Consider the following 288,358-nt stretch of genomic DNA (forward strand, 5'->3'; position numbering starts at 1 on the left):
GCCCCAGTGAATAATTCTTTAACAGTGTGGGTTATTATTGGTGAACTGGCTACATCATGAGATCCATTCTCTCCTGAAATCTCACGCAATCTTCCAAGGCAAGCAACATTGTCTCCATTTTATAGTTGTGAGAATGAGGGTCTTAGAAGATGATTGCTTTGCTCAAAACTCCAAGCTCCAAAGAGACAGATGCAGTGCATGGCCCCTGTGCTGCCTGGCACCAAGGCTGATGCAGTTTCCCCCTGCACTGCCATGCAGCAGGTGGTGGGCCCAAGACTGCGCTCTAGGCTTGGGACTCACAGCTGAAGGAACAGCCGGCCACCTCCCTGGGTCATCCCTGCCTGGAAAGAAAATCCTGTGACTAGCTGTCTGCCTCATGTTGCCAAATCTTCCCTGATGACTTTTTTTTTCTTTAAACCTTGGCATTTCATTGATTGTAGCTAAAAAAAATAAAAGTTCTCGCACATTGTCAAAGAATTCAGACAACACTGGAGCTACAAAAGGAAGAGAAAAATCTCTTTTACTACCTAACCCAGTTCCATTCTGAGTGCAACCACTATTAACTCAGAAACCTTTTTCAGGCGTTTCAACACTGTGTGTGCACACTCGTGGTGGGAGTGTGCCTGTGTGCAGGTTGGATGTTTTACTGACAGTTCAGTAATCTTGATATGCTGTTGTTTTCCTAAATCCTTGTCCCTTCCAGAATGCCATTTGGAACCCGATAAGGTTGATAAACTTTTAAATTAATCCGAATAGCACCTCATCAAACAAGGACCTACTACCAGACTGATTCTCAGGAGCCCCTGAGTTATGGGAGGGAAGGGTAACTGGATGATCCCTTTACAGAGATCTCAGAGTGTCAGGGGGAAGGGCAGACAAGCTACAGCGAGACAGCAAAATCACGAGCAACTGGCTGAACTGCCAGGGTGTACACAGTCCCCAGTCCCCAGGCCAGGGAATCACTCATGTGCAGATTGTCTGGTGGCCGAGGGGAGGGGAGAACGTGGGAGGGGGAAGGCAGGAGGCGGAATGTGGGCCGGGTCAAGTTTAGGATTACAAGCACCACAGGGCGGTCTCCAGCCACGCTTTAAATAGCCAGCCCCTTCCCTGGCCCCCTGGAGAATTCTCCGACAGGACCTCAGGCAGAAACTTCACCAAGGTTCGGAATATTCTCTACTCTTTCTCTCTTTTTTCTCTTTCTGGGCTTCAGAACGTAGGCTGGTGGGATCCATGGATTTACAATCATAGGGGTTTTGATGTCCCCTGGACAGTGCTCTTGGTTGGCTCCTGGGTGTGCAGGTGCAAGCATTTTCTGCTATTCTCTTGACATTCTGACAGGGGGTGGCGACAGGGGGAGGGGAAGAGAATCCTAATTGGAGAGGAGAATTGTTGAGTTTAAGTGTGAATATAGAGCTCATCTCTCCACTCAAGCCTCACAGCTGAGTCTATGCCAATGTTCCCACTGTCACAGACCAGCAAACTAAGGCTGTGTTACTCATTAACTTCAGGGGTCAGGCAGGGCTTCTAGGACTGGCTGCAGTCTGACCCCGGCTTGCCTGAACCCATGCTCTTCCCACTGCTCTCGAGAAGCATGGGGCTGAGAGGTAGAGGGCTACTGCTATGTTGCTGGGAAGGGGATGGGGCTGAGGGATGGCTTTGCCTCACAGGAAGACATCCCTGTGATGGTTAGTTAGTAAGGGAGGCCAGGATCAGCATGAGGCTGGGAAGCCCAGTTCAGTCAGGTGAGAAACAATGCTGCCCCCCACCGTTGGCCTTTCACCTCCTTGTCCTCAGCTAATTTGGATCCCAGTCCCCAGCTTGTCAAATAATCAGAGGTGTCTTCCACTCCATGTCTTTTTGGCTCACTTTTCCAGTCCCTAAGGTTGCAGGCAGACACTAAGGGACACCTGTGGCTTGGAGGGGTTTCTGATGAGAAGGTTCCATAATCTGAACTGTTTTGGGGTTTGGAGAAAGCCCACCCGGTTAGCTCTCTACAAAGAGGCCTCTCTAAATCAACCACAGTGCCTCAGGTCCACAGTCTAAGCACACAGGGAGCTGAGGCAGGGAATCACCTTGAGTTCCTGTTCTATATCAAGTTCTTGGACAAGCTGGGCCACAGACCTTGTCTCAAAACAAAAACAAACAAACAAACAAACAACAACAAAAGCTAAAATGAAGACCAAAACAAATGGGGCCGCTTCGTAAAATGAGGAGGGAGTCACTAGAAGCACTAACATTAAATGTGTTGGTAAACCAAGGCAGCGAACACAAGCGCATCCGGTAGAACGGAAAGAACAGGAATTGCAGAGTGACTTCAAGTCTCCATACGATTTACTACCCGGGTGACGGCAGTGACTCGACAGAGTAGCGGCTGCAGGTATATTGTATACAGTCATTTTCTCAACAGTGACAGGGCTGGCGTAGGAATTAAACAAACATGTGTACAGTGCTTAGTCCAGAGTAGCTGCTTATTAAATTTGAATCACATCTGAATTTATCCCCAGTCTCAATATCAGTCTAGGAGAGGGCATTTCTGAGGTAGGACTTCCTTTTCTGTCATTGTCATGGTTGTACAGATTTCGATCCCGTTAGTGACAAAGAGAGGAAGGGAACAAGGAAGGGAGGGAAGAAGGGAGGAGGTAGGAGAGAGGGGGGAAGGGAGAGAGGGAAGGTTAGGGAGGGAAGGAGGGAGAGAAAGAGGGAGGGAAAGAAGGAGGGAGGGAGACTTTTTTCCATGTATGTAAGGAATGGTGGAGAGAGGAGTGAGTTCCTAGACAGCTCAGTTCTCCTGGTCCAGTTCTGGGTTCCATCCAACCTCCCTCAGCAGACACTTCTTTGAATAAAAACAGCGAAGACGTAGATAAGGAAGACATCCCTATGGCGCAGTCACTAAGAAAGTAACATCTTGGTGTATGCCCCAGTCTTCCAATGGATGTGACTCTTTTGTAAAGTACCTGTCAAGCCTGATCATTCCGTCCACATTAATCTCACCTCCTATGGCACGAACACCCTTTTGTTTCAATATACATCTTCTTGGAACAGTTGTTAACGGTTGAATAGAAGCTCATAATTTATCTACCACAGCTTATTACCTCACCTTTCATTATTAGCACATATGTTCTTTTCTTTTTTTTGTTGCTGTTATAAACAACCATTATCTTTACTATCAGATCTTTCCCCACGACCACAGTTACTTCTTTAGGGGAATTCCGGCAAGGGACATCAGTGGTCTTGAGAGTATGTCAACTGTCATCCTCTGGGTAGTCCCAGACTATCACGGCATTGAGTTGCGTTTTAATGTGTCACAGTTGGTTGTGAGAAGCAAGGGGGAAGTGCAGACCACTACATAGTACGTGAGTTCAGAGACCATGCACCAGGGAAGCAAAGTCTACCCTCCTGTGTTAATGCTTTCTCCTAAGTGTGAAGGGAACAGGCAGCCCTGGGAGCACCTCTCTAGCTCTGCCAGTGAGGGGCGCTAAGGAGAAACGGGCCAGAGGATAGGGAAGGAAGTCACCCCTCTCCAGGGAATTTATTCTCTCAGGGAATTTTCTGAAGGGTGGAGGTGTCCCTGTGGGCTTCCCACCAGTGACAGAGCACTGCACTTGCTTTCCAGGTGGGATGGATAACAGGGTCTCGGGAACGACCAGTAATGGAGAGACAAAGCCAGTGTGTCCAGTCATGGAGAAGGTGGAGGAAGACGGTACCTTGGAACGGGAGCAATGGACCAACAAGATGGAGTTCGTACTGTCAGTGGCGGGAGAGATCATTGGCTTAGGCAACGTCTGGAGGTTTCCCTATCTCTGCTACAAGAACGGGGGAGGTGAGAGCCACTGTGCCACCCCAGTCTCCCCAAGAAGGAGAATTCTTCTGTCTGCTACACTTACTGTCCCTCTGGGAAGTCCTATACATAGAAGGCTGGAGTTGAAGGACCCTGACAGGTCATTGAGGCCACTCTGCAGGAGATTGAGACTTAGACAACCCGTGTGGGTGCCCTAGGGCTTTCTCCCTTAGAAGCATGAGTACAGGCTCAGATCCAGCTGGATCAGGCCGTGGATTCTGCCTCCGCTCTTAACTCTGTGATCTTGGTCAAGTTCCAGAAGCCCCCAGAGTCTCAATGGTTGCTCCTGTAAATCAAGATAGCAATACCTGTTTTTCAAGGTTCTAGTAAGGATCGGCAACACTACTGATAAAGTGCTTAATGAATGGGAGCTGCAGTGACGCGGCTGCTGACACGGAACTCTCTTGGGATCTTGGGATTCTTCAGCTTTGGCCTTGTGTCACCCCCCCACGCCCCCACAAGCGGGTACCATGACATTCCCAATGCCCTCTGTTTCCCAACTCTCACTAGTATCATAATCTTCAACCTTCATGGCCTTCCTTTAAAAGTTTCCCTCTCTGTCTGTCTTTCTTTGTCTCTGTCTGTCTGTCTGTCTGTCTGTCTGTCTGTCTGTCTTTGTTCTCTCTGTGCGTGTTCATAGGCACACACAAATGCTAGCTTCTTATTTTCCTTCCCAGTCTTCTGGGGTAATTGCACTAATCCACATTTAGGGAATTTCCACGCCCCTGTGGTGAGCCTTGGACAGAGTCCCCAGATACTAAAGGGCTTAGAGTTGACCTGTGGGTTAGGAAACCATTCTGTTCTGTTGATGGATAAAGCTTCCAAGGATTGGAGGTCATGGGTCTGTTTTTGTAACGAGGCTATATCCTGAGCTAGAGGAATGCAGAGCCTGGAGGTAGGTCACCAGTGGCGATTCTGAGAGGAAGAAATATGGGCACACCTACCCACTTGCCGGGGAGCAGATATCCTCTGGATCCATCAAGCTCTCAAAATGGTTTGGAAGGGATGAGGCACAAAGTCCAAGTGGTTTGGGAAAGAGGACATACTCAGCCCGGAGTGGAGGTTGGGGGGATTATGAGAGACCAAGAGAGAGGTGCCCTGTACCCATGGTGTCTTCTTGTTGGGTTTGTGGATGTTGGAGACCGGGGTTGGAAGTTAACTTGTATTTTTCCCCAGAGGAACGGGAATGAGGTAATATGTCCTTTCTCCCTAGGAATTCTGGCTAGTGGCCTGAAATCATAGGACTTTGCTCAGTCTGTACTGTGAGAGGAGGGAGGTCTTCTTGTTTCTTCTCTAGCCCTAGATACTTCTATGCTTGTCGAGGAGTGCTTTTAGAGCACAAGGTGGAGAGAGGTGGATGGCCCAGGGGCACAGACAGAAGTAACAGACTAAGCCCCACAGGGCAGCGGACTCGGAACCTAGTAACCAGCTTACCTTCTCACGCGGCAGAAAGATTAGGGAGCGAGAAGATTTCCCCAAGCCTCTCTGGAATTGGGTAAAGGTTGAGGCAGTGATTTCCAAGCTTAGCTCAGAGCCACTGAGGGTGAAAAGGCGTCAGTAAAGGGGAGTGGCGGCAGCCCAGCTGGCGATGTTGGACTCACGCAGCTTCCGGTGCCCGGCGACTCTGGGGTCTGAGCTTTGCCCCAGGACCTTGAGGCAATTTATCGAGTCTTCACCTTAGAAACGCACACAGGAAAGCCCTAAGCCTTTGGTTTCCCCTGTGGGTCCTGGGTACGGCTGCCGAGACTTCTTTCCCTTGGACAGAGCCTCTGACTTCATGTGGCGGTTGAAATATTTTTAGGGGTCCTGAGATTGAATCTGGTGTTGCCACCCACAGTTTTGGCCCTTGCTGTAGCCGAGGACTTCGCGTGCTACCTCCCTATTTGCTGAGTAACAGCAGCCCGGGGTTGGGGTGGGGGCAGAGGGGCGTTCTGATGGACTTTGGAGTTAGAGGCTAATGCTCAAGTTTGCTACTGGGTGAATTAGTGAAAAGCTCCTTTGCCAAAGACAGATGAGGAACCCAGAGCCTTCGCTTTTCTTTTTCTTGCTGTGCTGGGAAGGATGCCCGGGTGCTCCAGGGAAGCATCATGCTTAGTAATGTGCTCTATCAACCTGCTTCTGGACTCTTTCTGTAAGTCCATAGCTTCACACACTCACGCCTGTGTTTGGGGTCGGGAAGGGCAGGGGCGAAGGTAGGGCGAGAGATGTTGGATCACTAATGCACTAGTGCGGTGACAGTGCCAAGCGTGAGGCATCTCCTCGAAGCTCAGTGATGTCTTCTTTGGTTTCAGCTTTCACACTTGGCAGACCTCACTCAAAGCAAGTTCCACAGCAGGGAGGAGCTGAGATAGATCAAGGAAGAACTGGCAAAACAGTTGAAGACTCAAGCTAAAAGTCAGGGGAGCTGGGGTTGGGTATTTAGCTCAGTGGTAGAGTGCTTGCCTAGCAAGCGCAAGGCCTTGGGTTCGGTCCCCAGCTCCGAAAAAAAGAAAAAAGAAAAAAAAAAAGTCAGGGGAGCTAAGAGAGCGCCAAAGTCCTCGGGACTCGGAAGCTGTGAATGGCATTCCCAGAGAGATGGTTAGGAGGGGCGCCCACCTCAGTCACCTAGACAAAACCCTTCCTGTTATCATCTAAGACCTGTGGCCCAGTGACAGTGTCACCACCCAGGCTCTCTAGGGTTGCCAGGCTGTCACTTGTGTTGGCACACAGACAAGGGAGCTTTGACTCTATGCCATTCAGCAACAAACACTGGGCGCCCTGCACGTTGTTCTAAGTGCCTGGAATACATTTGTAAATACACCCAACCCCATGCCCTGTCCTCACGGGTCTTGAACTCCGGAGGAAGGGAACAGATAACGAAATGTACCAAAATTATCAGAAGTTACCAAGTACTATGGGAAAGAACAAGAAACCCCCAGTAAAGGGAATTAGGAGAGTGGGTGTCAGCTTGTGGCTGTTTTAGGGGAGGAGAATCAAGGTGGGCTTCATTGAGAATATTGGAGTAAAGGCTGACCGGAAGTGATGGGGTGGTCATGTGGTCACTGAGGTAAAAATGCTACAGGGAGAGGAAACAAAGGTGAAATAGTCCTGAGCAAGAGCCCACCTGGCTGTTTGGGAAGAGTGGGAATGTGGTCTACAAGCTCAGTGCAGGCTGCATAGCTAGAAGATGCAGTAATCAGAGAAGACCAAAGGGAAGCCATTGTCTATGCCTTTTGCTGATGAGACAAAACCCAACATCTGTTCACCATAGACAGGGCACCAACAGCGTCCCAAGAAAAGACTCCACCCGAGCCCAGCTTGCTTGCTTACAGGGGCAGAGGTGACTCAGGCAGCTGCATCACTAAAGCGCCCTCCCCAGCACGGGCAAAGCTCCCTGTACACCTCAAAGACAGCCCCGCCAGAGACTTTCTTTTCTCAGTATTCGCCTGCTGTTTTACTGGCTCGGAGAGGAGCCTCCTGATTCCATAAGTGTCTTAAACTTCCCAAGTCTTGTGATCGTCTCTTCTCCCCGAAGGAGGGCATGTAGAGATTTGGAGCTACACAGTACAGGTGCAAACCCGATGTGGCCTTGCTGGCTACTGTACAATGCTAGTAGCTTTACCCTTTAGTCACAAAGAAGGCAGGCAGGGTTTGGAGCAGAAATGGCGAATCTTAAACTGAGGATACTCTCACTGGCTGTTGTGTTCAGAGCTGCCTACTAGGGACAGACCAGCTCTAGAGCTAAGAACTCTGGATCCACCTCTGAGTTTTAAGATGGTTAGGGTTGATTGTTGATTTTACAGGTTCTGGAATCATTTAGGAAGCAGACCTCCCGGACACCCATTTGAGATTACTTAGATCAGGTCTGGGACTGTTGAGATGGCTCAGCATTGGGGAAAGGCACCAGGTGCCAAGCCTGATGACTTGAGTTCAATCCCTCTGACCTCTACAAAGCTGTCCTTTTACCTCCACGTGTGCACCGTGGGGCCAACACACCCACGCATAGAGACATACACACAAAATAAATGTAATACGAACTTTAGATAAGATAGGCTTCCGAGCATGACTGTGGGGACTATCTTGGCTAGTTTGGTTTAATTGAGGTGGGACAATCCATCCTAATGTGTATGTGGGGGGGTCCCACTCTTTGGGGTAGGGTCCTAGGCAGTATAAAAAGGAGAAAATGTGTAATGTGGGCAGCCATCCCTTTCTTCTCCCTGACTGTGGATGCAAGGTGACCAGCTGCCTTAGGTCCTGCTGGCTTGGCTTCCCCACCAGGATGGACTGCATTGAAGCGTATGCCAGAATAAACCCTTCCTTACTTGTTACTTCTGTCAGGGAATTTGATCACAACAGCAGAAAAGTATCCAAGACTAGTCCCTCCTCCCCAAACTACTGACTCTCCCCAGATGTGTGATCCAAAGTGTTTCGGGACACAGGCCTTCAGATGAGGCCTCGCCAACCCTCTGGACCCTGGTGCCAGCAGAATGGATTTCTCAACCCCCAGCACACCTGTCTGGAGTCTCTGTGTAAGATCATTGGAATCTGAGTCCTTGACATAGTTCTTGTTGCCAACTCCCTGCCTAAGCAGCCTGAGACTTTTAACCTGAAAAGAGTTGCTTTTCCTGAGACATGAAAGGCTGAGAGTTTTAAGACAGAAAGGAGTGATTGAATTTGGGGAATGCTGACCTGGACAGTGCAATATGTGAGTTTGGAGTCTGTGAAAGATCTGGTTGGAAATACATACTTAGCTGTTACTAACATTTTGAAGAGAGAGAGAGAGAGAGAGAGAGAGAGAGAGAGAGAGAGAGAGAGAGAGAGAATGCCTAGGATGACGTTTGTGTCTATCATCTCTGGAGGCTGAGGCAGGAGGATTGTGGGCTCAAGACTGGTCTGGGCCACATAGCTTTCTGTTTCAGAAGAGAAAGAGAAAGACAGACAGACAGACAGACAGACAGACAGACAGAGAGAGGAATGGAGAGGGGGAGGGAGGGAGGGAAGGAAGGAAGGAGGGAGGGAGGGAGAGGGAGAGGGGGAGAGAGAAAGACAGAGAGAGAGAGAGAGAGAGAGAGAGAGAGAGAGAGAGAGAGAGAGAGAGAGAGAACCTGCACATGGGACAAGGAGCAGCAGAGACACAGGTCAAAAACCAGGGCATTTGGAAGGCAGCTGAGGATGCATGAGAGCAAACCGAGCAGAGGCTTTGACAGGGCTGAGAGGGTGATGGGTGAGCAATCACTGGCCCACAACAGGGAGTCATGGTGATTGCAGCGGAGTACTAGACCAAACCCTGATGGGAGTGGATTAAAGCAAACCAGGGAGACAGGCAAAGCATTGGAAACCACACAGACAGATGTTGCTGAAGACCAGCAAGGACAGCACACCTCTGCTCTCAGCATCCTCCTCCCTGGGCGGAAGTAAGCCAGCCCAGCACCCGGAGAAGGACCATGCCCACATGTCCGGCAACTGTGGCACTGGTCCCTGAGCTGGAGAACTTGCTGAGGTTCTAAGATTAAACTATTTTTCCAACCCTTCATCCTCAGCTCCCTGGAGAGAAAATAAAGAAAGCTTTCTCCTGAGGCCGGTCCAGCACGGGCCTCAGGCAAGGGCATAAAGGGTCTCAGGTCATTTCAAGAGGTATGGTGGGACAGGTGGAAAGGGTAGAAGATCTCGGTAATGCCATTTCATTTGGCTAGGAGAATTTTAGTAACTTGCCCCTTGATTTCAACTCTGTCAATCTCTTTCATTTAAGTCTTAAGTCTGAGTTGCTGTCAGCTGGAGTCTTGCATCCACACAGCTGAAGACCATCAAATACAGGACAGGTGCTCCCCTTCTCCTTCCCCTTCTCCAAGTTTGCTCTAACCCTCAGCCTTCACACACCCACGTCCTGGGCGCCTCTGACCTGAGCTCTCAGCTGGGATCTCTCTGGTGCCAAGGCTGGCGTCTTCAGGTGAGGCTGCAGTATGGCACACCAAAGGTGGACCCCTTGGGAGTGGCATGCTGGAGGGAAGGCAGAAGCAAACAGTGCCAGCTGTAGGCATAAGAAGAGAGCAGCCCCGGGAGACCAGTGTGAACTGGGCCAGAGGAAACCGCTAGCCAGTGTGCCATTTGTAGCTACAAAGGAAGAAAGCAACTGAGAAGCCACTTCTCCTCACTCCCTAAGTTTTATGTTTTTAACAGTGCCACTGTGTGCGTTCAATGCACATGGTACATGCTCCACCCACTGCACATGATACATGCTCCATCCACTGCACATGGTACATGCTCCATCCACTGCACATGGTACATGCTCCATCCACTGTACATGATACATGCTCCATCCACTGTACATGATACATGCTCCACCCACTGCACATGGTACATTCTCCATCCACTGCACATGATACATGCTCCATCCACTGCACATGGTACATGCTCCATCCACTGTACATGATACATGCTCCACCCACTGCACATGGTACATGCTCCATCCACTGCACATGATACATGCTCCATCCATTTCACATGATACATGCTCCATCCACTGCACATGACACGTTTCATCCCCTGCACATGACACACGTTCCACTAAGACATGTTCTATAACCCCTTAGCTCTCATTAGACTCTTTCATTCCCCTGCTTTCATATCACACGCATGCAGGTGTATATAAATACATATACACACATGATGTTATGTGTCTGTGTTTAAAATGTAATATGAATGAGAGAAAAACAACACATATTCTTCCAAACCTAGCTTAGTTCACTTAACATGATCATCTCCAATTGCATTGCTTCCCTGCAAACCACAGAATTATGTTCTTGCTTACAGCTGAAAAAATTTCCATCACACACGCGCGCGCACACACACACACACATATATACATGTATATGCTTCTTCTGTAATTTAGCTCTGAGCAGAGTTGCAGTAAGGCCGATGTGTAAGTGCCTCTGTGATGAGCTCCCTTGGTGTCTTTTGGTTGATACTTAGGAGAAGCAGAGCTGAGACAGAGCTATTATGATAGACAGCGTTTGGGAGGCGTCTCCACACTGATTTCCACCGTGACTGAACTAGCAGCGTGTAAGGTTCCGTTTGTCCTCATCCTCACCAGCATTTGTTGTTATTTATGTCCTCAATGACTGTGGGGTGACGTGGGGTCCCAATGTGCTTTTGACTTGCATCTCCTTGACGGCTAGTGAAGTTGAACATTCTCTTGCATGTTTATTGTTTATTGTGTTTCCTACCTGGAGAACTGTCTGCTCGCTTCATTGTAACTTATTGACCACGTTGTTTGATTTCTTGTTCTTTAGTTCTTTGCATTTTCTAATGTTAATCCTCAGTCAGATATATTGTTAGCAAATACCTTTCTCTCGCTTCTTCACCCAGGTAACAGTTTCCCGGGCTGTGCAGTCAGTCACTATTTAGTTTTGTGAGGGGCCATTGTCAATTGTTGGCTTCCTTTACTGGGTTCTTGCCTGTCCCTACACCTTTCGTTGTGCCCCCTACTTTTTTCTCCAACAGCTCCCCAGTTTTAGGTCTTATATTAAGGCCTTTGATCCATTGGGGTTGATGTTTGAGCAGGGAGAGACAGAGGTCTAGCTTCATTCTTCTGCATGTGTCTATCCAGCTCCAGTTGTTGAAGAAAGCTGTCGTTTCTACAATGTGTACTTTTGGCTTGTCAAAAACCCAGGTGGTTGTAGCTACCTGGGTTTATAACCAGTTCTGTTTTCTCTTTCACTTCGTACCAGGGCCATACTGTTCTTCTTATAACCGAGGCTCTGTACTACAGCTTGAAATCAGGCATGGCGATACAGCTAGCGTTATTTCTTTGCTCAGGATTGCTGGGTCTATCTCGGGTCTTTTGTCAGAAGCAGTTTACTTAGAGACATAGTTATTTTGGGAAGCACGCGGCAATCTTGTTAGTGAGTTACTCCCTGCCCACTTTGGTCTGGCTAGCATTCATTACAGTGTAAACCTTTTTTATGTGCACGCTGACTTCTGTTGCTAAGGTAGAATATAGTTCTTTGTGTCTTCCAAAAGTAGCTGGATCATCACGGGTGACACCATAGAGCACGGTCCTTTTGAGAGGGTGGCTAGCTGCAAGACTCTTTTTGCTGTCCCTCCTACCTCATGGGAAGTGGGCAGCACAGTTTGGAATTTTGAGGGACATTCACGTGGATGAGTGAAGGTGTGGGTAACTTTCTCCCCCCATGTCTCTTCTTGTTTCTATAGGGTCTCACTTTGTAGCCCAGGTTAGCTTTATGCTTATAATCTGCCTTCCTCAGCCTCCCAGGTGCTGATATTAAAAGCATGTCTCTCTGCTAGGCCCTGACTCCTTCTTTTATTCATGGAAGGGGCAATGGCCCTCAGGACTCCCTCGGCTGTGCTCAGGTCTCTCTCGATCAGCCTCCGATCACCGGCACCTTCTAAACTTCTCCTGGCGAGTGTGGACTTTGCTCATGTGCTGAGGGGCAAAACTGACCATGGGCCTGTGGTTAAACATTGGCTCGGTCTGTTGGGAAAGAGCAGGCAGCATAGATATGGAAGCTTGAACCGGACTGTCAACGTTCTCAAATAACTGGGGCTTTCCCTATAACTCTTCACATCGGCTACTGGGTTCTCTCTCCTCTGGAGTTTCCCATCAGGCCCTGGATCTTTTATGCTGAACTCTTCAGTCTTTATTCCTTGGCCTTCAGGGCAATTGAGTATTCCTTCAGTTTAGTGCCTCAATTGTGTTAAATTGTTAAATTGGGTTAAATTGCTAAATTGTGTAAAAATGCTACAAACTAAAGATCCATTCCCATGAACTTTCAGTTGATGGTCATATTTAAGATGTATAAATTACAGCTTTTGACACAGCCACAAAAGTAACTCCAGTGTCCAGCTAATGAACATACATTCACCCTCAGAAACTTTCTCCGGGCTCCTGGTAACCCCTTCTCTCGCTGTGTCCCTGTATAGTCACATGGCCCTGCCTTGCCACTGTGAATTCTTCTGCTTTTAAGAAATTTTCTATGTAAGGGGAATCAAGAGCTATGCACCTTTTTTTCCACACAGAATAATTGTTTTGAGGTTCAGCTGTAGTTTTCTTTTCAGTACTTCATTCCTGGCTCTTAAATCCCCTTTAGGGAGCCCAGGGACAGCCCAGGTGGTAGAGAGCTTGCTTTGCAGGTATGAGGACTTAGGTTGAGCCCACAAAGAAATATGACCACGATGATGGGTGCTTGTGATTTCAGTGCCAGCCAGGTGGATGCCTCCCTGGGGCCAGCCTAGCGTACTTGGTGAGTTCCAGGCCAGTGAGGGACTCGTGTCAAAGGAAAAAAAGTGTATGTGTGAGGAATAACAGTTGAGGCTGTTCTCTGGTTTACACACACACGTGCACACATATACATGTGTACACACACTCATGCACATACAATGTACATGCCCCCCCCAAAATTAAAATAACTTTAGAAAGCCTCAACATTTGTTTTTTCTTTGGTGTTTTGGTTCTGATTTTGTTGTCACAAAGTGCAGGCTTCATATAGCAAGTTTGGCAGCTTCCTTCTTTGTCAATGTTGTGTCAGAAGTTTCAGCTGGGTGGTGGTGCACACCTTTAATCCCAGCTCTTGGGAGGCAGAGGCACGCGTTCAAGACCAGCCTGGTCAACAGAGCAAGTTCTAGGACAGCCAGGGCTACACAGAGAAACCTTATCTTAAATAAACTCCCCATCCCCCCTCCACACAATAGAAGTTTATGTAGAACTGGTATGATTTTTTTCTTAGGCACTCAGAGAATTTACCAATGTAGCCATTAGACCTAGAGGTTGCCTTATGGAGAAGATTTTTAATAAAAAATAGTTCAATCTTTTTTTAGTAGTTAAAGGCCGCTTACACTGTCCTTCTTGAGTCAGCTGCAAGAGCCTGTGCTTTTTGAGGAATTTGCCCATTTTCTCTGTGTTTCTGTAGTTCTCAGCATACGGTTCATGTATTTTTGTTACCGCTTTTTTCATATTTGTAGAACTTGTGCTGACATACCCACTTGTCATATTGGTAACTTTCAAAAACCTGACTCATTTAATTTTGTATTCCGTGTGTGTGTGCACATGTGCATGTGTGTCACATATGTGTTACATGTGCAATGTGTGTGCATCCATGCATGTGTATGCCTGCTGTGATGAGCATGCACATGTCAGAGGACAACCTTTGGGAATAGGCGCTTGCTGTCCACATGGTTGAGGCAGGGTCTTGTGTTTCTGCTGCTGCCCTGCTTACTTGGACTGGTTGCCCTGAGAGCTGTCCTCCTGTTCCCGACTCCAAGCTCACTGCAGAAGTGCTCGGGTTACACAAGTGCCCTGCTGGACCTAGCAGTTTGAATGTGGGCTCCGGGTACTGAACTCGGGCTCCTTGGCTTGTGCAATTAGTACTTTAACCCACTGAGCCAGTGCTCCAGTCCCCGTGTTGGTAATTCACGTCTCTGGAAGTCTATTGATTTCATTGCCTCAAGAAGGCAGCTTCTGGTTTGGTTGACTTTCTCCCACGCTTTCTGGTTTTCCACTTTGATTTAGTTTGGGCTCCGTCGACTCTTATTTCTCATTTATTAAGGAGGAAGCTGAAGTTATTGATTTGTGTTCTGTTTTCTTGTTATGATAATAGACATTTAGTGCCCTTGGAGTAGAAACTCCAATGATTGCTTTAACAGAATACAGATTTGAGTCTATTGTATCTTATTTCATTCTACTTGTGAAACTTTCTAATTTTTCTTTTGGTTTCCTACAGATAATTTAGAAGAATTAAAAAAAAAACAAATATAGGGGTTTTCTAATGTTTTCCTTTTATTGGTTTTTAATCTAGTCAGGAATACATCTGCCTAGATGAGCTTTTTTCTTATTAAGATTTCTCTGTGGGCTAGTGCATGACTCATCTTGGTAAACATTCTATATATGTCAGAAAATAATGCATACTCTTCTGTTGTTGCTAGGATGTCCTATAAGTGTTATAAATGGAGCTGGCTTATGGTTTTCAAATATTTTATGTCCTTATTCCTTTTCAGTTTGCTCTTTAAATGACTGAGAGAATAGTAAGCATTTTAACTTTAACTAGAAATCTATGTACTTTTCTTTATGGGATTATTAGTTTTGCTTCATGGATTTTAAAAGCTCTATTTTATAGTGAATATGAAGTTAATTCTTGATGAATTGACCTTGAAATTATCTTTACCCTTGAAAATATTCTTTGCTCTAAGGTCTAATTTGTGTGATGTTACAATAGGTATTCTTTTGTAAGGTTTTCTCTGATACTTTTTAGACATTGATAGCCATTAAAATTAACTAGCATAAATGGATAAACATTCCTTAGGTGCGGTGATGCGTGCCTATAATCACAACATTGTACTTCACACATTCTGAGGTAGGAAGACTGTGAGTTTTGGGACAGCCTGGTCTACATGCTTAGACCCTGTCTCAAACCAAACCAAACCAAACCAAACCAAACCAAACCAAACCAAACCAAACCAAACCAAACCAAACAAGATTCCTACTTTCTTTCAGGAAATACTAAGGTGACATATATTTTTCTATGCTTTAACTTATAATATCCTCATTTTTTTCTAAAACCTCAAGTGCACTTCCTTTAAGCAGCATATATATGAATTTTACTAGTTTCTTTTAAAGCCAACTTAAAAGTCTGAGTCTTTTAATCATTATTTAGAGCATTTACATTTAATACAACTAATCATAAGGTAGGTTAAAAATATAACTTATTGACACTTTATAACTGTCCTATTAGGTCCTTGTTTCTCCTTTCTTCATCTGCCTTGTGTTATAGTAATTGGATATTTTAAGTATTACTCCACCATTTGCATTGTTCCTTTGATGGCTTACTAATCGTAGCTTTCTATTGTGTTAGTTTAGACATTGTAGTCTGTCTCTTTAATTCATCAAAGCTTATTTTCAAAGGATATTGCACTACTTTCTATGTAACAGTCTTATAATCCCCTATTTTTCTTGATGAATATTATACTTTTGCTATACATTTTATTTTTCCATTTATTATACATACTTTTAACATTCTTTTAAAATTTTTTTTGTGTGTTTTTGAGGCAGGGTTTCTCTGTGTAGCCTTGGTTGTCCTAGGACTCACTCTGTAGATCAGGTGGGTCTCCAACTCACCTAGTTTGACTTAGTTTAGCGGTGATCATCCTTGTGAACACGGACACGGGGTTAGCTATTGGAACATGAGTAACGTGTCAGTGCCACAGCATTGAAGAAAGTAACGCTCACTCCCCATAACCAAAAACTGTCCATAGACCTTCAGGGAGGGGGTGGGGCCTCAGGAAGGTCTTTCCTATGCATGATGGGATATCGACAGCCTCAGTCCTGTACGGGTCATGTGGAGCTGATCACAGCTGCAGTGAGTTCATGAATTCCATGATGGCATCATGTCCAGAAGACACTGATCTTCAGTACCTTGCCCCATCCCTAGGCTCTTACAGACTTTCCGCCCCTCTTCCATGATGTTTCCTGAACCTTTGGTGGTGTAGGGCTTGTTAGATATGTCACATTCAGGGATGAGGACTCAACACTCCCTTAGCCTCACCAATCTGACCAGTTTTGAGTCTCTGTCCACTGCAAAGAGACACTTCTCTGATGAAGAATGAGAGGCATACTTATTAATCCATGTTAATAGACACATAAATATTTGGGAGGCAATTAAGTCAATTGTATCTTTTCGGTTTTTTTGAATCAGGATGAGGAGATAGGGTTTTAATAGGTAGCCGTTGTTGGCCTGGAACTCACTAGGTAGAACAGGCTGACCTTGAACTCAAACATCCGCCCGACTCTGCTTCTCGAGTGTTGGGACTAAAAGGTGCACCATATTGCCCAGCCTAGTTGTATTTTTAAGAGTTTAGTAAGGAATAATGTGAATTAAAAATTATGAAAAAGGGGTTTAATAAGGAGGAGGCAATTCTTTGTTTTGTTTTGAAGACAGGATTTCCTCTGTGTATCTCTGGCTTCCTGGAACTCACAGTGTAGAAGAGGCTGGCCTCAAACTCACAGATCCACCTGCCTCTGCCTCCCGAGTGCTAGGACCGAAGGCATGTGCCACCACTGCCTGGCTTGAGAAAGCGATGCCTACGTTTGCCAATGGAGCCCCTCTCTCTGGAGTTCTAACTCCTTTGTGGATATATATTGCTTTATATATATTTATATTGTGGATATGTGTGGCTTTCTCATTCCCTCTGCAGGAAGAGTCCTTTTAACTTTTCTTGTAGTGTATGTCTTTAAGTCATGAAATTTTATTCTCAAAGGATATCATACTACTTTATGTACGAGTCTTAAAATCCTATATTTTCCCTCTGATATTGTGTCCTCTTGATGAACTGACCTCTTTGTTACGATGTTATCTTTACTCTTGAAAATATTCTTTGCACTGAAATCTAATTTGTGGAATGTTAAGGTAGACATTGTTTGGAAAGTTTTCCTCTGGATTGTTAAGAGGTTGATAGTCATTTGAATTAATTAGTATAATCTAATAAACTCCACAGGCATGGTGATGCCTGCGTTCACAGCTGCGGGATCTTGCTGCTGACAGATTCGTTCTTTTCACGACTCACGAGGCTTTCACTTCATTTTCATTCCTGAGCAATCTTTTTCTGGGCATAGAAGTCCAGGTTGACAGCTTGTTCTCCTCATTACCATAGCACATTTGCTGCCCTCTGGCTTGCTTGCCTTGTTTCCAAGGATTAACTTGATGTTAGCCTTATCTTCACTCTTCTGTATGTATGTGTCATGTCCTCCTCTGGTTACTTTTAAGGTCCCCAGAGTCCTCCATCCCCCAAAGTTTAAGTAACACGACTGTGATGTGCCTTGGGTTGGGTTTCTTCCCCTTTCTTTTGTTAGGTGCCTCTGGAGCTGTCTCTGGTGCAGGGCTGACTATTCCCCAGGGACGAGGAATACATACACTATCATCAGGAGAGTGTCCACAGCTCTGGTATGGCGAGTGGGGTCAGGCACTGTATGAGCATCATTATTTTTAATCTTTTGAAATGGTTCTTTCCAGTGGAGGGCCAAACCGCCCTGCGTATGCTCAATCTCGTTTGAATGGGTCTTTCTCTCACCTTAGGTCATTCCTCTGTCCTGTTTCTCAGATAGAAAGTTCTAGGTCTCTGTCTTTGTGACCTTCCCTTTCTGGTTACTGTTTACTGTGAATTTTCCTGTCAACTTTGGCAGTAGCTGGAGGGCCATGCACAGGAAATACCAGCTTGTCTGACACCCATAGTCTTTCCTTAGCCAAGGATTAGGGAGGAAAGAGTCAGAATGATTACCAAAGCAATTGATTTTAGCTTGATAAAGGGCCTTGTTTATAACCCCAGCACTTGGAAAGCTGTAGGAGGGGCATTATGACCTTGGAATAGCCTGAGCTACATGGCAAGACCTTATCTCAAAACTTGCCTTTAATAAAAAGTCTGAAATTAGTATAATGATTTCTTTGAAGAGAATAAGGAATTCTGGTCTGTGTTGAGAAGTCCTGGTATTTATCATTCAATGGTCTCCCTACTCTTTCCACAAGTGACATGTCACTTAGGTAGTAATCGATGCTCAGTGGGGAGTAGACCTGGCAGGCAGTGATCAAACTGCACAGCGGAGGCAAAGCGTGGACCCGCACAGCTCCCACATAATTTGTCACCTCTTGATCCCCGCTGTGGTAACAGATAACTACACAGTGTCACCTGCCACTTGCATGGCTCCTGCCTCTAAGATTCTGACCCGCAGAGTGGGACGGTACGGAAAAGGAGGTGGGTCACGAAGAGAAGATTGCCAGGTAATGGGCATCCAATTTTCTACCCACAGGTGCCTTCTTTATTCCCTACCTCATCTTCCTATTTACCTGTGGCATTCCTGTCTTCTTCCTGGAGACAGCGCTTGGCCAGTACACCAACCAGGGAGGCATCACAGCCTGGAGGAAAATCTGTCCCATCTTCGAGGGTGAGTAACCAACTCCGTGTCCAATTCCAGGGTCATGAGCTAGAGCTTGGAACCAACCTTATTTAGGGCAAGCAAGGAGCGAGCAAAAGTTCAGAGATTAAAACAGGGCTGGGAGTCTCCATTTTTATCTCCATTTCTTCTGTGAGCTGCAGACTAGGGTGGTTTCTCCGTCCAACAAGTGGAATGAAGAAAAAGGATCGAGCAAGGCAAAGGCTTTGGATTAAATGGGCAGAGTGCAGTGCTCTCTGACTGTCTGTGCTTTAAATATATAACTGCGATGTTGTTTGAACAAAACATATTTAATCAACTCGAAAACATTTTAAATGTGAATTTCATTTTATTTAAAAAAATTTTTTTAAAAAGGGTTTTATGTGCACTGGTGTTTCACCTGCATGTATGTTTAGCTGAGGGGTTGGATTTTCCCCTAGAACTGGAGCTGCAGGCAGTTGTGAGCTGCCATGTGGGTCCCTGAGGGAAAGGAACCCAGAAGAGCAGGGCGGAGCCACCTCTCCGGCCCCTTCAAAGAGAATTTTAAATGAGAAGGACATTCCATCAGTTATTCTATTGCCTTGACATAACTTTAAAATTTAGACTGCTTCACTTCATACCTTATCTCTTTATAGATAAGATTTTAATTTATGCTTTTGTTTTGAGATAAGTGTAGGTTCACAGGGAGTTATAAGATAGTACAGGGAAGTCCCGTGGGCCTCCATCCAGTTCCCCCAGTAGTGGCTTTGCTTAAGAACTACAAGACACAGTAGCAAAACCCAGAAATTGACACTGGGGTCATCCATGGAACTTACTCGAGTTTCTGTGACTTCTAACCACCTCCTGTTCAGGGTGTGTGGTTCTAACCTTACCACAGGTGGATTTCTTTGGCCACCACCACCATTACCACCACCAAGAGCCCCATGGTGGCCGATCCCCATCCTATGGCCACACTCACCTTTCCCGCCTCCGTTCTGGCAAACCCTATTCTCTTTTCTATTTCTGTCATTCTGAGAACACCATTTAATGACTGTCTGAAGCATTTCTGTGAGTGGGTTTCTCACTCGGTGTGAGCTCCTTTGCATCCATTCATCTGTCCGTCTGTCTGTCCACCAGTCCGTCCGTCCATCCATCCAGGCCATCTTGTGTGTTAGTCTTCTCCTCGGTGGGTGGGTAGTGGTCCACAGCACTGATGTACATCTGTTCAGACTTATTCATTAAGCGATATTTGGGTTGCCTCTAGTTTGCGGAGGGCTTCATTTCTCTATTTATCCTTTCTGTGGTGCTTGTAGCACAGTGTTAAGCAATATCCATGATTTAGGGTCTGCTTTTCGGTTTGTCTTGTTTTCCATTTTCTGCACGGTGATCACTTGATGGTTTGTAAACTTCCATTGAGTGAATACATCATAATTTAGAAGCTCTCTGCATGAGGCACTGTGCTCATTTTCAATCACTCATAAAACTTTCATGTTCTGCGAGCACCTCTGTCTATTTAGATAACTCCCTCCTGCTTTGAAGTTATTTGTTTAGGGACAAATTCCTGGAGTAGGATCATTAGATCAAATAAATACCATGTTGGTGAATCCCCCCCCACCTTATTCCTCTCTCTCTCTCTCTCTTTCTCTCTCTCTCTCTCTCTTTCTCTCCCTCTCTCTCTCTCTCCATTGAGGGTTTCTCTGTGTAGCTCTGGCCATCCTAGAACTTACTTTGGACAGGCTGGCTTCGAACTCACAAGATCCGCCCATCTCTGTCACCCAAGTGCTGGGATTAAAGGCATGAGCTATCATGCCAGGCAAGTTGGAAATTCTTGAGTTGGTTCATTAGATTGTCCTGTGGAAGTGTTAACTCACTGACACAAGACATTAATAGCCTCTTTCTCTTTTAAAGTTTTTGAAAATTCTCTTCCTTTTTTAAACAAACCATCCCCTCCCCCGCCCAATTCCTGTGGTGCTCAGAACTGAACCCAGAGCCTTCTACATGTCTTACCACTGAACTATATCCCTAGCCCTGTAGAACATCCTAATCTCTAAACAAGTGTAGAGACCACTGAGTTACAACACTTGCGAAAATCAATCATCAATCAATCAACCAATTCAATCGATCAAACAAACAAACAAACAAACAAACAAACAAACTTCACCCGTGTGGGGCAAACTTCTGCAATGCCAGCACTGAGAATGCTGAAGCAGGAGACTGGGAGTGAAAGACCAACCTGGACTATCTAGCAAGTCTGAGACCCCCTTGACTATCTGAGACCCTATCTTAAAAAAATCACCAAAGTCGTAGTTACAAAATGGTACTTTACTGGGTTGTCTCACACCTCACACTCTGGTAGCTGTTAGAGGTTATTTTAAGAGATTATGTTAGAGACTATTTTAAAGATGTTTATTCAGTATTTGTACTTGTTCTGTGTGCATCGCCGGTCTTTGCTTTTGTGGTTTTGTGTTTGTGTGCCTGCGTGTGTGTGTCTGTGTGTGTGTGTGTGTGTGTGTGTGTGTGTGTGTGTGGTGTGTGTGTGTGTGTGGTGTGTGTGTGTGTGTGTGGTGTGTGTGTGTGTGGTGTGTGTGTGTGTGTGGTGTGTGTGTGTGGTGTGTGTTTGTGTGCCTGCATGTGTGTGTGTGTGGTGTGTGTGTGTGTGTGTGTGTGTGTGTGTGGTGTGTGTGTGTGTGTGTGGTGTGTGTGTGGTGTGTGTTTGTGTGCCTGCATGTGTGTGTGTGTGGTGTGTGTGTGTGTGTGTGTGGTGTGTGTGTGTGTGTGTGTGTGTGTTTTGTGTGTGTATAGGCCAGAGGTCAACGTTAGGTGTTTTTCTTTAGGCATTGTCCACTCCTTTTTTGAGACAGAGTATCTCCCTAGCCTAGGACTTTTCAAATAGGCCAGTCTGGTTGTCCAGAGAGTCCTAAACATCTGCCAGTCTGCGCCTCCCCAGATGTGGGATCAGAAGCACATGCCACCACATCTGGCCTTTTTTTTTTTTTTTTTTTAAAGAACCATGGCTTCTGGAGGTTCTCATGCTGCAAGGCCCGACCTTCATCTCTCCTCTTGTCTTTGCATTTCAGAGAATGTCAGTTTAGCTCTGGAGACATGAACTATTGCCGTGGTAGAGTTAGTCTCACCTCTTTTTGAGACAGGGCCTTACTGTGTAGTACTGTGTAGACCAGGCTGAGTTTGAACTTGTGGCAATCCAACTACCTCTGTGTCCTGAGGGCTGAGATTACAGCTATGTCTACGACACCTAGCTCTGATCTTAGGTATTTGAAAGATAACTCAGAACCTCATAAATATCAAAGTTTAGCAGCAGAAGACAAGAAAAAAGTGCTGGGTCAACCTAGGAGACCTCAGAACTTAGAAACTCTACTCCTTTGGCCGGGAGGCTAGGCCTAACGCTTCTTGCTATGGGCCCTGAAAGTGTCAAGCAAGTCCCTTCCTGCATAGGCATGGGTGGTGTGTGAGAATTTTTGCACTGTCCTGGCCCAAAGCTTCAGTCCCCTCTCCAGGCATCGGCTATGCCTCACAGATGATCGTCAGCCTTCTCAATGTCTACTACATCGTTGTCCTGGCCTGGGCCCTCTTCTACCTCTTCAGCAGCTTCACCACTGACCTCCCCTGGGGTAGCTGCAGCCACGAGTGGAATACAGGTAAGCTCGTTGCTGAAGAGCCCACTTCCTTCTCCCACCTTGATCTGCTAACCAGGAGGGAGAGTGCACTGTATCCCGGGCATCTAATCTCTAGCTCACATTTTAAACCAGGAATCAGCCAAACAGATCATGAAGAAGGATAAGGGGCTGAGATGGAGTTCTGTGATATGACACGTGTTTGGTGTGAAGGCAAGGCCCTGGCTTCCTCATCCAATACTCCCTCAAAATGTGAGATGTCGCCAGCCTCTCAAGCGAAATGTCATGGCCTTAAACAAAAGCCCAGTACACTCTATCTGTGTGCTTTGCACAGAGAACTGCCTTCCTCTGTGCTCCGTCACTTGTTTATTTCCCTCTGAAACACGCCTGTTTGATATGTCAGCTTATTTATTCGTTTTTCATATCTGATATGGTTTTAAGTTTTTTCAAACTTGTAAACTATCTGGGCTCAACTTGGCCATGAGCTGTTTTGCCCATTATCAGGGAAATTTATGATAGCCATTAACTTCTGTCTTTGCAAAGCCACTCGAGCAGCCTACTATCAAATCTGGCGTACTGAGAACTGTTATAGTAGCAAAGCTGTTCGGGTCGGGACTTCTCAGTAGCCCAACCTATGAGGACAGGCGTGTTCTCTGTGCAGCCTGTGGCCATTGAGCACCTGACACATGGCCAGGGTCTGCGGTGTCTGAGGAGCAGAACTGTGGAATTTTACCTTTAAGCACCAAATGGGCTTGTGGCTCCCCTGCTGGGTATCACAGATGAAGAGCATGCTGGCTACTCTTCTGCTTTGCTTCTCATTGCTACGCGCCCCGGTCACTGTCCAAGTATCGTGTAGTGCTTGTCCATCTTGGGCAGAGGAGTCACTTGGCTCTGAACTGGAGTTAGAATCCGTGACTTGCCAGCTTCAGCAGGCTTTGGCGATGCCTTCTGGGCCTGGTGTCTGCCTGTTCTTCCTAGCTCACCATGACGATCAGTGAGTGTCCTCTTGCTTCACACTTCCTAGGTTACCACCTGCATTCCACCATTTTTTTTGTCAAACGAGAAGCCAATTCTTGGAGGCATGCTTCCCAACTCCAGAAGACTGCAATGCGCTCTTCTCAAATGTCCTGGTGGCCTCGCACTGACCCTTGGCCCTCATGGGCACTTTCCTTCTTGGTGCTTACTGATATGGTTGTTCTAGTTAGCTGGAAAGGCAGTGAGGCAGAAAAGGTGCTTTCTCCTAGCACAAGCTGACTGCTCACCTTATAAGATTTCAAGGAAATGTCCAGGGCTTGGGAATATAGCTCTAAACCTAAAGTCCGTGTCTCCTAGAAAGCAAAGAGCCCTACCGTCCTGGAGCTGTCTTACAGCAAGAGACACACTGTCTTAGGTTTACTATGGCCGTGATGAAACACCACAATTAAAAGCAACCTGGGGAGGGAAGGGTTTGTGCTTCCACACAGCTATTCATCACTGAAGGACGTCGGGACAGGAACTCAAACAGGGGAGAAAGCTAGAGGTAGGAGCTGATGCAGAAGCCATGGAGGGGTGCTGCCTACTGGCTTGCCCCTCATGACTTTCTGTCTGCCTTCTTATAGACCTCAGAATCAGGGTTATAGCCCAGGATGGTACCACCCACAACGGGCTGGGGTCTCTTCTGTCAATCACTAGTTAAGAGAATGCTCTGTAGGGTAACCTACAAACCTGATCTTTGGAGGCATATTCTCAATTCCAGTTCCTTCCTCCCTCTCTAATGACTCTAGCTTGTGTCAAGTTGACGCAAAACCAGGCAGCACACATACTGTGGACAATGTAGCCAGGAATACAGAAAGAGGTAATATACCTCGTCAAGCTTGGTGGTGAGCACCTTTGCTCACTGAGCGGTCTTGCTGGTCCCCAAAGTGTCTTCATAGTCACCAAGATTACCTTGTTGACAAAACATTAACAAGAGTGCCAACATTCTGTAACATTCCAAAGTGGCGCGCAGGTGACAGAGAGCCTTACTTACTATTCCATTATTCCCTCATACTAATATCTATTTTCTAGTGATCAGGGAAGGGATGGTTAGGTGTCAAATTGTCCCACACCCAAGGCCACATAGCCAATACCTGGCACCCCCCCTGCCCCCCGACACCCGGCACACAGAGCTTCTTCTTGAGCGCTGTTGGACCACACTTTAATGATGCTCTGCAGACAAAGGGTGGGAAATCCACAGAGGGAGTGTGTGAGAGGTGAGGTGGGTGGGGGAGGGCTGCTGCTCGAGAGATGTGTGGTTCACAGGATTCTAGCCCAGGGCCTTCCAGACACCTTGTTTTGCTTCTGTTCTCTTTGGCCATGCCCAGTGTTGACTGATGAACCTTTTCTTTCTTCCTTCCCTGGGGCTCATGGGTAGAAAACTGTGTGGAGTTCCAGAAAACCAACAATTCCCTGAATGTGACTTCTGAGAATGCCACATCCCCTGTCATCGAGTTCTGGGAGTAAGTGAGGCCCTTCTCCTTTTGGATGTGGCTGTGTATTCTAAAGAAGGGCCTGGGAAGAGGATTTCCCTGGGCAGCCCCTGTGTGATTTAGTTCTGTGGTACCTTTACTATGGTTAATGCAGGACTGTTCTCAGATGAGCTTTGTAACTCTTATATTAGAGAGCGTCTGTATACGTAGTGAGTACCTGAGCACCCTCCCCTGTGGCTGAAAGTGTTACATCTCATCTAGACCTGATCCCCAAATGTCATTCACCCAAGGCATCTTGGTCCCTGACATCTCAGATGGATGAGAAAGTTTATGTCTGCATCCCTCCCCCATGCTCGGTGAACACTCCAAGCAAACGGAACTAGGCACAGTGAATGGAAGCCACACTTTAGGTCCACCTCCATATCTGTGCAAAGGAAAGCATCACAGGTCTCAAGGAAGTGACAAGCCTTAGACAAGAGCCTGGAGGTGCCGCTCAGCTACTCAAACATCTGCCCTCAGAGTTGGGGCAGTTGCCTAGCATGTTCATAGCCCTGGGTTCTAACCCTTACACAGGAAAAAAACAAAAAATATGAAAACAAAAAGCAAAATTGCAAGATAAATAAAAACCAACAACACAGAAAAGAGGGAGAGGAAGGAAGGGAAGAAACCCAAGAGAGAGGTCAGGGTCTGTCTGCTTTCTTAGGAGGCGAGTCCTGAAGATCTCAGATGGCATCCAGCACCTGGGGTCCCTGCGCTGGGAGCTGGTCCTGTGCCTCCTGCTTGCCTGGATCATCTGCTATTTCTGCATCTGGAAAGGGGTCAAGTCCACAGGCAAGGTCTGTGCTGGAAAGCTCCTGTTCTCTCCCATCCCAGGACGACATGCCTGTCTTGGGGGCTGCCACCCTTCATTTAGCCTACTTGTGACAGGAGGGAATGACATGGCAGTTCATGTGGCTTCCTTCCCCGATTCTGCACCCCCCATTTACCCCCCCATTCGTGCACTCCTGGGGGGGGTAAATGGAAGGAGAGAGGGAGGAGAGGTAGCACCAGAGGAACTCCAGTTTGCAGTCTACAGTGTGCGTGAGCATCTTGCAGATTCAACAGAGCCATGGCTCCCCATTTTATAAAACAGTTCAGTGGATAGAGAATGCTGTTAGACCACACTCCTCACAGTGATTCTCAGCCAATTTAGGAGTTTTGGCCTCTCTATACCCAAGAGAATCTAAAGTGGAGTATGCACACGAATGTGTATGTGTGTGCATTCGTGCATGTATATATGTGTGCATGCGTGTGTGTTTGTGTATTTGCACACATACATATTTGCGCGCGTGCACGCGCACACACACACACACACACACACACACACACACATCTTGAGCTCTTCTGGACTCCTGCCTTGGAGGCCTCTCATAAATCTTCTTTACTAATCTGTCTGCCCACAGAGGGAAGAGCACATGGCTCAGCCGTTTGCATACCAGACACCGTTGTTTGTAGCTCTAAGCACTTGTGTGGGCAAAATGCTTGTGTTCCTCCGGCCACTGCCCAAATATTGAATAGAGTGGAGGGTGGGGCTGGAGGGAAGGAGAGGTGAGTTGTGGCCAGAGGCTTGGAGAAATGAGCTGAACAGCTGCTAGGCTGATGGAGGAGCAGGCAGGGAGCTCCCTTGGCCTCTTCTGTGGGGGGAGAGCTCTTGGGGAATTACAGTGTGAGCCTTACTTCCTCACTCTCTCCTTGTTTCTCCTGGGCCTTGGGCAGGTGGTGTACTTCACAGCTACTTTCCCTTACCTCATGCTGGTGGTCCTGTTGATCCGAGGAGTAACACTGCCTGGAGCAGCCCAGGGAATTCAGTTTTACCTGTACCCCAACATCACACGTCTGTGGGATCCCCAGGTGAGCAGCTACTACAGGACCACCATAGGGCTCTTGGGGGTGCTTGAGCTATATGGAGTAGATGGATGGTCCCCCAATGCATCTGTGGTGGTGGTGGACAGTGTGGTGGGGGCGGGAGTGTTCCCTTCTGCAGATACGGGCCAGCAACTGTCTATGGTCGTAACAAGTCTACCATTGTTCTTTCTTGGTCTACAACTGCCCCAGGGAACTCAGAAGACTTGGGTCCCTGGCAATAACCCACTTGGACTAGGCATCTTGACTGGCAGGCTGACCCCTTTCCTCTCCTCATTCTCAAGCCCCATGCTTCCTTCTGAGCCTCCTCCCTTGTTTCTCCCCTCTTAGCCTGACACCCTGTTTGCCCTGTGGTGCCCTCTCTCTGGCCCAGTGACCCCACCTTCCAGTCTCTGCTTCCTGCTCCTCCCATAACAGTTGGGCTGGTGTCAAATTTCCTGTCAGTTGTCTCTTTTCCTTCAGGCCCCCCTCTGCTGTCTACACTGCCTACAGCTTCTCTGTGTCCAGGGAGGAGTGCTGGAGGGTTGTGCTACTTTACAGTGAGGGAGCACAAAGCAACCTGGTCGTGAAGCCCCGGTTTCTGGCAAGTGTTTGCTTGGCAGCCATCTTGAAGGGAGGGCAAGTGGCCTGGGCACAGAGGAGACTGCTGCCTAGTGTCACCTGCTGCCCATGCTTTCTTGGCTCAGAAGGGAGACTGGGTAATAGTTGGTGATATTTTCCTTGGTTCTGGGGAGACTCTCTGTATTAGTACAAGGGACCCCCAGGGAATTGAGGGCAAGTGGCTCCCAATACCTAGAAGATTGTTGGATGGCCTTCCAAGTGGTTAAAAATAACAAGGGACAATCCCTGTCTGCGAAGCTGCTGGAAGACAGAAAGGCAAGGGATGGACCCAGGGCTCCTGAGTTCCCCTGTTTGAGGCAAGAGTTCCCCTTTGGGTGGAATTTGGGTTGACCAGAGATCCCAAGTCTTTGGCTTCACATGAAGGAATTACAAGTCTTCTCATGCCAACCAGGACAGCCCTGGTTAGACTCTTCTCACAAACTCCAGCAGCCTCCAATCTTCCTGAGGGATATAAACCTTTCCTCCTCCTGTCTGGGTCCTCAGAAGCCACAGAGATGCAGGCTGCTATCAAACTGCCACACACGGCATTTGGACTTGGTTTGAGCCAACCTATAGGAGCAGAGCTGTTGACGTTTCCAGAACTCTCGAGCTCAGACTGCTCTACTGTGCAGATGGGCAGACTGCAGCCCCAGGCTGTACAGAGGATTTAAGTGATGTTTCTGTCCCATGGTTCAGAAGCCCCTCATCTTTACCTGGAACCAAATGGTTGTGATGGATCGTGGACAGTAAACAGGCTCCTCTGGGGCAGCAGTGTAGGCAGGCTAGTTAGAGTCAGGCTAGAATCCACCTTGTTAAAGGGACCCCCTTGTGGTTCTAGAAGAACAGGGTCATAAACCTGTGGGGAAATCTCACTTTTATTTGTAGGTAGGTCTGAGAGCAGGAAGGCAAGGTAAATTGAAAGCCCGAAGGAGCCCAATATTGGTAGCTTTGTCCTAATCAGCTATTTATAGCGAATGACCCGTGTATCCCTGGCACCATTAAGAGGTTTCCATGTCTTATTTTAGCTAATCCCCACAGCATATTAACCAGCTACTTCTATTTTATAGATAGAGAAACTGAGGCCTAGAGATCCTTAAGATTTTGTGGTTTTGGAGATGTCGACGGCAGGGCACCAGGCAAGTTCTCTTACCCCTGGGCTTTAAGGCGGTTTAAAATCACATCTGCAACTGGAAGGCAGGTCTGGATGCCAACAAACTCCCGAACTTTCTGACCTCTTCTGGAAGGCAAGGTCCCTGTCTGTTCACCTTGGCTTCTTGTGTAAGTCTTTCGCTGTGTGGAGCCAGGCCCCTTCTAGGTGCAGCGTTTGCTATAGAAGTTTCCAGAAGATCTGAGTGTGGGCCAGGCAACCTTCAACTCCAGGGGTTCTCAAAGCCGTGTGTCTTGAGAGGAAGGCTTACTGAACCCGGAGCTCCTGTTGCCATGGTCCATCTGCAGGCTGCTGTAGGCTGCACAGGGAACTTGCCTGTTCCATTGGCTCTGTGGCTGTAGGCAGGGAGCAGTTTCAAGGGTAGCTCAGTTGAAGGTAGGTCTTGTCATCAGTGAGCTGAGTATTGCCTGCAGGGTGGGACATCCTGCTAGGCCCTAATTGAATGTAGTTGGCACTCCTCAGGGAGTGTGATAATTCCAACTGGTGTTCACCTGGCACTTGAGCAAGGTACAGAATCCCCACTAGGTGACACAAAGACTAAAGGCATCCCTCCCGCCAAGAGCAGAGGCAGAGAGCCAGGGGAGACTGCTGGGTTCCTCTCTCATTTCCGTTTCTCTGCCAGGCTTGCTGTGTGCTGGCTGGGTTCCTTCCTTTCCCAGGCTCCGGGACTCTTGCTGAGAATTGGCTCCTAGGAACACGGCACCTGCTTTGCTCACGACATGCGTCTCTCCCTCACCCCAACCGCTTGCTCTACTGAACTCTGGCTGATGAATAAGGGCAGGGAGCAGGAGGGGGGTAGAGCATCTGAAGAGCCCCGTGGAAACTTTTAGCCCCTATGTTGCAATTCTTATGGAGTGTTGTGACCATAGATCAGAACTCGTTTTTTTATTTTGGTGTTATCTCTTGTGGGCTTAAGCAAAAGCTGCTCATATATGCGATGCTCTTATATCTCGTTAGGCCTGACGTGGTTGAATTGTTTGAGTCATCAAATCCTTCCTGAGTCAGATATTGGCCTCGTTTTATAGATAGAAAATCCAAGAGGCTTGTCAAGAAGTAGAAGCTAGTATGTGAGAGGGGTAGGTTTGGTCTTGAACACTCATTTGGAGTCTGCTGCCTTACCCTTCATCTTTAATATTTCCAGAAAAAAATTTAATGACAAGGACTCATGTAGCCCACTATATATCCAATATATATATTCTATCTATCTATCTATCTATCTATCTATCTATCTATCTATCTATCTATCTATAGACCACTACACACACACACACGCACACACGCGCGCACACACACACACACACACACACACACACACACACACACACACACAACTTAAAAACAGGAACTCATGTAGTCCAGGTTGGCCTGGAACTTGCTTTGTAGTTAAGAATGACCTTGACTTCTTGTTCCTTCTGTCTCTGCCTCCCAAGTGCTGGGATTACAAGGCATCAGGGCCATCTGAGAGCTTATGAATTATTTGAACCCTAAGGGCTCCTTTTGTATTACTCTAGGGTAGGGACTTAACATTTATTTATACATTAGGCATTTCGCCTATATTATTTTAGCTGTTATTGTATGGATTTTTCTTGTGAGAATGAGATGGTTTGGAGAGGTTAAATCAAGCAGCCAGAAATGACTAGAGATGGGGCCGGAGCCCTGATTTGTTTGATTACGGTTGTTCTGTAGTAAGCCACTGCCCTTCTCAGAATAGCAGGCATTTATCCACAAATATGGAGGCTAAAGACATCAGTCTTAGATCTACTGAGGTCCCTCAGTTCCTGTCTCCCTCAAAGGCCTCTTTTTACCCACACCCCACCAAGTGTTGTTCATACTCCTTTTTTTCTGGGTCAATCTTCTGGCCCAGTGGGAGACACATCAGAGTTTTGTTCCGAAACCCAGGGTGCCTGGAATGATCAGGGAATGGGTCGCCTGTGGTGGGGAACAGAACAGCTTGCTCTGTGTGTTCCTGACGCCCCCCTCACCCCCCAACTCCAGCAGGCTTGACTGGGCTGCAGCTGCACAAAGCCAGGCCTGCCAAACTCACAGCCAGAGGGCTCCGTCAAAGGCCACATCTGACCCTTGAGCTAGGACCGCTGGCCCCTGTCCCCAACCCCTGCTAGGTAAGGCAAACAGCCAAGTCATGGTTTCTCTGAAGATTTCATCCCAAATCCAAGATCACAAATATGCATGGTCAAAGGATGGAGCCACTGCTTGCCTAAGGGCCATCCCAGTGTCTCTGTGGGCACATAGGGCTGCCCTTGTAACACAGGGTCAATGTGCTGTGAGGCATGGGGAAATGTTCAAGGCTAGTGAGGCTTGCAGGCTTGAATGGCCTATTTGGGAGAGAACAGCTGGCATCATGATAGCTGTCCCATTAACTCAGGCCTCTTACCTCCAGTACAGGGATACTCTTTCTGTCCAGGCTCAAGATCTCTTGATTCAATGTCCTACTCTTTAAGTGGCCTGCACCCTATGGGGAATGTGGCTAGAGCAATATGAGTGTAAAGAGAATATCTCGTGTATTGTATGGGTGCATTGCCCGTCAATTAAAAAAAACCAAACCCATGGCCTATAGGAAAGGGTAGAATAGAAGGTGGGGCATTTGGGAGGCAGAAAGAATTCTGGGAGAGAGCCAGGCACTGGAGATTTACCCAGGAAGATGTGAAGAGATGGACATGTAATACCTAAGCACGGGTAGCCAGCCATGTGGCAGAATGTAGGTTAAAATAAATGGGTTATAGTAAGTCATGATCTAGTCAGAGAAGATCCTAGCTGTATGGCCAAGTATTTTAGATATGTTTTGAGTCTAAGTCTTATTCCTGGGAGCATGGGGCTGGAGGGAAGAACAACTTCTATATATGACAGGCCACTGTGCTCCTCTAAGATAACTGGGGCAGCTTTTAGAGAGCAGAGGATCTGGGACATCTTAAGGGAATAGCCACACACAGGTGACATCGCTCTGGATTCCAAAAGTTCCCTCACCTCTCCGTGTGGTCTCCTCCTCATCGGTGCCTCTACTTGTCCAGCTGTTCATAAAGGTTCGATTCCCTACTTTGCCCCATTGCAACAGTCATCTGGTGTCTTCTACCTCCTATGCTGCTGTCTGGTGAGCTCTGGCTCGTCCCCATCCTCTGCTGTCTCGTTCTGCTGCTGGCTTTTTCCTGGAAGGGAAGGGGTTCTCAGTGAACAGAAGACAGAAGGCTTCAGATTCTCCCCCAATCTCTGCCATCTTTCTGTTTGGTCCCCGTGCCCGTGGAGACAGAGCTATGATAAGAGGAGGGGTGACTGGTCTGCTTCTGCTGTCTTCTCTCAAGGACTATGTGAGAGTTATCCTAGAGTTGACTCTTAGAGTCACGAGGGGGCTTTGCAAAAGGCGCACGTTCTCTAGCCTTTGAGATTCAGAGTCTCAGCTGTGGATGTTGCCTGAGGACCTGGTGTGATTCTGATGTGTCAGCTGCCTTGGGTCCCCGAGACCCCCAGGATGTAGAGGAAGATGGGTACTTGACTAGGACTGAGAGTGATCAGGGAGAGTAGAGCATGGGGGTTGAGGGTGTGCTTATGCTCAAGGAATTAGGGATGGGCAGGAAGGGGCTGGAGAGCCTTGTGTGGGGCCAGAGGGGGCACTGGAGGTTGTTATCTGTGGAAGGAAAAGATGGGAGGTAAGAGTGTTGTGGCCTCTGGAGCCCATCTCCCATAACCCTGCAAACCCTGAGCCTTGATGTTTTTCTCTCATTGGGATATTATTCTAGCTGTTAGATCTAAACCACAACATGCAAGGCCGGGTCAGCCAGCTGAGATAACAGTGACTGCCACACTGAGGTTAGGATGGGGGAATTTTTCTTTCCACTTCATCCTCTGAACCCCCGTGAGAGGAGGACTCCTCTCCCTGCCTTTAAGACACAGAGTACTGTGGAACAAAGCTCCATGCCTGAAATGGCTTTGATGGTATGGACCACATTCCTTGAAATGCCTTCACCGTGGGCTACACTGCCACGAGACTAGTAGGAGGACATGAGGCAAAAACTGATACCCAGTTCTATGTTCAGAGCATCCTCTCCTCCTCTCCTCTAAGCCTCTGTTAGTTTTCTTTGAATACCCAGCATCATCTTGGGGCATCTCTAAAACAAAACAAAACAACAACAACAAAACCATTCAGGGAACTGAGGTGGAGAGCCTAGGTGAGCAGTGGGAACAGGTCTGCCACTACCATTAGCCAGGGTTTGCCTGTGTTCTCCCGTGGAGACTCACATGGCCTTTTGTATGGATCAGCTTCCTCCTTTCTCTCATGTAGGTGTGGATGGATGCGGGCACCCAGATCTTCTTCTCCTTTGCCATCTGCCTGGGGTGCCTCACGGCCCTGGGCAGCTACAACAAGTACCACAACAACTGCTACAGGTGACTCTCCTGCCTCTTGCCAAGCCAAGCTAGACCAGGGTGGACCGTACTAGCTCATGCATCTGATCCATCTGCATCCAACCTTAGTGCCCCAGGGAAAGCTCATATAGGGTGGGCAGAGGATTGCTTTTCAAATGGTAGGAGGGCTGTGATTGGCTAGAAGGCCACATGGGCTTCCCAACCTTCCCTGGCTTATTAAGAGGTTCCTAGGTTCAAGAGAGCTATTCCAACAAGACTGGGAAGCAATTACGAATGTCACGCAATGATGACTCTGCCTCGGTGACTCTCTCTAGCAAATGATGTGCCCTTACGCGTTCTCACCTCACTGTCCCAACCTGCCTCCCAGACACCCCCTTTTCATTTTGTGATCCCCTTCTCTTGCTTGCCTGGCCCATACTCGAGAGTTTAAGCCAGCTTTAATGTTATCTGAACTACAGCCCAAGGTTCTACTGTGCATCTCAATGTCAAATTGAGATGTCTAAGAGTCACTTGTCATCTGTGATCATCTCTGTCCAAACCACATGGGCTTATGTCCGAGTGACTGTGTCCCCAGAAGCATGGTAGCCATGTGTCAGGTTGGAGGTGACAGAGTGCCTGGAATGTTTACTGTTTCCCTTCTACACAGCATCCTTCCTTCAGGACCACCATGGTTACTCCATATAGGAACCAGTCAGGGGTTAAATGGGCCAAGAGAGGGGTGCACTTCGAACAGTCTAAATTCTGTCCAGGAACCTCACCCTGGACCTCTGCATCTGTGCGAGAGGCTGTGCTCCTCGGGGCTCCTGGACAGGAAGCCCAGACTCTTGGCAGTTCTTTTCTGACCTGCTGGGTGCCTCCTTCTCTCCCCTGCCCCCACAGGGACTGCGTCGCCCTTTGCATTCTCAACAGCAGCACCAGCTTCGTGGCCGGGTTTGCCATCTTCTCCATCCTGGGCTTCATGTCTCAGGAGCAGGGCGTACCCATATCTGAGGTTGCTGAATCAGGTGAGTGATCTGGGGAGGTTGAGGGCAGGTGGCCCTTTAGCAACCAGGGCCCAGAGGTAACGCCGAAAAAGCTTCCAATTTTGGAGTATTTCAGATTTTCAGACTAGGGGAACCTAACCGTATGGGTCTGTACAAACATTCCTAAATAATAATAATAATAATAATAATAATAATAATAATAATAATAAAAATCTCCTAAGCGTTTTCAATAAAGAGCATTGAAGCAGTGTCTGGCACATGCTCTGTGGAGACTGAGGAGAGTGCCTGGCCTATACCACGTCGGGTAAATCATGTGAAACTGATACTAACACTCTCCCAGCTGTTCTAGTGTGGGAACTGGATCCAAGGTCACGGGGTACCCTGGGCTTTCAGAGGAAGCTTCCTATGGCTCAACCAAGGCGTTGGCAGGAGAGTTTGCTCTTCACCAAGAGCACTTATTTAATAGCATATGTGTCAATGGATGCTAAAAGTAATTCTAGTTCACTCGTGGTGGGTGGGGACAGAAAGGGCTTCAGGGTAGTCAGAGTGAACTGCAGGCCCAGACCAAATGCAGCCCCGGACTAGGCTCCCCGAGGAACATCCTTTACCATAATTGTTAGCCCAGTAAAACAGCAGCCCTTCCTGCTGTGGTTTTCAGCAGCCCCTCTCCCCCACCTACTATTACTTTCCTTCAGGTCAGCTTCTTGGATTTGTTTGGCCCGGTACTCCTGGACCTCATTCTTAGCTTGAGACCCATGGTTTGAGGCAGTAGACTTGGGTGTCCAGAGCCCCTGTTAGACCCCAATTTTTTCATTGTTGGGTTCTCTAGGTTCTCTTCTTGCCAGTGGTACAATGGGTGGTGTCTTGGAAACTAGAAACCAAGTAGAAGTTTGGGTGGTTTGTGTCAGGATGCACCGGTGATGATAACTTTGGGGGCAGTTTCTTGCAGCTCTGTTATTCCATGGCCCCATCCTGGGAGGCCCTGGGGTTGCAGAGGCCTGGAGCTGGCTCAGGCTCGGGGCTGTGTTCCTCTGCTCCCACTGTAGGCCCTGGCCTGGCATTCATCGCCTACCCTCGAGCTGTGGTGATGTTACCTTTCTCGCCTTTGTGGGCCTGCTGTTTCTTCTTCATGGTGGTTCTCCTGGGACTAGACAGCCAGGTATCAGAGGTGGTTACTCCGAGTCTGAGGGGTGGGTGGCTATAGAGGGTGATGGTTGAGTTTCTACCCCATGAGACCTTGAATCATTGGGGACTGGGTGAATGTCAGAGGTGGATGCCTTTCTGGGGATCCAGGGGAGCTTTCAGAGTGGGTCAGCTCATTCCCACATACAAGGATAACTGCTCTTGGGGGCTGGAGAGGGAGGCTGCTGGCTGGAAGGAAGCTGGAGCTGGCTGCCATGGGAGCTCTCTTTCCCCCACGTTCTCTTATCCTCTCATTCCAGTTTGTGTGTGTAGAAAGCCTCGTGACAGCGCTGGTGGACATGTATCCCCGGGTGTTCCGTAAGAAGAACCGGAGGGAGATTCTCATCCTCATCGTGTCTGTCGTCTCTTTCTTCATCGGGCTCATTATGCTCACAGAGGTGAGAGTCTGACGCCTGCTGGGAAGGGCCACAGGACAGGCCTAAGGGACTGGGGGCACTAGGACTCCGGGGAGATTCCCTGCTTTCCCAGGGATGGCCTCAAAGGGAAAATGGCACCTCGGGGGGACAGGTGGTCTTCTGTCATCAGTGTCACTCTGGAGAAGACAGGAGACAGGACCCGGCACCTCGAGACACCTAGTGGTGACTGTCCAGATCCCTCTTTAAAACACTGCATACACTGTCTGGAGCTTTTGAAGCTAACCTTAAATAGCCTCGGGGACAGCAATAACAATACCAGCTCTCGGATGTTCTCCTTCTTCTGTTTAAAAACAATGATTAAAAGCAAACAAACAAACAAACAAACAAATCAACACCCCCCCCCTAAAAACCCTGCCTAAGGTTTTCTGCCTTTGTCTACTCAGGGCGTCAGGGCTTAAAGCTCTCTTGTCTTACATTACTGTCTGTGAGCCTCACCACCTCTGCCCTGCTGTGAGGCTGAAGGGTCATAGGGGTCATATGGATGATAGGGGTCATAGGGGTCATAGGGTCATCCGGGTCAGAGGGGCTGGCCCTTCTGCGCCCTCCCGATAGATAATCATCTCCCACGCAGGGCGGCATGTACGTGTTCCAGCTCTTCGACTACTATGCGGCCAGTGGCATGTGTCTTCTCTTTGTGGCCATCTTTGAGTCCCTCTGTGTGGCTTGGGTTTACGGTGAGTGGCTTCTGCCCTGGGCCCAGAGCCTAGCATAGTCTTCCATGCCAAAGTGAGACGTTTGCTGCTCGCACGTGCCTTTCTTGTCACAGCTATACCTGGTGCACCTTAAGAGTCGGCCTCATGTTCTGTCCGAATGCTTTTAACAGCCCTGGCGTTGCCCTACCTTGCTGTCGTGTGTGCCAGGGAATCCTAGCCCACTGCTTTCTCCCAGCCATGGTTTCAAAAGGCAGATATGTCTCTTGTCTGTCTGTCCGGGCCCACCCTAGTCTGTTTGGCCCCACCCCGATCTCTCACAGCCTGAAGCGTGTCTTCGGTCCTTTCTCCTTCTCCCCGACAGGAGCCAGCCGCTTCTATGACAACATTGAAGATATGATTGGGTACAAGCCGTGGCCTCTTATCAAATACTGTTGGCTCTTTTTCACGCCAGCTGTGTGCCTGGTAACGGAACTCTCAAGGGGTAAAAGCAGGTTGCTGGGTGGAGGAGGATTGCGCTTGCAGTGGAATGGAGGCCCATAGCTCTTTAGGCCTCGGGCCTCACCTTAGATTTTCCTTCATCCTCTCAGTAGATAAGAAAGGAAGATAAATTCCCCCTTTCCCTTTCCCAGAGGGATTAGCCCAGGCTCAGGTCTCTGCCAGAGGAGTTGACTAGTGGTACAGTGTGAGGCTGATAGCCTAGAAAGGACTGACACACAATGCTAGGCTGCTCGGAATCATACCTGTGAGCTCCGCAGACAGTCCACGGAGAGCTTGACACACATAACTCCTTAACATCTCACCCACTTTACAGACAGACAGACAGGCTCAAGAGGCGAAACATTCACAGCGGCTAGGGTGTTTCAGAGAGCTGGGACTCTTGGGGTGGGAGATGGCACAACTAAGTCCCAACTAGAGAAACTGTGGAGAGGAACCCAAGAGCCCTGCAGGGACAGAGGGTGTACACTGGATTGTGAGCAGAGTGTGGGCGGAGCTTAGAGACTGACTGACCTAGATAAGCACCAGGGCCCGCTGGGAGAATAAACCCTACCAGGCAGCTGTGGGGGTGGGATGGCCAGTGGCACAGGGCTCCAACACCAACCTCTTCCTACTCTGTTTTACTGCAGGCAACCTTCCTGTTCTCCCTGATCAAATACACGCCACTGACCTACAACAAGAAGTACACATATCCATGGTGGGGGGATGCCCTGGGGTGGCTCCTAGCTCTGTCCTCCATGGTCTGCATTCCTGCCTGGAGCATCTACAAGCTCAGGACTCTCAAGGGCCCACTCAGAGAGGTAGGAGGAAAGCACTGGGGGATAGGAACCTCACTGATGACAGGCGGGTTGCTTTCGAAGGGAGCTGGAGTACAAAGGGAGATTACCCAGCCTGGTGTGGGTACCAAGGTTCCAGAGGAAGAGCCCTTGGGAGTCCTAAAAAGGGACACAGGATAACCACAAGACCCAAGCTGCAATGGCGGGGTTGGCAGCCGGAAGCGGGTTACGGCAGAGAAGGCAGACAGACATCTGTAACGAGGAACACTGGCAGGCACCCGTCCCCTACAATGACAACTGTCCTTTCAGAGACTTCGCCAGCTCGTGTGCCCGGCTGAAGACCTTCCCCAGAAGAGCCAACCAGAGCTGACTTCTCCAGCGACACCGATGACGTCCCTCCTCAGGCTCACAGAACTGGAGTCTAACTGCTAGGGACGAGGCCTTTGACACACCTGCGAGTCTGTCTGTGGGGACAGCTACAGACACAGAGGGCAGAACCACCCCTCCGTGCTGGGGCAGAGAGACAAAAGGGGGTATTTGGAAGCTGCCTTCTGAACTGGGAACCTCCTATCTTGATACCCCTATTCCAGGGTGGTACGCACATTGTGACATGCCCAAATCAACAACACCCCTTTGAGGCAGCTTAGGAAAGCCCAGGGAGGACTGGGGAGGTGAAAGCCTGGCTTGTCACTGGGTTCGCTTCCTTCCATTAAATCCAACTTCCTCCCACAACTGCTTGTCGACATGCCTGGTGTCTGTCCTCTGTTTGTACCTTGCCCCTTCTTCGTTGTGAAATTGTGGCTCTAGGGTCCTGCCTACCCCAGCTCCTTTCTTACGAATCACATAGCAGGTATGGCTGCCGTGGTGGAGGTGGGCAAGCAGATGATGGGCCAGGCCATTGTCCTCCATCACACATTCCGATTGAAGGGAGCTGGCCCTCTCCATGCTTCCCTAGAGTGTCACGTGTGGTCCTGTATGGTTCCCACTCCGACTTCCCACCGCTGTTCCATGCCCCTCCCACCCCCATCCTCCTCGTGGGATTAAAAAAAGGGAAGGACAAAGGGACCAGGCCCTGGGTACAAGAAGGAAGAAGACAGACTGGCTGCAGTTTCTTTCTGTTCACATGGCCCTTGCTGTGTCCCTGCTTGTCAACACTGTCCGGTGTGCATCCATGGGCTGATGCAGGTGGAGGAACTGATGCAGGGTGAGAGAGGGTTGTCAGACAGACCAGAGGGCGCCTTACAGAAGAGGTCCTGCCCAGACTCTGCCAGCAGAAGTACTCCTCAGACAGTCTCATTCTCAGCTCTAGCAAGAGGTTCAGACACCGGGTGCTGTCACTTCCAGATGTGACCACAAGGGGGTGGCACCGTCATGTCCTCAGTCTTAAGTGTCAGGTCTGAGCTTCAGGAATGAACCAACCGGTAAGGGCTAGCTTTCAGGAGACTCAGGCAGGAGGCAGGCAAAGCTCTGAGATGTTGCCTGGAGGTCAAAGCAAGGCCCCAGGCGTGCCTTAGCAATAAGCCTCTAAGGGGATGGGGAGAAACTCCAGTTGCTGTTGAATGCTGTAGGACATGCCTGAAATTGTCTCTCTCCCCATCTAGGGTAAGGTTTACCTGAATCCCTGCAGGTTCACCTGTGTCCTCTGCTACTGCCTGTCTTGACTAAGTGTCCTATGACTCTCTGAGCTGTTCCGGCTCTGCCCCCCACCCCCGGGTGTTTTTTCAGCTTGTGATATGTCAGTTTCAAGTGAAATGTTTTGAAATCGTTGCCAGTTTTCCAGTTTCTGTCTTGTGTTGGAAGAGTCTGTAGAAATCAGGGACAGTGACCCTCCCGACTCTGTGGGGGCCTTGACTCTTTCTCCTAGGTGACTGACACCATGGGTATAGTCTTGGTCATAGTCCTGCTGGTTTAATGTGCCCAAACCTAGGATTCTACTCACCTCACACCCTCATCCACCTGACCACGTTTCTACAACACTTATGGCTACAGGGTTATGCTGTCCTACGATCATGGGCAGAAGCAGAACTCAACCCATTCCTTTTATTTCTTAATACAGGGTCTCACTATTAGCCTTGGCTGGCCTGGAGCTTGCCTCATAGAGCAAGAGAGTCACTTGCTTTTGCCTTCCTAGTGCTTGGATTAAAGGCGTGCACCACGGTGTCTGTGTCCATTGTCTTGACGAATGAACAAGGGGCTTTGAGAGGGAGTCAGGGAGGGTGGAGGGAACCTGGGCAGGCAATTCTGAGCGTATGCTATCTGCCTTTCTGTCCACTCGTTTGGTCTGAGTTTTATAAATATGCTGAGGAAATGAGGTGACTCAGTGACAGTCATGTGAGAGCCACTTAAAAGAGTCACAAACGGTGGCATCCGCAGTGTGACAACCATGTGTTCGTGCTTCTCTGACTCGTGTCTACTTCATGGTCTGTCCTGGTAGAAACTCCTTGGAATTCACAGTCACTTTTCAGATGTGGATAACATCATGTACCCCACCTACACAGGCCTATTGCAGAGATCAAATGAAGTCAGGGGCAAAGTGTCCTTTTAGTCTGGTTTTGGGGACAAGCGTGGGAGATAAATGCTGGCTGACAGGTGGAGAAGATAAGGATTTGAGAAACGTGGCTGGTGTGGTCAGAGTCAGCCAACACTGTTTCATTTTTGCTTTGTTTTGTTTTGAGGCAGGATTTCAATCTTAGCTTAGGTTGCCCTTGAACTCACCGTATAGTTCAGGGTGGCCTTGGACTCACAGAGATTCCCTTGCCCCAACTTCCCAAGTGCTGAGATTATAAACATGAGTGGCCAAGCCCAGCTATAGTCAGAGTTGGGAGCTACGGTACTCGAGTTTGGCTATGGCTGAGGTAGAGGCAGAGGTGGGATGAAGGGTTGAGGAGAACTGTGTCCCTATCTGGAGGGGCAGAGACTGGATCCTGCAGTTCCCCAAAGAAGAAAGCAAGACAGGAAAGGGGAAGCCACGCAGAGAGGTCAGGTCAACAGGCAAGCACTAGGGGAGACAATCTCAAGTGCAGAAGGCAGCATAGGGTCAACTGGTATCCCAGAAGATGCCCATGGCATTAGGGAGGCACCTACTAAGCCCTGAGCCCACAAGACTGCTTGGAGATCTCAATGTCTCAAGGCTCAGACTCAGGCATGTCTAACAGCCCCGGCCATCCTTAGACTGTGTACACCTATGCACAGGTCACCTGGGCAACCTTCTCAAAGAGGCTTACAGTCTTCTTTGGATCTCAACTCTTACATTCAGTAACAGGTAAAAGAAACCTCTGGTCCCCAGTTTTCTCCTCTAAACTATGCTAAAACTGCTACTTACCCCACAGCATCACCAGACTCCAGCAGAAACAGGCACCCAGGAAGCATTCTGGGTAATTGCTTCCATTCAGTGTGGCTGCATCCCAACCATGGCTCTTCTCATAGCAGAAAAGCCCAGGAGGTGTCTAGGACACCATACTACCCCTTAGCCTCAGGAAGAAGGAGGTATATTTACTGAGTTAAATGAATTTGCTAGGGAGTGAGGAAGAAGTAGCTACAAATAGCCTGTGGCCCAATGGCCTCGAGGCTGGGGCCCTTCAGTCCCTGGTTCTGAGAGATCAGCCGATGCTGTCCTAGCAAAGGAATGAATACGATTTTATCTCCTCCTGCAGTTGTAGTCATCTCCCTCTCTCTCCCTCTCTCTTTCCTTCTCTCTCTCTCTCTCTCTCTCTCTCTCTCTCTCCCTCCCTCCCTCCCATCCATCCATCCATCCGATACAGGCCATTGGTCTGCTCTAAGACAACACTGCTTTAGGTGCTAAAACAGCAGCAGAGAATCATGAGATGGGACTCCTGCCTGTTAACCGCTCACGATCTGAGAAAGGAGCTCTCGGAACCAAGAGGCACAGGTTCCAATCCCAGCTTCTTTGTTGACTGCGTGTGGTCACAAGGTGAACTGTTTCACTTCTATTCACCCCAACATTCTCCTCAGGAAGAGTCTTCCCTCAAGGCTTCCCACCGAGGCAACATACTCAGCCTGAGGTAAGAGCTCAGAAAATAGCTCCCTACCAGGTATCTGTGAGTATGCGGGCGGTCAGAAAATGATGGTGGCCTATGGCTCTTTCTCCACAGAGGGTGTGTATTCATTTCCTCTCTTTGCTGTACTTTGCAGATGCTCACAAAGACATAATCTCTGGCTTCTTAAGGTTCCAGTGGTCTGTCTGAATAACAGGAGGGTGCTGGGAAATGGGGAAGTTGGGATGAGCTTGATTGAGGGGGGGACAGTAACATTAACAGAAGGAGACAAAGGTCTGAGATAGCCTGCTAAAGAGAGGGAAGGATTAGGTCAAGTCAGACTTTACTCACTGGGCAGAATGGCTGCCAAAGCTGGCTACTTAGTTTTTCATAGACTCTGGTGTCTCCTGTGCAAGAAGCACGAGAGCCAGTGGGTCTCAACCTTCCTAATGCTGGGACCCTTTAAAGCAGTTCCTCATGTTGTGGTGACCTCCCCCACCATAAAATTATTTTGTCGTTGCTTCCTAACTGTAAGTTTGCTACTGTTATGAATCATAATGTAAGTATCTGATATGCAGGATATCTGATATGCAACCTACAAAGAGGTCAGAACCCACAGGATGTGAACGGCTGTATTGGGGGTCATGGTGGTGGGCCCAACGTGCGAGCACAGAGCAGACCCAGCAGGCAGGGCAGGTTGTACCATGTGGGCTGAGCATAGGAATGAAAAGTGTGTGGCTTCTGGCAGGCCATGACTTTTTTTTCTCCAGAGTTGGTCCCCAGCTCCACTTCTGGTTTCACTGAGGTAAAGAGGTTGAGAGCCAGACTCTTCTGGTTTTCCTTGAGGGGCAACAGAGGCCGAGGGGTGGGGAGCCTGAGTGATGGTGATTGGGGTGCCAATGGAAAATTACAGACTACCAATTTCACTTCACACCCTCCACTGCTAAGACTCTTTTTTTTTTTTTAGCAGACAAAGGGGAAGTCCACGCAAAGGGAAATTTCCCTTTCTCCCCACAACTTCCCCCCCATCCCCGTTTCCATTCCACCCAGCACTGAAGAAACATCTTGATGTTTCCAGAGGCCACAGGCTTTTTCGTATCCGTGCTGTGAAGACTTGCCCAGGGAACCCTGTTTTGGAAAATTCTCCCATCACTGCCGAGGGCACACACATTCCCCACGGATATGCACATTTGACAGCTGGTATGCTGTTCCGGATGAGTCTTGGGTGTGTGGCTCCATGCTGGGCAGAATCAGAGTGTCTAGATCCCAGAAACCCCCACCAGAGCTACAACAAATACTGACGACTGTCCTTAGGTACCTGCAACTTCCCAGCACAGCCATGTTGAACCCCCACAGCAACCCTGAAAAGCACCCATTATCCACCTTTCCAAAGTGGGAAACTGAGGCTCAGACTCTTCCTTGGCTGTGAGGCCATGAGAAGGGAGGAGAGGAGGGTTGGGGTGGGTGGGTTGAACCTTGTTTGCATCTCCCTTCCTGGGCTTCACAGGCTCTGGAGCTTTCTCTAGGAAAATCCCAAGGAGAAGTCAGTGGCCGCGAAGGTCTAGGGCTTTGCTGGGGAGCCACAGAGGGCAGGTACTTGGTGGAAAACTCCAGTTGTGATTCACCCTCCTCCCATGCCCTCGTCACTGAGGCCAGCTCCCCTCCCAAGGTCCTCAGTGTCCAGCCTGAAAGTTGGTGGCTTCCATCCCACTGCTCTGGTAAGAGGGGTGTGTGTGCCTTGTCTAAGAAGGAGACAGTATTTAGGATGGAGGTGAGGATACAGGCGAGGGGCCAGGAGCAGGAAGAGAGAGGCTGGGGAGGTAGGGATGCCTGAGGCAGTTGTTCAGAAAGGCTCTGGGGGCTTGTCCTGGACAGTGCCCACTGGGAAGACCCTAGTCAGGAGTGAGGGAGCCTGAGGGGACAGAGGACAGGATCACAAGGCTCAGTGCCTGAGGGTGGATGTTGTAATTTAGGCTTACAGACTTCTCAATCTCTCTCGTTGCTTGTGGTATTTTTTTCTTTACTTTCTACAGCCCCGGTTCCCTGGTCTGGCCATCTGTCTCAGGACCACTGGGTGGGGCTGTGGTAGGGAGCAGGAGCACTGAAGGTGAGAATTCCTCTTCCAGGTCTGGAGACACTCATTTGGCAACAGGAGCTCTTGCTGGGCTGAGAGACCAGGTGAGTGGGAAGCATGCACAGGAGCGCTCTCTGGTTATCCTACTGTCAGTGCTCCTGAGTCTGGAGAGCTGAGGGCTCAGAGCAGAACTGTGTGTCTGGGCAGGAAGCAGGGAACTGCGGTCCCCTGAGGCCACAGGGAGTGTTATGCCACCCTCACTAGCCACACAATGAAATTGCTTAGGGACAAGCCCGAGTAGACTCCACAGATGGGGAACTGGCCCCGGGAGGCGGGCCATCTGCCTGCCAGGGGAGGGCTGTCAGTTTTTAGAGGTAGGAAGTGTGAGTGGATGGATCCGGGACTAACGGTCACAGGTTGGGGCCGCCTGCCTCCTAATCAGCCAGGGCCAGAGCAGAAAGTCTGGGCTGGGACTGGGTCTGAGGAGCGGGACTGGAGAAGATGTGGGCCACCACAGTGGATCGCAGCTGCCTAGCAGGTGTGAAGGGCTTTGAGGAGCCAGGCTTTGGGGCCGTGCACACAGGTATGTGTGTGCAAGGGGACGTGACGGAATGGCACCGGCGTGCTCAGGGGTGGGTGCTGGTATGTGGGTATGGGCTGAAGTGGCGCTGGATGTGTTGGGAGAAGGAAGTGATGGTGTCTGGGTTGAACCCTAGCAGTATGTGGGGTGGGGAGGATTTCTGGAGGGGCCTCCTAGGACCAGGGTAGGCTTCCATCTAATCTGCCCAGCTCCTGAGAAGAGAGTTAATACTGTACTTTCTGGTCCTTTGAAGACAGAACCCAGGATTGGCTCAAGGGCACCCAAGTATGGTGAAGTCCCTCCCCTTCCCCTAGACTGACCCAACCTGGCAAAGCAGGTGGACAACCTGTAGGAGAGATCTGTGGCTGCAGAGGTAACAGAGCTTAGGAAGGGGAACAAGTTGTCCTTGCTGCCACAGAACCATTCTTAGCAAACAGACTAGAGGCGGAGGGGCACCCTGGGGGCAGAGGCTGTCTTTTTGAACTTTCTGTGGTTGTCGTTTGCTGTTTGTGGCTTTTTGTGAGACCGTCTCTGACTGTGGAGCTGGACCATCCTGCCTCGCTCCTGAGATCTGGAGTTCTCAGACATACGCTACTCACTCTACCGACACCTGTGCTTTTAACAAGCAGTAAAAAGAAAATAGAAAAGAGGAGCCCGGTGCAGCTTGTTTATACGGCTAACGTCCTCCTGGACAGTTCTTCCCTGAGACTCACTTTGCTGTCCAGTGCTGTGGTTTTAGCCTCCCTCCCCTGCCAGCTCACCGTGTCTCTGAGCCACCTCTCCCTCTGCCTGCCTTTGTTTTCATTCTGCGGTTCCAGTTTTCCTCTCAGACATGTTTTAAAGAATTTCTATCTGTTTATTTATGTATGTGGATGTTTTGCCTGCGTGCGTGTCTGTGCACCCCATGTCTGGAGACTGAGGGGACCAGAAGAGGAGTCCCCCTGGGAGTGAAGTTACAGGCGGCTATGAATCACCATGTGGGTGCTGGGAGTGGAATCTGGGTCCTCTGCAAGAGCAGGCAGTGCTCTCGAGGGCCGATCCATCTCCCCAGGCTCAATCTTTTATTTATAGAAAAATCATAGAAAATTATATTTATTTTTATTCTTATTTTCATCTTATATTTGTTTATATGTTTATATATTTTATACATTATTAATATATTTATGCAAATATAAATTGTATAAATATATTTTTTATATTTATTTATAGAAAATTATAGAATGGCCTATGGCCATTCAATATCTCAGGTCCTGTTCTTCCTTCTCTTCTTTGATAGACCTCAATCTTAGGCCTGGACTGGGATCTGGGTTTACTCCCCTGGACACCCCCACCTCGTCTTTCCCATCATGCATCTCTCTTCTACTGCTTTCTCCACAGGGTCTTCCCTTCTCTGTTCACCTTGCAAAAGCTGCCAGTGGTGGGGAGAGTGGAAGGTTTGTCTTCTACCGCTCCCTCCTCCTCTGGCTTCCTGGTGTGAGGGCTTGCTGAGGTCAGCTGTCCCATGGTTTAGGCAGCCTGTATGGTCTTTCTCACATCTCTTTACCTTTACCCTCCCCTTCTGCCAGTACCCCAATCAAGAAGGGGTCATTCTCTCTAGGAGACTCAAAGCTCAGGGAAGGGGTGTCATTTGCCTAAGTCACAAAGCAAGAGTTCTCCCTACTAGCTCTTTTCTTGGTGAATTGGTCCAGCATTTCAAGATCCACTGAACCGAGCATGTGCTGTGTGTCACGTGTTGCGCCCATCCCTGAGCCTCTCTTTCTCATCTATAATGCAGGACTTCAGAGGCCGTTAGGATGGGATTTGATAGCGGATATTAAGAGCTTGGTGTCTTTAGTCCCACACGAACTCTAAAGTTGACCTTTCATGGTTGTAACTAGCAAGTCTGTGTGAACTTGACTTCCTGTTTTCAGCTCATTCATTATGTTTTTTTTTTTTTTTTTTTTTGCTTGTCATTTATTGTTTGGAGGTGATTAAGGGGCCACTCTGCAAGGTGCCAACAGTTTCAGTCTGGGTTCAGGCTTCACTGACTGCTCCCCTGGCCCTGAGCATCTGTGGGCTATGGTGGTTCTGCAGTTTGGAGCCCCTGTCTCTCTGCCTCTCTTTCTCCCTCGTGTCTGAGAGGCTGGAGCCTGGAGTTTGCACCAGCCAGCTTCCTTATGCTTTTCCTGCACAGAGCTGGCAGTAAGAAACTGAAAAAAAATCCCAATACCAGGACCTCACCCTGCTGTGCCTTTTCATTCCTGGGATGGCCTGCACCTTCCAAATCACCTTCAAAATTTTCCACAACCGTAGCTGGTTCCTGCCCACGCCTTTCTAACGGACTTGGGCTTGGGCTGTTGCCTGGGTTAAAAGGACCAACAAATAAACATAGAGTCTTCCTTCATTAAAAGACTCCCTTGTGTCCTGGAGGAGTGTGGAGTACACGGTAGGCCCTGAGTGTCCCTGGAGCAAGGGCCAATGGACAGAGCTTTCCTGGCAGTCTAGGCACCTCCTTCTTGGCACTTCTCCGGGAGTAAGGTCCTTAGTGCCATCAAGATGATCAGCTGTATAGAGGCAGGGAGGGGAAGGCAACCGTGGTGGCTTCCAGATGCAACTGACCTCCTGGTGATTGACAGGCAATAGGGACAGATCACAGAATGGACAGTGGCCCATGGAAGCTTGGGGAGTGCTGAACATTTTAAAGGGCGGGGGGAAGGGAATGGCAACAGCCACAGTGGGTGGCTCCTGACAGGCTGTTCTTGTAAGAGAAGGGCACTCGGCATCTTGAGGTCATCTTGAAATGATCACCACCCATGTGACCTCTCCTGGCCCTAGGATCTCCTACGTTTCTCGGGACAGACGGACATAGAAACAGCCTCCCTTGAAGGTCTACAGCTGGACCTGATATCAATCCTGTCCTTGGCTGGCCTTACTTAGAGGCCCCACCTTCTCCCTCCCTCCCAATCAGAGCCCACACTGAGCCAGCTCCCATGTTTACCAGGCCTCCATCGATCACAATTGCTCAGGAAAGATCCGTGAGCCACCTCGGCCACACCTGCCCTTTAACCCAGCTGCTCTGGCAGCCTATGAGCACTTCTGGTCTGGAGGCCAGAGGCCAGGTTTCTGTTATTCACAGTGTACTGGAGATCTGGACAGAAGGGCCAGCTGGAGTGGTGGCCGGCTGTAGAGATCAAAAGGGATCTGAGCTATAATGGGGTTCTAATCACAGCTCTACCCCTGGGTGGTGTTGTGCAAGTCTCTGACCCCTGAAAGCCTGCTCTGTCTGTTGCTTTGTCTGCCGAAGACTTGGCAAGCTAGGATCTGCTCCCTGTTGGCTCAGCCCATAACTCTGAGAGCAGACTGTCACTTTAGATAGAAATGTCATCGGGAGCTTGGGAAGAAAGGTAATATGCCAACAGAAAGGACTGGGCGGGAAAAAAATCAGGGTGAAGGGAGTTGGGTGTGCAGGGTGTGTTAGTATGTGTGCATGTCTGAGTATGTGCGTGTGAACGAGTGTGTGTGTGAATGAGTATGAGTGTGTGTGTGTGTGTGTGTCTGTGTGTGAATGAGTATGAGTGTGTATGTGTAAGTATTGTGTGTGTCTGTGTGTGAATGAGTATGAGTGTGTGTGTGTGAGTATTGTGTGTGTCTGTGTGTGAATGAGTATGTGTGTGTGTGAGTATTGTGTGTGTCTGTGTGTGAATGAGTACGAGTGTGTGTGTGTGTGTGTGTGTGTGTGTGTATGTGTGTATGTGTGTTAACAGTCCTCTTCTTCTCTCACCAGGTTTTTACCTCTCACTGTCCTGCCTTACCTTACAGGGTCTCCCTCTCCAGTATGGACAGAAAGGTTACAGTCCATGAAGATGGGTGTCCTGTGGTCTCTTGGGTCCCTGAGGAGGGAGAGATGATGGACCAGAAAGACAAGGACCAGGTGAAGGATCGAGGCCAATGGACCAACAAGATGGAGTTCGTACTGTCAGTGGCGGGAGAGATCATTGGCTTAGGCAACGTCTGGAGGTTTCCCTATCTCTGCTACAAGAACGGGGGAGGTGAGTTCATGCTCAGGCAGTGTGGTGGGAAGTACGGTGCCAGCTGGGCTACTCCTTCCTTGGAAGTGTGGTCAAATGGAAGGGGGCGCAGCCATAAATCTGGAAGACTCCTGTTGGGTCCCACCTCCTTCTGTCCTCTCCAGTTTCCTTCCTTCTGGACTGGGGTGATATAATATCCAGGACTAGGTGAGATTTAAGTGAGGCAGTGAGCAGAAGCACGAGGCCTGGCTGTTTCAGCTTCTGCATCAGTCCCTGTGGATGATAACGGCTAGTGGGGTTCATTCATTGGTCCATCCACTCAGTTCTCGTGACCGCAGGCCTCTTGTGAGCCACGGCTCGGTTCTACACGCAAGAACATGTTCTACATGCACAGAACTCGGTCTGTGCTGCATCCTGATGAAGGCTGCAGATCACAGGCTAGAAACACACGTGGCGTGGTGTAGCGATGAGTGGAGTGACAGAGAGGAAAGGGAATGGGTCTCCTGGGCAGAATCTAAGCAGACATGAGACTGTGGAAGTGTCACTGGTGGGATTCATTCTTGGGTCTGGAAGCTGGTTCTTCCTGCACAAGTGACTTATTGTTATCATAAATGTCAGCACCTGCTCCAGGAAGAGAAAACACTCTTAGAGACAACCAGTGTTTAGAAAAGCCTTCTAAACCCCTTTTTAAAAAATGTATCCTGGTAAATATCCAGTAGGTATGTCCAACCTTTGGGCATGGGTTTGGCATTGGTGGAGGCGACCTCTTGTGAGTCAAAAATATTTTTTAAAAGAAGTTGCATCTGCATTAAGAGTTACATGGCCTTTTCAGACCACTCCCTTAACAGGACGGTCTAACGTGTTAACGTGAGCTGAAAGTTGGGGCTGGATCCTGTAACTAGAACTGTCCTTTTTTATGCGAGAAGATTGAACGCTGTGGGTTTTGACATCAAAATGGTTCTGGAAGTGTTCTCCCAAGGCTACCAGGGGCTGACTCTGACTAGGAAGGTGGGCTCTCGCCTCAACCCTTTCCTCTCCTCTTTAACCCTTTCCTCTCCTCTTTAACAAGAGAGGCTACTCAAGGCCTGGGCTCCCACCTTGGAGTCACTGGTTTTAGGGATTCTAGAAAAAATAACAAGAAGGACCAGGGTTTAGTTCTTTACTTATTCCAGACAAGCTGGGAATAGATTTATATGAGAATGTGACGTCATAGGTGAACCCAAATGTCATTGTTTTGCTTTAGGCTAGAAGAGTTCTAACTCCTTGTGGTAATAAGATTCACCTCCCTCTGACTGCTGGCCTTACTTGATAGGAGTTCATCCTTTATTAAAATACATAGACAGATTCATTGATTATTCGTTAATGAACACAGCCCTACAGAAAGAATAGCCTTTCAAAAGAGTAGAGAAATAAGAGGGAGTTAGTACGAGGTCATCTCTGGATGTGAGAGAGTGGAGTCCCTTAACTGAAGCATCCTTAAGAAATGCTTCATCCCAGACAGAGCCTTCTGTACATCTTATTGCTGACTCTGAGGTCCAGGGAAGAGCCAGCAGCCAGGCTAAAGCAGGCCGGAGCAGAGGAAGGGAGAGTCTGAAATAACCTCATGCTGAGTCCCCAGTGGCTAAGGTCCCCGCGGACAGTGTCAGGCTGCCTCTGCACACGGCTGGATACACAGCATTAGGCTGTGGCCAGGCACTGTTCCCAGGCTAGTGTTAGATCGGCCCGAGTGAAGCAGGACATTTGTAGCGTTGATGTGTTGGAAGCTCAGTAGAAAGCCATGTGCCAGGGATTCCCTGTCCCATACTCAGAACCAGCCTCCGTCCAGCCCCAGAGGGAAGGGCCTGTGAGCCCTGTGCCCCCATGGACTTCCTGTGATGGCTCCTCCTTCAAAGTGTGGAGTCTGTACACAAGGGGGGGCATTAGTTAGTCTTCATTTATTTAAACATTTTCTTTCAACTTTATTTTATTTTACACGAGTGACTATTTTGCCTGCATGTGTGTATATGCACTTCCTATGTGCCTGGTACACATGGAGGTCAGAAGAGGGTGTCCCTGGAAATGAACTCATGGATAGTCGTGATCTGCCGTGTGGGTGCTGAGAACTGAACCCAGGTCCTCTGCGAGAGCGGCGTATCTTTTAACAGCCGAGCCACCTCTCTCCAGCCCCGTTAGTTAGCCTTGAAAAGGGAATCATGACGCTGGCTATGGCACGAGTGAATTTGAAGGTACATCCAATGAAGCAAGTGTAACAGGATAAATGTTACGGTTCCGTTCACGTATTACATGTGAGATGCCCAGAGTAGGCGATTCAGAGAGACAGGAAGTAGGATGTCATCCACGAGGGCAGAAGAGGCAGAGCTCATCTTTAATGCATACGGAGTTTCAGCTTAGGATGGTGATAAAACTCTGGAAGCAGATGCACAGCACCGGAAACACTTTAGTGCTATGGGGGCGTCCACTTATGAAAAATGTATAGACTTACACTGTGTAGACTTTAACATGTACATATACACCAGGAAACGAGGAATTCCTCAGCAATTACGCCTAACAAAATCTGTACGGAGGAGCGAAATTGGAAAAGTGTGTTAGGAAGAGGGCGTTTATCACTGTAACGAACAAAACTAAGCACAAATCTGAAAGTCCAGTGTTAAAATATCAACAAAATTCCGTCCCCCGCACTAGAACATTCTACGGGTGCTGAAATGGTGTCATGTATTTGTCGACACGAAGAGGCTTGTGATATGAATTTTAAAGCGGTGGTTGAATAACATATTGTAATTTTTGTGAAGAAGAAATGTGTGTGCTCACAAGGAATCTAGAGAGAGGGGGCCAGCCTGTAATCCCAGTACTTGGGTCGCTGAGGCAGGAACACCCCAGGATCAGGGCCAGATGGATGACATAGTGAGATCTTAGCTAAGGATAGAACCAAGCAGATTCTGAAGGAGGTGCTGGGGTACAGTTCCATGGCTAAGCACTTGCCCGCTGTGCACTGGAGACCCTGGGTTGTCATCCTACTGTCAACCTGCAAAAGATGGGGAGGGTGTGAGGAGGAAGGGAGGGAGGGAGGGTGGGAGGGAGGGAGGGAGGAATGGAAGGAGGGGAGCAGGCAGGCCAGCAGGCAGGGAAGCTTCTGGAAGGATATACCTACTCTGTGCTTTCTTCCCCTTTGGGCTCCCTGGTTTTCCTCCTCAGTGTGAGCGATGACATCAGAGTCACTATGGTGTAGCCATACGTAATAGTCAGGAGTGAGTGAAGCCTCAGGGTCAGGATACCTGGTATGGTGTGTTTGTTTCCACATCTATACCTTCGTTCTTGTGTTTTCAACCTGGCCTCAGTTTCTTTATCTGTAAAGGAGGATGAGAACAGTATCTCCTCTGTGGGAGGTTGACCTGTGAGGTGAAGCTCAGAAGAGGGTCCCACACAGAAAGCACCAACAAAGTGCCAAGCTGCAAAAGAAACAAGAATCCTCTCCCCAGGAGGGACCTTGGCAGCTTGGCAGGGTCTTGTAGGATTTGCTGCAGGGCGGGCAGACCAGACAGCCCCAGGGATTGGGAAAGTAACAATTGGTGAGAAAAGAATGCTCTTAAGCTGGCTTTGTCTGTTTGCTTCTAAAATGTAGCCATCTCCATAGTTTAATAAGCATATAGAATTATGCAGAGCACAATGCTTCCCTTTAAGACTAATACATGATTTGATTTGTAAAGCACAGTAAATAGTTCATTTATTTGAGCTTCCGTTTCAAGTGTCATTTCTTGTCCTCCAATGACTTTGTCTGACTTTTTGGGGGCCCATGTCAGGATCTTCTGCTGGGCACCCCTGCTAGCATAGGCGGGGCAGAGGGAGACCCTGTAGGTCTTGGGTGAGGTAAGAAATGAGGGCTGAGGGTAGAGATGCTGGAGGGGGGGGTTCACAGTCTGGGAGCAGCTGTGGCTCAGACTGTGCCTTTCTTTCCCTCTCAGGAGCCTTCTTCATCCCCTACTTCATCTTCTTCTTCAGCTGTGGTATCCCAGTGTTCTTCCTGGAGGTGGCACTGGGTCAGTATAGCAGCCAGGGGAGTGTTACTGCTTGGAGGAAGATCTGTCCCCTTCTCCAAGGTGAGTGTCACCCTCCCCCTTTCTGCCCTTGGACCTACTGTCCTGCCCACCTCTACTCATCGTCAATGTTCTTGCTTCCCTGTTCCTAGGCTCACTGTCCATGCAGACTCACTCGCCAGACTCTCCTGCCCTGTGCTATGTGAAATCAGCCTCTTGAGGCTAAAATTTAGATGCCCAGGGAGAAGGGCGTGTCAAGAGAAACAGTATAGAATTCTAGGTACCAAACTAGACGTGGCTGTTGGAAGATGCAGCCAGGAATCTGAACCTTAACCTTCATCTGGTCCAAGGAAAGTAATGTCTCTCGTCTGACTTTATATCGTGACCCAAACAGGCTTCCAAAGACTTCACGGGCACAAGAATGCTGTTGCCGATGAGAGCCAGCATCTGTGGAACCCGGCTGTGTCAGTGTTCATGTGTGCACTTTGTGTGCATGCCATGACCCAGGCCTCCATGCCTCCCATGACCTCATTCCACAGATAAAGAAGGCTATTCACAGACAGTTTAAACCAGGGCTCCCTGAGCTCCTTTCCTCTTGCCTCTATTAGGGACAGCTTACTCTTCTCTGTAGATCTGTAGTGTGGACACAAGCAGCCGGGGTATCTTTTACCAGCTTCCCTTAGTGGCTTAGCCAGTTCCGGGGCTGCAATAGAGGGCCCAAGGGGTTCCTTGGCTCTGAGAAACCCCTTACACCTCGGATGCAGAGAGGGCTCATCCTTCATGCTAGTCCGTAAAGGACTACCAGGGACCAGGCTGCCTGGGTTATTTGTCCAGAAAGGAAGCAAACTGAGTGTACCTGACAAGAACTGGGTACCCTGGCTACCTGACCAAAGACTGGGGAACGGCAAGGTTATTTGCAAACTATATCTCATGGGCCCTTAGCTGGCCTCTCATAGTATCCGGGAGCCCTCTAATAGGGCTATAGCCCAGCATAGCACTGTGGCTAAGGTCACTGTGAGGATTTCCCCAGCATGTTTCCACCGATGAGACCAGGTTCTAGCCACAGCCCCCGCGGCTTCCGATGCTCTTGCCCTGCTCCTTCTTGCTTTGCCACATTTCAATTTACAAGTGATGTATGATGGTGACAGTCAGGCAGGAAATGCTGGAGCTAGAGCTGGAGATGGGGACAGTGACAGACACAGAGGGGGAGGGGAGAAGCAAATGTTAGCCCTGCAACGGGACCATATGTAAGATAATGAATTTACCCATTTTCCTCAAGAAGATGAAACGGACTTTGGTGTAGGGGCACATGTGACTGACTCGCAGACCCTCTGTGAAACCCTTCTTTGCTTATGCCGATCTCTTTAGCTCTCTCTCTCTCTCTCTCTCTCTCTCTCTCTCTCTCTCTCTCTCTCTCCCCCCTTTCTCTCTCTCTCTCTCTCTGCTCCCACAGGCATTGGCATGGCATCTGTGGTCATCGAGTCTTATTTGAACATCTACTACATCATCATCCTTGCCTGGGCTCTCTTCTACCTGTTCAGCTCCTTCACCTGGGAGCTTCCCTGGACAACCTGCACCAACTCCTGGAACACAGGTATCTGTGTGTCAGCCCTGCCGTTGGGTCTTGCTCATGAGGTTGGTCCGTGGTAGCTGGTGCCAGAGCACATCGAAGACCGTGCCTTATAGCTGAACCCTGTGGGTTGTGCTTTCAGTTCTACGGGCTGACCCTTCTGGGTCGCCGTAGAGCAGCCATTCTTGGAAGCAGTGGGGCTGTCACACAGCTACAGCAGGCCTCCGTTTAGCAAATGTCACAGGGCACCTCTCACGTGTCAAACGCTGTCAATACTAGGTAAGGGCAGAAAGGACCCCACACTGTCTGGCTTGGCTGTGGTAGAAGTTGATGAATCAATGACGGGTAGAGAGAAACAGTATGGTAATTACAGAGTGACGGGAGAAAGAACGAGCCCATCTTGAGAACAGTATGGGGGAAGTTCAGTGCAAGGTCTAGGTTCTTTGTCCAGAGGTTGAAAAACCAGAGTGGCACAATGGGCAGGCCAGAGGCAGGCTACTGATGGGAGCTGCCCATGTGGGCTGCGCTTGTCTGTGGTCCATACTGGTCTAGAGGACTTCAGTGTATTCATAGGAATGGTCAGACTCACCAGGAACGAGAGCAGGGGACACAGGCTATACAGGGAGGAGGAGCAGGTCCCACTGATCTCCTGACTCCTGAGGAATCTCTTGGGCCTAGAAATGGTGAGATGGTCTGGTTGATAGGTCAGAGGGTGAGGGCAAAGGCATCTTTCCTCATCTGGTCCCTAACTGATAGACATTCCCAACCCTGTCCCCTACAGAACATTGCGTGGACTTTCTGAACTACTCATCGACCAGAGCCGCAAGCTACTCTGAGAACTTCACCTCACCAGTCATGGAATTCTGGGAGTAGGTCCTGGGCCTGGTTGTCATATGCCAGGGGCCCTAAGAGCACAGATGTCTGAATTATGCAAACTTGAACATCAGTGGTGCATGATTAAGACTCTGCATTCTTTCTACAACTACCTCTGCCCACTGGACGGATATCACTTAGGGATAAGGGAGCCTTCACACTCAGCCTTGATTACTACCTATACCTTCATACTCATCCCAAGCCTTCACATGTCTGCTTCTACTCTGTATCCACTCATTTTCATGGCTGTCTTCTTATGCCATCTCCATACCCCACTGCACCCGCACATCTGGTCCTCCGTCCACAGAGTCATAGAAAACACCTCTATTATCTTCTGGCAGCTGGCTGTGCGTTGCTCTTCTAAACCGCGTTCATTGGTATCCAGTTTGTAGCTTGACACTGACTAGCATCTGCACCATGCAGATGGGCTCACTATTCACTCTTCTGCATGATGATGTGCACCGCCATGCCTACAGGCCGTGTATACTGCCTGCTTTTCCTTGTGGTCTACTGTGTCCTCACACCGATTTACTCTGCACACATTCAGTACTCTCCTATCTGCCCATGCCCTCTCCCCTCCCCATTCTGGGTTATCTGAGCTCTCTCCTAGGCAAACATATCTCCACCCTCATCTTTAGATGGTAGCACACTTCCATCCCCTCCCTCTGGTCCTGTGTCATCTCTGACTTCCCTCCACATGCTTACATCTCCTCCTCCTCCTCTCCTCCTCCTCCTCCCTTCCTCCTCCTTCTCCTCCTCCTCCCCTCCTCTTCTTCCTCTTCTTCTTCTCCTCTGTCTGTCTCTGTCTGTCTCTGTCTGTCTCTGTCTGTCTCTGTCTGTCTCTGTCTGTCTCTGTCTCTCTGACTCTCTGTCTCTCTGTCTCTCTCTGTCTCTTTCTCTCTCTCTCTCTCTCTCTCTCTCTCTCTCTCTCTCTCTCTCTCTCTCTCTGTATCTCTCTTTCTATACAACAGAAAGACCTGAGTTAGACACAGATACCTGTGGGATTACAGTGGTTTAGTCTTCTAACAGCCAGGGGCACTCAGACCACAGGTGGGAGCACGGCATGACCATAGAGAGGTTGGGGAGGGCAGAGATGGGACAGCCCTAGAGAGTGTTATCTGTTGGGTCAGCTCTGAAACAGGAGATTTGGTGACAGAGGCAGATTGTCCCCTTTGGGTTTTGACTGGTTACTTATTTTTCCCAATCCCTTAGGAGACGGGTTTTGGGTATTACATCAGGCATCCATGACCTGGGGTCCCTGCGCTGGGAGCTGGCCCTGTGCCTCCTGCTCGCCTGGATCATCTGCTACTTCTGCATCTGGAAGGGAGTCAAGTCCACGGGCAAGGTAAGGTATCCTGTGTCCTTGTGAGTACTTACGGTCACACTTGAAAGAAGCCCTCTGGGAGCACAGAAAGAGCAGTTAGGAGATATATATTTATATAAGAGCAGGTGAAGTTGCAGGAACATGGGGATTTAGCTCAAAACAAGGGGAGACTCCCCCTCCACCCCAAGAGATTTCAAAAGATCTGTTTAATCTAAGTACTATTTAGAGCAAAATAAACTATAAGAGTCCCACTTTAGGAGATCATTGGTTTCCAAGCCATTAGCAATATGGGGGTGGGGGTGTTTCCTACTCTTCTTTGAATGTTTGTATCTGTGTATCTGTCTCCATAATGTATGACAGGGTCACATATTCTTATGACATGCCTGTTGTATTTAAATGGGTCATGACGAAGAGTTTCCATACAAATGAGCAAAGAGAACTGTCTTTGGGGGTAAGTGCCAATCAGTGAAGGGGCTTAAGTCAAGAATGGGCAGCACTGGGCTTGCTCTGTAGTGAGATTTCAGACCTGAGCTTCATTTCCAGTCTGGAGGACCGGGAATGATGTCTCCTACTTCTCAAAGACAAGATTGGCGGCCCCGAGTGTTCTGATTTAGCTAAGCTCCTAAGGGAGGAGAGGTTGATTTCAGCGTGGCTTTCCAGGGAGTGTAGTCACGGTGGCGAGTGTGGATCATGACTATGGTGGTAGGAACTTGCTGCTGCCGGTCATTACATGATGGTGACCAGGACGCAGAGAGTTTGGGTGGGAAGCAGAGCTGGGCTGAAACAATCTCCATCCTTGTCCAGAACTCCCACAACTTCCCAGCTTAGCACCACTAGCTAGGAACTAAATGTTCAACATGTGACCATGCTGGGGACATTTCACAACTCAGTGGTGATACTCCTTCTTCCCTGGGCTGTGGTCCAAAGGGGCCACAAAAGTAGAGATAAGAGTGATGGAGGTGGTAGTGGTACCCAGACAGACACAACGTGGTCAGGGCAGCATGGGATCCCCTTTCAGTCTCCAGGATGCTCACAGGCCGCCGCTGCTGCCTCAATTACAATCTGGATTGCCCACACATTGCCAGCAAACCCGGCCACCTCCCTCCTGGAGAGGCACCCACTTTCAGGGGCTTTGGGGAGGGCACCCAGGATGGTGGATGGAAGGGACCAGGTTCTGGACTTAAAGTCCTCTTTGAAAAGTTGTGGGCTGGGAGCTTCGTCCCCTCTCTGTCTTCTCCACTTGCCCTCTCCCCTCCTCCCCTCCCCGCTGATGTGTATCACACTCCGCCAGGGAGTAAGACCCGCTGGAATGTGTAACAGGAGGTGTGGAAAGGTTCATATGCTCACCGTCAGCTGACTGTATGAGCTCCCCGATGGCTGTGGGACAGGCAGGGGCAGGGCAGAATGACCACTGGGGACTCCCTAGCTCCCCGCTGCTGCCTCCGTGCACCCATGCCAGAGGTGGCTTTGCCTGCTTGCCTTTCAGGTTGTTTACTTCACAGCCACTTTTCCCTACCTGATGCTGATTATTCTTCTGATCCGGGGTGTTACCCTTCCTGGAGCCTACCAGGGCATCGTCTTCTACCTGAAGCCAGACTTGCTCCGCCTCAAGGACCCCCAGGTGGGCACCACAAGGGGATTGTTAATGGATACAAGTGCTTCTCAGACTATACGGAACTTTCAAAGCCTTCTATTGCTTTTCCTTTGGTTTAAGAGAAATAGATGTTAGCTAGCAAAGAACTACATATCGTAGAAGGACTGTTTGAAACACGAATGGAAGTCGCTTGAAATCCCACCACGCCATTAGCATATTAGTCTACTCCCTCTCCTCTCCCTCCCCACACCAGGCAGTGTGCATATATTAACACAACTGAGGTAATTTCATTTAGAAAAGCAGATCCTTTTGACGTAAATTATATTATGCACTTTTCCTTGCTATCAAATTCATCTTTAAATGTCATCTCAGTGCCTGTGTAATCTTCCCGCCAAACCTAATTTATTCAACAAAAATATCCCGAGGGCCTCTTCAGAGCTAGGTACTGCCTGGTGCTGGGGCCTAGCACAGTGGAGAAAATGAACCATCTCCCTGCCCTGCTGAACCCTGAGCCCTAGCCTCCGACACTGAGGTGATGTCCACTTTTAAATATACTTAATGTATCAGTCTCTGGGGGGGATTGTCAGGACACCATACCTACGGGCTCTCAGGTCTCTCCTTAGAAATGGATCAGTCTTTGTGTCTGACCCAAGCTCCTCTCACTACCAGGCTCACTAAAGCATCTCTAGATTGCTTATAACCGCCACCAACATCAGGGTTTTCTTTTGTTTTTGTTTTTTAAACAAATAGTTGCTCTATTGTGTCCATACCAGGGGACAGGGCAGTGCTAAGGAAAAAGTCGGTCATTGTTAGCATGGGTACAGTGTTTGTTTTCTGAATATTAGTCATCTGAGGGATTGGTTCAGCACCCCATCTCCCACCCCTGTCCCCCATCCCCAGCGTGTCCCTCACCAGCATGGGACTTAGGCCCGAGAGCTCCTAGGTCTGCACTGGGCTTTAAGAGTGCATCACTCTGCCCCGCCTTTTAAGCTACTTGTAAGGATTGAGCTTAGCTCCTTAGGCCACCTCCACCCCAGCCCCAGTTAGAATGTATTTTACTCGTTGGTAACTTTGTAGACTCAATAGTAGTGCTTTATGCTTTGTGTTATTTGCATTTCCGCTAAAGCTTGCCTGAGCTCCGGGTTGGTTTTTTGTTTTTTTGTTTTTTCTCCCACTAGGGAGCCTTGGTGGATTTCTTTATATTTTTAGGAGGTAGCCTGTGTACAGGTCACAGTTTGTAAGGTGCCATGGAGAGACACTGGCTGAATGAACGCCATGGACTCTTCGCTTTACCAGGTCTAGGTACCGCCTGGGTCTGTAGATGCCGCCTAGGAATGAAATAGCCCACGGGCACTCGATACTTCCTGAGTACCCCCAGAGCCAAAGGGGAAACCGGTCCTGCCTATGGGAAGGTGGCATCAAGAAGGAGGACAAGTTACAGGGCAGTAGGATGCAGGCACGATCTTGTGCAGAACATTAGGAGGTGGGCTGTGCTGTAGGGAGGAGCTGCGTTCTGCTAGCCACAGCTCTAGGCCTAGTTGCCTCTACCACTTTCTTGGGCCTCATGTAGGTGTGGATGGATGCGGGCACCCAGATCTTCTTTTCCTTTGCCATCTGCCAGGGGTGCCTCACGGCCCTGGGCAGCTACAACAAGTACCACAACAACTGCTACAGGTAAGAGCTGCCGGGGCGGCGAGGAGAGAAACCCCGCCTCCGCGGGAGCTACCACCCCCCCCCCCCGCCTCCACGGGAGCTGAGCAGGGCTGTGTGGACAACTTCCCAAGACCTGGCTTCTCTCCCTGGCTTTGCTCGTCTCTCTCCTCTTGCCTGACATCTGGTGTCTGTTTTGCTGGGGCCATATCACTCTCCCTGCTTCCTCATCTTTCTTTCCTGTCTTTCCATTTCTCTACCCCGTCTTCCTCCTTTACCTCCTTGACCTCCATCTTGGATTTGATCGCTCCTTCTTGGGTTGCCCTTTCTCTTCTCCTCTCTCTCTTTTCTTCCCCGTCTCTGACCTCACGTATCCCCACAGGGACTCCATCGCCCTCTGCTTCCTGAACAGTGCCACCAGCTTCGTGGCTGGTTTTGTTGTCTTCTCCATCCTGGGCTTCATGGCTCAGGAGCAGGGCGTGCCCATTTCTGAAGTGGCTGAGTCAGGTAAGGGACACTCTCCACGTGCCGCTTGGGACTCTAGGGAAGGAGCGTCAGAGAACAGACCCCTCCTTTAGAGAGGGGAGAGTCTCCAAAACAGAGCCAGGGACCTTTTTCTTTTTAGCTTGGGGTGTGTGTATGGGAAGTTGTGGGGCATAAACAAAGCTTTTAGAATTGTGGGAGAGCAGAGAGGGAGGGAGAAGAGAAGTAAGCAGAAGATGGGAAAGAGGGAGAGAATCAGATGAGAGAGAGAGAGAGAGAGAGAGAGAGAGAGAGAGAGAGAGAGAGAATGCGCATGCGCGCGGGCAAGTGTTCTAAGGAAGAGCACAGAGTTGTACTTGTTCCTTTTAAACAGCTCCATCCACTGACATGCCTACACACATAGGCACACAGAAGTGCTCACAAACATATACTCATGTGAACACTCAAAAATGCTCAACACCCACACAGATGTTCACAGACACACAGAGATACACATAGAAGATCATGGAAGTCCATGCTCAGATGTTCACCAGCGCACACAGATGCTCACAGAAGCACATGGATGAATTTAGTCATTTACAAAGAATCATATGTATAAACACACACACACACACACACACACACACACACACACACACTCAGACATTAGTAAATGAACACAGAAGCACGTAAAAATCACAGAAATCCACATTCACAGGTGCTCACGGATACACACAGATCCTCACATAAACTCAGGGCACATGTAGATGCTAACACTCGCAGAATCTCATAGACCCCACAGATGTTCACAGATACAGATGCCGACATAGACACCTGTAGACAGAGGCTCACAGCTGCACACAAACATTCACGGAAGATCACAAGTGCTCTCGGACAATAGCAGACACACATAGACATACATACACAGAAGCTCGCAGACACACACTGATGCTAGCAGCACACAGACGCTTGCAAACACTCATGGCACTCACAGGCATGTCAAGACGCCCACAGATGTCCCCAGGCACTCCTAGGTGCACATGGTGCTAAGGAGAGGGCTCCTTTTCAGGTAGTGAGTGGTCTGGAGCCCACCCAGCTGTGTTGTGTGCCTGGCAGGTCCTGGACTGGCTTTCATTGCCTTCCCCAAAGCAGTGACGATGATGCCTTTGTCCCAGCTGTGGTCCTGCCTCTTCTTCCTCATGCTCCTATTTCTAGGGCTGGACAGCCAGGTATGGCAATCTTGTCTGCAGTCCCTCACGCAGCTTCTGCTCCTCTTGGTGGCACTTTTCCTCACGCATCTTCTCCCTGACCATGGATCAGAGGCCTCACTCTGGTTCAAGCCTTTTGCCTGGTGGGTGTGAAAGGGCTACCACCATGCTCCACAGATGCTCATCCCCAGCCTCATGGTCCAGTCCCATTCTTCCTAGCCCTGGGGTGCAGAACCTCCCCTCTTTCAACCTTCCCTCCTGGGATTCCTTGAAGTGAAGTTGCAGTTGAGGGCACAACTGGCTTACCACTACCTCTGCTCCCCAGCATCAACACAGGCAAATAGGCCAGTGCACAGCAGGGTCATGTAGGGGCAGTGCCAGGCAAGCCTTGTGCCCTGACTGCACAGCTCTCTTTCCCCTACTCTCTTGGCCCACAGTTCGTCTGTATGGAGTGCCTGGTCACTGCTTCCATGGATATGTTTCCTCAGCAGCTCCGAAAGAGAGGCCGGCGCGAGCTGCTGATCCTCGCAGTTGCTATCGTGTGCTACTTGATGGGGCTCCTTCTGGTCACTGAGGTGAGAGGACAGCGTGGGGACCATTCTTTCCATCCGCCCAAGGGCTTACGTCCTCTGTGCTCCTCTAGTGGTGAGGTTGAAGGTCCCGCTCACTGGAACACTGGAATCGAAGTATTGTAATGAAGCCACACACACACACACACACACACACACACACACACACACACACACACACACACACACGCCTTAAGCACAAGGGGGACTCAATGGGGTTAGGTGACAGCTGTGTCTATCTATTTTGGTTTCTGTGACCGTGAATCTGCCTGTAACATCGGTTGGCACATTACTTTCTGTGTCCCTTTCCTCAGGCCAATTGGCCCCTAGGCACATTTCCTACTGTGACAGCAAGGAAGGCTGTTTCTGGTGCCTTTCCCAATTCAGCCTTTTTCTTGAGTTGGACAGACAGGTGTTCAGGCTAAGACCCTTCCTTAGGCTTACAATATTAGAGAGGACTGACACAACCCAAAAGGAATGGAGTGAGGGTACTAGTTCCACCAAGAGGGGATACTGGGCAATAAATAATACACTATCATAGGTCTCATACCCCCAGAACTTTGAGAGTATTAGAGATTATTGTGAGGCTGATGATAGTTCCTGATGGCAGAACCAGGCTGCGTGGACTCCTGGTAATTGTAAAACCTCTCTTCTGGGCAGAGCAAGGCAGGGCGGGGCCGGGCAGGGCAGGTCCAGGCAGGTGCTAGCCCAAGCTCAGCTCCCTTCTCCTCCGCAGGGTGGGATGTACATTTTCCAGCTCTTTGACTACTACGCCTCCAGCGGAATATGCCTACTCTTCCTCTCCTTGTTTGAGGTCATCTGCATTGGCTGGGTGTACGGTGAGTGGGTCAGGTGGCTACGGAACAAGATGCCCCAGGGCTGCTGAGGGCAGGCTCTGTCCAGGATGGGTGTCTTGGTTGGGATATCCTGATTCCTTTTCCTAGGACTGTCAGACGTACCCGGAGGCTCAATGCCTCTCTTAGACTTAAGTCAAAGACAAAACAGGCTTCCTCTATCAGTGAAATTCCAGTCAGAGGGTTCCTTTGGGGCCATTTGGCCTGACATTTTCCCCCATGTCCACCCTCAGATTCCTTCATTGTCTTTCCAACAGCCAAGCCACTTGTGCTGGCTTTGTTGAACACTGAGTGCTCCATGGACAGTCCTCATGCCTTCAAAACAGTTGTCCCCATTGCTATTGTGATAAGTGGCTTTCTTGCAGGGAGGTGATTCTGTCGTGTCTGGACTTCCAGGGATGGCTTAGGTCCCTCAACACTGATCCCTAAGTTGCAATCACAGTGCTCTAATGTCTAAGCCATTGTCATAATTAACAACAGCTGGGGGGGGGGGAGGCACTGCGCAGGTCGCATGGCATTTCACATTGGCCTTATGCAGTGGAAAGGCAGGCTCAGAACAGACACTCTTCAGCCTAAGCTTGCACAGCTACTAAATGGAGGTGCTATTTCCTGCCCAGGTCTGCAGGCTCCTCGGCAACAGGTGGGGACACAATGCTAATGTCACAAGGCCCAGAGCAGAGAGAATAAGTAGATGCTCATATTAGGGTCACAGAGGAAGCCTGATCAGGAAGGGTCTTACTTCACAACCTTGGTGTTCCTTTCCTGTCCTTGGAGCTGACTCTTCTTCCCACCCCAAGCATTAGACATCTGTCTAACGCTCTTGATCTCAAAGGCCCACATAAATTCATCAAGGAGGCAGACATTCTCCTGGCAGTATTGGTCTTGGAGCTTGGGCCTTTAGAAGTCAAAACTGTGGCCCCTTGAGGTTGGCATTCAAGTGTCAGTGGTCACTGGGCAGGCAGTGAGCATGGGTTAGAGGAATCCCCCATTCGTGGCCACCAGTGAATGGTTCTTCACATCCACGGAGACTGGTTCTGCCTGAAAGAGGGCCAGTGTGAACGTTGACACAAGCAAAGCCAGTCAATGCCTTCACTAAGTGCAACCCAACCTGGTAGCGCCCAATGTGAGGAATCCACAGCCCTGGAATCAGGAGCACTGTTCTTTCTATTCCTGGTATTTTCTGGCTTTTCTCCCCTCTGCCGTACAGGTCAGTAAAGATTTGCCAGGGCTGGCTCTTTAGGCCTGGATACTCCTGTGAGCACAGAACAGATGCTATTCACCCTTAGACCGGATAGCAGAGGCTGTTTCAGCAGCCTGTGGGGAGGTAGTAGCTTTTGCCACCACTGCTGCTGCTGCTCCTCTGAGGCCAGGCTGGACTCCTTCGTTCACCATGCTACCCTTTCTGTCACGGCTGGGACCTGGGGGAGGAGTGGGAGTCTTTCCCTCTGGTTCTTACCTTTTCTCTCACTCTGCTGGCTCAGGGGCGGATCGTTTCTATGACAACGTGGAGGACATGATTGGCTATCGGCCATGGCCCTTGGTGAAGATCTCTTGGCTCTTCCTGACCCCTGGTCTTTGCCTGGTACGCACTTACCCGCTGTGATGTCTCCCTCTTGTCTGCAGAAGACTTGGCATCTGAGAGCTCTTTGCAGCCTAAGCAGAGGAGCTGGTCCCAAACTCTTCCTTTTCTACTGGGCCTTTCCTCCATCCACATTCTGCTGCAGCCCTCTCTCACAGCCCCACTTATTCCGACAGGCCTCTTCCTGTCTGTCTTGAGCTTCTTAAACCTATGCTCGCCACCCGCATCAGACCCTGTGACCGATGGCTCAACAGAACCATCCTGTCTCTGATGCCCCTCAGTGTGGTTGGGTGCTCCTCTGTCCTTGGCTGTTGGTGCAACCAGGGAGGGACTCAGTGGGTGGCTCCTGTCTCACATCTGCCCCTCTCCCTTTTAGGCCACCTTCTTCTTCTCCTTGAGCAAGTATACACCTCTCAAATACAACAATGTCTACATATACCCTTCTTGGGGATACTCCATTGGATGGCTCTTGGCTTTTTCCTCCATGGCCTGTGTACCGCTCTTTATTATCATCACCCTCCTGAAGACCCAGGGCTCCTTCAAGAAGGTAGGTGGCCATGGATGTGGAGGGGACGCAGTGAAGAAGGCCCCCAAGGGAGTCTTAGGCCAGGATCATGTCAGCTGTCTAGATAGGAAAGCCCTGGGGTTGTATGGAGATCTTTGGGGCCTTAGGTTCATAGAATCTGACATCAGGTTGACCTTGAAGGCCAGCTAGCCAAGAGTAAAGTGCTTAATGGTTAATGCCATGTCTCATGGTCATGCGGTCATGGTGAGGTCAAGATTCCCAGTGCCCATCACCACAGCTACATTCAAGGCAGGAAAGGGGTGGGGGGAGTTGACACACCAAAAACTAACGTAATGATGTGACACTTAGATGACTGGGAAGATACTTAAAGGGGCATATAACAATAGTAATTAGAAGGGTAGTAATGAGAATTATAACGCTAACTTATCACTTGCCCTGTGCCAAGAACTGTGTCATATTACCTCCATTTTACAAATGAGGAGAGTGAGGGGACAGAGGGATGGAATTGCTACTCGAGTTACCTGGGATCGCCTAGGTTGTTCTAGTCAGAACTAGAGCTCAAGTTCATACTCTTAATTACGTCTCATTGTCTGTTCTTATCTCACCCACCCTGAGGTTAGCCCTGAGTGTCTGACTTTGTTTCTGGGGACATACCCACAGAGAGCCTCCTCCTGCCCACCCCAGTGCTTACTCCCTGCCTCTCTCACCCTTAGCGCCTTCAAAGACTCATCACGCCAGATCCCAGTCTGCCCCAGCCAGGGAGGCGTTCACCTCAGGATGGCTCCTCTGCTCAAAACTGTTCGACCTCTCCAGTCAAGCAAGAACTCATTGCCTGGGAGAAGGAGACGCATTTGTAGGGAGTGCCAGAGGCCAGGTAACTCCAGAGCCAGGAACCTGGTCAAGGCTAGCTCCTCCCAGGGTGAACCTCTCTTCCACCCTGTTGAGACCTCCCAGGTCTCTGGACACCCCTGCTGGTCTTCGTTTGGCTGGGACAGCCTGTCACCTACCAGTCCTTTCCAGATGTGCTCCAGGAATCTGTTTGCCAAGACTTTTGAACTCAATGTCCTGACTTTTTGGATTTAAAAAAATGAAGAATCAGAAAGGCAAAGTGATATTTTCAAGGTCATGCAGCCTTGCAGAGCCCAAGACCTTCCTTGGACTTGCTGCTCTCTGCTGAGGAGAACCTCCAGCCTCACCCCTGCAGCAGTTAACAAGCCTGTGTGGATCACCCGCTACTACACGAGTGCCTCTTCCTTGTCTCACTCCACTTCAGCTGTTGTGTGGGTGGGAGGTCACCTCATGCAGGGGCTTGGGACTGGGAACATACCTTGTTAAGTTCCCATCTAGCCTCTACCTACCAAACTTCTCTTGGATCTCTACCTTCTTTTCCTGGGTGGTAGGTCTGTAGGCAGGAATGTCGTCATCGTCGTCGTCGTCGTCGTCATCTTCTTCGTCGTCTTCTTCTTCTTCTTCTTCTTCTTCTTCTTCTTCTTCTTCTTCTTCTTCTTCTTCTTCTTCTTCTTCTTCTTCTTCTTCTTCTTCTTCTCCTTCTCCTTCTCCTTCTCCTTCTCCTTTTCTCCTTCTCCTTCTCCTTCTCCTCCTCCTCCTCTTCCTCCTCCTCCTTCTTCCTCTTCTTCTTCCTCTTCTCCTCCTCCTCCTTCTATTCCTCTTCTCTTTTCTTCTTCTTCCTTGCTCTTCCTCTCTCCCCCTCTCCTCTCTCCCTCTCCCCTCTCTCTTTCTGACTCTCCTCTTCTCCCTCCACCCTTCTCTCTTCTCCTTTCATCCCTCTCTCTCTCCCCCTCTCTCTCTATTTCTTCTCCTCTCCTTTCACCTATTCCCCCCCCCTCTCACACACACACACACACACACAAACACACACACACACACTTCATTCTTTTCCTTACCCTTTTTTTGGGGGGGGTCTGGTTCCTTCCCAACCATTCCTTCCCACTTGCTAAATCTTACAGCATAGCCTCTGGCTTCTGAGAATTTCAGGAAAGCAGGCTTCGGATGAGTTCATGGTAGGCTTTCAGAAGAGAAGGAAGGTGAGGGAATAGGGTCCCTAAGACTCCGTCCTGGGTACAGAACATTACTCCCAAGAAAGAATGCATAGATAAATATCACCCAGAGTCCAGTTAGAGTGACGATCCATGGCCAGCCTCACCCGTGTGAGTTCCGTTCAGGTTGCCTCTGAGCCTTCCCACCTTCTTCTCTTGAGAAGGTGCATCTGTGGACTCCATGTACTTCAGTTGCTCTGGCTCCTGGCAGCCCTTCCTGTCTCCTTCTAGACTGTTATGTATACCTTGCTAATCCTCATTGGATCAGCTAGTGAGGAAAATAAGAGATCCAAGAGAGGAATTCTTAGAAACCCTGCCATTGAAGCTGGGTGCTGTGTTAAGAGTCCAGGCTCCTGCTTTGGGGTCAGTACAGAGCTCTTTTCTGCCCCCTTGTGGCAGAGGAAAGCAGAACTCCTTTTTAGAAAAAATATTTATTTATTTATTTATTTATTTATTTATTTATTTATTTATTTATTTATTTCTGACAAAGCCTAGAGAGCACCCTGGAAATCAGGTTTGGTGCCTCATTGGCGTCTGGACCATGGAAGTTAACTTCTGTGTGGACACTGGCTCATTTGTACTTTTCCGGTCTGTCCTTGGCCTCTCCTTTGTCTTCCCCTTCTTGGGTGCCTCCAGGGCTCTCTGACTCACTTGCTGTCCACCTCACTTTGAGGGACCAACAACCTTTGCTTCTGCCACTCTCTCTGCTCACATATCTAGCTCCCTGGTGACCGAATTCACATTTCTTCTTTGTTGATTTAGCTGCTCACTGAAGTAATGCTGGCCGATTGGATCTGACAAGAATGAAAAGCTTGTTAACCACCCATGGAGAGAGGTCAGAAGGACACATGAGCTCAGGAAACAAATGTAATCGGCAAAGCAGGTCTGGCAGGTCATGTAGGGGCTGAGACGAGCTGATGCCCCAGGGCCAGCATTCTGGTTCCACCTCCTGTGATAAGTGGGGTTGGGTCTCCCACCTGGTCTGAGGAGTCTATCTGTAGGTCACACAGGAAAGCGCAGAGTTGCCCCAGACAGACTGGAGGCCAAAGCCTGAGTCAGATCTATCTGCAAGAGCAGTGTTCAGTACCATTGCTCTGACAAGAGTCTGCCAGGACTGAGGCAGACACACTCTGAGACTTGCTCTGTCCATTTCAATCTCAGGAGCCTGGCCATGAGGCCAGACCCCATAACCACTCCTCGTGACTGAGGCAGACCTGTCCATCCTGGCAGGATGTTCATTCATGGGGGTAAACAAAGGGACCTCATGCTTTCCTGGCTGAGTTAGGGCTCTACCTCGAGGGGTAGCATTTGTTCGGCTGCGGAGAGAAAGGACTCAGGGGACACAGGAGCTGTCAGGACAGCCCGGGAGCAGCCAGCCATCAAGAGATCTGAGTTCTCTGCCTTATTGTGGCTTCAATTTGATTCTTTTGGGTTTTTCTCACAGACAAGTGAGCTGTCTGGAACTAGTCACCATGTTTTCCCAATCAAGGCTCCTAATTTCTTTCTTCTGTCTTCCATCACTGGGTGCCTAGAAGTGGTGGCAAGGCAGAATCCTGCCTCCTTCCCAGTTTTGACAAAAATCTTAACGTCTCACCACTGAGTGAGACTGTTGGTGCAGATGTTTGATGGATAATTTTTATTAAGTGATGGCGTTTCATTGGCTCCAATGTCGTCTTATTTATAAGTAATAATAATAAGTGTTGGGCTGGATGTGGAGGGTGCAGGAATGAGGATGCTGAGGTAGAAGGATTGTGAGTTCAAGGCCAGTGGGGCTGCAGGTGAGAGCATGTCTCAAAGATCAAACACTGAAAGAAAACAGGAGAAGAGATGAATTTAACTTGCTTCTTTTTCTGCATCTGTTAGATGAACCTTTACTCTGTTGACATGCTGAAATATACAGATGGATTGTTCTAATGTTGAGCCATCTTTCTGTTCTTGGGACAAACCCAGCTTGGTCACAGAATGCTGGTTTTTGGCCACTCAATATAATTTTTGTATGTAGGCTCATCATATAAGACTCTGTACTCTCCTTTCCGAATTTTGCTCATGGGCAGTGAGGAGAAGGGTCTTTTTGTTCTTAAGGGTGTGTTGGGCTTATAAACAAGGAAGCTGGGGCTAGTTTTGTCTTTTCTTAAGGGGTTTGTGTGAGATTAGCACTCTCGGCTCCCTGGGTATCCATGGAAGGCAGTCACTCACCAGGGAGAACTTTGGGGACTATGTACACTGACTTTAAAAAAAAAAACGCACTGTCATCTGTCTCAATATGTATTTCCCCCTTTCTTTAGGGTTTAAAACAAACTCTGGCAAGTTTTATTAAAGAAAAAAATGTCTCCTACTTAACTTTCTCCAGTGTGTGCTGGCGTGCTTCTAATAATATCAGGAGCCCCCAGATCAATGGCAGCCAGTGTGTGCGTGCTATAGTATTTTCTTCATGCTGTGCCCAATTCAATATTATTGCCACCGTGTTGACGGGCAATACCTTTGATCCATCACTGTGTTAGCTTTCCTCTAAGCTGGACAGTTGGTGAGCATGAACCTCTGTCCTTTGATCTCCCTGATTATCTTCAGAGTCTGTTCATAGCCCAGCACGTACTTTCTGCTGCTAATTAGTTGGAGCCGAGGGTTGATCACCTCCAGAGCTTGTTTCTTTTGGCTGCCATCTTTCTGCCTTAGGTGTAGAACAGCCCCCAAACAAGATGGCTGGCATGTGAGAAAAACTTTTGGTTTGCTGAGAAAGGGTCTTACTAGGTAGCCCAGGCTGTCCTTGAACTCACAGATCTCTTGCTTCAGCCTTCCAAGAGGTTCAGGGATTGAAGGCATGCACTACCATACTCGGCTTTATTTGGTCTTACATTTTGCTAAGACCTTTTGGCAGTTATGAGTTTACAGTTTCTTTATAGCGTTTGTTTGCAGCTCTGACTTCCGTACTCGCTCACTGGCTCAGCCATGATCCATTTTAGATGTCTGTCAGCTTCATTGGCCATCAAATGACCTTCCAGATCTTTCTATTGCATAATATTTTCTACTTCACTGCTGCTTCTGTCTTTTTTGTGCATTTCTTTCTACTTATTTTGGATGATCCTGTTGTTCTTTTTCCGATGTATCCACAAGAAGGAGAGCTAGGCAGGCATGGTGGCTCGCACCCTTAATCCCAGCATTCGGGAGGCAGAGGCAGGTGGATCTCTGTGAGTTCCAGGCCAGCCTGGTCTAAAGAGTGAGTTCTAGGACAGCCAGGGCTATGCAGAGAAACCTTGTCTTGAAATAGAAAAACAAGGATAGCTAACCCAGTTAGTTAAAGTAAGTTATCCCTGAAGATCCTGTGTGAAAGAGGACACAGCTCTCTCACCCCTTTTCTTCTTCCCAAGGGCAACTGCTCACAGCACAGATGTCTTGTAGGCAAATGAGATAAGGTTTCTAGGAAAGGAGACTAAGGCATGTCTGCCCAGGAGGCTTGAAACACGGGGGTGAGGGTAGGGGGTAGGTGGGTGGGGTGGGAGTAGGGGGTAGGTGGGTGGGGTGGGAGTAGGGGGTAGGTGGGTGGGGTGGGAGTAGGGGGTAGGTGGGTGGGGTGGGAGTAGGGGGTAGGTGGGTGGGGTGGGAGTAGGGGGTAGGTGGGTGGGGTGGGAGTAGGGGGTAGGTGGGTGGGGTGGGAGTAGGGGGTAGGTGGGTGCGGTGGGAGTGGGGTAGTCAGGTCTCTAGCCTTCCCTGCATCTAGCCATGGTTTTCCTAGAATCTAGTGAGCCCAAGGTCACTCAATCTTGAGGTCGGGAGAGCAGGAAGCCCTGAGTTGCAAGGCGTTGGCTGGCTCTCTAGGGAGCAAAGCCCATGACCTGTTGGAGGGGGGTTGGTGGGGGTAGGGCTCGGAAAAGCTTCCGTCCTTCCTGCTTATGTCTGGTGCCTGTATTCTCTGGCCTAATTCAGGATGGAGTTTTCCTGCTGGGAACAGTTCCGAACTTGCCCCTGTTCCCAGTCCAGATCATTTAACCTTTATGCTTCAAGAGGCCTAGCTCTGGGCCTGGTTGCCTACCTAGGAAGAAAAGGGGGACAGTAAAGAGCTTTGGTTCTTATGCCCTGTCCTGGGGCCCCAGTGCTCCCCGAGGCAATAGCTCTCCACCCTCCAAAGGATCTGCTCGGAGGGATGTGGCATGGACCTTGCTTCAGAGAGTCATATGTGTGTACCCTGAGAAGGGCTGTTCTCACAGTGTCCCCTCACTCATCCACAGCTGGGGCCTCTGTGGTCGTAAGAGCCTGTGGGTCAGAGAAAGGAGTTGGTGGGAGGTGAATGAAGAAGGCCAACGGACAAGGTTCTTGACAGGCTGACAGAATATATGTTTGCTCAGAAAGAATGGCTGTGGATACCTGAGGGTCAGGGCACTAGGGAGCTTCCTTCACGAGGGCTCTCTGTTAGCAGGAATCAGATTCATGGAAATGTATCCTGCCCTGGCTAGGCCTCACCTCATCAATGTCTGCCTTCCAGCTCCACAGTGGCAGTCCGAGTCCCACAGCAGGCTCATTCCCCAGCTTCGCCTCCTCCGAGCTATCTACCCACCCACCTTCAGGCCCTTCTTCCTTTGGTCCAGACTTCTGCCAATCATCTGATCTGGATATTCTAAAAGGCCAATTCTATGATTTCCTAAGAGGGTGTTTTTGTTTTTATCTTTGTTGTTGTTTGTTTTGTTTTATTTCATGTTTACACCCTAGCGGAATTTTTTTCAATGTAGGTAAGTTTATATGTCAACATAGTCCTTTGGCAGATAACCTTGGTTTCGACCTCCAAAGGATGCGTCTACTCTTCCCCGTAGATGTAGTTTCAGATTGCTTCGTTGACCTTGACCTGGATGAGTTGTCCCCTTTGGACAGTCTCTACCCACTTTAACACCCATCTCCACCACCCCTCCTGTGTCACCATGCTGTGTGGATACAGTTGGACGTTTCTTGTTCCCGTGGACTTGGCCTTGTGTGGCCTTGAGAGCAGAGGGTTGGCGGTAGTGATGTGTGTTCCTCCCAGTCTGTCAGCTGTCAACAAGTTTACTGTTTAATTCACCAACTGGGGAACCAGCATCTTATTCACTCTAAGTCAGAAACCCATAAATTCCTGGACCCCTGGAAGGTTTCTACATCAATCACCAATGAGTGAGTCCTCCATGTACAAAGTGTCATCAAAGACATTGGCCTAAGACAGACGAACCCAGAGACTCCATTAGAACATTCTGGAGGGTATCTTTTCTCCTGGACTACACTGCAGGGGCCAGAATGTTGGGAGAGTAGAGCTGCCTGCTAGCCTGCTTGCATCATTGGTCTTGAATCCTCTTGGCCTTAGGCCCTCTCCCAGGCCTAACCTTAGCTGAACCCCTCCAGGATGCTCTCAAGGGGCCAGTCTTCTGCTTTCTGGGTCAGAGAATTCTCAGGATGGGAGAGGTCCAGGCTGGTATCTGCTTCTTCTGGAATTTCCCATTTCCTGGGAAAGGGGGAACTTATGTTTCTGAAGGTTTTAACAGAAGTTTGTGGAAATTACTTATGGGGCTGTATAGATGTCTGGGTCTTCAGAATTCTGGGCATTTTGCGGGTACCAATCACTTACTGCCTCAGAAAAGATTCTTTGATGTATGGCTGAGGCCCTTTCTTACCAGAGAAATCACCCACAGTGATCTCTTGCCTTGTCCTAGGAGCTGAGCTATGCAACATCCCTGGCTATGAACACGCATGTAAACTGTTCCCTGCTAGGCTTTTACTCTGGCTTCCTTGACATATCTTTTGTTTATGTATTGATACCATACCTTGATATATATTCCTAGCTGGATGGGACTCACTATGTATCTCAGGGAGGTCTCGGATTTGTGATCCTCCTACCTCAGCCTCCTGTGTGCTGGGATTATAAGAGTTAGCTACAATGTTCATCTCTGAATCCACCTCATAGCCATTTGACTGTTGTCTTCCTCCCAGAACCTTGGATTCTTGTTTAGCTCCCAGTGGGAGACTCCGCACATGGAAGGGCTTTGGAAACATTGTCTCACTTGTACTTAGTGACTCTTGTTCAACAGTGTCCCACAATTCCTTTCACCCAAGCCCGTTATCCTGGCTTTGTAAATCTACCCCTTAGCTTAGGTGTCAGACTTTGGGTGCGAGTGTCGGTGAAAATCAGAAGCAGATGGCCAGGCCTTGCTCCCCACTGGATGCACACCTGTCTTAGTTGGGATAGAGGTGGGCTGCGCTTACAGAGCAATTTCTGGCCTATCGAAGCTCGCCCTGGTACCCACCCCCTAGCCAATACCCCATAAAAGTGAAAGAAACAACGGACACAAGTTTGCTCAAGTGACACAGTTCAATAGAATCTCTAAAACTCTAGGAATTGAACAGATAAAATACCTCTGGGCTATTTTGTTACAAAATATTTGCCATTTGGATTAGTTACTGAGTGCGGCCACCCTGCCTGTCCCCAGAGAGCTGTCACTCCATCTGGTGAGGGGTAAGCAGGGAGGAGAGGTACCTCTGGAAGATGGACAGCTGATGCAGGGACGGACAGATGGATGACATCAGGAACCTCTACTGGGTAACAGAGACATCCTGGCACACTTTGGACATTGGGGTGGGGGAATCAAAGACCCAGGACTAATACATATTTGTGGGAGCAAGACATCTTTGCAGACGAAAAGACAGACAGGCCAGCTCCCGGGAAAGGCTGCCAAGACAGGACTACTTTAGGTGGGATTGCCTAAAAGGAGGTAAGGAATCTGGTTTCACCTCCCACTTGATCCTGGAGTTGGGGCCAAATGGACAAACCGGAAGAGGGGCCCAGGCTCCCCAAAATAAGGCCTAGAGAGCTGATAGACCGGGGCATCTTAGGGAGCTTGGATCTGGGAGCTTAGCTAGCACTCCACTGCTCCCTTAATTTTGAGACAACTGGAGTCTCAAGAGCCTCTTTCTGGGCCTCTACCAAAAAATGGAGGCCCTGCCACGGCGGGTGGGAGGATTTTTCTCCCAGGTCTCTAGGGACTAAGATACAGGTGAATTCCACCATTTGAAGGTTGGCTGATGCAACACACACAGGGACTCTAAGTTCACCTGACCAGTAAGGTGGGCCAGTTCCTTCCTGCTCTGGGCTATTGGGGCTCAAAACCCTGACAGCTCAGGGTTGCTCCATGCTAGGACCCCAAGCAGCGTGGCTTCCTGTGCAGGACTTTGCTCTGCCTAGCAGGGAGTGGGTGAACTACTGTAGCAACCCTAGCGAGCTAAGCCTCTGCCTGGAGGAAAGGTACACAGTGCTGAGACTCTGGGTTCTCAGAGCCTGCACAGGTGGGCCAGCCCCCAAACCTCTGCTGATGCTGGAGCTCATCTGAGAGCTCATCTGAAAAGTCGGGCTTCAGCTGAGGTGGGAGGGACAGAGGGCACTGTTAGCAGGAAGCCAGGTGTGAGCAGGGAGCAGGGCTTGGCAATGGGAACTGGGCTATCCAGGGCTATGTCCCTTTTATCAGCCCTTGACACCACGGCCTCTACTCCAGAAACATGCTTAGACACATCTATAACTTACACTCCTTCATACCCCACGTCCTCCTTATTAGCCATGAATTCCCCTCTATTTCAGTGCCCTCCAATCACAATCAAAGCTTTGTGCTTTACCTAGTCTCGAACCTTTGTTCTCCAGCCCAGATGGGTGAGATGTCTAAGCACGGCACCTATCTGTCAGCTGTTCCAGTCTGACAGATTCTGATGATTTTCTGAAATATGGGTGCTCCAGGAGGGCCCAAGGCAGCCAACTCAGAAAAATACAGGCAGGGAGCCTCTGAGGAAATAGTATATTGGCCAAGAGTTACAGGAATAGGACAGAAACATCCTGGGTGTCGTCATAATGACCTCTGGATGAAAACGCACACGCATACACATTCATTCACATACATGCACATACATGCATGCATGTGAAATGGGGACATTTGGCCCCTCTAAAAGCCTCCTATCTGGTTCAGGGTACTGAATCTCGGGGTGGATAGTAGGGACCAGGAAAAGTCAATTTTTTTTTTTTTTGGTTCTTTTTTTCGGAGCTGGGGACCGAACCCAGGGCCTTGCGCTTCCTAGGTAAGCGCTCTACCACTGAGCTAAATTCCCAGCCCCTCAATTTACTTTTGACTATGGCCACGTTCACTGTGCCTGTAGCCTCTTGGGAAACTTTAAAAACAGGCTTTGAGGAGGAGGACATCTTGAGGATGGTCAGAGATTGCTGTTGGCACAGGACAAAGGAGACTGGCCTGGCTTGTGACAGGTGGTCCCTGAAAACAGCATGAAGGTGACAGCCCATGATATCACCCCTGAAGTCTGACTCTGGGGCTGCCTCATCTGTCTGGGGCTCTGTAGGGCCAGGGCTACCTGTGCTAGCAGACCTGGCAAGCCGACAAGCTCTCCCTGCTCAGCTCTGTCTGCAGTTTGGAAGGTCCAGGAAGTCTAGGCCACCCCTGCTGGAAGCCAGCGTACATTTTCCAGGGAGGAAATGTTTCAAGGGTAGGGCAACAGGGGTGGCAGAGTGACTCTGGAACCCCACTGCTTTGCCTTGTCTGTGTACACAGAGGCCGCAGAGTCGTACACCAGGAAGTCCTGCTCCAGGCCCAGTCACACCTCTGTTGGCCAAACCAGCATGTCATTCCCTTTGCTTCTGGTTCCACAAGGAAGTCATCAACCTGGTTCTCACATGTGTTTATGGATAACTGCCTGTGTACACTCAGTACTGGCCAAGTGTTTAAGGCTAGAGAACCAAGAAATGTTCTTAAAAAGTGCACTTTGCAGACATGACCTCACCGTTTCAGGGCCATGTTGAACTGACCCAGATAAACCTGAATACCCCAATTCCTTCTCTTTCTTGGATCTTTCCTGGGTCTAGGGGAGGCAGGAGAGCAGACATGGTTAAGGGAGCCAATGTCCCTGGGGAGCTAAGAACGAGTTTCCTGACTGTAGGTTTGGATAACAGGACACAGCAGACAAAGCTCCCTTCTCCTACTATGTTTAGACCTCTCCAGGGAGCCAGGGATAGCATTCCTTGATTCAGCTTGGTCATAGATACACCTTATGCTGGGGTAGCCTGCCCCGTCCTAGGGTGTGCTGCTGGCAGGTCCAGCCTTTTGCTCTTGTCCACTGGCCCAAGACATGGACACTAGTAGACCAAGATGGTCAGCCCATCAGCCCCACAGGCCCCTTGGCTCCTTCGATGTACAATCTAATTAGGGGAGCATGGTGAACACAGAGGAGAAGGCCCATCTGGCCATGTGGCACCCCTGGAGAGAGTGAGAAAGTGGTATGTTTGTGGTGAGGTACTCAAATCACGTAGTGAAGGATGGTTGGGTCAAGCAAACCATCTTGCCAGGGCATTCTCTTTTCACGACAGTGACCAGTGGCCAGGAAGGCATTATGCCAAGATGTGAGGAGTGCCAAGGAGCAGCCCAGATTCCTGAAGGACAACCCACTGGAACATCGGGGTGCTAAGGGTCTACACCAGGCTCCTGGAGCCACTGGAGTAGCGGCGCCGGAGTAGCAGAGAGCCTGGTGGGCAGAACTGGTGAGGGTGGTTGTATGGGGGTGGGGGTGGGGGCAGTGGAGGCTGGTGGATGACCTTAACTGGGGAGCCCGGACCACGCAAAGGTGTGGAGCCACAGGAGTCTGAGGAGGATGAGGCATAGCAGGACAGAGCCTGGCTCAGCAGGGGCTCCATGCGGGCCAAGCAGGGTTTATCCAGGACAATGACCTTGACAATTTGCTGGCACTGTACCAGGGTGCCTGGGGGTGTGGGTGGTGGCAGTGGCAGTGGCGGGGGCTGCTCCCTCAGGGGACTAGGCTGTGGGTCTGGTGGCAACGGTGGTGGTGGTGATGTTGGTGGTGATGGTGCTGGCGCTCCCCTCTCGACCCCCAACTTGGGGCTGTGCTGGAACGTTTGAAGCCTGTTGTGAATTGACACCTAGTTTAGAAACAGCCAGAGAAGCATGAAATGTTACCACTAATTCCCAGCTGCTGGGGCTGGCCACCCAAGCCTCCCAGAACCTCCCTTCAGACCTCTCCTGCTCTTCCCGGCTTTGACCCTCTAACCCCCATCTCCCATCCCCATGCTGGTCTCTTCACCCACAGGGAAATGGCTTCTCAGACCACTCTTTTGTGGTAGCATGGAGAATACCAACCACCACCGCTCTCCATACCACAATTGCACCTCCTGTGAGATGATTCTGCAGGGCAAAGTCCTCCCTATGTACTCCCTCTATCCGATGCACCTGAGAAGCAGCACCATTCCCCTTGTGTCTCAGGGTGTGATTAAGGAGGAAGCCTCATCACTACCATTAAGGTGCCCAGAATGCCAGGGAACCTTGAAGGGGGTCCTGTGGACCTAACCTGCCCTGTCCTACTACAGTCCTTGAGGCCTTTGCATTTGAGAGATGTTGAGATAGTCAAGGGCAGAGTCAAGTCCCCATCACCTTCCTGTCCCCCTCAAGCTGAGAGATGGAGAGATCCTATCTTGATCCCCAAGGTCAGGAGCAGGTGGCCAGGGCAGATTCATCATAAGAACTTCACGTTAGAATTGCTGCCCAGGCTAAAACTACTGCAGTGGCAGCCTTTTCCTTCCCACAGACACTGAGGGGCATTGCATCCTCAGGGCATTGCTTCCGAGTCTCCAGCTAACAGGCTTCCGAGTCTCCAGCTAACAGGCTTCCGGGTACCAGAGATTCTCATCCAGAGAAGTGCATTAGCATCAAGGTGGGTATTGGTGCTAACATCCTGACTCCCATCTGTGAATCAGAGAGCCTGCTGGCAGGCCCATGATTCTTCAGACACTTCTAAGAAGACCCTTCTACCATGCTGGCCCTGATTCCTCTCGTTAGACCCCTGTTTGTGGTCTGTCTCTGGTGTCTTAGAGCCATGCCATGTTCTTGTCTGTCTGTCTGTCAGTCAGTCTGTTTGTCCGTCTGTGTCCAGGATGTTAATAACTCTTCTAATAAACTCCTTATCCCACAACAGTCTGTCCCTCTTGAACCTGCATCTGAGACCCATTATGTAGGCCTAGGAGTATGAACACATCTAGCGCCCTCTTGCCAGCAGAAGAGGCAGAGGAAATGGACCCGAGGGGATGAGAATGACGTAATTCTTCATCCTCATCCTGTCTCCCTAGCTGGTAGCTAACTGTGAGACACCACCATCTCTCCAGACACATGGGCCTTGCAGGTGCAGCTGGGATCCTTCTCTCTGGAGATGCTTTTTCCTGGACCTGTCTATCCTCAGGTTCCACCTTGTAGAGCCAACTTCTCAGGCACAGAGGGGTGGGCTGAAGCTGCAGGGGAGAAGTCCTTACTCCAAGCCTGGGCCAGAACAACTCACACTCTCTCAGAACCCCAGAGCAGCATTTACCAGTCCTGTTTACTGTCTAAAACTGTAATTTCAGAGACTTGCCCCCTCCTTTTCTAGACGTGTGCAGTCTCCCGTGAGGCTTGCTAAGTTGTCACTAAGATCCTTAAGCCCCAGCTCCAAAAGCAGTCAGTTACAAGACTTTCTTCTCCCTCTTCTCCCTCCTCCTGGGCAGCATTCCCCAGGCTGGAAACCACCCTAGGTGAGGTGTTCAGAGTTCTTTGCTGTTGAGACACACAGCCAGCAGAGGGCATGGCCGGCATCTCTGTCCTCTCAGGGGATGTCATAGGCAGAAGGGCACATTACCACCGCTAATGCAGGGCACAGGCTAATCTTATATCTACCAGGATTCTGAATAAGTCTCCAGGAGAAATGGCCAGAGACCACCTGACCAAGCTCATCCTCTTTGCTTTCCCACCCACACCTCACAGCACCCCTGTGCCTAGTGCACCAATATTGGGCTACGTGGCCCAGGCCAGTGAGCCTTCCTTCTCCCTCATCCCACCCATGCCGCCCACACCTCGGCCTGCAGACAATTTCCATTTCCTCCAAATGAGTGACAGTCCCACCCCAGCTCAGATCCTTTAAGATTCAGTAAGTGAAAAGTCTGAGAGAGAGAGGGAGAGGGAGAGGGAGAGGGAGAGGGAGAGAGGGAGAGGGAGAGGGAGAGGGAGAGGGAGAGAGAGAGAGAGAGAGAGAGAGAGAGAGAGAGAGAGAGAGAGAGAGAGAATGAACATGAGTAGCAGACACAATAGCTCAGAGAAGATGGAGGAGCGCCTGCCACAGGGGCTTGGCCAAGCAATGCCAGAGGAGAGGGAGCTAGGGCCAAGCCGAGAGGCCATGGGGTGGCCAGATTGCCCTCTGTTTAAGGAAGCAGAGGCTGGCAGGATCCCTGGAGCTAGCTGGAGGGGCAAGGCAGCCTTGCAGATAGCCATGTGGCCCCTTTGGGCAGCTAGGAGGGAAGGGGGGCACCATGTGGCTGGTCCTCCCTGGGTAGCCCCAAGAGGATGAACCGGAGGGCTGGTGACTAGGGTTATCTGCAAGGCTGAGAATGGGCAGCTGCAGGAAGATGCGGGCGCAGGGCAGGGGATGGAATACCCACCCTGGGGGCTGTTCAGCTGCTGGGGCGGGAAGCTCCTCCGGGTAAAGGTGCCTCCTCCAGAAACACGTGGGGGGTGGGGTGCAGGGACAGAGAGAAACTGAACTCCCAGGTATCCTGTGGCTCCCCAGGGCTTGGCAGGCTGCTGGGTGGGTATCTCCCTTACATGTAGGGGAGCCCTCCCGCTGGGGGCATGAGAGAGGACTGTCTATGAGCAGCTGGTGGTCCTGAAGGCCTGGCAGCCGAGGAGAGGGTCTATATGGGAGGCAGTGTATGCTGCCTTTAGGGGCTGCTAGAAGCCAGCTGTTACTTCTAGGTTCCTGTCCCTTGTGGCTTGGAGATGGCATCCTCTCCTCCTCCAGCGAGGAGGGTCTTTAGCTTGATCAGCTCATCCCCCAGGAAAACCTCGGAGGTATCCTACCTCTGCTTGGCCTCCTTTTCTCCTGTGCTCACCCCACCCCAGGGCCAGCTTTCCAGAGACAGTTAGTTGTTCCAGGGAGAAACTCCTTCTCACTGTCTCAACCCCGGTCCTCCAGTTTCCCCAGGAGGAATCCAGATGACCCTAGGAATGATCATGGAGAACTTGGCTTTGGGATGACTTTGGGAGGGAGCGGGGCTCCCTGTTTAAGGAATGGGAGGACCTAGAAAGGGACCAGTGGGTTTCTGACACGCCACAGCCACGTATTTGGGGGGTAGCGAGCAGTGTGTTGGGGTGGGAGGGCAGTGGGTGTGCAAAGAGTGTGGAAGGGAGGGCCGCTACTGTTCGTGGGTTTATCTCCCCGGGCTGGGCTGGGGGTTTGGCCCTGGAGGGCAGTGGGCCGGGTCGGCTGGCTGGCTGGGGAGCAGTTGGGCAGTGCTTGTGGCTTAACTAGGCGCTGGATGAGTGTTACCCATGCTAGCAGTAACTTTTAATTGTATCTCTTGAAATTGGTAAAATGGTGAGTCGGGCTGGGGAGGCATTGATTAATACCTGAGAAGAGAAACAACAGAGATGTGAGAAGAGGGACAGGGGGTCACAGGGTCACTCACCTGGATGCCACCAGGCCTCCACTTACCTCCCCCGAGCTCTCCGTCGCTTTCTCTCCTGCCATCGCTTCCCTCTTGGCTTTGAATGCAAACAGCACAGGACTCATTCTCCACCAGCCCTGCCTGGAACCCTTGGCCCTCTTCCTCCCCATCCGGCATCTCTGCCCCTCTGGCAGGCATGGGTATCAAGACTGTAGGTGCCACGCACACTCCACTGGGGAACCGCCTGGCATAGCAGGTGGGGTATCAGGAGCCTCACCTAGGAGCTGTGTAATTTTGGGTAGGGTGCTGTACCTCTCTGGGCCTCCACAGACTAACAGGCCCCTGGGATTCTTTCTGACATTTGTACAGGGGAATCATTTTCTCCCGGTCAAATCCTTGCCAGTATGATCTGGGAAAGGTGGGCTTTGAGTGGGCCCTGATTTAGAGTGGGCGCCATATCAATCTGCTTCCTTTCCCCCATAGGTCCCTTGAAGGAGGGGCTGTCATTCACTATGGTCACTGTGACTTAGTGGTATTGTGGAGTTTTGAGGATCTACAGACCCGTGGCACATCCACCATGGCGCTTGCCAGCCACAGAGTGGCTAATGGCCTGCAATTATGCCTACAGCTTCTCACCACTGGGTATGCATCAGGGACCCTGTGGGCCCCCAGGAATGGCTTGATGATGCTTCCTGGCTATGGTCTTCTTAACCTGAGCTCCTTGAGTTTCTTACTCCCCATCCCCCGGATGGCACTTTTCAGCCCTCTGCTTCCCAAAGTGCACGGGAAAGCTGTACACTCAAGGATGCCGTTGGCAAGTCCCTGGAGATTCACATCCCGATCTGACAGGGGCTTGCAGCTCCCACTAGAGAAGTTGGAAGGATGAGTAATCTCAGCTGCGGACGGATGGTAAAATCCTGGCAGCCCTGAAGGTGAGTGGTGACCCCTATCCTGTGCCCTTAGAAAGTGAAGGGGGCTATAGGTTTAGGTGGGTGGTATTCAGTTCTGGCGACATAAGATGCATATGGATGACATCTCAGAGAGATGCTTTCCATAGTAGAGAGCCCGGAGCCTTACTGGGAAAGGGAATGGTATTTGTTGGCTGGTCCCTGGGATGCTGTCTATCCCTACTCTGGCAATGGGACCAGCGGAGAGGTATGGAGGGCTTGGGACTGTAGGAACACTGTGTTCTTAGCTTAAGCAGCTCTTCTGTGCCTGCGGATGCTCAGACTGCTCGCTCTGTAACCTGAGTGTTGGATGCTAAACTGAACGTATAGGCTAATGCACGAGCTGTGCATGAAGTTTCTGAATATCTCCTGTTTCTCTTCTGATTTCTCCATATTTGGGGTTATGAGGGCTGTGTGTGTGTGTGTGTGTGTGTGTGTGTGTGTGTGTGTGAGCGTGCGCGTGCACACGCATGCAGAGCCCACCTCCCACACTCTCTACCATGGGTAAGACTGAGGTAGCTGGCAGAAAGGACAGAGTCAGGCAAGGCTGAGCAGGCTTCAGGGGCTGAGCAAAAGGAATACTAAATCCTAAGCTCTCTCTGACTCCACTTGGCTAGAGAGGAAATTTAATCTGAAGAAACCACTTTAAATAGACTTTGAGGCTCGTCTGGATTGAAGCCAGGCTCTTGGCCTGACTCCAGGGGCAAGTAGTGACATTTTATATACAGTCCTGCACTTTGGGACAATTTACATTTCTCTGTCACCTTCTCCCACACCGAGCTAAGAACTAAAGGGTAAGGACACAAGTTTGGAACTTCTCCATGGAAAGAAATAGGGGGAGAAACAGCGCAGCCCCACCCAAAGCCCCCAGAGCCAGGTGCGGGACTGTGGTGACCTCTGCGTGGACTGGGTAAGGGGATAACCCAGGCTCACCTGTGGGTGATCCTTGCTTTGACTGTGGGTCCCCCTGGGCTCCAGCAGACCTTGCAGAGAGTGTCTTTGTTCCCTGCTGCCTCTCCAGTTCCCCTAAGGAAGGGAGAAACATGAACAGAGGCAACATCACAGCCTGGCCCTGGTGAGCAAGGGGATGTGGAGAGAGCAAGAGGAGGTGAGGAGAGGCCTTCCACTCTCACAGCAGCTTTGGGAACACTGAGAACCAGTTAAACCTTTCTGGCATCTCTATCTGTGAGAGATGATGATGGCCAGATTTGCTTGACTGTCTGAGGGGTCACGAGAGACTGGTGTGGGACAGGAGGTAGATTGCTGGGATTGGCACCCCTACTGATGGTTCTTAGGGAGGTTCCTTAGCCTTTTTAGTCCTTTTAGTCCTCACACGAGGAGACAGACGGGCTCACTGTCCAATGCCATTAGGAAGATGTCCTGAGGTGAAACATAGTGAATCCTTACTTGGACAAGTTTCCATGCATTGGTATTAGGACAATGTGGGAGACAGTGTAACATAGTCCCTAGACACAGTTGGTCACATCTAGTCTGTCCACCCACAAGTAGCCGGATTGTCGCCCCACCCCACAGCTGCTGAACTTCCTGCAGGATGTAGTTCAGTGCTTCCCCAGGAAGTAGATTCCAAAACCCGTGCGGCTGGGATACTGGAGCCTCTCTGTACCAGTAGCTATCCAGTTTATTCCCCCAGTGGCTCTAGGGAAAGGCTAGCTGCCATCCGTGTTGATTTGACAGGAATTATTAAAGCATTCTCTTAGCTTCTTGGTTCCATGGGACATGATTCAAGTTTCCTTTATTAAAAGTATCCACTTGGGTTCCATTTGCTGTTTCTCTGGCTGTTGAGAATCAGGGGACACTGAGCGGTAAGTGCCCACACCAGCAGTTTGCCCTCGTTCCCTGACCACACCATCCCCCACGTGCATGCGGTCTTACTCAGCTCAGCGTTAGTTGCTTGCTGGTCCCCAGGGCCCTCCTGGCTTTGGGGAAATTTGTGCTCTAATTACACCCGAGTCCAGGGGGCCTGGGTATGTTGTTCTCTGTCACTCACTGTGAGAACTTGGACTCCCCTTTTCAGCTCTGCTGGTCTCAGTTTCCTTGCTTGTACCAGGAAGGGAACAATATGCACACCTGGGAAGTTGTAGGAATTACATAATGGGTCCTGTCCCCTGCCCAGGGCCAGTCAGGCAGCAGGTACTGAAAGGGCAGTGTCTGTGGTTTCTGTTTACCTCCTCACTGACTCATCTTCTCTCTTGCCTTCCTCCATGGCAGGCCCTCTTCTGTCATCTGCAGTCACCCCACTTTCCTTCATTTAAGGACCAAAGGCCAGCCCTCTACTCATGCCCCTCTGGTTTCCTTGTCCCCCAGTCAGCTGCAGAGGCTGTTTTCTACCCGACCTGTTGCTGCAATGGATTCTGACTGGATCTGCTCTGAGCATGGACTTCTGAGCTGCTGCCAGGACAGAAGGACAGAGCTTCCCTCAGCGGACCGGAGGCCAAGTGGGCAGTGGCTCCAGAAGTAGTTTGGAGCCATTTGTGATGTTCTGACCCGGAGAAAAGTAAATCCAGTTCAAGATACACCTTTAAGAATGTCCAAAGATGAATAGCCAAACCGGGTCCTGTATGTAGCTCGTCCAACCCTTGAAAAGAATTTGTTTGGGACACCCCTAAGTCCAAGAAAACCGATGTTGTACAAAGCTAGCATACATTCAGTGCACCCCGGGCCCCAAGTGGCAACTCCTTCCTGATGGGTTTCATTTTAGCCCAATTTTGAGTGTTTTCTTCGGAGATTATGCACAAAACCTCCTACTTCAGTCTCATAGTAGAAAGACCATGGGCTAAGCCACAACTCAGCTTTAGATGCCACTTCTGCCTGCCTGCTAGCACTGGGTACTGTCTCTGAGCCTCAGCCCTCAAATGGGACAAAACAGCTCCCTTGTAGGCTACAACAAATATAGGCAGGATCTCTCTGAAGCGTCTCACGCCTGGAACTGGGTTCGCTCTGCCTGGATCAGCTCCCTTGGCTGTCCCTTGGCCAACACAGAAATGTTCTGGGTGAGAAAAGCCCGTGCGCGCCCAGTAGCAGCTAGCAGATGTGCGTGCACATGTATGTGCTCTGGGAGGTGGGGTCACTTCAGCTGTGAAGCCATCCCACGATGGGACGGGATGTTGCAGTGGGCTTAGGAGTGCAGGGGAAGGGAGTGGGGCTCATGTTGGGGCAGTGCAGACGGAGGCAAGGGTGGATGTGTTTCCAGACTGCCTTTGAGGACCCCATCTCCCTGCCTGGGGAGTCGGGGACCATCCTTACATTCTATCCGAATCTGCTCCAGCTCTGTCACCTCGGCGATGGACTCCTTCAGGTCTTCCACGAACTTCTGCATCTCGTCGGAGCCCAGGGCGCAGAAGTGCAGCACCTGCTTCTTCTCGGAGCCCGAGAGCGGGGTCGCCAGGGTGATACCATGAGAGTAATCTGGAACCCAGTGATAGGCCACCAGTGAGCTCCCTGCATCAGGGAGGCTCGGGCAGCTAGGTGCAGGGAGGGCTGGTGTTTGCGGGGAGCTCCCATCCTCCAGGCCCCTGGACTCACACTCGTTCTCAAAGAGGTGGAATCGCATGCCTAACAGGCCGACCGCTTTGCAGAAGGTGTATGTGAAGGAGCTCTTCTTCTTTGGACACAGCTTGAGAATCTGCTCGGGGGGAGGGACAGACACAGGTGAGTGGGCTCCTGTAAATACTCGTGCATAGGCAGGCCACAACACCCAGAGCGAACATTGCCAGTAGACAAAGACGCACACCCATTCACATCAGAACATCCCCCCCTGGGAGGTGCACACACACAGGCCGTCACTGATTAAAACCCACCGGAACCCATTAACTTCTGCATTGGAAGTCCCGGCCTGTAAGTCTTCTCAGATCTAGCCTCTACCCCACGTTGGCTTTATGCTGGCCTCCCAGTGTCCTCCATTTGTAGCTTGAAGCAGCCTAACTCAGTTCTATGACAGCCATTCCCCTTCTGCGGCTCTCCCTGCAGCTTTCTGCACAGCCAGCTTCTGCTCCTTATTTAAGTTTACCCAGCTGCTCCTTAGAGAGGGCTTCCTTTCAAGATCCCATTAAACCCACAAACTAAGAGCAAGTCCCAAGTCTCCTCTGCCACCCCATCACTCTGTCCCGCCACCATTTTACAGATTTCATAGCACCCCTACCATCCGATATGGTTCCATTTGTTTTCTTTCTGTCCTTTCCTTTCTTTAAAAAAAATGTTTCTGCCTAAAATGAAAGATCCTCTCACCAGCTGCTCAATATGTAAATCTATATTTTATTTAGTACCTCTTATGTGCTGGGCCCAGTGGATGCAGAGGGAAGGCCGTGAAAGAGCTCTGCCCTTGAGGGGCCCATTCGATGGTGGGGGAAGATAGCTAAGAACAAAGTCCCTCTGCCCACCCAGCAATAGCAAAGCAAAGCAAGGCACAAATGAGGTAATTTCAGAAACTTGGATGTGTTTTGATGAAAGTAAGATAAAATTAGAAATCGAAAGTTCTCCAGGCAGACTGCTTTGCTTGGGCAAGAGGCCACCTGGGAAGGCCACATTCAATTAAAGACCTGCTTGAAGAGAGGGAGGTAACCACACACGGAGAGACACTTTTGAAGGGGAGGGAGGGAGGGAGCAGAGGTCTGGGCAGCGGGCAGCAGCTCCTGGGGTCAGGTGTTAGGGCGATCCAGGGGTGTGCAGCAAATGAGCTCAGAGACCTCTGGGGTTGGGGAAGCCTGGGGCTTCTTATCCTGCTGAAGCCTGGTAGAGGGTAGGCTCTGATATGCACTCCAGAAAGGTACCGCTGCTGTGTGGAAGTGGCAGGAAGGAGACAGGAGGGACTGAGAGGAGCATTTTAACATCCTGAGTAATACTCCATATTGCAAAGAGAGGAAGCAGTGCGCATGACTCTGTGTGTGTGTGTGTGTGTGTGTGTGTGTGTGCGCGCGCATGTGTGCTGGTTATTCCTAGACCCAATGCTCCTGCAGGAGTAAAGGGCTACTTAATACAAACAGTACCAAGTGTCACTAAGAAGCATCACTAACTAGCATAACTAGACTCGGGGCTTCAGTAAGGGCCTGAACGCAAACTTCCACTGTATTACGGAAGAGGGCAAGGGTGGGAACAAATCCTCCGAATGACTGCCTGACTGAGGGGCAAAACTGAGCTCCAGGCACTGCCTGTGTCCCCAAACCCCATATAACCTGCTGTGAGGGGATGGATGCTAACCCTGTCTTCTCAGGTTGTTCCCTCTGAGTAGGGCTCAGTTTCCACCTCTTCCTAATGGCTTAGTGACTGACAGGCACCAGGGCGCTCGGTATTCTGGCCACAGAAGGAGGACTTGGGCCAGATCCGCAGGATGGGAAGAGTGAGAGGTGCCTCTGTGGGGTCCTGCATAGGTTTCCCTGTGACTCATTCATGAAGGAGAAGGGCTGAGAGGACAGCTCTAAGGAACTCATTCACCTCATTCACCGTCCCTGCACAGTGGGATGGATGACTGACTAACTAATGGAACACCTGCTTTCAGAGAGAAATACACCACACGTACACCACCCAGCCTCTCCCTGGATAGTATGGGACAGTGGCCTTCGAATGACCTCCAAGGCAGGACTGTGGCACCAATGATGAATGCCTCACTCCAGATTTTTGGTATCAAGAGAGGCAGGTTGTCTAGGGTCTGGTTCACTTTCACATTGAGCTGTCTCTGTGCCTCAAGTTCACGGTGCATCACATAGGAACCAGCGTATCCCATATCCACAATTGTAGTCTTGGTCCACCCCGCCCAGTGCTTCCCTGCTTAGCCTTGTCTTGCTCAGTCCCAGTGGTCAGGGATTCAGGAGAGCACCAGCTTCACTTGTCCCCTGCCCTGGCCTGTACTGCTCACCACCAGCAGATCGTTGAAGAGGAACACTTCTCTCTGGTGGGCGGCTTGTTTCTGTAACTTGTTCACATCGGTCACCTCGAAGAGCCGGCTACAGCAGACCAGGCGGCGATGTGGCATGGACAGCACCTGGAACCCAGATAGGGCTCTACAGTGAAGCCCCCAGACACCCCAGGCCCCTCTTCAAGCCAAGGGCACCATTTTCTAGGGAGCGGGCGTGGGCTCTGCTCCTATGGGAAGGACAACACTTGATACTCGACCCCTCATCTGAGGGCCGCTATTCCCTTCATAATGCCTCCGGGACAGCATCAGAGAAAGGATTTGTTATGTTCGTGTAATGAGATCCAGGGATGAAGAACAGACATTGAAATAAGACTTCAGAGTGCTCAAAATCTACCATCAGCCTTTCCCGGGCTGTGACTACGCATGCACGAAATCCTCACCCGTGTCTTTACTGTACACCCATGTGCGAGTGTGCAAGGGAGAGGGGAGTAAGGACCCTGGGATCTGCTCCAGCAGCTGAAATATCAACTGTCAGCCCTGGCTGTAGAGTCTGTGCAGGGATAGCCTTCCTGCGGGGAGGAGGGCGTTCACAGGCGGAGCTCACAGCCCCCCCCCCCCAGTGGGAAGGTCATGAAGCTCCCCTGACTTGCCTGCACTCACTGTAAGGTGCCAGTAGCATAGAGAGCCACTGGGGATGCTTAAAATGCACTGCACACTAGAACACGTGTCCTGGGCCCAGGTTGCCGCAACCCACAGTCTACTCAGGTCATTTCCTGCCTGTCTTCTCATCTGGACCATGCAGGCATTCGTACTATCCACAGCCTCTTAGGAAGAGTTTCCTAAACTTCTGACTGGCCATCTACGTGCTTCAACCTTACATCACTGGTCAGTGACCTCACCCTAACAGCAGCAGGGGGCAAAAGGAATGAGGAAATTACACAAAGGGGAAAGGGCTGAGTGCCCGACACACAGCGCAAGCTCACTCCACGGCTAACAGAGAGGAGACTTTGCAAAAGGTGAGGGAGAGGTTGGGGGGGAGATTTCAGGAAGAAAGACAGGGCATGAAGTGAAGATGGCTGGCTGGGTAGCTCACCACAGGAGAGGAGCTCAAGAGCTCCAGGGAGTGCTGCTTTATGTGTTCACTTACCGTCTTCATGCCCACGATGGACTTCTCCACCTTGGTGACATATGTGACATGGTCCTCATTGGACTTGAGCTCCTTCTGCTGGATCCTTTCATAGATGCCTACCACCAGCTCCCTGGGGATGTCAGCGCCGTCATCCACACCTACCAACATGGACCGGCCAGAGCCTCAGACAAGAGGGACACGGTTTCCCACCACAGTGAGGCACTAGGGAGGTGACGGCTTTGTGTTTTGTCTCCAACCTTTACCAACTGACTCCACACTCCCACCAAGGGAAGATACACTTTGCAGCCATGTCTGCTAGTGTCCTCTGCACCAGGCTCCTAGGCCTCTCTCCTGTTTGCTCCAGGCTCCTGCTAAGGTCTTTGCTTCTGCTCCTCTATTGTCCTCTGTGTATTTGCCTTGACCTCCCCCCCCCCCCGTGTCTCCCCTCGAGCATGAAGAGCACGTTTTAGCCTCTTTGGGTTGTTTTTCTCTCTGCGTTTTCGCCTCGCCTTTAGCTGGGGACATGGTGCCAAGGGGCTTGTGGAATGGGTGACAGGAATCTTCCCTCAATGGGAGCTTAAGAGCCGAGCAGGAAGCAAGCGGGGCCAATGCCTGGTGGTAGCACAATCAGGAGAGCCTCCCCTGTCCTGCTTCCCAGTGTTCTAGGCTGCTAACCTTTGGTGAGCCAAAGAGATACTGAATGGAAATAAAGAGTGGGCCGACGGAGTAAGGAGCAGGAAGAAGATGTGAAAGGTAAGGCTGAACATCTTCCAGAAGGAAAAAAAAATGGCGGTGTAGAAAACTGCTATAAACGGTCAATGAAACAGGATTCTGACACCCAAGTTACAGGAGTTAGGGGAGGGATAAGAGCATGGAGAAGTCACGTGATCAGTGCAGCGCACTGGGTGGCTTCTGTATCCATAGCCTTTCTTCAACCAATTGTCAATCAAAAGCATTCCAAGATCTGCATTTGTCCCAAACATGGGCAGATGTGTTTCTCTTGTCTTTATCCCCTAAAGTGTTTACACATTTACATGGTGTTTGGCTTTATGACTCATCCAGAGATGACAGAGTATAAAGGGGTGTGTGTGACGGATATATGCCAGAGTTCACACACACATGCACATGCACACACACATGCACACACATGCACACACACGAAAATATGCACACACACAAGCACGAAACCTGAGCACCCAACAGGGTCCTAGAGACAACTCCTTGGAGATGTGGAAGGATAACCACATACCAGAAAACTTCACATAGCTGGACATGTGTTTCTAGACTAAAATGATTGACCCTGAACTACAGTGGATGAAAAAGCCATACCACTGTGAAAACTCTATACGGAGACAAACAGCAGAAGAACCTATAAGCTTTCAGACGTGGAGGACAAATAGCCTTCTAGAGGCCAGGATGGCAGAGCAGCAGTTCTGGTGACGCAGAGTGGGGTGGAGCTCACGTCTAACCTACATATTTCCAGGCTGGGTTCTATTCTGGTTAGCGCTTAATAACCCATGAAGGAAGAAGAAGGCAGATGCAGAATTTCGGTGGCCAGTTTGTCTCTGGAATGAGAAAGCTGAGATGTCCAGGGACCAGGCAGGCAGCACAGGAGATGCCAGGGTGACCTGGGCACGGAGAAGAAACACCCCGGGGCACAGCCCGGACGTGAAGCACTGACACTCAGGGTCTGACAGGTGTTTTAGTGGTGGAAACATAGGAGCCAAATTGAAAACAAAGGGAAACATCAATCCAAGGAAGACAGAAAACGGTAGCCATGGTACTCTGAAGTGTGCGCTTTGGGCTGTGTTTGCTCAAGCGTTCCTATCCCGCACTGGTTATAGTAGCAGTGGATAAGAAACATGGTTAAACCCTAAAAATAGAAAATTTAAACAATGCTTAAAATAAAAATTTATTAAGTAAAAACCCTCAAACATTACAGTATATGCACTGTGTGAGTCCATTTCTGTACCTCAGGGAACGAGAAGGCTACTGGACGTCACCAGAGGGCATGACCGTGGTAAGCTCAGACAAGTGTCTTAGGCGAGATGGGCTGAGAGAGAAGGTTCTGGGGTGATGGAAATGGCTCGTTAGTACACACAGGAGGGACCACACGGTGTCTGTGATAGAAACTGTCATATTTATACATCTTATATGGTCTTTGTTTATAACGAGGGATTGGAAGAAAGAAACACCATGTCATTTATTGATGTGGAAGGAACACTAAACACATAGCCAACAGGCTGGGGACATAGCTCAGCAGAAGGGGGCTTGTCTAGCATTCCTGAAGTCCCTGTCTTCTATCCCAGCACCATAAATAAATCAATAAACGACTGAAAACTATTGAAATTGTGGCTCGAGGGAATGGCAGGTGACAGGAGCAGTAGTAAATCTTTTCAGTAATAAACCTTGTAGAATGATTTTACTTTATTAAATACACACATGCATAACTTTGATTGTTTTTTGTTTCATAGTTTGGAGACCAAGTATCATACTCTAGTCCAGGCTGGCCTTAAACTCACTCTGTAGCCCAGGCCAGCCTCTAACAAGCAGCAATCCTCCTGCTTCATCCTCTCATGTGCCAAGGATTACAGGCGTGTTGCATCATGCCCAGCACTTTCGAATTGTTTTTTTTAATGCCCAGAGCTCTCAGTGTTACATGCATCATACGCCGATAGGTTTGGTCTGGTGCCTGTGAGAGATGCCTGGTATTGATTAGAAAGGTTTCTCTGCTGGATGCTATCAAGTAACTGCAAGGCTGAATTGGGAAAAAAAAAAAACAACAAAAAAAAAAAACCCCAAAACAAAACAAAACAAAACAAAAAACAAACGAACAAAAAAAACAAACCCCAGACAACTCAGAACCCAGAAGCTTTATTCGAAATCCTTTCTCTCTTATGTCACGAGGTGAGAAGGGCTGGTCCCACTCAGACACCAGGCTAGTACCAATGACCCTGAGGTCACCCGGTGGGGATGGGCCTCAGTATACAAAAGGCAGATGGTGTTGCTATAGGGCCCTGCTGCTTTGAGTAGGGCTATGGTACCTGGAGACTGTTTGCTGGAAAGTAGGCAACTTTCCCAGCCTGCTAGGGGCGACCAGGTCCTCAGGGACAAATAACACCTGCAGTTAGAGCTCATATTCACGGGATTAACAGGAACAGGACTGGGCTGCTCTGTGCATCGCCCTCATCCCACCCACCCAGCCCAGCCTCCTTACCTCGAAGGTTCCGGATAAAATCTTCCAGCATCATCTTCCGGTCAGGCTTGATGTTGGGGCTGTACATGTCGGTGTTGAGGAGGATGATGGCGAAGGCCAGGATGAAGATAGTGTCTGGGTTGTGGAATTGTTGCACCACCTCAGGATTGCACATGCAGTAGCGTTGGCTGGCGGGGGATGGGGAGGGCAGGACCATGAGTTCCCTTGTCACAGCTCTTGAAGGATTTTGGTATCAGGGATGCCACTGGCTGTCCACCCTCCAGTACCCACCTCCCACTTGTGGTTAGTAAAATAGGCTGTGTGTAGGTAAGCAGGGAGCATCCACTGGTAGGGTCCCATGTGGCTTCCAGCTTGGAGGACTCACTAGAGGTTTCTGTTTCTCTGTTCTATTCAGCCCAGTTTCCTGCCTATAGGAGAAGGGCTTCACGGAGCTGTATCTCTGGGCCCAGACTCCTGGCAGCTTTACTTCACTACTTCTGTTTCCCAGGAATCAGGGATGCTTGCAGGATGGGGAGAGGAGCTGGGAAAGGGCTCTCACCTGAAAGCTTCTATGAGTCGCTCTACCTTCTGGGCTTCCCCTTGCACTCGGATGTGCGCTTGAAACTTCCTCAGGGCTTCATCCAGCTCCATGTTGGAAAAGTCCATCTCATCCACCACGCAGCTGAGGGCAAGTGGAAGAGGGTTGTGAGTGAGTCGGTCCCTGTCAAGTCCTCTGGAGCTGGGATGGGGTGAGACCATTCTGAGGGGTGGGGAGACCTGGCTTGTTTCTAGCCAGAGATGAATGGAGGAAGAATCTTGGAGCCTTGCTTACCCCTCTGGGTTCTCCTCCTAATAAGCCAGGGGGACGTCTTTCTTCTGCCACCTTGCATCTCATGCAGCAGCCTGAGGAGGTAAGCCACTGGCTGCCACATCTGCCCCACAGCCGCCCAGAGTGATGCGGCTTCCCTTGCACCACCAAGGGCAGGGAAAGCTGAGCTCAGACCTTTCTGTTCTGGATCCAGGTTCTCCCTGAGCCCAGGAGGATCTCAGGGTTAAAAACCACTTGTAACTGGAATGAGCTAGGCATGGTGGCTCATACTTATGGTCCTAGCTACTAAAAATGTTGCAGCAGGAGGATCTCCTGGGTTCCATGATTCTACCTCAAAAAAACAAAAACAAAAACCCAAAACCAAAAACCAAAAAACAACAAAAAACCCAAAACAAACAAACAAACAAACAAACAAACAAACAAATGGGGTGGAGATAAATGTTATATATCATGTATCTTACTAAGATGGATGGAAGTCCCTTCCTCCCCACCAGAGTCTCTGCATGGGTGAGTCTTTCCTGGATCCCCTTTGTGATGGTTTGAATTTGCTTGGCCCAGGGAGCGGCACTATTTGGAAGTGGGGCCTTGTTAGAGGAAGTGTGTCCCCGTGGGTATGGGCTTTGAGAGCTTCCTCCTAACTTCCCGAGGAAGCCAGTCTCCTGCTGTTTGCCTTTGGAACAAGCTGTTGAACTCCCAGCAACTCCTGTGCCATACCCTGCCTGGGCTCTGCCATGCTCCTGCCTTGATAACAGACTGATCCTCTGAACCTGTAAGCCAGTCCCAATTAAATGTTGTCCTGACAAGAGTTGCCTTGGTCGTGGTGTCTCTTCACAGCAGTGCAAATCTTAACTAACACATCGGTTTCTTAGGCTGCCTGGAAAGGACAATGCCTGCAGAGTGTTCTCCCTGTTTGATCAACCCCCATCCTTCTGCCCCAGTGTCTTCTCGGGTGTTCTATTCCCAGGGTCTTGTATGGGGTGGCAGGAATCTGGGCGTGGTCATGTTGCAGACATGATAGACCTTCCAGCCTAGAGAAGCTTATCACAATATGGCTGCCATGTGCCCACAGGCTCCCAGAGCTGACATCTGTTATCTCTGTCACACCCCATCCTAGTTACCTCCCTATTGGCTCCTTCACAGCCTGCTCCTTGTCTGCTCAGCCCACTTGGCAGACAGCATCCCAGAACGATGTGGGCATGTCACCTTGTCCTTCAAGGCTGCTCCCAGCGGTGAGCCAAGCATACAGCCCAGTAACCAGGACTTATCAGGCATCTACGAAGTGGCCACCTGAGGTGTAGACAGGCTCTGAGCAGGACCCTCCTCTTTCATGATCTCGGAAGACCCAAAGTTCTTCAACTCCCGTTGCCAGTTGTCAGGAAAAAATTAAGAACTACGCCATAAAGCAGAGATCGGGGCATGAAGCTGCATGGACTCTGCCACCCCACTGCAGAAGTAGGGAGAGAGATCAGGCCCAGAGACTGCAAAGAAGCAGTGGTGGTGGTGGTGGGGAGCAGGAGGAAGCAGGACCCTTCGTCTTTTCTCTCCCTGCCTTAGGTAGCCATCCATAGCCACCCTCGGCTGAGCTTGCTGGGTTCCTCTCAGGCTTGTCTCAAGCTCATCAGGGTGGGTGGGTGGATGGAGCAACAAGTGCATGGGGACAGGAGGTTTGCCAAGCCTGAAAATTTGTCTGTGCTGGAGAAGGCTGCCTGGATGGCAGAGCCTCCGAGTCTGCCCAGCTAGGGACCACTCTGCTTTCTCAGTGGAAACCTGAGTGTCTGCTTCTGCACTGAACTTTCCTTAGCTTGGTGTGAACAGCAATGGAGCATCACAGGGTCAGTGGGTGCCCATGGCTAAGCCGGGGCAGGAGCCAGGCATCGAGCTATAGAGTGTTGCTATCCTGAAGAAGGAAGCAGCCCTAGCAGGGAACACAGGCAGAGGAGAGACAGAGCTGGTGTGATATAGATACAGAATCGAGGCCAGGGCCAGACATGGGAGGAGACAGCCTTTGTAGTATGAGTCTTGCAGCCGGAGCCACAGAGAGGGGGGCCAGGGAAAGCCAACCAAGAACTGGATAGAGACAAAGAAGCAAAGAGGTGATTGAAGAAGAGTGAAGAGAGCAAGAAAACAGACAAGAGAAGAAAGGGGAGACTGAGGAAGGTGGAGAGGAAGAGACAGAAGTCAGGTAGGCTCCATGTACTGGGTGAGCGGCCTGAGCATGCAGGAGCAGAGAGAGTGAACACATTGTACCCTCTTACTGCAGAGCTGTGAACACCTATAAGGACAAGGAGGATGTCTGTGGGCTCAGCTGGGCCAACACTGACTACAGGTCCTCTGAGGCCAGGCTGGCCCTTAGCCATAATGAGCTGATATCTGGTGGCTTCCCAGGCCTGGCCCACAGGTTCATCTCTATCCTTCTCTCCTCTCTCTCTGCTGTGGTCTCCTGAACACTCTCTTCCCCTCCTATGTCTCTTCAGAAGCCTCTCTCCATGTTCCTCTGCCCCCAGAGCTCCAAACCAGGCTTGCATCCTGCATGATGGAATCGGCTGCTGGAATCAGGGCTATACGGGGAAGACAGGGAGGAGGTGGCAGCCAAGGGGTTGGGATCTGCCCAGCCGAGCACAATGGCCTACTTTCCAGCCCTCTACACAGGTGATCTACAGCCTGCGAGCTCACCGGTTCACTGACTCAGGGGCTGTGACTCCAGTAATGAGCTGAGGGTCTAAACTGTCCTTGCTCAGGAGAAGCAGTCAGGTGAAACATGGCTCCCATACCAAGACAGGGGTGGGAAGACTGCCATGGAGCCAGAATGCCTCTAATTCAGAATCTTCTAGGCTGTTCTGAGAGCCCTGAGTTGTGATGGAGAGGGTATTGGTTAAAAGGCAGCTCTCTGGACCCTCTCCAGATCCACCGAGTTAGAACATTTGGAGGCTGGCCTGGGGATCTGCATTCTTCAGTCAGCTCTCTGAGTGATGCTTAAAATGGGGGAAACAAGGGACTGAACTGAAGCAAAGGGTAGGAGGAAACTCAGCCCATTGGGAGCTTTTGAAATGTGAGTCTAGCCACTGCCGAGCCCCAGGGACCAGACTTTCATGGGAAGGTGCTTTCATCCTCCAAGGCTATCAAGATTACTCTGTGGGGTTGGTAAGGGACAGAGGGCTAGGATTTAAAATAGGTACAGCATCACCCACTCCCAAGACACCGTGCGACATCAGTGGTTTATGTTTCATATGTATGAGTGTTTTGTCTGCAAGTATGTACACATGACATATTTATGCAGTTCCATAAGAGGCCAGAAGAGGGCGTCAGATCCACCTGGAGCTGGAATTACAAGGCAGCTATGAGCTGACATGTGGGTGCTGGGAACTGAACCCAGGTCCTCTGCAAGAGCAGCAAGGTCACTTAACTACAGCATGGGGGTTTGATAGTAGGTGCACTCCTGGAACCCCTTACAACCTGGGGAGAAAGCCTCATATTTTCTGGCTGCAAAGCCCTGTGGGGAGGGAAGAGAATGGGCTGAGCCACGAGAAAGCCCTCGCTCCTCCCCACTGGTAAGTCACTTCTCACACAGCTATGAGCTAGCCACGCTGAACTCGTAGGACCTGCCCCATCTCAACTCTGGCATTCCCTGAGCAGGACACAGAAGCAGGACACAGAGTTTACAGCCCATCACGATAGCACAGTACAATACCACAGATGCTCCCAACAGCAGCAGACAAGGACATGGCACTCTGGCTGACATGGAACTTATCTCCCTGTGATGAGCAGTGGCTATCCCACCTGCAACTCAGGAAGTCGCTCTGTGCTTTCCCGGTGGGGTCTGTGTCCCCATCTGTCCGCTCCAGTAGACACTCATCTCAGGTCCGTCACCCATAACCCTAACGGCATGGGTTCCTTCAGTGTGGATTTTGCCTGGCACCTCCTAACCTTTCCCTTTCCTCAATTTCTTCTCAATGCTTCTATTCTGTATCATCTGCCAGTGCTTAAAATCCCCCGTTCTGTCTTTCTCTCCCAGAATCGCTAAAGGAAGCAGACTATTGATCAGTTTGCCAAATCTTATTGCTGCTGGGACCAAAGGCAGTAACCTTGCATCCCTAGAGTCCCAACAGTCTCCTTGTCTCTTCTCATCTCCTAATCTTACACAAAGCACCTCTTCGGTCACCTAGAGGCTTGCCCTGTACATACAGAACTAGGGGAGCAGGCTTCCCTGTGATTCTGGGAGGCTCCTTCCTGCTGGGGCTTCCTGGTGTGAACATGGGGCAGTAGCCAGGAGTCTCCCTTTGGAGCCTTGCCTATTGCAGGTTATTTCATGGCTTGTTGTATGTTGAATATGAGACGTTTTCCTCAATCCCATGTGCCTGAGTGCCTGGGTCCCACCTGGTGGCCCTGTTTTGGAGGATATGGAACCTTCAGAGCTTGGGACGTAGCTGGCAGAAGGAAGTCTCTGGCAACCTTCTGGTTACATCTCTATTCCCTGCTCCCCAGGACATTAGAGTTATTGTCTCACGCTTGGCGCCACTGTCGGTGGGCCTGCCCCAGCCACCGTGGCTCCCCAGCTTTGATGAACTGAAGTATGTGTCTCCCCGAAGTTACTTCTGTGAAGTATTTTACTAAGCGATAAGTGACTAATGTCTCTGAAAGAACATAACAAGCCAGTCCTCTGTTAATATCTTTTATGAGATATTAACCATTACCTGCAAGTTTTGTAAGACTTTCAGAGAAGAGACTGGCCCCGCAGGGGACTGCACAGACTCCGAGAACACTCCTGGGTAAGCCTGGCCACCTTCCCCATCTCCCTAGTGTTCCCTGCTTCTCTGTGACTGGTGCTAATTGGCTCTCCCTGAGGGATTCTATCTCCCCCAGATGCACAGTGGAGGTCTGGGCGGTGCCTTGGAGAACATCCGGACATATTCAGTCAGTAACCACGGATATGTGAGGAGACTCTTGATTGTCAGAAGTTATCAGGGAGGTGGCATGGTTCCTACCTCCCACTTCAGAGCCCACTTGGGACTATCCCACGAGAAAGCTCGCACTCCTGGCTTCTTATCTCCACTTCACACCCCCTAGACCTTCCCAATGCTCTGGGCCTGGCTAGCTGGTTGTCTTGCTTTCAACCCATGCACTAAATAGCGCCTAAGTACAAGGTTGGGCCAAGGACCTGCTGAGAGTGGCTGGCAATGCAAACGATTGTACTGTGCTGTTCTGGGGTGAGGCACTGGGTAGTTTTGCGTCAACTGACATGAGCGAGAGTCATTTGGAAGGAGGGAACCCCAAGTGAAAAAATTCCCCCACCAGACTGGTCTGTGGGCGAGTCTGTAATGCAGTTTCTTGATTGATGATTATTATGGGAAGGACCAGTTCACTGTGGGTGGGGCCATCCTTGGATGCTATAAGAAAGTAAGCTGAGTAAGCCATGGGGAGCAAGCCAGTAAGCAGCACCCCTCCATGGGCTTCACAACTCCTGCCTCTAGATTCCTGCCTCGTTTGAGTTCCTGCCCTGACTTTTCACAGTGATGATCTGTAAATTGGAACTGTAAGCCAAAATAAAACCTTTTCCTCCACAGATGGTTGTGTGTGTGTGTGTGTGTGTGTGTGTGTGTGTGTGTGTGTGTGTGTGTATGTGTGTATGTTTGGCATTTATCGCAGCAGTAGAAACCCTGACAATGACAGGGAACCACACTGTAAAAGCAGAATCAGAACTATTTCTTTGTAGCTAAGTGTGGTGGCGAGCACCTATAATCTCAGGACTTGGAGGCTGGGTGGGAGGATCACATGATCAAGGGCAGCTGGGCTCTCCCCTTCCGTCCTCTAAAATCCTTCATACCTATTACAGGTTCTATGCAGAGAAAGGACAAGTTCTACAAACACAAAGAAGATACATCTTGCATTGCTTTGGCCATAAAGAACTCTTAGGGGACGTGCAACTTCAGCTGAGAGCTGAAAGATGAGTTGTGCTGTTGAGGTGAAGTAGGTAGGCTGAGGAGACCCAGGAGGCCGATGAAGACACCAAGGTTGTGGCAGACAAGGTTGGAGAGTGTGCAAAGCAGAGAGGAGGGGAACCCGGAGGATACAGAGGCTTGGGGTGAACGGGATTTTCACCTGCCAGTTAGGAGGAGTCTAGAGTTTATCCTGAGCACTGCAGGATTTCATGATTTCTCTGGTTGCTGGGGGCGGGGGCAGGGAGAAATGAGAGGGAGGGAGCAGTGAGCAAGATGGTGCGGGGAGCAGGAGGGGGGGAGGGAGCCCAGTAAAGATGCTACTTCCCAGCTAGAAGTGCTAGGCTGAGTCTAGGGTGAAGCTGAGGGTGGTGGGGGTGAACTGTTCAGAGAAATCTGGGGCAGAGGGTGGAGAGGATGACGGAGCTATGCACAGGGAGCCCAGGATGAGTCCCATAAATCAGCAACTGAAGGTGAGCAGGAGGCTAGACTGAGGCATTAGCTCGGGACACTAAGCTAAGGAGGTTGTGTTGAATTGTATTTCTCTTTTCCTTCTGCCCCCTTTCCTTCCTTCCTTTTCTTTTTTCTTTCTTTTCTTTTTTCGTTCACTCTTTCCTTTTGCCAAAGCCAGGAGTAGAGCTACAGACTTATACACAACTCTACCACTGAGCCTCACTATAGCCAGGCAAACCCTCATGAAGACCCACTGCGTGTCTCTTTTAGTGTACGGATAAAAGCCTGTGTGGCTGGCTTCCTGTTGCCCGGTCTCTCCCTTTGCCTCTGCTTTTGTTTGGAGCCAAACTTCAAGAAGACATCCGTGTTCATGCTGTCTTGTGTCCTGGCCTCTCTTCACGTTCTAATCCAGTGTATGTTCTCATCAGCCTGTTACATATCTCTTGTCAAGGCCACCACTGGTCACCCTGTCACCAAGTCCAGCGGACTCCATTTGTCATGCCCTCAGATATGGGGAGCATTGCCTCCTTCTGGGGGTGATTCCTTTCTCTTTCGAGGTACTCATCCTCTACCTGACTTCTGTCTTAGAGGTGGCCCCCAGGCCTTTCTCCCTGTATTTCTCTAGGAGACCTTGCCAAGTCCAGTGGTTTCTACTGCCTCCTGTAGCTCAGAGTTGATTAGGTTGTCTCTTACACTGAGTCCCCTTATTGCTGGGTCTCCATTGCTCATCTCCATTGTTTATAAGAGTCGATGACAGTGCTACCAAGCTGGGGGCAACTGACTCACCATCGCCTCTGCGTCCCAGTGGAGCATCAGTGGTACCCTTTTTTCTGGTTGACTCATCTGAGGTCTGAATGGGTGACAGTCATGAGGATGCAGGATGTCCCAACTTCTCTTGAACAGGTGACAGGCTGTGCATCTTTTGTTTTACCTGATATTTGACAGTTTGATTTGCTTAAGCAAATATTTGGCAATGCCAAGTTTGATCCGTTCTGCAGATGAGATGTCCTAGGTGCAGCATGCCCTTCCACTTTAGACTGCAGTGACACGTGCGTGCATCAGGAACTATCTGCACCAATTCTATGAGCCCGAGCCCGGCACGGACACAGTTAGTTCCATGCAAAGATGAGTGTCCTGAATTCTCACCCACTCACGTGGCCACTCAAGGTAACACAGCTCTCTGCTTTCCTCCCACACCCGCCACAGGCTCTGAGATCCACCCACTTCTCTCCTGCTACAGCTAGAGCTGTGGCTAGTGACCTGGCCTTTTCTTACTCCCTGCCTCCAGGCCATCCTGGAGAAACATCCTCCCGGGACACTTGCCCGGTCTTCACAGGTTCCTGTTTGCTTTTCTTCAGAATCTTCCACATCCCTTGTATGATGTTTCCCAGCAGAGCATGCCCTTAGCATCCTGCTCCTCCTGCCTCCTTCCTGTCAGTCTTGCCTTCATGCTGCCTCACCCCAACCTTGTAGGTCTGTGGTCTCCCCAGTTTCCATGGTTCTCTGGACTTGTCTTGTGTCTACTTTAGAAATTCCTTGCATGGTTAGATCATGTGATCTCGGCTGTGCTTCAGGATAGGCGAGCTGGTCTCATCTTTGCCTCTCTAGCGGATATACGAGGCAGTAACCTTTCTGGATGATCATGTGGGGGAGTGAGAATCAGTTGGAAGAAGCAGGATCCTGTGCCTTTGAACGTTAGCTGGAGAAGAAGCTCAAGGACCCTTGAAAACTCCGCCCAGGGGCCTAGGGTCTCTTAGTATTCTCTGCCAAGATGATCTGGAATTGACCCCAGACCTCTGCCAGGGAGATGTCCTGGAGGGTTGCCGGTGCTGGCCAGTGATGAGAAGCAGCGTGGGTCACATGCATTTCTTGCCTCCCCCCAGCTGCAGAAGCAGCTGAGTGTGTGATGAGAACTGGAGTGTGTGGACACGCACTGATTGGACGGCTTTCAAGAGAGTCTGGACCTGCTCAAGAGGGCTGTGGATGAATCAGCCAGTGAATCGGGGTGGGGGTGGGGAGAGAGGTTTGCTTGGGCTTCCTTCTTGCCTGTATGTTTTGTGGGTGTGGGGTTTGGGGGGGGTGGCGTGAGGGCTGCAGCAAACAGCTCAGGAGGGCTTGGACTCAGAGCCAGCTGTTCTTGCATCTGTATGAACAGTACACTCTTGCATCAAATTGCTTGTTAACACTGATCTGTTCACGCAATCAATTCGCGTTGCGGGGAAATGAAGCATCCTACACGACTGTGATCAAAACGGATTGCGTCATCTCAGGACCTTTTTTTTTTTTTTTTTTTTAAAGGAGAGCAAGACAGTGTCTGGCAGACAAAGGAACTGGATGGGAGCTGAAAATAGGTAACAGCAACAGCAGGGATTTTTTTAATTGGCCAGAAGAGATGGTAAAGATATTGTCAGTGAGGCCTGGCTGAGGCCTGGGAGGAGGCAAGTAGCTGCGCTTCAGGCGAAAGGCCGCAAGACGCACAAGCCCTTCTTTTCTTCTGCAGTGCTCGCTTACACAATTTAATTAAAAACATCCTCATCCGCTGGAGGGTTATTATTTTTTTTTCCTGGTCAAAACTCATAACATGCTCTGTAAAGGTCTTTTAGAAAAGAGAATAGGGCCAAGAAAACAGAATGAGAGGATGCTGACTCAGGGACCAACCAGTGTTCCCGTGATGGCACTGGGGCATGAAGAGCTTCCAAAAGAATGGCTGCCAGGTACACAGCCAGGAGTCAAGAGCTCTCCGAGGTAGCCACCAGACAAATCGGCAGTCACTGTGGATGCCAGAACTGATTTTTCTCCTGCTGAACTTGGCAGCATCCTGGTGGGCAGAGGTCATGAGTCCCAAACATGTCTTAGAATCTCCTGGTGCTCATATTAAGCCTGGATTACCCGGCCCCTGAGTTTCTCATTCAGTGGACCTGGAGCAGAGACAGAGTTTGCATCTCCAGTAGGCTTCCAGGTGATACTGATGTTGCCAGTTCTGGCGCCACATTTTGAGAAGTAAGACTGTGCGCTGTAACAATGTGGGGCATGGAAAGAGGTCAGGCCCTTGGGTTGGAGTCTGGCTTCTGCTGTGCAGCAGCCTGGCTCAAGCTACTAAGTGTCAATGTGCCTTACTTCCCTCACTTACAGAATGAACACAACACCAGTATGGCCTGTCTTCTGGGCAGGGCTGGTATGAGTTTTAAGATGATGACGTTCACAAAGGTCCAGGCATAGCAGGACTTCGTAAGTAATGGCTTACACTGTGTTTCTTCAGATCGAGCCTGTGCTGACATGTTGACAAGTGAATGGTTTGAAGCTCCTTTTAGCTGAGGTGCTGAGAAAAACCCCTTTGGATACCAGCAGCTAACTGCCTGAAACGGCACCGTCAGCCAGCTATCTGCGGGCATTTTAAAACGCACACCAAGCAGGAGAAACTGGATCTAGTGCAGGCCTCGTGAGACTTGGGAATCACACCCTCTGCTCTGCTCTTTCCCAGATGAGAAGATCAGCAGAGAAGAGGGATGGAGTTTGTGCCTGATTCCGCTCAATTTCCACTGACCAGCGGGCAAGTCAATTCTCTCTGGGTCGGTTCTACCCGGGCAAGATGAGAGGACTAAGCTATAGCTGAACCCCCACGGGCTTTCTGGTGCCTGGATTCAGAAGCAGGAAGTCACAAGAACCGTGAACGTCTCACATCATGCTTCTTGTGGAGTGGGGCACAGACATTGGTGTGTTGTGGGATTATGGGATCGTTCTGCCTGGCTGCAGGCCTTAGCCATCTGTAAGCTGTGCAACTGAGGGGAAGCTCCCTAACCTCTCTGTTCCTTGGCTCCTGAATTATTAGAAATGGGCGCTCCCACTGCTGCCACTGAGATGTAAGGATGGAATGGGAGATTTCTGGAGCTGTGCCCGCCCTCAGCGCATCCTGAATACTGTGCGTCACAGATATTCCTGTAGAAGTCGTTAGAATAGGATGACTCCCTAGAAGTCTCATGGTAGAGTGGTTAGTAGGAGCCGCCAATAGAATGTTGCCCAGAGGGTGGGAATGGCCCCTCCTGTGTTGCTTTATGAGAGACTGGGCTGGAGACATCCATGTGTAAAATCTCAATCCATATGCCGTATGTCTGGATTTGTTCACCCTATCTTTGGGGTCCACAAAGTCTCCAATTCAGGGAGTAAGGGGGTCCTCAACTTTACTTTCATGACTATTACTGTTCAAGAGAGTTCTTATCTACCCATGTCAAGGAGAGAGAAGGGTGCTCACAGAGGTACGATGTCAAAGATTTAAATCTGGAAGGACACCACTGTTCTCCTTCCCTTCCCTTCCCTTCCCTTCCCTTCCCTTCCCTCCCCTCCCCTCCCCTCCCCTCCCCTCCCCTTTCTCTTCTCTTCTCTTCTCTTCACTTCTTTCCTTCCTTCCTTCCTTCCTTCCTTCCTTCCTTCCTTCCTTCCTTCCTTCCTTCTTTCTTTGACAGTGGCTGAACTTGAACCTGGGGCTTTATGCATGCTAAGTTGTGCCTTATCACCATGGTGTAAATCATCCCAAGACAACACTTTTAAAAGACACCTCTCTTGCCCCTCTGGGTGGTAGAAGAGAACTTTTGAAAGCCGTGGAAATAGCACTAAGACCTTTTCCTACGTGGTTCTTTCCCTCCCCTCCCCTAGACCCTTGAAGGGTCTCCCTGAGCCAAGGCCTAAACTTCCTCTCCACAAGGGAATTCCTCAGGCAAAGGTTCTGAGCTGAAAGTACAGCAATGAGTGGGCAAGATGTTCTCAAAATATTTCTTGCTAGCCAGAAAGGCCACAGACTTCCAGACTGTTGGGTATTGATAGGCAATCTGTCATTTTAAAAAAGTCCCAAGAAGAACAAGTCTGTTATATTCTGGCCAACAGACACATGCTGGTGGAAATGAAGTCATGAAAATATGACTCCAAACATCAAATGCTAATTAGTATGTACCGGAACTTCACACAGGACCCGAGAAGTCTGGTGGAAGGAAGGAACATGCCGGAAACTTCCTGCTGGTGGCATTACCCTAAAGCTGCCCTTGGAGCATTCTCACTGAAATGGTAGGCACGTGTGTTCTCCTCTCACATGTGATTCACATCGGAAGGAATCATCCACGCTAGAAGAGAGACTGCTCACAGCCGGCTCAGAACATTCTCCCATCCGCTGGCCTTCAAGCCCGCTGAAGCAGACACTTCAGGAAGGAAATAGAGCGGAGCTAAATTCCCAGCCACACGAAAACTGTGGGTGGGTGGAGCGGTGGGCAATGCTTGCCCTAAAAGATCCCAGCCCTGCCTGGCTCCTATACCTGGGCTCCCAACGTGTCTCTTTTGTACACCCAGAAAGGATGTTTTCAGGATCCAGGGTAGTCCCCAAAAGGAGCAAGTCCCATCCTGTTCTTTCCCGCGCCTCCCTGGCAAATTCTAGCAACTTCTCATCTGATGAGTAGATCTGACATCAAACCAGAACTGGCACACTCAAGCTCTTTTGCTCTGAAACAGCAGTGGGAAGGTTCTAATGTGTCTCGGTTTTAGGTAGGAAAAATAAAAATGGAAACAGCTAACATTTATAGAAATCCTCCAGAGTCTCAGGCGGTTCAGCACGTCACATGCGCTTAAAAAAGACATAATTCGGGGCTGGGGATTTAGCTCAGTGGTAGAGCGCTTACCTAGGAAGCGCAAGGCCCTGGGTTCGGTCCCCAGCTCCGAAAAAAAGAACCAAAAAAAAAAAAAAGACATAGTTCAGCAGATTACTACTATTTTTATGTAACAAACATGGATGTTAAAAACAAACAGCAGTACCTTAGAGTGGGCATGGCCCTTTGATAGCTTTATTCTTATTTGATTATAAGCCTACTAGAATTCAGTCTAGGTTGGTCAATTTTCTTGCACTGTGAGCAAATACCTGACAAGAAGCAACTTAAAGGAGGGAGGATTTATCTTGTCTCACAGTTTGGGGGATACAGTCCACCACAGTAGAGAAAGGTAGCAGGCAGCTTGGTGATGGTGGGAGCTTCAGGCAACTTATTCACATCTTAGTGGATCAGGAGGCAGAGAGCTTGGGTTGGAACCAGGACCTATAACCAACTAGCTCTGCCCTTAGAGCCCTGTGCCTTCCAGTTAGGCCCCAAGTCCAAAGGTTTTACAGTCTCCCAAAAGGGCACCGTGAGCTGGGAACTGAGTGTTCAAACACATGAGCCGGTGGGAGACGTTTCACGCTCTGACCATCCTACCCTACCTCTAGCCCCTAGTAAGCGCCTTCTCAAAATACTAAATGCATCCAGTATAACCAACCACAAAAGTCACCCAAGTCAGACTGTCCCAACAGTGTTCAAAATTCCAAATTCTAAAACCTCTTCTGAGGTCCAAGACGGTCTCTTAACTGTGAACCCCTGTGAAGTCCAAAGACAAGTCACGTGTTTCCGGCAAGGAAGGATGGGGACAACGTGACACCGAGGCTAAACACAGCAAATGCCAGCCCTGGCCACTTCCACATCTAGCACGCAGGGTTCACAGAGACCTCAGGACAGTGTCGGTCACATTTGCAGTGAGTCATAACTGTGACAGACTCCTTTAATGCTGTGCTGCCTCGAAACCGGGGTCCATTACTTCTAAATCCAGTCTCACTAAAAAGCTCGGAATCTGGGTAGGACCCAGCCAGATGCTTTGACAGACGTAACATCTGGTTCTAGTCCAGGCCCTGGGAGAGTTTTGATGGCTTCTGCAGCCTCAGGCGCTGGACTTGTCATCCTCTGTGTTTCAATCAGCCTTTTGTTCTCCCAAACAATAACTGTGATAGCTCACGGGTTCTACCCACGGCCTTTAGAGGCTTCTCTAACTCAAAGCTCTGAAAGCTTCCATGTTCTCTTCCTGTAACCAGGTCTTAAGGCCCAGTAGTCACATGGTCAGTCCTATTAGAGTCACGACCCCACTGCTCAGAACCAATTTTCTGGAATAGCTATTTTTCTCATTGCCGTGATCTAACACCCAACAGGAAATAGCCTAAGTGAGAATGGATTTGCTCTAGCTCATGTTGTCTTGCTCACGGTTTGAGGGGATACGGTTCAGGATGGCGGGAAAAGCTTGGTCAGGAAGCTTAAAGACGGAGAGTGTTAGGACATTAGCTCACATCTCAGCAGACCAGAAGGCAGAGAGATAGGGTTAGACTCAGGGCAGGGTTTTATAAGCTTCTCCCCTCTTCACCCTGTGTCTACTAACCAGGCAGATACTAAAAGATTCTACAACCCTCTACGACAACAATGCCAGCTTGGGATCAGGTACATGAGCTTGTAGAACTTCCCATTCAAATGCAATGTGGCTTCTGGGAAAATGAGCCCAGAGCCCAGAACCATCAGCCATCGAGAACGCCAAGGGCCGCACTCTGGGAACGGAGCCCATAATGGTATGCTCGGGCTTGGGCAAGCATCCGAGGCAGCTCCTGCTCTGGTTTCCCAGCCTTTCCTTTTTCCTCACAGCTCTGAATGCTGCCTCTGAAATAAGAATTTCCCCCTCTGAGAGTCATTCCAACTCCATCTTCTCTCCCGCTGCCGCCTGCTGGGGAACTCCGTGGCTTGGCATGTCTCAGTCTCTGAGGACACGGGCGATTTATGTCCTTTTGTTTGGCAAACATCTATGTATGGAATAGATGTGATTGGCTGAGTGCCTTCATGCAGGGCAGGGTAGGGTAGGGCTGTAGACTAGCCCCTGAAGCTTTTCCAGCTTGGGCAAAGCCACACCAGACAGCTGTTACTTCCTGTGCTCCGTCCAGGGGGAGTGAGGAGGGAGCAGCCATTTATTTAATGTTTCCAGGTAGTGGGCTGGAGTGGCAGGGAGGGACCAATGCTCCCAGTGTCCTGGCTTTTAATGCTGACACCTGACTCTCTTTGTTTCTCTGTGTCCTGCTGGCACGAACTGGGGAGTTACGAACTTGGGCTGTAGGGCTCTTTTCTGTGGGGTTGAGTCAGTCCAGAGGCTGAGAGTGTCAAAAGTTCAGATTCTGGGGCAGGATTTAGGATATTTGTGGGCACAGTACCATGTCTCTCCTCTGTACTCCACTCTTCTCCCCACACCCAGGATGCCAGCAGAAAAGCCCTTGGCTTCTCATCCCTCTCCATCCATGTTTAGGTGTGCAAGTTTCCTGAGACTGTGAGCCATGCTTATTCCCACATACAAACGTAGAATGCCAGCCCAGGTCTATTCTTAACACAGAATAGGCACCCAATGTTTGTTAAACGAACAATAAATAATAAATGGTCGTCTCCTTCTTTCCTGCAGCCCCAGTTCTGCCCTCAAGCCTAAAGCCTGAGACTTTGACAGGATGACGAAGCATGGTCCCCACATTTAGGGCAGAGAATCATCTGCCCTAATGCATCAGCGGCTGCTCTGAGGGACGGGAAAGGTGACAGCTTTCACAGAACCCGGGGGACTTCTGAGATCGCAGAGCCCAACTTTTTCATCCTACAGATAAGGAAACAGGACTTACAGGAGCACCTTCCCCAACCTACCTAGCACCCAGAACCAGAGACAGCTGTTTCTTAAAACCTACCCACCGGCCCCCTCTCCCCAGAGGGTGCCAGCCTACTCCCTAGCCTGGTCTTCTCCAGCACAAGCCATAGCAGCAGGCCCAGGTCTGAAGCTCTTATCCCCCACCGACTCACCCATCTCCACCATGCCATCTCCGGGGAAGGGTGACAGTTAGTTTTCACGGCATTGTTCAGCACAAATCCTATGTCCCGCATGTCCCAGACCAAATGTGGGCTTGGCACCAGAATGCAGGCCAAGTTGCATGATGGACGAGGCATGGCAGAAAAGACAGACAAACAACCAAACCAGAGGAAGCCATGAGGGGAGCAGGGATACTCTCGTCTCCCAGAGGAGAGAGACAATCAAAGTCTCCTGGGAGTGTGGGCCAGTTGGACAGAAGGAAGTTAGTGGAAAGAAAAGGGACAGAAGGCCAAAGACAGAACACGGGGTTAGGGTGGGTAGGAAGAGGTTGGAAGTGTGGTCTTTCTCCTCTGGTTGGTTGGCATGTTCTAGGTCCCTGCATGAGTTCATGGGCATCCTTTTGGGACACACCACCTAACAGAGCGGGCAGGACAGGGAAAGTGGAGCTTGAGGGAGGAGAAGGAAGGAGCAAATGGGAACTGCTAGAGTTTATCAGCTCCCATTACTCCTCTAGTGTGAAACCGCAAGGTCAGGCCGCAGTTCCCATACAGGAAGGGACAAAGCATTGGTTCTGCCCGGCCAACACCATCCAAGGAGGCCGAGATTTTTCAGCCAGGGCTCAGCCCTTGCTGTCCTACCTGCATTGAGATGACACTCCCCCGTCACCATCAGTGACTCCAGAGCATGCAAGGAGCTACCACCTGGGCCTCTAAGTCTTTTCAGACCATGAGGTGTGCTAGGATACCTAACCTCATTCTCAGGGAACAACTGTTCATCCACAGGGCCAAATCCTCCCATCCTCACAGGCTGGGGCACAGAGGACCTGTGCCATGTCTACTTCGCAAGAGTGCTGTGACTACTCTATGAAGACACCTCCTAGATCATCTGCCCAGCACTTGCCAGAAACACTCACAGTGACCCTCCAAGCTCCCAACCCTATAGCCCTCTCGATGTAGCCCTCGCAGCAGCAAGAACAAGAAGACACGCTTTCCCAGGGGCACAGAGCAGAACCTATGGGCCCTCCTCACTTTTCCCAGGGGAGAGGAGCCTCCGAGGCTCTGTTCTTCAGCCAGAGAAGTGCCACCCTGCCCTCTGAGCAGCTCAGAGACCAGCATAGCTGAGGTGTCCCTTAGCCCTCACCCCAGCCATTTCCTGGAGTTTGAGACATAGGCTCTTTGAGGGGTGATTTTATTGGTTGATTCATCTTTATGGAGTCTTAGTATTCCCCTGTTTAAACAGCCCTCAGTTTAGTCCCCTTTGTCCACATCTTGTGTCTACCAATATAAAAGTGAGCCTTGGCAATGGTGTCCCATGATTGCTGGGGCAGATGAGAGAGAAGGTTGGCTAAGGAGCTGTCACCAAGCAACGGACCTGAACTGCACAATGCATTAATTGCTTTTATGCCCCTTCCCATTCCTGTTTCTCATGCCCTACGGTGTCCCTGGAGCGCCCAAATGCTCCAGGCTCACCCTATCATCGAATGAACAACAGCACCCAGAGTTACACAGGAAGCCAGAGCAAGGATTCTCACCTCCCAAGAAACAATGATAATCCTTGGGTCCAGGGCATGAATGAAAGGTGGGAGGGATGGGGGCAGCATCGTGGTCACTCACTCTAGCACGTCCCGGTTGAACTGCTTCTTGCTATTTCCCAGAAACTCTCCTATCATCTGGCGGCTGAGGCCTTTGCGCTGGAGGAGGAAGTGGGCCACACCGATGGGGGTGTCGGGGATGAAGCCACGGGAGATCAGGAACTGGATGCCCTTGTCCGGATTTCTGCAGAAGGGTTGGAGTTGGGAGGAGAAAGGAAGTCAAGGTTGCTTGGGGCTGCTGTTTTGTACCCCATAAACCCTTCGAGATCTACAGGCCTATCCTGGAGGCTCCCCCATGGGAACAACTGTTACCAGAACATCTCAGAGAGGTGTGATGGAGGTGCTAAGGAAGTGTAGGGAGTGGGGTTGGGGGTGAGGTGGGGGCTGGGGACAGGTATGTGGTTTGAATTGAGAAGAGGAGGTCTAACTCAATGAGAACCCAGAACAAGTAGAGAAGCTGTCCCTGCCCTCTACTTGTCCCAGGGACAGCTGTTCTCTGTCCCAGTCTTGCTCTGCATAGCCTCTATAGTCCCCAGGTGGCTCCTCTTTTAGCCTGCACCTCAGCAGCTCCTGATGCTGGCATTCACTGGGTCGGAGGAGATAAGTAATCACGAGGAACCTTTCCTCAAATGTTTGACATTTTCAGGACACCCAAGCCTGTGACTTTTCTCCTAGCTATTCATTTGTATTGTGTTTTGCAAAGGCACCATCTTCCCATCTGTAGGGGGAGGGGATACAGCTGGGTTCCTTCACTAGGTTGGGAGTCATAGTCTTGAAGGATAAGGGCATCTGATTTAGGGGAGGGTCGCAGTGGTGCGCTAGGGTGGGGCTGTGCTCACAGCGCGGGGTGGGGGGCAGCCTAGTCTGCAAAAGGATGACTGGCTGGCTCTGACCTCGCCGAGCTTTACCTCTGCTAACAGTTGAACAGTGTGCAGCCTTCTACCCTCCTGTGAGACTATTTGCTATTCTGTGAAATAGGAGGATGTTCACTGTCTCTAGATGCTGCTGGGAGGACCGCAGGTGAACTGCAGTGAGCATCGTGAGGCCAGGAGCTGTGTCTCACTCGTCTGTGTGGTACGCGGGCCTGGCAGTTATGAATGAGTGAGCTCAGGAAAGGATTCCTGCTCTGGGCCGGTTGCTATGAGGGAGGAAAGGCTAATGAGTATCTCACAGGGATAGAAGTGCTCACTTCCTCAGTGTGGCCCTGCCTGTGTTCTTGCTATACAGCCTTGTTTGGGTCTCTGAGTTACAGCAGGAATTAACTTCTCTCCTATTTCCTAATCCCTTTTCTATCCCCTTGGTTCTCTCTGTAGTTTCTCTCTGCTTTTCTCTCCTCTTACCTGTTCCACTACTTTATAAGAATTGTTTTCAAATAGATTGTTATTGTGGGGAGAGGGAATGGCCTTCGCAGGAGGTCAGATGTCAACCATGTGGGGTCATCTTTCTCCTTCCACATTTATGTCTGTTCTGGGGACACAGCTCAGGCTTGCCGACTGAGCCCTCTCCACGGGGACTCTATCTTATTTTACTCCATCTCTCCAGTCTCCACCATTTCCTCATTTTGTGACCCCAGTGAAATAACACCGTTTCCCTAACATCATTTTTGTCCTCAATGATTCCCACTCAGTCTTCGTATTGCCTGTGCTGAACTCTGTATTTTCCCATTTGCCAAACCGCCATTTCACCTTTGGAAGCAATAGTTGTGAAAACCTATGTTTAGTGTGTTGGTCATATGGAAAACATATACTGTGTATTTCTTAAATACTGCCTGGGGGCTCAGGCGAGGGGTATCCAACGAGACACAAACTGCCTGACAGGACCCTGGGAAGATGGGACGTGGTACCCTTCAAGACCTCCAGGATTCCTCCCTCCCGTCCTTCCCTGGACTCCACGCCCACTCACATATTGAAGAGGTTGAGGCCGATGCGGTATAGCCGCTTGCGCAGGGTGTCTGTGGAGAGCGTGGGGGACCTGCAGCTGGCTGGGTTCTCGCAGTGGTAGCGAGGCAAGCTCAGGATCACCGCCTGCAGGGCCTCCTTGGAGGCAGCGGCAGAGACCTCTGAGCCAGATTTGGCGGACTTGGTGGATGCGCTGCTGCTGCTCAACTGCTCAGAGTTGTCGCCCACCTCAGCCTCCGCCCCTTTCCCTGCCTGCCCCGCCCCTTCTTCTTCCTCTTCTGCTTCTGTAGCCACTGCCTCCTCCACCACGGCCTCGGCCACCGTGGGTTCGTGTGCGCTCTGGGCGCCGCTCTCCGCCGCCTCTGAGTCCTCAACGGGTGGGTCCATCAGTTCCGAGGCTGGGACTTCCGAGACCTCCTGAGTCGCAGCGTCCCCTTGTTCGGTTTGAACGGCTGCAGGCTCGGCTGTGGCCTGAGCGGTCTGTGCGCCCAGACAGTTAGCCACAGACAGGGCGGTGGAGGAGGAAACAGAGATGTTCTGGTTAGCGATCTGCACCGTGACGTCCCGGAAAGCCATCATGAGGGTACCGCTGTGACCCTGAGGCAGGCTACCGGCCTCATCTCCTGACCCTGGGCCGCTGTCCGGCTCCCGCGCCGCCTCGGTCTCCAGACCTGGCTGCCCGGCACTAGGGTGCAGCGCCTGGTGGAGCTGGTACGCGCCACTCTCCTGCAGCGAGCACATGGTCTTGAGGCTCCAGGTGCTGAGGGCGTCGTCTATGGACTTGGCCAGGGACTGCACCTGCTCGGTAAAGGAGTCCTCCAGCTCGGTGAGAGAGCCTGCGAAGGTGGGTGGTAGGGAGGGCGAGCGCCCCAGCGGGAGCCCCAGGAGCCCACAGCTCTCCAGGAGTGCCTTCTCTGCCACCAGGCTTTCCGCTGTGGGCGCCCTCACCTTGCGCAGCGAGATCCGCCGAGGCAGGCGGCTCTCCAGGAGCGAGTTACGGATCTTCTCAAAGTTCTTGCTGAGCTGGTACTGGCGAAAAGCGGTTTGGATGGTGCACGCGGCGCGTCGGGATACCAGGTGGCCCCCGTATTTGTGTTCTAGCATTTCAATCTGCAGCAGGGACAGAGAGAAGGGCTCAGTTAGGGAGGATGGAGGAAGCATTGGTTAGATCAGTACCGCCCACCACGGGACCCAGGTTCTGGGTCCCCAGTGCACAAGGGCACCGATTTATTGGGAGCCTGTATCCAAAGACCCCACACCCAATATTCCTGAGATGCCAAGTCCTTAGCCAGACTCCTGGGGGGCAAAATGAAAGATTCCACTCAGGATTTTGTGATGTCCCCTGTGGCGGTGGACAGAGGTGTTAGGATGGAAGCCCCATTTAGCTAATCTCCTGATTATTATAGAATGCTTACACCAGAGACACATGCAGCACTCATGAGTAAAATACTTATCTTGAATTTGTATTAAAATACAGTAAAATGTACTAGCTAGCGTGATATTAATATTAATAAAACATTAATAAAGATGGTTGGAGCTTGGTGATGGCTGTATGAGAGTTTATTACACTATTGTTTCTGCCTTGATGCACACTTAAAAATAATTAAAAATGAAAAATTAAACAGTGATGTCAAGATGAATCAATCAAGCAAATAAAACCCTTACCGTGAGTCCTGCTCACCCCCACGGCACCCTCAGCTCGATCACTTCACTGCATGGGGTGCTTATGTTTCCTTGGGGGACACTAACAGCTGGGCACCAGGGGTTGACTGTCTTTGCATCACCAGCCCTCAGTCCAGATTATGGTACATGGGAAGTGCTCAATAAATGTGACTATCATGAGATGGCCCACGAGTGGGATTCCCTCCAGGACATCACGATTCACATCACCTTTGTTTATATCAATAGGAGCTGCGCAGCCAGGGCCGGGGTTGGTGAGAGCATCCAGTCTGAGCAGAGCCCCCACAGCATCCGTGTGGTCATTTCCTTCAGCTCTGTCCTCTGTCCCTAAGTTTCTGTTTTTCTCTGTGCTGAGTTCTTGCTTTCCCTACTTTATCAAAACTTCTCAAGAAAGGACTAGGGACATCACCTGTTGGAGAGCCAGCCCCGGACACTATTAATGATTCTCTGCTATGCTTGCAGACAGGGGCCTAGCCAAGCTGCCTTCTGAGAGGCTTCACCCAGCAGCAGATGGAGGCAGATGCAGAGGCTCACAGACAGACATCAGGCGGAGCCTTGTGGAAGAGTCGGGGTGGAGGAGTGGAATTGAATAAACTGGAGAGGTCAACCACACCACAAGAAGACCTACAGAGTCAACTAACCTGGGTCCGTGGGTCTCACAGAGACAGAACCACCAACTAAAAATCATGCAGGAGGACCTAGGCCCCCTTACACATTGTAGCAGATTACAGCTTGGTCTTCCTGTGGGTCCCCTAACAATTGGAGCAGAGGCGGTCTTTGACTCTGTTGTTTGCATTAAATCCCGATCCTCTAACTGGACTGCCTAGATGGGCCTCAGTGAGTGAGGATGCCCTTAGTCCTACTGTGACTGTATATCCCAGGGTGGGGTGGTACCTAAGGTGCAAGGGGGGCTTCCCCGGTCTGAGGAGGAGGGGAGGGATTTCTGAGGAAAGGCTAGGAGGAGACACAGGAGGGTGCAATTGGTATGCAAAGTAAATAAATATATTTTTAAAAGACATTCCCCCTTGCACCTTGCCCCCAGAAGCAACTGACCATTCAGCTACGCCCCTTGGAGGGCTTTGCATTTAAATAAAGGAGTAGGCTAGAACTAAGGAAATAGGTTTAATCAGTATTGTAGACGCCTCCAATACGTCCCTTGAATCCTTTGTGAAGGAGAAGGCAAACCTGGACTCTGAAATTATTCTCTGCTCATCCTTGCCCTCCACTTACACACTGTGTCCTTCTGCAACTAAAGGTCTAGATGAGCGGGCTTGAGGGTCACGCCAGCACTGCCATCCCAACGTTCTCCAGGAATCAGGATGGGGAGGGGCACAGGTAGATTTGCTATCTGCAAAGCAGATGGAAAGGCACGTCCATCCCTCCGTATAGCATTCTCGCCTGCTTTCCAATCTACTCAACCCATCAAAGGCTGTGTCTGGGATGACCGGTACAAGGCTCTAAGCATCACGAGGAATCACTACAGTGGTGTTATATCTGTGTGTTACAGAGGAATCTTTAAGGTGATATTGATGAGTTTGGAGACATAGCTTAGTAACAGAGGCCTTGCCTAACACGTGTAAGGCCACGGGTTTCATTCCCAACACGGCTTTAAAAATAATCCTACCAGGCACGCTGTCTATCAAATTACTAAACACTTAGCAGCTTGAAATAACACAATTTATATTTTCAGGTTCTTTACATCAATAGTCTGGACACAGTTCAACTGGGTCCTCCATGTAGGACAGTGTCTTTGGAGGACTTTGCCATCTGAGCCAAGGCTGCATCTCCATTCTAAGCCTCAGTGGACATGCTAGAGTTCCGCACTGAGAGTCAACCAAGCCATATTTCTTCTTTTCTCTCGAGAATAATGTCTGCAAGAGCAGGAACAGATGTCTTAAGGCAGAAAGCCGGGTTTCTTAGAGGTACATGAAGAGCGACATAGAGAAACCAAGTAGGCTAGTCTCCAGTCGAGTAGTAGATAGACTGCCAAGATGATCCCAATGAGTCTCACCCTGTTGCGTTTATCCTATGTGATTCCCTCCCTTTGATTTTGAGCTGGCCTGATTAATGTGATAACATTATTCCTGTGAGTTTCCAGTATATTAGAAACATGATTCCGATTTACTGACTTTCAGTTAACCAAAAGGAAAATCATCCTGGTGGTCTGACGCAATTGGGCAAGCCTTCTAAAATAAGGTAAAACCTAGGGTGGTTGATTTCCTGTGTGTCTCAAGCTGCCATGTTGTGGAGAGTAAGAGGAACAACACCTCCTTTACCGCCATCGTTTTATCCCTTCTCAAGGACCATGAGGAGTCACTCAAGGCCTGGATTTCACATCTCTTTCCCATTTCTAATTCCTGGGGAAACCAATACCCAAGAGAATCTTGACAGGCGATAGGATTCCACAAGCAACTGAAGGAAGTTGTGGAAGCCCATCACCTAACATGGCTCGAATACGGTATAGCATCTCTTTGCTTAACGTGGTATTGTACTAGTTAGGTGATTTTGTTGTTGTTTCTTTTTGTTTTTCAACTTGACACAGTCTAGGGTCATCTGGGAAAGGGAAAACCTTAATTTAGAAGATGTCTTCTTCAGATTAATCTATAGGCAAGCCTTTAGGCTGTGTTTTTGATTAGTGATTGATTGGTTTGAGAGGGCCTAGCCCACTCTGATAGTGCCACACCCCTGGGGAGATGGTCCTGAGTTTTTTTTTAAGAAACTAGTCTGAGCAAACTGAAAAGGAAAGCCAGTGAGTCATATTCTTCCATGGCCTTGGTTTCAGTTCCTGCCCTGAGTTTCTGTCTTGGCTTCTCTCAATGATGGACCGTGACCTCTAAGCCCAACAAACCCTTTCTTTCCCAAGTTGCCTTTGGTGAAGATGCTTATTATCGCAATTGAAAGCAAACTAGGATAGTCTTTGTCACAGTTAGAGGCAGAAGACTGGACAAGATGACTCTCAGGGAGCCCATCTTCAGGTTCAATGTCTGTGCTGTTTGAAAAAGCCAAACTTTAGATTCCGGTCCTTGTCCTACCAAGTCATTCTGACACTTTGATCCTCTATGCTTCAAATCTGAAGTGTCTCCTAGTAGCCCATGTTAAGGTCAAGGTAAGATGTTAAGGCCTAGGTAACTGTTACCTGGCTAGCCTGCCATTATAAGGAAACTTTATCGTATGTTTCTGTTGTCACTAAGAAACTTTTAATGCCAAGTTAACTATATATTCTGTGATGTTCCGTGCTCTTGGAAACCAATCCTGATAGCAGTCAGTAGAACTCCTTTGCACAGTTAGTTACTCATGGAAAGCTTGGACCGAACCAACCACCCAACAGCCCTTCTTGCACCTGTGTATAAGCTTTTATGGTATTTGCCTTTATAAGCTGCCGCTGGGTTGGACGCCAGCATAAGAGATAGAAGAAACTATTTAAAATAAGACTTCCATTTAGAGTAGAGGTTAAGTAAAGTAAGTCCTTAAGACCTCCCTGGGAACTGACATCCTACTTGGCAGAAAGAGGCATGCGTGTGGGCAACTGACAGCCTGATAGACAAGTTAAGACATGAATGTCAGACAAGGCATGTCCCCTGCCACAGTTGAATACCCCAACCAATGGGGGCAGGATACAACACAGACATGCTCCTAAGGAAATCCCCCCTCCCTAAATCCTGATTGGGAGAATAACCTGGCACAGATGTTTGTGGATGTCAGGCTTAGAAAGCCCCGTAAGATCTCAACTCGGGGTCATGGCTCAGTTCCAGAATCTGGACTGTCTCCCTGAAAAATCAGTCTTGGGGTGTGGCATTCAACAAACCATCCCTATTTGACTGACGTCAGTGTCTGAGTGGTTTGTGCAGCAATTCCCGGATCCCAACACTGTACTTGGAATGCTTATTTCCCAGTTGGTAGCACTGTGTTTTGGGAGAGTTTGGAGCATTTTAAAGAGGTGAGGGTCTGCCTGGTGGGAATAGGTAGGAAAAGACAAGTTATAAATAACCTTCCTATCAGTTTCTGTTTTCCGATGACGTGAACAGCCCTTACCAATATGAGCTGAGATGCTACGCCATGTTTTCTCTGCAACGGTGGACCAAACATCCTCAAACTGTTAGCCAAAATACATCTTTTTTTCTTTAAGTTGTTTATGTTTGGTGTTGTGGTCACTGTAACACTAACTAGTTCAGAAAACCGGTGCCACAGAAGAGGTTGTTACTTGAGAGGTTCTGAGGCCTTTCGAGCTAGTTCGTAGGAAGAAGTTGGAAGGGTTTGGAGAGAGGAGTTTCAGAACTCCTAGGATGCTGTAAGCAGAAGCTGATCAGCTGAAGCTTGGGAGGGTAGATTGGTGATAAAAATGTGGGCAGTAAAGGCTGGACTCATGAGATTTCAGATGGGAACAAGAACTCTATTGGGAACTGGGTACAGCCATTTGGACCCTGTCTGGAAACAGTTTGATTGCATTCTGCCTGTACACTGAAATTTTAAGTGAGACGGAATTAAAAAGTAACTTCAAGACAGCATAGCGTTCAAGCTGTGATGTTTGTGTTGCAGGCTTTCAGCCAGGTATGTAGTCACAATTTAGAACAAAAGCCACACAGAATGATATCAAAATGTTGTTTGCTCACAATAGCAGATACGCTGGATAGTTTTGTCAATGCCACAAGCTAGGGTCATCTGAGAGGAGGGAAACTCAATTGACAAAATCCATAAGGTCAGGCTGTAGGCTGTAATTTGTGATTGATGGGGGAGGGCTCAGTCCATTGTGAGTGGTGCCATCCCTGGGCTGGTGGTCCTGGGTTCTATGAGCAAGCAGGTTGAGCAAGCCAGCGGAAGCGAGCTAGCAAACAGCATTCCTCTATGGCTTCTGTATCAGTTCCCATTTCAGGGTTCCTACCCTGTGTGAGTTCCTGCCCTCACTGCTTTTGATGATGAACTGTTCTATGGAACTGTGAGTGAAATAAACCCTTCCCTCCCCAAGTTGCTTTTGGTCGTGGTGTTTCATCACAGCCATAGTAACCCTAAGACAGCAGCACATTTAAAGTGGCAAGGCCGCCCGCTGGAGACTCTGGGGTGTAAAACTGCAAACTCATTCAAAAGATTTACCTTTGAAAAGAGAGTGCCACTGGGGCATTCTGCTTGTAAAGGATTGCCTAGAGAAGTATTTTCCCAGGTTTAACCATTCAGGCACCAAGCAGCTGTTGCAGCTGTGGTCTGCAAAGTCTGGCTACTACTGGAGCTCTGGGCAGTACTTGGCATCATCTATGTGGTGCTGGTTTTGTAGGCACCCAGAATACCAGAGTTACAAGGACACAGAGGCTTGGACCCATATTTTTAAGGAAGGGTTGGGAGGTCAATGGGGCCATATCCCCACTTCAGGGATTCCCTAACGGAGAGATGTGTGAAACTTTGAGGGTAAAAACATGAGATACAATAAGACCTCCGGATGCTTGAGATGCTGGGGATACAGAATGTCTGCCGAGGAAACATGTGGGCATTGGTGGAATAAGCCCAAGAAAGAGGTCCTGTGGACCATAAACGGCAGGAGTACCCAGCTTGGTGGTGTTCAAATGATGTCACAACCACCAGTTCTCAGGGACAGAGTGAAAAAACTCGACATTTCCCTGCTGAGTTTTGGCTTTGCAGTAGTTTTTCCTACCTTTTGTTTCTACGTTTTCATTTTGACCTTTTTTTGGAATGGGAATATTTACTTTGTACCATTGCATATTAGAAGTATATAACTCATTATTTTTTAAACAGAAGCTCACAATTAAGAGATTGCTGTGAGTCTTTACAAGACCCTGCAGTTTAGATCCCCCCTCCAACTTTTGGGGGGAATAAATGTATTATCCATAGCGTTCAGTTTCATAAAGACAGTTGTTTTCTAGTATATCATGTAGTTTGACATATTTGCTTCTACTCTTTCCTCTCTTTTGTTCCCACTCCCCTGAGACTTGGGCTTACGAATGGTGTTGGGGTTGTTAAGACTTAGATATGCTTAGATTTAAACTAAATGCATTTTGTATTATGATAGCCACAGATGGAGTGTTTTGACCAGAATGTAAGATGTCCCCATTGGTTCATATTGGTTATCATCACGGAACGTTTTAGAGGTGGGGCCTCACTGGTTTCTGTAACTTGCTGGGTGGATCTTTGAAGGTTATACCCAGCATCTGGTTTTTGTCACAGTCTCTGGTTCCTCGTCTATAGTGTTGCAAAGAGCCCTAGCACATGCCGGCACCACTGTGGACTAAGCTGTTGCTCCGTGCCTTGTCTGCTGGGATGGAACTGAAACTATGAAACTTCTCTTCTCCCTTGAGTTGTCTCTGAGAGCCAGGTGGACCCAGCCATGCAGACAGAATGGAAACAAAGTCGCAGGAAGACAAAGGCTTTGCTTGTCATTTTCACTGCCTGATCCCCAGTCCTTGGGCAGCACACAGGCCACAGTCAGCATCCTACGTAGTGAAGAAATGAGAGAACAGATTCCACCTGGATTGTCCATCTGACCAAAGCAAAGGATTCCACAGTGTCTCCTAAGGATGTTCCCTCCTCCTGTTCTTACTCGCATTTCAGCTTCTAGCCTTCTATCTGCTGCTTGTCTCCTGCTTTCTGACCCTCTCCCTGCTCTCAGAAGACTAAAATATGGCTCCACTCGACTCTCCTGTCCACAAGGCAGGAGCTTGCTTTCTTTCTGTTTTCTGTGGAATCTTTGGGAAGACTAGTCTACACTCGCTGACAGACAGTCAGACTCCCGAGGAGTTACCTCCTCATCTGCCTCCTTGTTCACTTGTTCTACACATCCTACAACTTTGAGGTCCTCTGCAGTGATGCTCAAGAGGACCAGCCCTCTCCCATCTTTCCTCTTTGCTCCTTTCTGCAACGCTCGATGTGTCTCCCGTGAAACTCCTCAACACTGAGAGCCCTTTCCCCCAGCTAGACTATGAACCCTAGACTCTAGCTATAGAATCCCATGCAAGCCAGTCACAAATGCAGTTTGTGACCATTTCTAAATCTCTCCATACATTTTCCTTTTTTCCCTATGCACTTCAGAGCATCTTCCATGTTTTCTATGTTGGGAATCTAAGGGAACAGCATTCGATGGCTGATAGTCAGTAACTAATGAAGATGGGCAAGCATCTCAGGGAGAGCCTTTCTCAGGACTCCAAATATATCTCCCAGTGACTGTCTTCCTGTCTTGGCCACTATCAAAATATCACCTGGTAACTTGATGAGAAACCATCACAAAAGAAAATAGCACATTTCCGAGTTGCTTCTTCTGGGCTGGTGGACCTTGGGCATGTTTTAAACATCTCTTATCCACTAAATGAGGCCAATTTTGATGACCCTGAGGCTTGCAAAGCTTAAATGAGACTGTGAGGCTCCCAATACGTGGCATGTGCTTAGTGAATGGTAATTATTTGAACCCGACAACAATAGACATATGTGTAAGTCTCAGATCCATCTCCACTCCAACCCACGATCCTAGAGCCATGTGCTCAACAGCCTCACTCGTATCAATGCAAGATGCAACAAAGTCACTGTCCTACCTCACCTCACCCCAACCAGCTCTACCTTCTTTGTTTGCCTCTTAGAACTTTGCTTCTCACACCATCCAGTCTGGGCATGTTGTGTTTGTCCCTGTGTCCTACTTTGCCCTGTCCTCTGAGTTGCTTGCCAGACTGAAGCCCTCACTTCACCTTTTTTTTACAATCACGCCTGATCTTTCTGCGACAATGTCACTACAAGGAGCTGCATGTGGCTTAGTTGGGTCACCCTAAGAACCTCTGGGCAGGGTCATTTCTGCTTCTGTCCCTTCTTCATCCTGATACTTTATGAGCCCAATCTACCTTTTTAAAAAAGAGTTATTTATTTTATGCATGTGAGTACACTGTCACTCTCTTTAGACACACCAGAAGAGGTCATCAGATCCCTTTCCAGATGGTTGTGAGCCACCATGCGGTTGCTGGGAATTGAACTCAGGACCTCTGGAAGAGCCATCAATGGTCTTAACTGCTGAACTATCTCTTCACCCCCTTCCCCCTTTTAAAAATGAGATGGAAACATGAGTTTTCTGTTACTTTAGAACTGACACTCACAGCAAATGGAAACTCTTCTCCCTTGCTTTCCAACCCAGTGGGTCAGGCCAGGTCACCTGTTGCTCTTTCTGTGAAGCTTATATGGCAGCCCCACCACTAACTCTCCCTGCCACACAAACCTCTTTCCTGGGCCCCAGCTCAGCCCCTCTTCTCCAGATACATAAGTTCCCCTTTCTCCAAGACTTGTCTCAAATGTGTCTCTCTTTTCCAGAAGGCTGTCTTAACGAGCCAGCCAGCCAGTACGGAATGTTATTCAAACTGGTCTTTGGTGCTCTCTTTTTCTGAGAATGTGGGGGTCTATTTAGACTACCTACTCCTCTCTTTGTCTACTCTTCTCACCCCAGACTCAACGGGGCATCAGTTATTGGAGACATTTGCTATGCTTCCATTGCCCTGGATGCTCAAGCAGTGCCTAGCACAGAGAGGCTGTTCATGGAAAGCACAGAAATTCATTATTACTTCATCGCCCCCTGCTCCAGTCATTCTGCACAGCCACCCCCTGCTGGCTCCAGCTGTTTGCAGTCCTGCCTTCCTGTCTGTCCTCTACAGCCACCGATGATGTTTGTGCCTCTGCTTGGCTCTGAGCACTTCCATGCTGCCCCTCAAAGCCATCCCTTGTGCCTGGTGCTGGGCCAGACCCATGGCTGGAGTTTAGTAAATGAGTGTGGCCCTGAGCTAAATGAGCTTTTTCCTATGCTTGGGAGAAATAAAAACCCAGACTTTCTCTTTGGTCTAGGCTGAGAGCCAAATTCACTCCTCCTCCTCCTCTCCTCCTCCTCTTCTCCTCCTCCTCCTCCTCTCCCTCCTCCTCCTCTTCCTTTCCCTCCTCCTCCTCTCCCTCCTCCTCCTCTTCCTTTCCCTCCTCCTCCTCTTCCTCCTCCTCTTCCTTTCCCTCCTCCTCCTCTTCCTCCTCCTCCTCATCCTTCTCTTCCTCCTCCTACTCCTCTTCCTTCTCCTCCTCTTCCTCCTCCTCTTCCTTCTCCACCTATTCCTCCTCCATATTTCTAGACAGAGTCTCAGAGGACTGAGGAGCTCTGCAGTGCCCAAGGTCAGGCCTACCCAGTCATTTTAATCTTTTCTTAACATGGTCACGTGGAGATCTAAGAGGTGATGTAGCAGCCTGGAGTGTCCAGGAAAGGGGCAGGGGGTGGCTGGACCCACTGGCCAAGGAGCAGGTGTTTTCACTTCTCCCTGAGTCCATGATTCATAGGTAATAAATTGTGACGTCGCCTGCTTCCAAGAGAATGCTCTCCCACCTTCTGCCAGGAGCAGCAGTGAGAGGCTCTCAGTGTCCTTAGAATATGTTCCCTCTTTTCAGAGGTCAGGCCAGCGAAGCCTAATGAGGACCCCCCGAGAGAAGGCAGCAAGTGTTGCTGGCTGGGGGAGGGGCGCAATACTGAGGAGCCTGGGTTGGATGGGGTGGGTTCAAAATGAGGGTGGGTTTCCTCTGGCTGAATTTCTCCATGGAGAACATTAAAGCCATGCTCTGAGTTTCTGGACCTTGCAAAGCAAACTCAAACATCAGGCCAAGAGTAAGAGACCCCATGTGCCAAGCTGCTCCACTTTGAGCAGCAGGTTAGGCTGAGTGCATGGACCTGTGGAGCCTACACAAGTAGTTTACTCTGATGACCAGAGATGGGAAGGAACCAGGTTAACACTACGGACTGTGTCTTACTTAGTCCGGGACCACAAGCTATCCATGTAGATTGTACTATGAAGTATAATCTTTGCCCCACCCCCACCCGACCCCCACCCCACCCCACCCCACCCCCACGCCGTGAGTGTTCAAAGGATAACCCATTCAGCTTTGCAAGAACCAGAGGACAGAACGGTCCTTTTCTGCGTGAGTGGGACGACTCCCAGACAGCCATGCAAGCGCCACAGGCACTCTTTACACGTGCTCGCCCAGCTTGGAGCCTCTGGACGGGACCTGAGAGTAAACTGAGACCACCTGAGACGCACAGTGGAGCCGGATTAGGTTCAGCACTTCCAGTGGTAGAAGCAGCCAGTATGAAGAACCAGAGGCCAAGGCCAGCCAGGGGATTCAGGGACTGTGAAAAGGAACAGTAGGGACCCTGGAGTGGGCTCGGGCCTGTGGCAAGGGGGGTTGGTGCAGAGAAGCTTTTGTGCTGCACATAAAGGCAGCCATCAAGGGTTTCAAGCAGAGAGCAGCGTGATCACAAGTGCACTTTGCAGAGATGACTCAGCCGGGCTGTGGAGGCCAGGGAGGAGAGGCACAGCTGAAGCTGGGGCTGGCAGGAGGTGACCCAGGGCTGCAGGCGAGAGGCCCAGCCTTAAGTGGGGTGGGGGAAAGGGTGGGATTTGCAGAGAAGTTAGAGGCGATCTCAGTAAGGGCTAAGGATGGAGATGACCTGGGGTAACAAGGAGTCAGAGAAATGCTTCTAGGGCTTGATTGGCTGACAGGGAAACCTGGGTTGGGAAGACCAGGGAGGCTATGGTTACCCACAACCCCAAGCCTGAGAACTGCTGGATTCCCGTGTGATTGTGGGTAACAGCAGGATCAGAATACTAATCCCTCTCTCTCAAAGAATTATAAGCAGTTAGGACCCGGCTTGGGCTTCAGGCCCATCCCCATCTCTCTTTGTTACAGCGTCATTCTTTCTCCTTTTCAGTCTCAGAACATCTTTGTATTTTTTTTCCTGATATCGCTGATATTTTCATACATTGTTTTAAAATTAACTTTTAGGCTGACCTAAAAGTGATATTTATTATGGCATTTCATACTTTGTTTTCCTTCTATAATGACTAGGGTTTTGTTAATTTTAAGAGGTCCCTCCCCATGGTTTAATTTCACCTCCCTGTGGTGCTGGGTATAAAGCCCAGGGCCCCATAAGCTTCAAGAATGTTCTACCACAGAACATCTTTTTATACCAGATGCTGAGCTGGGCACTTGGGGGTAATGCTGAGAGGCCAGACAAGCTTCCGGACAGGTGAGGAAACACCTCCGACAAGCTGGAAATTGGGAGGCCAAGGGCAGGAGCATTGGGAAGAGGAAGAACTTCAAAGACAGAGGAGGCAAAGGGGGCAGCACACAAAGCCTCAGAGACACATTTGAGATAGCTGAGGCCCAGAGAAGGCAAACGCCTTGACCAAGTCCACACAGCTCTTTAGCAGAGAATGGGGGGATTCTGTGTACTGTAACTGTGGGCCATGCTTCAACTGACTTGTTCCGGCCTCCTCAATGCACCTTTGCCCACCTCTCCTCCTACCTGCCCTACCTATGGTTGGTCTAGAAAGATACAAAATTCAGGGGAGGTCAGTTGTTTCTCGGGATGGATTCACATGAAATACTGACTCCGTCCCAGTGGCCTGAAATGTAATCAATCCTATCTGTTAGAATCAGGCTCACCACTAACAAGCCACCAGTCAAATTCGAACCTGCCACAATTCCCCATCTCCCAGCATGTCAGCTAGCACTTCACCTGACTTCTCCTGCTCAAGCCAGGCCTTCTTGGGTTTGGTTGATGGGACTCTAAGTGTGAATGCGATCCCTGTGGGGCTGGGGAAGACGCCTGATGTTTCTCCTTGATGTCTGAATCCTGGTTGCTTCGTGTATCATAGTTACTAAAAACGATACCCACTCCTACCAGTACTTACTACAGCCAAGACACTTTGCTGGATGCTGGGGGTGGGTGAAGGGAGGGCACAAAAGATGGCTTCTGTCCCACAGCTTGCCCATGCCCCAGGCCACACTGTCCTGATCCTCACAGCGCTTCATCCAGCGAGAGAGAGCGAGCGCCCAGGACCTCACAGCCCAGGCATTTGTATCTAATCCTTAGGCTAAAATGCTCTCCACCCTCACTGTTCATACATGAGCACCACTGTATGTTCCTGGAAGGATAGAAAAGCACATCATCTCCTTGCTTTTCCATACCTCAGCCCTTCCATACTCCGACCTTGTCTTCCAGTCTATGGTTTCCTCGTGTGACCATAACCTAGTCTGTTGTCCTTCTCCAGGACTTTCAGAGTTCTCATTTTGCATCCAGAAAGCAGAGGAACCAAAGAAGGATGGAGTCTAGGGCTGCTGGCTGGCCAACCCACTGTCCTGCAGCCCTAAGGGCCTAAGTTCCTCAGAGGGCGCCGTCAGTGTTGTGTGCCTCAACCTCACTGACAGCGGAAGTCTGTGAGCCCACACTCAACCAAAGCCCTGTGCTCCTGCTCCAAGGAGCCTGCTCTCACCTCGCACACAGAAGAGCGACGCTTTGGAGACGCATTGCAAGACTACAAGCAGAATTTTACAATTCTTCCTACTTTCTCTGACTTATTTTTATTTGAAGCATCTTTCCCTCCATTAAATAAGGAAACAAATCCTGGGTTTAGTTATTAATGCTCTTTCCACTGTTCTTCAGCCTTGCCTTGTTGGAATGCTTGATAACTATAACTTTCATATTTTTATCCAGCACCTTCTCAAAATGGGGGACCAGGCAGAACCAGGGACAGTGGTCACATTCCCTGGATGCTGACCCGATGGAAAATGCTCAAGATTTGGGGTTTTGTTTCTGTTTCACAAGTTTCTACTTTTGAAAAACCCACCTGTCTGTTGTCATCTAATCCATACAATCCTGTCTTGTCACATAGATAACAAGAGGGATTTTGCCAAAATGCTTTAGTAAAAGTCAGGCTCATTGCCCACTGCTGGTCCCAACCCAGGATGATAGCTTGCATCAACGTCCCCCCATAGGAATGAAGATAGTTTGGCTTTACTCAGTCTTCCTGGCTTACAAAGATTTGCCTTGTTCTCTGGCCAACACTGTGTTCTTCAGGGCCGACACACATTACAAGCTAGCCGGGCCATTGGCAGTAACTGACGGCCTAGTTCCCAATCTCGCTGGTGAGAAAAGCAACAGCCAGAGTGGTTCCAGGGCATCCCTGAAGGAACCATGAGGACTGGATCCCGGATCTACCGCTCCAAGTTCAAATCTGTTTCCCGATAGACTCCAACAGTTGCATGGCCCTCCAAGCCTGTGTCCCTCTCCCAGGAGGGAGGTTCTGAATGCCTGCAACTGGATCGGCCTCAGAAATCCTGTCAACCTATACGCAGCCACGGACTTTGCACCTTCTTTGGCTAGTGTATGCCTTAGAATTGGGTTTTCCCCTGGAAGGCCTGGAACTAAAGCTATGTCTTCTGGGTAAAGCTTCTGATGACAGCCACGTGTTTAGAGGCTTGCATAGAGGCTTGCATCTTGTAAGGGGCAGAGACCCTGGATATACTAGCTACGAGCTTTGTGGTGCAGGATGTGAACCTTGCCCCATAAAGGACAGGATGGGAGCTAAGCATGGCCTCCTGAGGAACTGGTCTCTAGGGAAGGGCAGTTAGGTAGCTCAGCTGGGGAGAAACATAGCAAGTGTACCTGCGGGTCCCTGGCACCCTGGACAGTCCCCAAAAGACAGGGCCCTTCAACCACCCTCCCCACCCCCCTGGGAGGCCCTGGGTACCTGTTTATTCTTTAGGTCAAGGGAGAGTTCGTACTCGGAGGCAGCAGGAGTGTGGGAGCAGAGCGCCGTCGCCAGGGCAGGCTGCTGCTGGCCAGGGGAGGCCGCGCGGAGGGGGCCAGCCCGTGGGGAGCCCACCGCCCCTGGCCGCTCCTCCTCCTGCTGTAGCTCCGGGGCTTGAGCCTTCGGGGCATGGGCACTGGGTCTGCCGGCTGCCACCGCTGCCACCACGGAGTCCTCCATGCCCCCACCGGCCTGGGCACAGGAGCCATCACTGTGAACAGAAGGCAACGGTGCTCGGTTGGGGGAGAGAGGGATGGTGCATGTGGCCTGACCTGCCTGGTGCTAGTCCGTTCCAATGGGAGGGGCTAATGGGATATCTGCTGCCGCTCCTCTAGGGAAGGGCTCCAATGGCTGGAAAGAGCCGCAGGCAGGGGTAAACCTGAGCTTGGGAGGGTTCTCCTGGTAGAGAGAGCACCTGCGGCTAGGAGTCAGAACAGGAGCAGAATGGTGAAGAGTGACGGGGCCCACATCTGGGATCCTCGTCTTAGCATCTCGGCTACCCTGGCAGGTAACTTAATGACCCAGCACCTGTTCGAAGTCTGGAAACGGCCATGTTAACTGTGCAGGCTTCATGGGAAGTGGAAAGGTGTAGTTACTGCACATCTTCAAACGGCCTGGCTTGTGAACACAGCGCTAACCACTGCGGTAGTCACTGGACTGGCTTCATGGCCATCACTTGGAAGGTTTACTGGGGACTTGCTATATCTTTAGGCGGCTTTTAGGGAGTGATATTAGAGGCCAGACTTGGGGCTGGGCCTATAGAGAGGAAGCAGTTTGCTCTGCTGGGCTTAGAGAGGCCTCTATTCTTTGCTGGCTCTTTCCTCCCATGGAACCCTCAGCTGGGTGAGCTATGACTGCCTTCCTCTTGCCTACCCTAAGAAGATACAGAGTTAGTTATTCGGGCTGCTTCTTTCTCCACTAGCCTCCAAGCTGTGCCCTACTTCAGAGCTAAGCCCTTCTCTAAGAGGCCCCTCAGGATGACCATAGCCATCCTGCTCTGTTTTAGAACACCGAGCGCTGTCCTCAGAGAGTCGTCGGATACTGCACAGTAGAGAACAGCGGTGTAGTTAACAGGCAGCTCCAGTCCCTGACTGTGTGGCACTGGTCACGTTGCTTTGCCTCTGAGGCTGGGGTTCCTTATCTGCGTAACCAGGGTTAATACTGACTTTAGTGAGTTACAGTAAGGAACACAGGAGTCTATGGACATAAGGTCAGTTCTGACCTCAGCGAGTTACAGTGAGGATCACGGGGGTCTAATGTATAAGAGAGTTAGCACGGGCTCCATGCCGAGCGAACTCTTCTTTCTACACGGTCCCTTCTTAGAGGCCAGACCTGGACCTATTTGATTCTTATTTCCCCGCTGAGAGCTGAGCGGATGATAAATGCACACAGTTACTGATGTATGACATGAAACAAACCGAGGGTCTGGAGAATGTCTACAGCAGACAGCAATAGAAGGTCAGGTTTGGAGGAGACCTTAGGGTCATACAGTGACGCCTATTCAACTGTGATGGAGGAGGAGCAGGCGGTCAGTGAGGGAGGTGGTGCTGGCACTGGAGAGCTGGGAAACCTCGGGAGTTAGTTCTTCCAAGACTGCTCCCTCCCTCAAAGGTGCTCTAAATTGCTAGAAGGCCCTTTCCCATGCTTTCCCTGACCTTAGGGAACAGAGAATGTCCTAACCCCCAGAGTTGGGATGAACAACCCTCTCATCCCCATCTCTACCAGCTGTCCCAGCCCTTCTTACTCGCCACAGATGAAGAAGAACTCATGGGCGTGCCTCAGCCACAAGGAGCATCACTTCACAACAGAGCACTCCAGTCCACCACTTCCTGTGTGGTCACTGGACAAGCCCCATGGTGGGGTGTGGCACCCTAGACATCTCTCATGTTTTCTCACCTATAGTCACCAGGAAGTTCTTTTTGCCATCCCACTTCAACTCCTCTTGCTATAGCATATATCTCCTCTTCCTCCTAAGTGCTTGGAAATGGTCCTCACCCACAAATAGGTCCCCTTGCCTCCAGGGCTAGGCAGAAGCACAGTCTCACCCTTCTTTTCTCCAGCCTGTCCTTGCCGCTTGGCAAGGACACCCACAACTACTTGATCCTCTGGGAACTGGGCACTGCTCAGGGCACACAGAGGTTTATTTTCTTTGGTTGTTGACATGTGCCTGTCAAGAGGCTTCATGGAGCTGTTGTCCTTTGACGGCCATGTTCTGCTCATGACACTGTAGGTTGGTGGATAAATCTTGGCTTTGCCTTCCTTCCCTGGGCTCACCTATAGCAACATGATGGGAAGTGGCCATGAGCCCCCTGAACTGCTCTCTGCAATGTGGTCAAGATTAGATAGCGGAGAGAGATGATCATGGCTTCACTATTAGGAAGCATGAATTAAAATTCTGCTCTGCTCCTGTCTATGTGACCTTGGTCCATTAGCCACCTTCTTCGAAACTTTATCTGTTCATCTGCAGAATGGATAAGTACCTTGCAAGGCTTTGCCATTAGAAACAGATAAGGCATATACCTAGTGCCTAGCTCACACTTGGGCCTTAAAAAATAGAAGGGGATGGTTTGTTTCTGAGCCAGAATTACACAGCGTGAAGTATTTTGAACTAGAAGGCATCTTCCCACCTTTGGTCTACTGTTAGCGTCCACAAAACTGAATGACAAGGTTCTCTATGTAGCATATGGCCTTTGCCAGCCCCCCAGATAGACTGGCTTCCTTGATGCTTACCTATTCTGTGCACAGAAAAAAGGTCCTGGTTCTGAGTGTTATCACTTGTGGGATTGTTGGCTCCTCTCTGCTTACTGCCTCCATGCAGACTCCTTGGTGGTGCCTACCACAATGTGACCTTCCCTGGAGAGGTATTGTCTAGAGTCCATTGTTTAAACCTATGAATCAGACCCTTGACCATGGAGCAGAAGAGTCCTCCATGCTCATAAGTTTTATTTTGTTTTGTCTAAGCACCAACAGAATGGGTCATATATCCTATTTAGATGGGTATTTGAAGAAATGCTGGGATTTCATTTTGGAGCCATTCTTGTTAAACTATCGCAGATGGAGGACTGCCTACTCTAACCTAGAGATGGTGATCTTAGGTGCACATTGCCTTGTATTTGAACCCATAGCAACGATTCTTCCAGGACATAGGCTGTGTCTCTGCAGCTCCTTAATGGGTCAGGTTCTAGGCAGCCTTAACACTAATTCTGTTAATGGAGTCATTCACTCATTCTGCAGATAAAATAGCTTCCTTACAGTTTTGCCTCTGAGAGTGTAGAGGGTATCTAGGTGATCTCAACTCCCTTGGCCCCAGGGACGATGCACTTGCCCTGGACATTGCTAGCGTGTGAGCAGAACTGTTCCTTGGTCTTGGGCACTCACTTGAAAAGGCCAAAAAGTAAAATGTGGGTGGCACTGAAAGGAAGGGCTCTGAAGAGGCTTAGATTCTGCCCATGTGACTTTAGGCCCATATGTCTACAAGGGCCCAGGCACCACTAAAGGCTCGCCCCTACTTGAGACTACAGTAATTTACATATGGGAAGTGAAGGTCTTCGGGAGACTGAGGAACAGTGTGTTGCTCGGAGGACCATCACACGTGACCAGCAGCAGATGACCCACATGTCAGAACTAAACATCACATATGAAGAAGGTCACTTAGATGGGAATTAGCCTGTGATTTGAGGGTCACTAGATGCCTGCTATGCATGCCCCATCCTGGCCTATGTCAGCATAGATAAGTCTTTCCCTGAACCCAAAGGAACTTGGTTTGTAACTTCTCCATTCTGCCCACTGTGTCCACTGTCAGAGTCACCTTCTTGAAATGCAATCCTCTGCCTGGAGTCCCTTCCCCCTCTGGGGGAAGATGTCCATTACAAATAGCCCTCTGAATGACCTCTCCACTCCTCCACTCTGTCGCCAAGTCTGCCAAGCCCTCTCAGATCCCCGTGCATCTCACAGGATCCTTCTCTTCCTGTACAACCTTTCTACACACTCTGTTCTCCTTGTGAACTCTTTCGGGACTCATTTAGTGCCTGTGGGAAGAGCTGATCCTCCTTCTACGTCCTCCTTCTTACCTTGGACGGGTAAGTTTTGACACTTGATTCTCTTTCAGTAGTGACATTCTAATTATTTATCAGTGTACCTCTATTCTCCTTTAGACTTCCACGCGCGCCCCCGCCTTTAAATCGCAGGTACTTATTACATGGGGATGGCTCATAAGATGTGTATAATAAATGTTAATGGATGGGTGAATGGACAGGTGGGTAGATATATGTTGCTTAATCTTTACTATTTTCCCAAGGGAAGAAACACTGGCGTATGCTTCAGTATATGCTATAGGATTGGTTTCTTGCCCATCTACTGAGAGTGCTGTGAGAGATTCTCTTTGGCTATGGGTACTATCATCCCTACCACAAACTACATCAGCAATAGAGAGCTATCTGTCCCCAAGTCATCCTCCTCAGGAAGGCCCACACCACCAACTAAAACAGAGTTATTGAAAGTCCGTTGAGACCCACTGGGACTCCCCCTCCACCCAATGCTTATAACATTGTCTAAGACTGGTGGACGTTTTGCACTTACTTGGACTTTGCTTCTGCTCTGTCCCTCATGTCCCTATGGAGGTCGCCTAATTGCAGTGCAAGTAAAAAGTCGACACATGGAGGTCACAGTGTGCTGCCTGAACTCATAGTGGAGGCCCAGCTTGCTGCTTCTCCGCTTTTCTGGATGACTAGGATTATCTTTGCCTTTTGATCTCAGACCTATAGATCATTTCCAAGACCCAAGTGCCTTAGCTAAAATCTCTGGGAAATGCCTACAGCCTCACATCCAGCATGTTGCGCTGTACGTACCCAAGAAAGAACACTTATTCGGAACAATGGGGACTGGGCAGTGGTCATGGGGAAGTTTCTGTGCCAAGGGTCACAGGTAAACCGTGTCTATAAAGCTCTCTCAGGGAGCTGACTCCCCTTTTGTGACTGTCCCCTTTTGGCTCCTTAGGGGTCTCTAGTAGATCCTACTTTGCAATTTCAGGAGCTGGAGGAGACAGGGGTTACTTGAAAACAGGAGAGGGATGGGGGCTTTGTTTGGAGAGGAGACCACCTTTCCCAAGCAGAGGCTAGCTTGCCTCGCAGCGCTGCACACTGAGGTCAGGTGATGAGGAAACATGCAGACCCCAGGGCTCGGTGGCCTCTGCAAGGGCCAGATGTGTATATTTTTGTACCACTGCAGTAGCTATAACAATAATTACCAGGGACCTTGCTGGAAGGGTTTTGAAAGCTGAAGGACTCCCCTCTCATGTCGAGGCTCCTCCTGAAGGCCTGGACACCCACACTACATCACTCCCGACTCTGCCACTCATTCTCAAAGCTCTTCTGGGACAAAGAAACAAAGCATTTTCTAGACAAAAGCTAACAACACACTTCACATCCCCTCAAGATTTTTCATCCTTTACTAAAACACATTTCTTTCTTCCCCTTTCTTTGAATCAGTGGAGTGGTTTTAGATGGTAGGAATGAGCGTAGGGAGCCAAGTGTCTTTTCAGGCCCCAGATGGGACCAGGGAAGGGCTGAGATTAGAGAAGGCCAGTGTTAGTGACAGACAAGAACCAAGATGGGGAGAAGGCTGAAAAATCCTACATAAAGTGGGCAGAACAATGTGGGGCTGATCTCTCTTCCTTCTGTGCTCTCTGGCACTGGGGCACCGCCCTCCCTTAGTGGACTCTGCTTCTTCCTGTGTGGCAGTATTTTAGACAAGACATCTCAATATCTGGAAGGAAAGAGAAGCTGCCTTTCCAGTTTCTGAGCCTTGTGCACCACCGGAAGCCATACTCTTCCTGTCCTGCTCTTTCTCACAACCCTCAGCCCACCCCAGATTCCTATGCAGAAGCCTCCCATGTCTTCCTGAGAGCATTTAACATAAGCTTCCCTGGTGCACAGCTCCTTGACCACCTTGATCCAATCTGGAAGCTAGGTCTGGTGTGGAAGCCCTGGGACACAGCTCCTTTGCGGTGATAGTCTTGTTCCACCAGCCCCCTAGGGCCCTAGTAGAGATGTTATTTGCTTTTTCTGTTGGCCTCATGGAAGCTTTGGCCTATTGGCTGCCTAACAAGGGGCTGCTGAGTTTTGTTTTGTCCCCAGGGCTTCCTGTTAATGTGAGAGTAGCTTCGTGTTTGAGCGCCATCCCTTACTCTATCATGCCGAGGTCACAGAGGTGGTCATAGATGGCTGGCCTTGGTGGAGATCTGGCAGCTCCTGCTTTATCCATGCAACAAGAGCCATCAGCCATCTGCCAGCTCCCAGGACACTCTAGGCAGCTTGTCCAGACAACATCTCCTATGGACAATGTCTCTCTTAGACCCCAACCCCAACCTAACTGCCTTGTATGTGAAATCTTCATGTTGCCAAGCTTGTCAGGTTCCCACAAGCATGATGGAGTTCTGGTATTAAAATTGAGTTCTGAGGCCCTTCTCTGCCCTTTGCCACCACACAACACAGTTTCAGGAGCTCGTATTTCTCGAATCCTGTTAGACAGCCGAGGAGCACGGCGAACCACTGGAATTGTCTTGCCTCATCTGCTAGCCAGTCCTCCAGGAAGCTCCTGTCTTCTGACACCTTTGCCTCCCTCAGCCGTATGAGGAGCCTCCAGAACTTTCCCTGAACATACACACACCCTAATGGAATGCCACAGCTGGTCCAGGCAGCACTTAGGATTTCCAGCCGCACGTGCACTGTGTGTGATGCATTCCAGCATTTTGAGGCTGAAGACTCAATTGTCTATCCACAAGGAACCCTCCCTCCTAGGGCTTGTTAGACTGACTGCGCAAACCTTGTGCATGTGACTTATCCGTGAGACAGGGCGGGGTTGCGTCTTCCCTCCTATAGCGTCCCATCCTTGTGCTTTCCTCCTGCTCCAGCCCTGGCCACCCACTTTGCTTCTTCGTCTTTGTCCCTGAGCTAGCTCTAAGGAAGGAAACTGTTCACAGGCTCCGTGTAATCATATGCCACAGGAAGGTCTTTCCTCACAGGAAGACATGGAGTAGGGACTTGTGGGAAAACCGTAGCCTGGTACCAGACTCATGGTTTGAGGTCTCAGCCCTCGGCCGGTGGCACTGTTTTGGGAGCTGTGGTGGTCTGTTAATCTCCCTTGTCAATGTAGTGAGATCTAAAGTCACCTGGGAGACGGGACTTCTGGGCAGGACTGTTGGTAATGATTTTGTTAGAGCAACTGAGGTGGGAAGGTCCGCTCACTGCTCTCTGGGCTGGAGATCAAGACTGTATGAAATGGGGGAAGTGAACTGAACACACACTTGCGTTTCTCTGCTCCTCAACTGTGGCTGTAACATGGCTGCCGCCTCAACTTCCCGCTGCTGTGACTTGCCTGCTTTGGCAGAGCTTAACCTCAAATTAGGAGCCCAACTTCTTCCTTGTGTTGCTCTTGTCAGGGTACTTTGTCAGAAGAGCAGTCAAAGTAACCAAGGTGGGAGGGTTTGGATCCTGGGAGAGCCAGGATCCAGGCTGAAGAAGAGAATCACTAGGAGCAGGGGTTTGGAGGTTATACCCAGCCCCTGCTTCCTGCCTCTTTCCCTGCTTCCTCACCCTCCATAATTTGCACAACCCCTACCACAAGTTCTCACTGCCGTGAAGTTGTTCAGTTGACCTCCATCATGGACTGAAACCTTTGGAAGCCTGAAGCATTTCTATCAGGTACTGTGGTCATTATGAAAGGTAACCACTGCAGGACTGGGTATGGCAGCATCACCAGTAGAGTGAATGTTGCTTCAAACAGTCTCAGTAACTGTGAGGCAAGACTCCTTACTGCATCCCTGGTGCCCCTCTCAGCTTCCCTCCCACGAGGCTGTTCTAGAGTCCTGCCTGGTTTTCCTTGCTCCAATAGAAAACAAGGTATGATAGCCAACTGGCTTCACTCTTTCCCGCAGTCCTAGTTGAGAGGAATGCCAGCCTGCCACAGTATGAGATGAGGGGCACTGTCCAAAGCCTCTCCGCTGCACACTGACTTTGGGAGGAAGCCTCGGAGAGCCCAGCTTGCTCAGCAGCTTGGGGGCAGGACTGAGCCATAAACCCTTCACTCTTGAGATTAAATTCATTTCTCCTCTCCAAGGAGCAGACAGGCAAGCTCTGTGCTGGCAAGTAGACTTTTCTGATACAATGCTTGTCTCTCTCTATTATCACGGCCTCCACAGTGGCATCCCAGGTCTGCTATAACCTCTCCATCTCCTGCCCGATGTCTAGAAAATCCCCCAAATCTGTTGCTCTGGTTGTGTGGCATTCAACTGAGACAATCCTTTTATGATTTCTGCCTTAAGTAAGACCGTCCACTCAGAGTCTGTCTTGAATGTCAGGCTCTTTTCAGCCACTGCTGTATTTGTCACAGGTGAGAACAGACCTCTTTGGATGAGGGTCCCTCCTGGTGAGCCCACCATTTTCCATGCCTAAACAAAAAGGACCTCTCTGAGGGGTCTAGCACAGTTACTGTTGGAATTTAGACCTGAAGTGCTCCCCCAAACCGTGTTTTGGTTGCTAGTTTGTGGGACTACTAAGAAGCAGAGGGACACTTAGGAATGAGGTCTGGTGGGAAGACGTCAGGGCACTCTTTAGAGGGATAGTGATACCCCAACCCTTTCTCTTCTTCTCTGTTCTCTTTCCTCCCTGTGAACCCCTCTCCCTCCATCTCACTCCTTCCTGGCTGCCATGAAGTAAGAAACTTCCACCATCACGTGTTCCCTCCACAATACGTGGTATTCCCAGGGGCCCTGAAACAATGGAAGCACAAGACCATTGACTGTAGCCCTTGAAACTGTGAGCCAAAATATTCCTTAATACTTTAAGTTGTCTTCTGCTGGTCCCCCTGGCTATTGATTTAAACACTTCTCAAAATTTTGCTCCCCAGCCCCTTGAGTGTATCTGTGTGTGTGTGTGTGTGTGTGTGTGTGTGTGTGTGCATGAGTGTGCTAGAGCAGAAGTGAAGGTCTTAAGTGTTCTATGTAAGTACTCTATCATCAAGCTTTCAAGAAGCTAGCACCCACTGAGTTCTTAGGACATGTCAGGCACCTTCCCAACTCATCATCATATTTAATGCCCCACAAACATCGCAAAGGTGAGAGCTATTGCTTGTCCCTGCCTCACATTGGTGAAGGTGAGACCCATTAAGTCACTTAACCAAGGTTAAGTTTGTAGGCACCGTGCCTAGATTCGAGCTTGAATTTGAATTACTCTAGTCGTCACTGTCACCTGCTCCACATTGGACTGTCATGAAGTCTCCCTGCATCCGTCTTCTACAGACAAGCGCTTCGCTACTCCCTTGCCTCTGGAGGGCACCAAAACCCACTGGGGAGCATCCTTTGACCCCTGGAGAGGAAAGGGGACTCATGTTTTTAGTTATATACGAATAAAATCTTGCTCACTGAGGTGATTTTCTATCATGAACTAGACATTGTGGAAATTATAAATTATTTTTATGGCTGGATGATAGGTTAAATGATAAGTAACGAGTAAAAGTGCCTTTCAGAAGGGAATTAGGCAAAGCTCAGGAAGGTGTGAGTTAGAAAATCTTCAGGCCTTCGAGGAGAGGATGGTGCTCACGGGAGCCAGAAAAGAACATCGCAAGGATTCGCCTTAGACAGTTTCAGTAAATAAAATTAAAACAGCTTCACCAGAAAACTGGGCCATCTGCGCTGATGATGACCGCTGTAGGAACCCCAAGGTACTCCTGGGGTGTGGTTCATTCTGCTCTGGAACTCTATGAATGGGCTTTTGATGGGACCAAAAGAGAGAGGCCGCACAGCTTCTCAGGGTCAGATTTCTTCCCCTCCAAGACCTGGTGCTCCTCACCCCTTGACATGGCTCCGACTCAGATGGACACTGTCTGTCTCTAGGCTACTCAGAAGTCCCAGTGAGGAGCACGGCTAGACTTCCATGTTCAATCCCCCTTTTCTCTGTCCTGCATTCTATATTGGGGAGGTTTAAGTTCCCACCTGAGGACTAGTGGGTCAGCCGTGCCATACCAGGGCAGGACACTGCAGGATCCCCGAAGGAGGTCTCCTTTTTTTGGTCTCCTCTGACATACATCCTCCGTGGTGTGAGGACACTGAGGATCCAGGGCCAGGGGCCTGGCAGGTTAGGGAGCTACCCCAGGTATCTTGAAGGTTATCATGGGAAGATGCCCCAGCAGTGTGGCCTGGATGATCTCTTTGGCTGGTTTAAATCGGTGGGTAAGGTGGGTTTCAGGCAGCCTCTGGGCCTCAGTGACTACAGGAACAGGCATGCGAGAACTGTAATTGTTTAGTAAACACAAGCTGGTCCACTGATCTGCTTCAGGCCCATTACAGCCAGCTGGGTGAAGGCTGGAGGTGGATGAATTAGGGCTTTCCCCAGGCCAGTGCAGGATCTCTGCCTCCCAGAATGATCCCGCCTTGAGGGTACTAAGTAGGTTCAGCATCCTGCAGATCTCTAGGACCTGTTTGTAGGCATCACTGGTCAGCTGGTTACCAGGTAAGGCATGTGAGTCACTACCCAAGGCAGGAATGGTTTTTCCTGGAGGCCCTGGAAAAACTACAATGCTGCATACCAGAGGAGGATGCAGGCTACCCTCCCTCCCTCCCTCCCTTCCTTCCTTCCTTCCTTCCTTCCTTCCTTCCTTCCATCCTCCCTCCCTCCCTCCCTCTCCGTCTCTCTCCTTCTTCCTCTCCTTCTCCGTCTCTCTCTCCCTCTCCTTCTATGTGGGAAAACATAAAACCCAAGGCATAAAGAAATAGAATAGTAGAAGGCTGTCCACTCAAATATTATCAGTAGTTAAGGCAGTATGATCAGAGAGCATTTCCATTTTTCTTTTTGCATCCACTAGACTTTCAAAAGGAAATATATGTGACCTCAGATCAAATGAAATGGCTAGATGGGTTTTCCCTGAGCTCTAGAGGTGGGGAAATAATCCCAGCGTCAGCATCCGGGGAGGTTAGGCCTTGGGGTTGAATCAGGCTCTGCCACATTTCACTGGTCACTGTCCTTTTGCCACGAGTCCTTGTGTGCACTTGGACATCACATCTTTCTCGCAGACATGGGTCTGGATGACTGCTTGGAAAAGGGGTGAGACAATAGGGATGGAGCAGGCACTAAGGGAGAGCTCTCCTCTGGATGCTGGGGCCCCAGGCTTCCCAGCTGTGAGTTCCTCTTCCCCCTGCTGGGTTTCCTCTGCCACATGCCAATCCTGCCACCCACCTCCCATTCCTCTAATGGAAGCCAACTGTCCTCACCTCGGTCCTATTACCACCCACGGAGAGAAGTGGGCTGCAATTCTGAGAGCTGCTGGGAGGCGGCTGGCCAGCTCTTGGGTCATCCATTGTACTGAATGTCACTGGTAGCTGCAATTACAAGCCTATTCAGCTCCCAGAGCACAGCCCTGGTTTCACAGTGGAGGAAGGGAAGGAGGGGGCCAGCACCAGGTCCCCAGCCAGTGTTGGGAAGAGAGGGAGAAGCTGGCACATGGCTGCCGTTTCCTGCCTGGTCACAGGGATGTGATGTGAGGCAATGATGTGGAGTGAGGCTCCTCTAGCTCCCCAAGCTCCCACTTGAGGGTTCACTTCCTTGGCTAGCAGGCAGAGGCAGTTTGCCTGAGCTGTGTGGGAGTCAGTCTTATTGGTGCCCACTGCAATGCTGCCTCTTCATCCTGCCTCAGCACCCTCTGCCAGTCCACGAGGGCTCCTTTGCACCTGGCTCTCTGGTGCCTGTCCTGCCTCCCTTTCACAGACAAGCTTTCAGATTTCCTCATTTTCAGCTCCTCCCTCTCCACAAGCAGCACTCTCTGGCAGGTTCCAGGTCTAGAGAGAGTCATTCCTGACACAGCTGCCAGCTGGGGACCCTGGGAAGCTGTCCTTTCTTCCCTATGACTGGGCTTCTTTGCCTCTTTGGGAGTCAGTGTGGGTCCCTCTAGACCCCTGCGACTTTCTGTCTACAGCGTTGGCCTCACGATAACACAGTGGAACAGATAGGTAAACTCTTGCATCCCCTAAGAGAAGAGGCCAAGGATTAAGAAACAGGTAGGTCTCTAACTCAGCCCTGCAATGAGAGAATTGTGATGCTACAAACATTTGTTGACCTTGACCTCATCTGGAAAGCAGAGGAAAAAGAGGAGGAACTTCCAGAGTTGGATAAAAGATCTTTGTCACTCAAAGTCTTCTGTTGAGACCAGTAAAGCTTACCTCCAGAAGTCCTCTGTCTGGAAACTGACAGAGATGGTAGGAAACTGGTCTGGCCATGACAAGGAGTTTACAGGTAGGCCAGAGGCTCTAGCATGCCTGTGCTAGCCTCTTAATCTGGCCTTTGGCCTTGACACAGTCTTCTTGATGAGCATTGGGGAAGTTTAGTCTATTGTCTCTGGAGGTGGGATGCCTGGTCCAAGGAAAGGGACAAAGGGGCCGTGGAAGGCTCAGGAGCAGATGTTGGGATTCTAATGGGAGAAAATTTGTCTAAGTTTGGAGTTTTCCCAGAAACCGAAAGATACATAGTTGTTGAGCAGTTCCTCCCACAGTATCCAAGAAGCTGACATTAGGCCAATAGATAAAACAGACTAGAAAACTATAAACCAGACAGACGGGACTTTAGCTGAAATCTGGAGACAGGCCACTGAGCTGTTGCTCTGTCCATGTGGGGGCCTGACAGTCCTCCCGAGACACTCCTGAGAGCCTCCCACCTCTTGTCCTCCCTCCTCCAGCACTTCCAGTTTCAAAGCCTATGGCCTGAACCTCTGGTAGAGGTACAGCAAACCTTTGGGAAGTATGAGAAGGGGTTTCCTACCATCCACTCTAAGCCTTGAAAACCTTCACCCTTGCAGGGTACTGCACTCCTTCCTGATACTGCTGGATACAGTGGGTCCAGGGCAGTCATACAGTAGGACACAGAAGACTGTGAGCGTGGGAGAGAAGCAAGGAAAGAGTGTGCCCCACCCAGGCCTAGCATCCCTGCTTACCCTTCCCAAAGGACTCTGATGCTTAGGCTGTACCAGCACAATGTTCGTCGAAGATGGCATTGACTGCTTGGGAACTCCTCTCCTCTTTCCTCCCCTCCTCTCCTCTTGTGCCTTCCATTGCTCTTCTTCCTAACTTTCTGATGAACAGTTTTCACTTTGGTGTTATCCCTGGTCCCTACTAGATGGGAGCACAGAGCTCCTCAAAGGGCCAAGTGAGACGTGTGTGTCTTATGCCCCAAACTTGGGAGAGCCACATGAAACGGAGCACACCTAACCCTTCCATTTTATCTCTCCTTCTCCATCCTGGCCAGCTTCAGGGAACCCCCACCTCTTCTTAAGCCTTGGATTTAAGAACCTGGACTATGTGTCCCTCTGTTGGGCTCTAGTATCTACCTCAGAGTCCTGTTTTTGCTATTACTCCTCTTAAGGACATCCGAGTAGCAGTGCCTTTTGGTGTATGTGTGTGTGCATGCGTGTGTGTGTGTGTGTGTGTGTGTGGTGTATGTGTGTGTGTATGGATGGTGTATATGTGTGCTTTTTAAAAATATTCCTCATTGTTTTCTAAGGAGTAAAAGGGGACACAATTATAGAGTCATGGAATCTCAAATATGAAAATGGTAAATATTGAGACTTCAAGATCCCAAGTTCAAGCCCATGTGTCGGTATTGACTACATATGACTGGACTGTCTGTGACTCAACCTCCCTTTCCACCCACGCACGGCAGGGAGGATCACCTGCCTGCTCTGCCTCACTGGACTACTCAGAGATCAGTGACATTGCATGTAAACACTACTTTCTAGACAGACCCAACCCTCTACTCACTATACAGAAGAGGAATCTGAGGGCCAGGGACATTAAAGAACTAATGTAATTTCCATATCTGGAGATTCGAGATGGGGCCAGAATACATGTGATGTGAAGCTGGCCAGGATGGAGAAGGAGAGACGGAATGGAAGGGAAACGTGAGAGATTGGCAGAGACCGAGAGGACGGAGATGATAGCAATGTGGGTGAGGAGGAGGAGGAGGAGGGCCGCTAAAAGCACAAAGCAGGGAGGAAGAGACGCACAGAGGGGTGTGTGTATGTGTGTGTGTGTGTGTGTGTGTGTGTGTGTGTGTGTGTGGTGAAAGTCTGGCAACAGGACCACAAGCAAAGGTGACTGAGGCAAGAGGGAGCATGATTAGCCTAGACAGAATGAGGACAGCACAGGGCAGTGACACCAAGCCCGGCCGTGTCTACACCGCCCTTCCTTTCCAGGTTGTCAGCCAGCCCAGTGAGGGTTGAGAAATCCTTACAATTAAAGCCAGTCTCCTTGGCCCCTTTTTGGAAGGAGAAAGATTGGTAGGAAAGCGGAATCTGCCACAGGAAGGTCAGACGGAGTGCACGAGTTGAGCACCATTGAGTCCAGCCTCCTGGTCACAAGGAATACCCATGTGTGTAAAGTCAAAATCATCTCTCTTGTGTGCCAAATCCATAATTTACACAAGCCGATCAGACGGAAGCAACGTGGCTGGGTATAGAGCAATGGAGTATAATGACCTTGAAGAGTGGGGATCGCTCACATAGGGCCAGAGGAAGGAAAGAGGAATAGGAGAGTGGGAAGGCAGAGGAAGGCGAACAGACCACACAAGACTAACAGGAGGCCAAAGCAGCGAGTGTTGGATGCTGGGTTCAGACAGGAAGGAAGGTGGCAGGGAGTGGAGGAAGGTCCAGTTCGCACCTTTGGGAAGCCAGGTCAGAGCAAGCAGGCTTCTGCTCAGTGTCAGCGGCGGGGCAGCAGAATTGGTGTAGCACGGTCTCATTCCTGCAGACAGAGACAGGGAGAAGGTCAGAGTGTAAGGCAGGCTGAGCCCAGCTCTGAAGACCCCTGGGCATCTTCCCCCCTCAGCATCTTTCCCTACCTGAGCCCCGCGCCTGCCACCCCCTGCAACCAAACACTGCCCTGGAAGAGTGTGCACAACACTCTTGTTCATCCAGGTTTTCCCAGTCATTCCTGGGCCAATTCAAACATGGGCCCTTTAGCACAGTCTCCCTGGTCTCCCGCTCTTAGACTGCCGTGCGTATCTCTGCAGGAGGCTCCCACACGAGATTCTCTGTTCACAGAGCCCTCTTTTATTCTAGCGCTCTACGATTCTGTTCCTTAGAAGTTCTGTAAGGTCTAAACACTAGGACTCAATATCTGTGAACTGCTGCAAAGCCCATGGCACGCAAAGCGTCAGAGCACGCACACAGCCTTCCACAGCGCCTCCTCCTGGAAGTTCGGGGTGTGCTGCATGGTGAGAGATGTCCGCAAGGCTACCTGGTGGAGGTGAGAGAGTGGGTTCTCACTGGGAACTCTGGACGGCCTTCCTCTTTGGGCCTCCGTTTATCTTCTCTATTGAGACAACTTGTACTTTTACTGAGATCAGCAAGTTGAACTGGAGAAGTGGTTCTCAACCCTAGCTGCCTATTAGAGCCACCAGATTTTAAAATATACCAGTGCTTAGGTTCTGTACCTCGGGGACTCTGATCATGTGGTCTAACAGGAGTTCAAATTCCAGGCCCCTTTATAAATTGCAGGCTGCCATGGTTCCCTCCCTGCTAACACACTGTGATTCTGGTACCTGTTTTGAGCCAACTTGTAGCTAATAAATACACTTGTTGGGTGAAGCTACTTGTCCTGTTGTCAACTCTCCTTTTTTAAGTCTAGACATAAAAGTCTATCCAGATGGATCCTGGGTCATCTGAAAGAGGGTTTCAGACCTCCTTTAGGTCTAAATTACCTTATCCAATCCAACACTTAACTTAAAGCACATTTTGTAGAACAACAAAGTGGGAACAGTTATGTCTCCAGGGAGCAGAAATTTTGTGCCACTTTGCAGATACCCCCCCCACCAGACCCAAATTTGGAATCTGCCACCCAGGTACCTCTTAAGAGTCCCTAAGTTATGAGATCAGAGATCTATATAAGGCGCAACATTCAGCTACATTCATATAAGAAACAGTGGAGCCTACCTTGCATAGAGAGACATAATAACACAGAAAGTATATGTTTAAGCAAAAAAAAAAAATCATAAGGAAACAACCAGAGCTTATGAGATGGGGAGATGTTTTTGAACAAAACAGAAGACAAAGACACCGTTTCAAAAAAGATATGCTGGCATTGTGGTGTATCAGAAACTCAGTTTGAGGCTGGCCTGAGCCATTTGACAGGTTTAAAGCTAGCTAGTACTGTACAGTGAAGCCCAGTTGTTATAAAACAATGCTATTACAAGTCAAAAACAGTAGACTGGGAAGACGGTTTGCACCACGAAGAGAAGGTGTTAAGATGTCGGTCTGATGTTTCTCGTATTTGATCACTTGGTCTAACTGGTGGTGCTGTTTGGGAAGGCTGCTGAACCTTTAGGATAAGAGGCCTGGCTGATAGAGGTGGGTAGGGAGCACTTTCTGGTCCTGTCTCTTGCTTCCTGAGCTTCTAGCATATGAATAAACCCACACTACAAATCGACACCATCACAGAACAGTGGTTCCCACCACCATGGTTGAAGCTGCTCTGGTCCCCATGTCTTCCCTGCCATGCTGAGCTGTGACTTCTAAAGCTGCCAAGACAAACCTCTTGTGTCTTACATTGCTTCTCTCGGCTATTCTGTCAAGTTAATAGTCTTCTTACACCGTGCTCTAATACATCCACAAGGAAAAGGCAAAGCCAGGAGAGAAAAGTGAGGAACTAGTTCTTGGAAGAAGAGAAAATCTAAGGCACCAATAGATACATGAAGAGATGTTCCACATAGCTTGTAACCAGCAAAATGCAAATTAAGCTAGCACTGAGGTACCATAGCCTATCCATCAGACGAGCAAACATTAACAAGATTGCTAACTCCCAGTGTTATAAAGCTGAGGGAGATGGGGCTCTCAGCTCTGCCTAAGTAGGTATGAATTCTTATAGCTGCTTGGGGGAATTAGAAAGGACATGTCTTCCCATCCAGAAATACCACTTCTGGGATTTTATACTTGCGAGAACTCAAATATTTCTCAGAAAGGTATTTATTCCAAATTTTTAAGGGAGCATTGCTTTGTGGGAAGAAAGAACAGCTAGAAACAACACTCCAGGCAGCAAGGTGATAAACCTGCAGGACCTTCATCCATACCTTGTAATTACATGCTTGTCCAAAAGAACCAGCACTTTATCTCTTGGTCTGTGAATAGATGTCCACACTTAGGGCTAAATTGGAAAACCCGGAGAAATCTGGGAACCTCAATTGAGAAAATGCTTGCATCAGATTGACCTGTAGAGAAGTCTGTGGGGGGCATTTTCTTGATTAATCACTAACATGAGAGGGCCCAGGCTACGGGGGGAAGTACCACTCCTGGGCAGGTGATCCTGTGTTGTATAGAGAAGCAAGCTGAGCAAGCCACAGGATGCAAGATGATACTCCCTGGCTGCCTCCGGGGTCCTTTCTGAGTTCCTGCTCTGACTTCCCTCAATGATGAACCGTTACATTGAAGTGTAAGCCAAATAAATCGTTTCTTTCTCAAGTTGCCTCTGGTCATGGTGGTTATCATAGCAATAGAATGCAAACTAGAACGTCCCCAAATGTGAATTCTATGTGTGTGCACTCCATGTTTTATGCACAGACAAAGATGTTAACCTTGGGTCCTGCAACAGATGAAGCTGAGGAAAGAAGAAGAAGAAGAAGAAGAAGAAGAAGAAGAAGAAGAAGAAGAAGAAGAAGAAGAGGAAGAAGAAGAAGAGGAAGAAGAGGAAGAAGAGGAAGAAGAGGAAGAAGAGGAAGAAGAGGAAGAAGAGGAAGAAGAGGAAGAAGAGGAAGAAGAGGAAGAAGAGGAAGAAGAGGAAGAAGAGGAAGAAGAGGAAGAAGAGGAAGAAGAGGAAGAAGAGGAAGAAGAGGAAGAAGAGGAAGAAGAGGAAGAAGAGGAAGAAGAAGAGGAAGAAAGAAGAGAAGAGGAAGAAGAGGAAGAAGAGGAAGAAGAGGAAGAAGAGGAAGAAGAGGAAGAAGAAGAGGAAGAAGAGGAAGAAGAGGAAGAAGAGGAAGAAGAGGAGGAAGAAGAGGAAGAAGAGGAAGAAGAGGAAGAAGAGGAGGAAGAAGAGGAAGAAGAGGAAGAAGAGGAAGAAGAGGAAGAAGAGGAAGAAGAGGAAGAAGAGGAAGAAGAAGAGAAGAGGAAGAAGAGGGGGAGGAGGAAGAAGAGGGGGAGGAGGAAGAGGAGGGGGAGGAGGAGGAGGAGGAGGAAAAGCAGTACTTTGTGTGACAGTGACCACAAAAAACCCAACTATAAATTCATGTTTATGTTATTACTGTAAATACAGTAAAACTGAATATATACTTGGATGGGAACAGAGAGTGTCAGAAACCAACACAAATACAGATGTCACTTCAGGAGTCACATATGGGTTTTATCTGGAATCTTCTAGGTTAAAGGATTGTCAACTATAGTTTAAGATATAGCCCATGATTATAGATTTGTTAATTTGTTATTCAACTAATATGGCATTATAAAAGGGCAAGGGCTGAGGGCACAGCTCAACGAGAGAATAGAGGCTTAGCATGTCTAAGAGCATGAATCCAACGTCTAATATGGCCAAAGAATAAATAAAAGGGAAACAGAGAAAATAATTGGGGCTGGGATGGTGGCTCAGGAGTTAGGTGCTTATCACCCAAACATGAGGTCCTGAGTTCAAGCACCTGGCTAGCACTCCAGCTGTTGGGGCACAGAGATAGGAGGATCCCCAGAAACTTTCCGGCCATCCAACCAATGTTCAATCAGAATTTGCTTCCAATGTCCCCTCAAAAATCTGCTTCTAACCACCCACAAGAAGAAAACAAAAACAAAAACAAAAAAAAAAAAGAAAAGAAAAATCCATGGAGGAAGATATCCAGTGTCAACTTTGACTTCTGCATGCATAGGAACATGTGACCTGTGAACATGTACCCCCTACAGAGAGAGGGATGAGGAGAACAAATAACAATAATGAGGAGAAGGAGGAGGAGGAGGGAAGGGAGGGAGAGGAGGGAGAGGAGGAAGAGGAGGGAGAAGAGGAAAACTAAATGTCTGGTTCTAACCACTCATCTACAGATGAGAACTGAGGCCCAGGATATAAAGACAATGTCTCTAGAATTGTCCTATGACCAGTCTTCTAGCTTTCCCCACTTTCTCCTTCAGCTTTGGCTTTCTGGGATAAATCAGAAACTTTATAGAAAACTGTCTGGAGCTGAAAGACATTGTAATAATATATAGAACTTCCTGGCTTGAAAAGGGGAGTTGAAGGAAGGAGTCTTACAGGAAGCAGACAGGCTCAGAGTCCCAACAATGGGAGGTGAGACTTGTAAACCAAGTGTTCAGGTAAACCCCTGCCTACACTTCCAGTCCCAGTCCACCAGCTTCTCCTATGTCCACCGGAGCCTTAGAGTTCCTGGCAGGGCCATCAAGCACATAGGCAGACAAGCAGCCCATGGCCCAGTCAGGGGATGGCATTTTAGGAATGAGAATTTACCAAGCCTCAGTTACCAGCTGACACAGGATGCCTGAGGGGACTGCCTATCTCTAAGGCAGGCTGTGAGCTGCTCTGCTGTCCAGTCATGGAAGGCAGGCCCCAAAGGGACCCAGACCCTTGGTTTTCAAACTGCACTGACACAAACCATGGCTGATACAAGCCTAATGTCTGGGAAGCCTTCCGCTCTCCAGGTGTGACTACTTGACAATGCTGTTGGGGTTCAGTCTTTGTTTTCAGTCAATGCTTTGTGGTCCCTTGGAAATTGAGTTTTCCACCCTCTTTCCCACTGTCCCTCCATCCACTTCCCTAGAGCCTCCCCAACTACTCCCAAAGCTTCCTTCCTTGACTGAGGTTTTAGTCCAGGTTGAGCTGCAGGTTCAGATCCCTTTCCCTGCCCAAGGTCATGTTCCAAGTCCCCTGACCTGATCAGGCCTTAGCTTCCATGGGCTAAATGTTACCTAGAGCCTTTGCAGACTGCCCTTACCCCTACCCTAAGGGAGCGTGTTAAGAAGGGAGCCAAAGAGCCAATTCATTCTCATTATAGATGAAATGGGATCTACCAGGGGAAAGGTGCTTCCCCTGTGACCCTTATTCTCTGGAACTAATAGCCTGGGTGTGATCATGAGAAACACAGATAATTTAGGTTCTAAAATAGGGATACTCTACTAATACCTCCCCCCAAACCTCTGAGAACATATAAACCACAGGAGATGGAATTCGATCCAGAGGACACAGAAGAGACAAGGGAACTGCATATGATGTATCAGGAGTACTGGTCCTGGACAACAAAAGGGACGTCAGTGGAAAAACAGGGAGAGCACAGGTATTGTCTCAGGTCTGGGTGATCAGGACAGAAGATAGATGACTGATAAGTGACAGGCGACAGATAAATGATAGTTAAATGTGGAAGAAAATACCACTAACAGTGTTTTATCACTTTATACTGTTCCTAAGTTTTTACACATACGATTGTTCATCTTTACAAAACCCCAACCCCCAACAAGACCCCCGCAGCAGAAAAAGAAACAGAGGTGCCTTGTGTTTGCGAACTGCTAATGGTATGTCAAGTTTACACGTGCTTACCTTCCTCCTCGTGGTAACTCTTCACGGTGTGCACTGCCAGCCCCTTTTGTACAAAACAGAAAGGGCTAAGAGACTTGCCCAAACTTATGGCAGCACTAAACTCTCAGGGCCATGTGCTTGATCTCTTGGTTCCCAGCTAGTGACCATGGTGTTCTGGAAGTCTGTGGACCCTTCAAACATGAAGTCCAGCTTGTGAAGAGTCCACTCAGTTCTGGTTTGAACCAGAGATTACTGCTTCCTGGTCTGGCTGCCATGCTAGGAGCCCAACCATACACTCCTGCTGGCACTGACTGAACTGACCCAGCCATTGCATCCTCCCACCTGAGTGATGGACCAACCCCTCCTTCACTGAAAATGTTAGTCAAAGTAAACACTTCCTCTCATAGGTAGTTTGCATCAGTATTGGGTGAGGGCAACAGGAAAGGTGGTTAATGCAGTCATGAGGCTGGCTGGTAGTTAAGGCACAGTGACAGCTCGACAGGCTGGTTCAGGGATTGTGCCCTGGCTCTATTGGGAAACTGAGATCACTGGGACAAGGCTGGATCTAAGTGCATTGGCATAGGCCAAGGCTCCATTGTGGTTGCAGCTGGGAAGGAAGCCATGAGTAAGCTAAATTATAGCCTCATGTGATCTCCTCTGCTCAAGTCTGATGCTTACCCTGACGTTGTACCTGGTTCCCTAATCAATAGGTCACAGCTTCTCTTTTCTCTTTCTCTTTTCCTCCTTCTCTTACCATCCTTCTGGAGAACCATCCCCACCTGAAGGAACTTCGTTCCAGAGGCCGTGAGGGAACCCAAGAGACAGGAGGAAAGGAATAGCAGGTTTGCTCCTGGGGTTTCTAGGGTGGTACCAGCCCAAGGCTGTTTTAGGGCAGACCACTACAGCCTGTCCATGTGAATGGTCCGTGTTCCCGAGTATAGTCCGTATGTCCACAGAGTGCAAATGAAGCATTTCTTCCTGACCCAAGGTCTTGCCGTCATCCTATCCCAGGCTGGCTTGTGGTACACAGCTGCAAGGCATTATAAGTCCCCACACATGGTCCCAATCCCAGTGTGTTCCTGAGTCACTTATCTGTTCTCAATAATTTTACCAGGCCAACAGCAGCATCTGGCCTTGCAGGGCTTTTAAGAGGAACAGGTACAGCAATGAACAGAAAGGCACACCATGAGGGGAAGGCCATGTAGGTGAGCCTTTCATTCCTGACCACAGCGTTGCCATGGCTGTATAGTTCCGGAAGTTCCACACTTGCAGTGGGAAGGCAAAAAGGCAGTCTGGCAGTCTCCTATAAAGTTAAATACACTCTTGCCGTATGCCTCCGCAACTGTGTTTACTCAAGATAAAAACACATAGGGACACAAAACTATTCATAGCAGCAGAGACACATAGTAGGGGAAAAGGGACAGCTTAAATGCCCATTTATCTGCTAAAGGGACAAGCAAGTTGTAACATAATTGTATAGCAGAATATATGCCATGTAAAGGGGAACCAGTCCCAATATGGATGGATTTCCAATGTGTTCCAGTAAACCAAGGCCAGTCTAGAAAAGGCAGAGGGTCTGTTTCCGCCACACAGGAAAGGCCTGATTCAGAGGGAACACGGGTCATCTGGGGCTGTGGAAATGCTCTACATCTTGATAATGACAGCAGTTACACAGTGGCCGACGTCTGTCGGAGCATATCAGTCCATGCCCTTAGAGTGAGTGGATTTCATTGTATATAATCGCACCCGAATAGAACTGATTTTAAAAGAGAAAAAGACCAAATCTGTGCCCCCCCCTCTTACTTTTTCCAGAGGCTATTAAGCCATTTCATCTTTAAATCCTCCCTCTACCCACAACCCCAGGTCACTTGAGTATTAACCTCCTTCCCAGCTGCGGGAGGAGATGCTGTATTTCCTGCTTCTTCCTGCTAGATTGCTTTTGCAGAGACCAGATGGCTCATCATTGAGCCGGAGGAGTGCAGGGGCCAGGAATGGGACAACAAGAAACCTAGAGGTGGGATAGTTGGATGGGAGAAACTAGGAAGCTAGGCCCAAGGCCCGAGAGTTCCTGGGATTTGTGGCAGAAATTACCTGAGCCAAAGATGGACACCTGTGTGTACCCACAGCTCACTCTGGGACACATTGTATGGGATGCAATGATAGTCGTCGTAAATGAGGCTCCTGGTCCCAAAATGTTTGTTTCGATGAGTGGTGAGGATTTGACTCTGGGTGGGAAGTCACCACAAGAGAAAGTTAAGCCCTGCATAGAGCCAGACTCTTTTAATGACTACTGCTACTACTGTTAGTCTCTGCTCCAGGGACTGGCAGTCATAGCTCGCTGTAGACGTCACTGTAGATGTTCTCTGCTTAGTGGCACTCTGACAGTGACATAGAAAGGTATGGAAGATCTCAGCATGGCGAGGGCTGACAGCTCTTCCCAGAGCTGGCACTCACGGCGCAGAAAGCAGTTTTAGTCTTCTTAGGGCATGGTGACTGCTCAGCCAGCTTCAGGGCCTTCCAGAGCTTTCCAGGGGCTGACATCTCTACCTAGAGCCCCTGCTGCTTTCTCACTTACTTTCCTTTGGGGTAAAACCTTCTCAGATCTTCCCACTCCTCGCATCAGGGGAAAGATGGCCGACAGAGTCCTGGGTAGTGGGCATCTGACTGTCCCCTTCAGCCAGACCTTTCTTGAGAGCACGCTGCAGTGCTCAGATATCGTCAGGAAGAAGAGACTGGTCTTGTGGTAACCCACCAGCCTCTCCAGGAACATCACAGTTAAGAGGAAAGTGGAGAAGGAAGACCATAAGCATTCTGCTTCATGGAAGTATGATATGGTCTGTTTATGCATTAGAGCTGCTTACTGGGTTTAATTTAGGGGAGAGAAGTTTCTTTCATGGGGCAGCAACAAAAACAAAAACAACTTGGGAGGCTTACACCTGAAATCTGAACACTGCAGACCAGCGTTTCTCAACCTTCCTAATGCTGCGACTCTTAATACATGTCTTCATGTTGTGGTGACCCCAACTGTAAAATTATTTAACTGTAAATTTGCTACTGCTGTGAATCGTAATGTAAATATCTGATATGAAGGCTATCTGATATTCGATCCCCAAAGGGGCCATGACCCACAGGTAGAAAACCACTGCGTGTAGAAGATGCGGTAAGAGAATTGCCGTGGGCTCATGGTCACCCTGAAGTAAGTAGCGACCTCCTGGCCCGGTGAGCTGCAGAGCAAGACTCTGTCAAAAGCCAACTCTACTTCTGCAAGCAAAACACGGACACATTCTAATCCGAGGTCTCTGATCGTCACTGAGAGACCTAGCCCCATCTCATTCAGCCCTGCCCTTGCAGAGAGGGGCTGCCTGCAGTGTCTCCTGGCAACCCACCCCACCTCACAGCTCTCTGCATACAGGGAGCCTTGATGAATATTCAGTCCTTCCTAATGCCTGGACTTTGAGGCAATTTTCTCATGGTGGAAGGAACTAGTAAGGGATGTGTGGTTACCTCAGTCTGTTTTCTGTTAGTGTCACCAAATTCCTGATGTTGCATGTATAAAAAAAATGACTGGCTCAGGATTTTAGAAGTTGGGAAGTCCAAGTAGTATGGCTAGGACTAGCTGTACCTAAACATGGCAGCTGGCACAAGATGGTGTGTGTGTGTGTATGTGTGGAGAGAGAGACAGAGAGAGAGAGACAGAGAGACAGAGAGAGACACAGAGAGAGAGACAGAGAGAGACAGAGACAGAGAGAGAGAGAGACAGAGAGACAGAGAGAGAGAGACAGAGAGAGACAGAGAGAGACAGAGACAGAGACAGAGAGAGACAGAGACAGAGACAGAGAGAGACAGAGAGAGAGAGGCAGGCTGAGCTAAGTTATGGCAGGCCACCCTTGCGGGACCTAAGCTGCTCTTGTGGGAATTAATCTATTGCTCAGAGACCAGCATTAATCCCTTAAAGTTCATGACCCAATCACTTCCTATTAAGTTCCACCTACTAAAGGTCACACCACCTTCAGATTTTATATATTGAGAAATATTAGGAGTCAAGCTTCAGCACAAATTCTGACAGGGACAAACTACATCCAAATCTGTCGCCGAAACTGGACTTCATTTAGGAGTGGTATGGAGTGGAAAACAGGTTCAAACACAAAGCATCTGAACACGTGCTAGCTTAATCGATGGCGGCTGCTATCAGCATGTGCAACTTAGCCATTGTTTCCCTTCTCCATGTGGCCCTGAGTAACAGGGCCTCTCTATTCCCCCATCCTCTCTCCATCTCCTCCTGGCCTTCAAGCTGTTAGTTTCACAGACTGTTTTGTTTTGGTGCAAACACTTGCTTACATCTCCAGTCACAACCCCAGGATTTCTCTTCTAGTTAACTCTCCTTTCTTCCCTGGCGAGCTCCCAGAAGAGTCAATGCTAAAGGGGCCTCCCTTCCCTTTGCTCTCTTGTCCACTTGCTGGAATCTGAGCTCTTCCTCAGACCCTCAGCAGTACCTTCCCGTGGGCATTCCCACTGATTTCATTGCCAAAATGAGGGAATTTTCCAGTTCCCAGTAGACTCAGTGCTAGCAATCGTCAGTGTTCAGAACCTCCTAAAAGCACCCTCCATTCATGGTTTCTTTCCTTGGCAGAGGAGTGAGCTATTTTGCTTCCTGATCCTTTTTTTAAAAAATGGTAATAACAGGTAACCAGCACTGGGAGGAAGTCCAAACAGCTACTCCAGAAAGACTCATGAGAAAAGGAACCTCTACCCAGCCTCAGCTGTCACCCTAAAGATGAGTCTTGCGACCCCCAGCCAGGGATCTCTTGTTCCGGCTCCAAAGAACAGAAAAGAAGTGTCTCCATTAAACATGTTGAGGTTTTCTTTAAAGTAGAGACTCCAGTGCATGCTGAGTTTGGGGCTTGGTTTTGAGACACTGGTCTCACAGCATTGTGTGGCTGTGTGCCTCTAGTCATGTGATACTGAGAGGGAGCCACCCATTCATGGGCAAAGAGATTTCACAGAGGCCTTGTCTCAAATCGCAGCAGAAGGCATGGTTCCCAGAACAGGGTGTAGCTTTGAGAGACCTGCCTTCAGATGTTGTCTTCTTACTGAGATGGCTTTGGGTTCGAGAGTGGCTTCTCTGACCTCTTTCAGCCCGAGTTGCTCAGCTGTTAAAGAGACGCCCTGAAGCACATACCTGTGAGCTCTCAGAGGCTCTCCTGATGACTGACTGGCTGCAACATCCGGTTTTGTTCCTGGTGCATTGCCGAGGTTTATATGCATCGCACGGCTCCCTACACTAGAACGAGCTTTCCAGAGCCGCTCCTGTGGCCAACTCATTTCTACATCCAGTGCAGGACATGGCCGGGCACATAATAGAGCAGTCGCTACTTGTCACAGAATCCATAAATAAATCCTGGCTCCTGAGGGACTGGAAGCAATGGGGGAATCAAGCGAGTGTACACACACACACACACACACACACACACACACACACACACACACACACACCATGCAAATGAAAGCACCAGTGCATGCCGTAGACATATGGACTTATTCATCATTGCACTACAGGCTCAAGGCATATAATCCTTTTCCATATATCACCTCAGTGTGACCCTCGCTTCACACCCATCGGGAAGGCTTGGGGAGATCCACTCAGAACAGAAAGTCAGTTTGCAAGTTGAGTGAGCCGAGCAAGTCTCACTTACCTTTCCTTCTCCCCTCTAGCAACCTCCCTTAGCCCCAGAAGGCCAGGGCTCATGCTGCCTTCTCCGTTTCTACTTCGCAAGCCCGGGCAGTTAGCTGTCCGGCTCGAAGTCTGGTTTAATCGGAGCCCCAGGAGCGAGGTGGCCTCTGGGCACCAGGCTGGCAGCACCACATGAGTTACAGAGCTGAGCGCCTTCACCACATCCTGGCAGCTTCCCTCAGAGGATACCTCTTCATTACTTGGAAGAGATTGGAGCCAGGCTGCCGAGCAAAGATGACTCAATAGGGTGGATCGGGGCCATCGAGCCGGTGGCAGCTTCAGAGGCTGCCTTGCTGTGAGCCCTGCGGCTCAGCACCAGAGTTGCAGAAACCTAAAATTCACCTTCCTGCACCCTCAGGAATGGGGAAGTCAGGCCAATGATGAGACCCGTGTTTGTGCAGTGATCTTGCCTCAGTAATGTCCTAAGAAGAGCTCTGTGCCTAATACATTCTTAATAGTACAGCCTGGTTAATACATTATGCTAATAACTATAATTACGCACTGGTGTCATTTGGATGATGGGAAACCAGAGTTAAGAGAGGACTGATGACCTCCCAAGGACCCACGGCTAAGACTTCAGCTGTGCCTCTTGCCTAACTTCACACTGCCCCTGGTGTCCCCAGTATTCCACTCCTCTACTCCAGGCCTCTGTGGGGGGTGGGAGATGGGGGATGGCTTCTGGGCTGTGAATGGAAAAGCCTTGATTATGTCTTCCATAGAAAAATCTCTACAATTGGACAAAAACATTGGACCTCACCCAGCCAATCACCTGTCTCATAGCTTTAACCGACCTGTAAGTGCTAACTCTGCTCACAGTACACATCTAACTCGTAGGTTCATGGAATACCTACTTTCTTCTGATAAATCAGTCAGAATGTAACACTCAACATACTTGTGCATACCCGCTTTGGTGAGCAAAGACACACACACACACACACACACACACACACACTCACACACACACCCCTCTCTTGGTGCCAGCATGCCCATATCCACATTCCTAACTTCATGCACACACTCAGAGCCCTCATAAAAATGCAGAGTTCTCACCCAAACTTTTAGCCCCTCAAACCTATTCTTGCACAGTCTTGCACACAACAGAAGCACATCTATACACACAAACACACTCACTCTCGGATATGTAGCCTCACACATCCAGACTTGCACGCACAGGATTGCATGTACATATGTGTTACCTGTTGGCACGTACACCAAGGTCAAACCAAGGACGTTTTATCGCCTACATGAACCTTGACCATACACACCATGGACATAATCAATGTTCTGTGACGACCTGTAAGCCATCACCCTGTGGCTACATGTGGGTAACATTCACCAGTCCTGCCTGGCATGACAGAGATAAGCTGGCCAACGGCCAAGTTCACAGCTATGACAACATGAACAACTGTCATATGGGCATGGTGCCATTAGCCTTTTTGTCCCTAAACCCTGGTTTATATACCAGACTAGGCTTTGCTTGGGGGAGAGGGACTCTTCCCTAAGACTGAGGCAGCCACGTCAGGATTTAACAGACTACAGAGCTTGTGTGCAGGGCTCTTCCTTTTTCCTCTATGGCCTTGGATAGGTCACCCTAATTTCTCTGTTCATCAAACTCTGCCTCTGTGGAATACGGATAGTGATACATCACCACCGGAGCCATGTGGATAAACGAAGTAATAAATGGCCATAAATGCCATGCACAACAGAAATTAAATACTTCAGGACTGAATATGGAACGGCAGTGAGTGACCTCTCTTTTTGGCTCTCGGCCCTTCAGCTTTTTAATGTGCTACTGAATGACATCATTCCTCTGCTCAGCGACCCCTTGACTTCCCATGAGTCGTCCACCCACAAGCTACTCTGGAAATCCCTTTCCGACCCTGGCTCCATTCATCCTTCCTGATGTTACCTATCTAGGTCTCGGCACCTGCTTTCTATTGTAGGTTTTAATTTTTCTCTGCTCAAATGTCACCTCCCCAGGGGGTCTTGCCTAACAGCATGCTCTCCCCACCCCCCACCCTTTAATTCTCTTTCCGTTCTTATGAGCTTAGATGGCGCATTCACAAGTTGCCTTGTGGTACTTATTGCTCATCTCCTCACCATGAGGCGATGCGTACATGCACAATGGCCAGCCCTTTCATCCACCGCTTAGTCTCCCGTGACAATGATGGCAGCACAGCCTGGTATGCCAGAGGCACTCAACAGATACTGTCTACCTCGGTAGACACTTGACTCCTCCCTGGGGAACATAACAGAATTGTCCATCCCCAGCAGAAATGCCCTCTGTTCCTGCTCTCCACACCCTCTTCCTGTCCAGCAATGCACTGGGTTTCTAGTCTTGTTCCATGCACGCAATTAGGGAGTCCGTGCTGGCAAATGAATGTATTGGGCTGACCTAGCCTAATGGTTTGTAAGCAGGGAGGGGCAGCAGAATCCCGGGGCTTAATTTGAATACATTCCCTTGTGACCAAGTCCAGGGCGGATACCCAGACAGGTGCATTCTGTAAAACCTCCTCGGGGAAGCTTGGATGTTTGCGGCTGTACTCATCCACAGGAGGCAGGGGAGAAGAGAGGCTCTCCTGACCAGAGCTGCTGCCTGGGTTTCAATCGGAAGAGCAACCCCACGGGGCTGGGGTTGTGGAATGGAGCAGACTCATTATGTTTTACTAGGACATATTGAAAGTCTGTAGGGCATTTATGCAGCGCCCACCCCGTGGTAAGTGCAAGCTCACATTTCCTGTGCACTTACAGTGATTAAACAATTACTTTCCTCCGGGATTCGCTGATTGCTTTGCGGTGCTTAGGAGTTTTCCTGCACTGGGTGGCCAGTACATGGAGCTGGCTGCCACGCTGCTGAATGGAGCACTCTCTCCTCCACTGTAAAGAGCAGTACCTCCAGTCACCCCAGTATTCACAACCCTTTACAGCGAAAATTCATCAAAGAGATCACTTCACACACTCTATGCAATCCTCTACACCCCGTCTTCCTGTTATGCTCCTTCCCCGGGAAACTTCAAACACCGAGGGCTAATAATCTTCATCCCTGTATTTTGGTGGAATATTTTTTCCCTTAAAACAAAAACCCCAGAAATAACATCATTTTATTCCGCCTGCATTTCTAACAGGTGAGAACTTTTAAAAGGTATAATAACAGTATCATTATCACACCTACTTAAATTAATGGTAATTCTCTAATCTCTGCTAATACCTTGTCTGCATGTAAATTTCCCTGGTTGCCTTGAAAATGTCTCTTTCCAGTTGCTTTCATTTAAATCAGGATGAAATCAGACCTCCACATTGAATCAGGTTTGCTTTTTCTCTTAAGTCACTCTCCCTTCCCTCTGGAGCTCACCCCAATCATGCTTGCCCTCGCTCTCCCCTTTTCAAGGTCACAACTGCTTAAATATTGCTGAAGGCATTGGTCGGTTCCTCTTTCTCCTGCTAGGCATGGACATGTCAGCAGCGACAGCCTCTGCTGCGATTCCTGGGGCTTGCCAAGCTTTTCTCACCCACATTCGTCAACTGTATCTCAGCTCCTCCCCATTTCCCAGCCCTGGTATGTGCCAGGGTTCTGCCCTTGGTCCTCTTTACACCTCACCCTTCTCATTTAGTTATCTGTATTGTTCAGTCTGGAAGACTTAAAAGCCGACTCAAGTTTCTGGGTCTAGAACACCCAGAGGCCCAGTTGATATCGCCCCTGCAAGGGTCTGCTGGACCTCTCGATCTTCACCTGTCTGAACTTCAACACCAGCCTTTCTGATGACTATGGCTCTACTTTTGAACTCATTCCCAACCTCTGCCTCTCTCAGGTGCATGCTGTAAGGTTAGGTTTAAGAAGAGCACAGAGCTGCATTGCCATTTGGGGTAAGAGAGTAGGGAATTACTAATGTCATATACGGACAGGCAGCCCTTGCAGGGTCCTGAAGAGCTTTCAGTCTCTCCAGACCAAGTGAGGTTTCTTTCTCAAGGTTTCTAAGGACCCAGTGCCACATAGCAAGTATCCAACTGACTTAAGTGCCTACAATTCTGGTTTGTCTGGGATTCCTTTTTCTCTTCAGGGAGTCCACTGTGACTGACCACAGCCCACAGCCCACAAGCCCACAAGCCCACAAGCCCACAGCAAGTGGTCTGTCAGATGAGTGCCTGGAGAGGGGCTGGCTGCAGGGGTTGTAGCCTGGTCTGTGAGACAGTAGTTTCTGATCTAAACCACATTCGTCTACTTACTGGACAGCTCAGCACCACACTGACTGCCACTGCCTCAGTTCTAGCTACCACCATGCTCTTCTTGGATTTTTGCAACCCTCCTACCTAAATTCTGTTTCTGTCTTCTCTCCAATGTCTTCTCAACTCAATATCCAAAGTTCTCCATAAGGATTCTTTTCTCAAAATTATCCTAGGGGTCCGTTTTTTCACAACACTTCACGATAGGCCTTAACTCCCTGGACAAGAAGCATTGGTATTGTTGGCAGAGGTCTTCATTATGGAGGCTGCATGGGGCACCTCAGCGAGCGCCACAGCATCCTGTGAGGGATGCATCCCAAGTGGGCCTTGACCCACTAAAGGTTGGCAGAGACATTATCTCCCAACAAGTCTGTCAGTCACTTAGAGTTCTGGGATGTCCATCTGCATTTCCAAAACTGGAATGGAGCAGAATCCCAGTTGAGAATCTCTTGCTAGATCTGCTACACCCTTCCCGCTCCCTGTGATGATTGGTTTTGTCAACTTGGTACAGTCTTGGTTCACGTGGGAGGGTAGTTTCAGGGAGAGATTGTCTAGATCAGATTGGTTTGTGAGGGATTATCTGGATTTCCTTAACTGAGGTGGGGGGAGAGATCCACTGTTGGGTGGCGCCATTCCCTAGGCAGAGGGTCTTGAACTCTGTAAGACTGGACAAGGTGAGCTTAGCACATGGATACAATGTATTGATTCATTCCTGTCTGCTCCTTGACTGTGGATATAATGTGAAGAGCTGCTTCCTGCTGTCTGGACTTCCCACGAGGATGGAGTGTAACAGAATGTGTGAGTTAAAAGAAACTTTCTAAAAAAAAAAATTAAATAAACAAACAAACCCTTTCTCTCCTAAGTTGCTTTTGCCAGGGTATTTATATTACAATATCAGAACTAAGATAGCCACCAAGTTCTCTGGTTTTGCCTCAGACTATGGTCCCTGCAAGCTTAGGCTCTTGTCTAGCTGTACCTCAGAAGCTACCTCCTTTCTCCAGCTCTCAAGGTAGAGACTACTTGCCTGTGTGTGTGTGTGGGGGGGCTTCCCAACATCTGTTCATATCCCACATTTCTTACTTCCAGTCTTCTCTACTTACCCTTTCTCTAGGGCAGCTAACTCACCAGATACACTGAGTTTCATCATTTTATTGGGGGCACTTCTGCAACCCTGAGAGCAAAGGGAGCCCCAAAGAACAAAAGCAGAGTCTTCTTTTCACCCAAGAAACAGTCTCCCAGGATCTTCAACTGCAATTACCAATGTTCATAGAATGGTGTGTGTGTGTGTGTGTGTGTGTGTGTGTGTGTGTGTGTGTGTGTGTGTGTGTGTGTGTTTCAAATGGAGGCCCTCAGTAATGGCTGCCTGTCTCTCACCCCTCTTGCTAACAGGAAAGCATACACCAAATGACCACAAGCTGTCCAGAATGTGCCTTCCCAAACTACCAGCAGGTTCTGAGGAGCCGAGATTCATGTCTATGCCGTGAACTCAGTAACTATTGAGGCGGTTCTTTTGATAACAAATGTGTGTGGGGGGACTAAGTACAGAACAGCAGCTAGTTACTACAATCTGTATAAGAAGAACGGCGGATGTATGTATGTCTGTGCCTGTGTGAAATGAGAAAATTGCTCATACTGGTTTCTGTAAGATGGGGGTAAGGTGAAGTGTGTGTGTGTGTGTATGTGTGTGTGTGTGTGTGTGTGTGTGTGTGTGTGTGTGAAAGAGAAAGGGGAAAGAAAGGGAGAGGAAGAGGGAGAGAGATTGGGATGGGGGGAGTATCGGACTTTGGCAAAACCATCTAAGACCACTTCATGTTGCATCTGCCTTTTCTTCCCTTTGTCCAAAGAGAATTCCCAGGCAGACCTGGGTTAGACCTCAGAAGGCCAGGCAAGGGCATCCTCAGCACCAGGTGACCAGCCCTGCCCCCACACCTACTGACAATTCTGAGGAGGTGCAGACCACCATGCTGTGATGGAGGGGATGGGTTGTGAAGGGATGGAGAGTGAGTGAGGGGAGGGGTGAGGTGTAGAGGTTGGTGGGGGAGGGAGAGAAGGCTGGCTGGCGAGCCTGGGGAGGCTGGAAAGTATGGAGGGACACCCGGACAGTTAAGCCTGGCAAGGGGCCGGGGATGGGTGGAGGGGGCGGGTCCGCACCGGTGAAGACCGCTCTTCCCCTACGCGTGTGACTCAGCAGCGGGCACGCGCGGGGAGGCGGGGGCGCTCGGCTTCCCCGCGCCTGGGGTACCCGCCCCCGCGAGGGAGCGTGATGCGGGCGCGCAGAGGGGGCGCGTGGGCCGGGAGATCCTGTGCTGCTCGTCAGCAAGCCAGCCGCCCACACTCTCAGGCCCTGCCTCCGCTCTCGCCCCCAGCCGGGAGTCCCAGGAGTGGGTGGAGGAGGAAAGGCTTTCCTGGATTTGCCCGTGGCTTGGGGACCAGGCAGCCTATGGGGGTCTGGCGAGTAGTGTGGGTGGGCATCTCTAGGCTCAGGAAGGAGACCGGCTGGCTGGCTGCAGAGTCCCCTCCTGCTGCTCTTTAGCCTTGATGACCACAGGGAACCCAATGGAAATTTCCAGGGTTCTTTGCTCTGGAAGCCTCTTCAGGATTCCCCTTCATTCCACCCCCCGGAGGTTCACCAGTCACAGTTCCCCTACTCCCAGAAAGGGAGCGTTTAGTCAGGGTACTGTCCCAAGGTCTTGCATTGAATTGTCTTTCCCACCAAAGGCTCTGCTTCGTTATTCTTCGTGAGCTGAAGGTACAGGCCGAGGAAGGAAATGATTGGCTCAGTGGAGTAGGGCAGAAATCATGGCCCAGGCAAGCTGAGGATTTGCTGCAAGGCTGCAGCTGGGTCTGTGAGGGAAGACTGGTATCTTGGAGGCAGGGTCAGAATCCGGATGTGTCAAAGGATAGTGTTGTCAGCCCACGGGTAGGAGCTTGGAGGTGTGGTGTGTGTGTGTGTGTGTGTGTGTGTGTGTGTGTGTGTGTGTGTGTGTGTGTATGTGTGTGTTACTGAATAGCATGAAATAGTCAAAGCTGCTGGGTAGGGCCTCTTGTATGCGGTGGCTCTGCAAGGGAAATCCTGATGCTAGACCCAATCAAACAATTCCCAAATGCTTCGCAGAGTTTTCGCTTCTATTGTTTTTTTAAATAATCATTGTGTTAAATTTTAGGACTGATTGAAAATTGTGGTAGGCTGGAACCATTCATCAAGGCAGAGATTGCGGAGTTCCCTGCCTGTGGCAGGGATGGGAGCGCATTCCTGACTGCTGGAAGCAGGAGGCTGGTTTGACCTGGCAAGTTAAAAGAGAGGCGGCTAGTTAGTGCCAGCCCCTGGCCGCCAGACAAGTGGGGAGAATTTGCAGAGAAAACAGGTTTCTCTCTAATGTATTCCGCTGTACTGTAACATTCGAGCTCTGTATCCTTATACAGAGAACTCCTGGGCACAGCTCAGCTGCAGCAGCACTGCCCACTTTCTAGGGGGCCTTCCTCGGGGATTGGGGGTGTCTAGGAATCCTGCCTTTCCCAGATAGAATACTAGTGACAGGAGGATGGGTGTGGAGGTCCAGTTTTGCAGAGGATTACAGAGGTGAGGTGGCTAGCTGGGGATGTGGGGGTGAGGAAGGAGAGGGAGGGGGAGGGAAGAAGCTTGTCATGAAGACGGCTTTCTGATAGTACCGAATTGACCAGACAGGCCTCACTTGGGGACCTGGAGGGGAGGATGGGGGGCGGTGGATAGAGAGGTGACAGCTGACTCTCTGCTCTCTGCTAGGCCCGCACAACCTTTCACCTTCAAGCACATTTCAGTAACGCACTCACCTAGCCTCACAAACAGCCCCCCTCCCAACCATGTGAAAGTCCACCATTGGGATCGTAACATTTCCTAGGAGATGTTCCAAGGAATGCTTGGCGGAGGAGCAGGACTAGAGGGTTCCTATCATGTCCCGGGCAGAGGGCGACTCCCCAACTCAATCTTCCATGTCTGTTTCTCCTCTGCCTTCCTCCCTCTTCCTGGGGTGAAGAAGGACGGACCTAGAGCTTCCTGTGTGCTCTCTACCGCCAGCCACAACCCAGTCTTTCTCTTCTCCCAGAGAAAAGGACTCCATCCTGTAGACATTTTCTATTGCTTGTTCCCCTTCCAAAGGGTATGTGTGTGATTAAGACGGTCATTAGCACCTTTTCTCATGCTTGGTCACTGGTGCATTCCCTAGGCTAGGAGGCTAGTCAGAGGCTAGGAATGAGGGGAGAGGTGAACTCCCTTTGGTCATAGACAGGAACAGTGGGATCCATTACAGACACAGGTGCCGTCTACCGTACACTTCGCTTGTATACCAGCCTGGAGTGCTGAACCCCCAGATCTGCTCTTTGCACATGCTCAGATGAGGGGTAGTAAGCTCAGTGCTGTTGGGCTAGTTGTGAGCTACAGGGAGAGGGGTTTGCCTTCTGATCTGCTCTTCCTCAGACCTGATACCGTCACCTTTCTCTCCATCCACCCCAGAAGCAAAGAACCCACTTGGCTGTGTGGACACTGGCTTTTTTTTTTTTAAACCAGCTTCCTTTTATCAGGGACTGGCTCAGTGCTGAACCCTGTGTCCTACATCTTCGGATTCATGGCCCATCAACCCCTGCTTGCTGCTTGTCCATACTTCCTGCTCTGTAGCAATACCTAACACCGCCACAGGACATTTTGCCACCCCTAACATTATCTCAAGATCCTTGAAAAGAGCTTTTCCAGCACCCTGATGCTTCTTCAGTCCTTCCTTTGTGGCTTTTGTGGCAGAGGTGAAGCTCACAAGGGAGTCTGTCCTCGATAACCCAAATATAACAAAATCACCCCTGTGAGCAAGATTTGTGCCTTCCTTCTTCCCTCAAGGGGTTTCAACTCTTACAACACATTAGTGGACTTCAGATATGCTTAGGTCCTCAGCAACCTCTTTATGTCTCTGACTCCTGCCTTGGCCTTCAGGTAACCAGGACCTTCATGTAGCTTCCTCTCAGGTTAGCACTGCCCTGGGAATTGTCCACATCACACTTCGATGTGGAAGTGGAGAGACCGATAAAGCTGCAAGGATAGTCTTTATCTTGTCCTAGCAGGGGCATTTTAACAAAAGAGAGAACCTGGGAGTGCTCAAAACAGTCTCTGTGGAGTTATGGCATGGGGGGGGGGTGGGGATTCTGTAGAGCAGCTGTGAACCTCCCACAGCCCCTGAACCCCGGGAAGTAGCTACAAGTTTGTTTCTGAGCCCCCGTGGGACCATGAAGATGGGTTCTTCTAATCTGTCATCATGAAAAACCAGAGGAACAGGATGAAGAGTTAAGGGAGGGGGTAGTTGGAGATGGGACTTGCAGGAAAGTGGGGGTCTGCAATTGGAATGGAAGGTTAATTAGTAAATAAATTAGTGGAAAAAAAAGAGTGAGCTCTAAACCCAGTCCTGCAGCTAACTAGTTTGGAAGCACCAGACACTTCCCCTCTGACTTTCATTTTCTCATTTGTGGAGGAAGCCTGGACCAGGTGGCCTTAAAGCATCCTTCTAGTGCTGACATTTGCTTGATTCCCCAGAGGGCCCCATGACGTCCTTTAGTCCTTGTAGCTCTGGACGAGATGAAATAACGTGACGGCAGCACAGAGCACAGAACCTTCTCAGGGAACAGACTCTGCATACCCTCTGTCCATAGCAATCTGCCACGGGGGAGGGACAGGTACCACGCAGCAATACAGCATTGGCCTTAGTTACATAACCCTCCTGATCCCAGCAAAGAACAACAACAAAGCAGCCTGTTCCCAGATCACCGAGAAACACACACACACACACACACACACACACACACACACACACACACACACACACACACCATTAGGGGCTTTGTAGCCACAAGCATCTGTAAGAGAATCTGAGAATCTTTCAAGTGTGTGTGTGTGTGTGTGTGTGTGTGTGTGTGTGTGTGTATGTGTTTCCTAGAAGTATCTCCTTTAAGAAAACTATTTGAGAGAAGTCTCGAATCCTTTAGGTGTGATGGGAGAGGTTAGGGTCCCCACAGTACCGTCACGCCATTTAGCGTCAAAAGGGCCTCTTATCTTTTTGGTCTCTCTCCCTGCTTTCTCTCCACCTCTGTGCAGGTTCCATAGTGAAAATCTAACCTCCATCCCCAGTAGGAGCAGAAAGGACTCAGTGATCCTGCTTTTTTCTGGACATGGAAGAAATCTCCCAGGTTCTATCCCTAAGGGTCATTGTTCTCCCTGGTAGGTCACTTGCCTTTCCTTGAGGAGACTGTGGCTTCCCATTTTAGGAAAAATGGCAGAGTTCTTTCTTCTCACCAGAGGGCATGGTGATAGCCGATGTGTCTTTGATATCCTAAGGGAAGGGCAGACAATCTTAAAGTGCTGCAGGAGAGCTTGCGGCGGGCATAAGATGCATTTTCAAGCTGTGAAGTTGTCACCTCTCATAGAGATCACAGACCATGGTGGCTTTGTCCTGCCTGGCTGTTTGACAAGGTCGAGCCGATAGTCACAGCTTTGAACTACTCTGGGTGCATACTGTTCGGTGGTAGAGGAATAAAAGAACAAGGGACACATGTCCAATGGTGACCTAATAGACCAGAAGGAACCTGAGTGTGGATCTGGTCTATTGATGTTATCTGAGAGTAGACGATGCATTCATCCTTCCTTGGTCTTTGTACATTGAAATACTGTGCTGTATTAAGTACTTAATAAGAGCCCCAAATAGTGTTAAGTAAGTAATAATTAGGAGTTTTTAAGGACTGAAAGAAGAAAGTGGGATGAGGTGAGGTCTCCCAGCGATAAGACTGGACTCCTGCCTGTGTGTGCCTCTGAGATACCACGTTCTCGGGTGCTTAGACCCCTAAGTGTTCTGGGCTTCAGGGGTTCCCCAGCTTTCCAGCTGAGAGCTCCAGCTTGTCTCCTCACTGCACTCCTGTCTTTTTCTTTCCACAAAGGCTTTCGGAGCTGGAAATGAAGCCCATCTGTCCCCTTCCAGCACAGCAATGAGAAGCCCTTTGCAGCTTCTGTAGAGACTGGCACTTGGTGCTTTTCCAGAGTGAAGCAGAAAGTTGCTGCAGTGTCCTGAGCTTGGAAGCATGCCAGAATTCTCCTGGTTGAGAACCTGCCAGTGTAATGAGTGTCCCCAGAACCTCTTATGAAGCTGCTGCCACACTGTGTCCTGACCATGGAGTTTATGTCTGGACCCACCCGTGTGGGGGAAAAATGTTCTGGCTTCCCACTAAAGGAAGTTAGTGTAAAAATCTTTAAGTGGGGTTTACATTCAAGAGTTATGTTTCCTTTTAGACCTTGGCCCCAGCTATGGATCCTAGCTTTCTCTTCTATTTCATATCCTAACCCCTCTTCTTCCCTCCCCACTCACTCCTAACCCAATCTCTTTCTCCCTTGCCTCCCCAGGAAGCAACCTTTGGGATTCAGGCCGCCCTGATTCTTGCTGAATCAGCAGTACCAACTGCTGTGCTTCTTGCTTGGGTTGGGGCCAAGAGGGACCTGTGCCAGGATGGCTCTGTGGGGCCCCGTGTTGTTGCCCACACAATATGGGAAGAGATGGGGGGAAGGAAAGGGTGCATGGGGTGGGGTATGGCTTGAGTCTTGAAAAGTGTGGGGTCTCGTTGCTTGCTTGTTTGTTTCTGGATTGAAAGGCAGAGGGAGGATCGGTTTGGACCTTTGCAAAGGTCTGGCATGCACATTTTATAAAGATCCGCTCGGTACCAGCTTCCAGGAATGCGCAAAGGTTTCACTCCCTCCTCGAGTGAGCCTTCCTCCAGCCCCACTTTCTAGCTAGTTTGGTTGGAATCCTCTGCCTGTTGATGGCAGAAGATGGACGGGATGTGTGGTTAGACAATGGTGCGAGCTTTGGCAACAAGGCTTGTCTAGGCTCAAGACATGCTGAGGCTGCCCCTACTCACCGACATGACACAGGCAGGGACGCACTGTCTGAGAAAGGAGTGATGTCTGCATGTAACACAGATTTATCCCAGGGCTGAATCTGATAGATGGCTTCCTTTCTGGCTATCTTTGGCTCTTACTATTTTCTGACACAAACCTTCACCTCTAGCCAAGAAACCTTTCCATCTGGTTCCAAATTTCTCTGTATGCCCAGTATTTTTGCTCTATAACATTCAGAGAGAAGAGGGCTCTAGGCAGCTGCAGAATGCTTACCCTTGCTTAAACATCTAGATGTGTCTCGTTATATGTCGTGTGAGGACCACTTGCTTCCTGTCTTTCCACAGCACAGAATTCAGGCTTTTAAGCAGACTGAACACCTGATACATTTAGCTCACGGATAGAACTCCACACTCCGGAGAGCTTTCAGGGTGAGCCAGCCAGACACTTGCCACCTTCAGGAAGACCACCCTCACTCAACAGTAGAAATATTTGCTCCAGTCAGCATCCTAGGCAACTCCAGCTAAAAGGCATATGCATAAATCATTGAGCGGTTCCCAGGCCCTAAGCAGCATGATACTAAGGAGCTCTAGAGATGACTGATGATGTGTTTAATGCGGTGCTGGAGGGAGGGAGCTCAATGCTAGAACATGTGCTTAGCATGTACAAAACCATGGGCATGATCTCCAGTAGGAGAAAAAAGTGAACAGAGGAAGAAAGGAGGGAGGGAGGGAGGGAGGGAGGGAGAGAGAGAGAGAGAGAGAGAGAGAGAGAGAGAGAGAGAGAGAGAGAGAGCACATTCAAGAAGAGAGGGGAGGAAAGAAGAGGAAAGGGAGGAAAGTAATGAAGAAGGGAAGGGTGCTCCAGGAGCGGGAGGGAAGAAGAGACAAAGCCACAGTAAGTACTAAGGGGACTTGGAATTTCACATTGAGTCAGGGAGCTTGGAGGAAAAGCTGAATGTGAAGCACAATGCCCAAACCTTACCTCCATGTGAATAATCCACCTGCCTCTGGGACTGGAGACTCAGGCAAGCCCTGAGATCCCAACTGAGCATGTGATCGAGTGAGTGGGCAAGTATGCTGTAATAGAAGCCATGGCCACAAAGGCAGCACAGGGCCATATGCGTCCATGGCAAGGGGTCTTTTCCAGGTCAGGCTGAGACCTGGCTCCAGCCAGGAAAAAGATAATAATCAATTTTGTAGATGCTGTGAGCCTTGATTGAAAAAAAAAAACAAAGAGGAAGAAGCTATGTTTGCGGCCTCCATTAAATAGCAGAAAGAGTGGGGGCTTGCACTAGCAGGAGCGGGAAGCAGACGGAGAAAGGATGCTAACCCCTAGGGCTTCTGTAAGATGACTGTGTTCACCCGCCTCCACGCTGCTGCTTTCTTAGCTTGCATCCCAAGGCCAACCCCTTTGTGTGTCCCCCAGCTGAAGGAGGGAGAGAGCCCAGGCTGCACACTAATCCCTATAGATGGTCACTGACTGATCCATCATTTCCCAGCTCCTGAGCTCCTGAGCTCTTTCCCAGTGTTGGGCAGGAAGAGGAATTAAGGAGAGAACAGACTATGTGGCCGGTTGTGTGTGTGTGTGTGTGTGTGTGTGTGTGTGTGTGTGTGTGTGTGTGCTTGTAGATAGTATCTAAAATGTCTCACACTTTGGACCTTTTACCCATCTGTATCACCTAGGTAGACCCACATTCTCCTGTAATGAGGACAGAGAGGAATAAGCAAAGCTTTGCAGAAAACTTGTGATCTGAATATCTTCCTCTCCCGTTTCTTCCCCCTCTGCACAGCAGAGAACTGACTTAGCAGAAGCATGAGATAGAGAACAGGTGGGGCTCGGGGGCACAACTGCTGGCTCTGGTCCCTTTCCTCACCCTATACTTGGAGGTCTCTCTCTATCTGCTGGCTCTATCTAGCCATGCCCTGTGGAATAAGTGATGCACAAAGGATAAACATCCACGGGGACATGGGTTGAGGACAGAGTGAGCTAAATACTTAATGAGCCACAGTGATTCATTCCGGAGTTCTATGGGGAAAATGTCTGTTGAAGCCAGGCAAAAACATGGGAGAGAAATAATATTCCAGGGGCCTCCATCCATCCAAGGTATGCTTTACTTCACAAAGAAGGGAAGAAAGTTGCAGGGGAGTGAGGTAACTATGCTCTTACTCTTGATGTTTCTGGGTATCTAGGCCTGGTGAGAAGCTATGGAGAAGCTAATGGTATGATGAACCTCTTCATTGCCTGACACAAGTTTCCTAGTAAAATGTTCCCAGCAGCTTCCACTGCCCTTCGCCATGCTGGTTGGTTCTTATTTTTGCTCCATGGGAAGCAGAAGCAGGGTAGAGAACACAGAGCGACAAGGATGTCACATGGTATTGACATGTGAGGCTGGAGAGGAATCCAGGGGATTCCTCAACCTCTGGACTCTATATTCCTCAATTTCTATAGAAAGCATCAGCTCTCTAGGACCCTTTGGGGGCCACAGAGGAGTCCTTCTTCCAAGATCAAGATCTGACATCAGCATTATCAATCTGTGACATTATCAATCACAGCTTCCCAACAAGTTGCAAAGATACTGAGGCTGTAACAGGAGAGAAAGAGGACAGCAGATATCATCAGGAGAGACTTTAAGAGAAGAATTCTAAGTACCAGACCTCTACGACTGCCCCCATTCTCTCTGTTGGGGGAAAAGACCATATAATATCTTGGAAGAATGTTGCCTTTAGCTGAGATGTGAGCATTGAGGAGAACCTGATTCTCTGGTTTTCAGGCCAGAAAAGAAAAAAAGAGAAAGCCATAAAACTGAAAGGCAAATAAACCACAGAGCATTTTCTTGGGTCTTGATTCAGATGCTTCAGGTCTCTCAAGCCAGATCATCCTAGACCTCCACCCCTGAGCACTTATGCTTCTGGCCAAACCTACTCTGTGATCAAGCATGCTTGGTTTACCTTTTCAACTCCACCTAGATGGGAAAGGATAGTGAGGTAGGGGCAGAGAAGAGGCGAGCTTTTAAGTAACGCAGCCAATCTTCACAAGTGTCTTCCAGACATAAAGCACATGTGAGTAGAGATGAGGCACTCGGCTCTCCTCACTTGCCCCTCCCTCTCCTGTAGCATCACATCATCAAGGCCTCTCGTCTAAAAAGAAGCAATACTGACAGGACCACCGAGCTCTCCCAACACAGAGGAGAAAACAGTCCAGCCCCCTTCATCTCTTCTTCCCAAGTTCCTATACCATGCACCTCACAAGTGAAACCTCGAGGCCCTAGACTCTATGTGGGGACAATTAGCATTCTCCTGGAATCCAAGATGAGGTTTCCTAATAACCAAAGGGAAACGGCTTGCCATAAGAGGCCACAGCAGAGATTTATAGAGGCATTGCATTCAAGAAATTGCCTTTCAGCTGTCTCTGATCTCATTGTTCTCTTCCCACTACCTGAACCCAGATAAGCTTCTGAGTCAGTGGAGAGCTCCAGCCAGGTGAGTCCTCAAGCTGTAACAGAGACATCCAGGAGTCTGGAGGTTGTTTCTGTGTAGCCTTCGGCACCGTAGGGACTCAGCATAAAGATGTTCACTTGGGTCAGAAGGGAGAAAGCTTCCCCAAGTGAGCCACTCCTGGCTCTGACTGCCACTGCATCAGATAAAGAGACAGCTCCTTCCCCTGGGCAGTGCTGTCTCCCACCATTCATCTTCCTGAATCCTGCTCCCCTGCCTCTTCACATCCCCTCCCGTTCTTTGCTTTATCCTAGCCACTCTAATCCTTGCTGCTGGACCCCAGCTCCTATAAAGCCCTTAAACCTGATCAAGCCTATCTTCGCTCTTTATTTAAACAGTTGTACTATGCAAACTCCCTTCCGAATTTTTCCTGGCTTAAATCTTTCAATGGTTCCCTGTTTGGCTTAATTTTTGCTCCCAACTTCCTTCCAATTTTTATTTTCTTTAATTCCTGGACATTACCAATATCCCCACCAGTTAAAGCCCATTCCTCTCATTCTTTCCCCCAAAGATGGTCCATATACTTCCTTTTGCTCCAGCCACCACAAACCTCCCAGAGCGGATCTCAAGCCCTCCTTTGCGGGACTCTCCTTGACACATTTTTAACCAAGGCATTTTTGCCCGCTTCACTTCACAGTACTCAAGTCCTTCACTCTTACACGCAGATTTTCCCTATTTCCTCACACCCACTTGCTTCTTGCTTCTCCCACCTCCTCGTCCCCACTCACTTGGGTCTCCTGCTCAGGACGCCCTTGCCGAGGGCGGCGGGGGATGCGTGCTGAAGCAGGGCTCCCGCGGCAGCACAACAACTCGAGGGACGCTCCTTCTCCTTGTCAGCTACGGCCCCGGGTGCCACCGGGTGCTGGTGGGGCGACTGGGGAGTCTGAACCCTGCTGCTGGGGGCCGGCTGTGGCTGTGCCAGGAGCTGTCCGTGGTGCTGAAGCGGCGGCTCCGGCGTGGCGGGTATGAGCTGTCCGTGGTCCTGAAGCGGTTCCTGGGCCGCAGTGGCGGCCGGAGCAGTGGCTGCAGGAGCCGGCAGTGGGGCAGACGGCGGGGGAACCAGCCCAGGCGGAGGCTGGGCTTGCAGCAGCTGCTGGTGTTCCCACAGGCTGCGGTTCTCCGCGCTCAGCTCGTCTAGACGCCGCTCCAGCTCATCGATGCGCTGGCGCTGGGTATGGATGAGGCTTTGCTGGTTCTGCACGATGGCCGTGAGCTCCTTAAGGTAGAGCACGGCGCGCACCGGGTTCTCCAGCAGGCTCTCCATGCCGCCCGCCGCCGCCTGCGCCCTGCCTGCGCCTAGGCGGGCGGCGGGGAGCGTGAGCGCGCAGGAGCCCAGCAGCCCAGCAGCTCTGTCGGTCGGTGGCCTCCCTCCCTCTCTCTCTCTCCCTCCCCTTCCCGCCGTCGCCTGCGCGTCACCGCCACACAGGCATTCGCACACGCACTAAGGGGCGGACCGGCGCCAGGGCCCACCTCCCACCTCTGGGCTTCGTGAGGAACTCTGCTTCCCGCGGGGGCGTAGGGGAGGCGGGGGCGAAGGGAGAGCAAAGAGGAAGAGGTTCGGTCGAGCAAGATACTCTGTGAGATTCCAGGATGGAGATCAGTTCTACCGGTCAACCCGAGCAGAAGAGCTGGGAAAGTGCTAGGGAACGAAGACAAAAAGGAAGCCTTCTGAGAAAAAGGAAGAATAAGGAGGGGGGAAGCTGGCACTGACGAAGAGAGGCATATAGGCACCCAGCTCGAAAAGGTCACAATCACATTTTCCTGTATCTAACTCGGAGGCAGGGCCCATTTTTAAGACCTTCTGAGGAGGACATACCTGCCTTTTTGATGCTCAACAATTTGCTTTGTGGGGTGTCTGTGAACAGTTAATAGACTCTAGAAAACAATGCGTGTGTCTGTTGCTTAGTTCTGGCAGGGGTAAGTTAAGGCAGGAAGGCTGCTCATGCAGTGATTTTCTCTGGAAATGAGAGCTCATGGCTCTTTGGACCATTAGCAGAAACAGAAACAGAACAGGGCGTCTGAGGCTCCCGCTTCCAGAACCTTCTGAAGCAACCACTGTGTTTGACATCTAGAAAGTGCATGCAATTAGAAAACACTGGACTAGGTGATGGTATAATAAAAACTATTAGGATGGGTTTGTTGGCTTCTTGTAGCTTACAAGCAGTGGTCAAAAGACTTAATACTTAATTTTGAAAGGTGGTAGTAAGACAGAGTGGTGACCAGAGTGTGGTAGGAGTCACCAGTCTGGGGATCTGGGAATGCTTCTTAGGAGAATTAACATTGAGGAGGGAAGGGTTTTCCTGGAAGCTCAGAGACATGAATCAACATGGAATTATCTGCTCATTTCTGCAGTATTTGCATGGAACCTCTACCGAATGCAGCATTAGAATAGGTCAGCAAGCAGGAAAATTAAGGCAGGAAGTCTGCTAGTGCTGGGTTTTCTCTAAAAATGAGGTCTTGGGCATTTGGAGTAATAATTCATATGCAACAATCTGTATTCATCCTGACTACACAGCTCCATGGATTTTGACAGTATATAACCAATCACTCATCACCACAAACACAACTGTTAGATGTAATTAGCACCCCTCTGCTCTGCTCAACTTCTCGTCCCCGGCCCCAGCTAAGCACGCATCTGCTTCCCCTAAACACACATTAGGTTTGCCTGTGGTGGAATTTAATATTAACGAAGTCACATAACGTATGCTTGCTTGTGTCTGATGTGTCTGTGGTCCGTCCATTCTGTTACAAGTATCGTTAGTTTCTTTTTATTTCAGAGTGGAGTCAACAACAGACACAGCATAGTTTTTTTACTTCATCCGCTTGCTGATGCTGCTGGTGGACATTTGTGTTTTTGGCACTTCTTGTTTTGCAGGTGCAAGCTGACAAGTGACTCACTTGTTCTGAAACTGAGCTCAGAGGCAGCTTCAGGTTCTCTCTCTCTCTCTCCTCTCTCCTCTCTCTCTCTCTCTCTCTCTCTCTCTCTCTCTCTCTCTCTCAGTTTAGCCTCTTATTGGTTACTCACTTCCTTGTTATACAATAACACATGATCAGAAGCCTTTTTATCATTTTCCTCAGACCCATTATTTTCCCTAAAACCCCCACATAACTATCTTCTCCAGAAAGCACGATGTGCACATAAACTCACACTTCAGCATCTGCAAAAGTAAGTTATACGTTAACTTTTAACACTCAGAAAAAGGAAAAAAAAAAAAAAGGGAAAACCTCCAAATCGCAGGTCACCCAGGCATGAACTTGCGGTTACAGCATTACATGAGAGCAGAAAAGTAGCACTTTTATTTTAAGGAAGAAAAGTTCACCGAGTTCATGGCACGGGGGAAACGGTCTGGGTAGTAATAAAAACGTGGCTATCAACAGTGGTCTGCTCTGTGTGTGTAGAATGAGCTGCTATTGCTATTAAAGGACAGGCTGGGTCAGAGTAAAAAACCCAGAATTGGAGCTCTGGGTTGTTTGAAACGCACGTTTTACTTTGGACGAAACTCCCTAGTGACCTTTGCATGGTGGCTGTGCTTCGGTTCCTGGCAGCAGCGCCGAGGCCTCGGGTTTGTCCCCTTGTGAGGCTTCTTTTCTCCGGGTTAGTTCTCCGAAGACTTTTACACAAGCCCAGTTCCTGGGTCCTTGGCTTGCATTTTCCGACAGGAAGTCTATGACCATTCTGACTCCTGTCATGACTCCAAAGAAGGAGAAAAGCAGAAACACTGTGAGTGTGAGTGACGGGGAGTGGAGTGCACAGGCGCTGTCTGGAGACAGCTGCTGTAAATACATTTAAGGGCTTAAAGATATATATGAACACAATGGGGCAAGAAATGTGATTTTAAAAAAAATAGCTAAATGGAATTTCTAAGCAGTGTTTCACCCCCTAGGAATGTAATATCTGAAATGAAATTTGTACTGGCTGCGATTCCCAGCAGATCTATATTGCAGAAGTCAGTGAGAGCAAACATAACCTACCTAGATTGGCTGATGTTTCTCTATAGGTCATTGAGTCTCTGGTGTCATTTTCTCCATTTTCTTTTTTTAATTTTCTATGTTACAGTTTGAAGATTCAAGTGTCTAAGTTTCATCTATTTCTGTTTTCTAAAAAATGTTCTTCCAACTTCTTTCTCTGCTATGGTCATTTTTTCATATTTTGGGTTTTCCTTTTCCTGTCCCTTTACATAGGTAGTAAACTTTTGACATTTTGATTGTGATTGCACTAAGTCCACATCGTGTTATTTTTTTCCTTTAAGAGCACTGTCTGTTCTCCTAAAAAGTAGATACGTTTCTGGGGGGTGTATTGTTTTGAGCTTTGGTAAGTCAAGTCTAGGATGATGGCCACTCTAGCGCTGACTCATCTTTCCTACTAAGGGCTGATCTCTCTTCCTGTGTGTGTGAGTTTAACGTGTTTGGCTCACAGCCCAGCTCAGGGTGGTCCCACTGAGCGCCCTGTTATGGAGTCCCACTGTGTGCATTTCAGGCTGGTAAACGTGAGATGGGATAGAAAGATAGAACATAAGTTGGGAAAGGAGCTCCTCACCTGGGAACCTTGTTGAAGCCTTTTGTCAACCGAGAAACAAGGATTCCAACCCAAGGAGCGACATTTCATAAAGGCTTCTGTCTCTCTCCAGATAAAAGTTTGAAAATTTGTAGAAATTTTGTCAGAAATCCCCTCTATAGTTAAGAGGTGTCTTCCAAACTGGTGCAATTCCAGTGACCCCTGATTCACTCTCACCGGATTAGAACCCCATCAAAGAAACTTCCAAAGCCACCCCATAATTTTACTTAACAAAAAGGTAGCCCTTTAAGATGTAGCTTGAGGTTTACCAACATGGTATATACAGTTAATTTTAAGACACTTATGACTTCTGTAGTGGAATACAATATCGAAGATAAAACATTAGAGGGAAATAATTGTTTTCCACTATAGGCTTCTCTTTTGAAGCCCATGCCCACACACTTGAGTATGTCTTCTTTCCCCCAGAGAAAATGTCTCATTCTCTTAGCCATTGTGCTTAGAATCTAAGGCAAAAAAGTCTTTTAGTAAACTGTAACCTTCCCCTAAGAAGTCCATACCCATGCTTTCACCACACCTGTGCTCTCAGCACACACACAGGCTCTCACCACACCCATGCTCTCTTGCCACACCCATGCTTTCTCAGGTGTATTCTATTCTTTTTCTGAGCATCTTGGGGTTTTTGTTTGTTTGTTTGTTTCAATGAACTCACTCAGCCTCATCCTGATTTGTCCTGAAATTCTCTTCTGCATCTAAACAAGGATCAGTTTATTTGAGCTGAGCTCCCTACAACAGCTAATGACCTCCTCTGGCTTTTGTGAGTTACAGCATGGAGCTGTGTCTCTCTCCTTGGTGCTGTTGACATTTGTCAGCCGATTCAAAGGGGGGGGGGAATGCTTCAATTTCTGGAGGTCTTTCTTTACTACTATCCTAGCTTGCTTTATATTGATGAGATAAACACCAGGACCACACGCAGCTTGTGGAGGTAAAGGTTTAGTTCAGTTTACAGTTATAGCATACTGTGAAAGGAAGTGAGGACAGGAACTCATGGCAGGAACCTGGAGTCAAGAAAGAAGCAAAGGCCACAGAGCCATGCTGTTTGCTGGCTTACTCTCTATCTATTTCCTCATATAAACCAGGACTACCTGCCCAGGGGCAGCGCTACCCACATTGGGTTGGGTCCTCCTACACCAATGATTAATCAAGAAAGTGTCTCACAGACCTACCCTACAGGCCAGTCTAATGGGGACATTTTCTCAATTGAGGTCTCTTCTTCACAGATAACATTAATTTTTTTCAAGTTGACAAAATTACTAAACAGTACACCTAGTTCTCTTTTCACTCGTGCTTGATGGTGCTTGATGGTACTTTTCCGTGAGTTCTCTATCCTGCACATACCCCATGACGTGCCATGTCTTCTTAGCCCTGAGAGACCCATGTGTCCTACTTTAGTTTGCTCCATCATTACAGCCTCATTACAGAACCATTAATGGTTCTCCAACCAGACAATCAAGGTGGCAAGGGGACCACCTACTCTGCTTGGCTTTTTCAGAAAACATACATGGTTTTTAAACATATGTGCATACTAGAGATGTTTTTCTAGTAGTTAACAGCAGAAGGACAAGTACAGTCTCGGGACTTGGTTTCTCAGCAATGTATTAGCACGCTCCCACCTTCATGCTCTTAGTGGGACTGGTGAAGGAGTATTAGCTCTCCTTAGGATACTATGTATGTATGTATGTATGTATGTATGTATGTATGTATGTATGTATGTATTTAACAGTGCCAGGAATAGGACCCAGGGCCTGATGCACACTCAGCAAGTGCTCTCTCACTGAGCCACATTCTCATCCTGGATATAACATTTGAGTCCCAAGGTAGTGTTGACTTTCACAGGCAAGGCAGCAGTGTGGGAACTGGATCTCAAGGCTTTAGAATCTAATGTTCAGGATCCTTCCTAGATCACTGTGAGGAGTGCAGAACCCTGGATTCTCGGTTATGAACTTGGGATCCCTAGGCCATTCTGTGAAGGGTGGCTCCTGGATGTTCTGCTGCTTTCTTTTGTTCTCCGCCTTACTTCAAACTTCCTTCAGCATTGTAGAAGTCTAGTCTTTCTCCTAGTGATTCCAACCCAATGGTCCGACTGGTCCAAATTGGGCCTTTTACTCTTTCCCAAAGTCAACCACATCTTCTATCTTTCCAGTGTTTCCCACTCTGTACAAAGTGCTCTTTCTTACCTTGAGTCCTTGCATGTTCAAATCCTGTCAGGTCAGGGCTCTGTTCCAAAGCCCTTTGCCATCCGTGGGTAGCTTCCAGTGCCTCTTCTTCTCAGGGTTACCATGTCAGCTGGCTCTAGCTCTCTCTTTTCTCTCTGTTGCATAGTTAACTGTGACACTGTCTTCCCTGTAAGACTGTAAATTCTTTATGAATGTCTCGTGAATATGGGTACCCACTTATTACTCCATCCTGTGCAAGTCCAAGGCTTTGGGCACAATAGATGTTCAAATAATATGTTCAATAACTTTATGAGGTAGTAAGTGGCTGAGATGAAAAGACAAAAGAAAATAAACAATCTCTTTTGGTTGTGGGTAAGAATGCAGCCATATGAAATTGTACTCCAGGCTGTGGGCTGGATGTCTCACTCACTAAAATAGCATTATAAAGACAGAAAGTGTATTTAAATGCTGGTCACCTTGCATATCATACAAGAGATCCTGGACTCCATCTCCAGGATGGGAAAATAAATAAATAAGAAAATAAGAAAAAATAAAATTATAATTGTATTTGAATAGATCGTGTGTGCCAATATATACATATCTCATGTGTGTGTATAGGTTTCACATACATTACATCCACAGAAATTTGCACTTCATATTTTACACACACACACACACACACACACACACACACACACACACACACACAAAATGGACAATAAAATATTTCAAAATCAAGAACTATTTGACTAGATAGGTCATAGGCTCTAAGAGAGAACCCACCACTAGGATTCTGCATCCAGCGTCTAATGAGTTATTGTTATATCTCTAGATTATTGTTTCTCCTCTTCTCAGAGGAGCTTCTGTTTGCAGTGAATGGTGACTAACCCAGAGAGTCTACCATTGGTTACCGTGCAGTAAAGCTCTAATTTTCTATGTCTCTACTGTGGAATTTCCGGCCCTAAATGGGACATCAGTGTCACACTCTGTCCTCCCAAGGCTCAGGGATGTCTGCAGAGGGGGAGCAGAAATAGAGTAAGACAGGGTGGCAGGTGACTACAGCGAAACGGTCTTGTGGATGCAGAAGGCAGTTGCACACATGACCTTACAGGGTTGTGGCTGCATGCCCGGGACCTGTGAAAGCTCCGGCGAGACACAATCTCAGCATGGAGAGAGGAGACTGGCATGAAGTCCCACCTCTGCTGAAGAGCTACTGGCGAGTGGTAACTGCTGAGAGATTAAGAAACAATTTCTCTGAGAATGCATCGCCTTATGAGTTGAACATGTTGCGGTGGAAAGCCACACATCTAAGAAGTCTGGATTGAATCTGATGGGTATAGGAGGGGGAGGCGAGGGGATACAAAAAGGTGGATCGGTAAGGGAGGGGTGGGCCTGGGAGGGGTTGGAGTAGGGGTGGAGACGGTACAAACAGATTGTATGAGATGCTAAGAGCACTAATTTTCAAAAATGAGATTGTAGAACAGGTCATGTCTAGGCTGCCTCTTAGCTGTGATGCATACATGCTGTGTTTGTTAATGTTAACTGTGAACTTGATTGGATTTAGAATCAGCCAGGAGATGTGCATGCGTGACTGGCAATAAGATGTCTCAAACGTTGCCCGTGAGGGATTATGGGATTATCTCCATTAGGTTGGTTAAAGTAGGAAGACCAAAAGGAGTATCAGCAACACCACTGCCCAGACTGGGGTCCTGGGCTGAATAAAAGGAGAAAGCAAACCAACCACTGCCCTCCAGCACTTCCTGCTTCCTGCACATGGACCGGGGACCATGCCTGAAGGTTCTGTCTGTCCTCAAGACTTCCCTGCTAAGATGATCTATATCTTTGAACAGAGAGACAATATAAACCCTTCTTCCTTAAGTTGCTTCCTTAAGTTCGTATTTTATCCAAACAACTGAAAAGTAACAAATATGCATATTAAAAGTAATAATTCTGCAGTGATTAGATAGTACAACAGGGGCACTGTGATGACTTAGATGGATAAAGACCACATGCCCTTTGGTCGTCCTGGTCCATTGTACTGAGTATCAACCATCTGTCCCCTCCTCTCCCTGTGGCCAGCTCACTCACAGGCCGCCATCTAAAGGTAAGTACCTAGGGGCTGGGGATTTAGCTCAGTGGTAGAGCGCTTACCTAGGAAGCACAAGGCCCTGGGTTCGGTCCCCAGCTCCGGAAAAAAAAGAACCAAAAAAAAAAAAATAAAGGTAAGTACCTTTAGCATGGTAGCACAGCCGGCCCTGGGATTCTCACCTGGATCGATTCAGCTGTAGGCGAGCAGGTGCAGCTGTGGAGGAAACATTGGCAGGATCTGCTCCAGCTCGGAAGATCTGATGGATGCTAGGCAGCTAGAATGGGTGACCAGGGGTCATTTCTTTTAGTCTCCAGCCTCTGGGAAAGCATCAACTAATCCCTCTCCCCCTGAAACACAATCAGAACTTCTGGATCACATGGCTTCATAAGGATTCTCTTGCCTAAGATGAAACTAATGAGGCTGTCAGCTTTGGGAAAATAAACCAGGCAGCTTTTCCTGGGAGTGGCTGGGTCTGCTCTCTGTGGGCATCTGCTTCACTGGCACGTAATAATAAGGCCACTGGTCCCAGTTAGTGTTTTTATTTCATCTCAAGGCTCAATCAGTTCTGGTTTCCTTGATGGTGAAATGGGCATGATGACCTGAGTTCACGTGAGTTCTCAAGTCATCGTGAGAGTAAAGGAACCGTGGGTATCAGATGCTGTCACAGTCATTGGCTTCTTGGTGAGCCCCAAGCAAGCCGTGTTCTGTCCCGCTTCTGTTTTTCAGAAGTGTTAAATGAGGCTCAAAAGCAATTGCTGGCTTTTCTTAAGTTTCACAGCCAAAAATGAGAAAAGGCAATAAACAGAATTATTTAAACAAAACAAAACAACAAACACAATGAAACCAAAATAAAAACAAAAGCAGAAAAAAAACGAAAAAAAAAAAAAACCCTGAATCCCAGTCTCCAATTCTTAGCCTTCGCTTTTCTTGCTCCACACCACATATTATATACGGAAAGGATAACAGCTTGGAGCTTGAAGCTGTCCTAAGCCCCCTGCGTTGTTTAAAGCTTGGTCCTCAACCTATGGCACCACTGTGAGGTAGTCGAACATTTTAGAAATGGGGCCTGGGGAAAGAAGTTAGGTCACGGGGCATGCCTATGAAAGAGGTGTTAGAACTTTGGCCCCTCCTCTTCCTTTCTCTTATATTGGGGTGAAGCTTTTTTGACCATATGCTCCCATCATGATGTGCCAGACACAGCCAGAGACAGCAAGAGCCAATCAATCATGGATAGGAACTTCTGCACCTTACAGAATTTAGAATACGGGTGTAGCTCATGCTTGTCATACCGGCACTCAGGAGGCTGAGGTAAGAGGGTGCTAACATAGAAGGAAAGAGGGGGGGGAAGGAAGGAAGAAGCAAATAACAAACCTCTCTTCTTTATGTCCTGATTAACTTCTGGTATTTATTATAACAGTAGAATCTAACGCAGAGAATCTGGGAGAGGATAGCAATACCTTTAAAATTGTGTGAGTGATCACGAATGCTAAGCACTTGGAAGAACCTCTAATGGAGTGTGGAGCAGGCAGAGAACAGTTCCGCTGCCGAGCGGGTGATGCTGTCCTGATGGAGGACGATACAGGTTCTGTGAAGGCAGATGGGTTTGGATTCTCACTCTTCCTTCCCAGTAATGTACCCTCCCAGACATGCACCTCCTTCATTCTTCACCCAAAGTCCATGGAATATTATCATCAATCCCACTAGACAGAAAGGGCACCAGAGGTAGAGGGGGAAATAATGACTCACCTGGAGCTCAAGCATAGCATAGCCAGAAACCCCACTTCGCCCTCCTTTCTCTCAGCCACAGCCTAGGGAGGGAGCTTTCTGCTGCATCTCCTGTAGGGGGAGGATGCATTTCACAGCATGGGCCTTGGAGGAGGGCTCCACACTACACCATACCAGTGCATCTCACTGGGAAGCCTTGCTCACTCCTAATTGCCTGCTGGATGGATCAATGCAACCTTGCCTGGCTCAGGTCCTCTCCTCATCTTGAAGCAGTCAGGCTCCTATGGCTTGAGTATAACACACACTCACCCTGCCACTTGTCATTTCTTTGGTGTTTTTCTGAGTTTGGGGGTAGAATAGAATCATGGGAAATAATATGAGTTATGTGAAAGGCGGATGGGTTTCAATTTTCACTCTTTCTCCCCAGTCTTGTAACTTCTCTCAGGGTCCTGTCTTGGACAATGGTGTCACAGGGTTGCTGGGAGCATACAACAGATGTGTAATGGCCTCAGCTTTGCAGGAGTAGGAAGATTTACTGCGACAGGAAGGCCAAGTATACCCTGCAGTTGTAGAACCTGGAGTTCACCCATCCTAGCCTCTGAACACGTCAGGAAATATGTTGGAATCCCTTTGTCTCCCATCTGTGTCTGTTCCACATGAACAGGAGCATGGTAAACAAATGATTTGGAAAGTACGCCCAGATCCAAACAGAACCTTCAGACCAGGGAGGTAGGAATATCCATGGCCCACTGTACCCACAGCTTCCGCCCCAGCAGGTAGCCTGTATTTACTTTGCAGAAGGCTGGAAGCCTCTGAGAAGGACACACTGAAGCTCAGCAGGCCTGGCAGGAACAGCATGGGAAGACTTTCCCATCCTCTCTAATGCTGAGCTTGGAAGGGGATCTGTGGAGTGGCATTAAGTATGCTTGGGGAACTTTTAGCTGGAGCCCCAGGTTGGACAGAGAACCCATGTTAATTGACTTGACCTCTGACCTCATAGTTATGTGTGCTGGAATCAAGATAGGCCTCTTCTTGGCCTAAGGAATTCCACTGTGGAGTCCAGTGTGGGTGTATCACAGAACCTAGGAGGAAAAAGCAAAAGACGCTGCCTCTTCATTTATTTGTGTGTGTGTGTGTGTGTGTGTGTGTGTGTGTGTGTGTGTGTGTGTGTGTGTACGTACGTATATATTTGTGATTAGTCACTCCCATTGCCTTTTCTTATCCTCCTGCCCCCTCCCTAAACCCCTTCCTCTCCCCAAATAGCTCTCCTCTTACTTTCATGTCTTGTCCTTTTGTTTTGTTTGTTTTTTACTGGCTGTGTTTCATTTAGGGCTGTTTATATGAATTTGGGTGAGAAGCTGGAATATAGGCGATTTACCAGTGGTTATACTACTGAAGAAAATGGCATCATTTTCTGGCTCCCAACCCCATCAATGGCTCCCAGGATGGGATAGGGCTCCATGGTGAAATGTTGAAGGGCCCAGTCTTGTGCAGGTCTTGTGTGGGTACCCTCAGCTGTGGTGTGTTCTTGATTACGATGATCTTGTCATAACCAGTGGGCTGTATTTCATAGCACTTCTTCCTATCCTCTGGTTAGTATATTTGTTAGTTCCCCCTCTTATGTGATGTTTCCTGGGCTGGGGTGGAGACTGAGTATTCAACAGTCTTCCTCCTCCTCCCCCTCTTCTTCTTCCTCCTCCCTCTTCTTCCTCTTCCTCCCCTCTCTCTTCCTCCTCCTCTTCCTCCTCTTCCTTTTCCTCCTCCCCTCCTCCTCTCCTCCTCTTCCTCCTCTTCCTTTTCCTCCTCCCCTCCTCCTCTCCTCTTCTTCCTCCTCTTCTTCCTTTTCCTCCTCTTCCCTTTCCTCCTCCTCTTTCTCCTCATTCTTCTTTTCTTCCCCTCTCCTTCCCCACTCAGAAAGTGGTTGGCTATCCCTCAAACAGCCATGCTACTATAGCACCCTCTTGCCTGACAGGGCAATATTATAGAATGCTGGATTTATTGCTGGGTAAGACTGTTGAGTCTTTCTTACCCAGCAGCCCTCATGGAATCTTTCTGAACTGAGAACATTAACATTACAGAGGGAACTTTCAACTTAGTTCCAGGTTGATTTCTGTGTCCTATAACTAAAGAGGGTGGTATCTTTGGCAGTAATTCTTAGCTCAACTTACCATTGGCGACCAAGAATAATAGCAATGGCAGGTATTGCTTTGAAATCTACTCAGGCCCACAACTCAAGGGAAGCTATCCCACACCTGGCATTGAGATTTAAAAAACCAAACCAAACCAAACCAAACAACCATGACTTCTGGGAGCAGCATTATTCCACCATGCTAGCGTCCAAGAGACTATCTCCTCTTGTGTATTTTCCCAGGTGCAGGCGACCACTCAGAGTTGTTAACCCTGGTTAGCAGACACTGCTCATAACCTCTCAGGGCAAACATATGTTTGCCTTATACACGATGATCAGACTTGAGGGCAACAAACAGTAAGCTGACCTTTTATCTTTACACTGAGGTGTTACTACCTTTTCACTTCTGCTCCCTGCTGTACCCAGTTCAATTCTCTGAGGTCTCATCAAAGCACCTCTCTATCTCTGCCTTCTGAGAAAGAAAGAGTTATGATGAGTTAGGGAAGGGAGGAGGAAGCCGGATCCAGCTGCCTGAGCATCTCATATCTTGTCTGTCTGCACACGGAATCTGTGGGCTGCTATGTTTGACAAGTACGTCTAAAATATTCTCTTGTTCTGAGGGCTGCCTACGCTTCCTCACCTATACCCATAGAAACTACCCTAAGGGTGACCCAGGAGGTTGGAAGCAGCCCCAGCATCCCACCTCAGGGACTGCTCCACTTTCAGTAGTAAAATTGAGTGGTTGTCTACATTCTTTTATGTTTTAGTCACTGCTAGGTAAACTTACATGGAACTCCACTGGAAGGATGGATGGATAAGTTAATGGATAAGCAAATTAAACAGTAGCATAGGTAAGGGAGTGTACAGACTATACGGGTTCAAACCTCTCCTAGACTGTTTACTAGGCATATTACCCAGAATAAGTCACATAATCTCTTTCCTCACCTGAAAATAGGCAGTTTAAGGCCATCCTGTAGGAACATTATAACTGCTGCTAGGGCAGATATGCACGAAGGGCGAAGGTTACTCTTATAGCTGTGAGTGCTCTGTGTGTGCCCTACAATGCTACTCTGCTACTAAGTTCTTTCTACTGATGACTGAAGTTGGGAGGATTTTCCCCTACCCAAACTAGTTCAAGTCCTGAGATTCTGACAGTTTTGAGGAACTTAACTTTAGGATAAGGACACTTTCCTCATCCATTTCTACTTGTTTGTTTGTTTGTTTGTTTGTTTGTTTTTATTTGACAAAGCAGACTCTGAGAGCTAGAGACTGGTCATTGCTTAGTAAAGCTATAGAGAGGCATGGCATTGTGAAGAATATCTCGTGAGGAGAGGCCTTCTGATTCATGGCCTTTGTGACTCGCAGAAGACTTTCTGTACCTGCTGAGCAGTGGGCTGGACATCAAGGCCAGGTACAAGGATTTGGAGCATGCCCAGGAGCCTGAAGAACGGACCTTGGCAGAGCTCATGTACTCTGTCTCCACCAGAAAGGATCTCAAAAGTTACATGCTGATGAGGCAGGATGCCAGTTCTCTTTAAGAGAAGGATGAAAGTGGACGAAAGTAGTGAGCTGAGATGCCTAAGTCACACTTAAGTCATGATATGAAGGGAAAGAGGGGAGGGAATAATGGGAGGTGAGGTATAAGTGGGGAGAGGGATGGGAGAGGAGGGCAGGGGATAGGATAGGTAACACCACGGATGTTTGAGAAAGGTACATGGAAACCTACTATTTTATAAGCTTTGTCTATCATATCTATCTATCTATCTATCCATCCATTCACCTATGCACTGTCTGTCTGTCTGTCTGTCTGTCTGTCTGTCTGTCTATCTCTCTATCTCTCTATCATCTATCTATATCTATCTGTCAATCACCTATTCATCCATTTATCAATCATTTATTTCTATCATCTATCAATTATTTATCTATCTATTCATCTATTTATATAAGAGTTTAATTGGAATTTGCCATACATTGGGGACAGTGCTCTTCCCAGATTTCTAAATAAAAAGCTCAATGCCAGAAAATATTCTAACTAGAGGAGGCAGGAGTTCATACCCTCCATCTCTGAGGAGCTGTTGACAGTTAATGACTTTTGAGGAAAAAAGTTAATTTTCTCTAAAAGTATGCCCCCTGGTAGGTCTGCCACACCCCAGTGATGATCGTAGGAGAATACATATAGCACAAATTGAATTCCGTGAGCTTTCTTTTAACAAAGAGAATACAAAGTCGGGAGGGGGTAAGGAGATGATGAGTGGACCTGGGAGGAGTTATGGGGAGGAGTAGGGGTGAATATGATTAAAGCAGTATGAAATTCTCAAAGAACTGATAAAATGTTTTAAAAAATATTTTAGAGATTATGCAAAGTGTGATAATAGAGCTTCTCCATGCCCCTCTCCACTCTCACTCCTGCTCTGAAGTATTTAAGGAAGTGTCTTACCCCAGAATAGACAATCCAGGCAAGGGTACCTCTGCAAAGCATATGTGCACCTCCTAGGTGACTGAGCAGAAGGCTTTTAGTAAGTGTCAAAACCTTGTGAGCGTGTTGAGGTGTGGTGGCACACACCTGTGATCCTAGCACTCAAGAGAAGCATGAGTTTGAGACCAGCCTAGGCTACATAGTAAGACCATGTCTCAAACAAACAAACAAACAAACAAACAAACAAACAAACAAACCAAAAACCAAAAACAAACAAACAAACAAAACACCAAAAACCAAAAACAAACAAACAAACAAAAAACCAAAAACCAAAAACAAACAAACAAACAAACAAAAAAAAAACCAGACAAAACAAAGCCAAAAACAAGACCCCCAAATAATTGCTTATCCTACATGGCATAGCCACCTTTCATTCAGGGATCATCTACCTAGTGAGTTTCTACCATACGTCACAGCCATCATCATAGGGGTCCACAGAACCTTACACTCAAGTTCCCTGACCTCTGCCCACACTGCGCTGACACCATCTTGAAGTGATTGTGCATTTGTATTTCACAAGTGAACTGTGGTGGGACAGTGGAGTGAGGAGACACAGAGGGTGTGGGTGCCTAGCACTCATTACCACTCGCACACAACCTTATCAATGAGCTACGAGGACAGAATTCCAGGGGTGCTCACAAAGGAAGAAGTTGAAGAAGACTCATTTCAAGTGCAAAGAAAGATCATTAGGCTTATGACTGAGTGAGGACCCAGACAACAATGAGGTCACATGTTCTGCTATTCTTTTTTTTTTTTTTTTTTTTTTTTTGGTTCTTTTTTTCGGAGCTGGGGACCGAACCCAGGGCCTTGTGCTTCCTAGGTAAGCGCTCTACCACTGAGCTAAATCCCCAGCCCCATGTTCTGCTATTCTTTCTTCCTTCATTAACCAACGTTTTCACAGGAACATGTCTTGTCATGTAATTGCAGTCAGCCTCCACCTTGTTTTGTAGCTCAGGCTGGCCTGGAGCTTCCAACATAGTGCAGGATGGCTTTCAACTCACAATTTTGCTTTCACCTCCTAAGCACTGTGATTTGCAGGGGTGTGAAACCACACCCAGCTACATCCTGGTTTTTTTTTTTACATACTTCACTAAGAGTGTATTGTACTGTAGCTTCTTTGCATTTAATGTATGGACACTATTTTCCTGGTAGTTCAGATGGCAATAGCATTTTAGTAACAATTTTAAATTAAGATACACACATTCTAAAATATCATTTCAACTGTGTTAATTTTCTATTGCTGGGTCAAAATGTCTGAGACAGGGGGCAGGAGATATGGGTTAGTTGTAATAAGACCTCAGTCCAAATAGCACCACAAGCTGGAGATCAAAGCTTCCACACATGAGCCCTTGGGAGACAGTTTAGACCTATAGCATGATTGCACACTTAGACTGTGAGACAGTGTAAACATAGCTTTCAGATGCTGTGGGAAACCAGAAACCTGAGGTGGCGTGCTGAATTACTATACTTGCTTTATTGCAGCGGTCTGGAAACGAACCTGCAATGCCTCCAGGTGTGTCTTTGCTAAAACGATGAGACGACGATAGATGCAGCAGGGAGAGAAGGCCTCCGGTTCCTTCCCTGTTTGCCCTTCCTTCCTGCTTGGTAACCCAGAGGTGGAAGTGTGGGTGGAATGCGTGGGCACCCAGGAATGAAATAAAAACAGCAGGGTTAGCTTTGGGCAGTGTGTCCACTGTTCTGGAAGAACAAGACGCACATGCATTTATTAGCCATGGAATGTGAATTCTGTGTTTTAGGTGATTCCACGTGAGTCAAAACCTTCTGTTTCTACTAACAACTTGTCATATGTATCATAAAAAATGACCAGGAAAATAAAGATACTATGATAAGAATGGAGGGAGGGGGAGGAAGGGAAGAAGGGAGAGGGTGTGTGTGTGAGGGGGGGAGAGGAGGAAGAGGAAGAGGAGGGGGAGGAGGAGGAGGAGGAGGAGGAAGAAGAAGAAGAAGAAGAAGAAGAAGAAGAAGAAGAAGAAGAAGAAGAAGAAGAAGAAGAAGAAGCAGCAGCAGCAGCAGAAGCAGAAGCAGAAGCAGAAGCAGCTAGATATTTTAGACCCATTGATGCCTCTTTTCCCTTAGTCTTCAAACTCATTTCATCTTCACTGTGCCCCATAGGTTAGGTATCCATCTGTGGTGGTAGGTATTTAGGTCACACGGTAAACAGGACAGTCCCTTTCTGTCCTGTCATATCTGTCACCTCCAGGTATGTAATCGAGTACTTCCGGTGTATATATTATGACAAGGATTATACAAGAATGATTACAGGGCTCTCTGAGGTCCCTTGATGGTAGAATCTAGTCATCTCTCAGGATCAGGGAAGACTTCCCTGAGGAAATGACATCTCAGCTGAGATATGAAGAATAACATGGGATAGTAAGGTGAAGAGGAGGGAAAGAATATTCCAAGCAGAGGGTACAGCGTGTACGAAGAGGAAATCAGTATGCCGGAGCAGGCACCAGTCTTATAAACATTAGGAATTAATCCTTAGCCTGAAAGCTACTGGAAACGCTCGAGATCTTAAACAGCAGAGCAATGTGATCACGCCTGTGATGTTAGGAGCTCTGACTCTGTTCCAGGTACAACAGACTGAGGGGAATAAGAGGAGTCAGAATGGAGGTGATTGTGACAATCTCTTTGAAGTTTGATGCTGCTTTGGCGAAGGCAGGAATAGAGTCACATGGGATGAGACTGGGGAAGGATCAGAAGGCTCTCTCCAGGGTCTCGTCTGTGCCTCTGTGTGGACAAAGGGGCAACAGTTTTAAGTGTGTGTCAGCAGTGGAAGCTAGGCTCCCACTACAGAGACTGAGGGAAGACTCTGAGTTTGCTCTCCCCTTCAGTCATGATCCCTTGGAGACATCTAAGGAGGTAGAGGGAATGCCATTGGTGGGTTTGACCAGAACACAGAAGCGGGGAACTGGATAGAGGAAATAAAGTTGCTAATAAAAACTATAGCCATGCAAGTGGATTAAATGGGCTCTTCACAGAATAGATTATGGAAATGGCCAATAACTACGCAAGTACTCAACTTCATTTGCCAGTAGAGGAATGCAAATTAAAACCGCCACGAGATTCCATTTCACACTAGAATGGATAACATTTGAAAGGACTGACTCTAAATGTTGGTTAGCATGCAGGAATTCCCAGAGCCGTGGCTGGTTCCTGATGGACAGCCAAGGTTGTACGACCATTCTGGAAAACAGGCAGACAGGTTTTGCAGAAATTAAACATCCTTGCCGCATAGCCCAGCAATGTACTCTTAGACACTTACCCGAGGAAAACAAAAGCACTCTCCCCACAAGAGCCCCATAACATAATATTCACTGCAAATGTCCTTATCATAACTTCCAAATGGAAAACACTGGAACGTGCCTCAATTACGGGCAGAATAACTAATTCTGGTGTGTTCATGCGGCAAAATGCTGCTCTCCAATTAAAAGAAGCAAACTACTGGTACATGTAACAAGAACGCCATTAGTGTGTTTATGGGCTAAAAACACCAGGTTGTAAAGTACCAGTTTGGCATCATGACTATAGCAATCTTGCCTGTAACTGTCATTCTGCCCTCCGGGTGACCCTGACATGTATCCAAACCTCACAGGACAAATAGAGTTAAGAACATTTGACCATAGTTTGCCAGAGATTGACAGTGGGCCCATCTCTTAACTGATGTTGTGAATGCTAATGGTTTTGAGAAAGGCCACATAACTTCTTGTAGGCTACAGCCCACTTTGGTCCACCTTAGCACAGGAGCTTCCTCCTGTCTTGGGTGTGCACATCCACCTGTCTGCTGTTCCTTTGGTCTTAGGGCATTCTCTACCCCCAGGTTCCAGTTTTTATGACTCAAGCCTGGTCTGTTCTGATTGTGCATAAAGTTGGATCACGTTCTAGAATGGGCAAAACTAATATTCAAAGATAGAAATCAGGTCAGAGTTTGCTGGGGCAGAGATGGGGTGGGTGGTTGCAAAAGGTTGGTTTTGTTTGGAGTTTTGAGAAGTGTAGCTGCTGCTCTTGCTACTTTGTGAGTTCTTCTTTCCCCACCCTTTTACTCTCCCCTCAATTTTCACCTCCTAACACTAGATAGGAGAGAAAGAAGGATAGATGAGAGGGGGAGAGGGAGGAGACGGGGGAGGAGAGGGAGAGGGGGAGAAATCCCGGAATCTAATTTCTTTCCTTTTGTTTCTTCTTTGAGGATGACTACTAACAAACCACAACCAATCCCACTGAATGATCAACAACCCCCATCCCCACCTCTCAGTTCCCAGAATTCCAAATGTCACACAACCTCAGAAACTATCTGCAGCTGGCAAAACTACACCTTTGCGAGAGCATGAGGCAAATCATAGTCCGCTGCTGCAGATAGTCCAAAGCAGCCCCACATCCACACATCTGGGATTTAAAAAAAAAAAAGGAAAGCACATTCTTATAGCATTTCTGTGTTTTTTTAAGAAAACCAAAATTCCAGAATCATCATTACAGAGAGTGTTTGGACTGCCCACACCTTGGTGGGCATGGTTACAAGGCTAGATGTACTTGTCTAAGCCCACAGAGCTGCACGTGAAAATGTGTGAACTTTCCCGGTGATATATTATACCTTAAGGAAATATTCTCTAAGAGATTTATTAAATGACAGGGGGAGAGAACTTGAGGCTGTTAATCTTACCAGCAGGTGCAAGATATTGTTACCCCCGTATTATTCTTATATCAACTGCAGGGAAAATTGGGGCTTAGAGACAGGAAGTGACTTCCTCTTGATCTCACAGCTACTGAGAAAAGCTGAGGCAGGGACTCAAAGCCATCTGGTCATAAGGCAATATCAGTTTGAAGTCCCTTCCATCACTCAGGCCTGACCTGTAGCTTTTGTAGGCTGGGCCTGGGTCTGACCAACTCTGTGCTGGGTTCTTGTGTATGAAGATGAGGGTCCTTGGCCACTCAGCCACAGAGGTGCTTTGAGGGTCGAGTATGAATAAGAACTATGGTGCCAGTGTTTTATTTCTGAGCCAGCCACATTTTTTCTCCCCCTCACTCCCCTTATCCAAAGGATTCACCTGCAAAAGGAGGTTCAGCCTTGACCAGGGGTTTGTCCTGGTCTTATCAGACACTAGAGAAACAAAGGTAGATCTGTTTCAAGTGGGGAATCCTGCCTCGGTCCAAGCTGCATGTGCCTTTGACAAAGCTACAGATGCTTTAGAACTCCAGAAACCCTGAGGACAACTATACCCCAAAGCCTTTCCCAGCCCCAGCTCCTTTGATCAGCCCCAGCTTGCTTTACCTGATTGTTCCCCAGGGCTGCTTCCTCAGACTCACACCGACTTCCTCTGCCTTCCAGCCAGGTCTTATTCCACATTACCCCAAGACCAGATGGGAAACCATGCCCACCACGCATTTAGGAGACTGCCAGTGCTTCCTGTTCTCCAGGAATGCAATGTTTGTCAGTAGTGGATGCAGTAGTAAACACCAGTAGTGGGAGGGAGAAGTTAAAATACCGAGATAGAAGTCAAAGCAAAGAGCAAAGCACGGGGTTGGGGATTTAGCTCAGCGGTAGAGCGCTTGCCTAGCAGGCGCAAGGCCCTGGGGGGTTTGGTCCCCAGCTCAAAAAAAAAAAAAAAAAAAAAAAGAACAAAGCACATCCCCCATGGAGTCCCCCCAACTTCCCACTCCACCCCCATTATGAGGAGGCAAAGCCTAAAGGTCCTCAGGTTTCCATACATGCATTGCTGACAGAAACATAATGGACACTTCTTGCTGTGGATTATGGGAAGGACTGTAAGTCCACAGAATATTGCTATGACAAGCACCAGGTACCTTCCTGCTTTCGGCTATACCCCTGTGCCACACATCTTTCATTCCGTCTGCCCAGAGTATCCCTAATTCCCTCCTCATGGGCCCCTTTCTCAGCCTTTGTCTTTCTAGTACCTTCTTGTCACATTGCAGAATCTATTTGGCAAACACCTGTTTGAAACCCTCCAGCTTCTTCCCCAATCAGAGCTCATCACCGATTCCTCTGTTCACACAGTGCATTTGCATACGCCACTCTTAGCACATTTCATTCTGCTTGAATAAAGGTTAATTCAAATGTCACTCTCTCCCAGCTGTCTCGGGGGTTGGGAGCCCTATCTAAATCATCTTTGTTTTGCTCTGCACGCAGCTCATTGCTTGGCACACTGGAATCCCTGAGGAAGCGCTTGTTCATTTCAGAGGAACCTTTAAATAGCCCCAAGAGGTGGCCATTATTATTCCAATTTCGCACGTAGGGCAAGTGAGGCACTGAGAGTTTAGGCAACTTGCCCAAGGCCACACAGCTAATTTGCAAGTAGACTACGGGAAACAGAGAAAGTCAATTGATTTTTCTCTTGCTGGAGACCTGACCTCCGAATGCATTCTTGGCTCGGAAGTATGGGTCTTGGTGCAGGCTTCCCTCGTAATGACCTAGCTAGAGAGACCTGAAATACTCCAATCTACTCATATTCTGTTCTCACAGACTTGATGGAAGGTTGTCACAAGCCCCAGTGGGTTCTGTGATATGGTAGGGAGGCATTGGAGAAGAGGATGGGAATGAGGGGGAAGAAGAGGAGCCCAGAGAATGAAAGGGGAATGAGGAGTGTAGAAAGCAGGGAGAGACTCGCATCAAAGGGACAGAGGATAAGGTAGATAAGGGAGAGAGAAAGATGCAGGGGCCTGGGAGGTTAGGACAGAGAGCAGAGGAGAGCGCCACCATGAAGGACCAACAGACAGAAGGAGGCACATACCAAGACTGAGAAACCTAGGGAGTCGCTGTGGGTTTCCACATTGCCTAGTACCTTCTAAGGACCGTCTCCTCCAAGGGCTAGCATTTCTCACCCTCCTGTGTATCACCAGGAGCCTCTGGCATTGAAAGGATGGCGGCGTATTTACTACCTCTCTCTGGCCAGCTCAGAAATGTTAATTCCTTTCCGTAGAGAAGGCTGCCCAGGGATAGGGTAAGTGGTGGTGGCACGCAGGGGCTGGATGGAAGGCATCGCTCCTGCCTCTCATTGTAGGAGACTGACAGTTCCTATCTCAGTCACCTTCCTGTTGCTGTGGTAAAACACCTTGACTAAAACAACTTAAGGGGGAAAGGGTTTGTTTGGGTCCATTTTTCAGGGTTAGGGTTCATCATGATGTGGAAGTGACAGCTGCAGGAACTCGAGGCAGCTCACCATCAAAAAACATAACAACGGATGCTCATACTCAGCTCCCTTTCTCCACGGCTCTAGTCCTGGGTCCCAGCGCAGGGAATGGTGCCACCCACAGTAAACAGATCTTCCATTTCACAGGCATGCCCAGAGGCCCATACTCCAGGCGATTCTAGATCTCATCAAGTTGACAACTGAGCTTAATCAATAACAGGTCCTAAGGTTGCTCCTCAGAAAGCCTCCCTGCAGAGTAAAACCAGAGGCCTCCCTTTCTAGCTCCCAGACTGGGGAGTTCAGTGGTAAAGGGGGCTTGGTCTGCCTTTGCACATCTTTTCATGCACAATGGAGTTGGCATGAGCTCAGTCTCTCAAAGAAGACCTTTGTGTGGCTCAGTGTCCTTCCGGCTTTCAGTTCTTACGTGGTTTAGCAGATTCCCACAGCTGCTGAGAGCAGGGGTTTCTCTCCATGTTGTATGATCGGAAACTGTTTCTTAACTTGAGCACCTTTTGTCAGGTGGGAAGCCAGTGGATTTTCAAAATCATTATGTCCTGATTTCTCTTTTTAAAAAAATCTTAAAAATCAGTTTCCCCCCTCAATTTATCTCCGTCCTCTCACATTATAATTAACAAACCCAGAGATCAGGTAGCACCTTCAACACTCTGCTTAAAGTCTCCTTAGCTTTATAACTAATTTATCCCTTAAAGGGCCAGATTCTCACTAAGTGCTGAGAACACTTTTTCTAAGCTCTCTGCTTCTACCTAACTGGAATCATCCTCCCCGCCCCTCATCCAGCTTCTGTTAAAATCACCAATCCCTTAAGGCTGACGAGTCCAGGTTGGCCTAATGATCTAGGCTTTCCCTCAGTACCCTCCTTCCTACAGCCTGCATGAGGTACACACTTGTAAGCCTTTGAAATGCTTTTTAACACAAAATGTCCTGCACAGTATGTCCAAGTATGTAAATACTTGGTCCCTATCTGTGGCACTGTTTCGGAGATCATGGAACCTTTAAGAGGTGAGGCCTGGTACATTTAAGAAGTAGGTCACTGGGCGCAGGCTGATCAATTATACTGGATCTGGATCTGGTTCTGGTTCTGGTTCTGGGTAGGAATCTCTGTCTACTTCACATCTATTGTGGTTATGTGACAGGCTGCCAGTTCCCATGCACTGATGTAGAGCCAGGCCTCCCCAGGCTTGGAACTATGAGCTAACATAAACCCATTTCTTCTTCAACCGATCCTTGCTAGGTACTTGGTCACAGCAACGTAATAAATATATTGTCCCATGGACCCAAAGAAGACTTGGCACCTTGTGGCCACCGGAATTCTGGGTCAGGTTTATCATGAGTTCAAGACTGACTGAACTGTATAGCTGAGACCTTGTGTCCAAATGCCCATAAATACACAAGATAAAAATCTCCCAGCCCCCGAACAACTCCAAGGCTAGCGCCATATAAGGGCAGAAACACTGAATCTAGATTCTATGTTTGCCGCCTTGTATTGATTTTACCACAAAAGTAGAGGCTAAAAGTCACATATATTTATTTTCTCACAGTTTCTGTATAGGTCAGGAGATGGATCGTGGCTTAGCAAGGTCCTTGTTATGACTTAAATAAAGATGTCTGTAAGAAAGAAAGTAGACCTGTGGTTGCTAGGAGCTGGGATAAGGGAAATGATCTGTGATGGCAAGGTTTGGGAACAGGATACCTGTGATCCTGACCCTCCAGAGGCTGAGGAGGGACTTTTATAACCGTGAGACCAGTCTGGGTTACATAGCAAGTTCCAGGCCACCCTTAGCTATATAGCAAGATACTGTCTCAAAAATCAAACCAGGTTTTGAGTTCGTCCAGTGGTGATCGTCACCTGACCTTGCAAACATTCTGAGAGTGCTAACACTTTGCAGTTGGAGCAGGCTTCTCATCTGGGGCCTACTGGGCAGGGGCCATGCTTCTAAGCTGTTATGGTTGTTTGGATTATCAACTTGAAAGGATGTCTATTCTATTTTCAAGGAGACACACTATGTCTGTGAGGGAAGATTCACCCTGAATGGGTATGGCACCATTCCAGGTACTGGAGTGAGTAAACTCTCAATAAAGTGGTTGGCTAAAGTGGGGGAAAGGACACAATGACCTCCGTACCAGCATCCATCTCTCTCTGCTTCCTGACTGTAGGTACAATGTGACCAGACGACCAGACGTCTGGGACTCCTGCCGCCATGCCCACCCTGCTGTGATGGGCTGTATCCCTGGGGCTATAAAACGAAATACACTCCCTTCCCTTGAAATGCTTCCATCAGTACTTTGTCAGAGTAATAAGAACATAACTGGGGTTGGGGATTTGGCTCAGTGGTAGAGCGCTTGCCTAGGAAGCACAAGGCCCTGGGTTCGGTCCCCAGCCCCCCCAAAAAAAGAAAAAAGAAAAAAAAAAGAACATAACTAATACTCCGGCAAAATATTCATTGACCCTTCTGTGAGTAGAGCTTGGCGCCAATACTGGGAATTTGAGGAAACCGCCTTCCATGGACTGTTGGTTTCATGCAAACGGGCCATCCACATGGCTTGTTCTATGTAAGAGAATTATCAATGTTGCCCTGCTGGAGTTGGCTCTGCACCCTCGCCCTGCCAAGCCACCTAGAGATCCTTTCTTTGCTCTGCTTATTCTTTTCCTCCATTCCTGGCTAGCTTTGTGTCCCTCCATTTATTAGTCTTTATGGCTGGAGGAGTACTACTGCACGGTATAAAGATGATCTGAGCAATTACAATTTTAAGTGAAATTAAATTTAATAATCTAACCCAATGTAGCCCAAACATCATCATTCCAACATGCGATCATATGAAAATATTAGTGAAGGTCTTGAAAAATATATTTTTTAAAAATATTAAACCCTAGAAGTTTTGGGTTATTTTAGAATTATAGCACATCTTAGTTTATAGTGTTAAGTTTTTATTGGAAATACGTGCTCTGTATTTAGACTGCAGGTTTACATTGGAGATGTAGACTAGCAGGTTTAAATGGTTTCATCCATGCTTATGAATTTCCCAAGAGCTCAGTGGAGTATCCGTTTTAATTTTTATTTTAGAATTATTCATGTTAACAGGTTCAGGTGTTTTGTCACAAGGCCATCGTTTTGAGTGTTCAGCGCATACACGTGACAAGCAGCCATACAGAATAGGCCCTCTGTTGCTGGTCCCAGCTCTGCCACCCAACTCTGGCTTTGTCATCCTCCTACCTAGACTGTCTTCCACTTGGACGGTCATCTCTGTGCATAAACACATGCACACAAAGAAGGGAAATCTACTGACTATTCTTGCTCAGGAAATCAAACTTTCAGAATCAGAGACAATTGCTTTCTTAATCAGTAATGCCTCAAAACCCCAGATCATGATTTCCATCAGTCCTGAGAATGGAGATCTTCCTAAGTCCGCTCGACATACAAGGCGGGGACCACATTAACCACAGAGGAGTATAATAAAGCCTCAGATAAATGAGTTAGATAGTGCGGGTGCCTGTGGGGGGCCAGCTTTACACATGTGCTTCGCTCTGTTGGAACAATCTGGTTGTTAAATAAGGGCCTTAAGGCATCAATTCGCATTTCACACTTTAAAATTTTCATCATTTAAATTCCTTCCTCCAGGTTGGTATTTTTTTTTTCTTTCAAGCTTCAGATCTCTGGCTAGAACTGGCTTAATTTACATAATCCCACCTCTGACATTTGGCCCCACCCCTTAGGGCTCCCTCCGTACTGTTGGCTGCTGGAAGCTCTTGTTAGGCATCGGTGGTCTCCCTGCGCACTTCAGGCAGCCACCCAGCTCTCTCACTGGGAAGGGGCTCATGCTGTTGCTGCCACAGCCCCTGACGCTGTGTTTCATGATGCTCAGCTAATCCTCCCTGAGCTGTTGCAAGGATTAATCCTGCTGCCCTGTGCCTAGCTCCCACATGTGTGGGATTTCAGGACGGTGGGCACAACCAGCAAGAGACTGGCACAGCATCTGTAATGCAAATCTAGGCAGGATGCCAGGCTCCTGGGAGCAGGTTCTAGATTCCTGGGTCCATGCAGAACAGCAAGATGGGTGCTGACAACCAGGCCCCTTAGGTACGACCTTAAGTCTAGGAACCCTAGAGCTGAGAGTAAAACCATGGACCCCCAATCTCTGCCTGGACATGCATACAAATGTGTGCATGCACGAATACATACATATGTGTTCCTTTTTTGCATCCTTAACATTGGTTCACCAACCTCATTCTGACTTCGCAGAATGGACATTGATGACTTACTCCATTAAAATTATATTTTATGATAGTGTATATTAATGTTATGTATTGAACCATCTTTCTGCATCCAAAGCTTGCTTTTTCTTCTGATATTAATTAAGATCTTGCTGCAGGCTTCAGGCACGGTGCCTATTGGAGAAGTCAGCTTGGCCCATGGCCCCTGCTTAAATCCACAGCTTGTGTATAAAAGGTGGGGATGAGCTAGGAGAAGAGCCCTAAGGTCCTCACTGGGTCCTCACTGGGCTCAGAGAGGGATGACAAAGTTCCCCAACAGCTGTCTAAAAGGAGGTACCTGGGAAAGCCAGATACTGCAAGGAAGGTTGCATCGTGGCTTTGTGAAGCCCATCTTACTCCCTCCCTCCCTGCTACATGCCGGTAAGTTTGAACAGATCTGAGGTGTGGCTTCTTCCAAACCACAGCTTCTTCCAAATCAAGTGCAAACGCTGCCGTTTGAGAGCCCAGGAGATCCTCTTTCAAATTGGGGCAGTGCACTTGGCAAGAATGTTTATTAAGAGGCAGGGCCGAGGCCAGAGGATGAATGGATGTGAGGATTGCAAAACCACCCTGGGCAACGTAGGTTCTGTTTGAAAGTAGAACAACAAAGGACCGGGCTTGCTGGTGAGTGCCTTTGATCCCAGCACCCAGGAAACAGAGGCAAGCCCGCCCTCTCTGTCTGAGACAAGCTGGTCTGTATAGTGAGTTCTAGTCCAGACAGGGTTGAATAGTGAAACCTTGTCTGAAAGAGAGAGGGGGAAGGTAGGAAGAAAGAGGGAAAACAGGGGTGGGGTGGGGGTGGGGGGGTGGGGGTGGGGAGAGAGAGAGAGAGAGAGAGAGAGAGAGAGAGAATATAAATGAAGAAGTGATGATCTTAGCCAGGCGTTTAAATCCCACAGCCATATTTCCCTCCAGCTGAAGAGAGAATTAGATGTTTTCCTTACCAAATTCTTGAAAATATAGAATACACAGCTAACACACGAAAGGCTCTACAAGCTCCAGACTCCCAGAGATTGGGAGGCCTGTAGTTAGCTACTGCATCAAAGGAAAACCAAGAGACAATCCCCGGTGAAGAGAGAGGTTTATTTACAGTCAGGGCCAGAACTGGGGGAAAGAAAACCCTGTCTCTCTGTCTTTCCTGCAGGAACATTGCAGCTTTATACAAAAGATGAAGCAAAACCAGGAAATAGGGACAGTGTAGCTGTGAGTCAGAGCCTTGTGACCTCTCTTCCTGAGAGACAATTCCTCCCCCAGGTAACATCCTATTCTCTCTCTCTGCAGACTTTCCTGAGGCCCCTCTCACCCCTGGGTCTATTCTTTCTAAGCCTGGAGACAGTGTTATCAAGTCTGCTAGGAAATTGGGATGTTCGTAAAATAGGAATGTCCCACCTTTTCTTCCACAATACGGACACCCTCACTTCGATGCGGTTGTATCCTATGTAAGTTACCCACTGCGTAGCCTGGCAGAGGCTAAGATCACCCAGCAGTTATCTAGCACAGTGGTCTGGGTCCCATCCATGTCTGCCTTCTTCCCCACCCCTCTCTGCCTTTGGTTATCAAACCGAGTACAGTTTAGTCTCCTCCCACCCCACCCCACTCGCTTATTCTCTCATCACCTCCTCTCGGGGTCGTGGGAGGTGGGGGGTGATAACTGTAGTAGAACATGGCTAGTTCTTTTTGGGTCCACAGCCATACTACAGTTCCCAGGATCCCTTGGAATGGGAAGTAGCCATTAAACAAGCTGTAGCCAATGAAAGGGAGCGAGAGGGGTAGCTGCTGCTTCTAGGCAGCCTTCTGCAAACTCCTCGCAGGCTCTTCTCGTTGTAGGTTCTGTTTCCAGGCAGATAGCGATCTCTGTGGAAAGGCATGTAAGACGCTGCATTCATTAAAAACCACTCTCCATTGGAAGGGCACACATCACAGAACATCTGGGCAGTACAAGTCAGCCTTAATGGAGGGAAAAAGACCCAAACTTGGGTGTGAGGGAAAGGGCAGGGGTGATTCTGGGAAGGATTAGGCCAGGGAGGGTGAAGACGGTCAGAACTCATTGCACACTGTTGTTCTTAAGGTTCTAAAACGAAACAAAACCCAAACTCATCATCTGGGCACACGGGGTATCTAAAGGCAGAATGAGCGCTTGACATCTCTGCCTTCATTTTGGAAGAAGGTGCAGGTGACAATTTAGCAGACCACTGTACTGCAGGCCCAGAGCCAGTGGGTCAGTGGGAGGCAGGACTACATTTTGATCAGCACTGAGAGGTTATAAATACATCTTACCCTTTATTTAAACTTAAATCTCCCCCATTTCAAGGGTTATTTTCATCTGTGTATCTGTGTACATATCGATGTGTGATGTGTGCATGTTGGTGCAGGAAATCTGTAGAAGCCTGTAACTTTAAGTTTTTCAAACCTTATTTTTAATGATAGTTCTGCAACTCTTTAACCTCCCCTGTAGCCCACCATCCAGCAGAGGATATGGGAGGAGTGGACCTGTTTAGAAAGGTTCTTTGGAGCAACTCCCATCTGTGTTGTCCGGAAATCGGCAGTTCAGCTCACAGGTTAGCAGGCAGTGGTGGCTTGACCCACTCACAAACACTTCACAGATACACCAGCAGTCCAGTTTGGTAGTTGGGTTAGCAACAATGGTGACACGACCTAGCAGAGACAGCCAGGCCTCAGCCTTGGCTCGAGTCAGAAGGAGGGACCAGGAGGAACAGGAGAAGTTCTTGGCTGTGCCTCTCTCAGGGAAGTGAAGATCAGCTAAGATGTGAGACCCACAAGCACTGCACAGCTAGCTGTACCAGCAAGCCAAGCTCTGCCTCCATCATTCCGTGGAGTCCTGTTTAGACTGACCAAACCTCGTGTGTTCTTCACATGCCTTTCCTCAGCACGGCTCTTGCCTCAGCACATGCATACAATCAGCCCAAGTCCATGGAAGTGGCAAGAAACTGTAGCACATCACCCGACCTTTGGGTGCATTTCTCTCTATAGAGTCCCTACAAATGCAACTCAACCACGCAGTGTAAGGCAGACTAATACATGTGTGTCATTAGCAAAGAATCCTTTATCTCCCGTCCTTTCAGGTACTTGCTTTAGCAGAACATCCTCTCTCCTGTGTCTGCTTCAGCGAAATGTCCCTTCATGAGTCTGCCTTAGCCTTTCACATCTCAGTCTGTTTTAACAAAACGTTCCTTCATGTGTTTGCCCCAGCAAAATGCCATCCAATAGATTTTCCAGAGAACTCTTAAGTTTCCATTTCAGAACCCAGAGGAAGGCATCAGATCCGCTGGAGTTGGTGTTATAGGCAGTTGTGAGCCATCCCAGGGAGTGCTGAGAACTGAACTCACATCCTTCACAAGAGGGGTGCTGCTGAGCCATTTCCCGAGTCCCTAAGCCTAAATCTTACACCAATACTAGAAAATGGGATTGAGGACCATTGGACCCCTTTATTGAGTTCTTGCCCCAATATGGGCACATTGCACAATTTTTCTGCCTTAAAAGCTCCAGTGAAAGCTTTGTTAAATGCAGGCAGGAAAAAAGGTGTCCTTTAGTGTCGACCACTAGCAAGTCAACTTTAGACGGAGAGCAAGACCGATGGTTCTCATAGCTGCTGCAGTCACTTTTATTTCAGGTTGGCTTCCTTCTACCAGCATTAGATGAAGCAGAAAAATAAGTGTTTGGACGTTACAGTTCTTGATGTTTGAATCCAGTAAGTTTTCCCCCACAACTGACCAGTGGACCCCCAAGTCTTGCCTTTCCTTTTCTTTGCCAGTTGGGGTATCTTTTGAGCTGCTTCTGTTCTCTTTGAGTTAAGTTGAATTTCTAAAACCAATTTGAGGTAAAATCTGGGTTCTTTGTCTCTGCAAGGGGTGGGGGCATTTCTGAGCTATGAGAGCTCTGTTGAAGCATTTGGGTGACTGCGTTTTGAGTGACAGGCCTTGTATTTAGGACTTCTTTTTAACAAATTTGATGTTCTATTGAATTATTTGGGAAATTGCCAGTATAACAGGAAACCTTGACTTCTGCAGTTTTGTGCGGATAATTAATGGGGAAGTATGTGAGGCACACACAAGAAGGATCCTGTGTAACCCCTAGAAGCTAAGTAGCAGGCTTGAAGGTCACTGGGGATGGACCCTTCCTTTATAATTAACAGTCGGCAAAACCAGCCACTGAAGTGACAGGACTTGAATTATTATTCAGAAGAGAATTTGACTTCTATCCCTGGTCTACGTAGAGCATGACATTCCAAACTGCCGAGAAGGTCATTAATGCATGCCTTTGGGGCTAGTTTCATTTCCTGTTGCTGTGATAAAAGATTTGGCAAAAGCAACTTGGGAGGGGTTTACTCTAGCTTTCAATTTCAAGTTCTAGCCCATCACTGTGAGGGAGTGAAGGCAAAACTTGAGGCACTGGTTACCATAGCTTACGTCCTTCCTTTTAAATAGTCTCGTAGTCAAGGCCCTGGAATGATGTCATCATGTTTCAATAGGTCCTCCTGCACCAGTTAATCGAGACAGACACCGCCACAGGCTACCTAATCTAGACACCATCTCATTGACGATTAAATTGACAACTAAAAGAACCATCGCAACTATCTGACCTTCTAACCTACACCGGAGGCTTTCTGGGAAAGAACAAGGACATTGTGTGTTCCCTTCCCATAAAAGTCAGTCACAACCCACCTAGCGGCCATCTGGGTAGGACATTGCCCATCAGAAGGGGCTGTCTTACTAGAGGCTTTAGAAACTGTATAAAATGGACACAAACGGTCCATCACAACAGTCTCTTTGTCCCTTGTTCACTTACCCCCAGAGAATATTCTACTCTGTAATGAACCATAAATTGAATTCTGCAATCTTGTGAGTGTACCTAGCAGGGGAAGGACAGGTTACAAATTACATTGACCCATCCGTGAGACTGTACTGCATGTGTCAGATCAGAACTCGTTTGATGGGGTTAGAAGAATCAGCGAACTGAAGGAGTCCAGAGTGAGAGTCCATTGGCATCGTCGTGAAAAAGATTAACTCTGCACGTTTTGGTGCCAGTTAGGAAGAACTCTGGCTGCCCAGTCTTTTAAGTGTATAATGAGCTCTATAAGATGCATTCTGAATTAGTTTAATTGTTTTTACGAGTCATTTCGTCTGCATTTACAATGACCGGCTTGGTGGAGACTCAAATCTGACGACTACAGAGTTAGCCCCACTAGAAAGACATGATTTAAATACTTCCACTTGGATCCTGAGGAGAAGAGAAAATGCTCCCTCTGGTCCATTCTGCTTGAGTGTAGATAGCGAGGTATTCAAGACGGAGCAGAGACACAGGGGAGTACGGAAGGAGAACATGCCTCACTCCTGTGTTGGGAGGAACTCCAGTATCACCCAGGGGGTACACATCAGGGTCGGTAAAGCCTCAACATGAACCACCCACATCCCTCGATGGTGGGACTCCCAGCACAAGTTAGAGCGCACACTGGCTCACTGGTGACACTCCTGGAAGGAATCCTCATGGAGCAGCACATATATTGACCCAGAACACATTCTCTAGCATTCACTCTTGCCTCAGCCAACAAGATGAACAAGAACCCAAAACTCGGTCTGCCCTCAGAATTCCTAAAAATCACTGACTAGTGCACCTGTAGCTACTTCAATATTTTTTTTTGCATTTTAAAGACCCATTTATGCTAAAATTATTATTCTTGACATGCCTAATTTAAAATGTGATCTTTTTGGACTTGAGCCAGTGTTTGTTTTCTGCCTGCATTTTTTTTCCTCCTGTGCCCTGAAAAGCTGGCTATGCAAGGACATTTCTCAGCCAGGCCTGACTAAAGTATAAATGTTCATTTTAAATTTCCAGGTGGGACAGTTAGAATCCAGTGCTTTCTGACGTTAATTGTAGAAACCTTGGCTCATAAAAAAATAAATCTTAAAAAAGAGGGTTTTTTTTGGGGAATTTGAATTACTTGACCATAACCAAAATGTTGGTAAATTTTTTTTAAATGCCTTATATTCAAAACAATTATATTTACTGACATTCTTGACCCCGGTATACTTTACAAAGGGGTTAGTTTTAGGAAACAACAATTTAATGTTTTGCTTTCTGTTCATTTTATCAGCCTTTTGACAAAACCAAGGTTTATTTACACTTCTTGTATTTGTATACCATGGGTCAAACTGTCATGTTCAGAGACCAGAGGTCAAAGATAAGGATAAATTGGAGTCAGCTGTCTCCTTCCACCATGCGAGTTCTGGGGATTGAACTCAGGGCAAATGCCCTTAGCTGCTGAGTTATTTTTCCAGCCTTAAGGTTGAAAACTTTTAGTGACCACATTATAGTGTAAATTAAAGAAGGCTGTCACTTGTGAGACACACGGACAAGTTGATAAGGCTATCAGGTCACTGACTCTATTTATAAAACCATTGGAAATATTTCAAATATAAATTTATTTAAGGGCCGTTCCATGTTCTAAACTTAATGTGCTGAGCAGAGCTGGAAGTGACTTCTATGTGTCTAATGGAAGAAAGTCTCCTTTTAAATGATCTCAGATATCAGTAACATTTACAGAGCATGGCTTAGAGGGCAAACTTTGTGTTTTACTAAGGCAAATTTTGTACGTTTTCTTCTGATTAGGTCAGACGTTTGACTACTTAGAAAACTGAGTCTGTACAGAGGGTCTGCTCATGTTAAAGTCTTTTAAATGATCATTCTACAATTATTATTTTAGAGTGATTTATGCTTTTAATATTCCATGTATGTGTGACTAAGTCATGTAAAACCGAGTGTCCACATTTTATCTAGACGTTATGTGAAGGTTGTCTGAGTAAAAGACGTGAAAGTTTAATATATGCAAAATGACCAACATGGGCTTCCTTTTATATGATGTCTTCTGCATGTGGGCATCTGAGTCAGAAAACAGCCAGTGTTGTTTAGGATGTTTCTGATATCTGTAATCAGTACCATTGAAACAGAAAACTGGCTACTTGGTCAGTCCTATTTGAGCCTGGCATATATCCAGTTACTTTGACTAACTAGGAATCCTGTTACTGTATCTATGGGATACACTCGTATATCAGAAGGCAAGTTTTTATCTGTGGCTAGTGCACTTGTGCACACCTGTAAAAGTTAGAAAGCCCAATATCTGTCAGTGCTGCAAACCTGTTGTCCTGTTGTCTGAAGGAATATATATATATGTGTGTGTGTGTGTGTGTGTGTGTGTGTGTGTGTATGTATATATATATATATATATATATATGCAGCGAGAGAGAGGGGGAGAGGGAGATAGTTCTGGGTAGCTGTGTTGCTAATGTTGTGGACTCATTTACATATTGAAAATATTCATGTCCCTTGAGTATGTAAACCTTTGCAAACAGAAAAGTTTAGGGAGCACTTTCATTCATTATTTTTCTTCCTCGATGTGACAAAACCTCTTGACAAAATCCATTCAAAGGAGGAAGGGTTTATAGGGTTTGTTTAGCTCACAGTTTGGAGGTCCACCGTGAAGGGGAAATCGTGGTGGCAGGAGCATTCGGCAGAGGTGCTGCTGTGGTAACAGGAAGCAGAGAGAGGTGAATGTTGGCACCTGGCTCCTTATCCCCTTTTCATTCAGTCTAGGTCTGCCACCCACAGGATGGCACTGCTTACATATAGGGTAGATCTTACCTCGATTAACCCAGTTGCAAACGCTCTCACAGATTTGCTTTCTACGTAATTCTAGGTCCTGTCACACTTGACCAAACAGGCGGTCTCCAAGCTAAGAATCTCTAGTGGTCCTGACCTCTCCTCCCCGTGGGCTTATGTACTCCTAACTGCACCTTGCTCATCATCGTCAAGAAAAGGAAACTGCAGTGTTTTGCCCATTGCTAAGCTTTCTGCAAAATTCTAACGGTGACTTTTCAAAGTCCTTTGCTATTCTCTTATGGTCCTTCTCTAGAGAGCATACAAGCGGGTCATAAAACGTGACTCTAACGTGTTCTCCATTTCAAACGAGGTTTTCTTTCTTACAGACCCAGGCTTCATAAGGAGACTGACTCACTGTCAAGAACAAAAATGGAGTCATTTGTGTTAGCCCTTCCAAAAGTGACTAAGGCCAGGAGGTCATGGGTAAATGGTTCTGATGTGTGGCTGCTCGGAAGTATATCTGAACCAGACTATTACTAGTGTGCATACACAGAGTTGCTTAACAGGTGAGATGACCCTCTTCTGAGTTTACTTAGTAGGTGTCTTTTGGTTTTCCTTTTCATAATCTGTGTCAGAGCGGTGCCACACACTTAAACATCTGCCTTTGTTTTGCACCAATGTGTTTAGACAGTTCAGCCAATCATCTTCTTCTCTTGTATTAGCTTAACACTAGGCCAGGGGACTGTCAAAGCCAGACTGGTCAGCGCCCTGATTCCCTGGGCAGTGAGGAATGTTTAGACACAGATATTTCGAAGTTGCTCTTGCCACAAAGCATTGACCCACTCTTCTGGGCCCACGGGGCAACAGGAGGAAAACTTGCGGTCCTTGCCTTCATTTTGGGTCTTCATTCTGGTTGAAGGCACGGAGGCAAGTTATCGTTCTTAACTCCCGTCACTTTGAACTCCAGGAAGAGCAAAACCTCACGGGACAGAACCCATATCCCAGAACAAGATGATGTTCTCGAGGTTGAAGCTGTACCTTATGTAATGAACAGAAATGATGTATCACATGACCTTTCAGGACCCTTTCAGATGGGTCTGTGACGAGTGTGGGCCACACCTGGATAGGACTGTTTAGCTATGCAGACCTCTTGTCCTCTGCCCAAATCTCATTTCAATGCGGGCAAGGTGGACACGGGGCTGCTGGACCCCGTTGTTTGTTCCCTTTCCCCCTGTAACCACATTCGTAAATCTCTGTTCTCTGCTGAGTACGCATCCCAGGAGTTGGCACAGTGAGACAGGAAGCAGAGCCCAGCTTCTCCCGTCAGTCGTCGAAGCCTGGGCTTTTGTATCTTGACAGTTCCTGCAACTTCAAGCCACATTGGTCTCCCTTGCTGCCGCTCTCTCAGCACACACATTCACGGGGCTCGATCTGTTTCTTCTGTTGGAGTGTGGTTTGTGGGATGATGGAGGGAGTAGAGGTGATTGGGAGCCATTTTTATCATGTAGATATGTTAGTAGATAGGTAACTAGATAGATAAGGGCTTAAGTAAAATGATTATTTATGTCTCACCAATGAAGTGTCCAAGTTAGCCGTTTTAAAATTTTTGCTTTTATATTTTATTAGTCGATTGACCGTGTGTGTGTGTGTGTGTGTGTGTGTGTGTGTGTGTGTGTGTGTGTGAATGTATGAGAGTACCATGGGACACATGGAGACTTTGGGGGACTTGATTCTCTCCTTCTACCTTGTGGGTCCGAGAGATGGAGCTTAGGCTATCAGACTTGTGCCATGGGACTGGAAACACCTTCAGGCACTAAGCTGTCTTGCTGGCCCCGCCCCTTGAGAAGCAAAGCATCTTGGGAAAGTTTCAGGAAGGAGAAGAAAGTGGTCTTCAGAAGTAGAGCCCTTTCTAAGTACAGCAACACTTGGGATAGGGGCTGGGAAAGGAAATGACTCTCGAGAGAACAGGAAAGACACCAGGACTCAAGAAAATTTGCTTATGGAATGCATGAAAAAGTAAAAATGAGTAAGCAGGAAGTATCAAAGGCCGACAGGGAACTGCAGCTGGCCCGGAACAGGGGAGCCAAGGTTTTGTATTGCTCCCAGCCCCAAGGAAGGGGCTTTCCATACGTTTAACTTTCACTTCCCATTGCATTTGTATGTTCTTCTCAACAATAACAGGCTTTTCATTAGCCTTGGGTGAAAGTCCCCACCTCCCCCGTACCCTGGAGATAAATAGTAATACATATGTCACTCCAGATGTTTTCTTTTTTTAATGGCAATAAACCATTAATAGTAACTAGAAAATGCTTACCCCACAGAGGAGCTTAGACTAGATTCCTTTTCCATATATATATGGTTTATGTAGTGGACTGGACATCTGATTGGCAGTCAATGAGTGAAACTGTGTTTAAAAGAAAAATGGTGAGCATGCTACAGCAGGACAGCTAGCTGAGCAGTAGAGCAGGGTAGCCCTGTAGCATAGGGTAGCCTTGTAGCATAGTCAATTGTGTGGGGTGGGGATGGGGATCCTTTTTGGGAGACTTACTTTACGGTTTTGGGAGTTTCTTTATGTGGAGTGTCCTGGCCAGATGCAATCAGGGGATGGAGGACAGCCCACAGTAGTGTGTGTACAATTCTGGGAGGTTAGCATGAACTGCTGTGCACGTGATTTCCGGCTGTAGCATCTCTACCATTCAATAAAGTCCGTGGAAACTGGTTAGCAAAGTGAGACCCTATCAAAACAAAACAGGAGACAAAGAAAATGCCGTCACCTATTTTGATTCTTATGCTAGAGCCAAATCTCCCAATCTAGGGTATCTCTTGCCTGCAAAGATAGAGATGCACCCCGATAAAATCACAGGGATGTTGAGGGAAAGAAGGAAGGTAGGTTACACCATCCATATAAATGATTTTGAAAGTGGAGAAAGCACAGGTGAAATCTGCAATATCCCTTGCTTAACTGACCTACCCGAAATATCATTTCAAAGTGTCATCAGTAGGAACTTCAGGAGATAACTGACATCCTCTGTTCCAACGAGGGCTTTGGGTTTCGGTGTGCATTTTATACTTACAGATCTCTGTGGTTGATGGTCCTGTTTCTTGTCCTCTAGACAGGAAATGGGCCTCCAGAGGTATGTAGGGGGCTATCTTGATTGAAATAACCGATTCGCGAAAATCCACCTTACCTGTAGGTGGCGCTATTCTCTGCATGGGGATCCTAGACTACAGGAAGTACAAAGTGAGCTGAGCCTTGCTTGGCATTCATGGCTTCCTGACTCCTGTTTGTGGGCACAATGCGACCCACTGCTTCAAGCTCCTGCTGTCTTGACCATGGACTGTATTTCGAATTGTGAGCGAAAATAAGCCCTTTCTCTTGTGAGTCCCTATTGCCAGTGTATTTTATTATGAGAGTGGGAAAAGAAACCAAGACACTCGGTTCCGTCCATCCACACTTCCCAAGCCCCACTGAAGATGCAGCTCGGGCCACAGTTCTCGGCACCACAGGCCCTGTGAGGGCGATGGTGCTCCTTGTCTAATGTTCACTGTGTCTCACCAAGACTTCTCCAAAGTTGCTGGGGTGCGGACTGTGGAAGGTTACTCTCCCTTACTGCGCAGGCAGGAGTACTTCAGTTCCTTCTACCCAGAATGCTCTGTGTACCCTCTCTTTGGGCCTTGGGGAGAGGCAGCGATTGTGGTAAGAGGCTTTTCTGGAACCCCCTCACCCCTGGAATGTTTCTGGATCCTCGGCACTGCCCTCAGAGCTCGAGTAGAGTGCTTATCAAGGGGGGAGTTGTTTGCAAGCCGCTGTGCCTGCCTAGTGCCCTAAAATTTTCAGCCTGTGGCGATCATGCTGATCAGTAGATGTGCACAGACAGAATGGTGAACCTCTAGCCAGCTGTTTCTCTATTAATTCTCCAAGGACCTTGCTGCTCCTGATCTGGAGGCTGTGTGTCTGCCGTCCCCATTGCAGAATGAGCAAGGTTGACCACACACATCCAGATGAGGAAGCTAATGAGTTCACCCCGAGACACGCCATGTACAGAAAGTCCTCTCTGTTTCCCCTTCTAGACCCTGTAGTTTTGAGACATGAAACATGAACTGAGTCAGCCCGGCAGGTTTGCAGCAGGCTCAGCACAGTGGCCGACTGTAAGGATGGACGTTCTTGACTGCCTCTGGTCTCAAGGATTTAGGCATCTTGGATGTTTGGGGAGCTGGTTCCACTTTGGTGACCAGAAGACAGGGAAGGGATGGGTGTTCACAGCACTTGGAACCCAAGAAGTTTCTGGAAATGATAGTTTGAGGGAGGAGACAGAGTTGAAGGTCAGAGTGGGGTAATACCACCCTAAGGAGCATAGGAAGGAGCCAAGAACAGGCTCCTACTTGGTAAAGGCGTTGCATTGGGATGCTCTGTATAATACGTGCGTGTGTATTACCCGGGCTAACAGCTTCTCAGAGAGCAATGCCAGTTCCCAGTGTGCAGAACGGGAGGTGGAAAAACTCAGAGGCTGAGAGAAGGCAAGCAATTCATCAAGGTCGCACAGCACTTGAAGCCCAAAGGAAGCCTCCTAGCCCTTCCTGCTGCACTTAACCCAACCCCGCTCACACCTCTTTTGCAACAAGGGGCCTGATATGGCACCTAAGAGCAAGTCTGGGGCGGGTGCCAGGTCTGATTAATGTCTTCCTCACCGTCTTCCAGTGAGGGGCTGTGATTAGACCTATTTATAGGGGCCTGGTGTCTTAATATTCTGCCTGGCGCATCTCTTGCCAATCAAATCAGTGCTGTCTGCAGTGTGATTGCTGCTTTAGTGGCACCAGGGAGCGGAGTTAATTAAACCCAATATAAATAGACTCTGCCCGCGCCTTGCAATTCAGAGGCATGTTTTTCCTTCCTGTCTTCCACCCCCGTATGTGCCTCTTTCCTTCCGGCCCCTTCACACTGATCTGGGGATCACAACGCGGACACCCTTCTTAGAGGCAGTGACCATTGCCTTGCCTGCCTCTGGCCTGCTTTTTGGTTCTTGGGTAGTGTTGGTGACCTCCATGTTTCCAGGACTTGGTACTCTACGCTGGCGATTCCCTCCTCCCATCCATCTCTCTGCTCCCAGCGTCCTTTGTGTTTATCCAAGCATGGGAGGTTGAACTGAGCTAATGTGTGTAGAGAGCTTGGCAGGATATGACCTACCTTCTGAACTCCTCTGTTATCCCTGCCGCCGGCGGCTTCTCACTACCCACTCAGCAGGCCTCAGCAGAGAATCTCCCATGAGCCTCTGGCCTCCCATTGGTTACTCTCCCCTGCTTCCGCTCCCATACACAGGCTGCAAATGTGCAGACACCACGTGCCCCTCCTCACCACCACCATGTCCCTGTCCTAGGCTTCGGTTTCCACACACAGGCACCCCAGTTCTTTTGGTGACCCAACACCCCCAGATCGCCACAGTGCTCTCATTCAAGTAGATCTGTGGACCTGTGGTGAGAGACACTGACCTAGAGCTTAGGGGTATCTGTAGATCTTCAGAACTCCAGAGGCATAGTAGAAAATATGAGTCGTCACCAGCTACCCTGGTAGAGGACTGATCCTGACTTGGGTGGGCTTCTTTTCACTTCCACAGATGCATCCTATAGGAGTTGCCCTGGTAGTGATGCTCGTCCCAGGGGGCTCAGCCTATTTCCTGTGTGAGAGGGTTTCCAGGCAGCAGGAAGTTCACAGATTTTCTCATGAGGGACAGCTCACTATTCAGTGTTCTCTATAAATGCCCCTTGGCTTCCTGTGGGTTTCACAGGCCTTACTGGTGGCTCTGCACCTCCTCCTACTGGATGGAGTCTTGTCCTTCACTGATTCCCTTGGACAGTCCTGCCTCAGCACACTGGTGTGTGTGTGTGTGTGTGTGTGTGTGTGTGTGTGTGTGTGTGTGTACGTATATATGGTTCAGTGCTTGACTCTAATTACAGCCATTGACTAGCATTCATAGCCATGCAGAGAGTGTGATCTGGCAGGAGGGACAGATCTAAATACTATCATGTCTTCCTCCACAGCAGGCTAAGTTCTGAGAAATGCATCTTCAGATGACTTTGCTGTGTACACATCAAAGTGTACTGTGGGCATCTGCAAGGTGTGGTCACTTCATGTGGCCTCTTGATGTGTGAGCCTGAGGTGAGTGTGGCCACACTGCTAACCCAGCATACCGTACAGGAGACCTTTGTAGGAGAGCACTCTAGAATGACGGAAGCACATAGAGTATAGTAAATGCGGAAACTAGTAAGTCTGCTACCGAGACCAGCATCCTGTACTGTACACAACAGTACACGACTCGTTTATTTACTTCCTCTGTGTGTGTGTTTCTGTGATGCTAGCAACTGAGCCAGGGGCTTTGCATGCGGTAGGCAGTCGCTCTATTTCACTCCAGCTCTTGGACTTCTATACAATGGACCATGCAGCCAGCTTGCTTCTGCAGCATCTCAAATCCACAGCGATGTGCTTCTCTGTAGCAGCATTAGACTGGCTGTGTCTTAAGGCGACTCCACCCATAACCTTTATGAGGCAGTACTGCTATTTATCCTTTATAGAAGAGGAAACTGACATTAAAAGACCAAGAGACCATCCAATATTCCTCTGTTGAAAATTCTTTGTTTAGCTCTGTACCCCATCTTTAATAGGATTATTTGGTTCTCTGGAGTCTAACTTCTTGAGTTCTTTGTATATATAGGATGTAGAGAAAAAGGAACACTCCTCAATTGTAGGTGGTATTGCAAGCTGGCACAACCACTCTGGAAATCGGTCTGGAGGTTCCTCAGAAAATTAGACATAGTACTACCTGAGGACCCAGCTATACCACTCCTGGGCATACACCCAAAAGATGCTCCAACATATAACAAAGACACGTGCTCCACTATGTTCATAGCAGCCTTATTATAATAGCCAGAAGCTAGAAATAACCCAGATGTCCTTCAACAGAGGGATGGATACAGAAATGTGGTATATTTACACAATGGAGTATTACTCAACTATTAAAAACAACAACTTCATGAAATTCTTAGGCAAATGGATGGAACTAGAAAATATTCTGAGTGAGGTAGCCCAGTCACAAAAGAACACACATGGTATGCACTCACTGGACACTGGCCAAAAAGCTCAGAATACCCAAGATACAATTCACAGACCACATGAAGCTCAAGAAGAAGGAAGACCAAAGTGTGGATGCTTCAGTCCTTCTTAGAGGGGGAACAAAATACTCATGGGAGGAAATACAGGGACAAAGAGCGGAGCAGACACCGAAAGAAAGGTGATCCAGAGACTGCCCCACCTGGATCCATCCCATACGCAGCCACCAAACCCAGTCACTATTGCTGATGTCAAGAAGTGCTTGCTGACAGGAGCCTCATATGGATGTCTCCTGGGAGTCTCTGCCAGAGCCTTACTGATACAGATGAGAATGCTTGCAGCTAACCATTGGACTGAGTACAGGGACCCCAATGGAGGAACTTACCCAGCACAGTCCTTGGGCAAGGATGAAATTTCATCCCGTGCTCACTTAACATGACCTACTGTGTGGCGATTGCTATTCCCTTGCAGAGGTCCCAGTTCTATCCAGCAACAGGTCCTGTCGTTGGTGGGAAGTCACAGGGGCCATGGCCTGGTCTCCTGACTAGAAACCCATCCCACATCTCACTTGGGAGGACCTTCCTCAAACTCGGTGTGATGTATGTGACAGGTAGGCTCAGGTCCCTCTCATGGTTTAGTCATAGCCTATGTTGTCTTTGGTTGAACGTTAGACCTAGAGCCCCTATTTCTTCCCATTTCCTTCTTTTTAAAAACTTTTTAATTGGATATCACATGTGTTTACATTTCAAATGTTATCCCCTTTCCTAGTTTCCCCTTCAGAAACCCCCTATCTCAAACTTTCCCCTGCATCTATGAGGGTACTCCTCCTCCCACTCACCCACTCCCACCTCAACACCCTGGCATTTCCCTGTATTGGGGAAATGAGCCTTCACAGGACCAAAGGCCTCTACTCCCATTGATGTTTGACAAGGCCCATCCTCTGCTACATATGTGGCTGTAGCCATGGGTCCCTTCATGTGTATTCTTTGGTTGGTTGGTGGTTTAGTCCCCAGGAGCTCAGGGGTGGAGGGGTCTGGTTGGTTGATATTGTTGTTCTTCCTATGGGGTTGCAAACCCCTTCAGCTCCTTCAGTCCTTTCTTTAACTCCTTCACTGGGGTCCCTGTGCTCAGTCCAATGGTTGGCTGTGAGCATCCGCCTCTGTATTTGTCAGACTCCGACACAGCCTCTCAGGAGACAGCTATACCAGGCTCCCGTCGGCAAGCCCTTCTTGGCATCAGCAATAGTGTCTGGGTTTAGTGGCTGCATATGGGATGGATCCCCAGGTGGGGCAGTCTCTGGATGGCCTTCTCTTCAGTTTCTGCTCCACTCTTTGTCCCTGTATTTTCTTTAGACAGGAGCAATTCTGGGTTAAAAATTTCAGAAGGGAGGGTGGCCCACCCCAACTGGCAGCCTTGCCTAACCTCTGGATATGGTGGTTTCTATGGGTTCTCCCTCCCCTTTGTTGGGCATTTCAGCTAATCTCGTCCCTGTTGGGTCCTGGGAGCCTCTTGCTCTCCTGACATCTGGGACGTGCTGGTGGTTATCCTCAGTTCCCTCTCCCCTATTGTTACACACTTCTGTTCAAATTCCTAACCCTCTGTATATTATCCCCGTCTCCTCCCATACCTGATCCTACCCATCTCCTTCTCCTTGACCATGTGAACTCTACCTCTTCTGTAGGAGTTAAGTCTGGTTCTTCTTCTTAGCCCCATGCTCTCAGAAAAAAGACTCACACTCAAAATAGACTTAGAAATACCTTGGGCATATAACGAGGCTCTACTCTGACTAGATCATAACTCAATAACCCAATCATTTTAAGCTACGTTCCTCCATGTGACTCAGGTGCCATGAGTAGTTTTATTGCACTCCCCAGGCAAATCTTCCCACACCTGGCCCTATCTCAGAATCCTTTCTCTTCTTGGATGTCCCACCTTCTGTTTCTTGCCTAAGCCTTAGGCCATCAGATTTATTATCGACAGGTGCCACATCCACATAGACATAAGATATTCTATTGATGCTCCTCCAGGAAGCTTCCAAGGGTAGGGGCTTGTTGAGCATGAGGGCAGAGCTTCTAGGCTAGGCTGCCTCATGCTTCTCTGCCTCACAGGTCACTGTCTCTATCTAGTCTTGCTATAAACCTCAGACTGACTCCCTGGCACTTTCTTCCCCATTGACTCCCTGCCTGTCCCAATAGGGCCCATAGCAAGGGGTGTTACTGATGTTACAAGGAAGTCACCACTGTAGAATGGTGCCTTGGCTCAACTCTGCCACCATTGACTTGGGCGCATTGCCTAACCCCTTTAAGCCTCTGTTTTCATCTGCATAGTTAATGATAACAGTGTCACCTCCTAGTGGGACTATTTGAAAGACGGAATGAACCAGAGCATCCAGACGGACCAAAGAGCATCCTGCACACAGCAAGCATTCAGCAAATGTTAGTCTTATCTTTTGAGATCATTTCTGTTCACTGCACCTTATGGTGGCCGTACATCAACCTGACATCAATCATGGGCAAGTTAGCAGCCTCCTTTGTGGTTATTTTGTACTTAATGTGCCCCAAGTGGCACATAAGCAAGAGGACATAGGCCGCCAAGAGCCATCAACTCTGGATGATGGCGGTGCTTGGATTGAATGTAAAAATGAATTCCGGAGAAATGCTTGCATTTCACCAAGACTATGACCTCATTGCTTACCCTTGTCTAGGGGGAGAGTTGGATTTTGACACAGATCAACCATTCCATTCTGACACTTGGCATCTTGCAGATAGGTGGCCTGAGGAGAGGGTCTGGGGTCTGGGAGGCTTCAGGGTAGGGACTTGCTGAGCGTGAGTGCAGAGCTTCTAGGTTAGGCTGCCTCACGCTTCTCTATGTTCTCTGTCTGCTGTGGGAGTGCCCTGGAGCAGCAGGAGAGGAAGTGAGCAAGGCTGTGAGCTAAAATCTGGGATCAGGAATTTGGGGTCCATGCAGTAGGACTGGACTTAGGACATGATCCAGAAATTCCATGTGAGGTTCTCAAGTAGCCAAGTAACAGGACAGAAAGCTTTGAAAAGTCAAAGGTGGGGAGGATAAAAAGATTGTGTCCTAGGGCCACCCGGCATGCTTGAGTCAGACCTGACAGGAGAGGCTGTAGACCCAGCCCTCAGAGGCAGAACTGAAGAGACATTTTTAAGGTTGTAGTGACAAGCTCTGATGAGAAAGCCATAAGAACAGGAAAGGAAGGGGGCATGTGTGGGTGGGTGGGGAGTACAGAGCAGTCCTCCACCTACCACACCACCACCCCTACACCAATCCACGCTACTATGGACCTTTTATTTTTCATGAGTGGGCTTGTGGGGCAGAGTCCCTCCCCTTATACATGTTTCACTTGCTTGGGAACCTCAGGCAGGTGGAGGAGAAGACTGTCTTTCCATCCATTGACCCTGGTCTCTGGCCCAGCAGGACCCAGCCTTAGAGGAACCTGGGTGTAGTACAGGCTGGCCAGCACTTAGGGCTGGCCTCCGTTCTCCCTTCTGTCTCAGGAAGAGCTTTGGAGGCCAGAGGGAAAGACTGGATCCTGTAGAGCTCCCTCCAGCAATTGCTTGCAGGAAACCTTCAGAAGATGACTCAAGATATCCCTCTACCTAGAGATGTCACCTGCCTACCATGACTCAGATGACATGCGAGAGTTAGGATATAGACTAAGAAGGGGTGACAGACCTTAATCCACTTGGTTCTGAGCTTTGTGCAAGGTGATGAATATGGATCGATTTATATTCTTCTGTTTACAGACCACCAGTTAGACCAGCGCCATTGGTTGAAGATGCTTTTATTCCACTGTATGGTTTTAGCTTCTTTGTCAAAGATCAAGTGTCCTTTGGTTTATTTCTGGGTCTTCGATTCTATTCCATTTATCAACCTGTCTCTGTTCCAGTACCATGTGTTTTTTTTTTAATCACTATTGCTCTGTAGTACAGCTTATGTCAGGGATGGTGATTCCCCCAGAAGTTCTTTTATTGTTCAGAATTATTTTGATTATCCTAGGTTTTTTTGTTTTTCCATATCAAGTTCAGCATTGCTCTTTGGTGGGGATTGGATTGAACCTGTAGATTGCTTCTGGTAAGATGGCCATTTTCACTATGTTAATTCAATGAATCCATGAGCATGGGAGATCTTTCCATCTTCTGATATTTTCATCAATTTCTTTCTTCAAGGACTTAAAGTTCTTATCATACAGATCTTTCATTTGCTTGGTTAGAGTTACACCAAGATATTTTATATTATTTGTGGTTATTGTGAAGGGCATTGTTTCTCTAATTTCTTTTTTAGTCCATTCATCATTTGTATAAAGGAGGGCTACTGGTTTCTTTGAGTTAATTTTATATCCAGCCACTTTGCTGAAGTCGTTTATCAGCTGTAGAGGGCTAATATCCAAAATACATAAAGAACTCAAGAAGTTAGACTAAAAAAACCCAAATAACCCAATTAAAAAAATGCTAAACAGAATCGACAACAGAGGAATCTTGAATGGCTGAGAAACACTTAATGAAATGTTCAACATCCTTAGTCATCAGGGAAATGCAAATCAAAATGGCTCTGAGACTTCTCCTTACACCAGTCAGAATGGCTAAGATGAAACCTCATGCTAGCACATGCTAGTGAGGATGTGGAGGAGGGAGAGCATTCCTCTATTGTTGGTAGGATTGCAAACTTGTACAACCACTCTAGAAATCAAAATGACAGTTCCTCAGAAAACGGGAAATAGATCTACTTGAAGACCCAGCTATACCACTCCTGGGCATATACCCAAAAGATGCGCCACCATATCACAAGGACATAAGTTCCACTAAGTTCATGGTAACCTTATTCGTAAAAGCCAGAAACTGGAAGCATCCCAAATGTCCCTCAACCAAACAATGGATATAGAAGATATGGTTTATTTACAAACGGAATACCACTCAGCTATAAAAAACAAGGACATCATGAATTTTGCAGGCAAATAGATGGAACTAGAAAATATCATCCCCAGTGAGGTAACCTAGACTCAAAGGACATGCTTGGTATGTACTCAGTTATAAGTGGGTATTAGTCAAAAAGTATAGAATACCCCACAGACCCAAAGAAGTTAAATAAGAAGGAAGGCCCAAGTGAGGAGGCTTAAATCCCATTTAGAAAGGGGAATAAAATAATCATGGGAGGCAAAGGGAGAGAGGGATGTGAGTGGGGGAGGGGAGGGGAGGGAAGGGGAGAGAAGGGGAAAAGGGGCAGGATAAGATATCAGGGAGACAGGAGAGAGGCCCAGAGGGCCAGGAGAATGAGTAAAAACATGCAGATGCCGAGAGTGACAGGTGGAGGGAGCCTCTAGATGGAAACCTCTGGGGAACCTAGAGACCTGGGGTGGGGGAGGGCCCCAGGACTCAATGTGGGTGACCATACCTGAAATGCTCAACAGTGGGAGGTATGGAACCTGAAAGAGACCACCTTCAGTAGTCAGACAGAACCACCCGTGTAGGGACGGGGACACCAACCCACCTACAAAACCCAAAGTTGCAGAGACAAAAATGGAGCAGAAATTGAAGGAATGGCCGACCAGTGACCAGCCCAAGTTAGGCTCTATCCCATGGGCGAGCAGCAATCCCTGACACCATTACAGATGCTATGTTGTGCTTGCAGACAGGAGCCTAGCATGGCTCTCCTCCAAGAGGTTCTACCAGCAACTGACTGAGACAGATGCAGACACTCACAGCCAACCACTGGGCTGAGGCGGGGAGCCCCTAAGGAAAGTTAGGGGAATGCCTAGAGGAGCTGAAGGGGATGGCAACCCCATAGGAAGACCAATAGTGTCAACTAACCCGGACGCCTGGGAACTCCCAGAGTCTAAGCCACCAACCAAAGAGCGTACATGGGCTGACCTGAGCCCCCACCCCTCAGTGCATATGGAACATAGGACTGCCTAGTCTGGCCTCAGTGGGAGAGAATGAACCTAATCCTGTAGAGACTTGATGCCCCAGTGTGGGGGGATGCCTGGGGGGCACCCTCTCAGAGGGAAAGGAGGGGAAGGGGAGGATAACCCTTTGTGGGGGGCCTGAGGGGGACAGCATTTAGGATGTAAATAAACACAAAATTAATTTTTTAAAAAGAAGGGGCAGAGGAGCCTGCGTGTGCATGTGTGCATGTGGCCATATGCCTTTCTCACAGCACTGATCTTGTCCCATGACCCTGGAAGCAGCAGGTGATACCCAGCCTTCCTCCTGGGGGAGGGTCCGTATTCTCCCCATTCCCTTTCCCCACCTCCGCCTTTCTCCCCTTCCCGCCTTGCCTTTCCCACCTTCCAGCTCTTTCCTCTTGTCCTCACTTCCTCCTGGCTTCTTTCCTCCCCTTTTCTCCACACTGATGGACACTCCAGGCCTCAACAGGTTGCAACAACAGTCGGAAGAACGAGCAAATCCTTAATTTCCAGAGAGGAAAAGGAGGAGAAGGTGAGAGCGGGTGCCAAGGGCCAGCCTGCTTCTGGGGTGGCCTCAGGCAGGGAAAGGCTGTCAGCCTGCTGGGGAGCTGAAAGCGATGGTTCTCCCTGTCTAGTGGTCTCTGAGGTCTGGGATGCTGGGTGCATTTGTCCTAGGCCAGGGCAGGCTTGAAGGGACCAGGGCTGTCTGGCATCATAGGAATATTCCCCTAAGGAAATGGATGTCATCTTTGGAGGAGGGTGTTGAGCAGTTCAGATCATCCTGGCTCTCCCTCTCCCACTCCCCTGCCTTGTTGCTGCCCGGTCCTTCTGACATCCTGGCCTCCATATTGTTCTTTCTTACCAGGTGTGTCTTCTTCTTGGAGCGTCTTAGTCTCTCTGTGTTCCGGACACATCTTCCAAAAGATTGCCCAATCCAACCTGCCTACCTCTGCAGGAGTATGCTATTTCCTCTGAGGGCTGAGGCCTCCCAGCCTGCAAGAACTGAGAAACCAGGCCCTGTCAGATAAGAATGGAGCACTAGGCACCCATGAAAACTATAGCCCTCACGGCCTTCAACAAAGTTTGATTTCACACTTCATCCCTTGGAACACTGACCATGAAGACCTCCCAAGGCTACACTGTGTCAAAACGAACGTGCAACCCAGGTCCATGGGACCCTGTGGTCACTGGTGTCCCTTCCTTTTTTCTCCTTGACTGACCTGAAGGTCTGTGAGGCAGATGAGAGTTATCTGCTCACTTCTGACCCGCCCCCAAATCCCTGTGAGTGTCCTGGAGAGCACACCCAAGCTCCTTGTTGAACAGTGGGAATAGAGGGGTGTGTGTGAAAGGGAAACATGGGAAGGCCACCTTCCAGGGGCTGGAGAAGAGGATTTGTTGGCAAAATCTGAGCTAGTTTCTGTCCCCATAGGCACAACCTCCCCCATGGATGTCTGGACAAGTGGATTCTAATATATATATATATATACATATATATAATACATACATATACATATATATATATACACATATGTAATACAGCTTCAGCTTTAAGCTTAGAAGTGAGCCTGCCTTTAAGTAGGCCACCAGTGCACACACACTACCTGTCTACTTCTGCCTTATGGTGCACTTCATTAACCAGAGGCCTGGCTTCGTGTACCCTACGATTCTTACCTAACACAACCTCCTGGCAGCTGCTTCTAGTCACCTAGAGGCAGAGGGCTGCACACTTTGTAAATCTGGGTCTATCTTCTGGTGGCCACCATGGAGTTGTATGAGATGAGACTACCCTGGGGGGCTTCACTAACAGGCCCTTGGACGAAGGAAGAATCATGGACACTGTACCTTTGTCTCCCATGCTAGGCAAGACGTTTTATTGGCACATCTTTGGCAGGAAATCAGTCAATAGCAACCTAACAGCTTTGCAACTGTTCCCTGGAACCTTCTCCCATGTAGAAGCACGGCTGGGTTCATGACATCTGGAGTTAATAACACCCCTTGACTATGGATTCTCTCATTGTTCTCTTACCTCACAGCCCTTCTATGGTTTTGTGTGTGGAAGGGTTGCCATCCACTCTACCCTCCTCAACTCCAGGCAGAATGTCTTACAGTGTCGCCAAGTGATCCAGGCTTGTCACTCATCCACAGACTCTTCACCCCACACCATCTGTTCAATTGTTTCCACACTTTTGACTCCCCACCCCCCATGCTGGCTACATGTCAGGCTCTGTGCTAGACACTGGAGATAGCTTGTAGATATCATAACTACAGTCTAAAGGGGAACTTGGGTCCCAGTTTTAGCGCTGGAGTGGCTCATCTGTGAGTGAGACTGGACCCTGACCTCGTGCCACTCTCATTGAGCTAGAGCTGGTCTCTCTCCTGACTCCCCAAAGGGGTGTGTATCTCTGGAAGGAGACTCAAAGATGAGAGGCTGTGTATCCCAAGATTCTACCTTCCCCTTCAAGTGGCTCGTAAGGTTATATTTGGTAGCTCCTGAGTGTCCAGTGAGCTAAATAAACCTCTCCAGTCTTTCCTTCCTGAACTACAAGGGAAAAGCAAATTCCTTCTACCTGATGTATGTATGCACTTAGGTTTTCCCAGGCTTTGCAGTTATATTCTTAAATGGAATTTTGTCAACTCTAAACCATCCTTTGACCCTTTAAGACTGACTCCTGAGTCCACAGTGCACTTCAATTTTCCACTGGACATCTTCAGGTTTCTATCAAGTGCTATAGGAGATGGACAGAAGAATCATGCTATGCATGTCAGATGGAGTCAGCCCCCAATGGGCTACTGGGGGAGTAGGGGCTACTGCTCCAAAGGGTTTTCCCTCTTCATGCATTCCGGTCCCTATAGCTTCACTGGACTCATTGAAGTTCATTATAAGCTATCAAAGTCTAGGTTGAGGGGGTGTCTCTCTGATCCCCCAGTCCAGTGACCCCATCAAAAGGGGCTACAATTGATTTGTGTGGATGCTGGTCCCCAGAATTCACCTTTTCCTTTTCTCCGGCTCTTCTCTACTCTCCTCAAGGGCACAGGGTAGGCGTTGTCCCTGTCCCATATCCTCTTCATGGACAATCAGTGTTGGAGATTCATTTGGTAGGAGGCCTACCTCTGTTCCCTTTCTACATTGCTCCCCTTCTCAGACCCACCTCTCAAGGAGAATCAAGCTTCTTAGAGACCACCAAGCTCTGCTGCCTCAGTGAGACAGAGCGATAGGACCGATGGTGGGCGTGGACGCTGTAGGGTTTGGAGGGCGTGGAAAAGGGGCGTGGCCTAGGAGGCTGGGACTAGATGCCCGACTGTTTGTTCATTTTAGCTGTAGAGAGGTCCCAGTGTTCCGTGATCCCAGGGTCCCTCCGCCATCCTATTTATTCCTTTCCAAATCACTTAACCTTGACCTTGGACTCCTCAGTGCCTGGGCTTCCAATCTATGCTGATTCTCTGAGGCTCCGCTCTGGAGGCCTTCACTGGGTGGGGAAGATGATGGTCATAGGCAGAGACTGGCATTTTGGGAGGTGTGTGTGGCTGGAGGAGAGTGGAGAGGAGGACATCACTGCACACGGAGTCAGAGTCCATTTGGCAGGGAAAACATGGCTGTGGCCCCACGGTGTGGCGCAAACAGGTTGAGGCACACTGAGCGCTGGGAGAACGATCTATCTTAGTTACTTGTGATGCAGAGTAAGCAGGCACTGTCTGGTTACCAGGGTCCAACAGAGACCAGGGGAGGCTTCAGATCGCACAATCAACTGATACAATGTACCTATGTGAAAGCAAAGCAGCTGGGGCACAGACTTGCTAGAAACATTTAGGAAACGGTGGTCCCGGGAAGGAGCTAGCCATGGTGGTGTCTGACTCATGGCTTCCGGCTTGATAAAAAAGGTGACGAAAATGTGTTTGGCATTCCGAGGCACAGCAAAGTTTCTAGGCTTAGTAAACCTTTCCTTCACGGGGACAGGATGGAATAAATGAGGATGGAGGCCACTCAGAACCTTGTGAGCCGTGTGAGTCATAGTCAGGGCTCTGAATTCAGCCCTGTGAGCTATTTGCTAAGTGTAGGGTGATTCCTTAATAAGCTTGGGAGGAGTGCATGGGTCCTTCCTGGCCACTCAGGTGACCTCACAGAACTCTAGTCTCTCCTCTGCAAAGAGACCAGAAATCTACTTCCCTCCTGTGACTGTGGAGGGGGGATGGGCACAAATGCTCTGCCTGCCGACTGCAAACAGCTGTCTGCCTCTGTGAGGACTATCTGTGTGCTGTGTCTGAGGCTGTAGATCCTGGAGGCAGGAGCCATGTCCTCCCAGATGGTATGTACAGGTGCCAACTTGGAGGGTTAGCCAGGGTGGACAGTCACTGCCTAGGGCACAGATGGTTCCTGAGTGCCACAGGCTGGGTGATTACGGTATAGGTAACCAGGATTGGCCCCAAGAGGCAGATGATGGCCTGTGAGAGCTGGGCAGAGAGCACTAGTGAATCCCAAGTCTGCTGGTAGAACAGGAGCCTTGGAAGCTTCAGGGCCTGAGGCAGCCCCTCCCCACATCTCTCCTGTGGCAGGAGCTCTCTGTGAGTGATGCTGAACTGCAGTCACTCACAGGCTTCTGGGGAGAGGGTCTCCTGCGTCCACATGGCTCTGTGGCTGGTGTACAGTCCCTCCATTTTTCTATGGTCCCACCACACCTCGTGCGTTTCTCCTATCCAATATTCTCCCATGCCCGCTCACCAATCCCAGGCTGTTTGAAGTCTCTCTGGGCTCAGACCATCCAGCTGTGGGTGTTTCTGACTGCTAAGCACTCAGACACAGGGCATCTTCAGGATCTCAGCGGCTCAGTTCTCCACATTCGTTGGAATGCAAGGTCCTAACCTGCAGAGACAGCCCTCCTGTAGGATATAGTACAAACAGCAGACCCTAAATGGAACGGCCGGGCAGGTCTAAGTGCATCCGGAGCCCATGGGTACTGGGGGAGAACTCTGAGGGTCTAATACAGGCCACTGACACTCCAGGAGGAAACTGACTAGAGTGACTGATTTGATCTTATACTGGAACCCATAAACCATCCTTTTGTGATCCTTTCCTAGGAGAGCCTGTGTGTGTTTCTGTGTGTGTGTGTGTGTGTGTGTGTGTGTGTGTGTGTGTGTGTGTGTGTGTGCACCAAAGAAAAGCTAAGGAGGAACTGAGTAGGAACATGTGGGGGAGGGCGGGTTCTTCCCAACAACACAAGCTCCATCTGCTCCCCGCTTTTCAGGACTGCTGAGAACCTAATAGTTGGGAGGCAGTCAGCGGGAAGATGAGCACCGAGGAAGGAAGAATGGAGGGAGGCTTACAGTTTCCAGGAGCCTCAGGCTGATAACAGTCAGAGCTGATGGCTTTGGTTGGGCTTGCTTGTAAAACCTGGGAATATTCAAAGCAAAATGCTCCCCCTTGAGGTGGACAGAAACTGGGATCTAGAATAGGTGCAGTCTCCCCGAATCCAGCCTATTCTGCAGATACAAGTGTGCATTCCTGGACTCCCTGGCCAGTACTCAGAGACCTGGGGACAGAGATGCAGACGTTAAAGCACGTGGCTGTCCATCATCATCGAAAATGTAGCTGGGGCACAGATGGACAGACTTGGTAGAGAGCTCCTGGTACTCCAGCTCCTCAGTCCTGGTGGAGAGCTCTTCTAGAGCAGGGTTCTGCCAGTCCCTCGCTTGCTTAACTGTAGGTTCACGCCTGTAAGAGGAGCTGCCCCCAATCATGTCTCCCTACCCGGTCCTGTAGGATGTTGAGAACTGCTTCAACCTGAGACCCTACTGCAAGTACATACCTAAGTCCCACATGGCAGACTAACCCTGGCACCGTTCTACAACCGATCATCTTCCATAGAAGTGAATGAGCCTTGCAACCCAGGTGATCTGGGACTAAAATGGAAACAGGGGCAGAAAATCCTTAGACTATCCCCAACCTCACACCATCAAACTGTGTTTTGTTCCCGCCTTAGAGGGAGGACTAATTCTTCTCTGCAAGCTCTGTAGCTTCTCAACGCTCTCAAGAAGCTGGCTACCACTGCCTCATTCCTGGATATCTCTTTGGATAGGCTGGGTGTTGGGATGGCTGATGGGACTTGCGCTCCTGAAGACACCTCAGATTGGCCCATGTCTGGATCCCTGATCGGCTGTCCATAGGGTCAAAGTGTTGTGAATCCTGGGTCTTCAGAGTAGTTTCCATCTCTAACACTCTGTCACGCTGATGCAGGAGCAGTTCACACTCTGTGTACGGCTGCGTGTGCTGACCTCCGGAGCACAGAGGGCCTGGAAAATAGAAACTCGGTGTGACCAACTTCCAATTGCGCAACAGGAAAAAGGGACCACAAGACTGAAATTCCGGAACTCATTTTGAATACCGTCTTCTTGCCTATCTCCTCTCTCTGCAGGGAGCATAAAGTCTCTTTCTTAGCTTGTCATGCTGGGACAATAATGGCATAATGGTTCACAGGGACCACCTTTGCAGATAAACACCTAATTGGGGGAAGGATTGAGAGTGACTAAGCACGCCTTCATGCCAGGTCCCAGAGCTTGGTGCTGCAGAGGACCCTGGGCTCTTTGGAGAAGAGGTATCTTCCCTCAACTGTGTTTTGGAGGCATCTCCAGCATCAGGCTCCCTCCTTCTCTCCACCTGGCTGCAGTCTAGGGAGCTCCCTAGGGAGTGGGTGACCTCCTCCATCACCAGGCCTCCCCGCTGTAGTGTTGTGGGGTATCTACCAGAGAAGACCACTGGGACACAGGTTCAGGCCAATGAAAGTGTTTACTAGCCAGTTGGTCACTACCGTGGGTACTTGGGCCCCAATACGGTTCTGAACCCTTTCAGGATTATCTTTTAATCACACAAAAACCCCACATTCTGGGTTGATAGATTTCAGTTAGCAGGAACAGTTAGCCAGAAGTGAAACTAACTACAGAAGCCAAAAAGCAAGGCCAGTACATTGAGAGACTTTGCCAGAACTGTGGAGTTTGATGGATTAGGTCTTTGTTCTTGGGTTGGCTGCCTACATGCTGGGTTCCAAGGCCTGAAAGGTGCCAAACCAGGGGCGTTGGAGAGTATTTCAGGGGTGGGGGTGTCTAACCCTCTTCCACTTGACCCTGTGAAAAGAGCGAGGAGGGCTCCGGCTCCTGATGGATCCTCTGTGTCTGCTGCTGCTCACGGCTGCTGTGTGAGCCATCTGCCCGGCTCTACTGTGGTTGATCTGCAAGCCCCTTGGTCAGGGTGGTCTCTCTTACTGGGAGAAAACAGTAACATGAAGGAATAAAGAAGGAGGATATAAGAACTGAGCCAAGCAAGGCTCGTGTTTGAGATCAAGCTGCTCTAGCTGTGTGGGGTGCAGTAGGCTCTCGGGGGCCTGACCTTTCCTGCATAAGTAGTCTCTGGGCAATGGTCAAAACATCTGATGTGACCAAGGCCCTTTCTTGGCTGAGGGTGAAAAGAGAAGAGAAGGGCAGATGGAAAGGAGAAAGGATATTTTCCACAGTGGGGGAAAAATGTCTCAGTGATAGACACAGGGTCTCTAAAAATAGACATGCTGAGAGCCCAATGGCCCTTGGCGTAATCGCTGATGTCAGGGTAGGTGTCTTGGCGTTTGCTCAAGTGGCCGAGGGCGGGAGGTGCCATTGGCTCCAGGGAGGAACTGGAGTCAAGCCAGGGAGCTCACACTCCTGAGGCCAGGCCTGAGGTTAGGCAGCAAAGCTGGGGTATATGGCACTCTATGAATGTCAGTGATTTGGAAGTGGGGACATCTGCAATTTTGGCAAGATGTGAGATGTGTAGAACAACTGGTTTTAGCTGGAAAAAACAGAGGCTGGATGAGGAGGCTTCTGAGAATGGGAGTGTTGCTTTTCCTACTCCCTCCTACAAAGGCCCTAGCAGGAAGCTGCCCCTGGACCATGATGAATGGGGAGAATCTAGTCCAGGGGCAGCCATCCTGGCCTAAGCAAATGAGTCTACTCCTTGCTGTTCTTGCAGGGGTTGCTGGATTTGCTCCTCCTGTCTTCTCTGTGTAAGTCTGTGCCCCAGTGGCTGGTGTCTCTAGGAAGCTAATGTGGGCTTAGCGATGCCTTTACTTTCCCAGGGTCAAGATAAAGGCGCTGGCAAGCACACAGGGCAAAGTAAGAGTGTGCACCAGGCAGGAAGATGGCCAACCATCGGGGGTGTGGGGGCTGTGAGAAGTCATATGATGAGCCAGGGCAGTTCATGAGGAGGAAAGGGTAGCCCCAACCTTCTGTACAGCAGCAAAGACAGGGTCAGAGGTGGCTTCTCCCACATGGCTATGCCAGTAGGAGGGTATCCCAGGAAGGGGACTTCAGGAAAGGCCTTCTTTTGCCTGGTGACCTTGCTTGGGTGAGCATAGAAGCTGGGCTCGGAGTTAAGCCTGCTTCCTACACTGTGTGTCCATTAGTCCCCCCTTCCTTGGCCTTCAGGTGACAGTTTTAATAGGACAAATCCCTTGCTTCTTCCATCCATTCATCTGTCCCTCTGTGCTAGAGTCCAGGCTTACCATGGATTGGTTATCAGCCTTCACAAAGCTCTGACATCAACACCTTTAGGGTGAAGAGTGCAGGGGAGGTATAATTGGTGGTCCTAAGTGGAAAGGACAAAGGAGATAGCTAATCAGGATTGATTTTTACCTGCCTGGTGTCCCAGGCTTCAGAGAAACACTAAGACAGTTCATTGGCCCAGGCCAGTAGCTAGTTTAATAGGTAAGGGGCAAGGAGTATACCTCAAAACTTTCATAATAGTCAGAACACGTGTGTACAGCAGAGAGTCATAGCGTAGAGCAGTGGTTCTCAACCTTCCTAAGCTGCAGTTCTTTCATACAGTTCCTCATGTTGTGGTGACCCCTAGCCATAAATAAAATTAATTTTTTGCTGCTACTTCATAACTGTAATTTTGCTTCTGTTATCAGTTGTAATGTAAATACCTGTGCTTTCCAAAGGTCTTAGGCAACCCCCGTGAAAGGGTCATTCAGTTCCAAAGGGGTCGTGACCCATAGGTTGAGAACCACTGACAGAGAGCCTTCCTGTCCCAACCCTCAGAGTAACATAGTTCTTCCCCTTGGCCCTTGTCTTAGTCTGTGTCTTGTCTGTGAACTGACATCATGACCAAGGAAACTCTGATTAGGACAACATTTAATTGGGGCTGGCTTACAGGCTCAGAGGTTCAGTCCATTATCATCAAGGCGGGAACATGGCAGCATCCAGGCAGACATGGTGCAGGAGAAGCTAAGAGTTCTACATCTTCATATGAAGGCTGCTAGCAGATTACTGGCTTCCGGGCAGCTAGGAGTAGGGTCTTAAAGCCCACACCCACAGTGACACACCTACACCAACAGGGTCACCTCCTAATAGTGCCACTCCCTGCGCCAAGTATGTACAAACCATCACAGCCCTCTTTTCTTGGCTTATACAACTCCGAACACACTCACAGGGAAAAGATGTCCTCTTGTAGCTCCTGAAACTAGATATAGGGTGGGGGAATGTCTGTCATTGCCATACAATTGGGGTGTGACACAAGATGACAGGCATGCAGGGTTAGGTCCTCAGGATTTTCAGCACACATCATCACCTGCTGTGTTTTATGCCCTCCTCCCTCTGTGCAGTCACCCTCCTCCCACTGTGCGGTCACCCTCCTCCCACTGTGCAGTCACCTTCCTCCCTCTGTGCAGTCACCCTCCTCCCTCTGTGCAGTCACCCTCCTCCCTCTGTGCAGTCACCCTCCTCCCTCTGTGCAGTCACCCTCCTCCCTCTGTGTAGTCACCCTCCTCCCTCTGTGCAGTCACCCTCCTCCCTCTGTGCAGTCACCCTCCTCCCACTGTGCAGTCACCCTCCTCCCACTGTGCAGTCACCCTCCTCTCTCTGTGCAGTCACCCTCCTCTCTCTGTGCAGTCACCCTCCTCTCTCTGTGCAGTCACCCTCCTCCCACTATGCCTCTAACTTACTCACTTTACCTCCCTCCAGGAAAGGCTATTACAATTTCAGGCCATTGACCTGGATCAATAATACTGTTCCAATCCCAACTGCTCCAAAGAACCAAATCCAGAGGTTCCCATGGACCCAGAGCAAGCAGTGCAAACTACCAAGGGTCCCAGTTTCAATAGAGAAGACACTACCTACTGGCCCAGGTTGCCAGAAGTCTATCTCTTTGTTCACCCTCCCTCCAATGGCAGAGAGGTACAGGACCCTTCACTGTGCCATTAGCCTGGTATCAACATTGTGAGCAAGGCTGGCCCAGAGTTGTTGAGCAAAAGTTGGGAGGCCCCAAACTATCCCCAGCCTCCAGACACACATGACCTTGGGATTCTGCCTTAGCTCTACCTTTTCAACATAAGGCATGCAGGAAATGGCTCATCACCTGCTCCATCTAGCTCACTCTCTCAGGCTCCTGAAATGTCTGAGGAGAGAAGAAAATACTTTCAGGAAAGTATCTTGGAATGTGGATGTCCTGTGTGCTCTAGGACTTGAGTTCTACATTCTGGAGACACATTCTCACAGAGTCAAGTTTTAAAGAAACTTTGTGGGCTTGGCCCTAGGCTGGAGGTGGTAAGATAAGGAGCTAGGAGAAGCCAAACTCTTGACTCAAGGGGTTTAGGGACTCTCAAGAAGAGCTCCCAGGAACACTATACTCACAAGATATAGGTTATGGGGGTCAGAGCGCCATCCAACATTTTTCACGGCAGAAGGCTACTCTTGTCTCGGCAGGTATAGACTTGGGGTGGCACTTAGGAGAGGAAGCAATACACCCCCTTTCCCGGGATCACGTTATAGAGAATGATCGTCATCTCCATCTCTGGAAGGCAGGCAGGGAGGCCCTGGAGAAAGTATACATCCATATCCACAGAGTTTTACTGGGGCTCAAAACTGTGAATGAAGAATCACACGCAACTTGGCTCCAAAAGGAGGATGACAGCTAAGGGGCTGTCCTTCCACAGGGAAATGTGCCTGCCTTAATCACATACATCCCAATGCAGGCATCCTACAGATAGAGTGTATTATGGTATGCCTCTGAGAGCCCTTTATCCCAACTCCCAGTGTCCTGATGGGCACCATGTGAGATGAATTAAGTAACTGATATCCTAGAGTGTCTTTGGAAAGGTACCCTGAGATCTGCACTCTTGCTGGGGCAAGGACTGATATAACCAACCTCAAAGAAATGAACAGTGTGTTCTCCCAAGCTGTGTCCTTAAGGTCACAGTCTTAAGATGCCTGGAGGTCTACAGGAAACGTACTTAACAGCCTAAGGGGTGATGGTGGTAGTACCTTTCTTGGTAAGACTCCGGGTGGATGCTGCTCTTCTTGTGCCAACTATGCCAGACTTCTCCAATGCCAGGTCTGACCAGTACTCTCTCCCTGCTCTTGGGGGTGGAGGGCTGTGGGAAAACTGCTAGCTGGTACTAACTGTTGAAGACAGCTCTCTTTTCTGGCTTGCGAATATTATCTGCTGGTTGGAAAGGCAGCTGCAAAGAATGGCCACAATGGCAGTGTCAGGAAGATCAGGTTAGACTCTGGGAGGAGCTGATAAATAGAAGCGCATGGTATTCTGCACAGCCAAGTCTCATGCAGGCTCTTAGCCTCCATATTTCCCAGACTAGGAAGAGAAATTTCCAAGCCTCACTTATCTGGCCATATCAAATGTAGACAATGCAGATGATAGGGAACAGGGAGAGAGAAGCAGGCAAGATCTGGTTCTAGACCACAAGGGCCACAGGGAAGCGTGTGGCCTATCCCAGCCTGGACACAGGTCTTTGTCATAAGAAAACTCCACCAGTCACTCAGCATCCAAATCAGCGTGTGCTTCCAACCCCTCCCCCAACCCAGGTCAAGACCCTGTGACCTCTCAGAAGAGGGAGGAAGGACAAGCCTAGGCTAGGAGGAAGTGGGTACACGTAACAGGAAAAGACTGGTGGCAAATTAGCAGGCAGAAAAACTACTTTTTAGCTGGGTACAGTAGCATAGACCTGGAGTGACACTGGAAAGTGGAGACAGGAGGATTGAGAGTTGCAGCCTAATCTAAACTACATAGTAAGCTCCAGCCCAGCTGGGCTATATAGATCATGACTTAAAAATCAAAACAAAATGAAAAATACTCCCCCGTTCCCCAGCCAGCCAACTAATCAATCAACCTACAAGACTGTTAATGATATGCAGTGTTGGCATCCTTATTTAAACAGCAAGGAAATTTGGCACATTTGACTCAAAGATGCTCAACTCTGGTTATACATGAAAGTCACCAGTAGTGATTATGAATAGATCTACATGGCCAGTGGCTTGGTCCAACCCTTCAAATAAGACTCTCCAGGGGGCCATGGAGATGGCTCATCCAGGAAAACACTTGCCTTGCAGACACTAGGACCTGGGTTTGATCCCAGAACTGGGCGTGATGGTGCACTCTTCTAATCCCAGAGCTGGGAGACGGAGACAGGACTCCTCTGTGCTAGGTGACCAGATAACCTTCCCTAAGTGGTGATCTCCAGGCCAATAGGAAACCATTTCTCTAAGGTGAACAGTGTTCCTCAGAATGACAAGAATAGCTTTATAACTTCATAAGACTGGAAAAGAAAAAGGCAAAGAAATGGTTTTTCAAGAATAGATGACACTGTCTCTCAACACAGCCAGTGCCCTGTTTCCCTAGTGCTTTTGTTTTGCCTTTTTGTAACATTAGTCACCTCCGAGTCATTGACCAGTTAGTCGTCGGTTGCCTGCATGTCCTGCCAGTCCCTCTGTCCAGCACTCTTAACTGCTCCTGGTTCTCTATTTGGTGGATGGAACTGGGCTCAGGCCTCCCACAACCTCTGACAGACAGCCTGACTATTTAGCAAGAAGTTTCCCAGGAAGAAGCCCCGTGCATATCGAGTGGTGTCTATGGACTGAAACTTCCTGGTGAACCTTAGATTCAGGATTGCTGGGTTCAAGAGTAAAGCTTTATCTAACTCATCAAAGGCTGTCCAATTCTGCCATGGACCCCACCAACAAAGTCTAAGAAAAATAGGTTCTTCAGAGGGGTTAGACTTTTAGATTTCTGGTAACTTTACAGATGGAAGAAAACCTTGGAGGATCTTTTTCACGCATGTGCAAATGCATGTGGAGGTGCTCGGGAGTTTGAGGCTAGCCAAGAGCTGTGTGGGTCCAGAGACAAGTTGTTAAGGGATAGCAGCATTATGCTCCCTTGAAGGTATCTTCCATATATATAATTTCCATATATATAATTGTAATTATAAATGTAAATAAATATATATACAAGAGCTAAATATGTTTAACTTTCGAAACCTATGAATGTTTAAATGTTTGAAAAACAGAACTAAGTCTACAGAAAAGGGGAAACTCTGAAGTTAAAAATAAGCCTCCCTGCCCCCAAATAATGCCCAACCACATGTCGGATTGTGGTTTCAAATAGCTTTATAACCTTGTAAGACCAAAAGAGAAGAGGTAAGTGAGTTCCGGAGGATAATTTTGTTGTTGTTAGCAGTAGTAACTTTTGTTTTTTTCTTTCTTTTTTTTTTTTTTTTTTTTTTTTTTGGAGCTGGGGACCAAACCCAGGGCCTTGTGCTTCCTAGGCAAGCGCTCTACCGCTGAGCTAAATCCCCAACAGTAGTAACTTTTAAACTTAGTGTTTAAAAGGGGCAGGGCAACCACGGTGATGTCAGTGTGAGAGAAGCCATGTGGTTGCTTGGCAACAGACTGTCACCCCCAGCTCGGTTCCTCATCAGTAGGTGTACATCCCCCGTCTACACGCAGCTGTGCCAAGACAAAGGCAAGACGAGGTCGAATTAATTCTGGGATTTGACTCAGAAATATCAACACAGACGCGTGCTTATGAATACACACTTCCCAGGCCTGTCTATTGAAACGCCCCGTAAATCCAGGGGCCAAGGTCACCCCGGCACCTATGCTTCTGTACATTTTCCTTACTGAGGGCAATGAAGGACGTTGGAAAAGGAATAAGCCTACACTGGAGCCAAAAGAAAGGGGACATTCCAAGAAGATGGGAACCCATCCAAAGAATTATTAGAGCTGGCTGGGGTGGGGGTGGGGCAGGAGCAGGGAGTTGGGTGGGGTCCAACCAGCCAAGTTTGAGTTGATATCAGCATCAAGAGCATCCTTAGTACTCTGAGAAGAAAGCTACAGGGGTGATGGAGGCCAGGAGGCAAGACTGGGGATTCCAGCGCTCTTCAGCACGGAACGGGAGAAAATAATTCCCAACAACACTCTTTTCATATTTATCACAGAACGAGGAAGAGCAGAAGCAGAGGGAGTAACGTTCTAAAGTGCTAATAAAATGAGAATGGCTGCGAAATGCGCTTGGATAATTGCGATACAGCGCAGTGGGACGCGGTGGAATAAATCTATACTTGCAGACAAGGAAGAATGTAAATTATAATAGCATGACGTAACAATAGCATTTTTTGTTTTTAAAATATGTACTCTTTTTAAATAAAAGCGATGCATAGGAAGATGATTATGACATAATAACAATGATGAATCGTCTGTATGTGAAGTTACTATCCGATTTTCCATTTGATTTTCTGATTTCTACAAAGAAAATAAAATTTTCTAAAACGTAGATACCAAAATTTAAATTTGTAAGAGAGAGAAACTTGGTTCCTCGAACTGGATTCAGGAAGGCATTACTGGCAGCAGAAGGCATTATGTTAAAATCTGGGGCTATGGAATGGCTCTCTTTCTGGGAGAAGTGTGAGCTCCCGTTGAAGACCACCGGAATAGCCTGAAACAAAAAAGAGCAGAGCAGGGAGATGGTACAGCAGTGACACTCAGTGGACATTTCCGGAACTGCATGTGTTGAGACTTTTCTGTTGTGTATTATCCCAAGACCTGGGTACAGGAGGGTGGGCTAGGATAAGAATTAGGTGCGTGGTGCCACCACTCAGCATCCCTCCACCACATGGGTAAAGTGGGTTTGGGAGCATAAGTATGAGGCTGGTCCATCTGAGGCAGGGGATGAGTCAGCCTAAGGTCAGTGATCTCCAGTGGATCCTTCTACAGTTATGCAAGAGAGCACGGTTTAAAAATTGTCATTAATCATGTTATCCTCCCCTCTCCCCAATTCTGCCCTTTGACAGTTCCTTATACCATTCCTCCTCTCTCGTCTCCGAGAGGATATCCCCACCCCACCCCACACCCCAACAGCCTGCCATTTCCTGGAGCCTCATTTGAGGCAAACCCAATTTCTGGGACATCCCTCTGAGGGAGCCAGTACTGTCTCCCGCCTCTCATTCTGCATGAGGAAACTAAAGTGCACAGGAAGACTCGTGAGTCACAGCAGACAGTGGCAGGATCAAGACTCAACCCAAGTCCACCTAAGCACCCACCACAGGATCATCCAGTGATGTTGCTGGAGATGATCTAACACCTTCGTACTCAGTCCCCAGGGCTTGTCCTATTGTATTTTCATATTTCTTAGTTAACAAATCAATTTTCCACTCATAAGAGAAAGCAAGCAACATTTGCCCGAGTCTGGCTTGTTTTGCTTGATACAATGATCTCTGGTCCCACCGCTTTCCTGTAAAAGAATTTTTCTTCTTTGTGAGTGAATAAGACCCTGTATGCCAAGTCTATGACTTGCTTTTTGTGACCTGTACTGCAGCATAGGCTTGTGGGAATCTCTCTGGCTTAGACTCCCTTGCATACAGGCTCAAGGGAGTCACAGCTGGCTTACAGGGTCGTTCTATTTCAGCTTCCTGTGGGCTTCCATAGGGCCTCACTAATTTGTAATCTCAACAGTGGTGTGCAAGGTCCCTCCCTTCCTGCCTAGTCCTCACCAGCCACTCATAGGTACAGGAGGGGAATCCTAATGTAATCTTGGCTTACAATTTCCTGATGGTTATAGAAATGCTTAATATTTCATATGATTTCTTAAGCACTGCACTTCTTTGGAAATTGCTCGATTCATTTGTCTGCCTACTGGTTGGTTTGGATTGTTTTGTATTTGTTTTTTTATGATTTTTTAGTTATTTATATATTATTATATGAATCCCTCAGTGAATGTTTTCTCCTATCTGAAGGCTCTCTGTTCACTCTGTTGATTTTTTACTATGTATAATCTTTTTGAATTTCATGCAGATATGCACACCAGTTTCTTGCTTTAATTTCCGGAGATGTCGGAGTCCTATTTGGGAACTTTGTGCTTATGTATCAAGGTGTTTCCCCCTAGTGGTCTCATATTAAAATCTTTGGTCCACTTTGAATAGGTTTGTGTATAGAATGAGAGATAGGTGTCTAATTCCATTCTGTTGCCTGAGGATATTCTGTTTTCTGAGCACCATTCACTGAAGAGGTCATCTTTCCTCTGGTGGCTTTTGTGCCTTTGCCAAAAGTCAAACGTCTTCAGCTGCAAGGCTTCTTCTGGGCCTTCTGTTCTCCTCCTCGGATCTGTGTGGCTGTTCCAGTCAATATTGTGAAGTTTTTGTTACCATGACTGTGTAGTGTAATTTAAAATAAGGTCCTATGATGCTTCGAACACAGCTCTTTCTGTTGGAGTTGTTTTGGGATCTTTGTGCTTTTACATGAGTTATACAACTATTTCCCTATTTCTGTGAAGAATATTAGTAGTAGTATTTTGATAAAGGTTGCACTGAATCAGTACACTGTTTTAGGAGTACATCTATTTTTCACAATATTTATTCTTCATATTCATGGATGTGGAGTCTTTCTACTACCTGTGTCTTATTCAATTTCTTTCTCCCGAGTCTTAGTTTTCACCATGTAAGTCTTTGTTTTGGTTAGGCTCGCTCCTGTTTATTTGAATTCTTTGGGTAATTATGACTTTTAAATTTTCTCTCTTGGCAAGTTCATTATCGGTATATACAAAGCCTATTGGGTTTTGTACATTGATTGTAGATGGTGCTTGTCATTATACCATAGTCTAAGAACATTCTGGATTTTGCACTATGCTTTTCAGAAAGAGTATATAAAGCTCTTCAAGCCAGAGCCAGAACTTGACCTGATCTAGGAAACCTTCTCCTAAAAGAGAAGGTGTACAATGGAACCAGGACCAGTTAAGATACTAAAAAATTTTTATGTCCATGTCCCCAGTCCAGCCACACCACAGTAACTCTGTCAGTTCCATCCTGCTCCTGCCCCCAGCACTGCCTAAGTTCACACAAATTCAAAGTGGCTCCATGTTTGCTTCTTTATGTTGGGGTCCATGATAGGCTGCACAGAAACCAGAATTTTCATGCCTTGATTTTAAAACAAGAAGGAGTTATGAAGGAAGGGGAGCTATGAAGGAAGGATCCTGGGGGAAGGGGTGTTGTTAGAGGGAGAAGTGAGAGGTGAGTATGATCAAGACATATTGTATGCACAGACATATTATATGCACATGGTGGTTGAATAAACATATCCCCAACAGACTCATATATTTGCATGCATCATCTATAGTTAATGGATTGTTTGGAAGGATTAGGAAGTATGTCTTAGTTGGAGTAGGTGTATTCTTGTTGGAAGAGGTGTGTTCTGGGTGGGGGGCAGTGCTTTGAGGTCTTAAAAGTTCATGCCAAGCCTAATGTCCCTCTCTCTGCTGCTGTCTGTGGATTAGAATGTAGCCCTCAGCTCATTCTCCAGTACCATCCCTGCCATGATGATAATGGACTAACTCTTTAAAACTATAAGCAAGCCCCAATTAAACACTGTCTTTTATAAGCGATGCCTTGGTCTTGGTGTCTCTTCACAGCAATAGAAGAGTAAGGCATATGTGAAATTTTCAAAGAATTTTTTAAAAAAGACAGAAAACAAAAATTCCAACCAATAAACTAACTCCAGGTATATAAGTCTTGGTTCATAAATATAAACAACACAAAATCCAAAGCAACATGTCTCCTCCAGAAATTGCCAGTGCTGCAAGCAATGGCCTCTAATGAGGACCACTCATAAGAACTGCCAGAGAAAGAGCTCGAAAGAACAACTATAAATATGTGCAAACAACTCCTAGTAGACATGAATGCACTCTGAGAAAACAAAAACAAATATCTGAATGACATCAGGAAGTCAAGATGCGAAAGTAGAACCAAACAGAGATATGAGTAGAAGGGAAAGTCAGAGTGGGATGAAATGAAATCAACACATAAAAATGAAAGAAGTAGAAATGAAGTACACAAGCACCCCAGAAAAGAGTTCAGTAGGAAGTCTTAGCAACAGAACAAACCCCATGGAAAACAGAGCATCAGGTCCCAAAGGAACTGAGTGTTCAGTGAAAGCCAATGAGAAATTTAAACAAACAAACGAATGATATAGGACTTTGCGGGTGTCTTGAAAAGACTGACGCCATCAGAGAAGAAAGTTTCTCAACTCTAGAGGAAGGGATCCCCATCTAGGTGTAAGGTTTAGGACACAGATGAAATGTAAAACAGACAGGTCAAGGAAAAACTCTTCACAACATATTACAGTTAAAACCCTAAGAACATAGAATAAGGAAAACACATTAAAAACTGAGAGAGGAGGGACAGGCGATGTGTAAGAGCAGGCCAATGCAAACAAAAGCTAACTATCTGATAGAGACTTTCAATGCCAGGAAGCTTGGAAAGATGGCTTTCAAGTTCTCAGTGACCACAAATGGCAAACAGGATGCTATACCTAGCAAGACACTCCATTGTGATTGGAGGAGAAATAAATATTTTCCATGTTAAAATCAGATCAAAGGGATTTACAACAACTAAGACATCTATCTCTATGGAGAGGACTGGAAGGAATACTGAGAAAGGCCCACACACTTAAGAGGCTACGGGGGAAGAAACTCAAACAAAACCAGGAGAGTAACAAAAGGACATCTGAGAAGAATGCCACAAGAGCAGGAAAGTAACAGGAATAGTACACACCTTCCTGTAACAACTCTGATTGTTATTGGTACGAATTCCTTTAATGGAAAGATACAAACTGGCAGATTTGATTGGACAACAGAATCCCATCTTTTTGCTCCCTTTGAGAAACACACCTCACCATCAAATGCAGATATCTCCTTAGGGTAAATGGATTTGAAAAAGTATTCCAAGCACATAAAAACTAGGAAGCAAACAGGCACAGCTATTCTAATAAGAGTTTAAGGAAGGCCACTTCATACTCTTTAATGAACAATGCATTATAAAACATTACCTTTCTAAACGTATGTGCAACAGGACAGTTTCACCTGATTTCATAAGACAAATACTAGTAGCTTAAACCTAACACTGGAAAGGTGGGAGGCTTCAGCTGCCCATATCTTGCTTATCCAAACAGAAAAGTAAACAAAGAAACATTGGACTGAATACTAATAATAACAGTCTGTAATAGACACTTGCATAACATTCTGCCTAAACACTAAAGAATACATGTTCACCAGAGCCCACAAACTTTCTCCAAAGTAGAATGTATTTTAGGACATGAAATAAGTCTTCACAAATATAGGAAAATTGAAATAATTTCTTAGGTATCTGACCACAGTCAGATGAAGCCAGGTATTAATGAGAAACCAAAGAAAACACAAATGCATGCAGAGTAACATCACACTATTGGATGGCCAAGTTTCCTAGAACTGAGTGTGAATGTTAACACAGCTGACCAGAGTCTGTGCAGTAGTCCTAAGACCAAAGCTTGTAGTTATAAGTAACTACATTTAAAAAAATCAGAGAAAACCAAACAAATAACTTAATGGTGTATATTAAAACCTTGGAAAAGCAAGAACAAACTGAACCCACGGTGGTAGGTGGGGAGAGATACTAAAATCAGGGCAGATATGAAATAGAAATGATAAACAACACTGAGAATCATGAGATGAAGATTCTTTGAAAAGTTAAATAAGATCGATACGTCCTTAGCTAAACTAACTGAAAGGAAGAGAAAGCCCGAGTTAATAAACTTAGATTTGAAAATTGACATATTAAAAATGATACCAATAAATTAGAAAACCATAAGGAAATACCCAAGGAAACCTATGCTTTACTAAGTTGGAAAATCTAAACAAAACATATAAACTTCTAGATGAATATCACCCGCCAAAGTTAAATCGAGATGAGGCAGACGAAATAGGTCTGTAACTAGCATGAGGCTGAAGCAGTTAACAGCAAACAGCCCCTCAGACCAAAGCAGACCATGCCTGGACAAGCACACCCAGGCTCCTGTTAGGAGCCAGGGACATGGTGCTCTCCAAGTTTTGAACAGCGATGGTAGATTATGAGCTGGTCTGGTGTTGGGGCTACTGCAAAGTTGTGAGGCTGGAGCATGGCTGCCAAAGGGAGGCATCCTCTTTGGTGAATTTTCTACATCCATTTTTACTGCCGTCTTTCTTCCAGTTGTCTACACCACTGTACAGCATCTACAGCCCTTTTCTGAACAACCCCTACCTACCCAGCCTTGATTTCCCTGGCTGATCGAGCCTGGTAGAGCCCCTGCCATCTGTTTCCCTGTATAGGTCTCATCTCCTACCAACTACACACCAACTACTAGATCAACTGGGAAGCATTCTGCAAGGTGCCCACTGGCCATTTCTATGGCAACGTATACTTCTTGATCCTCTTTATGGCCTGCATGTGGAACACTGGGTCACTGTGAACCCCGTAGGACCCTCCAGGAAATTTTGTATAAATTTTTACTGGGCTTAGTTTGAATAACAGACTGTCTTCCCAACTATACATTCATAACTTTATGTACCACTTAGTGTTGTTTTCTTACTTTAAAACTGTATCATGCAAAATTAAGGTTTTCATACATGTGTATCTTTATAGCTTGCACATATTCCCCTCCCCACCCCCTCCTCCTGCCTCCCAACCTTGATACTCTTCTCCCTCCAGCCCAAATGGTCTCCTGTGTGTTTTATGTACCACTTAGCATTTTAAAAAGTTGCTAAGTAGTACATAAAACATTATCAGTTCATTATCAGTTTTGTTCACCTGTTATCAAGTAAGGAATTAAAGCCTTCACAGGGCAGGAATCCCATCAGTTTGAAGAACAGCATGAACAAGAGGTTTCAACCCGCTGAAATTTTATGACACCAGATTAACTTCATATACTGGCTGTCTATTGACTTTAAAAAATTATTTTATTGTATGCCTATATGTAAATAACATGCGAACTTTTAAAGAAAAAAAATCCCTTCCAACTTAAAAGAGTTCAGGACCACTGAAGAGTTCTACGACATCATTATCACTCAAGTCATTCTGTGAAGTAGAAGGCCTTGAGACACATTTATAAAGCATTGCTCAAACCAGATAAAGACATCAGAGAAAAAGAATGTCACAGACCACTCTCCATAGTGAACAAATCTCTCATTAAAATCTCTCAATAAAATGCTTGCAAAAGAAGTTTAGGATCACAGCAAAAGATTGATTGTTTGTCCTAAACAATTACAGTCTCCATTCCAGAGATAGAGCGATGGTTAAACACATGCAAACCAATAAATGTAATTCACATAAATGAACTCAAAGACAGAAGTAACACCATCACCTCAATAGATGCAGAAAAGACCTATGACAAAATCAAGCATCCTTCATGACATAGTCCTGGAAAAGCTAGGAATGCAGGGAACACATGTACCTGTGATAAAGGCTATGTATGCCTGGGCGTGATTATTCACAGGGCAAAAACATTGAGGAAATGTCAGTGTCTGAATTTAAGAAAAATGACCCCGAGTGTTTATGAGAGTGAGTCCAGGGTGGGGTGCTGCTCAGAACCCTGCCTGGCAAGTGTGAGGCTCTGACTTTGATCCTCTGTATGGAAAAAAGCATGTCCACTATCTAGTCAGGATATCTGGAGAAGGGGGAGGACTGTGTCCCCAAGGGTGGGATAAAAGGAGATGGCACAAAGGAACATGGAGGATCTTGGTAAAGACTGAGATAGCAACTTCGCTCTCTGACTTTGATCATTTTCTGATAGGGAGCATTGAAGATCCCCAAACATAAATGATTTAGGCCCCCAGAAGTCTGGGAGAGGCTTTTGGCAGCTGTACTAAAACGTGCGGCCAAGAAACAGTGGAAGGAGCAGACACCATGGTGGGATTGGGGACGTTTCTGAGAATCCAAGCTTGAAGCAGATGAAAGGTAATTGAAAACACCACATAGAAGGAAGCTGGGCCACAAACGCAAGAGTTCAAAGCACAGGGTGTTGGCGCTGGAATCAGAAGTGAAAACCAGAACAACCAACTGCCCCCTCCCCCACTAAAGATTTGACACCTCTTGGCTGGTTCTGAGGATGGCGCTGTGTAACTGGTACTTATTCTGTGGAGCTGTCACAATAAAACCACATACCAGGTGCTCTATAAACCACAGAATTTAATTTTCTCAGGACCAGAGACTAGGGAGTCCAAGGTAAAGGCAGATTTGGTGTCTAGTCAGGACTCTGTCTTACAGATAAAGTCATCTCAAATCTCCTCAAACTGTAAAGGGTCTTGCCTCATCCTATTTTATAAAGGCACGAATTCACGAGGCTCCACCTTTATACCCTAATTACCCCCCAGAGGCTTCACATCTCAACCTAGCCCTCTTTGAGGATTTTAATGTATAATTAGGGATTAACACCCAGTTCCTTCCACCTAATCTATCCTTCAGGGTTCTCTAGAGAAGCAGTCTAATAGTGTGTGTGTGTGTGTGTGTGTGTGTGTGTGTGTGTGTGTGTGTGTGTGTGTGTGTGTTTACAGACATTTGTGTCTGTAAAAGACATATTTTAAGGAATTTGAATTATAAGCGGTCTGGAGAATCCAAACAGTTCAGGGCAGGACTTTGGTATGGAGAACCAAGGGAAGGCCGATTTGAAAATTCAAGACCCAGGGTCAATGACGCCTGCTAGAAAAGTTATTTCTTGTTTATAGAAATCAACCTTTGCTCTATCCAGGTCTTTAACTGACTGGACGAAGCCCGCTGTGATGGTAAGCTTTACTGTCAACGTGACTGGTTTGATCACCTAGGAACACATGACTCTGAGTTTGTAAGAGCATCTGCAGACAGACTTAACCGAGGAGGGAAGACATACCCTGAGTGTGAGCTGGGGGACTGGGATGAATAAAAAATAAAAGTAGGAGGAGCTGGGCCAGAAGATGGCGGCGGCCGAGGAGCTGAGGCTTCTGGAGAAGAGTCTGGAACTGAAGCCGGGGAATAAGTACAGCACTCAGGGCGAGCGACAGGTTCCAGTCCTACAAACAAACAATGGCCCCAGTCTAATGGGATTGAGCACCCTTGCGACCCATCTGGTCAAGCAAGCCAACAGGGAGCACTTGCTGGGGAGCACTGCAGAAGAAAAGGACTAGTTCAGCAGTGGTTAGAGTTCAGGATCACTCGAGTAGATCGGCACTCCACAAAGAAGACACCAGACTCTGCTGAAGGATCTCAACTCCTATCTGGAAGACAAAGTCCAGGACATAACACTACCCTGGCGGACATCCTCCTGTACTACGGGCTCCACAGCTTTATAGTTGACCTGACAGTTCAAGAAAAGGAGAAATATCTCAATGTGTCTCTCTGGTTTTGCCACACTCAACATTACCCAGACATCAGGCAGCATCTGTCTAGTGTTGTTTTCATCAAGAACAGACTCTATGCCAACTCCCACTAGGAGCCCCTGCTGGGCAGCAGCAGACTAGAAGTGAAATGGAAAGTGTGTTCTGGACCATGGTACTAATGTGAACTGATATGACGTCATTGTCCCTTGTGAAAATGTAAGCTCGAGTCTGAGTGTTTTACTTGTCCCTTAGTTGAGGCTTTGTAATTTTTAATGCAAAAGTTCAGCTGTTATCCAAATAAATCACGATCAAATTACAAATCTCGCTTTTTATGAGCGAAGTTGATTTTAATAACAGTTGCAAATCAATGGCTCAACTTTTAAAAAAAACATTGCTGTTGGTGTCACATCTGGCTGTTCACTTTTTCATGTTTTTAAAATTCATTTTTCTCTTAGGTATTTATTGTAGTTTATTTACTAAAATCTATGACAAATTATGTTGAGGAATCAGAAAGGGAAGATAGATTTATTTGTTCTCAAAATATTTATGTGAGCTAGTAAATGTGGTTTTTTTGTTTTTTTTTTTTTTTTGGTTCTTTTTTTCGGAGCTGGGGACCGAACCCAGGGCCTTGCGCTTCCTAGGCAAGCGCTCTACCACTGAGCTAAATCCCCAACCCCTTAAATGTGGTTTTAAAAATAAAAATAAAAAAAGTAGGAAGTGACCAGCTACCCCTGATATGCCTTCCCGTGTGATCACCATATCCCTTTGAACTGTGAAGCTGCCAAAACAGATTCTCTCTGTTACTCACTCACTCACTCACTCACTCACTCACTCACTCACTCACTCTCTCCCTTCCTTCCTTCTTCCTCTTGAGGCCTGTCCCCCAGCATAGCTGTAGCCATTTTGTCCCATGTCCACCAGCTATTTCATATTGTTGCTGTAATGTGCCTGCCAATTATTGACACAGAAAAATATCTTGACTCAGAGCAAGACCATGCTGACCACACACCCTATTATGTTCTGTATATTCTGAGGCTTGTTAATCTTAAGAAACTCCACAACTATAAGCTTCAGGTAGGACCCATAACAGTAAGGGTCAATATGAACTGTTGTGCCTAAAATGGCTTGAGTCAGGGCTGACCACTGGGCAGCACTTCCAGCACCTGCTTATGAGCTCATTGTGGTTTTGTGGCTTTAGCCCTTATAAGCTGACATAGAAAAGTGTTTGCTGTGGTAGCCTCAGCCCCCAAATTCTGAGCTACGGCCCTGATTGTCCAGTCTTAGGGTGTGTGTTCAATAAACCATCCCTGTCTGACTGAAATCTGTGTTCGTGTGGTTTGTGGGGTGACTCCTGGACTCCAGCATTCCTTCCTGTGGTTACTTTTGTCAAGTGCTTTATCAAAGCAATAAGAAAAATGATATGTCACCTTTTTTTTGTTTGCTTAAAATCATCCATTTTAATATTAATCTCATAAGAAACTCCTTTCCAGAAACATCCATAAAAATGTCTTACCAATTACCTTGGCACTGTGTCTTAGCCAAGTCATTGATGAAATTAATCACCACACCAGTGTAATAGCCACATTGTCTTATTAAAAGCTCCAATATCCTAAGTGATTGAGATGTCTTCTATTCCCTGATTCCGACGTCTTTGATTTATAACTTCGGCCTGGGGGCGTCGAGATAATTCTTTCCCTGCAGTCGTTTGACTGTCGTAGCTGCCAAGAAGACAACCAGGGCAAAGAGAAGGCATTTTTGCTCCTTAAGAATACTTTCTGAGGCAAGCAAGCTCTACACCTCTGAGTGTTGGTACTTGCGGTTGATGCTGACACCTTGAGTTCTGTCTCTGGTGGATGCAGAGAACTGACTCACAAACGTTGCCCTCATGCCATTGGTGTACAGTTGAGTCTATAGCCCAGCTGCTGGAGCCCCTTTACAATGAACCACATTGTGGGTGGTGACAGAAATATAGATGAGTTTGGAGGTGGCTGGGCTCGAGCATGCAAAAAGGAGTGGTAGAAGTTAAATGACCTCTCAGGCATCATTTACACGTTACCCACTTCTCCCAAGTTCATGCGACATGGGACCCTTTTTGATCATGCGCTTTCAGTTGACTGAAACCCAGTTATGCAAAGAGCTTTCAGAACAGGTTACTCTCTGGAGCTTCCCCTTCTACTCTTGTCTTAGTTGGGGTTACTAAGGCTTTTAAAAAAACACCATGACCAAAAGCAATTTGGGGAGGAAAAAGTTTATTTCACTCACAGTTCATTACCCACGCTTCATCATCAAAACCAGTGAGGGTAGGAGCTCCAGCAGGGCAGAAACCCGGAAGTAGACGCCATAGGGGAATGCTGCTTACTGGCTTGCTCCTCATGGCTTGCTCAGGCTGCTTTCTTAAGAGAACACAGGACCACCAGCTCAGGAGTGACACCATCCTCAACGGACTGGGCCCCCCACATCAATTACTAATTTGAAAGATTCCCTGCAGCCTTGCCTTCAGCTCAATCTTATAAAAAACATTTTTTCAGTTGAGGCTTTAATATCTCAGGAGTTATTAAAACACACAGATACACACATACAAAGATGGAAATATTAAGAATGTAGTGAGATACAAGTGAACACCTTTAAGAATTTTGATTAATAGTTGAAAGGATGAAAGGGGATATTGTATAATGTTAGAATCATTGGGTACAAATGATGTCAAAAGAGAAATATTTAAAACCACCAAAAGGTCATGAAGCAAGGTTATAACTACTGATAAATTGAGATAAATCCATCTGAAAACACTTACCTAGAAAGAGCCCATCTTGTATAATAGTTGAAGAGGGGCTCTGTGACTGCTCTATCTAGGATAATAGTAACTCATAGGCAGGATTTAGCAGAAAGGCTTATATAAGGTTTTAATTACTGTTTTTCCTTTTTTTTCTTTTTTTATTAACTTGAGTATTTCTTATTTACATTTCGAGTGTTATTCCCTTTCCCGGTTTCCGGGCAAACATCCCCCCAGTCCCTCCCCCTCCCCTTGTTTATGGGTGTTCCCCTCCCCATCCTCATTGTTTTCCCTTTTAAAATTAGTTTAGCCTTTTGTTTTGTATTATGACAAAAAATTACCCACTCTTTATTCTGTTAAAGTCAGTTGAGGATCTCATCCCCTCGGTCACTCAGGCTGGGGAAGAGCCTCTGGCCCCTTTAACCTTTCTTTTACCAGATGCACCATCCCTTAGAGTGACTCGGGGTCTTTCTGACCATGCTGCTTCCTTTGGAAGCATGGGGGCATATCCCTGTGTACCAACTTTCTTCTTCATAGAACTGTACACTGGATAAGGTCTTTATCTGGGGCTCTGTAGTCTTTTCTGGTCAAGAAGAAAGATGATTTGTCAAAGCTGCGGGATGCTTTGAGAGATACCTCATAGTCTCCTGGGACCTAGTTGACTTAGGATAGGAGCCAAGACACTAGGTCTTTGTCTACATTAGCACTGACCTCCAAGTTGTTCTCAAGACCATAAGGTTATTTATGTCAATGCTGAGAAACAAATAATGCTTTAAAATTTTAGCTGTTACATAACACTAAGATAAAACTTCACAGAGATAGATGTTTTTAAAATAAAACTGACTTAAAACTCTGTTTCTTAATTAAAAAGGACTCACTCACAGTCCCCAATCCTCACACTGTAGGTGTAGCAGAGCCTATCAGATCATCTTCCCACAGGGAAAGTTGTCTCTGAGGAGGAAGTTTGAACCCTGGAGCGGGACTTATGTCTTAATCCATTTATTTTCCCACCAAGAGGAGCGTCTTAGATCATTTGTGGAGTCAGGGCTGAGATAATGATCAGCCAATAACATCTTGACTAAGCCTGTTTGTCTGATTGTTGTTTCGTTTTAAAACTTTAATTAATTAATTTAATTAATTAAGGGGTGCTTGGGCTAATTTGGATGTTGTAGTGAACATTACTCATAAGCCAATTTGGTACCATGTAAACACAAGCAATGTAAACAGTACACATATAAACACTCTTAGCGAGGTTTTAAAAATGCCAAAGATTTGGTCTCACCTGTCAGTTTTGGGTAAGGCTGTTGCTAGACCACGTCTTAATAGAATGCTTTTTCAAAAATAGTATTTTTATTAATTCTTCGATGATTAATATAATGTATTTTGATCTTACCCTTACCCTCCCCCAACTTCTCCCAGAACCATCACTCACCTTCATCTTTATGCTATTGTTCTCTTGTTCTGTCTGTCTGTCTGTCTGTCTGTCTGTCCACCCGTCCGTCTGTCTGTCTCTGTCTTTCTCCATTTATCTGTCTGTCTCTATCTCTCCCCTCCTCTTTTTCTCTGTAATTTTTTTATTTATTCTTCTACATATTACATCCTGACTAGAGTTCTCTTTTCCCTTTCTTCCCGGTCCTCTCCCCCAGATCCATTCCTCCTCTGTTTCCCTTCAGAAGAGAGTACCCTCATATCAAGGCTGAACAAGGCAACCCAAATAGGAACAGGGTCCAAAAGTAGGCAACACAGTCAGAGTCAGCCCCTGCTCCCACTGTTAGGAGTTTTGCAAGAGACTAAGCTCCACACCATAACATATGCATAAGACCTAGGTCAGACCCATACAGGCTCCCTGATTGTTGGTTCAGTCTCTGTGAGCCCCTAAAAGTCCTAGTTAGTTGATTCTGTGGGTTGTTTTCCTGTAGAATTCTTGACCGTTCTGGCTCCTACAATCTCCCCTCCCCTTCTTCACCAGAAGTTTCCAAACTCCACCTAGTGTTTGGCTGTGGTTTCTGTATCCGCTCCCATTACTTGCTTGATGAAGCCCCTCTGATGATGACTATGCTAGGCTCCGGCCTATGAATATGTGAGAATATTATTAGGAAAAATTTCAATAATTTTTTCCAGTCATACTTGGTTCTATCCTAGGACTCTGGGCTCTCCAGCCTCTGGTTCGTGGCCCTCCAGGTAGTGTTCGAGGTGGGCTTCCTCTCCTGGTATGGATCTCAACTGGACCAGTCATTGGTTGGCCACTCCCACATTTTCTGTGTCACCTTTACCCCAGTTCATCTTGTAAGTAGAGCAAATTGTAGGTCAAAGGTTAGTGTCTCAATCCCACCACTGGAAGCCTTGCTTGTCACAGAAGATGCCTGTTCTGTCTTTGTATTTTCCATTTCTAGGAGCCTTTCCTAGGGTTAAATTTGTAGATTCCAGGCAGTTTCCATTGCACTAGGTTTCTAGCTCTCCCCCAAATGTTTCCCAGTTTCAGTCAACTCGCCTGCTAATTTCTCCCTCAACCCATAAAATTTATTCTATTTTCCTTTCCCAGGGAGATTCTTGTGAACCTTGAGTCCTCCTTGTTCCACAGCTTCTATGGGTCTGCAGATTGTAGTATGATTATCCTTTACTTTATTGCTAATATCCACATATGAGTGAGTGCATACCGTGTTTATCTTTCTCGGTCTAAGGTACCTCACTCAGGATGATTTGTTTTTCAGTTCCATCCACTTGAAATTTTTATGATGTCATTTTTAACAGCCAAGTAATACTCGATTGTTATTGTGTAATGTATCACAATTTCTTTATCCATTCATCCAGTTTCCAACTATTATGAATAAAGTTGAGCAAGGATCCTTGTGATCAGATAGAGTGTTCTCTGGGCATATGCCCAGGAGTGGTATATCTGGGTCTTGAGATAAAACCATTCTCAGAATGAGAAACTGCCATATTGGTTTCCAAAGTGGCTGTAAAAGTTTGTACTCCCACCAGCAATGGAGAAGTCTTCCCCTTGGTTGACATCTTTGATATCATGAATTGTCACTTGTGTTATTGGTCTTAACCATTCTGATAGGTGTAAGACAGAATTTCAAAGTTGTTTTGATTTGTATTTCCCTTATCCATAAGGATGTTGAACATTTCTTTAACTATATCATGGCCATTTGAGATTTCTCTGATGAGAATTCTCTGTTTAGATCTGAACCCCAATTTTAACTGGATTATTTGGTTTATTGATGTCTAGTTTCTTGAATTCTTTATATATTTTAGATATTAACCCTTTATCAGATATGGAATTGATGAAAATCTTTTCCCATTCTGTAGACTGCTGTTTTGTCCTATTGACAGTGTCCTTTGCCTTACAGAAGTTTTTAAATTTCAGGAGGCCCCATGTATTAATTATCCAACTTAGTGTATGCCTTTGTATTTTGTTCAGGAAGTTGTCTCCTGTGCCAATGTGTTCAAGGCTGTTCCCTACTTTCTCTTCTATCAGGTTCCGTGTATCTGGTTTTATGCTGAGTCTGATTCGCTTGGATGTGAGTTTTGGACAGGGTGATAAGATATGGATCTGATTTGCATTCTTATACACGTTGACATCCAGTTAGACCAGACTGTTTATTGAAGGTGCCTTCTCTTTTCCATTATGTATTTCTGGCTTCTTTATAAAAATCAATTGTCTATAGGTGTGTGGATTTACATATGGGTCTTTGATTCAATTCCATTGATCAACTTGTCTGTTTTAATACCAATACCATGTGTGTTTTAAAGTACCATTACTCTGTAATATAGCTTGAAATCAGGGATGGTGATACCCAGAGAAGTCATTTTACTGTATAGGATTTTTTTTAGCTATCCTGGGTTTTTTGTTTTTCCAAATGAAGTTCAGTATTGTTCTTTCAAGGTCTGTAAAGAATTGTGTTGGAATTTTGATGGGGATTGTGTTGAAACTGTAGACTGCTTTTGGTAAAATAGCCATTTCAATGTTCATGAGGTATACATTATCTGATATCTTCCTTAATTTCATTCTTCAAAGTCTTGACGTTATTGTCATACAGGTCTTTCAATTGCTTGGTTAGAGCTACCAAGTGGACAATTTTCTTAATAGATACCACTTACAAAAGTTAAATCAAGATCAGAGAAACAATTTAAATAGACATATAATCCTAAGGAAATAGAAGTAGTCATTAAAAGTCCCCTAACCAACAAAAGCCCAGAGCCAGATGGTTTTAGCTCAGAACTCTACCAGACTTTCAAAAAGAGCTAATACCAATACTCCTCAAATTATTCTACAAAATAAAAACAGAAGGAACATTGTCATATTCATTTCATGAGGCCACTGTCACCCTAATACCCAAAGCAGACAAATATTCAACAAAGGAAGAGAATTATAGACTAATTTCCCTCATAAACATTGATGCAAAAACACCCAGTAAAATACACAAATCAAATCTAAGAACACATCAAAAAGATCATCCACCATGATTAAATAGGCTTCATTCCAGAGATGCAGAGATGGCTCAACATATAAAAACCTGCCCATGTAATCCACCACATAGACAAACTAAAAGAATAAAGAAATGCATGCTCATCTCATTAGATGCTGGTAAGCCCTTGACAAAATCCAACACTCCTTCATGATAAAAGTCTTGGAGAGATCATACAAGGGGTATACATAAACATTAAAAAAAGTAATTTACAGAAAATCTGTAGTCAATATCAAACTGGATGGAGAGAAGCTCACAGCAATTCTACTAAAATCAAAAAATAAGACAAGGATGTCCACTCTCTCCATATATCCTTTCAATATAGTACTTGAAGTTCTAGTGAGGGCAATAGGACAACTGAAGCAGATCAAGGGGATACAGATTGGAAAGTAAGTAATCAAAGTGGCACACGCCATGTAGGAAAGACCATAGCAAGTGAGTTTTCTGGAGATGGCTCAATGTTTTGCATGGCTGCCATGGGTATGCTCTGTAAGAATTCAGTTCAGGGTTGATCCTGATTGCTTATATGCCATTCCTTCCACTATTACATAGTCTAAGGATTCCTAAGCATTGGCAAATTTCCCACAGATCAATATTAAGATGTATTTTATACAATAATGTTGTTTAGAGGAATTAATGACTTTATAGAATTCCTTATTTGATTCAAATAATTTTAAGAAGAAAGTTTAAGGAGATGGTTTTAGTTGTTTTGCCAGAAAGATCTAATAAAGCTAGAACCAAGAATAGAATGTCCCCCTCCTTGTAGAACAGTAAGTAAAAGCTGTAAAGTAAGGAATATGATGAGCTTTCATAAATTGCACTAAGAATAGAAATAGGCTTGGGACAGATTTGTGATCAAGGAAAAACATTCATTCTAGTGAGATCCAAGGTTGAGGGCACAGGTGTGCACTATGATAAAGCAAGGCAATGTGAAAGTGTTGCTTTGAACTTATAATGAGCTTATAGTATGAAACTCTACTTTGAATTTATTATTGGCATCCTTCTGTAACTCTCTTTCATGTAACATTTTATCTGTGGGGTAATTTTATAAAGAACTTTTGTCTAAGAAGGTATAAAAAGGCTGCGAGAAAAATAAAGTGTGACTGTTGGGGCTCTGCTCCATCCACCAAATGTATGTGTGTCACAGACACACACACACACACACACACACACACACACACACACGTCTGTATATGTATATGCACAATGTATATTTATCTATATATGTCTGTATGTGTGGATGTACAATATGTATATATGCATATATGTCTGTCTGTCTATATGTATGTACATGCATACATATATAGGTATATGTGTATGTGTATAAGTATTCACATCCACTTGTAAAATTGATAGTTGGTTAAGCCCTTCTGTGTGTGTGTGTGTGTGTGTGTGTGTGTGTGTGTGTGTGTGTGTGACTTTCTCTCTTTCCTTTTCTTTCCTTAAGAGTTAAAGAGTTCAGTTTCTTGGCAGGCATTCTTGCTAGCCCCAGTAATTAAGTTTTGCTCCTGTCAGCACAAGTGCTGACCCTGTACATTGCCTGTGGCTATCAGCATTGACTGTAATTGCTTGTGATTTACCTTACTGCCTTCCTCAGTTACCTGGATGTTGACTTGGGTTTCAATATCCAAGTATTTTTTTTTTTTTTTGCAGATGATATGATGGCATACAAAAGTGACCCCAAGAATTCTAGCTGAGAGCTCCTACAGCTAATAAACACCTTCAGCAGAGTGACTGGATATAAGGTTAACTCAAAAGAAAAACCAGTAGTCATTCTATATACAAATGACAAACAGGCTGAGAAAGAAATCAGGGAAACAATGATCTTCCCAATAGCCACAATAAATAACACTTCTTAATCTAAGATCTGTATTTTTTAAATTTTGTTGGTTTTGGAGATAGGATCCCACTATGTAACTAGGGCTACTCATCCTGTAGACCAGAGATCCAACTGCCTCTGCCTCCTGAATGCTGGGGTTATTAAAGGCATACACCACTGTGTCCATCTCCTAAAAATACGAAGCCTAACCTGTTTACTCTTAAGGTTTTCATGTGTCTGAGCAGGCGCTAAAAGCTTAGAATTTTGTTTGTTTAAGTTGGCAAGATAAAAATCTAAAAGAAAATACTTTTGAAAGAGGAAAACACAAGAAGACAGGCAACACTTTGTATCTTTTAATGTTAAAAGTTAAAATCTCTTAGATAATAGGTAATTCCTAAGATATTCATCATTACTAGCTTGCTACTTAATAACAGAGGCATCTCTAGTACGTGTAGAATGAGCTTACCTAGGCTTTGACTGCTACTGTTTGCTGCCATTGCATCTCCTCTTATATCCAGCATGGAAGGAAATTTACCAGGGATACTTGACATTTATATGTTTCACAGCTGTCCCGATTAGGGTCTCTGTCACTGTGATGAAACACCACGGCCAAATCATCTTGGGGAGGAAAGAATTTATTTGGCTTCTGCTTCCACCTGACTGTTAATCATCAAAGGAAGTCAGAATAGGAACTCAAACAGGCCAAGAACCCAGAGGCAGGAGCTGATGTGAAGGCCATGGAGGGGTGCTGCTTACTGGCTTGCTCCTCATGGCTTGCTCAGCCTGCTTTCTTATAGAACCCAGGACCACTAAGCATAGCTCCCCTCACAATGGGCTGGGCTTTTCCCCTTCAACCACTAATTAAGAAAATGCTCTATGGGCTGCACCTGATCTTATGGAGGCACTTTCTAGCCCCATCCACCCTACCCACCCATATGCAGTGGTGACAAATGCCTTTATCCCCAGCACTCAAGAGGCAGACACGGGTGGATCTCTGTGAGTTAGAGGCCAGCCCAATCTACAAGGTAAGTTCCAGGACAGCTAGGGCTATACAGAAAAATCTGTCTCAAATAAATACACAAATAAATAAATACATAAATAAATAATAAAAAACTCAGGTGACAGCAGATTCTGGCGAGGATGTGGAGAAAGAGGAACACTCTTCCATTGTTGGTGGGATTGCAATCTGGTACAACCACTATGGAAATCAGTCTGGAGGTTCCTCAGAAAATTGGACATTGAACTACCTGAAGACCCAGCTATACCTCTCTTGGGCATATACCCAAAAGATGCTCCAACATACAACAAAGACACATGCTCCACTATGTTCATAGCAGCCTTATTTATAATAGCCAGGGGCTGGAAAGAACCCAGATGGCCTTCAACAGATGAGTGGATTAAAAATATGTGCTACATCTACACAATGGATTACTACTCAGCTATCAAAAACAATGACTTCATGAAATTCATAGGCAAATGGAATGAACTAGAAAATATAATCCCGAGTGAGGTAACTCAATCACAGAAAAACACATATGGTGGGTTGGGGATTTAGCTCAGTGGTAGAGCGCTTGCCTAGGAAGGGCAAGGCCCTGGGTTTGGTCCCCAGCTCCAAAAAAAAGAACCAAAAGAAAAACATATGGTATGCACTCATTGATAAGTGTATATTAGCCAAAAACCTTGAATTACCCAAGATGCAATCCACAGACCGCATAAAGCTCAAGAAGAAGGATGAACAAAATGTGGATGCTCCCACTCCTTCCTGAAAGGGGAAAAACATATCCATAGGAGGGGATAAGGAAGCAAAGTTTAGATTAGTGACTCAAGGAATGGCCATTCAGAGCCTGACCCACATGTGGCCCATATTTATATAGCCACCAAAACTAGGTAAGATTGATGAAGCTAAAAAATGCATGCGGAAAGGGACTGGATATAGATCTCTCCTGAGAGACATATCCAGAGCATGTCTAATACAGAAGTCAATGCTAGCAGCAAACCACCGAACTGAGAACAGGACCCTCTTTGGGGGAATTAGAGGAAGGATTGAAAGAGTTGAAGGAGCTTGCAACCCATAAGAGCAACAATGCCAACCAACCAGAGCTTCCAGGGACTAAACCACTCCCGAAAGACTATACATGGACTGACCCAGGGCTCCAACTGCATATGCAGCAGAGAATAGCCTTGTTGGGGCACCAGTGGAAGGGGAAGCCCTTGGTCCTGCGAAGGTTAGACCCCCAGTGCAGGGGAATATGGGGGGTGGGCAATAAGGGGGATGTATGAGGGGAATACCCATATGGGGGAGGGGTAGAGGAGGGAATGGGGGTTTATGGACAGGAAATTGGGAAGGGGAATAACATTTGAAATGTAAATAAAGAAATATATCTAATAAAATGTTAAAAAATAGTCTAACTAACAAATAAATCCTCACACTGAACATTTGTTTATTAAAAATATTTCTGAAAAAAAATACCCATAGCAACTTTTCAAGCAAGGATTTGCAATACATATTACCTACCCAGAGGCATCCCAAATGCCGTAAAGCATTTTATGTCCTATTACTTTTGTTATCCATTATTATTCCAATAATTCCAAGTTAATTTCCAAGAATTTGTTTTGGTAAGAAATCACTATTAAAAACCTCTGTATTCCGTGTCAAATTTTATAAACTTGTGAAACTTTCATCTTATGACCCCAGTGAATGTTGTTTTATATAAATAATATTCTGAGTTTTTTAAAAGAAATATTCCGTAGATTCAAAGATACATTTACTAGCCATTAGGAAGGCAAACAAGTAGGTAAGTGTGTGCTTACAAAGCCCTTAACATAGCCCCAAACACTCACATTCGCACAATGGGCACACACATATTTTAAGGTAGGAATATTACTCAGGTTTCTCTGGAGGAACAGACCTGAGAGGATGAACAGGGATTAAAAGATTTATTAGACTGGTTCACACCAGTGGTTCTCAACCTTCCTAATGCTGCGTGCAACCCTTTCATGCCGTCCCTCATGTTGTGGTGACCCCCCAAACATAGAATTATTTTTGTTGCTACTTCATAACTGTAATTTTGCTACTGTTAGGAATAGTAATGTTCTGATAGTCTTAGGTGATCTTTCAAAGGGGTCATGACCCACGTGGTGAGAAGTGCTGGTTTACGTGGTGTGTGGAGAGGTTGAGTTTCTCAGTCCATGATGTTGTGGGCCTTAGTAGTCCCAATCTGGCAGACTGTCTGGAATATTTCAGGAGTTTCACTGGCTTTATTTCACACCAGAAGCCCCCTCCCCCTGTCACCTCGCCTCTCATTCTAACATGAATAAGGAAGCAGCGGCAGCAACAGTGGAGGTAGACTCTAGTGAGAGTGAGGGCCACGTGAGCAAAAGGGGCAAGGCTTTCCTTCTACTCTTTATCAGGGCCACTACCTGAAGGTGCTTCCCAAATTCACTGAGACAATCAAGACACCTCACCCTGACACAACCACAACCACAGAACAATTCAAATTATCTCCTAGGTGACTCCAGGTTACCAAGTTGATAAAGCTACATCAAAGCAGGTATTTCAAGACATCATAATTTCTTCATCACCATCTTCTTCATCATCACTACCACCATCATCCCATCACCACCACCACCACCACCACCATCATCTTAACATATAGGGGGAAAATGAATGTAAAAAATATTTGAACAGCCATGAGTTTGTTTCTCAGGTATTTTAGAAAAATTTAGAGACAGACTGAGCTCCATTCCATGCTGTCACAACATAGAATATTACACTGGTTACACAGAAGCAGATGTGAATACACACAGCACAGCTAATCCAACACAGCTGCTCTCTCGTTGAGGGAACAGGACTAGCTTTTGGTAGGTTTGTAGGACTCTTCTGTTCATCTGTTAGTTCGTCTTGGGTATCTGCAGTCCTGCAAAAGTGGGTTTTGTGGTCACTGTTAGTTAACACCAAGAAGGGCTGCCTTCAGCAGCTGAGGTTCCTGAATTATCAAAGGTTCTTGGGCTAATGTAGTTATTTGTTGTGGTAATTTTTAGTAATCACTGAAGCTTTCATTTCTTTCAATCCTTATTTTCATCGATGGCTCTTAAATGCTTTAACTTCCTTTGTAGCCCACCACCCAGCAGTGGTAGTGAAAAAGAAAGGATACGGGGGATGTGGACCTGTTTAGAAAGGTTCTCTGGAGCAACACCTGTCTGTGTTGTCTGGAAATCGGCCGTCCAGTTCCCAGGTTAGCAGCGGCAGCTCGATCCACTCACAAACACTTCCTGGATACACCAGCAGTCCAGTTTGGTAGTCAGGATAGCAAACATAAATCAGCAGCTGTGGCACTACCTTGCAGAGATAGCCAGACCTCAGCCTTGGCTCAAGTCAGCAGGAGGGACCAGGGCCAACAGGAACATTAGGAGAAGTTTTCAGTTGTGCTTCGCTCAGCGAAGCAAAGATCAGTGAAGACATGAGACCAACAAGCCTTGCACAGCCAGCTCTATAAACAAGCCTAGCTCAGCCTTAGCCACTGTCTGTCAAGTCCTATTTGTTCCCTCCAAACATCTCACGTCCTCTACAGATCTTGCCTCGGCACATCCCTCTATCTCAGCAGACATCACTCTGCCAATCAGCCCAAGTCCACAGAAGCAGCAAAAAAAGCCACAGCACATCATCAGAAGTTTCTTTTACGGAGTCCAAACATATGAAGCTCAACTATGCATGTAAGGTGGAACAAGTACATGTGTGTCCTTAGCTAAGAACCTGTCCTCGCGGTGTCCTTAGCAAAGAATCCCTCAACATGATGTCCTTAGCAAAGCATCCTTCATCACGGTGTCCTTTCCTGTGCGTGCTTTAGCAGAACATCAGCAAAATGTTCCTTCATGAATCTACCTTAGGCTTTCACCTGTGTCCACTTCAGAAAAACACTTCATGTGTTTACCCCAGCAGAACACCATCTAAATGACTTTCCAGAGAGCTCTTAAGTTTCCACTTCAAATCATCTTTCGCAGAAAAATGAGAAAGGATGGAGCACCAGGCCTGGCACGGCTGGAAGGTTTTACTCAGGTACTAGGAAGGCGAGTGCTGCTGCAGTGGAGTGAGAAACGGCTTCCTATCTTTTGTTGTTGTATTGTAGAATCTATGGAAAGGCAGCGTGGACCTGATGGTTTCTGAGGGCTCAAGCACTCTCTTTAAGTGCCATGCCATAGACAGCCGATGTGTATAGCAAGACGTTTTACTCCTCGTGTTGCCTGTAAGACCTACTCTGCTCCTTTGTCTTTCTGTATGGTGGCTTATTCTGGTTGAGTATCATGCAGCTTGTACATAAGTCATTTCAGATTATTATTATTATTATTATTATTATTATTATTATTATTATTATTATTATTTTACAAAATAAGCCCAGTTATAGGATGGCCTTGGTGTTTAAGATTTTATCATTGGCCAATTATTCTCTCACTCAGCTTGTATTGAGGTCAGGCAGTGTTAGAGTGAAATTATAGCTTCTTTTTTTATTTAGGTTCCCAGGACCCATGTGAAAATGTCAGGTGTGGTAGCACATGCTTACAGTCCCAGTGATGGGGAGGTGAAAATAAGTGGGTCTGGGCTTGCCGGCCAGCCTGACTCCAGCCAATGGGAGTTCCTGTCTCAAAAACACAATGCACGATTCCCAGTGAATGGCATGTGAGCTTGATCCCTGGCCGTCACATGTGCATGTGACTTTACATAACTACATACACACCATACACGAACACACACACACAAGAGAAAAGAATAGAATGGGTGTTGGGGAATAAGATCCTAGAATGTGCTTACTGCTAATGACAAAATACTAACAAGGGAGCCAGCACAGAGCTTTGTGGTTAAACTTGAGAACAGTAGAGGTGGGGTTGGCTGAATGACTGGAAGTAGGGTGGGGAAGTTCAGTTCCAAACCACCTTCTGTTGCCTGCTTCCTCGCCTCCGGTTTGCACGTAGCAGTGTCTGCAGGAGTCCACTCTGTCAGGAAACATTCTGGGATGGAATTCTGATGAGTGTGGTTCAGTCAAGGCCCGAGAAACCACACGACTCCCACATTCCTGACCCGAGGAAACTCTGAGGAATTTTAACCATCATTTTCAGGAACGTCAGCGATAGGTTTTTGTCTCTGCCAGATCTGAAGCTGGGGACACTCCCAAAGCCATAGCAGAGGTGTTCCTGGGAGGGAGGACGTCAAGCCATTTTGAGAAATGCAATGGGTCTCCAAAGAAAGAATCCCGGGTGACAGGTACACAGCCTTCACTGGACCCCACGAGTATGTGTGTGCATGGATCCTTGTCATGGTGGGGAGAGGAGACTGTTCTGCCTAAGACTGGGGACTTCCAGAGGGGCTGGATGTGGAGTTCACCGGAGGGCTTATGGGTCTGAATCAGGGCTGCGGATGCTCTCTTGCAATGTCTGAGATATATCCTAGTTACCTTTATCAGAAGAATATACAAGATCCTACTCTCTTTAAGCTTGAAAATCAAGGGATGGCTGGGTCATAAAAACAGTCAAAGCACCCTGTGTTTCTTGATCAGGACAGAGAAGAGTTGAGGGAACTTTGTAACCCTTCAAATCTTCCAGGATAGAGGGATTAAAGGGTTCAAATCAAAGGTTGACTTTCCAAAAAGATATTAGAATGGGCATGTTATCCCAGTAACGTTGCTTACCTGGTTACTGCCTGATGCTGCAGGATATTAAATCACACTGTGAACCCTGAGACTGTGTTATTTACAGGGGAAAATTCTGTTGTGTATGGTTCAGCCTTAACACAGACCTTCAATCCAAGAGCTTTCTGCTTAGTGTAAACAGGACTAAATAAAGTCAGCCACAGGTCAAGTAACCAGGAGACAGGAAGTGAACATATGGTTTTTTAAGAAAAAAAAACATAGAGAGTAAGAGGGAGTCAGAAGGATGGATAGAGAGACACACAGGAAGTAAAAGGGAGGACATCCGGTTTGGAGGAAGTTTTTTTGAGATAGCCCGAGGGAGGGGATTGCTTCTGGATGCTGCTGAGGAGGAAGGTCAGCTGGCTGCTTTGTCTGCCTCTCTGGGCTAGTAGGTTTTCACCCCAGCATCTGGCTCCTGAGTCTTCATTGGTAAAATCTAACAATTGAGATTCAGTGAAAGAAACAACAGCTGATGCTTCGCCGGGTGATAGAAAGGGGGCTGGAGTCATCTGCAACCTGGAGCTCTCTATGCTATTCTCTCTGTGAGCACTTGAAGATGCCCACGGAAGTGTGTCAGGTGATAACCTCATCCAGCACATCGGTTGAGAATACACTGACGGAAACATAGACAGGCTTATGTCTTTCCACAGTGTGCGCACACTGCCAGATTACATAGCAATAACTCGGCAAAGTACACCAGTTTTATTGCCTCTAATTTGCCAAATAGTCCTAATTCCCTTTGATAGCTGGCCAAGCAAAACACACGTTATTTTGTTCCAGCCTTAATTACTAATTCATTCTCAGATTATTATACAAAACGTGTGTATGTGTGTGTGTGGGTGCGCGCGCGTGTGCGTGTGTGTGTGTGTGTGCGCGTGTGCGTGCGTGCACGTGTGTGCGTGCGCGTGTGTGTGTCCGTGTGTGCGTGTGTGTGCGTGTGTGTGCGTGTGGGTGTGTGTGTGTGTGTGCGGTGTGCGTGCGTGCGCGCGCGCGCGTGTGCGTGTGCGTGCGTGCACGTGCGTGCGTGCGCGTGTGTGTGCGTACGTGCACGTGCGTGCGTGCGCGTGTGTGTGCGCGCGCGCGCGCGTGCGTGCGTGCGCGTGCGTGTGTCCGTGTGTGTGTGTGTGTGTGTGTGTGTGTGTGTGTGTGTGTGTGTGTGTGTGTGTGTGTAGGTTATGCGATAGCTATAAAGGGTTGAATAGGAGTTTAAAAGAAGCTGGACTGGAGGCAAGGAGAAAGCTGGTAGACTCCGAGGGGAGTCTGCGGGGCTTCTCTATGAACACTGCTGGGGGTGCTGTTGCTGAGTCAAGTCCAGGTCAGAGTTGAGCTGAGCCTCAGATTCAACCTGAAATGCAAATGACGTTCAGTATGTGGAGGCTATGGAGGCAAAGGGCAGGACTGGAGCCAAACAGATGGAGGGGTGGACAGAGAGCAGGTCTAGATGGCAGACGTGTGGGCAAATGAATGGCCATTTGAGTAACTTCTGTCAGCAGCTGAGACAGACAGACAAATGCCCTGGGGCAGCTGGAAGTTGTTTGCTTGTTGGTGCTTATGTAAACTTGACACGGGTGAGACGTCTGAGAGGAGGGAACCCCAGTGTAGAAAATGCCTCCATTAGATTGGGCTGTAAGCAAGCCTGAAGGTCATTTTCTTAGTGATTGATGGGGCGGGCCCATTGTGAGTGGAGCCACTCCTTAGTGGGTGGTCCTGAGTTCTATGAGAAGGTAAGGTGAGCAAGCCGTGGAGAACAAGCCAGTAAGCTGTGCACGTGCTGGAGTGTACACACACACACACACACACACTACCACCACCACCACCACCACCACCACCACCACCACCACCACCACCACCACCACCACCACCACCACCACCACCACCACCACCACCAGCACAACCTTTGCATCAGTTCCCACTCACCTCCAGGTTCCTGCCCTGACTTCCCTTATGGTGAACAATGATGTGGAAGTGTAAGCCAAATAAACCCTTTCTTCCCCAACTTGCTTTTGGTCATGGTATTAAATTTTGAGCCTGTGTCTCATAGGTAGTGGTGAATAAATGGTCCAACGAGGTAGAGAGTCTTCATCCTGACTGTTAGCATTAAAATAGAATCAAATGTTGCTTGTAAAACTGAGTCTTCCAGGGCAAGACATACCCTAGAAACCTGCTGGCTTACTCAATATGGGGTAACTTAGACAAAAGTATACCCTGACCTCAGCAATGACCGACAACTGAGTCCCACGTTCCCATGCCCCTGCCACAGAAAACCCCTCCTGACTGTTGAAGACAAGCTTCCAGAGTTCCTCCTGTCACTTGGCTAGCTCCAGATCCTCAGGCGCTGGGATGGAAGCCATCTGGCCTTAGGATGAAAGGCCTTACTGACAAATGTTTCTGCTGAGATAAAGGACAAGAGGCCTCCTGTGTGCCCCGACACTCAAACTGTCTCCCTAGGATTGATTCACAATAGCCCAGTGCACCGGACAGTGCTGAGAAACGACTGGCGGGGCTCAGTGACTTGTGTCCTAGTAGCTGGAGAAGTATAACTTCATCGTTTTAAACTTTTATTAGCTTTACTTATTACTAGCATACATGCATTGTACAAAATGACGGCCCTCCTTAAGACATTCTCGGCCACGTAGATCACACACTCTGATCATGTCTATCCCTCCTTAGCCCCTCCTATGCTCCTTCCCACTTGTCCCTTCTCCCCAAATAATCTTCTCCCCCACCACTCACTCCCAATTACAAGTGCTATTATTTTAAATCTAGTTTTCACAAGTGATTTTTTTTTAGTGCAATATCTGTGTTTCTGGTCCTGGGTAATTTCATTGATCACGGTAATCTCCAGTTACATCTATTTTCCTGAAGGTGACATCGTTTTCTTCTCTGTGGCTAACTGGCACCCTGTTGTGTGCACAGACATCATTTTCCTCATCATCTGTTGACGGATGTCTGAGCTGAATCCCTAATTTGACTTACTGCCTCAAACACGCATGCGCAGATGTGTCCACGGGATGTTGGCATTGATTCCTCTTGGTGCACGCCTCCGAGTGGATCAAAAGACAGTTTTATCTTTAACATTTTGAGGTGATTCCATACTGATTTCCACTGTGGCTGCACTAATTTCCAACCCCACCAACAAATTCTCCACATTCTTGCCCATCCTCCGTGACTTTCTTTGCAGTAGCCATGTTTTCGGGGTTAAGATGGACTCTCATTGTGGCTTCGGTTTGCATGCCGCTCGTGTCTAAGGATGGTTAACATTGTTTCAGATATTTACCGGCTCTTATATTTCTTTTGAGAATCTTTTTTCTTTGGTCGGATTATTGGATTTTTAAAAAATGTTCTTCATGTATTGTGGCATTTAGTCCCTCATCAGATAGTTAGCAAATATTTTCTCCAATTTTGTAAGCTGTCTCCCGTTTCTTCCTTCCTTTACGGTGATGATGCTTTTGGTTTTCACCGCATCCATCTTTCATTTCTGGCCTCCGAGAGTCTTATTCAGCACGTTTTTTCCATACTTGTATCTTGAAGTATTTTTCCTTATATTTCTTCTAGTAGCTTTAAAGTTTCAGGTTTTACATTAAGGTCTTTGATCCATTTTGAGTTGATTTTTGTACTTGGGAATGGGCCAGATGGGTCAATACCATATGAGAGGATTCCCTTAGTTCCCACGGTCAGTTTTCCCAGAATTGTGCTTCAAGTCGTAGCATATTTAGGCCAGAAGGGGGAGCAAGCGATGTGGTCTCTAGTCGCAAATGTCTGGTTAAGGGGCAGATTGCAGTCTAGATCCAGCAAATGGCTCAATCTGTTTAAAGAATTCTTTAGCTCGTTTTAACTTCTTTGTGAATAGCTCCTTTCATCCTGATTTAGATAAGAGATAACATAGAGGTAAGATAAATCACGGACAGAATCCCACTGTCAGAGACTATGATTAACAAGATAAAGGTGAAAAACCGAGTCTCAGTGGGAATAAAGTTCAGGAGGAAGGCTCTCTAGAGCCAGTTACCTGTAATTAAACCCAAAGGTCCCAGAGGGAGGTTGCCAGCGTGGGATTTCAGTCAGAGCTATATGAAAACATTCTTTTGCTTTCTGCCACACAGACTTAGAGCTAAAATCATCCCGAGTATCTGTCAGAGAAAAGGGAGAAACACAATTACAGCCTGCAGATTTCACAATTACCACTCACCTTGGTGGTAGTGGTGGGCCCCCCATTCTGGAATTAAAGGAGATGCTCTGGGCAATTCCACAGTCACCCTCCTATCACAGTTTGGCTTGGTTTACGTGGATTTCAATGACTTGGTCACCCTCAAAGGAAATCTCAGACAATCTCTGCCCCCCAAGTATGTAGCCTAGAGGTCCTGGGTCTGGTTCATTTTCTCTGCTGATTAAAGAATTAAAGGGCAGGAAATTTCAGTCACAGGAGACAACCAAGTTTTATTCAGTGTAGAGGAGCATACACATACACAATACACAAAGACAGGCATCCACACATGGGAAGGGAATCCAGAAACTGGGACCTGTTACCCCAGAGGGCTTGGGTTTGTTACAGGTTTTGGTGGCCTGTAGTGGGTTCCTCTCCCATTAGGGGTTGGTCGTCTTGTATGAAGGAGAATCGGCCGATTGGCTCATGGCCCAGGTGAGCCAGCCTAGCACATGCTTGGTCCAGTCAGCAGCAAGAAGATGGGAAAAGAAGCCTTATGAGTCTGTCTTGGGTGAAGAAGCTAGGAGTACGACAAGTTGTTATTGTCTGTCTGTCTCTTGGGGTGCTATCTGGCTCCTGTGCTCCCTACTTTGACCCCACCTAGCATGGCATCTGCGTCACTATGACTTTTACTCTATTGCCTGAAGACAGCGAATAGATCTGGAGAGCAGCTCAGGCTCACATTGAGTCTCTTCATTCTCAGGATAGGAGCACAACCCAGCTAGCTGGTGCTGTGGCAACCCCACTGACTGACCTCCTTACCAACCCAATTCAGGTGATCTCCCAGGTTTATGATTCTCGTCTCCTGGCAGGAATGAGGAAGGAGACCCTTTTATATATATATATATATATATATATATATATATATATATATATATATATATATAAAGAGATAATTTTTTTATTAACTTGAGTATTTCTTATTTACATTTCGAATGTTATTCCCTTTCCCGGTTTCCAGGCAAACATCCCCCTAATCCCTCCCCCTCCCCTTCTTTATGGGTGTTCCCCACCCCACCCTCCCCCCATTGTCGCCCTCCCCCCAACAATCACGTTCACTGGGGGTTTAGTCTTAGCAGGACCAAGGTCTTCCCCTGAGGAAGGAGACTCTTAAGTCACTAAATTATGATAAAACCAAAGAGACACCCAGGGTGCTGAGGAAAATCTGGCTTTATTTTTCCACCAGCTTATCAGAAGTAATGCAGGCTAAATATGCAGATCACTTTGGACGGTGATGAAGGAAGACTATATCTTTACCTTTTTCAATCAGCACCAAGTGTTAGAAAAGAGCCTCAGGGATTAGAGGACAGATTCCCTACCCTGCTCAGTCATAAAAGTAACCTTCAAGGTCTTTAACAACAGAAGGATCTTAAAACTCAAAATCTCAAATGAGGTCAGGTCAAACCCCAAATGCTAGTGACACCCTTATTCCAGGGCTGACTGCAGGGTAACTCAGACAAAAGGGTGACATCCTCTCCACTCACTTGGGCTACTGGGAAAGAGCTTGTCCCAGTCTATGGCTGCTGTGCTGCCCGTGTTCCCTTTACTGTGAGAAAGTTCACAGGAAATTGTACTGTATCAGAGAGACTCCTATTCCTATGCCTTTGTTCTTAAAAGGTTCTAATCATAGACTTGGAGCTTGGTGAGTTTCCTAGGATTGACTATTACTGACTGACCCAGGGGTCATTGATCCATCACTATCACCCTTAATGACCCACAGGTAATGCTAACTTGTAAGACTGTTGTTAGAAAAGCATCAGCTCAGGACCCCCAGGACCAAGTTCTCAGCACAAAGGAGATTTACTTGCCCCAACAAGTAGGGAGGAACATAGAACAGGGAATAAAAGACAAACACAGGATATAGAAGACAAGGGAGAAGGAGGAGAAGGCAACATAGGAAAGGGGAGAGGAGGTCAGGGGACAAAGGACTGCCTCTGGATAGAGAGGAGACAGACATGGCTCATAGGCAAATGGCAGTTTATAAAAGTAAAATGGGAACCCCCATATTAGAATGAGGTGTTTAATTCTAATTAGACACATTAATTAGGTGAGTCAAAGGGGGCTTCTGACTGCTGAATTTCAATACTTCAATAGCTGGACCTTGGTAATCAGCCTCAGGAGGATGGAGTGACCAAATAAGGCACCTTGATGCTTCCTTTAGGAATGTGATCTATTTTTTTTTCAAACAAGGCAGAGGAATGGGAGGGAAGAGCAAGACCTCCCAGAATCGTGCTTGCCACACGAGAGTTCCTTCAACTACTTCACTTTTTTTTTTTAATTAACTTGAGTATTTCTTATATACATTTCGAGTGTTATTCCCTTTCCCGGTATCCGGGCAAACATCCCCCTCCCCCCTCCCCTTCCTTATGGGTGTTCCCCTCCCAACCCTCCCCCCATTGCCGCCCTCCCCCCACCAGTCTAGTTCACTGGGGGTTCAGTCTTAGCAGGACCCAGGGCTTCCCCTTCCACTGGTGCTCTTACTAGGATATTCATTGCTACCTATGGGGTCAGAGTCCAGGGTCAGTCCATGTATAGTCTTTGGGTAGTGGCTCAGTCCCTGGAAGCTCTGGTTGCTTGGCATTGTTGTACATATGGGGTCTCAAGCCCCTTCAAGCTCTTCCAGTTCTTTCTCTGATTCCTTCAACTACTTCACTTTATTGGTTACAGGTTCTAATTGTTCAGTTTCACCAGAATCTGCTGGGCCACTACAAAAGTCCCGTCCCAAACCTAAACAGAATGGCCAGCTACTGTGCAGTCTGTATGGGCGTTCCCTCTACTATTTCTTCCTGGTATTCTTGGATGTTCTACCTGTCTCAGATATGGCAGCTCAGAAAAGTTCCATGCATCAATTTGCTTTCACTCACAAATCCCCATGGCAGCCCCCTCTTGTGCTTTGTCATCTAGATTTTCTCTTGCTGTGGCCTCTCAATATTCCCCTGCTTTCTGTTCACCTTTGAGTCTAAGGTACCACCTCCCTGACTTGCTCACCACCATCTCTCATACTGATTAAAGACAAGACCCCTCTCCTAGGTGGGTGACAAATGGCCTTCAAGATCACAACTGAAGACAAGCCGTGTTACTATTGTGATGGATCAAGAAGTGGGGTTGTCGGGCTTTTAGAATGTCTAGGGACGATGGCATAGAGTGTCCAAAGAACTGTCAGACTGATCTGTGGGGAGAGCAGGACCTCCTGGGTTGTTTTGGAGAAGGCATTCAGGGGTTCAGTGGTGGAATAACACATCAGGCCATTATTGGGCTTTGAATGCGAAATGTCATCCCCAGGCTCATGTATTTGAGCAGTTGATCCCCAGCAGGTGGCTGTTTGGGAAGACATGGAACCTTGAACAAGGGACCCTTGCTGGAGCAAGCACATTACTGTGGATGTGCCCTGAAATTTTACATCCCGTCTCTCTTCCTATTTGCCCTCTGCTTCCTGACTTCAGATACAATGTCACCAGTGGCTTCTCACTCCTGCTACAGTGTCTTCAGGACCTGGGTGGACTGTACCCTGGAACTGTGAGCCTAAATAACTCCTTTTTCCTTTAAGTTGGTTTTGTCAGGCCATTTGCTACAGTAACAAGAGAACTGATACAAGTATATTAAAGAAAACAGAGGCCTGAACTCAGAAGATTTCCAGCCGCCTGAAGGAAAGGATAAAATTTATGAACACAGACCCAAGTTTTCTGTGGTTAATGGCACTGGATTTTGGACACTCCCCAATGGGAAAAGGCGTTCACAATGGCAGGGACAACCATGGGGCCCATCACTGTTGCTATTGATACAGGCAGTGCATCCTTTCAATCCAACAAGTCAAGCATTTATTATGCCTAGAGCAGCACGGATCTAGGTCATGATGTTCTGTGGTTGGCGACAGCTGAATGAGCAAATTCAAAGGACGGTAACCACTTGCTTGTCAAAGCAGCTGGGGTCCCGAATGGGGTTCAAGGGGCTACATCAAAACATCCAAAGACAAAAAGAAATGAAAGTGTTGCTGCAGCCAGCTGGCTCATTGCATGGGCTGATGGATCGTGGTGATAAAGGAATCAAGGGTTAGCATGTAGGGAGGGATTTTATCTTAAAACTGACCAAACCCCTATTGTGTAAGAGAAAGGACTGAGTCACTGAGAATCCCAGTTATGATTTGGATTCCATGTCCTTTTTACAAGGGCAAAATATTATAACTTCTTTAAATCCCAGTACAAGCAGATTAATTGTACTGAGGAGTCATTGCTTAATCCTAAGACTTGAAAACTTGAATACAGCTTTGTCTTTTAAAAATAAAGTTTAGTTCAGTATAAAATAACAGCATAGTGGAAAAGGTCACGTCACACGTTCCCATGTTTATAATAGCATCAGAGTAACAAAGCTATACAGATATGAGAGAAGTAGATTAGTGATTGCCAGCAGCGATGAGGTAGGTCAGTATTGCTTCAAAGGGACAGGAACATTTTTACAACCTGTTGGTGGCGCTGTTGTGCAATTCTGCACATGAGATCTACTTCATCTACCACGTGTTCACAGATGAGTGTGTGTAAAGTCTGGAAGCTGGAGGTCTGTGGCCTAGCAGTGCTGTAGTCTTAGCAGCAGCAGGGAACAGGGACTGAGCTGCCAAGTGAAGCTGGAATTCTTCACTTTGCTAAGGACAAGAATTTCAAGTTGAGTTAGAGTTCATTAGAAAAAGAGAACCAATTTTAACACAGACATAAACTTGGGCATTAAGTGGGAGGGAAAGATGCTTAGGAAAGAGGGTGGAAAAATACACTCAAAATACAGGCATATGGGCATGGGCTCTTCAAGAGAGAGAAATGCTTACAAGTCTTAACACTAGGCAGCTGGGTGTGTGTGTGCATGCGTGTGTATGTGTGTGTGTATGATATGTGTGTATGTGGTGTGTGTGTATGTGTATGATATGTATGTCTGTGGTGTTTGTGAGTGTGTGTGTATGTGTGTGTGCATGTGTATGATATGTGCGTCTGTGGTGTTTGTGAGTGTATGTGTATGTGTGTGCATGTGTATGATATGTGCGTCTGTGGTGTTTGTGTGTGTGTGTATGATATGTGTGTCTGTGGTGTTTGTGAGTGTATGTGTATGTGTGTGCATGTGTATGATATGTGCGTCTGTGGTGTTTGTGTGTGTGTATGTGTATGATATGTATGTCTGTGGTGTTTGTGAGTGTGTGTGTATGTGCGTGTATGTGTATGATATGTGTGTCTGTGGTGTTTGTGAGTGTGTGTGTGTGCATGTGTATGATATGTGCGTCTGTGGTGTTTGTGAGTGTGTGTGTATGTGTGTGCATGTGTATGATATGTGCGTCTGTGGTGTTTGTGTGTGTGTGTATGTACATGTGCATATGTGTTTAAAAGCTATATTGTTTAAAGAGCTTGTAAGAAATATCTTTCTTTCAGTAAGTGAGAGCACGGGGTGGCGCTTGGGGAACACTGTACAGGATTATGGGTGGATGAGGTAAAGGCATTTATCACAACAGTCAAAGGACTCCTCACTAGACTGAGTCACAAAGAAACTAAGGCAGAGATTTGACTGACCACAAGGTTCTTAATATTATTTTCAAGACTCTTGACTGGTTTATATTAGGAAAAAAATTAGGTTCACTCCAAGGTTAAAGATGCTTTGTTCTTCCACATGGTCCTCTGCTATTTTAGCCATCTTGTTTGTAATGTCTTTTAAAAAACAGGAATACTGTCTTTGTGTAAAAAATATTCCATGATTTTTGTTAGTTGTGTTGAAATTCTCCACCTTTAGCCTGTGGAGACTTTGACCAGATTTCTGGGTAAAAGGTTCCCATCTTCTCCGATGCAAATATTGTCACAGTGGTTGTAGAAGCTTGCACTCCCATCAGCAAAAGAGGTTCCCCTTGCTCCGTACTGTACTCTCTAGCCGGATCATCATCAGACAGGCTTCACCCAGCAACTGACAGAAGCAGATGCAGAGACCCACAGCCAAACACTAGGCAGAGCTTGGAGAACCCTGTGGAAAGGAAGGAGGAAGGATTGTAGGAGCAGAGGGGTGGGGATCTGGATACCATGAGAACTCAGCCCACAGAACCACTTAGTCAGGGCTCACAGGGACTCACAGACTGAAGCAGCAATCATGGAACTGTATGGGTCCTCTGCATATGTTATGGTCATGTAGCTTAGTGTTCGTGTGGGACTCCTCATGGTGGGAGTTGGGGTATCTCTGAGTCTTTTGCCCACCCATAGGACCCTTTTCCTCTTACTGGGTTGCCTTCTCCAGCCTTGACATAAAGGTTTGTGCCTAGTTTGATTGCATTGTGTTATTCCATGTACAGTTGATATCACTGGGGGTCCTGTTCTTTTCTGAAGGGAAATGGAGGAGGTGGATCTGGGTGAGAGGGGAGGTGTGTGTGTGTGTGTGTGTGTGTGTGTGTGTGTGTGTGTGTGTGTAGGGTGGGGGGACTGGAAGGAATGGAGGGAGAGAAAACTTCAGTTGGAATGTAAAGTATAAGAGAATACATTATTTTATAAAAGAAAGAAACTTAAATAAATTAATTAATCAAAATGTCACCAATGGGTGAAACTTGGTGAATTAGCCAAAATTTCCACATATTATTCTGTGGGAGTGTATAAATTGTTTTCTTTTGAGTTAGATTTATTATGTTGTATAGGCTAGACCTGATTTCAAGGTCTTCCTGCCTTTGCCTCAGGAGTAGCTGGGATTATGGTGCCTATGCCACTAAGTTCTGCAGTGCAATCATTGAAACATAAAGTTGAAGGAGAAATCTTACAGCGAAAATACTGGAATCAGCCCAGTATCTTTCTAAGTGACAATTGACTGAATAAACTATGTTGTATCTACAAATTATATACAACCTTAATGAGATGACAAATGTACCAGCTGTCCTGATTTAATCACTATGTATATGTATTAAAATGCTGCAGTATGTTTCATAATATACACAGCTTTTGTGTTAATGTGTATTTAAACAAAAAAATATAAGTGTGGTGGCTTGAATATACTTGGCCCAGGGAGTGGCCCAAGGTATGGCCTTGTTGGAGTAGATGTGGCCTTGTTGGAGGAAGTGTGTCACTGTGGGTGTGGGCTTTAAGACCCCATCATAGCTGCCTGGAAGTCAGTCTTCTCCTGTTTGCCTTTGGAACAAGATGTAGAACTCTGAGCTCCTCCTCCACCATGTCTTCCTGAATACTGTCATGCACCCACATTGATGATAATGGACTGAACTTCTGAAGCTGTAAGCCAGCCCCAATCAAATGCTGTCCTTATAAGAGTTGACTTGGTCATGGTGTCTGTTCACAGCAGTAAAACCCTAAGACAATAATGAATATACATGTGAAACTAATGTGAACAAGTAAAAATGTGTCGTTTAGAGCACTAGATAGGGTGCTCCAGCTAGAACGTGAGAAAGAAAAGGAAGCAAGAATGAACTACAGACCTAGGGCCATGGACAACAATGGGAATTAAAGGAATTTGAAGCTAGCTACTTTCTCTCTGTTATTGATAGAAATTAGGTATAAGGGGAAAAAGTCGATATGACCTAGCAGAACTCTGGGAACACTGAATACCATAGTGAATTTGTGATGGCTAACTTTATGTTTAAATTTTTTAAATCTCTGTGCTTAAGAGAAGTATAAAGCAAAATTAGACTGCCAAATGTTAAATTTTTTACTGCTTTTTTCTGCTTCTGTACACATACTTGTTTTGTATGAGAGGACTTTCTGCTTAGACCTAGACTAGTGGTTCTCAACCCGTCATTCTCTGTCTCTTTGAGGAGTTTCACAGGAGTTGAATGTCAGATATCATGCATGTCAGATATTTACACTGTGATTCGTAACAGTAGCAAGATTGCAGTTTTGAAGTAGAAACAAAAATATATTAAAGGGTCACAGCATTAGGAAAGTTTAGAACCACTGGTTTAGATAGAATGTAACCTTGTGTTCTTTGCCTTTATAAACCTCTGACTGAGATGGCTGGGTTCTGTATTCTGGAATCCTAAGTCCATGGAGGAGACCTGGTGCCAGTATCTGAATAAAAACCTCTTCTTTGTTAAACAGTCAGACTGGTGGGTCTCTAAAAAAAAAAACCCAAACTGAGGGGCTCATCTGGAATCTGGGCCTTCAGCCAGACTCACCTTCTCTTTTTTGCTGGCCTTGGTACTCTGGAAGCTCCCAGGGTACTGGAATCAAAGGAATCAGACAGGCCCAGCATTGGGAGGGAGACATCCACAGGTGGCATAAGATTCTCTATGCTTAGATTGTAAGAAAAGTGACATTGGGAAATCTCAGGAGGTATAGGTAAGGATACTGTCTGTAGCATGACCTTGTGAGACTTATGGAGCAGCAGGATGCAGTGCTGAATCCCAAGTTGGAGAGACGGCCTGAGTCGTGCTGTCCCTCATTTGTTTTTGGTTTGTCTGGGTGGCCATCAAGTCGTAGAATTTTGTCTGTCTGTTTTGTGTGGCTTGGATTGTTTGTATTTGGGGTGCTTCATCTTAAAAAAAATCTTATCTTTAAGCCTTCTTTGTTCTCAGCTTACTCTGTTCCTGTCCTCTGGTCACTGGATTCGTGTCTTTTAGGTATGGGTGACATTAGATTGTTGTTTTATCTTGTGCTATTTTAATGAAAATCTGGCTCTTCAGTTGAGTTATGGTTCCCCATCCTCTAGACCCACACATGCTTGTTTAAAGGTTTCCTCCAAATCTGTATCAGCCAGGCTACCTCACTATATGACAGAGAAAGGAGAGCAAACGAAATGAAAGGACAGACTCTCCCTAGCGGCTTCTCATTTTGTACTCCTTTTGGCTTTTGTTTAACTCTAAAAATTTTACTAGAAACTTACCCATTGATTTGTAAAACTATTCTGTAATAGTCTTATTCCTTTCTGTACCTCAAGATTTGTAGGTCTATTGGTATAGGTAAAGCTCTGTGAAATGTGCAACAAAATGTTAACGCTTATGGTATGGGGGGGTGATGGTTGAAAATCTATAATCTTAATTTACTATAGGATAAAAGAAATGAGTGATTTTGGATAACAGTGGGTCTCCAAAACATTTTTTGGATCACGATGGTTTCTTTTCTTTTTCTCTTTCTTTCTTTCTTTCTTTCTTTCTTTCTTTCTTTCTTTCTTCCTTCCCTCCTTCCTCTCTCTCTTTCTTTCTCTCTCTCTTTCTTTCTTTCTTCCTCCTTCCTTCTCTTTCTTTCTTTCTTTCTTTCTTTCTTTCTTTCTTTCTTTCTTCCTTCCTTCCTTCCTCTCTCTCTTTCTTTCTCTCTCTTTCTTTCTTTCTTCCTCCTTCCTTCTCTTTCTTTCTTTCTTTCTTTCTTTCTTTCTTTCTTTCTTCTTTCTTTCTTCCTTCCTTCCTTCCTTCCTTCCTTCCTTCCTTTCTCTCTCTCTCTCTCTCTCTCTCTCTCTCTCTCTTTCTTTCTTTCTTTCTTTCTTTCTTTCTTTCTTTCTTTCTTTCTTTCTTTCTTTTGTGGTGATTCTTGTCCTGAGTATAAGAGAAACAGATGAGGGAAACATTTTGGAAAACAACACTAAAATGGCTATCATAATTTAAAAATGTAATAATTTTTATTCCCTAGTTGAGGAAGCAAATGAGGTTTTGTTTACTGTGTTCAGTAACTCTTTGCTCATTTTAAAATATGGATGGATAACAGGTCTTCTGGATGTCATCTTTTTCTCAGAATAATGTGGTGGGTTAAAACAAAATGTTTGTCCTTGAATGTTTTCAAAACTCACGGAGCCTGCAAATGTCAGTGGTTTGATATATGCGACAATTCTTCTAGTAATTTTGCCAATTCCAGTTTTCACTTTAAATAGAAGGCTATGACCAGATACATACTTAAGCTAATTAAATGCACCACCTCAGGACTAGGTCTGAAAAACCCATTTAAAAGGCAGACAGAAAATGCTGCAAAGCAGAACCAAACAGGAAAGGTTCAGAAAGACAGCTGTCTCAAAAACAAGAACGATGACGACGACGACAACGACGATGACGACGACGACGACGATGACAACAACAACAACAACAACAACAACAACACCATCAGCCCAGGTCACCTCCTGGCTTAGGGCTACTTGTCTCTGACCAGAGATTGATACCAACCAGATGGTCACTATGCAGAACCTGCACTCCTAGCTTGATCTTCTGATTAAAAATATCAGCAGACGTTTAACATCACCAGATAAGCTCTGATTGTATTTTTGGACAGGTTAAGATGGGAGAAAGCCTTATTATTCTAGATAAAGAATAACAGAAGCTTGAGAAACAGAATGAGCAAGGATTGAAAGGGATTTTAAAAATTAAAAATATAGTGAAGGAGATGAGAAGCCAGGGAGTTGGGGCCATGGCTATGACCTAAAACTGAGATATTCCTATCTTATGATATAGCAATATACCATGAAATATCTCTCCATAACTAAGGTGTACTCAGGCTAACAGAACATGACTTGAAAATGTATATATATCTGGCTTCCTTGTGTTTACTAGTACTAAGTTTTAACTATTTAGGTAAACTGAATCATACAAGAAACTGTGATAGCACTTATTTATGCATTATAAAAGGCTCAAAAGTTAAGATCCACAGTCTCTCTGTGGGCTGCATTTATGATTTGAAGTTTTATTTTGGTACTAAAATAACTTCAGTTGAAGAATTGTAATTTTTTAAGGCTATAATTAGGACATGCAGGTTAACAGTCAGTCACCTTGTAAATGATCAAAGTCTTAGACATGCTCAGAACTGTGCTTGTAGTTGGGCTAAAAAACAAATGCAATTCATTGACAGGGGTTAGATTTATTTAACTTTATGTATGTGTTCTCAAGGTTAAGCTTAAAAGAAGTAACTAAAAAGAAGTAAAGTGTATTTAAAGTCAGATGTATTTAATAGATAGCCTTGCTTCAGAGACCTGCTGAGTATGGCATTTAAAGTATTCAGTGAAAAAAGGCTTCCAGTGTTAGACAAAAATTAGCTCCTAGTGGCAACCCTATGGTTTCCTCCAAAGAAGACGATCTCACATGGATTGTGGTAACACTAACCAATGGTCACAAGTTCCCCTGACTCACCCACCTTGAAGTCCTGTGGTCAAGCAGGACACTGGAGAAGTGAATGTCCCTTTTTGCCTCACCAAGGTAAACCAGTCTCTCAAGTTCCTCACATACCCATAGGAAAGTCTCTCGGATCTTGTGGGTTTCAAATACAAAGGCTGATGCTGCCCTGTGTGACAGTCATAGAGTTAACGCTGTCCTATGTGACCACTGGAGACTGAAGTCACTCTATCTCCTTGGGGATTGTTGAGATCACCAAGGAGGAGCCTAGGGTAACTGTCCAGGAAGGTGGTAATCTCGCCATTTTACTGATACAGAGGCCATTTGATTTATACTTCATGCTAAAATTTATCCTTCTCAGTTCTCTGGTGGTGTTGTTGGCTAACAGTAGCTTTATTGGGTTAACAGCAGCTGCCTGCCTGGTTAATGCATTTCATATATGAAAATCAAGGCTTGCTTTCCTAGAGCTATTATGTCTCCTGGTGAGAAAGGCAAACACACAAAGCAGATTTCCTTGTAACTCTTGCTATCCCTGTACTTGAAAGAACTTGCATTGCAATGGCTCCTCTGAGTGTTCAAACTCTAGTGTCTCGTGGTGATTGAATGAAAAAAAAAAGGGTTGAGGTTTATGTAAGTTGTATGGGTCAGAGAAAATAATTAAAAATAACAAAACTTAATGATATATGATGTTAAGACTTCAAAAGGTTCAGAGTTTTAACATACTAATCAATGGAGTTCTGATGAGCTATTAATATGGCTCTGGCAAAGAAAACACTGACTACTGTCATAGTCACAAGCTCAAGATTTAAAATCTCCTTTGGTTGTTTTCTAATTATAGACTAAAAGGTGCTTCTTGTCATGCTAAAAATATCTCTGTCCGATCTCTCTCTATATCCAGCCATCTGGAGAGAGTAAAATGTGTTAATGCTTTAACTCAAAATCATCTTGGGGGTTCCAAAGCTTTTATTACCATTCAAAGGCATGAGTCTACTGTTTTGTTTGATTTGTTTTTCTGCCGTATGGATCTCTGTACAGATTACAAACAGTGGTAATCAAAAACTTTTATCTCTTTTTGTAAACTTTAAATTTATGCAAGCTTCAGGGAGTAATGACTTGTATTTACCTGTCCCAGGTCAAGCGGACTCCAGATAAGAGCTCCTGTCAACAAGGAGCCAAAGCTTCCCCGCCCACTGCTTAGTTCTGAGTGGAAAGTTCTAAATGCAAGATTTTCCTTTAAGTCCCTAAACCTTCTGTATGTAGTCTATATCTGTTCCAGCAAATTTCCACTTGCATGACAGACACCACCCATGAATCAGCTGTGCACTACAAACTAGTTCAAAAGGATGCAAGCCCTGAACTTGCTGAAAGTTGGTATAAACCTGTCCAGGTACTGTCATTGCTCCCTGTCTCTTTAGCTGGGTCAACAAACCAGACGCTTCTGATGAATGCTCTCCACTGCCTGAGCCCCCAACCCTTCCCTTTGACCAGCATTCCAGCCTTTCTGGTCCCTGACAATGACATCCTAGTTTCAATGGAGAAACAGTTACAGAAGAGAGTACATGGCCCCTTATTCTCAATAAAGGCTGCAATGTTAGGTCTAAAGAACAGGTACCCTGATGGAAGAGACCACACCTTGTCATCCTTACTACCTCCACTGCTGTCAAGGTTGACAGTGTCCACACCTAGATGCATTACTCCCTTGTCAAATACATCATGACATAACAACCCTGCTGTAGAAAGAAGGGTCTGACAGCAAGGCCTGTGAAGATCCACTCACAGCCCATTTCATCCAGGTTTTCCAGTTTTGTAGTAGGATTGGATGTGTTTTTGGATTTCCTTAGTTTCTGTTGTTATGTCTTCTCCCTTTTGATTTCTGATTTTTGTTAATTTGGATAATGTCTCTGTGCCCTCGGGTTAGTCTGGCTAACAGTTTTTCTATCTCGTTGATTTTCTCAAAGAACCAGCTCCTGATTTTGTTGATTCTTTGTATAGTTATTTTTGTTTCTTCAGCCCTGAGTTTGACTATTTCCTGCCATCTATTCCTCTTGGGTGTATTTGCTTCTTTTTTGTTCTAGTGCTCTCAGATGTACTGTCAAGCTGCTAGTGTATGCTCTCTCCAGTTTCTTTTTGGAGGCACTCAGAGCTATGAGTTTTCCTCTTAGCACAGCTTCCATTGTGTCCCATAAGTTTGGTTATGTTGTGCCTTCATCATCATTAAATTCCAAAAAATATTTAATTTCTTTCTTTATTTCTTCCTTGACCAAGTTATCATTGAGTAGAGTGTTGTTCAGCTTCGATGCATATGTGGGCTTTCTGTGTACCAAAGATAAATCAGGATTAGATAAACCATCTAAACAGTCCCATAACTCCGAAAGAAATAGAAGCAGTCATTGAAAGTATCCAAACCAAAGAAATCCCAGGGTCAGATAGGTTTAGTACAAATTTAGTGCAGGATTCTATCAGATCCAATACTCTCCAAACTATTCCACAAAATAGAAACAGAAGGAACACTACCCAATTTGTTCTATGAAACCACAATGACACTTATATCTAACTCACAAAAAGACCAACAAAGAAAGAGAACTTCAGACCAATTTCCCTCATGGATATTGATGCCAAAATACTTAATAAGATTCTTGCAAACAGTCCAAGAACACGTCAAAACAATGATCCATCATGATCAAGTAGGCTTCATCCCAGGGATGCAGGGATGGTTCAATATACAGAAATCCATCAACATAATCCACTATATAAACAAACTCAATAAAAAAACTCACACGACCATCTCATTAGATGCTGAGAAAGCATTTAACAAAATTCAACACCCCTTTATGATAAAAGTCTTGGAAAGATCAGAAATTCAAGGCCCATACCTAAACATAGTAAAAGCCATATACAGCAAACCAGTAGCCAATATCAAGCTAAATGGAGAGAAACTTGAAGCAATCCCACTATAATCAGGCTCTAGGCAAGGCTGCCCACTCTCTCCCTACCTATTTAATTTAATATAGTACTTGAAGTCCTAGCCAGAGCAATTTGACAACAAAAAGAGGTCAAAGGGATACAAATTGGAAAAGAAGAAGTCAAAACATCACTATTTGCAGATGATATGATAGTATACTTAAGTGACTTCAAATCCACCAGAGAATTCCCAAATCTGATAAACAACTTCAGCAAAGTGGCTGGATATAAATTTAACTCAAACAAATCAGTAGCCTTCCTCTACTCAAAAGATAAACAGGCTGAGAAAGAAATTAGGGAAACGATACCCTTCACAATAGTCACAAATAATATAAAATACCCTGGTGTGACTCTAACCAAGCAAGTCAAAGATCTGTATGACAAGAACTTCAAGTCTCTGAAGAAAGAAATTGAAGAAGACCTCAGAAGATGGAATGGTCTCCCATGCTCATGGATTGGCAGGATTAATATAGTAACAATGGCCATCTTGCCAAAAGCAATCTACAGATTCAATGCAATCCCTATCAAAATTAGAAAGAGCAATTTGCAAATTCATCTGGAAAAGCAAAAACACCAGGATAACCAAACATATCTTCAACAATGAAAGAACTTCTGGGGTAATCACTGTCCCTAACCTCCAGCGGTATTACAGAGCAATAATGATAAAAACTGTATGGGGTTGGTACAGAGACAGGGAAGTAGATCAATGGAATACAATTGAAGACCCAGAAATGAACTCATATGCCTATGGTCAATTGACCATTGACAAAGGAGCTAAAACCATCCAGTGGATAAAAGACAGCATTTTCAGCATACGGGTGTCAGCATGTAGAAGAATGCAAATTGATCTATTCTTATCTCCTCGTACAATGCTCAAGTCTGGGGACAGGGGCAGGGGTTGGGGGAGCTCAAGTCCAAGTGGATCTTGGACCTCCACATAAAACCAGATAAACTGAAACTAATAGAAGAGAAAGTAGGGAAGAGCCTTGAATACATAGGCACAGGGGAAATTTTCCTGAACAGAACACCAATGGCTTATGCTTTAAGAACAAATGGGACCTCATAAAATTGCAAAGGTTCTGTAAGGCAAAGGGCACTGTCAATAGGATAAAATGGCAACCAACAGATTGGAAAAAAGATCTTTACCCAATCCTCCATCAGATAGAGGGCTAATATCCAATACATACAAAGAACTCAAGAAGTTAGACTCCAGAGAACCAAATAACCCTTTTAAAAATGGGCTACGGAGCTAAACAAAGAATTCTCAACTGAGGAATATCAAGTGGCTGAGAAGCACCTAAAGAAATGTCTAACATCTTTAGTCATCAGGGAAATGCAAATCAAAACAACTCTGAGATTCCACCTCACACCAGTCAGAATGGCTAAGATCAAAAACTTAGGTGACAGCAGATGCTGGCGAGGATGTGGAGTAGAGGAACCCTCCTTCATTGCTGGTGGGATTGCAAGCTGGTACAACCACTCTGGAAATCAGTATGGTGGTTTCTCAGAAAATTGGGCATAGTACTATCTGAGGACCCAGCTATACCACCCCTGGGCATATTCCTGAAAGATGCTCCAATATATAACAAGGACACATGCTCCACTATGTTTATGGCAGCCTTTTTTATAATAGCCAGAAGCTGGAAATAATGTCCTTCAACAGAGGAATGGATACAGAAAATGTGGTACATTTATACAATGGAATACTACTCAGCTATGAAAAACAATGACTTCATGAAATTCTTTTGGAAATGGATGGAACTTGAAAATATTATCCTGAGTGAGGTAACCCAATCACAAAAGAACACACATGGTATGCACTCACTGATAAGCAGATATTAGCCCCAAAGTTTGGAATACCCAAGATATAATTCACAAACCACATGAAGCTCAAGAAGAAGAAAGACCAAAGTATAGATGCTTCAGATCTTCTTAGAAGGGGGAACAAAAATACTCACAGGACAAAATATGGAGACAACGTGTAGAGAGACTGAAGGAAAGGGCATCCAGAGACTGCCTTATACTGGGGGATCCAGCCCATATACCAAACCCAGACAATATTGCAGATGCCAAGAAGTGCATGCTGACAGGAGCCTGATGCAGATGTTTCCTGAGAGGCTCTGCCAGAGCTTGACAAATACAGAGATGGATGCTTTCAGCCAACCATTGAACTGAGTTTGGGGTCCCCAATGAAGGAGTTAGAGACAGTTAGGACTGAAGAAGGTGAAGGGGTTTGCAACCCCATAAGAAGAACAACAATATCAACCTACCATACCCTCCAGTGTTCCCAGGGATTACACCACCATCTCAATAGAACACAGGGATGAACCTATGGCTCCATCCACATACGTAGCAGAGGATGACCTTGTTGGGCATCAGTAGGAGAGGCCCTTGGTCCTGTGAAAACTTGATGCCCCAGGGTAGGGGATCATCAGGGCTGGAGGTTGGAGGGAATGGGTGGGTGGGTGAGGGAGCACACTCATAGAAGCAGTGGGGCAGATGGGATAGGGGGTTTCTGGAGGGGAAACCGGGAAAGAGGATAACATTTGAAATATAAATTAAAAAGTCTAATAAAGGAAAAAAGATAAACACAGTTTGTAGACTAATAATGTTGTGCGTCTGACTGTGTGCTCGCCTGCTTTTTTGTGGGACACATGGCTAGATCTCCCTTTAAGAGCAAATGCAAACTTGCCATCAAAGTCTCACAGCTCCTGGCTACCACTCAGTTAGGTAGATGTTCCTGCCTTCATTTTCCCATTGAAACTGTTTGGTTTGCATGTGATAGCAGATCATATGCCAGATTAGCTATTTCACCTATTCATCAAGCCTCCAAGTTTGTATCTTAGTAATCCTGTTTCCCAGGATATTTTGTATATGACAGCTCATCAGGGAGAGAACACTTGCATTTGCCAATCTTCCCAGCTCCCGGGGCAAAGAGAAATGAAACTAACAGTTCCTCTTCTCAAACTCCTCATGGTAAGTTTAGGATTGGAAACAGCTGGAGCCACTCTTGGGGCACTGGGCACAGCAATGGCTGACATCAGCTACAAAAACTTAGGACTTCGAATAAGCCAGGATTTATTCATGTTAGAAAAGTCTATGGCAAAATTGGAATAGGTCGACTCATTATCTGGGATGGTTTTACGACATTATCTGAGGTAGGGCATTTGATCTGCTTTATGCAGAACAAAGTTGCCGTATGTGTTATGGAAACTTGCTGCTTCTGTGCAAACCACTCAGGAGTTATCAGGAATAATTTGGCCAAAAATTGAAAACACATTACAGAGAGGGAAAAGGCCTTACAAAAAAGAAAATAAATGGCTCTCTTTCTTTTTCCTGGCTAGTAATTCTGTCATCAGCCATCCAGGGCATTTAGCTCTCCTGTGCCTGCTGATTACTGCTGGCCCCTGCATCATTAATTACCTAACTAGATACATATGTTCCCATTTAGGAACTATTAATCTGGGGGTAATTAAGTTCCCATATTAACAGGTACCCACCACAGAATCAAGAATTTGACTCAAGGTATAATTCAAAGGAGAAATGTTATGGCTAAAATTGTGTTGATGGCTAACATTATATTTAAAGGTTTAAAATCTCTGTGCTTAAGAGAACGGTAAAGCAAACTTAGACCTCCAAATGTTAAGGGTTTTTAAGAGTTAAACTTTTTATTGCTTCTGTAAATAAGCTTGTTTTGCAGAGAGGACCTTCTGTTTATAGAAGAGCAAATTGTAACTTTGTATCCTTTGGCTTTATAAACCCATGGCTGAGGTGACTAGGGACTGAATTAGGGAATTCCAAGTCCTGGTTGTAGACCTAGTGCCAGTAGTTGAATAAAATCCTCTTCTTTGTTAAAAATTGTTAATGATCAGACTGGCAAATCTCTGAACAACCCCAGATCCCTAATGAACTTTGCACAGGAAACGAGCAAAGGAACTAAAATCCCCAGAGGCTGGAGTTATCAAGGTGTCCTTTGTCCTTACTTCCTGGTTCTTCTGCCTTCGGACTTTCAGCAGACCTTTCTCCATCTAGCAGGCTCCTGAGCCCGTGCTTTCACTAGTTCATCAACCTTTCAGAACCCACTAAATATGTTCAGTGTAACCAATCAGATTGATTCCACCTGGATATCTGATTAACATGTAGGTGGGACCAAACTGGCCAGTTTCCCAGGGTATAAAAATCTCCTCTGACACGTGATGTTTGGCAACTTATTTTTGGGTCCCTCTTGGCAACAGGAAGCTGTTTCTTTGCTTCTCCACAATTTTGCTTGCTGCCCCCTCTTCTGTGCTGCCTCAACTTATTCTTTAATACCATGATATGGAAAGCTCAGCTCTGACTGGACAGATGGCTCAGTAGTTAAGAGCACTTGCTACTCTTTGGAGGTTCTGAGTTCAAATCCCAGCAACCACGTGTTGGCTCAGAACATCTGTAACTATATTTCCATGGGATCCAATACCCTTCCGGTGTGTACATGTTCATGCAGACAAAACAGTCAAACCCATAAAATACATGAATACATCTTTTTAAAAGAAAGGAAAGCTCAGCTCCAAGACCGGAAACTTGTCACATTGTGACAGTAAATCTGTTACATTGTGACACACACCTGACAAGAAGCAATTTAAGGAAGGTTATTTGACTCCTGATCTAAGAAGGGATGTCACCTATTACACAAGGGAAAGCATGAGGTGAGTGGTCACTTTATATTTACATAAAGTTTATATATACTTTATATGTCTACCTATCTGTAGGCAGAGAGAGATGATGCTGGTACTTAGAGCACATTCTTCTTTCTATGCATGCTGAGATTCCAGCACATGTGATGGTACACATTTAGGATGGGAATCTCCTGCTCAGTTAGACCTTTCTGGAAACATCAAGTCAGGTTGGTAATGAAGATCAACATGAAATTCTTCTGAGCAACTGGAGAGACTGTAAGACCAGGCCCTGTGACACAGTGAATTGAAGTTTGGTGCAGTGAGTATTTCTTGGGAGTAAAAGATAGGAAAATATAGAAAATGGAGCTTGGGAAAGTTAAAACAACAACAACAACAATAACAAAAACCAAAAATCCTGAGGAATTCTTCACTAAATTGGCCCCATGAGAAATGCTTATAAAAGTATGTGACAGGGACTGAAAAGAAGGATCAACAGTTAAGAGCATGGACTGTTCTTCTAGAGGTCCCAAGTTCAATTTCCAGCAACCACATGGTGGCTCACAACCATCTGTAATGAGATCCAATGGCCTCTTCTGGTGTGTCTGAAGATAGCTACAATGTACTCAGATACATAAAAAATATCAAAAAAATATTTCCCCACATGCTATTTTTATTTCAAAGTTCAGAATTTTAACATTGATCAATGGAGTCTGATAAGCTAATGGAACACTGGCAGTTTACAAATCAGCGACTAGCTCACAGTTTTAATTTTCCTTTGCTTGTCTTCTGAATATAAATTTAAAGATGCTTCTCATCATGCTAAAAAGAATCTCTGTTCAATCTGTATATCTAGTCTTCTGGATTGAGGAAAAAATGTTCTGCATTTTTTTAACCCAAACCCATAGCTTTTACTAGGTTTCAAAGACATGAATCTACTCCTGTTGTCTAACAGACACCTCTTAACTACTTTTTCTAAAATATAGGTTTTAACACAATGGTAAATACTAATGTTTACCCTTTTGTAAACTAAAGTTCCCATAAGCTTCAGAGAATCAAGAGTCCTAAGACTTGCACCTAAGTCACAGATCAAATGGACTCCAGATAAGTACACTGCCTGTTCTGATCCAATCTAGCAGGTGGCCCCAAACAAAAATGCAAAGCCTTTGTCTTTTGGTGCTGCTGGCATTGCAGATGATATTCTAAAAAAGTTACAGGCCATTTTTCCTTCATAGTCTTTGCTTATATATCACTTATTGCATGGAGCAGGACTTGGTTTTATGATCCATTTTTATAGCATGTCTATTACCTGTTTTTTTGAGAGAAATCATCAGAACTTTTACAGATGTCAAAGCAGTTATATAAATTCAAGCTCTAACATCTTCCCTAGAAGAAATTGGTAGTCAATGACAGGTAAGATCGTCTTGGAAACCTTCTCAACTTAAGACAGGCCATGAATACAAGATTATTTATGTGCCAATGATGGATAAGAGCTGTGTTTTCAGATAGCAACCTAAGACAGGCACAACTTTCTGCTCCTTGACTGATAAGGAGCGTGGCTCTTATAGATTAAAAAAGACAGGTATGATTCTCTCAGAGGTGGATCAACTTAAGACAGTGCATAAATGCTAGGATTCATGTACCAATGACGGGTAAGATCCACAGTTCTTGAGGGGATGCCTACACAGTCTTTTTACTCCAACAACTGAGACAGCTTTGGCTTGTATAGTTAAAAAAGGGGGACATGTGACGAACACTTCTGAGTTAACTTTGGCTGACTTCTTGCTTGTGATTAATTATGAATGAGTCTGCTAACATCTGTCTTTGTTTTTAGTTAAGACATGCGTTATATCCTGCCAAGTTCCTCTGCTTACACATATGCCCTTGAGAAACTGTCCAAGCCTCAAGGAAATGGCCTTAGTCAAACATGGATACTGTGTACCATGAACTTGCCACAGAAGCATTTATACTCATCATTGTTTAATTGGCCATGCTTTCTGTTGCTTGCCTTTAAAAGATAGTGAGGAAATACACTTGCAGCTGGCATGGTATTGTATTGAGCAGCAATCCTCCCATACCTGTCTCTTGTGTCTTCTTTCTGCCTTTCCTGTAATCATCCTAAGTCCCTTGATTATGGTTCCCAAGTTGACTGACTGGTGGCTCCAGCATTTCACAGTGCATGAACCATTATGCTTCTCTTTCTCTCCCATCTCTCTACCACATACTCTAATCTTTCCCCCCTCTCCATCAAATATCGGTTCATCATAGTGGTGTTTTGGTATCTCCAACCCTTCCTTCCCCATTGTCTCCATTTCTGAGGTAATGGGGTATATTTATACTTGCTAAGAATAAGTTATTGTTTTACTTACAGGTCTTTAATTCATTCCCAACAGAGGTTCACTGCATACCTTAGGCTGACCTATACCTTATCATCTTCCTGCCCTGGACTTCAGTGACTAGGATTACAGGTATCACCAGACTCCTTACTTTTTACCCTTGAGTTATTCACATTGGCTATTATATTTTCTTTCTGAATCTGTCTCTTAAATATCTCTAGAGTAACACTTTCTGTTTTTGTTTTTTTTTGAAATTGTGACATTGTACCTAGCACAGAGAAATCTAGCATTTTACTCCTTTTTTTGAGTGAACATCTCCATTTCATTATGTGTACCCACATTCAGGAACTCTTCAATGATCTCAAACAGCAAGCCTGTACCATTAAACAACAGATCTCCACTCTCTCCTCCCCAACCCTTGGCAACCTTTGTTCTGCTTTCTCCTTACATGAATTTGCTTCTTCTTAGTGGCTCCCATAAGAGGAAGACAGTATTTTCTATTCTAGACTGTAATTTTATATCTCCAAAGGATAATGTGGAATAGAAACCATTAGACATGAAAGGAACAAATGCTTCAGAGAAGAAATGGAAGTGAAAGCCAGGGGAGTAGACTATGCTTATGGGAGAGGACAACAGAAGTCCAAAGAAAATAAGACCTGAAAAGAAGAAAATAAAACTAAACACAAGCGGGAGTACTGCTGGAGACCCCCCTCCCAGGCTGCCCCGCGGGCACAGTGACATTTATTTTCGTCAACAATATTTTACATTTTATATTTTCCAGAATGGAAGGTTTGTACATCTTTTATGAATACTTTGATTAGCATACAAGGTGATGGGTTTCATTATGGCATTTTCATACATACATACATACATACATACATACATACATACATACATATCATACTTCATTCTTATTGCTCTGCCCCACAGCCCTTGCCACCGCCCTCTCTTACTCTTTCTCTCCCCAAGTAATCTCCCCTTCTGCTTCCAAGCCCCATGTATTCCATTACCCTGCTCTGCTGCCATCTTCCTGTCTTTGTCCTCTTTTGACTTCGAAGTCCTATGCACATTTATATAAACCAAAATCTAGACTTTACCTATGCAATATTTTCCTATTTTACCAAGGCTTATTTCACCAACTATAATTACCCCAGGAATTCCCATTTTCCTGCAGACTAGATGACGTCACTCTTCTACATGGCTGAATAAAATTTTACTACTTTTATACATAGCACAGTTTCTTTATCCATTTATTGTTGATCTAGTCTGCTCCCATATCTTAGCAATCTATATGAATGTCTTTGCATACATTTCAAAAATTTATTTCTATGATTTTTAGCAACATCTGTAAATGTTCTTTTTATAGTTTTCTAATTGTTACTGGTATGCAAAAATGCAATTATTTATTTAATGCAAAATATTCATAACAGAACATACTATGTAACTTAAAAATAACAGATTCTTACTATGTAGATTCGCTGCCATGATTCTCCTGACTCCACTTCTCTAGCAGGATAGATTAAATGACTAGCTGTCTTAGTAAAAGTTTTATTGCTATGAAGAGACACCATGACCAAGGAAAACATTTAATTGGGGCTGGCTTACAGTTACAGAGGTTTAATTCATTATCATCATGGCAGGAATCATGGCAGCATGCAGGCAGACATGGTGCTGGAGGAAGAGCTGAGAGTTCTACATTTTCATGCAAAGACAGTAGAAGGAGACTGTGTTCCACACTGGGCAGAGCTTGAGCATAGGAGACCTCAAAACCTACCCCCACATTGACACACTTTCTCCAACAAGGTACACCTCCTAATAGCACCACTCCTCATGGGCCAAGAATTCAAACACATGTTTCTATCAGAGTCACACCTATTCAAACCACCACTTTCCATTCCCTGGTCCCATAGGCTTATAGCCATAACATAATGCAAAATACATTTAGTCTAACTTCAAAAGTCTCCATATTCTATAACAGTCTCAACAATGTTTAAGAGCTCAAAGTTCAAAGTCTCTTCTGAGATTCATGCAATTTCTTAACTATAATCTCCTATAAAATTAAAATTATACAGCAGACCACATACTTCTAACATATCATGGCACAGGGAAAACACTACTGTTCCAAAGCATAGTGAAGGAGGCACAGTGAGGAAATACTGGCCAAAGCAAAACCAAAAACAAGCTGGGGAAACTCCAAACTCTGTATCTTCATGTCTATTATAAAAATGCTCTTCAGATCTCCACCTCTTTTCAGCTTCTTTTATTGCAACACACTTCTTTTTATTGGTCTGGTTCCACTCACTATGAGTAGCTTTCCTTGATAGGTATCGCATGGCTCTGACATCTCTAATATCTTGGAGTTCCCAAGGCAATAGAAGTTTTGCACAATGGCCTTTCTGGACATCACACAAAGGCCTCTCTGGGCCTCCGCACAGGGATACCCCTGCCACACATCTGGCCTCAGCAACTTTCCTTAGTAATGGAGGGAGATTCCATAACCCCTTTCTTTTATCCTTGACTCTAAACACAGAACTGTGAGGCCAAAACTGCCTAGTTCTGATACTTGCTGGGGCTGAAACATGGCCCTTTTTTTCAATTACATCTTTACTAACATCTTTCTATTTTTTATGTTTTCCTTTAATACCTAAGCTTGGCTGTCATGGAATTTACTCTGTAGACCAGACTGGCTTTGAACTCAGATCTGCATGCCTCTGTTTCCTGAGCGCTGGGATTAAAGTCATGTATTACCCTGACCACCTAAGCTTTTCTTTAATTCCTTTTCATAAAATGAAAGCTTAGCTGTGTGGGATCTTGCTTCCATGTCACTACCTCCTTCATTTCATTTAATATCCTTAAACACAGAAATCTTCTCCATTCTACTTCCTGATGTTCCTTTAATCCTTGCACCATACATTTTTTTATTTTTTCCTTTCTCAGTTTGCTCTGTTTCAACAAAATGCTCTTCATAAGAGTAAACCACAGGATAGAGCATATACTAGCTTATTTTGAGACTTCTTTGACAAAGGAAATAATCTAAATCTCTTCACCTTAGCCTCAGGCAGACTCTTTGAACAAGGGCAAAAAGCAAACACATTCTTCACCAAAATATCACAAGAATGATTTCTAGGCAACATGCTAAAATTCTTTTCCTCCGAAACCTCTTGAGCCAGGCACCCATAGTTCAAATCACGGTCAGCACCACTGTCTTCCATGCTTCTACTAGTATCACTAGTTCACTGCTTTGCTAACTCAAAGTCCCAAAGTTCAGATTCCTCCAAACAAAAGCATGGTCAGGCCTATCACAGCAATACACCAGTCCCTAGTACCAATGCCTGTTTTAGTTTGGGTTGTATTGCTGTGAAGAGACACCATGACCATGGCAACTCTTATAAAGGCAAACATTTAATTGGGGCTGGCTTCTAGTTTCAGAGGTTTAACCCATCATAATCAAGGGGGGAAGCATAGCAGCATGCAGGCAGTCATGGTACTGGAGGTAGAGGAGTTAAGAGTTCTACATCTTGATCTGAAGGTAGCCAGGAGGAGATTGTCTGTCACACTGGGCAGACCTTGAGCATAGGAGACCTGCCATTACAGTGACACACTTCCTCCAATAAGGCCACAACTACTCAATCAAGGCCACACCTCCTAATAATGGCACCCATCATGGGCCAAGCATTCCAACACATGACTCTATGGGGACCATTCCTATTCAAACCATCACAAATACCAGGGGGAATTATTTTGATTTCTTTACTCAGTGCAACATCAATACAATATTGGTGACTGAGAAGTTATATGTACATGTATACATTATATCAATATCTATCTCTGTCTATAAAGATAGATACAAATAGATATATCAGAGTTGAAATCTGTACTGGCTGGTTTTGTGTGTCAACTTGACACAAGATGCAGTTATCACAGAGAAAGGAGCCTCCCTTGAGGAAATGCCTCCATGAACCAGCTGTAAGGCACTTTCTCAATGATCAAGGGTTGAAGGGCCCCTTGTGTGTGGTACCATCCCTGGGCTGGTTATTTTGAGTTCTATAAGAAAGCAAGCTGAGCAAGCCATGGAAAGCAAGCCAGTATGTAACATCCCTCCATGGCCTTTGCATCAGCTCCTGCTTCCTGCTTGAGTTCCAGTCCTGACTTCCTTTGGTGATGAACAGCAATGTGGAAGTGTAAGCTGAATAAACCCTTTCCTCCCCAACTTGCTTCTTGTTCATGATGTTTGTGCAGGAATAGAAACACTGACTAAGACAAATTGGAACCAGCATAGTGGGGTATTCCTGTGTCAACCTGACCATGTTTTGGGGAGGACTGTGGAAGGACTTTAGAACTTTGAGCTAGAAGATCCATTGGAATGTTAAGAGCTCTATGGGATATTCTGTAGTTTAGAAGATAATGTTGAGAACAGTGCAGAAGATGGAGGCCTGGCTTTTGAAATTTCAGAGGGAAAATTAAAGACTCTTATCAGGCCTGTTGCTATTTTGATTGTGAAGATTCTGTGGTTTTGGTTAGCTGTGGCTGAAGAATCAGCTGTGACTAACAAGATACAGAACTGCTAAATCAAAACCTTTGCATTACTGGGACTATTGATGCTGGTCAGCTGGAGGTACGAAATTAGTAGTGATTAAGAAGAGACCAGCATCATTGAGGTGAAATACTTTGGGAAGTATTTTCTGAGAGCACAAAGAGGCTGTGTTCCAGAGATAGCCAAGGTTGTACCTCCTGCTGTAGCTGGACTTGGTGATGTTTAAGAGTCACCCAGGTGGTGCTGAGTTTGAAGGCATGAAAGAGTTATGAAGAACAGCTTAAGCTCGGCACTGTGAGAGGCCATTGAAGGCCACTGGTGAAGGTGGGCCTTAGTTGCAATTGATTGCCAAGGACTGAAATGGTCATGCAAAGGAGTTGAGACTTGGCACCATGAAGAGAGCCTATGAGAGGCTATTGGTGAGGCCTAGTTGCAGCAGAAGACAGCAGTGTTTTGGACGTGACAGTACCATGAAATGACCACTAAGAACAGCAGCAGCAGTGGAGTACAGCCATCTGGAGCCTAGAAGACAATGTGTGTGTGCTACAAAGACAGAGATGGAGAAGTGACCCAAGCCCTTGCAGGAGCCCAGAAAATCATGAGTAGATTCCAGACATTGGACGGTTAGAGTTTTGAGTTCACTTTTGATTGTGAGTGTGCCCTGATACTTTTTCCCCTTGAAGGAAGAAAGTTTTTTAGTGGAGCCCACAGTTAAGAGACTTTGAATTGTAAAAAGACTTTGAATTATAAAAGAGATTGGATATTTTAACAGGATTGAAATTTTAATATGTAAGAATTTGTAAAGACAGTGTGACACTTAAAGTTATTTAGATCTTGGGAATGAATAAGAAAGTAAGGGTTGAGTCTTAATGATGATGCGTATGTGTGTCAAATTGACAAGGGATCAATTGTACTGGTATGGGGCTCAAATTGAACCTCTTCTGGAACCTCTTGAATGAGACTCATGGAGGTGGTGATTGATGCAAAAGCAAGAGGAGTTTAATCATTCCAACATGTTGAGGCCATCCCACTTCAAGGGGAGATGACTCTGGGCAGTTCCCAACAGTAAATTATATACCTTATAAATAATTGGGGCAGAATTCAAACAATTGGGGCAGAATTTGCACAATGATAACTAGGCAGGGTACTATGCACATTTGGTGGAGTGAAACAACTTTCAAATCAACTCAGTGTATTGTTCAGGACTTTCTATTGGAAGTCAGGTAGCTTTGTATGACAGTTTGGCTTGCAGCTGTTCCAGGAACTAGATCAGTTTTTTTTCTTCATGGAAGGGAGGGGTCCTTGTTCTCAGAGGTTTGTAGTGGGCCCCAGATTGGTCCCAACTCTAGTCCTTTCACTGGCTAGTTTTTTTGTGTCAACTTGACATAAGTTGGAGTTATCACAGAGAAAGGAAATGCCTCCAAGAGCTTCATCTGTAAGGCATTTTCTCAATTAGTCATCAAGGGAGGAGAGCTCCTTGTGGGTAGTACCATCCCTGGACTTGGGTTGTTTAAGAAAGCAAGCTGAGCAAGCCAGGGGAAGCAAGCCCATAAGTAACATCCCTCCATGGCCTCTACATCAGCTCCTGCTTGAGTTCCTGTCCTGACTTCCTTTGGTGATGAACAGCAATGTGGAAGTGTAAGCTGAATAAACCCTTTCCTCCCCAACTTGCTTCTTGGTCATGATGTTTGTACAGGAATAGAAACTCTGACTAAGACAACCCCCAACACAGACACACACAGACACACAGACACACAGACACACAGACACACACACACACACACAGACACACAGACACACAGACACACACACACACACACACACACACACACACACACACTTGAGAATCAGTAGGTACATGAGCCAGCACCATCCAATATCTGTTATATATAGCCAATGCCAAGATCCTGGCTATAATGGAGCTTGGGTGGGCTCTGGCATCCTTTCTACTGAAGAAAAGAGATTTAACCCCTGTAGAATCATAATTCATCTACTCTGAGGGTATCTCTCGCCACTGCCACCACCCCATTGTTCTAGATGTGGCTAAACTCTCTGTATCCCCTTCCAGCCAGGTTCCTTCAGTGGTTCTTCAACTATGCATGGCACTGAAACTTTATTATAACTCTTTCAATTAATTATGTAAATAATATCACTTGCTTGGTATGTAAGTAGTGCCAGACACACACACACACACACACACACACACACACACACACACACACACACACGCAGAGAGAGAGAGAGAGAGAGAGAGAGAGAGAGAGAGAGAGAGAGACAGTAGAAATTCATTGCATTGGGATGAAAATTCAAGAAGTCAGTAGCTATCTGATAGCGCTCCCCCAGAGACTCTCTGTAACTAGGGTTAGTGGTGAGCAGCATCAGGACCCTCAACATTAGTGGTTCTCAACCTGGGGGTTGAATGACCTTCCACATATTAGATATTCTACATATCAGATATTGTGCTCATAACAGGAATTCCACTTAAAAGAATTTTATGTTTGAGAGGGTCACCATAACATGGGGAACTATATTGAAGGGTCTCAGCCTTAGGGAGGTTGAGAACCACTGCCTTACAGGCATCTGGTCAAGCCAGAACTAACACTGTAACTAGCAACTTCAGAGTTTTGACCACATACACTCTCAGAACTCTACCAGCAACACTGAAGACCAGCCACCGATGTTGGCTTCTTGAACTTTCTTGTCTCTTTCCGTGTGCCTGGGCAGTGGCTGTTCTCTGTGTCAACCATCCATTGCACATTCATTCCCTTAGTTCCTTAGGCACCAATGCCAGGCAAGTCCAGCAAGATTGTAGGACACTGTGTGCAGACTAATACCAGACCTGGGATTGTGGGCTGTGGGTTGAAGAATCTGGCTTGACAAGGAAATGTGATAGAGGAGGATGTGGGAGACTGTGGGCAGTAGGAGGTAATTCCAGAATCTGAGGGCCACGGGAATGCTGGAATAGGTACTGAGGAAGAACCAATTGGTATCTCCTATGCATTTTACACCCTAATCACACTCAGCCTCTGGTATGGGGACTTAGCCAGGTTCCTTCCTTTGGTGGGTGAGACTAATGGCAACACATGTGGACATGGCAACCCTAGGCCCACATCTAGAGCTTTAGATCCCACAAAAGATAATACATATGAGAATGAAGACTATGAAGAGGATGAAGGTGACTGGGCACGAATTGAATAACAGAATACTGATCCTCGGGGGAGTGGACACTAGCTCCAGGCAGGGAGAAAGTGAGGGATTTGGGATGGAACTGGGCTGGCTGAGTGTTGCTGTGGCTGGGGCAGACTGCTGCTGTTGTCCACCTCATCTCTTCCTCCTGCAAGCCCGAAGATTGTGTTCCTCTAGATAATTCTGGTTAAAATGCTCCCCTGCACCTGTATTTCTGTTTTCAGCTTTCAGAGATAGACTTTCACATCTGTTGCTTGGATCTCCATGAGTCTTTCCAAAACTTGCCTATGAGAATGACATGTTTTCCCTTTCTCAGTATGTTTAAACAAATAGTGGAAACGGAACCATTTCCAAGTTTTCTTTTTCAATTCTTTAAGAAAGATGTATTTTCTTATTTTCACTTATGCTTATGTGTGTCAGTGTGAGAAAGTATGCCAGATGAATGCAGAGGCCAGTAGAGTCTGGGCCTTGATATGGTGCTGAAAGCTGAACCCTGGGGTAAATGGGATATATTATTAACCCCTAAGCCATCTCTCTGGCCCATAGGTGAACTTTTCTTTAAAAACAACAACAACAACAACAACAACAACAACAACAACAACAACAACAAATTCTTTATGTGTTTCAGTGTTTTGACAGCAGGTATGCATAGCCAGCTTTTTCTACCACTCTTCTCTACCCCTATTGTACCCTTCCAGATAGGAGAGAAAGAAAGATAGAGACTCTCTGTAACTAGGGTTAGTGGTGGGCAGACTACTTCCTGCTGATTAAGGACATTGAATTCCTTGGGGCAAGTTTGATCTTCACCATGACATGATATCCAAATTCTTCTTCTCATCATTTTACTTGTGACCATTTGACAAACAACAAAAGTGACCAGCAATCACCTCCACCACCACCACTGCTACCACCACTAGCAGTAGCAGCAGCAGCAGCAACAGAAACAGAAGGAGGAGGGGGAGTAGGGGGAGGAAGAGGAGGAGGAACCATGCCCCTCCCAGGGCTCTAGCATTTATATACCCTCTCAAGAATCCTCAGAATTTCAAATGTCATAGTCTTGCAGAAACTACTTGCAGCTGGCAAAAATCACACCCCTGTTAGAGCATGAGGCAAATCATACTCAGCTGCTGTGGACAATCTAAAGAAGCCCCGTATCTTACACCTGGGATTAAACAAAAACAAATCCTGTAAAATGAAACATATCCACCTTACAGATTTTGTTTCTTTTAGTACACCTAAGGTTAATTGTGGCAGGCAATGAAATTTGATTATACAAAGAAAAACTAGGACTTTTTTTTTTATAATTTCCTTGGTCTGCTGTCAGGTGATAGAATTTTTTTCTTTAAACCTTTACTGTTAAATGGTGTTTTCATGTAAAATTGAGGCTTCTAACACATTTCCTATTATTAATTGACCAATTTCTTCATTTCCTTGTGCTAGTGGACCTGCAAGCCTGTGTGAGACTGGATATAGGTGACATATAATGTATAGTTTCTATTTCTGAATACCTGTTACAGTTGCAGCAATAACAGGGTTAATTCTGAATTATCAGGAGTAAAGTAATCAGTTCTTTATGCAAAATATTGAGTTAGCAATTATATTAAATGAGGACT

The 288,358-nt window shown here is 47.4% G+C and overlaps 3 protein-coding genes and 1 pseudogene across 16 annotated transcripts; 3 read left to right on the forward strand and 1 right to left on the reverse strand.

The window, feature by feature from the left end:
- The first annotated feature begins 1,117 nt into the window (after nt 1–1,117).
- On the forward strand, nt 1,118–38,120 carry Slc6a13 (solute carrier family 6 member 13). Of its 7 annotated transcripts, none has more exon segments than NM_133623.2 (16): nt 1,118–1,159; nt 2,259–2,377; nt 3,614–3,820; nt 18,627–18,761; nt 22,244–22,384; nt 24,753–24,837; nt 25,511–25,643; nt 26,563–26,697; nt 32,769–32,872; nt 33,731–33,855; nt 34,881–34,993; nt 35,277–35,414; nt 36,025–36,127; nt 36,468–36,568; nt 37,231–37,401; nt 37,687–38,120. In NM_133623.2, coding segments are annotated over 14 exon segments (1,809 nt in total). In that variant the 5' UTR covers nt 1,118–1,159; nt 2,259–2,377; nt 3,614–3,618; the 3' UTR covers nt 37,810–38,120.
- Nucleotides 38,121–47,139: 9,019 nt separating this feature from the next.
- On the forward strand, nt 47,140–65,500 carry Slc6a12 (solute carrier family 6 member 12). Its single transcript, NM_017335.1, is given in 15 exon segments — nt 47,140–47,409; nt 47,825–48,054; nt 51,993–52,127; nt 53,518–53,658; nt 54,416–54,503; nt 55,720–55,852; nt 57,318–57,452; nt 58,996–59,099; nt 59,458–59,582; nt 60,654–60,766; nt 61,183–61,320; nt 62,051–62,153; nt 63,650–63,750; nt 64,124–64,294; nt 64,987–65,500. Coding segments are annotated over 15 exon segments (1,887 nt in total). The 5' UTR covers nt 47,140–47,383; the 3' UTR covers nt 65,131–65,500.
- Nucleotides 65,501–72,633: 7,133 nt separating this feature from the next.
- On the reverse strand, nt 72,634–168,825 carry Iqsec3 (IQ motif and Sec7 domain ArfGEF 3). 8 transcript variants are annotated; one of them, XR_015685710.1, is made up of 15 exons: nt 168,175–168,825; nt 140,275–140,358; nt 125,520–125,790; nt 110,309–111,414; nt 108,429–108,590; nt 91,505–91,627; nt 90,967–91,133; nt 87,768–87,907; nt 86,621–86,746; nt 84,295–84,394; nt 84,016–84,177; nt 81,685–81,777; nt 79,852–79,901; nt 78,800–79,766; nt 72,634–76,264 (listed from the first exon to the last, which is right to left on the reverse strand). XR_015685710.1 is itself a non-coding variant. In XM_087658390.1 (14 exons), the coding sequence occupies exons 1-14, from the start codon at nt 168,708–168,710 to the stop codon at nt 76,140–76,142; spliced, it is 3,228 nt and encodes a 1,075-aa protein (XP_087514516.1). In that variant the 5' UTR covers nt 168,711–168,825; the 3' UTR covers nt 72,634–76,139.
- Nucleotides 168,826–237,697: 68,872 nt separating this feature from the next.
- On the forward strand, nt 237,698–238,212 carry Eef1e1-ps2 (eukaryotic translation elongation factor 1 epsilon 1, pseudogene 2; annotated as a pseudogene).
- Nucleotides 238,213–288,358: the final 50,146 nt, after the last annotated feature.

The sequence above is a fragment of the Rattus norvegicus genome, chromosome 4 (assembly GCF_021556685.1).
Source record: "Rattus norvegicus strain SHRSP/BbbUtx chromosome 4, alternate assembly SHRSP_T2T, whole genome shotgun sequence".
NCBI classification, from domain to species: domain Eukaryota; kingdom Metazoa; phylum Chordata; class Mammalia; order Rodentia; family Muridae; genus Rattus; species Rattus norvegicus.

What these genes read in the sequence shown, in the direction of transcription:
- Slc6a13 (XM_087655784.1), top strand. Translation starts at nt 3,619, where the DNA reads ATGGATAACAGGGTCTCGGGAACGACCAGTAATGGAGAGACAAAGCCA. An exon ending in CCTGTCATCGAGTTCTGGGA is followed by an intron (nt 24,838 to 25,510) that starts GTAAGTGAGGCC and finishes CTGCTTTCTTAG; the next exon opens with GAGGCGAGTCCTGAAGATCT. An exon ending in TACCACAACAACTGCTACAG is followed by an intron (nt 32,873 to 33,730) that starts GTGACTCTCCTG and finishes CTGCCCCCACAG; the next exon opens with GGACTGCGTCGCCCTTTGCA.
- Iqsec3 (XM_087658390.1), bottom strand. Translation starts at nt 168,710, where the DNA reads ATGGAGAGCCTGCTGGAGAACCCGGTGCGCGCCGTGCTCTACCTTAAG. An exon ending in CCATCGTGGGCATGAAGACG is followed by an intron (nt 86,747 to 87,767) that starts GTAAGTGAACAC and finishes TCTGGGTTCCAG; the next exon opens with GTGCTGTCCATGCCACATCG. An exon ending in AAAGCAAGGATCACCCACAG is followed by an intron (nt 79,902 to 81,684) that starts GTGAGCCTGGGT and finishes TTGCATTCAAAG; the next exon opens with CCAAGAGGGAAGCGATGGCA.